Here is a 226,960-nt window from a genome sequence, read left to right as displayed (position 1 = left end):
TAACTGTCTAAATCTCACAGACCTTCTTACAAGTAGTCACCAAGGAGTTGTTCCCATCTTTCACCATCACACTTCATCCCCTGAATTGCTGCCTGAATTAGGTTGTCCTCCTCCTGATGTCAGTATATTTTCCACTCCTGATCAACTTAGACCACTGCAACCAGGTATCAGGGATCTCTGAGAACGTAAAAGCCACTGCTCGAATTTCAGATCAGTCCCCCGCAACCCGAGCAGCCGATTCCTGCCGCTTCTGAGACACGCTGGAACCATTCTGAAATACCCAGCCTCTCCCACAGCCCTGTGCTTCACCCAGGGACTCTGTGTCTCAAGGCTGTTTGCAGGCTGCCATTTAACACGAATCACATGCGGGTCTGCGCCTCCCTAGAGCAAAAACCAGGCAGGCTTGTAGCAGGGGGGCCGCGTGCTGGGAGCGTGACAGGAGCAGCAAGGGGCTCTCGGTGGCCTTGCCGGGGCCTCCCAGCACCCTTCCCTCCCTCCCCGGGCGGTGTGGACCCAGCTGACCTGTGTGAGCTGGCCATGGTGGTGATGGCGATGGTGTTGGCAGCTTCCCCGCTGCCTGGGAGACAGTGGGCGCTGGGAGCCACCCAGCGACAGTCACCTCAGCGCCAATGCATGTCACAGAGCTTGGAACGGCCACCACAAGTCGGGGGTGGGGGCGGGGGAGAGGATGGGAGGAAGCGAGAGTGGGGAAACCCTGTGCCACCTGAGACGTGGTGGTCCAGACCTCTTGGGGGGGTTTATTGGACCTTCAGCCCACCATGGGACAAAAAAACCAAACATCTCGCACTCTTCAGCTAACACAGGCATCACACCCTGGAAACATCACCCGTACTGGGACATGTGCAGTGAAGCGGAGGACTGCTTATCCCTGTAACCAGAAAATGCAGCCGGTCCTGTCTCCTTCTCCCGCAAGGAGCTGATCTGTTGCCACTGCATCCATGCCCTGGCTAGGGAATGTGCCCGCATGCCTTTGGGGGTCACCAGGAAACCAACAACATCAAAAGGCAGGGTGGGGTGGGGGAGAGACCAAACACACATCACCTGTGAAAAATCTTTGAGAAACAGTTTTCCACTCATAAGCTAACGAACTTGAAAGTGGCTGGAAACTGGGTCTGGGACATTCAGTCCAGCAATAAGGCTCAGCTCGCACCCTGCCAATTGTACCGTGTTTGTAAGGGGCACTGTGACAGCACACTGTTAGAAAAGGCATTTAACCCTTGTGGTCCGTGTAAGGTTAAATTAATGTGCCTCTGCTGGTTGATTGATTTATTTTCCTTAAGTTGTGCTTAGCAACGTGGAAACAGGAATAAAGACAACCTATTTCAGAAATGTTTTATTCTCACCACTGATTAACAGGCGTGTATTTTCCAGTCTTGCCGTTGGCTGCAGCAGCCCACAGCAGCAGGGTGAGCTTGGCCAAGCTTTACCCATTCCAGGGGCAAAACCTTGCAGATACTGCTGCATGCTTACTGTTCCTGCACTTCTGCATGGCCTTCGGTCTGCCTGTTGAGCGGACCATAATTCTACACTAATTACATTGCCACCCAGAGAAACTCATTTGCCCCTCGGCAGGTCTTGTGCAAAGGGCTCTGAGACAGCTGTCAGCCTTGAGAGGCTTCTGCAGGGACAGCGGTCCAGGCAAGGGTGAAATGGCAAAAAGCACCGGGTGACACCTCGCACTGCTGCTGGGGAACACGGCCTGGCATCCCCCCGCCAGGGTGGCAGCAGCGTCACAGCCCCGGCACAGCCCTGCCGCACACACCGTTCTGCAGCACCGCTGGCTGCTGGGTGAGCCAGGAGCAGAAACTGAGGATGCCAATGTAAACCTCACACAAGCGACTGGTAGCGCTGCTTTGCTGCCTGTTAGACAAGTGCTCATCACCCCAGCGAAGTTGCTTCCTCCTTCCTCGTTGCAGGCAGCCTGCTTTGGGGCTGCCTCAGCAGGAATGCCAGTCTCCCTGCCTCTGCAAGGAAAGCAGGGAGAAATGAGGCACTGGATGTCACCACAGGAATGACGCTGCATGGGGCAGATGCACATGTTGTTGGTGGGGATTTTTCTTACACTCTGGAAAGGTGTCTCGTTTCTGTGGCAGAGTGCAGTTTTGCAACTGAGCTTTTTTTCCCCTTGTAGTTACAGCATATGGCACTTTTTTTTAACTAAAACATGTATACCTAGCTTTAGGCGATTGGGTGAAACTGAAGGACCCAGAAAGAAGGCAATACTTTCTTAGAGTAGCCTAGTGCCCATAAACTTCAAGGTCAGGAGTTCACCTCTTTCTTTTTGGCCTGTAGTTCAAAACCACTTCAGATCATTTCTGTGATGCCAACAGCTTACTTATTCCCTTTCCTCACAGTCTGCATGTGACAATGAATAAATCAAAAGGTCACTTCCCTTAAAGCTCTCAGGACATCGCACCCCAGCCATAAACTCAACAAAGCCGTTAACAAAAACAGCTCAAAACAGCCAAGTTTCCAGAGGCAGAGATTGCCAGGGAAGGTGGGGGCACACACTGGTGGGTCTGGACTGCCTCAACGGGTGGTCTCATCCAACCCCCCTCTGACCCAAAGGACAAAGACCCCTCTCCAGCTCTGCACCTCACAGGTAGTGTGAGCATGCAAGAAGCTCACCAGAGGTCACCAACGTTTAACAGAAAAAGAGAACTGTGTTATTTCCATCCTTATGTTCCAGTTCTTCAGGGGAAAAAATAAAAAATGCTTCGCACACACGTGCGCGCACGCACACACACACACACACAGAGCCATGTCTGGTCAGGGATTCATATTAGCCAACATGTCTGACTAAGGAAAAGGCAAATGGCCAGACTGCTGTTCTTTTGAAATTTCCTGCCTTCTCTGCACTCGTATTTCTCTAGCCGATCTCTGTTCCTGTTGTCATCTGCAATTTTTTTTAACAACAATTTTTCTCTGTATTTTCAGCTCCCTGATAAAAACTTGAAAAGGTGCTGGTCCTAACCCCAAAAGCCGCAGATTCCCCTCACAGACACCTCTAAGGAAAAGCATATCCTGTGTTCTGTCAGTCTGCCATCACTAAATTTCATTTAAAGTGGAGAACAGAGCTTTAAAGAGCTTCTCTCTAGAATGATAGCACGTAACTGACAGATTGCACAGCAAAATTGTTCTAATGTGTTCCAGACACATTGCTTCAGTGAAGTTAATACAGAGCTTAATCTGAACCACTGCGCCCATGGTCTTCGCTTTTCAATTCTCTCATGGCTACATGCCACATTTTTTATGCTTTCAACTGCAACGCTTTCAACAAAGTCAGGCCAAGGGAGTACACAATTTGGTCCCAAGTAACCAGTTAAGAATTTGAAGCTGTTGCAAGCCTTTTCTGAGTTCAGTTTAAAATTACATTTAGGGAGGTTTGAAGTGTCTTAGATAAGGCAGACACTGAAGAAATAGAGGAGGATCGTCAAGAAAAAAAAAAAAGGAAAAAAGGAAAAAAGGAAAAAGCGGTGTGCTACTGAAATAACACAAATAACATATCTAAACAGACATGCACACACACCATTCCCCTGTTCCCACAGCAATGAACCACTAATAAGAAATTCTCAAATTATGAAAGGATATGCTAAGTTGCTTAGATCTTAAATCTTCAGTTGTATGGAAGTGATTTATTCTGTATCAGTAAAATGCTTAGCTGCAAAACAGGGAGCAGAATTCAATGTTCTGTTCAAATGCTTACACAAATCTGCAGGAAAGATGGAAGACTGCTTTGATACCATCTCCATGTAATCAGCATTATTTATTTAAGGAAAAACAGTATTTTGAAGAGACTAAAAAGGACAAAAAAAAAAAGTTAGGGCATCTGTAATACTGAAGCAATCCAAACTAGCTCTGCAGAATGCAAAAAATCCAGGAGAAAAGATTGATGTCTGAAACTCTTTTGTAGACAAGAAGAATACTAACTTCTACTGTTATGAATAAATGAATTCCAAATTATTCTTTCTCTGCTAGACTTTATGAACTATTACCATAATCACATAATCCTCATTTTTTTCACATAAAGCTATGTATAGCATAAGACTTCCCTTTCCATGCCATGATCAGAGAAATTGTTTGAATGAAGACATTAAAGCACTGAGGTTTGAATTACCATATGAAGCACTCTAAATCTGTCAAAATGAGCTGCTGGGATTACTGCTAGACCCAGAAAACCCCAAGCGCTGGAGGATGAAGGTGAATCAAGACTCAGGTGTGGAGAGGTACCCATTCCACAAGCACCCACGTTTGATCCCAGAGCATGTCCTTTGCAGCCAAATTGTCCCTTTCCTGGTCTCCTCCGAGTAGAAGAAGAACAAAGTTTGATTTAAAATGAGTCAAGTAGGAGAATGTAATACATAGCACAAGTTCGAAAGACAGTGCCTTTAGCTGTCTTGCTGAATGAATGCAATCTCTCTGATGCAGATGTATGGGGAAACTGGAGGAAAGAGAGCAACGTCTTGGTGCCTGGGCTTAAAAAAGAAGTTTTACAGAATACCTGAAAGAACAAGAATCTTGCACTGAGTAATTTGAAGAGACTTGTCAGAAATCAACATAAAACTAAAGAGACCAGACATGCAGCTGTTCTGTGTAAAAATATTTTATGGGATTTCTTTTCAATAAATTCAGTTGTTCAGTGCATCTTTTATTTATGTCAGGCATGCACACACACATACACAATCAGGAAACCTTTTATGGACATGTAGATCAAACCTTTGATCGAAGGAGTAAATTAGGACACGTTTAGTAATCCTGCACTGAAATGACCTTCTGTACGCCTACCAGCTAGCCCACATGAACTCACGGGTCTCATCCTTTATTTGAAAATCAACATGTGGATAACTGTATTTCTGCATTGTCCTGGGGTCTCTGGTGAGCCACAGACCCCACAGCAAGCCCACAGAAACAAATCAAGAAATTATCGACTCTTACCCCTCTGCTGAGCCACTGACCTTACTGAGCATATCCCTCTGGTAAAAACAGATAATTACAAAAAAAACCCCCAGATTATACCTCTATCTATGGAAATCACCTGTCCCTCATTTCAGAGGTCAAGCACAGGAAGAGTTGATGATTTTTTCTGTGACCTGAACATGCATCTGTCTGGCAAAAACAAACTTTAGGCCACAGCAAGGCCGAGGAGGAGGCAACCTGAGCCTGAAAGCTGGGCAGGGAGGAAGAGGGGTTACGGTGAGCACAAAGCAGCGTCAGAATGCATTTCTTTCATGTTTCACATCCATTATTATCTCCATAACAGAAAGTCCACACGCACTCTGCCATGTTTATGTGTTTAGAGGGGGCTGAGGCAGAAACGAAACAATAACCAGTTCTCACTACCCTCCCTTCAAATTCTGACTACTTAAACATTTTACCTCAGTGCTGCTACTACTCTGCCTAGCAGTCAGACTGCAGGTCTGGCAGCTCTCAGAGGCACTAGGCGAGACATCGCTCAAGGCTCGGTACAGGCACATGTTGAATTTAACCTGTGTCACCACTGCCCTTCAGAGCTTTGTACAGTTCCTCACACTATCTAAGTTTTCTCCTATAGTTTAACTTCAATGTCCTCCAGCTTGTCACAGGAGGATGTGTACTGAAACCGGTACATAAGCGGATAAGCTGAAGGTCAAGCCAGTTCTCTTAGCAAGCTTCGTCCACAGCTTTCTTCTCTGCTTGGGTGCCGTTTGGATCACAGTGTTGACTGGAACTGATTGTAGCCAGAGAGCTGAAGAAGTTTTGCTCCCCAAGCACAATGGCCACACGAGGGCTCCAGCACAGATCTCTCTTGATTATTGGTCTCCATATGTGTCATTCCTTTGATTTTCTCTTTAGACAGTAAAATCAGTGTGAAATCTGTCCCACCCTGCTCAACGGGAATCGGGGAAGGTGATCTTTTTAATTCTCTGCGCGGTACTGAGAGTCATAACAATGACCAAGAGGCTTGACTAAAAACTAAACTTTTCTTGGAGCGGCAGTGGAATTACAAAAGATGATAACTTCGGAACTTCATAACATTACTTTTAGCGCAGTGGGGTTGGAAAAGGAAATTGACTTGGCAAAAGGTTTCAGCAACACAGTGTCTGATTTCACAAAACCACAGAACAGAGCAGGTTGACAAACTTACACCAACATTACCCTTACGTGGCCAAAAAGCCAGAGACAGAGCAAGGCAAGAAATAAGATAAAAGATATCACCACCCTTGGATCCAGCAGCAGTCTCTGAGCTAGTGGTCTGGGTCTTCTGGAGGTGGACGCGTGCCTGTTGGTCTGGATGTTCTGGTGGTGGACATGAGCCTGGTGGTCAAGGTCTTCTGGTGGTGGGCACGTGCCTGGCGGTCAGGATGTTCTGGTGGTGGGCATGTGCAGCAAGGGGCTGGCCCCCTCTCCTTTTATATCCTTTGGGTGCCTGTCTCATAGCTTCCCAAAAGTTCTTGCAAATTAGTCAGTGGGCATGGAGTGTGGGGTGGGTCTTGGTGGTCTCACATTCCTCCACCAAAGGCAAGTGGTCAACTTCCTTGCCTGTGTGACATAGGTGGATTTCTCAAGCCAACGCCCTGCCTCCACAAGGTTTCACTCAGTCTTCTACAATCCCTTATCCAGATGAGGAAGTTCCCAAAGCACAATGTCAGATTTAGGAGTTTGGTTATTTAGAGCATCTTTATCAGTTCATCCCAAGATGGATGTTTGAGACAATTACCCACTCTGGCCTGGGGATGTTTGTGACAACTCTGTACCCCAGCCTGGGGCTGTACCGCAGCTCATGATCTTGACCTCTGTGAATCACAGAATCACAGAATGGTGGGGGTTGGAAGGGACCTCTGTGGGTCATCTAGTCCAGCCCCCCCTGCCAAAGCAGGGTCACCTACAGCAGGCTGCACAGGACCTTGTCCAGGCGGGTCTTGAATATCTCCAGAGAAGGAGACTCCACAACCTCCCCGGGCAGCCTGTTCCAGTGCTTCGTCACCCTCAGAGGGAAGAAGTTCTTCCTCATGTTCAGACGGAACTTCCTGTGCTTCACTTTGTGCCTGTTGCCCCTTGTCCTGTCACTGGGCACTACTGAAAAGAGCTTGGCCCCATCCTCCTGACACCCACCCTTCAGATATTTATAAGCATTTATGAGATCGCCTCTTAAAGGGGAAGTTTGCTGCTTTAGATTGAGCAGTTTTACACAATGTTCACTTATTTTCATTAAAATTTGTGAGGATTTTTTTTCCCCGCAATTGGTACAGTTTATTTCAAGAATCATCTCAGTAACAAACAAAAAAAAGAAGCAAAGGACAAATATGTGTTCCCCTTGGCCAGAAGTCCTGTTTTCCTGTTACACTGCAGTTTCATGGCATAAGTGAGAGCAGACTATGGCCCATAGTATTGTATGAAAATGCTGAGTACTAAGAAGGTATGCCACATAGCTGAACCTCTCCCAAAACTCTCAAAAAAGATCTTAGATCAATGTTTTTACAAGAATATAACTAACTCATTAGGAAATATGGCATTTAATAATTGCATTATTTAAAGTGATTACTAACATATTAAAAAAGGTCACTTTCATATAAATTGAAAAGGTCATATTCATATATATATCATTTCTATATGACAATATGAGTCATATTCATTGCCAGCATAACATCTACTGATTCCACTGAAGCTATATTGGGGAAATAATTTTGCTCCTGAAGTCTGTTATCCTATCCTATATTAGCTACATTATATTATCTGCCTCCACAGGGAAAACTGCATTTACCTTAAACTTGATTTGATGCAATTATCTAGCAATGAATGATCTTGTTTTGGCTTATTTCAACAAGTTGAGCCATTTGCACACTGTTCCAGCAACATTCTTCTACCTGCAGAAGTCTCTTGGCAGTTCTTCAACTCTGATGTAGAAGTCTATCTGAAAAGGTACAGATCCTTTTTGTGTGCTTACTGTACAAACACAGTTGTTGCTGCTTACTGTTTTCCACAATACGTCAAAGCATTCTGTAGGGGAGGAGGTATAAGAAATATTAAGTTAAAGCATTTTTTCAGGGCTAATATACTTGCATACAAAAAGCAAATGTATCATATCCTTTTTTTTAAAAAAGAAAAAAGTGAGATCACATTTTAGATGCTTGTGAGAAACATAATTCTAGAAATGTGTTGTAACTTTAGCTCCTAAATTGTTTCAATCCCTATAGAAAGGTGCAAGTCATGAGTTGTGTGCTGTCAGTCAGATCAGCAGAAAACTCAGACACTGGCATGCATAAAGTACAAATAGGACAAGCAGACTTCCTCATCACATATTGCTTAGTAGTGTTATGAACAAATTCAAAGAGCTTCTTGAGATATTTTCATTTATACCATAGCTGATGTTGGCCTATTGTTTTTCTATGACAACTCAAGTTTTCTGTCCTTTTCCGACCAGCTGCACAGGCCTGTTTCAACCAGAGAATGTCATTTCAAGCTTTTAAAAGTGGGTTTCAAGCAAAAGAAGAAAAGAATATTAGTATCTAATTACTAGCATTATTTTGTGCCTTATTTTATCAAATAGCAATATTCTTCAGTACCAGCCCATAAAGACCGTGGCTTAACTAATATTTAAAAGCACGTGCTTGACCCTGTTTGCTGAGATAATAAGCAATACAGTGGCCAGTTTCACAAACTGCAGTCTTAGTGTTACATTGTCCTCACACAATACTTTTACCTTCTCTTTTACCTTGCCTTCCATAAAAGCAAAGAAATAACTTACACAACATACCGCAGCTAAAAGTACCCAGCACAACCAGACTAAACAACTCAAGACGATTTACTTTATGTTGTAGAGCTTCCTGCTTGATTTCTTAGTTTTTCGGCACCTGTTTGGTAAATAAAGTCACCAGACTTTTAAAGCTACAGACCTGTTCCTACTCTGATCTATCCATGATAAAAACAAAATAGGGGTTATGTTTTTTCTCAAAACACGCTGCAGCTTGCAAAGGAAGAGGCTGTCTTTTCTTCACTGTCAGGCAATGGTTCAGACTTCAAACATCTTGGTGAAGGCAAAGAGCAAAGACAGGGATCTGTGCACCCTCCCCTTCAAACCCCTCCGCAGGGAAGCTCTTCATTGGCTAACATACAGATACACACTTCTGTTGCCTTTCCGAGTGGCTAGTGTTGACAAGAAGAGAGTTTCAGTTTGGACTGAACTAACACCTTCCAGGCATACCAAGAGCACAGATGAATGTGGCGGGTGTGTTGGACACAGCCCCACACTCCGTCGTGGGGCAGGGGGTGCTGCCTAAAGAGCATCGTATACAGGCGAGACACCAACTAGGACTTCTCATTTTTCTGGTGATGGTCTGACAAGCGTTCCCAAAATCTGCGCTGTCTGGCACCAACTCAGGCACCCAGCAAATCTAGAAATGGCAGGAGAGAGGTAGTGGTTATCTACAGCCTTGTGCATCCACTTAGAATCATAGAATCATAGAAAGTTTTGGGTCGGAAGGGACCCCTAGAGGTCATCTAGTCCAACCCCCCCGCAGCGAGCAGGGACACCGCTAATTAGATCAGGTTGCTCAGAGCCCTGTCCAACCTGGTCTTGAATCTTTCCAGGGATGGGGCCTCCCCTACCTCTCTGGGCAACCCGTTCCATTGTTTCACCACCCTCATTCTAAAGAATTTCTTCCCTATATCCAGCCTAAACCTACCCTGTTTTAGTTTAAAACCATTACCCTTCGTCCTGTCACTGCTGTCTCTACTAAACAGATTGTCCCCATCTTTCCTATAGGCTCCCTTTAAGTACTGAAAGGCTGCAATCAGGTCTCCCCGTAGCCTTCTCTTCTCCAGGCTGAACAAGCCCAACTGTCTCAGCCTGTCCTCACAGGAGAGGTGCTCCAGCCCTCGGATCATTTTTGTAGCCCTCCTTTGGACCTGCTCCAACAGTTCCTTGTCCTTCTTGTGCTGAGGGCTCCAGAGCTGAACGCAGTACTCCAGGTGAGGTCTCACCAGAGTAGAGCAGAGGGGCAGAACCACCTCTCTCGACCTGCTGGCCACGCTTCTCCTGATGCAGCCCAGGACACGGTTGGCCCTCTGGGCTGCCAGTGCACATTGCCGGCTCATGTCCAGCCTTTCGTCTATCAGTACCCCCAAGTCCCTCTCAGCAGGGCTGCTCTCGATCCTTACATCCCCCAGCCTGTATTGGTACCGGGGATTACCCCGACCCAGGTGTAGGACCTTGCACCTGGCCTTGTTGAACCTCATGAGGTTCACACAGGCCCACCTCTCCAGTGTGTCCAGGTCCCTCTGGATGACATCCTGTCCTTCCGGTGTATCAACCGTACCACTCAGCTTGGTGTCATCTGCAAACTTGCTGAGGGTACACTCGATGTCGCTGTCCGTGTCATTGATAAACATATTGAACAGCACCGGTCCCAGTACGGACCCCTGAGGGACTCCACTCGTCACTGGTCTTCATCTGGACATTGAGCCATTGACCACTACCCTTGGGCTGTGACCATCCAACCAATTCCTTATCCACCAAACAGTCCACCTTTCAAATCCACAGGTCTCCAATTTAGAGAGAAGGATGTTGTGGGGGACCGTGTCAAAGGCTTTACAAAAATCCAGATAGATGACGTCCATTGGTTTTCCCTTGTCCACCCTTGTTGTTACACCATCATAGAAAGCCACTAGGTTGGTCAGGCAGGACTTGCCCTTGGTGAAGCCATGTTGGCTGTCTCAAATCACGTCCCTGGCCTCCATGTGCCTTAGCATATCTTCTAGGAGGATCTGTTCCATGATCTTCCCAGGCACAGAGGTGAAGCTGACAGGTCGGTAGTTCCCAGGGTCTTCCTTTCTACCCTTTTTGAAAAGGGGCACAATGTTTCCCTTTTTCCAGTCACTGGGGACTTCCCCTGACTGCCATGACTTTTCAAATGTCATGGAGAGTGGCTTGGCAACTACATCAGCCAGTTCCCTCAGGACTCTGGGATGCATCTCATCAGGTCCCATGGACTTCTGTAGGTTCCTCAGGAGGTCCCGAACCTGGTCTTCACTTACAGCTGGAGGGATTTTACCCTCCTGGTCTCCTTCATGCTATCCATCGACTCAGGAGGGGTGAGGAGAGAGGTTGCCAGTGAAGACTGAGGCAAAAAAGTTGTTGAGTACCTCAGCTTTCTCCTCATCTGCTGTTACCAGTTTGCCGGTCTCGCTCATGAGCGGGGTTACGCTTTCTTTGACCATCTTTTTCCAGCTGACATACCTGTAGAAGCCCTTCTTGTTATTTTTCGCATCCCTTGCCAAGTTCAGCTCCAGCTGTGCCTTGGCCTTCCTGACCCCATCCCTACACAACCAGGCAGCTTCCCTATACTCTTCCCAGGAAGCCAGTCCCTGCTTCCACTGCCTGTGCAGTTCCCTCTTCTTGAAGCTGCCTGCTCTTGCTCACTAAACATTTCAGTGACCAGACCTCTGGAGCTGAGCTGTCATTTTGCTGCATGTACACAGCATCTTGAAAATGCAGATCAGACCCAAGTTAGGACCTTTAGGTACCGCTGCAATAGAACTGATCAATAGTACTGATATCCTAGCAGTCAGGGACTCACCCAGCTGGACCAGGACCTGATGCCAGCCCTTTGTACCCCTCTAATCTGGATGGAGCCCACCAGGAATGTTTATTTAGTACCAGATAAATAAGTGCTGCTCCGTGGCACAGACAATTCCCACTCCACCTGAAAGCTCTGATTTTCACATCAGTGCTGGGTGCTGGCACAGTCCAGCAGGATTGCTGTTTTCTTGTGATTTCTGTGCTTCCATGCTCTTGTAGCGTGCTAAGAAATGACAGCCCTCACTCTGTTCTAATAGCGTGAAGTGGTGAAAATCATCACCACGAGATGCTTTGTGTAACAGAAAAATAAAGAGGTTCAAACAGCAATTAGGAAAAGCTGGGGGGGAAGGTCGTTAAAAGGGCCACTGAAGATAGAGAGGTAACAACCTCCAGCACGGCAAGTCTCTGAGCCTGACTGGTGGCCAGGCAGTTTTATACTGGAGGATGCCCTAGGAGCACGTGCTTGTCTGGGTCTAAGCACATGCCAGAGACAGGACATGTGGGTGAAGGAACTTTTATTCTGATCCTAGATGGTTATTTTTGTACTGACAGACAATCTAGTTTTCTAGTTTTCCAGACCTAGCGAGACATTAACCTATTATATTTTCTCCCAGTTCTCATTCTTCCACTTTTGGTCTACAGTGCTTCTCCTAGAAAACTGAAAAATCTGCTGTGGTTGGAGATTCTTCTAAAACAAATAAACAAATGAAAAAACTTCCAGCGCACCACTAAACACTGCTTTTTTAGGCTGGGAAGGCTGCAAAAGCCACACGCTGCTGCAGATAGGAGCCAGAGCAGCTCACCCTTGCATCTGCACTGAAGAGGATTATCAGAGTCCTGGACACCAGAAACTGAGAGAGCACAGCTCATGAAAAGCAGGAGAGCGCAAGTGCTCACTTTCCACTGTTTTACAGCTCGTAAAATAAGTTATATTTCCCTTCAACAACAGTGACATTTTCTAGCCTGCGTCGGAAGAGCTGGCACCTGCTTTGCACACTCTGCGTTACTCCAGCGGGGCGAGCCGATGGAGGCAAGACCCAGGGGAGCACGTGTGGCTGCAAAGCTTTCAGACTTCCCAAGGACGATGAACTTCGGTCAAGTCGGGCAGCACAGGCTTTGTCGGACGCAGCTGGGGCCCAGGAGAGGCACTGAGGCCGCTGGGGTGCAATGCTGGCACCTCGCTGATGGCAGTACCAGGCCATTGCTTCTCCAGGCATGGCGCCCGTCCCACTGTCACAGCTCAGACTGACAGTGCGCGTCCTGTAAAACCAGGAGGAAGGACAAGGCGGCCAGAGCCTGTTTTCAGCCGGGTCTGAAATCCACTGCACAAAACAGCAGGCCTCTCTGGCTAAGAACATTTTGTTCTCAAAAGCAGCGTTCTTGCATGATTTCACTGACTGATACATATGGGAGTATTTCGCGGGATTGGGATAATTTGTGGAATGATTTTTGTGGTACAATTTTCTGAAAAATGTATGTATGCAGTGGTCAGTAGCAGCTACCAGCTTCGAACTCTGCAGCAGCACAGCTCTGCTCCTGGCAAGGCTGGGAAAGGCCGTGGGAGGGAAGTGCATGGTGCTGGGAAGAGAAAGCGGCGTTAAGAAGACCAGCAGCAGCCTTGACCCTAATGATGCTCCGAGCATGTGGGCTCCACACTGCCTCATGTTCTGCCGTGTAAAATGCTCTGCTTCCTTCTTGCTTCTCCTCTGGGGCCAGGCCCCCGGCAGGTGTAAATCGGCTTCCTGGCGCTGCAGTCGCCCGTTTCCAGCAGCTGACACCAGCTGAGGGCTTGGTTGTAGGTCTTTGTTTTCCTGAAGGCACAGCAACACTCCCGAAACTTGTCAGAAGCCCTCAGCCCTGCTGCATTCCCTATCCCACCCCTCCTGGCAGCAAAGCTAGGTGCTAGCAGCCCGTTACAAAAACTCACATCAGCTTTTAAAAGCATGACTGTGAAAAGGAAGGGAAAACTCCCCCATATCTCCTCCCTTCCTCGTTCGTGCACAGAGGCACCTCGCTGCCCCATGGAGGGAGAAGGTTTTCTGGACACAAGCCACAGCCCCAGCGGGATGTTTCCACCCGCCCAGCGAACCGGAACAGTCCCATCGCTGTCAGGCCGGAGCCAATGCACAGTACTTTACGCAACTATTTTTGTGGTGGGATCGAATGGCTTGGTATCTGGGACATCTGCCGGAAGCAAGACACACTTTGTGGGAGTCTACACAACTCAGCTGGCCTCACGCTGCCGGTTGCTGAAGCCACAGCCTGGGACTGCTTTTCAGGTCTGGTTAAGGGCAGAAAAAAAACCCAAACCCCAGCTTTCTTCAAACTGATATCAATCATGTTCAGCGTTACCATGTTAGGTGCACCTTGTGCAAAAACCCAGGTCCTGTGACATCCCCCCACACGCCTCCCCGCTTCCCCAAATCCTATTTTTGAGTGAGGAGCCGGAGCAAACACATGGTTGTGGCAGGACCTCACCACCTGCCACCTCTAATTATAGGGGAGTCCTGGTCTATATTAGCAGAAAAACACCCTCCCCCCCAGGCACACACATTGACGCTCACTCTCTACAAATACAACCGTTCAACTGCCAATTTCAGGCACTGGTTCCTTCATGGCAACAAGATAAAAATACAGACCTTGATGGCCCCAAAGTCTCTTTTTTTTCTTCCCTTCACTTTAATGCTTGTATTATTGCCGTAACTGATTCTTAAGGTAAATATTATGATACGAAATCCAATGCTTCGGGCCATCTCCTCTCTTAAACCCAGGCACCCATACCATTAAACCAATATCCATCAACACGAATGGGTGCTCCAGGCACAAAGGGTGGGTGGTCAAGTAGCAGGTTTTTTAGACTCACCCACTCCACCTTTGCTGAGAGAAGAAAAACCTTGTCGTGGTCTAATCGCTCTCTGCTTGCAGCAAAGACACTTGTGACTTATGCCTGCAGTGAGATAAAACACACAGATCTTTTGTATTCAGTAGCAATGCTATTTGAGGCTAGGAGAAGGTCGCATGGGGTCAAGATTTATAAGTCCTCCTGAGGTCTTCTTCCTTTATCTGTGGCAAATATTCAAAACAAAGCCAGAGGACTACCTGTGTAAAAGCTGCAGGTCCCAGCCCTGGCCTGTAGGCTTACCTGCCCGTGGGCATATGCCCATATATGTATGCATATACATATTAAAGAATAACCCTCAAATTCTGCTCTGGAGGTTTTGTAACATTCTTCAGAAAAAGGCATCCTGATGTTGCCATGCAAAACAATTATTCTGGAAAATGGGTCGTACCTTTTTAACATCACAGGGGAACACAGTAGTCGCTTTGGCTTCATGACTCAACAGAAGCTTGGCTTCAAGCAACACAGTTGAAGGGCAGAGTGAAACGTGTGGTTTACCTACCATGGAAAGAAGCACTCTTCTGCCTTTTCCCTTGCTCATCTGCCGAGTGAGGATTTGCATAGTCTGCAAATCAGCCAGGCTGAGGGATGAAGACCACCCAGATGATCCTACGGTTAATAATTTCCCTATGATCCAACCCGTACACTTTGTGGCTCAGGAGATGGCTCACTGGCCTCAGAGTGGCCTCCAAGGACCTTCACCTCAAGCATACCACATCTTTCTCTGGCAGGAAAGTAGCATGAGACTGGTTTGTTCTTTTCTGAGCTCCAAATCCAAAACTGCCTTCTTTGTTCTGAACCGCGGTTTACTGAAGTGTGGTTTAACAAGGTCATATGCTATTTCAGATATGTAACAACCAAAATGTAGTTGAAAAATCAAAGAAAATGAAAAACAGCTTATTACACTCAAATACCCAACAATTATATGTGAGTCCTCCATAATATGCAGTTAGGAAAATAGGAGAGGACATGCAGAAACCTCAAGGAAACATAAATCACAGGGAAAAGGGGGGGGTGGGGGGGTGGCATGAATCTGGGAGAGATTTCAAGAGGCCATACACTCTTTTTCTTAGGGCAAAATCACTATCTCTGTCATTCCCTACAAATGCTTATCTTACCTTAGATGAGATAAGACAAACATCAAACACTAGTAATGGGGATTCCACAGCCTCTCCAGGCTATCTGTCCCAGCGCTTCACTATCTCTGCTTTTAATGCCTTGCCTGAGTCTTTCTTCTCTTATTTTGAGCCTGTTTCTTCATCTTCTATCCACGAGGGACAAGAAAATGAGTAGGAATGAATTTAGAGAAATTGCACTGTGTTTTGAAGAAGGGATGGCAAATGTTTCTTCTTTACAAGTTCATCATAAGTTGTTCTGGCTTACAACTATGTGTTTTTTTCTTCTCTTTTTCTTTTTTTAGGGCCAAATTCCTTTCCACGTGCACACTGCTGGAAAAATGATCTGCTGTAGAAAAATCACTAGCAACAGTAAGTCTCTGCGAAGATGTGGAAACGGGCAGGAATACTGAAATCTTTCCTGAACCTACTTAATAGTGTCCCTGTTACAGGTCTGAATCAGCAAAACCTGGAGACCTGCTGGGGTCTTCAGTCCTGACACATAAAAAGGTAGGAGCAGGTATGATGTGCTTACCTGTAAGAATATATGTTGAATTTTTTTGATGCATTCTGATTTGGCCAGATAGTTCCTCTCAGGCAATATGAGTTTTACCTCTGATGTCATTTGACAGTTTTTAATAATTCATAAGAAATAGAGTCTTTCGGAGTGCAGGCTGCATCATCATTGTGTTGCCTTGCCAGAAAGAAACCAGTTCCTGTGCAGCACACAGTTTTCAAAATTAATGTTTCTGAGAGTAGTGTCCTATTGGTGTCCCATGGAAGGACACTAGTCAGCATGGATGGCCACGTTCAGCTTGTCCCACATCACACATACAAGCATGCATTTGCAGAAGCCAAAGGGCAGATCTGCTGCAGGAACGAGCAGTCACAGCTTCACTGACTTCCGCTGGGCAGTAGTGATTTCATAAATTAAGAACCTTGTCCCCAGACATCTACATGCTTGGTTTCCTTCTACATTTCCAGAAACGCACTCCACTGGCTACACATTAAAGGGAAAGTCAACCCTCCATACACAGGCTGATCTCAGCTCCTTTTGGATGCATTCAGGAGCATATTCTGGTTGTGAAAGTAGGCCTTTAGCTCAGCATGATTATAAACACTTCAGTACTTGCTAGTAGGTACAGAACAGCCAGATTTCTAGAAACAGAAGGAAAAAAGCTATACAGTCGTGTTTGCTCTGCATTGAAAAGAAACTTTATGATGGCATTACTGCAATTTATGTGGGACAGTTATTACACCTAAATATTCAATGTGTCATAAGTTTTGCCGTAGAAATGGGTTTGCTGGCATAGTGGGCAGAACCTTCTCAGATTTTAATACTTACATTGCATCCCCAACAATCAGTAATAATGCTTATAAAAAGTTTCGGCATCATCTTTTATCGAGATTCTACTGACAAGATTTAAACTATGGCATAAAGACTGCAAGCTGGTCTTATGGGGAAGAAAAAAAATCATACCCATACATAAACTGATTACAACAGCTTAGATGAAAATAAGTCAGGTAAACTGTTTTAAGCCTCTTCCAAAAAGACAAAACGCGTTTTCTTCAGGTATCTGCAGTGAGAGAGCAAACAAAAATAAATTCGTCAGCAAGGCAATGACAAACAGAATTTCAGCATTTTTTTTTCAGATTTTGGTGAGAAAGGGCCTGGGAAACTCCAGGTAGACATAGTCTGTGTGCAAACCTGAATGCTTCAAATTTCGTCGATCAAAATTCTGCCTGTCACAAACCTTTGGGCTGACGCTGCGGGGCCTGGAGCAGCTGGGCACTCAGCTTGCCAAAGCCTCCTGACAGAAATTCTTTCATACCACCTAACCCTACTAATGGCATGAAAGTTTGTTGGGGCAGGACACAGTCTGCTACAAAATGCTGATCTGTAGCAGCACAGAGGCGTAAGTACAACTTTCCACTTCTGAACAGATCATCTGCAGTGCCAGGTTTGTTCTCTTACTCAACCTGTCTTGATTCTGAGTTATGCAAGGACTGACTTTTCATCTTTTAATTTTGCAAATGTAACACATCCATCACCTGCATTACACATTTTCCCTGGACTGAAAGGGGAAAAACAGAGGCATAATAGGCCATTTTTCAGAAGAGTGTGTGTCTTCCTTTCTCTTCTCCATGACTTAATGCTATTACATTCCAGAAGAATAGGGGCACATATCCAACCTCCCGCAGCCCTGAGAGACTTTCCTAAGCAAACTGCTCCACTTTATTGTTCTTCAGCATCTCTGCATAGCTGGAGCAGAACGTGGCCTCAAGTCTCTTACTCATCTCCCATCTCTTGTGTGTGTTTGTAGGCATTCCTCATCACTGTTGAAAGGTACTGTCAGCGCGGCTATGATTTCTGTTTCATTCCCTGCCTGACACGCTTACAATGGCAAAAGCTCTAGGTGCAAGATCCATTTGGCAAAAAAGTCGCAATTGCCAACACAGCGAAAAGGAACTACTTTACACAAAACATTACCCTGTTGTTCGAACAGAATTCCCTTGGAAATCTGTGCTAGCAAACCTGCTCCAGTGTGGGCACGATCTCACCTTTGTTCTTCCTTCCTTTCATTACAGAGCCACCGTATGACCGTTCGAGGCAGCTGGAAGCTCTTCTACAGCCTCGCAGCTACCTGGGGAGTCCTGCCAGCGCCCTGCTGCATGCCCACGAGGCTCTGCTCCCCAACCCCAAGCTACCAGAACCGGGGCCGGGCTTGGCAGCTGAGGGGAGGAACGCCCCAAAAACCTCAGTGGGACTTCCCAGCATTGGTGAATCCCTGGGAAGCTCTGCCAGCCTCCCAGTCACTCTTACCGACAGGCTGTAGCAAGCCAGATGTAATAACGTATTTATTACTTTAACATGCGAGGTTTAATAAATACATTACAAGGAAGGAGATACAACAAAATAAAAGGTGTTTATTTAGCTCAAGAGGGCTTTTCTGCTACATTCAGCCAAAGCTAGCCTAACCTTTGGGACAACTATCACAGCTCTGCGCAATAGCAAAGATAAAGACTTTCTTTCTATTGCTCTTTTCCTTGGTGCTTCTACATGCCTGTACATGCATGCCTAAGGATTTTCAGTAACCCCCAGCTTCCATACTGATTCAACCAGGATGTCAGCTTGTATCTATCTGCCTTACTAATGAAATCCCATTTATCACCAGCTCAGCAGCTGGTGGGAAAACGGCTTTTGAAATACATCTTCACAAAGGGCAGGTGCAGAGGGGTGGTTGAAAGCCATGTTAACTTTGAGTTCATGTAAGTCTATGTGCATAATGTCTCTGACAAGAATTATGTCTTTGGAAACCCAGAGAGAATAAAGAATACAGACCATTTGTACCATGCAGCAGACTTTAAACATAGGGGAAGCAAGTAAGCATTGACAAATAGTATCCTTGGGAAGGTGATCTGCAGACATAATTTGCTTAGTGGAAATGGGGAACAACAAGTAGGTCTCCTTCCATGGCAACATGCTCTTTTACTCCCTGAAATCATCAGGACTTCCTCCCAGGAAACCAGAACAAGGCTTTTCTGCCCCTCAGACATTCTGCGCTGCTCTCACTGCCCAGGTCTTAGTCACTACTCCTACTCAAAAGTGAGAAAAATGCACTGTTGCCATATAACCATAAACTTCAATGGCCTTGTATCAAATTACCCACAATTTGCTATTCGGGTTATCAGCTGTTTTCCAGATGTAATCAGGAATCTCTTCCAAAGCAGTGACATTAATTAGGTTCACCAATAATGCAAGAAGTTTTCTAATTAACCTGCCCCTGTAGCATGACAAAATGCCTTTCTCGTTCTGGCCCGGTAACTCCTGCCGAATAGGACTTCAGCAGCATCCTGAGCTGCTACACCCAGGCTGAGACATCAAGAGCCTTATTATAATTAGTATTTTATGAGACTTAAATTGGAGATCTCTGACTAATGGCATTTACTGTCATGAGCTAAATGTTATGAAGAGCTAGAGCAAAGCTAAATTTTGGCCCAGGGAATATTGTTTACTTCTGCTGAGCAGCAGGGGGAAGAGGAGGCCTTGCTTGTAAGGAAGAGAAATCAGAAAAGCAGCCACCTGATATCTTGTCACTTGTCAATTTACAAAACACACTTGGATGCTACTCCTTTGTATGAGCCAGAAACAAACAGCAAATGCACAAGACAGTGTAGGAAAAGCCATCTAACAGTGCCTTAGCATTGAATACAGGTGGCTTGTGCCACCCTGTCTCCATCAGGATCACTCTGAAGCGAATCACCACCTTTTATTGATCCAGCCTCTGTTTTAGAAACCCTTATTTCACATCTCTCCAAGGAGAAGGAGGGGCCTAGAATGGGGAGTACAAGCATATCTGCCCTGCCATGAGGCTGTTTTGAGATCTGAAGGAACCACCAGGCTTTGTCTCTTGGTTTGAAAGGTGGCAGAGGTTAAGAGCCTAGCAGATGCCCAAATGTGGCTTCTACACAGCTGCTCTAGGTACCTCTGCTATGCCATCTTCATCCAGTCTTTGGCACCCAGGCTTATAGATTCAGGTTAACACCCTCACATTTTGCATTACAGGAAAATCTGATGTTACTTTTGTTCTCACTGGACTTTGCATTGAGCCAGCTGTGGCTATGGTACATAAGACTCCTCCCAAGCCCTTGGGACCTTGCTTCCCAAGACCTTGCTTACCTTAGGCCCTATATGGAAAGCCCTGTAAGTCCTATCAGACACCAGGTAGCAGCTGTCCTTGCGTTTTGTCAGCGTGCATGTAGGCAAAACCAGGCCTCAACACCATATCTCCACCAGACTTACCCAAGCTTAAATCATCTCCGACCACTAAGCAGGGGCAGCTCCTGGAGGCTTTGGTCTAACAGCAGTGTAAGTCCCCATGTTAACATGAGAACGAAGGCAGGGAGCTTTCTCCACCACAGGTGTCACCCAAAAGATTTCTATGCCATGAGTCACTAGCACTGTAGCTGTAGCTGTAACTGTGAAGTAAACTCATTTTTTAAATTATTGTGAGAGCAAGTTTCCCCTCCCACACCTTACCTGCAAGGCAAAAGTAAGGTAGCTTTTAAGAAATACTGTTTCACTCACTCTAAACGGAGGTACAATTTTTCAAGGAAGTAGTAGCAGATTGTTCTGTGTCTGAATAAAAAAATAACATTACTTGTCTTGTGAACAGCCTGGAAAGAACCAGTGTCTTACACGTGAAGATGAGAAAATACCACGTAAGATGCAGCTGTTCATTCAAACCCTTGTAAAGTTTAGTGATACTGTGTAGGGTGTGGCTGCTCATGTAAACTGTAAATAATTCATTGGACATAAGTCAAAGGAAGGGACCTTCCAAAGGTCTTGTGTGTTTTTCTCCCCCAGTCAGTCACACTGACTTCAACCAGAATAGCTGTGCAGAGGCTTGGGTGTTACTGGGCTGAGTAAGTTAGGCCTGGCAAGAGCAACACTGCTGAACTGAGCTAGTGATTCTCAGGGGCTTTAAGGATGGGGTCACTGGTGCACCACAATGCATAACACCTTCTTGTGTCAGCAAGTCCTTTTGATTTTTATTTTTTTGCCTTCTCCTTCACTTCAGAGTAAAACGCTGGAAGTCTTGCCAATTTTTGCAGGGCCTTGGCCAGCTGCTCGGCGCAGAGACAGGCGTGGCAGTGACATCCTCCATCCATCCACCCCTTCGCAGCGGCAGATGAAGCCAAGCTCCGGCCCTAGCGGTGGTGCTGATGGCCCCGGGGTCACGCTGTGGTCGGCGTGCTGTTGCTCCGATTTAGAATTCCTCCTCTCTGTTATTTACAAATACCTTTTTCTCTCTCAAATCTTCCGTTTGTGGTTATACTTGCCCTGCATCACTAACATGAGAAGCCGCGTGCCAGTTTTAGTTCTCCTTCCTGCCGTGGTATTTGTAACTGATGGCAATTAACGCCTTTCTGGAGCATGCTTTATTCATATTTCTGTAACTGTAAATACCACCCAGCATGCACGCAGGGCAGCCCTCGCCTCATCATTGCCTTTGGGCCTGTTAGGGTGTGCACTTTGTGGTCAGATCAGAAACAGAAGGTGGGACTAGCTGGCGGTGCTACCACGGTTAGCCTAAACCTTCCTTGTGGTCACCATTAAAGCCCCATTCCCGAAACTGGAGATTTTAACAGGAAAAAGAGGTACCTTTCAAACAGACATGGATATTTTAACTTTCTCTCCTCTCCAAAGCAATATGGCTTTAAGATCTACCTTTTTTTCCCTCCTCTGTTAACCAACAGAAGTAATATAGGTCAGAAGTCAGCACACCTGGATTGCTTATCTCCAAGACTACCTTTGCTTTGGGGGGAGACACCTCATTTTTCCTCAGTGCCTCAGTCTCCCCGTAACAGCTCTTCAGTTTTCTCAAAGACTGTCTTGGGAAAGCGCTGTCTATGTGTTTAACATTATGGTAAAGGCTCTGCAGTCGCGTTCAATGGAGAGTGAGACGAGCAGGCTCCTCTCGCGGATGGTGCTGCTGATCAGCCTTGACCTTGGCCACCCTCCTCCACCCTCGCTCCTAAGCCTGAGCCCCTTTGCTTTCACAGGAGGCCTCATTTCGTGTGCAGGCTTTATTTCTCAAGTGTTGTTATGACCAAAGTCTCAAGCATACAAAAGGAAAAAATGACATTTTGAAAGCAAAAATGTTGCTCTTTCCCTCACTATTTTAAGACTCCTGTCTGCAAATAATGCACTTTTTTTTTTTCGTTTTCAAAAGGATAGTAGATTGGTGCTTCACTTATTTTCAACCTGGTGAAACTTCCCCCTCCTGTCCCGAAAGCCCCTTTGCACGCTGATCTACGGTCCACCAATCAGACCTACTCTGAGGATTCTGGCAGGGCTGTGCCAGATCTTCCCTGGAGGATGAGCTGCACATCCCACCTGCCTCCGAGCTGGCTTGTTTACAGGGTGCAAGTCCCTGCAGTGCCCTCCTTCCTCCCCTGCTACGTCCTCCTGCTCCAACGGTCTCCTTCCGTGCCTCTGCCTGGAAAGCGGCTGGCTGCTTTGGTCCCCGGCTGGGACACCTATCTGCCCAGGCTGTGCCAGCACCTCTGCAGCGGGTGTGCAGGAGGCAGCTGTGGGGTAACCTCATTTAATCCGCAAGTACGGTCACTCAGGAGCTGGGGACAGTGAAATAAGGGGGAAAAAAAAAAAAATATATATATATATGTGTGTGTGTGTGTGTGTGTGTGTCTATGAAAAGCAACACACACAGGAGCCCAGATGGAGGATTAGGTACGGAGAGGCAGGTTGGGAGCTGCCAGGAAGAAACAGACGGAGTATTGTCCTTGTCCTGTTCCCTTCACAGATAGCCCCGTTCGTCCCCGCACTAGGACGGGGTTGCTTCTTTGCTGGTATGGCTATCTCCCAAAATGCTGGTGCTCGCCAGGGCAGGAAGCTAAGTGAAGAACAGCAAGAACTAACTCCAGCACCTCATGGGGCCTGGGACACAGCAGAAATCAGAGCACCAGCAGAGAAAAAAGGCAAGGAGGTACAGCATTTATGGAGGAAAAACAGCCTAATTACAGGTGTAGACAAGGGACAAACTGCAAAAGCTAAACAATTAGACATGTATAAATTAATAATTCATACCTCTAGTGATAGTGATTAGCAATGCCTGTAAGAACTAAATACTTAGAAATAAACTCTTATTCGCACTGAAAAATATCTTGGGCAACCCAATTAATTATTACAAATGCAATTGGCTTGGTAGTTTGGCTATGACACCACTGGCCAAGGACTAACAGATACTGATATCTAGGCTGGATGTCAGTTGCAGACAGTCATTCAGCAAACTGTTGTAATGAGCTCAAAGTCTCTAGCAGACCCAGAAGTGAAGGAAAGAGAGCACTTTTTTTTATCCAAATGCAGAAATCTAGCTTCCGCTTCAGGAGGTTTGTGAGATACCATGGGAATGTGACCCCTACTGTGTGTTCCCCGCATGGAGCCCTCGCCAGGAGGCCATGCAGTGGAGAAGAAGCTGGATGTGAGGTTTGAGTAACTGCCTGCTTGGCTGTCAGCTTAACCTTTGTTATAAATGGCTAAGCAAAACTCTTAGCTCCGTGAGCTGCCTTTGGCTTCAGCACTGTTTCCAGTGAGGGACAACAGAGCAACTACAAAGCACAAATACGGTCCAGGGCTGCCTCTACTCAACTCACAGCCTTGCATTGCCCTTTTTCATGCAATTACTTGAGCAATAGTAGCTCTAAGTAGCAATGTGTCTACGGTGCACGTGGGAGACTCTTGAAATCCCTAGTTTGATTAAAAGACACACACTGCTTAATGCTGCTTAAAAGACACACACATCTTCACAAAATTCTTATTTTTCCCAAGTACTGTATTCAAATTAAATATTCATCTCCCTTAAAAAGCAATTAAATTTTACTGTCTAGTAATTTGCAAATCTAAACAGCAAATGTAGAAAAATAATTAGCATAGTAAGAAATCAGTTATTTCTCTGATAAGCTCATAAACCCTTTTAATTAAAATCACAATATTTTTAATTGCTAAAGGGAATATTTTGTTTATAATAGCAAACATTTCTAAGTTTTAATTTAAGTTCCAATCTAATACTGTGATAATTGAGAAATGGCCTCTAGGGGGCAACAGTATCCACCAAACAAAATAATGTGCATCAGCTCTACCAAAGGATTTTCTTGCATGGAAACGTATCTTCCTGGGATACAGGAAAGTTAAGTTAGCCTATACAAACTCGGACAAGTCTCTGGTGAGAACACACCGTGGGAAACAATTGCCATTCCTTTAAAACCACACTTATTCGAAAAGTTATCAAAAATCAAGATACAAGAGTATACTTCCAGTAACTGTACGCATGCAAATTAAAATATAATTGCTAACCAAATGTATAAGAAGACATAATTTTCTTTTTAAGCTTTCAGACATGCTATTTTGAAAATACCTGAAATAAATACCTTGGAATTGCATATTGTGTCACTTTGCCTGGCAATAGCAACCTAATGCTGTGTAAGGATTTACAGAAGTTAGGGGCTGACAAACCTGATGGCCTGGTAGAGGTCACACTGCCACCGCTCCATGTTTCCCGGTCCAGCAGGTAGAGAGGCTGAGCATAGGTGTATGCCCACATGGTCAACCACACCTACAGGCACGCTCAGCCCCCACACAAACACAAACACTGTCAACAGCCTCGTCCTGTTCTCTTGCTGACTGATCAGGACAATGGTCCATTAGTGGGAAATACATACACATATATGCACCATATGGTTCCCTCCAGTAACTGACTCCTGGAGCAGCCCAGGGGAAATGGGGCAGGGGCTTGGGTCTCACAGAGCTGTTTGGGCTCTCCACCCTTCCACTGGCACACTGGGCTCCTCTGTCAGGCTGAGGATCCACACATAATCACATAATCAATCACATAACCTAACAATGAGCACATCCAAGTCGTACACAATGGATGGTAAGAAGCACGCCTCAGTGCTAGGCCACAAGCATTCATCAATCAGAAAAAATATTTTAAAGAAACCATTTAATTTCTGCCTTGAGTACCTTTGAAACTGCCATATCCTGGTGACATTGATCACAAGGTGTAACTACCAGGCATCTAGTTACTGGTATTTGCCTGATGGTAACTTTGCAAAATATTGTTGTCCCTACTTCAAGTAATTGTCAGCACTGAAATCCACCTTTGCTACTACAGAAAAAAAAGCTATTAATTATTCATTATTTATTGTGCCATTATGTTTAACAACCTAGTCAAGATCAGGTTGCCTGACTTTCTGGGAAAGGAATTATCACAGGGAGCCTATAATACAAGGACACATATAGGACTGAAGGAGAGGAAAGATAATTGGACTAGATGACCCACAGAGGTCCCTTCCAATCCCTACCATTCTGTGATTCTGTGATTCTGTGATAATGTATTCTACAAGTGCGGTCACTATAAATTGATCCCATTTCTACATGTAAATGCAGATACTCGCCTTCTGGAGGAATATGAGATATGAAGTTAGTAACTGAAAAAAAAAACAAACCCCATGTCTAAAGGAAGAAGAATATGGTCATTATCTCCAGGTGTCATTTCTTAAAAATTAAAGGAAAAGATAATGAAAGCAGAAGAAAACTGAAGACAGGAGGAAATCACAGCAGTTAAGAACTTGACATTCAAGGAGACAAAATTCACTTCTTCCTTCAGGACATTGTCCCCAAAGATCTGGAATGAGGTATATGGTAGGAGGAGAGTCTGTTTAGCACAGGAATGTGGTCAGATACTGTCACTTGTCTTTTGATTTTCCAAGATGCTTGAGTAATTTTGAGACCCAAAAGGCTCAATTGCTACTTGAGAGTAACATTGTCCACTTGGTGATCTCTCTTCGATGTCTATGTGGCTGTCAGACTATAACCTTAAATTAAACTTTGTCATGTTTAACTTGGTAGTTTCATCCTGGATTTGAGACCCTGATGCAATGTTTTCCTTCATTTTGATTGCAAAAAAGGAACTATATTTTGAAACACATTTTAGTTTCCATTCACTGTGTTGCTTTTGTAGTTTACCATGTCCAGGCTTGACTAAGCATTGATCAATCATCCATTGAGCACATGACTCAGACAGCATAAAGTACTTTGAAAGCTGTGTTTCTCTGACTGCAGAAGTTTTTAATAAAAGGAAACTGCTCTTTGAAGAACGCCGACTTTTGTCACCCTACAGTCAAAGGGAGGTCCAGTCAGCCTTAGAACAAAAAGACGCCAAAATAACTATCTTCCTACATATGAACTAGTATCTCAGAGTCCATTCCATATGCCTTTAATTGAAACACTTCAAAAGAAGCTGCATTAAGCATCAGTTAGCATGGTGTTAATAAAATTGTCCTCAACCAAATAAACATTGTACATAATTTTTTGTTGTTGCTATTAGCTAAAAATGGATGTTTTTTAATTGTTGGAGGAGGGAAACTCCATATCACATAATTATTTAAAATTGTTTTTACATTTGAACATAATTCTGTGTGATAAAAACACATACTACTTGGCTTTGTAAAAAACCCAAAAGATTTGGCAAACACATGTGAAGGTATAATTGCATTAAGAATAACATGGAAGAACAGAGTCACGATATCAATATATTCCTGTGTTAATTAATTAATTAATTAATTAAAAGCCAAACTAACCATAATTTGTTACAGGACTAAAAAATTACTGGCCATTTCATTTTGAGAGGTATTCCATGGCGTTCTACTCTGCTAAGTTGTGCCTAGTGATCTGCATTGTGGTTCATTTACTTATTCACAGGTAATGTTTCTCGCAGCACGTTGTGATGAGTGTAAGATTTCATATGAAAAGAAAAAAAAAAGGACTTATTTGGACATCAGCTGTTAATGAACCCGTTTGTATCATTTCTAACCTTTTGTAGACAGATATTAAGATAAAGTAAAACTGTCCTTCATACATTGGGTGAGAAAACCCACATCGTTAAAAGTCTGAGAAACAAAGCAAAACCGAACCATCAGCAAAACCAAACCTCAACAGGCAGCTAAGCTGTGTAGGAACATGAAGAAATGCTGGTAGGTAACACAGAAAACCAAACACCTGATGCTGTGTGCATTAAGGAAGAGCATATCTGGGTCCAGCTACAGCTATGAGGTTGTTCTCTAATACCTATTTAATAGCTGAGAAGTGGAAGCTGAGACTATCTTCTGCTACGGATAACTGATTGGGAGCGTGGGACTGCCTTGCAGGGCATGTCTGCACATATCACACATCAGTTGTCATGACAGCATGAACTCGCCTCGCATCAAAGTAGACCATTACTGTAGGTTTTCCACCTGATGCTCACCAATGCAACATGTCCAATCAACCGTGCAACTTGTTTGAGTGATTCTCCACCGAGGCTATTAAAGTGGAAGCTTTACTGGAAGTTCAGGCTCTGTGCAAAGCTTTCCTCAGGAGAGACTCCCTGTTCATGTTTATTAATTATATTGGCTCCCAAAGCTGTTATTTCCTTATTTAGTAAACCACTATTGCTGGCTAATAGAAGAATAGCTATCTGATCGTTTCCTTTTGGAATTTATTAGTCCGGTTTTGTGGGTGTGTCCTTTTTTTCATAAAATCTGGAAGCATCTGAAATTGTTTCTTAGCAACCCTTTTCAGTTTGCCATTTCCTTCTATTCAGCTACCCAAAGAGTGCTTCTAAAGCTGTAGTAAGGTTGGCCATTTCAGAGAAGCAGCTATTATTTTTCCTCTCATATGAATGGTGAGATCGTGCCCAGATACCACAGCCTGATAGGAATATTCTCCAGTATATTAAAAACTGTCCTTGAAACAATGAAATACTTCTAAACTGAGATAATAGGTGAATTACTGGCAAGAATACTGATAACTGTATCTATTGTGCTTGGCAAGGACAGGAGAGGAAAAGGACAGCTACTTCCTTATTGTTCCATGTAGAAGGTTAATTTTGTCTAAGCTGAAGCTTACACACTTATCTGAGTCTACAAAGGTATTTCTCACGTTGTTCATATACTTCCAGCACCTTGCCTTGCCTACCCAGACGCAGAGGGCAGCTTAGTTCTCTATCACACCACAGAGTGGTGCTTAGAAAGCCCTGCACACTGGTAAATACCAAATCAATAGCATGTATTTTACATGTTGTGAGACTAAATGACTTGAACTTTGCCTCCTTCAGATGTCGTAGGTCCCCCAGATATACGCCACCCATACAAAAAGTGAAAGTCCTTCCAAAAAGCTCAAGGCCACTACACTGATTCTCGTTCCAGTTCCACCTTTCATCACACAAAGAAGAGTCACACACTGTTTCAAACGTGAGGATTTTTGCAGCATGCTCAGACAGTGGTAAGCCTGACTCTTTTAAGTTAATTTATAGCAAAATAGTAAAACAGAGCAGGACAGAAAGTGCTGCAATGGAAAATTAGTGCCAGCAGAAGCCCGTTCACCTATTAACTCCTGTGGAAAGGCCGTGAGACATGGGCTGCTGATTAAACAGAGAGAGTTTGCTGCTCACTCGCTGCCCAGAGTCCCTGCAACGTAGAGAGCTCCCATTTGTTCCCTGGCACACCTCCGAGTTTAACGGGTGCCATATACCACAGCACCGATCAGTTTGTCTGTATATAAATATATTCCAGTAAAAAATGTTAAAATGCTGCATGCAGCCTTCAGCACATTTTGGGACCTAAAATATTTCTGTCTTCTCCAAATAAGTACATTACCAGAAGCCTGCCATAAATAGTCTCTTTGGCTAGGCACTAGTCTACTCCCCTTCTGCTGTTTCACGAGTACAAAAAGTGCTTCACATTGCCAAGGAGAGGTAACCGGTTTGCCACCCATCGCAGGAAAAATGTCCTTCATACTCTTTGTGTCGCTGCTTTAGACACAGTCCCTGGCTGCAGTGTGGAAATTCAGGCAAACGAACTCCAGCATGACAAGGGTCAGTTATTATTGTGTGCAATGTAAAATCACTTTCTGGCATTTCAGTTCTGCGTCAGCTTCCAGCACAGAGAAACACGACTGGAGTTTTGGCACACTTGGGCATAAGTTGCTTGAATCATCTGAATTTCAGTAAGTTGTAAGACTAAAGGTTTACTAATATAAATCCTCCTTCTTTAATCACGCTCATGTATGAACTGAAGATCTGGAGATCCATTATAACCTTCTAATCTACAGGGAAGCCGGGACGAAACCATCTTGGAGGACACGTGGCAAGGCTTAGCATGTTATGCTCGTTGAAACTCTGCTGTTCATATACACCTAGTCTTGGCCTTGCCCCACTTCATCTGTTGATGAGGTTGGCATTGGGATCCACAGCAGCAGGAGGGCCAAAATGGAGGTTTTAAGTGCCAAATCTGTAACTTACGTCACCCATTAGGAAGTCCTGTGACACATACCAGCCCTGCTAAAGGAAGATCAGGCATATCACACCATCATCTGACATGCAGCACAGCCACAGATGGCGCAGTGTCAACATCAAGCAGCACCCGTCACTCAGAGGAAACACAAAATGGAACAGATAGACAAACCAGATCGATAACCAAGGTTATGTCTGTATTTCTGCCCCTACCACAGACACTTCACCTTTATCAGATCTCCAGAGATCACTGTCGCTCTTCAGTGGGACATTAATTGTAACCCCTCTCACTCTAACAGAATTTGCTGTCTCTGTGATGTCCCTCTCAAAGTTAAAAAACTTCGTGGTGCAATATTGTTTCTCCCACTGAAGACCTGGGCTTTCACATACAGCAGGAGGACACTTGGTGGCACTCATTCAACATCATTTTTACTTCCCAAACCCAGGTTCTCTGGGTTAACTTAAACACGTGAAAAATTCTCCTTAGTAAGATTATCCCATAAATTCTGTCATTAAGACCAACTCCTGCAGTCACTACTCAGTTTTGACTTAATCGTTAACCAAGTCAAGAGAAACTAATTTTGTGTAAAAGAAAACTAAAGATCAGTTCATGATAGTAAACCGATCACTAAATTTGAGCTGAGATATTTTTGCCTACCAATTATTCTGCAAAATCTTCACTTTTCTGTGTGGATGGGTACCTAAAGTTTACTCCCTGTGTAATGCACAAATTCTTTGTCCATGCACATTACTGTTCACTGCAACTTGCATACAGATGTTTGAAAACAAACAAAAAAAGAAATAAACCATGACTGAACCGTCTGGTAACCAAGATACCTACTGAGAAAGAGACAAGCATGAGGGAGGTTGAGAGTTGCACTTAGCCATACCCAGTCGTCCTTCTAATTTATACTTCTGGATGACTGCTGTCTGCAGCCCAGTATTCATACTGTGTTTTGAGAGAGACACATGGGAAGCAGCAGCACCCTAAAACCATTTGGATGAACAAATACCTATAACTCCTCTATAAAATCCTTTTTTTCCATGAGTTACCCCAGTTTCTCACGGACAATACCCTAAAGTCCCACCAAGGACCGCAGCCTTATCGCTGATACCTGGCAGTTATTCCTATCAAAGCTGCTGAAAGATCTGACAGTCAGTAGAGGATCTGTTTATTATCCTTAACAGCAGGACGCTATTACATTAGCTAGGGATAATCGAACACCATTAGACAGCCCGAAGCTTGACTGAAGGCACCTCCTTTGCAGGACGGGGAAGATCAAGCCCAGATGTCCCTGCTACTCTCCGCATACTGCACTCAGAATCAAACTTCTTCGAAATACAGGTTACAAACAGGTCAGCAGCCACTAGCAGCCAAGACATCCTCGGCGGGAAATGTCTTAAAGCAATGGAGCACAGCCAAGCACACAAGACAGCCCGTCCCCTCAAACACAGAAGCACCTGCCTTTCTCTTGAGTAGAACCAGGGCCCATCCCCACCATCCTTCAACAACACAATGGCCAAAAGAGTGACCCGCAGCCATTGTTCTGGGGTCACAGCGCCCATGGAACTTGATTACTCCACGGATGCCCATTGGCCCCGAACCTATGAAACCCACACTGCCAGGAAACTCCTTCCCCAGCAGGTTTGCTTTTGCTCCACATTTTACCAGCTGCACCAGGGAAACTTTAACTTCTTCAGAAAAAATGTCCATTTCATCATCTGCATGTACTTGCACGCACTTTTTTTGTACACTCAGTGGTGTTTATATACTTGAGAAAATGCTTTGTTGACAGGTTCTGTACAGTTTTCTGTACAGATTTCCAATAATCCTTATTAAAACCCAGCATGCACTTTTCAAAAAAGATTTCAAAGCAAAGATTATTGTACTCCAAAAGGTGTGCGCCCAAGCCAAATTTTTAATTTCAGAACATTTTGCTTCTGGCCTGTTTAGAAATTTTTATATTTAAAAATGAGAGAGTATTATCTTCTCCCTTTCTGAAGTTTTACGCAGCTAGAGGGCTTTTCCTCTAACATTCTTCTAAAAAGAGCGAAAAAGACCCCGTTGTTTTAGCAGAAACACAGGAAGGCAAAGTGGGTTCCAAAAGTGAGGTACAACTGATCTGCCGAAAATCATACTTAGCACTCCTTCACCACACCAAGCACACAGTCCGCCACAAAGCACCTGTGTGCGCCCTTTGCACCAAGTTGGTGTTCCCCGTACGCTGTGCTGGGCACGGTTTGGTGCAATGCTGGCACAGCCTTTCCCAGAGAAAGTGCCGGAGTGGGAGACACGCAGGGCAGGGCCTTTCCGAATCGCTTCGGTGACCTGTCCCCTTGAGGGAAGGTACGGCTGCCCTGGGCGGAAATGCCATCAGCACCATTGCTGTGCATATAAGGGGTTCTGGTGACATCATATTTTATTACGGGTATTATTCGCTTCATTAAAGATTAATTACTGAGAAGGAATGGCCAGGTCATACACCAGTCCCAGGGAGTCTCAGTGCAACATCCAAATAAATAGACATCGTGCTTCAGCTCAAGGCAATGGGCAGCGAGCCGTACAGCCCCCAGCAGACAGTGCTGGGGGGACAGGACAGTTCGGGGGTCCTGTGGGTCCTGCACGGGTGTGGGCACTGCCACTGCTCTTGGGAGGGTTGACAGCCTTTGAGCCCCACAGCACAGGAGGGCTCTGGGCAGTATGGGGGGAAATATAGAAAAAATAGGTCAGCTGTGCCTGGTGGCGTGGTGGGACAGGAGGGGGGACGGGAGCCTCGATTGCCCGCTTGGTCTTTCTCCGGCCCTGACTCCAGGCGTGCACTGGCAGTTTGCTCCCTGCCTTTAGCAGGTACTCTCACAGTACGTGCAACCTGACAGCTCTCCTGCTTGGTACACGTTTGTATTTTTGTAAATACACAGACACGTTCAAGGAATTTCGAAGAGGGGGGGTTGGGAAGGTGCTTAAAATTAAAAGTGAAGCATAATTTGAAACTCTGCCTACACCACAGCTTTTATATCAGCTTGTGACATGCTTGGCACTAGACACTGTTTATGTCCACGATTAATGAAGTTAATGCTGGGTTAGTAACTGTGGCAGCCAGCCACGTGCATCGCCAAGCACATGGGTGCCTTCTCCCAGATGGAGAGACACGCTTTGCTCCTCCACACAGCCAGGCCACTTCGAGCACATCTGGAACAGTTTAACTGGGGCCTCCCTCCAATGCAGCGCTCAGCGTTGCCAATGTATTCCTTCAACCAAAACGTTAGAAAAATGAGAGAAGGAATGGGGACAAAAATGGGAGTGGGAGAGGATGCGAAAAAGAGGAGCGCAAGGCTCTTCATGAACGAAGCCACCCTGCCGCGGGAGGTTTCATAGCCTGCCTGAACAAGACCCACCATCGGGGAGTCCCTTACTGGGCCTTCACAACCAGTCTGGTGAGTTCCTGTTTCTCCTCTCTCTCCATGCAGCTGGACACCCCAGTGTGCCTGACCCACCTGCGTCTGTTGTCCCCACCTGCTGAGGGACAGTGGCAATGCTGTTCTCAACAGAAGGTGGTCCACCTAAGGGGTACTGCATCATACACCTACCAAGAGTAAGCATGCAAGCCCAGGTAACTCATGGATGTTTTCAAAAAAGAGCTTTCTTAAGAGAGGGACACCATGTTGCAACAGGAAGATGGTTGCAAAAACTTGTTCGTACTTTTGTGGCAGGAGGCGGATTTTGAAACTGCGCTTTTACAAAGTTCAAAAGCTCTAGCAAGACTTCTGCGGGCAAGTTCAACACTTCCTTGGGAAGTCAAGCGTCTTTGAGCATTGTGCCTGCTTCCCTGCTCACTAAAGCATCAGGCATGCTAGTGTCATAACCCGCCCTGTTTTTCTTCTGTGGCCACTTACAACTTCACTGAGAGCAGAATAAATGTGCAAATCAGTCATGCGTTAAGTAACGTCACTATCATGTATCATGTGTTTGCTGACTTATCCTTCCCCCAAGGAGAGGAGTGTTTGTTTGGGGATTTTACATGCCCCTAAACATTTACGCCAGAAACGTCAAGGTCAAAGAAAGGTGCTCTTCACTTGAAGTAGGAGCTGGTGAAATCTGAGATAAGCTCCCAGAGGAAAGGAAGCCTACTTCGCAGTCATGTCTTGGCCTTCGAAAACAAATGCCTTCTGTACAGATACACGTCATCCTTCATCTGGAGGGCTACCTCGTGCCAGAAGAACATCTCTGTCAACCCTCATCCTTTAACCCAATTCTTCAGATAGTCTGAGATGATCTGTCATATCAACTCCCGCTTCCCTTGGCATGGTTACATTAGAGGCAAACTCCATGCCTCTCTTCTGTTCAAGCCCAGTTCACAAAATACTAGAGTAGCTTCTTCAATAATATCTTAATTGAAATGATTAGTATTCTCTTACTTTGTGCTAACCGAATGGGAAAACTGAGTTTGTTTTTTGTTTTTTAATTAAGTTACAAATTCCTTAAAGGGAATTAACACTTCATAGGATATAAAAGACCACATGCGTCTGCTGTTACTTTTCTTCACATTTCTTTCTTTAATTGCGTTCTGGGTCACTCACTACTGCTTCCTCACCTGCTGCAAGCTATAAGCAAGGGGGTAGCAAATACACTGCAACACATGCTTGAAAGGGTGCTATTCTTTCCTGTTTCAAAGTTTTAGAAGTAACTTCCATCCACAAGCCTCCAAAATGCACAAAACCAAAATAAGTGGCTTTTTACAAAAAAAGGAAATCAATCACTGATCTCTGCTGAAAATAATCTTCAGCCGAGGCGCTTTTCATTTTGACATGCTTAAATACCACAGAATTAACACTGCATATGGACGACAAAAGGGTCACACACTCATCAGCAATTAAAAAAAAATCATATAGCAACAGAAAAATGCAAGCGTACAGAAAAGGATTGTGTCCATACAATGCAAGGATTGTGAGGAAAGAAATTTCTACACCTACTAAAGGGAAATGGCATCTTACCCAGGGTGGAGTCTTTGGGTACACTAGAGTGGTATTTTATCTCCAAAATAATGAAGAAGGGGGATTAGGTGGAGTTCCTGTTCATTGTTGAGTAAAGCTGCCCACCTTCTTCCCATCATCACAAACTCGTGTTTAGGAAGACAGGATAGCGCAGAAGGACAGTCCTTGCCTCTTCCTGCTGTTGAGCTTCTTGCTACACTATTCACCAAGGGAGATTTTCCACTGTTTAAAACTTCTTTTCTACCCATTTGCCCACTGATCAGAATCAAAGTGTTTCAGCGTGGTGCTTAGCCTTCACTGTCCCTGATTCCTTGGTGCAGGCATGGGCTGAACAAAGCCAGTGGAGATATACATTATTTAGCAGGTTTATAGTAGTTTTCCTTGCACTCATTGCTATTCATTACACAACATTTTCAGACTTTAAAGATGGAAATGCACAAATCTGAGAATGGAAATGGAATACATATGGTTTTATCATTCAAATCCTTGAGTCTCAATTATCGTCACTGTACTAACGAGGTCAGTCAGCCATGCTCTTCTACTTGCAGCTGGAGGGCACTGATTGCAGATGTAGTTCACTCAGATGACTCCTTGTGGGAAGAAATACATGGGAAGCTCCAGTTTCAACACGGTGGTGCAGATTATCAGAATCATTACAATCAATTGGCAGAGAAATTATTTTAATTTACAATGAAACCTAAGACCAAGTTCGATGCATTTATGTGTTTATAAGGAGCATTTCTGTCTGCTCAAGTGGATGCAGTGTGCTTCATTTCCTAGCAGCATGTTCAGGAAGAATCAATGAGCAGGAGAGTGAGCTGGAGGACACCTGGGTAATCCTCAGCAGTGAAAAGTGGAAGGTGAACAATGCCATCGCTCACAGCCAGATTACCAGAGTCATGGCATGCCTCAGAGCAAGCTCTGCCTGTTGAGGTCAGCGAAGAGCCAAACCGTATCTTACCAGCAGAAAGTGGGAGGAAGGAGAATTTTAGTCCCTTTCTGTTTCTTCACCCTCTGTTTCCTCAGATAAGCAGGAATAATGAGAGCTAAAGATCATTATAAGACAGTCTTTGACCCACAATACAGAATAATTGCCTTGTTAGTGACAGTTGTGTTAACTGGGTTCTGCTACATATCATGTGGAGTAGAGCTGACTAAAATGCGTGCCTTCCGTCGTTTGTTGACTAACACAGTCTTTGTGGTCGGTTCATGCACGTTCCACTGCAAATGCTTTTGATAATGCTGTTACAAAGGCTTGTGAATGTCAGTGTAGGAGGGCAAAATATTTTGAGCTGCTCAGCTTTGCTTTATAAATATTTTTGGAAGCCACCAATGTGAAATGCTCCATTCACATTCAGCACTGAAAAAAAATAATGGCTTCTTCTAAAACAAAGACACATCTGTCAGTGCAGTAGAGTATATGAATTTATGCAATCTGTAGCACAGAAAAAGTACTTTCTCAAACAAATTAAGTCAAAGCAGGCAGAGAAAGAACAGCGTGAAGCTCTCTATGCAATGTCAACAATAATTAACAGAGCACTTTATAGTCTGCCAGTGCTTCCCGTGAGTAAGGTACTCTCAGACATTTGGTATGAGCAGGCTGCCCTCCTGTTCCTCTGCTCCTGGAACCCAAAGCCATGAGTGTTAGCTCTTAGTGGCTAGCCTGTCATTAACTTTTAAATGTAGTATGCCACCCACCGTTTCTCCTTAGAAGGACAGAGGGCAGAGGGCAAGAAGACAGTGTTGCAACTGCTGCAGGGATTCACAGGGTTTGCTTTGCCGTGTCATGCTGGGAAATTTGGGGGATTTGCTTCTTCCTCTGGTGCACCAAAACAAAAGTACAGCACATTGCACCACACACCGAGCCTGTTAATCTCTTTATTCCCATGTTTCCCTGTCGATAGCTTGGGAGAAGGCAGCTTCCTTGTTTCCCTGACAGATGCGTGCAACATTTGGAAGTTTTCTTCAACTCCTACTGATTCTCTGGGGATGCAGACTGCAGACATTTTGCAGCAGGGAGTCTCTTCTCTTAGGCTGCCTGTGTACAAAATGCAGAACTGACGTGAGCCTACTTTCGCACACAGCATTGTATTGCTCCTGATTACTTCTGATTTAATCATGTTGCCCTTGCATGTATTTACAGATTAAATTTCCAGTGTTGCCAGAGAATGGGACACTCCTGCCATCTTTCTCTCTTTAAAGATGGCAAAACCGCAGCCTTGTCTAGAACAGAGGGATTTCCACAAGTGTTTTCCTTCCAGACATTGTAACCGATTTCTTCCACATATAACAGAGCTCACACGGTTGTCAGGGAGACAACTGTTGGCACAACTTTGCCCTGGTATTTGGAGGGCTTGGCCAGTCGATTGCATTTCAGTGGATTGTGCATTCGTGCAGATGCAGCACGCTGGCAGACTGACAGGCCTGACTTTGCCATTTGCCAGTTAGAGCTCACGAGCACGCACTACCTCCAAACTACAGCTGCGAGAGACGGCCAGCATACCTCAGCTACTGTTATTTGAACTAGTTTCAGCAGCACTACAGTAAAAATCTGGTGACCAAAAGTCAAGTCAGCTACTGTGAAACACAGGACTTACTTGGGAGGTTGGCCTGCACTGTGTATATTGCTGCTAGTAGCTCAGCTGATTGTTTAAACTAATCCAGGCCAAGATAAAACGCTGCAATAATGCTTCTCTGATGCCGGCGTCCTTCGTACACTACATCCCTGAGCCAGAAACTCCCATCAGCCCACAGTCTCTGCCATTGCCTGCATCTCCTCTGCAGACCTCAGCACTTTCTTCCTTCCCCTCCTGCAAGCTGTGGCCAAACCTAAATCAAAACCAGCCATCTCGTCCCCTGAATTGGTGTAAAGGTTGAAAACAAGGATAATGAACTTTGCTCCTTCTGAGGCTAATTAGCGTACAGGCACTTATTTGTGATTAAGCCATGCAAAACATTTGCTAGTAGCACAAGAGATAAATGCAATAGTACACAGCAAATGCCCAAGGCACGAAGTTAAGCGACTTGCCCAGTTTGATACAGCAATTCAGTGACAGAGGTAGAAATAGCCTGCTCAGTTCTCTCCCTCAAAACTGGTCTAATCTTGAGATCATACTTTGATCTCCCTTTAGCAGCAGAAAATAAAAACCCCCTCTGTTCATGCTATAAGTCATTACAGAAATTACTTTCAAGTTACAGACTCACCATTATCACATTGCTGCAAGATCAAACAAAAAAAGAGGGCAGTAGGAGAGGAAAAGAAGGGTTACTTTGTGTCATTTACTTCCACAGTCTGCCCAACAAAGCCAGAGGAAAAAGACTTTTTTTAGACAGATGCCTTTTACAACACATCAAACACTTCTCATGGGCATATGTCAGAGACATTTTACTACAAAGGCTTTGTCCTTTGCATTCACAACAGCCCGGATGTTTATCAGGATCTTCCATTCCCTAAATTCAAGATCAAATTGGTATTTGCATTAAGATAGCAGCAGAAGTACATCAACAAAGTCCAAAACACAAAATCATTAGTGAAGAGAAAGCATTAAGTCAACATGTTGCCATGCTACGCGGGAGTTTCTGTCATCTTGAAAGGAATGTCTAGAGAAGGGAGCAGCCTATTTTTCAATGTGCTGACTTTGGACAAAGCCAAAACGAGGAAGCAATTGCCTTTCCTGATGGATTTTACTGCTAGTAAATGTTTAAGTCCTCCATGCAAAGCATGTGGCCCCGATACCATGAAGACAACATTGCACTATTTACTACATAACATCACATGCGTACATTGTGCTCTCCACATGCCTGCAGCAATGCTCCAATTTGTTTATTCATAAGCATGGTTTGTAATTCTCTAAATTATCAAGCACAACAAACAACATTACACACAGAGACAAACTACATTTAACGTAGCTACACACTCTCTACTCACAGCCCAACACTCAACAGCATCTTGCACTTCTCCTCTCCTCCCCCCACCCTCTGGTACACACAGTCTCAGCCCCCAAAATACTACGGAGCCTTCCAAAAAGCTCTTGTCTCCTTCCTGGGTGAGGCATTCTCCTTCTTAGGAGCAAAGCAGGCCCATGGCTGTTGTGCTAAGACAGTACTCCCAGCCCCTCTGCAGGGAGCAGGGCACAGCAGAGGATGGTGCATGCCACCCCAGCAGGCTGAGCGGTTCTGCTCGGTGGGAATGGCCAGCCCTGAAAGTTTTCCAGTCTCCAAAACCCATCAGCAACAGCAGAAGCACCAAACACTTGTCCCTAAATCCAGCACCTCCACTCTTTTCACTTAGGATGACACAAGTTATTCTGTCCTCTGAGACCACTGTAGATTTAGGTGCTCCACTTGAGAGGAAATTTCATTGTGAGCCAGAAGGACAGCGTGCTCTTACAGCAGAAAAAAAGGATAGGCAGAAAGAGCAGAAATGTTTGAGATTCTTTCCTTTGCTTCTGTTTGGAATATCAAAAATCTCACAATTCTTCTCTATGCCAGTTCTGCCGTAGGTTGGAATAACTGCTATCCAGTTCTAGTGGGTGATCCTGGTTTCTCAAGAAGGTAAGCCACCAGGTAATCCCACACTTACTGTCTGGCTCCTATCTCCACTGCCTCTGCATAGTCTCGTACAGCATTTTCCAAGTACCGGCACATCAGTTTTTGCATTATCCTTGCTTCCATCACCAAAGAATCAAGGGACCCATTCAGCAAATGTGTGCAGCTGTATCTGCAAAGAACAGGACTAATGTTTTTTACTGGTAGCAGTGACTCTTTCCCCAGTGAGTGTGAACAGCCACTCCCTCCAGGTTAAATCACATGGCTTTAGCTCGCCCTCAAAGATGCCAGTGGATGGATGTGCCAAGCCAAAACTCCCATCTCTCAGATCACATACTTCTCACGCGAAAATGGTGGGTAAGCTTCTGGCAGCATTTGCAGTTCAAAACGGGCTGGGGAAAAGCAGCATGTAATTTTCTGGCAACAACAGTGGAACTATAAAACTAGTGAGGCTTTGCAGCTATTCCCACCTGTTCTTAGAGCAATATATGTATTGGATACATACCCACCCAGGAGTCTATCTATGATGTCAACTCAAACTGTAACAAAAAAGCTCCAAACCAAACCCCAGTCCTTCCTGAATAGGAAGAGAGTGTAAAAGACTAGCTGGGAATTTCACCTGTTTTCACATCACACTTAAGTCGGGCCTAAGCCCCTTCCATAGCAGGGAATTAAAAGAGGAGAGATGTGCCAGCAGCAGCCTCAACCCAAGGCTGATACTGACCAGAGACATTGTAATATATGAAGATGGAGCAAGGCGAGGGTGACTCAGCAGGAGACGCTTGTCTTCTATGTAGCATCCTAAAATTTGGCTCTCCGTTACAGGAAATTACAGTAATATTGAATCACTGTTCTGTGCACATCATCGTTCTGTACAGAAGTTTGCCATGGCGAGGAAGTTGTTGTTAGGTTTTACAATTTTATGCTACAATTTTATCTCGAAACATGTCCCAGAGCATCCAGCTGACTCTGTGCAGGAAAGCATTTGAAGTACATGTGACTTCTATTCTCTGCAGTAAAAACTCTGACCAAGACACTCCAGGGATACACGTAACAACTTTTCCATATTCTGCCTGGAAAAGACAAAATAGTTTGCAACTATTCTGTTCCAAAACATTACAGAAAAGAAGATTAAAAGAACTGGAAAGGATTACTGTAATGCTCATAAAACAAAGACTTATCTCATGACAAATGCACTAGGATTGCCTGGAATTTTTCTGAGATATTTTTAATTTTTTCCACGTAATTTGTTTGTTAGTGGACATATTTTCAGAAGGAATATACTCATTTGAAAATACCTGTATTATGATTAGAATTTCTAAGCTCCAGAAAATTTAAAAAAACAAAGGTCCTGGCAAATCACTGTTAAAAAAATCCCTGAGAATATAGAGGTTGAGGGAGAGCCAGTCCAAAATAATCTGTAGCAAAACATGTTTAAAATGTATTTCTTTTAACAGCTATTAAAAGTTAAAAGCACAGTACAGGAGATATGTGGATAACACAAAATCCTCCCTTTTGCAAACAACAACAGTAATGAGGCATTATTGCACAAGGGGACATAAAAGTTAAGCATTTCATCCTGGATATTTTTCCCCTTGGACAATATGGCCTTTGATAAACTGTAATGTTACCTAGGTCTTTAAAGTTTCCAAACAAAAGGTTGTGAAAAAAAGATTCCAAGAAAATATGTTTATAATTAACAATGGAACTTGGAAGAAGCCCAACAATGAAAGCAATTCTTGTTTTCTAACCCGGAGAACAAGCTTTCTATAAACACTCACAGTGAAGGAGATTACCAAAGTAATGAAGCAAAGCAATGAAGTGAAACAGAGTACACATACTATGTTGGAAAAGGTTTCAGACTTTCAGCTATTCTCAGCCAAGACGTAAGCTATCTAGCACAGATAGATTTGGGATGTAATGTCAGTGGAAGTCTGTGGAGACAGCCTTACTGTTGCATCAATACAGCTCCATGATCCCAGAATGATCCTGCTTCCTTCCATAGCTACTCCTGCATGGGAACATTTCCACTGTCTTTCCAGTATCCCCCAGGTATGCTCAGCATAGAGCAAAGCAGCTGAATTGCAGTTGTTCTTTCTAGTGTCTGTGTGTGTGTGCTGTTTTTACACATTCACTGCTAGTTCTCTGACTGAGGCTTTAGCCTAGCTATGGCCAAAAAAAAAAAAAAAAAAAAAAAAAACACGTGGTTTGGGTTTCGCAAAAGCCAAACCAAAGCTGTTTCAGTTCCAGGTCTCAGTTTTTTTGAACCCTGAAAGTTAAAGCCTGGGTAGTTTGGATAAGTGCTTCTAATTCTAGCATATCCCTATTTAAAATAAGAGGGAGGATTTGTTTTTTAAAACGCTAAAACTAGGATGGTCTGGAACAAAGTCTCTGAAGACATTTAGGGAGGATTCAGATAAAAAATTCCATTCCTTTCCCCCCTCCCCCATATCTCTCATGAATTTTTATCCTATCCCTTTATTGCTTTGTATCTCTCAGATATTGTCTGCTTCCTCTCAATTTCCAATGGAGCTTGAAATTAGATTTCTTTTACTTCCCTGTTCACAAACAAAGTTCTGAACCACACATCTTCGCATAAGTTAACTCACAGACTGAGTCACTGAGTTACCTTCTACATCTGTACCTGAACTGGTTGAAACTCTGCAACAGAAATCACCATGTATGCCTTTTTCCATCTCACATGATTATTTGAATTTTGGAAGGAAAATTCTGATTTTAGTTGGACAGAAATAAAACCATCTAATTGTAATGGTTTTAGTCTCAATTTATGACAGCAGAAATTGGCCCACAGAGCGACTCAAGATAGAAACAGTATTCATTGTCACAATTTATAACTTCATCAAGAGTTAACTTGGGAACTGCAAGCTGCCAGCAATAATTCGTACATTGCTGCAAACTGTGTTTTCATCATTTCTGTTGATACTGGCAAAATGCTTGTTTTGGCTTTCTGCATGTTGCAGTCATTAGTATAATATAGTATAGCCACTCAAGATATATTTAGGGGAAGGTCATTTTTATTCATCTGATTATGTACTGGGAAGTTAAATAAACAAGAAAGTTAAAGACATCAGCAATCCCGCTCCTTGATCCACGCCAAAGTGAATTCTAAATCTGGTCAATTCAACTACAGGAAAAATCAAGCAGTGATTATGTCAGCTGGAGGAAAGAGGACATCACATTTCCTTTTACTTGAGGATTACCTGGAACACTACTATGTGATAATGGCTAAATACATCCGTGGAGCTGGAGGTGTTCAAAGACAAGCTAGAACACACTTGGTAACAATGTCATTAGCAAGATTACTCATCCTGTTCATAACAACGAAAATTCCCTATTAAGATTTCACCAAGCAGAAAGTACAGAATCATGACTATTTATTTACAGCTGTTTGGAGTGCCTTTCCAAGGCACGAAAGGACACTGTCCTTGAAAATGATATTTGGGGAGAAGTAAAGTTCCATGTTTTTCATTTTACAAGTTTGTAACCGTAAAAGTTACAAAACAAGTCACTTTTGAGAAGTACTCATCTTTTACGCTCATTAGATTGCAATCCAGTGATGACTGAACATGATATTTAAACAGTAGTGTTTTTGCCAATGAGTTACATGATCAACACGAACTGCTAATGTTTTCTATTCTAAACCTTCTCAAAATGTCAAGTGTTCTTGTCAGCTGAGTGGAAGTGGCATAAAAGTAACTTTTGAAGTTGCTGTTGATGAGATACCCTTGGGGAACTTAGTATATATACTGAAATCATATTCTCAATATGCTCTAATCTCCCATGCTGCAAAAGGATTAGGCTCTTAACTCTCATTTCCATTAATGGCAATGTAGCACTGCCTGGGTCTTCCTTCCAAAAAAGACACTGGGCATTCTTAAATAACACCATTCTTATTTCCTGAATTTTCTCAAGCTGTAAGAAAATAAAAACATAAAATAAACTAAGGAAACTGCTTTTGAAAAACTAGGCTTGGTAACTAACTCTGCTACAACCCTCATAATTGCAACACTGTTCAATTTTACTATATTTTTTGCACAGTAAATCACCAAAACAGCACAGAAGTTCGTAGTTGTCTGAGTCACACTGGTTGTAGCAGACTCACTGTTTCTTCAGTGCCAGTTTCTTCAGCGCATTAAACCATCAGAAAAACGTAAGAAAGATGGTGCACTACCTGCAGTCCTTGCCACGGATGTGGAAGACCTGGGTCCATTCCCTGCTCATCCATGGTGATCAAGTTTGATCATGGACAAGTCATACGGAGCTATTGCCAATAACGTTCCGAGGCAAAACTTCGACGTGTCTGCACAGAGGTCTCGCAGCCTTGCTCAGGTGCCTCCAGAGCTCTGCTGGCACTCAATGGGCACAGCTGCCCCTCACTGATTTTACCCTACTGCCCCCCAGGAATGACCACAGGCTTCCAGGCTTTTGCCCAAAATCAGTGCTGATGGTGGCTATTCCACTATTTACAGCAAAAAATATGAACTAGTTTGCTTCTAAAGTTTCCACAAAGTAAGATCACTGCTGACACTGTCTTTCCACTGCCATGGGTCTTACACAGTGACACACATCAAGATAAGGTGGTTTTTGGAATCCCTTTCTTAACTAACGAACCTGTTTAACAAACACTTTTTTTACTCAAAGTATTTTCCAGCGTCTAGTTAGACAGGTGGATCTCTATGGACTACTAGCAAAGGGACTGCACTCTTGTGATTAGTGTTTGGTACTTTACTCACATGTACACAACATCTTTTCCTCAGAGAGTGCCAAAAAATGCCCCAAAGTCTCTGCTTGCTCATTGAAAGGCAAAACTGGTTTTTTATGCTGTTCTTCCATACACAAATGTCTGATTGCAGGAACAAACAGTAGTATTTTGGACAGAAAAACCTCAGTTTTCAGCTTTAGCACTGTCAATCCAGAGTAACTACAGTGGCACAAAGTTTGGTGCAAAGCATAAGTGGTTATGAACATGAGCTTTTATACACAGCACTTTGTGGATAAAGTGCAAATAAGCATAAAAATCAGAAAGCAGGGTAGAATTTGGTATGTATTTTGTTGTATCTGATTTTGTACCCATACTTCTTCACTTGACCTGTAGCAAACATTAGTTAGGATATTGGTTGCATTAAATAAATATTTCAGAATTTGAGTGCTTTCAAATTGCTAACTACTCATTTGTGATCATTTAGCAACAGTGCTACTGTCTGTATAACAAGTAACCCATGTCTAAACTGGTTTTCACACTGCTGAAAAGTTCAAGGATGCTGATAGAACAAGTAGGCCTCCAAAAATATTTCAGGGTCATTTCACGTGTTTGATCTTATGTGCTGTAGTAACTACGTTATGCATTGCTGGATTTAAAGGCTTGTTTTCACACAGGTAATATCATACGTTACAGCACTGTAGCCTCATTTACATTGCATTCTCAAGCATAGCAAGTGGGTTGAAAAACACACAGGGATATTCGGCAACTAGGTTAACCCACATCCAGAGATATTCAGAATGTGGGTTAAGTACAGGTAGAAGAGTGCAGCTGCCACATCCAGGTCAATGAGATGCATCTGGGTTCCCAGCCCATCCTTGCCTCAGCTGGCTTCCTCTGTAAACCAGGCAACCGGGCCAGCTGGTGATGCTGCTCAGCAGCTCACCCTGCACGCAGGGCACTTTCGCTCCTATTAGCCCTAACTCCTTAGCACAGTTTTCATAGCAGTCAAGCCTGGTATTTTGCAATATCGGCTCACTACCATGAAGTATGACATTAATCTTTAGAATATCACATAAGGTAGGAACATTCTTCATTGGTAGCCAGAATCACAAAACCCGCAACGAAGCACAGAGCCATAAACGCAGCAAAAAACATCCCACCAGTATGAATTCGTAACTGAAGCATCAGAAACCAGAAGAGTGACTAGAAGCAAGAAGCTTCTGATGATTGTACGAAATAATAACTTTAATTCTCGTAATTTTCAGGTGATGTATTTAATCTTCACACACACCCACACTGCAGGAAGGCAAAACAACTCTGTCTGTGCTGCACAGGGACCATGAGGCAACAAGAATACGAGATCTGCCTGGGGCCAGCATGAGGAGTCTGGAATGCCTGGCTGCCAGCCCCATTCTCAAAATACATCGCCCCTTTCTAGAGGCAGCAGCTGTTTGTTTGTTCTCTGACACTTATAGACCATCTAAGATTATTTCCATCAAAGACAATAATCAGTCCAGTCCAGTGGGAACGAAATTGGGTCATTAATGTTTAAGCTGGTCTGGTTTCACTGAAGGCTTCTGGTAAGCTCACGGTTACACAGAACACTGTAATTCTCAGGTTAAATTTGGGAAGCTGACCAGCACACCGTGAAGGCCGGGGCAATAGCGCAAAGGCTGTGGGTTCAGCTGTTTGTTCTGCCACGAGAGTAGCCAGTCTTCCAGCTGAGGCAATTCCTGCAGCCTGAAAGGCAGCTGAGGGTTGTACACAGGCTGTGAATCCTCCTGTGCCATCGCCAGAGGTGTGTACCTCATGCAAGGAAAAGGCAAGCACTTCCCAGCCGATGGCTAACGCATGTGCCAGAGACACGTGGCAGCACAAGGTCTTGGGAGCAAAGGCTTCCTCTAGGGTGTACGGACAACACTCTGCATCTCAGCTGTGTGATGGGCTTTGCCCCACGAGAAAGGGGACATCGTGGAGCCCTAGGGAAAGCGGCAAAGAAGGGGCTGTAGACAGCAGGAATTCTCCCAGAAAGCAGGATCCAGATGTCCAGCCCCAGGCAGGATGACCTTGTTGTACCCTCGTCTTTTTGTGAGACTTTCGGCAAAACATTAGCACTTTAAATTTTTCCACAACAAAGCTATTGAAATTTTTTTTTTAACAATGATGTGTTTGATCACTTGATCAAGGTTGATTTGATCATTTTAAAGCAGTCGAACAGCAATAAGCTGGTGGACAGTAACTTGTGACTGCAAGAAAAACCCTCAGTGCTTCTGTCTTCCAGCAGGTTCCTACATGAGCAAGACACAGGAGCCAGGAGTCACAAGCCACTGACATTTCTATATCAAGTAGGGTAGCTTATTACAAATGTTTTCTTTTTCCTGATTTCTGCCAGATCTGGCGCTTTCTATACATCCATAGGGCATAGTGAAATGCCTATACTACCTTAGTATAGTAGTAGTAGTACACTACCTTAGTACAGGCATTTCACCGGGGCAAACCTGAGTTGCAGGCTAGCCACTTTGGACACCCTTAGTGTCACTGAAGAAATATTGGCACCATGAAAAGATAATTAAGCCCACCTAAGAATCTGAAAGTGTGTCAAACAGCTATCACTGGGTCTTGTCATAACCTACAATTAGCACGTAAAGCCCAAGGCATCTGCACAATTGATAACGCGGTTTAATCCAGTAATAAAGTAGGCTAAAATGATTATTACAGCTAATAATATTTTTAACAGAAGTGAAACTATAGAAAAGAAGCCACACAAACATATTGATTTCAGCTGTGCCTCCCTGAGAAGTCTGTATAGATTTTGTTAGTTATGGCCCATTTTTCAAAAAAGAACCCAAAGCTCTCAAATGTAGAAATCCCTGGCTGCATGAAATGGATGGTTGTGCATCAAAATGAGGGATTTGCATGTTTAACTGCCCATACTTGTAACCTTCTATCCAGTTTGCGTATGCAAAGGCGAAGATTGTGATATTTATCAGAGCATAAATGAAAGGAGGAGTGAAAAATGACCTGACTTGCAGAGGTGATGAGCACATGCAGTTCTCATTTATTTCAACTGGAGTGTGAAAAACAGGCCCTAAGTGACGGGACCAAGCTCATACAATGCATGATTGTCAGTGCCAGGAAGAAAACCCAGAAATCCTTCCAGTCTAATCCTCCCAGCCTAAATCCTCCCCAGTCTAAATGCTAGACACAGTCTCTCCCAGGGAAAAGAAAAAAATAAAAAATCTGTACAACAGCCTGACCACTCTCTTATTCCTACCTTAGCTTGCTAAGACAACAAAAAAAATGGGACATGAGAAACTTCTGCACAATCTTTAACGAACAGAAAATAATGCCAACTAGGGCAAGTAAATATGTGTGAAGCATTGCTCACACACCCAGCAACTTGCATGTGTGTCACAGATGGTTTTAGTGAAGAGCCAAAAAGAGAAAGAGAGAAAGGAAAAGGAAAACAAGTTGCAGTCCAAATAGAGTAAGATAGAGAGACAAAGACATTTCCTAGTATATATAAAAAAAAATCCTTTAAAAATGCTAAAAAACTAATGATAAAAAAACACAGAACCATTCCCTCTCCTTGATAACGTGTAGGCTAATCTCTACATAAATAGAAATAACAGCCCTTTGAAATGGCAATGATTTGCTTGGAAAACATTCATTAAAAACGTCCTGAAATTATTGACTCTATCATTATTTCTTGGCAGCAGCTGAGTCTCACTGCATCTTGTGTTGTTTTTGCAATGAAAAGCAAAGCATTGTTTGAGAAAAAAAAAGAAAAGCACCAAAAAAAACCCCACAAGGACATTGTATTTGAAATATGTGCTTGGTGACATGGAGCTGATTGCCCAAAGGAATCAGGATACATATATTTGTATTATTGTACACGTGAGTAGCTTGAATCATGTACTGCTCGCTCTCTTTGTTTGGATTATGCAGCTTGGCTGGGCAGCCATCCAAAAGATTCACATTAAATTCTAGCTATATTCAGCACAAAAGTCATCTAGCATCAGAGGATCAAAGTTACATCAACCAACAAGCACTAAGGAATTGATAAGCCACTAAAATTAGGTCATCTCCTAGCAGCTGCTTTTGATGGATGAAGTAGAATTTAGCCTCAGGTTTTCTATTTAAAGATCTGTTACAGCATCTTTTCCTGCAGCTACAATGAGAACACAACAAAGTATAATGCTTCTGATTAAATGTTTAATCATTACTCTTTACTCTTCTGATTGTTTCTGCCATGGCACAGATTTACTGCACATGCTATTTGCAGCTTTCCTAGCCCTTTTTAAACTGACATTAAAATAGTCAAGATTTTTAATTCCTAAGTTGTAAAACCTAAGAGATGATTTTAAAAAAAATGTGGATAAAAGTCTTGCAAAGCTGTTTACTTACCATACTTAGAGAGATAAACTGTCACTTACTGGAACTGAAAATGAATCTCTATGCAATTATCCCACTACTGTATCCACTGGAATAATCACCGCATCACTAGGAACTGTATGAATACAAAAGTACATATCCGTGCATAAGTACATGTGGGGCTACAGACATATTTATGGGTTTCGGATCTTATTTGTGCCTACTTTTTGGGAAATTATCTAATTAATCTAATTAGCACATGCTTTCAAAGGTACTCGCTAGTGCGCTAGGCTATCTTAGGTCATTAGCGACTGACATTATGATTGATAGACAGAGTATAATATATGCGATACCAAGACATGCTTGTGGTATCAGGGTAATACAAATGGTGGTATCATCAGCACCTTTAGAAGAGAGCTCAAAAGGAAATAACCAAAACCCCCCAAATTGGTTTCATATGCGTAGAACCCGCCCTTGACCTGTTCAGAATATGACCAAGGTCTGCTGGCTGCAGCCTGTGTGCAACGCTGTTGTGTCATCATCTGCGTAAATGAAACTAACGCAGGACTTTGTTGTCAGGGTTTTCAATATGACATCTCTCATCTCTGTTAAAATCATTAAAATCTAATTTAAATAATCTTGAGAAACACGGGAGGGAAAAAGAAAGAACATCTGCCCAATGGAAAAGATGAAGTCAACAGTCTTCTGCCTTTTCAAGTCAAAAAATGATGGGGAGAAAGACTGAAAAATATAGTACATGACAATGTCACATAAGACACGTAACTTTCTACAGATGATGGACACGTGTATGCCACTCTATAGCAGTCATACTCTGTGCTCCCTTCCGCCAGCTTGGTAAGTGGGCTGTTGCTGGGCAAGTTTTGTAAGGGGTGGAAACTCCCTGTGCATTTCCGTTCCAAATTTGGTGTGCCCAGTCTTTATTACTTGAGAAAGCAGTTTCATGCACCGTAGTTCAAAGTCTAATTCTAGCTTTTTCCAGCTGTGTACCTCTTTTACAATCAAAAACCTAAACTGGGGCAGGGGGGAGAGTGTCCAATACATCTGGAGTAGACAATGCATCTGAAACTTTTTCTTTTCAAGGAAGAATCTTTATGAGCAGAATGTAAATGAGTTTAATTTATCAGTGGTGCTTAGTACTGCAGGCTGCTTGGATCTCAAGCTAATCAGCTTTCTCTCTTGCTCAGGGCCTCAGAGAAAAAGCCAGCCAGGGAGCCAGCTTGTAGGTGCCTAATCTGGCTCATGGAGTAGGACATCTGGCGAGATGAGGATGCTTTGATGCCACATAAATTTCTGACAACCTCAGATGAAGGCTGTCTGTCATAGCATCTGCTGTCTTACTGTGCTATGACCACGCTTTTTTTCCTATGCACTGAGCATTTCTGATATGACACTATGTAAATCTTGGGATTTCAGTTTTGACTGGCCTAACAAGAAGTGAGAGAAAAGTGCCTTTTCTGCCCCTCGGCTGCCCTCCTTGGCTCATCTTAGCACAACATCCTTTCTGTTCATCGTCTACTAACAGAGCTACCTCGTCATTTACTAATAATGTGTTCAAGGCAAAACAGATCAAAGACACCAGAACATAACAAGAGTTTGCTTACTTCATAACCTTGCATCTCAACATCGATCTAAGGAAATAAACATAACGCCCTCTATTGTTGAACAAAATACCTGAACCCTTTTCAATGGAGTAAGGCCACATATTTTCACTTGGGTCACAAAGTTCGTTTAACTCAGAACAGAAAAGAAGAATAACATTTGCAGAAGAAATTGTATTATCCTGGTCACTTTTTCTGGCAGTAGCAGTTAAACCTAGTACTGAATATTTCCTTCTTTACAGCTATGTTTATCCTTGACAGTGACGAACATTCACAAATGAGACTGGCAGTTTAGTCTACATATTATACCAAGTCTGATACTAATCTCAGCACAATGCAACATTCCTTAATCCGTGACTGTAAACTAAACCACAATTGTTCAAGAACTGATCTGAGGCACTTTTAAAAAATCCAGTTGGCCCATTTATCATTTGACAATTTGAAGAACTACTTTTTCCTGCTTTTTCTTTGCAAAATTTTTAGTTTTATAGATTTCATTTTTTCCCCTCTTTTTTTCTTATGGTCTTTTGATGCAACAAATTGTGCGGTGATCAGAATTTGGGGATAATCTAAAGAAGGAAGAATTTCTGGCCTCCTCTTTTGTGCTGCTACCAGCTTTATCAAATGTCAATATCCTTGAAAAGTTAAACGGGGAAAGAAATCAAACACTGAAAAAAAAATCTTAGAAAAAAAGAATTCAGTGCAGTCATTTCATCTTTTGTTACAGTTAGTGATTAAAAGGGGGAAAGCAAATATATTTTGCCCTTCTCTCTCCATATTTAGGATGTCTGTTTGGCATATCTACAGTTTCCAGTTTTGATAAAATGCTGTTTGTAAATACGATAGTTATCATTGCTATTTTGATAAACTGCATTTTTTCTCTAAATAAAGTGAGCAGTAATTGGAAACAGATCAAACAACATTTTTTTGAGCTGTAGTCCTATTCACCAGGTACAAAAGCACTAGTAGTTGTATATCATCTTGCTTGCCCACACATGGTTGCTATGCACTATGTTCCAAAACACAAACACACAAACCTACTGACAAGAGTCAGTAAGAAGAGGAAAAATGTGGTTACTCGTCTTCTTAGATAGAGGACCTGTTTCATTTAGGCCTCCTTGTCTATGTCAGAAGAGTTGTACCATCCTATCCCTGTCCTCTTGGAAGGGCAATGTGTCCTATTTCCACTTAAAGGTTGAGGGTTTGGCAAGGAATGTTCTAATCTTCTAAGAGTGAACAAATGTTGTGTAAGATCTCATTACAGAGATCCCTGCTTGTTAGCCTAAAAATCTTCACCAGGCAATCACTGTTTCTTGTGTATGCTTTTGAACCAAGAGGAGCTTGTTACTTCTGCAATGTGCAGTACACTGCCCAGATATAAAAAACAGCTACCAGAGGGGAAAAGTGTTTATAGAAGAAAGGGTCATTATACACCCCCACATTTTGATGGGTCACTAACCTAAGCAAGCCATAGCAAAGATTAACCTAGGCTGACAGTACGAGGATTGGTGTGTGGTCATGTGCTCTGAGGAATCAGGCGTGCCAGCTGTCTTTCAGAAAGTGCTGTCATTATTTTCCATACCCATGAACTGCACTGGCAAAGAAAATTGTGATAAGAGTGGTAAGACTCACAAAATTAAGCCTTTGAACATGAGCAAATTAAGCAGCAAGATTAAGGTTTTCCACTGCCTCTTAACTGAGCCCCGCCCCATGCTCCCCAAGCTCAGTTCCTGTGGCTGCATTCAGTTACACATCTTATACCCACAGGCGGGTACATAATATAAAACGTGGTCTGACATTCTTCTGCTGCAACCTTGTCTTATTCCAGGAATGGACAGTTACTCAATATTTATGCTTACCCCACTCCTTCAGCATGGGATCTCAAGTGTCATTTGCTGCACAGCTTTCAAACCCTACAAGCAAAAGAGAATTTTCTTTTCCTTGGGCTTTTATCTGGCTTTTGTATCATAATATGTTCCCATTTTTTTCTTCTTTTTTTTGTTTCAATAAACCTGAACACATTTAATAAAAGTGAGATGTCATTATTACCATTTTTAGATGCACAAGAAGCCATGTTTCAGCTAGCATAAAGTCAAATTTGTCCACACTGTAAGCTAATTTGGGGAGCCAGTTTGATTTGCCAACTACAGTTCTCAGTACTTGATAGCACTCTATATTTGCTGGATATGGTTCTCACTGCCATCAGTTTCTGCTGTGAGGGTTTAGCATTTTTGCAATTCAGATCAACACCACTAAACACGGATATTCCTAAATCAAGAACCTACTGTGCTTCCCCACCCATCCAGGATCCTTCTCTTCACCTGCTATTTCTCACCCTTTCGGTGACTGTATCACACCAAAGCTGCCATCTTCCTCCTCCTACCATGGCATTAAGATTTGGATTATGAGGAGAGCATCTCCACTTTTGTGTCTAGTTTTCAGCTCCAGATCACTGCTGAGGGCAGCAGTTTCAGGGGAAATTTGCAATGTCAAGTCTGTTCTTTGTGGTTTGTGTATATGCACGCACATGTGCATAGCAGAGGTGATTGAAGTAGAAAACTATCATTTTCTGTTGCCTTTACCTAGTATCTTGCCTATAGCCCTCTGATCCCATAGTCTTTTCTCTCCTGCAACTTCTTGCTGAAGGTATAGAGCCCATCTTGATGTGCTCCACCCACTTTAACTTTTCCCCCACTGCTTCCATAGAGTCTTGGGCTGGGGTTGGACAGCTAGGGCCAAGATCCATAATTGTGAGTGGCTTACAAAGGTACAGCGAGACTAATGTGAATGAAACCTAGACCTACAACAAAAAAATGTTCACTGAATAAAAAGGAAAAAAATTATCGCTGTGAGGGATTTTTTAAAAACTGGGGCAGACATCCAAGCGAAATGGTGGAAGACCCACATTTGAGACCCTTGAAACTCAAGTGGACAGAATATCCATTTTGTGTGTGCTCCCAGGGGATAATTTGAACACATCGTACCAGACCTTTTTCAGCTATGATTTCTAGGATAAAAACTTACTCTTGTAATGATGCCAGCAGCCTGCATATGCTTTGCCTGGCTGCAGTGGTCAAGAAAGTTACGTTCACAGCTATATCAAGGCCTTTCCCAATTACTTGCAACAGCAGTAACAAGTACACAAAATATTTTACATCCTTTTTCCTTGCCATATATAGCAATTATTCTGTCATTCATCAAATGTACACAAATTCCTTTTCATATGTAAATACACCATTTGCTTCACAGCTCTAGCCAAACAGTTGTGCAGTTCTTTGTTAAGAAGAGAATATATTTAATCACGGAGTGCCTTGTTTCCATTGTATTGAACAGGTGTTGTTTAATGGCACAGCCATTGTAACACTATATTCATTTATTAATGTGAGTGTAACGAACATATTGTGGAGGCATGAATGTGCTGGTCTCATGGTTAGGGTTAGTGGTTTCTTATGATGTGGTACATGTAGGATAGTGGCACAGATTCAGACTGCGGAGAAGCAGGAGTTCATTATAGCAAGTCCAAGTTATGTGGCTGGTTTTGGCCCTTGTTCACTTTTGAAAAGCAGAGAATACATGAAAGACTTCATTGAAAATCTGCAAGTTATTCAGTGTGGTTAATTCTACGTTGGCTTTACTCCCACGTTCTTTCAAGACTGTGTATGTGACCGTGCCTTCTGAAACAGCAAAACCAATCCGTGATAGATTCATGTTGCTTTTGGATACACTCACAGTCCCTAGTACCCTATTCCACAAAGCGACCTGTCTTCAGATACGACACAGGAAGTCAGTAGGTGATGAGCTAAAACTATGAAACAATGCCTGCTTGGTTAGTGCAGCTACGGAACCTCTGTCCCTTCATTTACTAAATCCTACAGTTGCTGCCACATTTTTAAGAATTACTGCTCTGAGTGTTCCCTACCTACGACTGCAGGTCAGCCAGCTGTCAAGGTAGCTACAGTTGCACAGGCAAATCAGGTGAGTAAGTGGAATAACTTAAGCACCTGATTTTACTTATTGTGAGAAATCACCCATTTAGCATCAGTCCTCAGGGGGCCAGAATTAACAAATGCAGGTAAATGCCTGCAGTGCCCATTTGCCTTATGGAACTCAAGTGCCTACTTCAGTTTGTTTGGACACATGTCAAATCTTTTTTTTTTAAGTGATTTATGCTAACAGTGATGCCCTATATCATCATTATGCAGTGCAACAGAAGTATTTTTTTTTCCTCCCTTTTGGAAACATTGCCTTTAAATTTTATGGTATGTCTTCAGTGATTGTATTACAGAAAAGATTAATAAATGCAACTAAATCTTCACCTCTGTACTGTATCTCTTGTTATATGACATATCTTAGTCTGGTGATTAAATAATCTTAATCTTGTTACTCTCTGCTTCACTTCCATCCACAATGCTAACTGTCCCTTTCACAGTACTTTCTATAAGTTGGCCACAAGCACTTTCCTAGTCAAGCAAATGACAGAATCTCATCAACGATTTTCATTGCTGCTCTCTGGACTCTGTCAGTTACCAATGCTTTACTTTTAGTGGAGGGCCAAGAAGAGAACAAGGTAGCTAGGAAAAAAAATAAAGTGTTAATATTACTAAAACATTTTCTGCACTCTTCTCTTGACTCTTTAAATTTTTACGTGAGACTGAGTAAACGCCCTCATGAAGTTGCCCAGCTTTTCTTCTCGCTTAGACTGAAAAACACATTGGCCTCATTTTCTTCTCACTAAGACCAGCTTTGCAATCTTCCAACTCCAGTTTCAGCTGAATTACTTCACAGTTATAACTGAGTAAAGAAGAGGGGAAACTGATTCATTATCCTTTTTCCAGTTTTCTCCCATGGGGTTTGGGATCAAGGCAGGGAGTGTTCAGTTCCAGCAGGAGGGGAAATCACTTCTGCATTCACGGCCTGTCACAACTTGGGCAGAGCGCAAAGGCCTTGGGCACGATGATCCCTCAGCCCTGCAAGCTCAGTCTGGATAACTGTGCTTTGACCTGCCATGGCTGCAGAGGACAGGTGAGAAATCTGGACCCTTACTTGAGCCACTTCACTGATTTGCTGTCTCCTGTCATGTCAGCTGCAAGCACTGTGCCTTTGCTTTCCAAGCAGGCTCTGTTCTACACCCCAGACCTCTTCCTGTGTTTTATCCTCTTAACTCAGGCAACAGCATCAGTCATCTTGCCCCTCTCATTTCAGTCTCTCTCTTCTGGAGACCAGATATTTTCTGTGGAAACTGGTTTTACTGAGCTGCCTCCCACATCTACTGCAGGTTAGAAAGAGCGCAGGGGACTCGGCAGTCAAGGACACCCTGGCTGATTTTGTGCTGTAACAGCGACAGCTAGCACAGATGCTCACAGAGTATTAGAGGTTCTGTTCTCGGCCGAGGTCCGTCTGGACACCATACCAGCACATCCCGAAATTCAGGCTCTTCCCGAAGCAATCTGTCTGCCTAACAAGCAGGACTGACAACGGATTTGTTTTGAGTGGGGGTGGGGGCAATTTCCCTACTGTTACAAAACGGGACTGAGAAAAGTGGGAGCAAAAGCATCTTTTGGCTTCCTGACAAATTACTGTATCTGACAAGCCACGTCAGGCTGTTTTATTTAGCTAGCTTTTAACTGAATTTATTATTAACCAGAATGAATTTTATAACCAGGCAGGAACAATAGCCAGCAGCCAGCTGCGGCAGACCACACACCCTTCCCAGTGGCCGCGTCCCCCTCAGAGGATGCATACCACAGCTCTGAGGATCAGACAGTCCATTGCACAGGTTGCATTATCACCTCTTCTCTTTGTTAATACCTCAGCTTTGTCACCCACCACCAGAGACCTCAGGACAGGGTTTGCAGTATGCTTGCCATGTAAATCAAATTAATAAAATCACCCTCTCCGGGGTGAAACTGACAGCACAGCCAGGTTTATCTACAGGATGAGTCTGCAACCTGGACTGCAAAAGGAGAGACACCAGGGACAGTTAAATCCATACATGGCCCTGAGGGGACATTGCTCAGACATCTTTGCTACACAGAATTGGAGGCTAAAATATGACCGCTTTATACCTAAACTGGAGCTGGAGTGGGGAAAAGTAGTTCTCCTGTCTCTCCCATGGTACAGGTAATGTAAAACTTTTCACAGAATCCTCTAAACTAGCTGTCCTGTGAAATACAAATACAGGGCATAGCACGGGGGCTTTTTATTACTTGCCAGTTAGATACACATATGAGACATTGCACTCAATATTAATTTTTTACAGATTGCCCTTCCACCCACATCAGGAGATTACACCATTATCTGCAGCAAGACCTTTTCTTACTTGATTGAAAAATATTCTGATGTTGGCCATGAGAAACACTATTTCACTACACATGGAAATGGAAAGGATGTATTCGTAAATGAACAAGAAGAAATCCCCGATCAATAGAAAAAGGCAAACAAATTCTGTTCACAGCTCTGCATCTGTCAATGATGCTAGCCAACTTACCCTGAATTGTCAGCGATGTAGCTAAGAGCAAACTTTGGCCAGTAACTATGGTGCATTTTATCTTACTATAAACAGAATTGCTAACATGCAAACTGATACCCAATCACAGCTGCATGAAAATAGCAGAGCAGCTAGGTAGGGAAGACAGGTGACAGAAGGTTTTCCAGACACAACTATCCCTAAACAACAGAGTTTGTCCATGCAAAAGCTTTCTAATGGCAAGATCAGTATCTTTCAAATATTATTTCAATAATACTATTCTTCATTAATAGAATAAACCCATTAATATTGCCCTGCATCATTTAAGTGATAATAAAAGCAATACACCATTGTAAGAAGAAATCCTGTCTCCAAATTCATGTTTCTCACCCTGAAAGGAATAATGTTATTAAAAAGAATCACTACAGCCTTTCCTCTAGGAAACTTTTAACTTTTTTACCCAAAAGATTTATGAAGACTAAAGAAAGCTCAAGCACCTCTATAGTGAAAATAGAGTCTATAGAGCTGAGGAAGATGCAGTGACCTGTGACAGTATAACTCCTGCTTTCTAAAAATCTGACTGTGCCTGAAGCCACGGGACATATATGGATACAATGCAGCTGTTGTACGGTCTCAGGCAAAGCGCAAGTAAGAGTTAAGTCATATGGGTGCTAAAATGATGTCACTAAACATAGCTATCATTAAATTATTTTTAAAGTTTTAACATGGAAACATGATCGTACTAGTCAACAGTTACTGGATGGACCAGCTGGGAGGATCCACTAGCAGCATAATTCAGGACACAGACATTCAACATACTGCATATGAATCTTAAAATAAGCAGCAACAGGGGCAGGATTCCAGAATTATTTTTAAAAACAATTTCATAACAACCGTCTCTTCCATGCCAGCTACTGAATGCTCCAGGACACTCCCTGATAACTGCTGTGGTCTTGCTATCATGATCTCATGTTGAATTCTCATTATATAATGAGCTGAAGAAAAAAAAAATAATCTTGTCATCAGGGTGGGAAAAAACCTCATATTTTAGACAGAAAGAGCACTCACAATTTATAGATACTAGCTACTGTGTTTTCCTCCATCAGCTTCCTAAAAACACACTTGCTAAGAAAACCATGGCAGTTAACCATGGCTTAACTCTTTCTGCTTATGTTATTCGTTTGTTGACAGCTGCCGGATGGCATACAGGCTAGAACAGGCCAAATGGAGGAAACGGCACAGCAAGATTTTCTACAGCAGCACCACACCTGGCACGTTCAGCAAGGAAACTCAGAGCAGAGGGTGTGCTGTGCCAACACGTAGGATGAGCGTTGGTAAGTGACAGGACTCCAGAAACAGAAATCCAGAAGTGTTTGTTTGCAACATCCACCATTACCTGGAGCTACTATGATGTTGTATATGTTGTATTGTGAGAAGAGTACTTAACAAATTAAGCTCTTTTTTTTTTTAAAGTGATACTAATCAGGTTTTGTTTACCCATCCTCACTCTACAGACTTCTAGCTAACAAGCTATTACGTTTCTCAAGTTATGTAACGTTCTCATAAGATCTTTCAGATTACAAATGGATTTTTTGCAGGCATCATATTGTCAGGTGGTCCCAAATTATCAACTGACCTGCATTAATTCGGAACGTCTGAAAAGTCATTATGCAACACAGCAACAGAGCTACAGGAGCAGAGGTTAGTCATTACCATGCCCCTAACTGAAATGACAGCACTAAAATCACATTAGGGAAGAATTTCAAAAGGCTACACCTACTGAGTCTAAGTAAAGAATGTAGATGAAGTGTTAATTGAAAGTCAGAGAAGTAGTAAGTTATGAAAATAAGATTAGAAGAAGAGTTACAGAGGAATGAGAGAGACTCAGCTGAGTAGAGAGAAATTATTCATAATACCAACTGCCGTAATTTGGAAAAAAACTCTGGAAGCCAGTTTGATATTATAATATTTATGTTAAATTCAGCACTGTGAGAGACAGTTACTGAAGATGCTAAATCCACACACAGGGAACTCACCAGGGAACACTGACCATGCCTGACATTTAGGATAAAATGCCATGAGGCTGCACTATTGCTTTTACTTGCCCTCTGTATTCTTCCATTACTGACTGCTGGTGATATGCTCAGAAGGAAACCTGAGCTGCCCTGAACAGTAATGAAGTGCCATTGTGTTATCATGGCACGCTTAACTTATATGTTTCAACGTTATTTTTGGCACCCATGTGATAAAAATCAAAAACTCTCTGTGTGTGCACACAAGCACATTACATTCAAGTCACATGAGAAGCAGGCATAATTCTGTCCCAGAAATAAATGTACTATCAAGGCTTAAGTTTTCTAAAAGTGTTTTTCCCCATCTGATGCTCATTTGGGCAAAGAGAAACCAGCTTGTCTTACTGGAATCTGCAGCAGCAATTTGCAGTAGCAGACCTGCCCCTTCCCCTTGAAATCTTTAGCACTTTCCCAGTGCTGCTGCACTCCTATGTACAAACTAAACAGGGTATTGGGAGCAATTCTTGCCCCTTGCCTCCCCCGTCCTCTACCCCAGCACTCAGATGAGTTACGATGGAGCATCTGGCCTCAACACAGGGCTTCAGTGGTGCAGCACGACTGAAGCAGTGCCCTGTACCATAAGGGCAATGCCATTCCTAATCCAAATACAAGGTGTTTGTAAACCCATCTGCACCAGCGCCGAGAAGCCCAAACCACCATCTAAGCTTCTTCCCAGGCAGTGTAGCATGTGAAGAGAAGACATGGAGTGCCTCCCAGGATTAGTCCTCCCCACAGTCTCCGAATGTCCTTCAGCTGATGGACAGGTCAGAAAAGACAAGTAGTATGAAACAGCAACGACTATCAGCTGCCCAACCCCAGGCAGGTGAGTGGGGAAGGATACTACAGACAAACAGAAGTTAACTTCCAACAAGCTAACTCAGGTACAAGAAGCACTTTTGTCCACACTGCCTGGAGCTCTCTGCAGGCTCTTTGCTGCTTCACAGTCCTCCTTCAGAAACATCCCCTCATTTCTGGCAGAAAAGTAAAACAGCCAGTGGTATTTGGAAGCTGTCCTTGTCATGGCAACACACACAACAACCTTTGCGGATGTCAAGAAATTGCTGGGCTTGAATCGGCTATGCTTTCCTGTTGCATTACTAGCAGATGCAGACTTAAAGGACCCAAAGAGCAACGCAAAAGGTAGGAGTGGGGAGCCTTGCTGAGGTCCAGGGCCTTAAGGAAGGAGAAGGGGGGCTAGCACATGTGGTGGGTTAAGGTTTACACAGAAAGAAGCTGCGTAAACTGCTGGCCACACTTGGCTAGTAGGACTGGGGAAGTGATTGTTCCCCTGTATTCGGCACTGCTGAGGCCGTACCTCAAACACTGTGTTCAGTTTTGGGCCCCTCAGCACGTGAAGGACACTGAGTTGCTGGAGCATGTCCAGAGAAGGGCAATGAAGCTGGTGAAGGGTCTGGAGAACAAGCCTTACGAAGAGCGGCTGAGGGAACTGGGGCTGTTTAGTCTGGACAAAAAGAGGCTGAGGGGAGACCTTATCACTCTCTATAACTACCTGAAAGGCGGTGGCAGCGAGGTGGGTGTTGGTCTCTTCTCCCAGGTAACTAGCAATAGGACAAGAGGAAATGGCCTCAAGTTGTGTCAGGGGAGGTTTAGATTAGATATTAGGAAAAATTTCTTCACTGAAAGAGCGGTCAGACATTGGAACAGGCAGATCAGTGAAGTGGCTGAGTCATCATTCCTGGAGGTGTTCAAAAAATGTGTAGATGTGGCACTTTGGGACATGGTTTAATGGTGGACTTGGCAGTGTTTGGATTACATTTACAGTCGATGATCTTAAGGGCCTTCTCCAACCTAAGTGATTCTATGATTCTGATCCACCTAAATATGTCTGTATGCTGTACCTGGCTGCTGCTGAGTCATTTGGTGGCTTTGAGCAAGTCAAATCTCTGTGAAGAAAGTGTCTCGGTTTCTTCCCTTTGAAAGCAGAATGTTTACTTAGCAGAGTAAACCTCAGAAACACCAAAAGCCTGCCCTGTGCTTTGAAGCTCACACATATCATTTTACCACACAGAGTCATTCCCTTTTCTTCTGCTGCTCTTTTCCATATGAAAAAGAAATCATTCCACAAACACTGAAACAAAACCTGGTTACTTACAGAGGTCAAGTCCTTGTCCCATCAGCTTTCTTTCCCCAGTCACCTCTGCCCATACTTGTCTCCTCAGTCCCCGCTGTATCCCTGGTGCATGCATGTTTTGTACGCACAAATCAGTGTGCGCTGCGCTAAAGACCTCTGTGCTGACCGGTTAGCTGACACCTATGCTTTACTTGCCTTCCCCTCCACAGAGGCACTACCTCCGCCTCTCTTCCGCTAGACAGAAAGCAGTTTTCACAAATCTAGTCAAAACATAATTATCTGCAATCCTTCTTCAAATCCGGATGAAGAATGAACAAGCTCAGATTCTGCTCATGAGGGAGACTAGCAGACAGACAGATTGATGACAAAGAAAGATTGCATAAGCACTGTTTTCTTATGAAACCAAGCCACAGTAGAATCAGGAGATTCAACATGATGTTCTGCAAAGATTACAATTCATCCACCTTATACAACTTATTATAGAGCAACATTATTCATTTTACACAGCAACACAAAATATTACCCAGGCAAAAGAAGGGCTGATCCCTCATTATCGTTGATCCAGAGGTCATGAACCTTGTTATGGGTCTTGCAAGCAAATAAAAAATTTTAACAATAGCATTGCAGAATTTTGTTTAGAGTTAAAACCTACATAAAATTGAATAAACAGACTCAGGATTTGGTTTTATCCTCAAATCACTATAAAAGTAAACTACACTGTTTTAAGTAACTAAAACCATAGAACCAGAGAATCATAGAGTGGTTTGGATTGGAAGGGAGTTTAAAAATCATCCAGTTCCAATTCCCCTGCCATAGGCAGGGACACCTTCCACTAGACCAGGTTGCTCAAAGCCCCGTGCAGCCTGGCGTTGAAAACTTCCAGGGAGGGACCATCCACAACTTCTCTGGGCAACCTGTACCACTGCCTCACCACTCTCATAGTGAAGAAATTCTTTCTTATATCTAATCTGAATGTACTCTCTTTCAGTTTAAAGACATTACCCCTTGCCCTGTCACTACATGCCCTTGTAAAAAGTCCCTCTCCAGCTTTCTTGCAGGCCCCCTGCAGGTAGTGGAAGGCTGCTATGAGGTCTCCTCGCAGCCTTCTTTCTCTTCTCCAGGATGAACAGCCCCAACTCTCTCAGCCTTTCCTCATAGGAGAGGTGTTCCAGCCCTCTGACCATTTTTGTGGCCCCCCTCTGGAGCTGCTCAAACAGGTCCATGTCTTTCCTGTGCTGAGGGCTCCAGAGCTGGATGCAGGACTCCAGCTGGGGTCTCACCAGAGCAGAACAGAGGGGCAGAATCACCTCCCTCCACCTGCTGTCCATGCTGCTTTCAGTGCAGCCCAGGATACGGTTGGCCTTCTGGGCTGCGAGCGCATGTTGTTGGCTCATGTTCAGCTTTTCATCTATCATGATCCCCGAGTCTTTTGCCACAGGGCTTTTCTCAATCCCTTCATTCCCCGGCCTGTATTGATACCAGCGGCTGCCCCGATCCAGGTGCAGGACCTTGCACATGGTCTTGTTGAACACTACGAGGTTCACCCAGGCCCACCTCTCCAGCCTGTCAAGGTCCCTCTGAATGTCATCCTTTCCCTCCAGCGTGTCGACCACACCACTCAGCTTGGTGTCGTTGGGAAAGTTGCTGAGGGTGCACTCAATCCCACTGTCCATGTCGTCAACAAAGATGTTAAACAGCACCAGTTCCAATACCAGCCCCTGAGGAACACCACTCGTCAATGGTCTCCACTTGGACATCGAGCTGTTCACCACAACTCTCTGAGTGCAACCAGCCAGCCAATTCCTTATTCACTGAGTGGTCCATCCATCAAATCCATGTCTCTCCAATTTAGAGACAAGGATGTCATACAGGACAGTGTCAAAAGCTTTGCAAATGCCAATTAATCACAGACACCTATTTCTATGTTACAGGAATACTGGTCACCCTTCTAAATTTCAGTAGGTATAACACAGGCTTCCTCACAAGCATTCATGTCTATACACATAAATGTAGTTCCCACAGATGAGCTCCATTCTGCAGCTGTTTTGCTGTGGTATACGTGCTTTAAATTTTGGTAGTATGCACACTTCAGTTTATACATGCATAAGATTTCTGTTTAATGTAAGTCACTCACTCCATTTGTGGTTGCCATCAAAGTTCTTAACCTCATTTAAATTCCCAATTTTACATAGAACTGAAGAGTTACCTCAAGAATATCGAAGCCTACGCCTTTCTGACGACCTGCATCCAGCCATTTTAAGTCAACAAACATGTCTTTTCCCTGACCCTTTTGAGCTTTTGTTCAAAAGTTTGAAGGCTGCTTACTGACAAGTGATTTGTTTCCATTAGAACATGCCTCATTCCAGCCATCCGTGACCATTTTGTACTTAGGGCTTTATAACCAGCACGTCTCAACATTCCTAAAATCCCAGAGAGGATCTGAAAATAGAATAAGAAATGAGCATTTAAATTAAAAGCAACAGCCCTTGCATGAAGCTGCCAGGTTTTTATGGTAGATAGTGCCTTTTTGCCCACCCCCACTCACTCCACTCCCCCTTCTTCACAGGGTTACAAGCCGCATTTTCCATAATATTTTGCAATGCCACCTAGGGTTACATTCACTCTATTTATAGGGGCCTGTTTTAAAGTGAAACAGGTGTCAGATTGAATGAGGCTGTTGTCAGTATACATGTCCTCTTGGGGAGGGGATGGGAGGTTTACTACTTTCAGTACTTGGGGGATTTACAGTTTGATCACTAATCTCCCTCTGCAGGGCTCAGTGGGAGGAGGGGGAAGAACACAAGAACAGTGGAAGGAAAGGTTAGCTTTCTGCTGAAGCTACGCAATGCTGCCTCTCCCCCAGTTCCATGCAACCAGACCTTTTCTTTTTTCATGTACTGAAACTGATCCGAGTGTTCATGAAAGGGGCCAGACAGCCTGTCCTGAGGGATGAAACCCTTTGAACAGCCATGAAACAGGCAGAGCTCAGCTGAGGTGGGGGGAACTGAAGACTCTCATCCCACCCACATCACACCCACTCCTTTCCATCCCTCACACACCAGAGACCACTTCTGGGGAACAAAGATCAATGTAATGCCTGCATGCCTCTCCATCTTATGCCATCTTTGCTGTCATTATCTCCTAAATAGCAAAGCATTAACATCACATTCAGGAACTCTGGGAGGAGGCAAGATATGGACCACCGTGCTAAGTGGTGTAGAAATAAGCACCAGCATAAAGAGTCACTGACCCCAGAGTCAGACCAAGAAGGCAATGAGTATATGAACAGATGCAGGGGCCTGGGGGTAGCAAGGCAAGATGAGGTAGCATTTAAACATAATTTAGTGAAAAGCAGAAGTCCCAGCTCGTTGCTTGCCTTCACTCTGACTTGCAGGTTAGCCATGCTTATTGCCTAGGAAGTGATTTGTAAGAATGAAATAGAGGCCACTGAGACATTCGACATACACCAGTAACAGTTCATGAATTGTTGCAACTATTAATCACTACCTACATCAAAACAAACTTCTTCATACACTGAACTAACATTCCAGTACGTGCCAGACATCCTACAGTGGCAAGCAAAAGAATTGCTGCTTGTCCAGGAATACATCCAAACTACAGAAGCTGACTTGACAAACAGAGGGAGGACAAAGGTAATGTGATAAAGGTCAGACAGTTGACGAGAGGAAGGAGAACAGAACAAAAGAAATCGTGACTGAAGCTGACTTTTCTTGCTGGGGACATTTAATGCAGAGTTGAGTGGCTTTTTGTCACAGTAGAGAAAACAGGTCTTTGGGAAGCGCTGGAATGAGAAGCTCATAGATGGCATCAATGTGTAGGGAGAAGCTGGGAAGATGCGCAAGGTCAGTGCGCACTACAAAGACTGGAAGCAGAGCTGTCAGGGTGAAGACAGAGCTGTGGAGAAAGACAATAACAGAGACAATTTGGTAAGTAAGGTGTTCCTAGAAAGGAAAAGAGTTTGCATGTGACTCTGGTGACGATTTAGAGGTGTCTTGGACTCATCTGGCATCATCAGCATCCCAGTTTGGCTATATATTTTTTTAATATCCATCATGGATTAGAACCTAACAACTTCCACAACACCTGAAAATGGGATGATCTTTCAAGAGATAAAATCATAATTAAAGAATAATCTGGAAGAGAGGAATATTTAGGTGGATTAGGCCACCATACTGATTTCCATTGGAAGAAAGTAATCTGTAGTTCTTGGAAAGATATAAGCCACACAAAACTGTCATATTTATCCAAGGAACAAGGTGTTAAGCCAAATGGATTTACATGTGCAAAAATCCAAGTTCAGCATGTGTTTGTGGATTTACTGTGATTCATCAGACATTCATGTTAATTGGCTATACAAATAACAACTTACATTTTAAATTAAGTATTTGTACTTGGAGTTATCACTACTGTATAACTCATCATGGTATTTGTGGTTTCATTTGTGCACATATTTCTGAACACTTGGGTTTTAAATATCATGAAAATCACAAAAATATGAACAAATAATCACAAAAACATGAAAATCCCACTGCACAGAAATGCAGTGGAACTCTTGCAGAACTATTTAGTTTTATTAAGCAAGGAAACAAACTCTGAAAATAACAACGAAAAAATATCACATAACTTCACGGAAAATGGGGTTGGGAGAAGACACACAAATATTTAAGTACAAAAGGTTACATTTTCAGCAGTGCTCACCATCTCCCATTCCTGAAAATGAACACCAGACTCACTAGATGCTGAGCGCTGTCAAAAACCTAACCACTTCACTGAAAAGCCTAACTAGGAGCTGAACTGTCTTTGTAATCTGATCCCATCTGGGAGATGTGGCATACCAAATTCTTTGGAAAGAACTAGATCTTATCATTGCTGTTCCTGAATTAATAAAACACAGTTGAAAGAGTGCCTTGTGCAATATAAATCATTTTGATAACAAATTTACATGCTGCAAAAACAAACAAGCAAACAAAACCCCCAAAGAAATGAAGGTTTTTTTAGCAGGCTGTTCTTACATTTGGTGGGGGACTTCAAAAGAGGCAAATGGGTAAGTCCCCACCTGCTTAGAAACCCCGGGCACAACTTCACTGGACTTTGCCCTTCTCTAACCTCCAGCGCTTCTGTTTCCCCTTGTGCCCAAGAGCACAGAGATAAAGCTGGAGACTACTACAACAGACACAGCTCTGTTCAGTTCTGCGCTGTCTTCCAAAGGCTGGTGCAACCTTCTCTTCCATCTTACCATTCCTGAAGCTGTTGTGCCCAACTACTTCCTCACGGCAGGATTCAGGTGTGTACAATATATATATATACACATGTATGTACATATACACAGGCATACATGAAATTAATAGTTTGCAAAGAGGTTATCTGCAGGGGATTACAAAGCAGTTGCTTCCAGTGGGGAAACCATTATTAGACCTCTCTCTGGAAAGCACTTGGGTCTTGAATTCAGCTGTAACTACAAAAATGCTTTCCAGTCAAGGTCTGCTACCAGTCCACTGCCATCACTCCAACATTTGTCAGATCTCATGCCTGTAAGTAAAAGCCCATAGCTGGGATTATAGGAAATAAAGATAACAATAGCTGTAGTCTTTCTTGCCATTTTTACTTCCCTATCCCTAATATTCTTGGCAATTGATCACCCACCTCAAAAACCAGTCCTAGTTAACAAGGGAGGACACAGATGACTGAAAGCTTGCCAGTGTGATGCCCATCTACACGAACGGCTGGAAGGAGTATATGGGAAACTACAGGCCTGTTAGCCTGACGTTGGTCCCAGGGAAGGTTATGGAGTGGTTCATCTTGAGTGCACTCACCGGGCATGTGAATGACAACCAGGGGATCAGACCCAGCCAGCATGGGTTCATGAAAGGCAGGTCCTGCCTGACCAACCTGATCTCCTTCTATGACCAGGTCATCCACCTAGTGCATGAGCGAAAGGCCGTGGATGCTGTCTACCAGCACTTCAGTAAAGCCTTTGACACTACTGCCCACAGCACCCTCCTGGAGAAACTAGTTGCTCCTGATTTGGATGGGTATACTCTTCGTTGGATAAAAAAACTGGCTGGATGGCTGAGCCCAGGGAGTCATGGTGAATGGAATTAAATCCAGCTGGTGGCTGGTCGTGAGTGGTGTTCTTCAGGGCTGAGGTTTGTGGCCAGTCTTGTTTAATATCTTTATCAATGATCTGGATGAGGGGATTGAGTGCTCCCTCAGTAAGCTTGCAGATGACACCAAGTTGGGTGGGAGCGTCAATCTGCTTGAGGGTGGGAAGGCTCTGCAGAGGGATCTGGACAGGCTGGATCGATGGGCTGAGGCCAACTGTATGAGGTTCAACAAGGCCAAGTGCCGGGTCCTGCACTTGGGTCACAACAACCCCATGCAACACTACAGGCTTGGGGAGGAGTGACTGGAAAGCTGCCTGGCGGAAAAGGAGCTTGGGTTGTCAGTTGACAGCTAGCTGAACATGAGCCAGCAGTGTGCCCAGGTGGCCAAGAAGGCCAAAGGCATCCTGGCTTGTATCAGGAATAGTGTGGCCAGCAGGAGGAGGGAGGTGATTGTACTCCTGTACTCGGCACTGGTGAGGCCACACCTGGAGTACTGTGTTCACTTTTGGGCCCCCCACTACAAAACAGACATCGAGGTGCTGGAGCGTGTCCAGAGAAGGGTAACGAGGCTGGTGAAGGGTCTAGAGAACAAGTGTTACGAGGAGCGGCTGAGGGAATTGGGGCTGTTTAGTCTGGAGAAGAGGAGGCTGAGGGGAGAGACTTTATCACTCTCTACAACTACCTGAAAGCAGGTTGAAGTGAGGTGGGTGTTGGTCTCTTCTCCCAGGTAACTAGCAATAGGACAAGAGGAAACGGCGTCAAGTTGTGTCAGGGGAGGTTTAGATTAGATATTAGGAAAAATTTCTTTACTGAAAGAGTGGTCAGGCATTGGAACAGGCTGACCAGGGAGGTGGCTGAGTCACCATCCCTGGAGGTGTTCAAAAAATGCGTAGATGTGGCACTTCAGGACATGGTTTAGCAGGCATGGTGGTGTTGGGTTGATAGTTGGACTTGATGATCTTAGAGGTCTTTTCCAACCTTAATGATTCTATGATTCTATGAAAATTATCACTATCTCTATCAGTCTAATTAAATCTGATACCTACTAGCTATAGCTCTTTGGTTTGTTCTACTCTCCTACAGATTCAGTTCATTTTTCATTTTTTCTCAGATCACAGTTCTTACAATTATTTCTACAAAATGTCCTTCCTGTCTTCAGCATCACACAAATCTGCACTGTATTTGCAGTGTGTGACATGCCTTTATTCTTGAGGGTCACCAAACTGCATTTGTAAAGTTCTTGTTGGCTACAGCAGAAGTCCGTACACCACCCTTTGTGCTGTACAAGTAATGAAACACTAAAATCTTCCACTGTGCAGCAGGAACTTCATGTTCACCTTTCAAAGGATTTGCGACTCTTATGGAGTAAATTTACATTAACATAAATATTCCATTAGTAGAAATGTTTATAACATACTTCTCTCTCAAGAGGCATTCTGCAACATGATTCTTCAACCACTTATGTTTGACTAATGTGTATCACATTTGAATAATATAAAAAGACAACTGAGTTAAGTGATTGAATGTCTGGAGAAAACCAACGTTAATTTCCATTAAAAGCAAAGCACATTCCCTTAATTTTGCAGCTTAATTACTGCACTATTTGGCTCAGAAATAAAAATGGTTCAAGAAAAACTCTCCAATAACAGGTTGCTGAAGCTTATTTTTCCCCTCTCATGTACCTCTAAAAAAGATTTTTCATACACATTATTTCAAGGCTGTCTCGTGAACCAGACCAAGGCTGGTAATATTGAATACTTGCTTCCTGATATGTTGTTCATGTAATCTGATAACCTTGCAGGAGCTTGGCATTAGGCGGCTTCTACATCCCAGGCTACATTAGCGCCAAACATCCAGCCAAAGCATATGCCTGGGGTAAAACAATGCTCTTCTCCTCAGTTCCTTCTGATAGCAAATTCTCCATGGCACCCCAGAATTTTTCAGAAGCAGCATTATAAGTGAACTTTAGAAATGAACTGACACTCATGCTATCTGTTATGCTACTACGCTAACTTGTTGGCCATATGCTATTAGTAATCATAGCGGTTACTTGCTGAGGCTGCTTGGTTAAGATGAAGGATATGCTGTGTTTCATACAAATATCAACGTACTGATATCCAAAATAGATTGAGTCAGTTTTCCTGACATATAGAAGGCAATCCTTAAAGCTTTCCATTAAAATGAACAGGAAGCAAAGGCAAGTCAGTAAGTAAAGAATATATTAAATAGTAAAGCTTAACAAGCCTTCCAGTTTATGCATAGAAAACATATAACTGACAGACTTCAGAAGAAACTCATGGCCATGAGCAGGATCACTCCTTTGACTTCAGCAGGAAGAGGTCAATTTACTTTATCTGGAATAAAGCATTGTCCTGATGTCTTACATTATTGCTCAGTGGAGTAGTGACCCATATTTCTACTCCAGGCAGCTGGAAATGTCTCATAAGGGTCACTTCAAGTGTAATTATTCCTACTTTATCATGGTTATGGAAAGTTAACTTCCTTTGTGCTGAACTCCTGTGAAATTTCTAACATCAAATTGCTAAAAATTTAGCTCTAGTGAGTGGCGCTCAAGCAGTCAGATGAGGATGCAAGAGAAAAACAGAGAAAGATTAATTTGAGCCTTGTGAAGCGTCCTGCCAGTTAATTATTTCTTTCTTTCTTTCTGTAACAAAATCTTTGATTCTGCACTAACTTACGTAAAAAAATGTGCAAAATGGCAATAGCAGGAAGAGAAACTTTCATTTCAGCTCAAGGTTCAGTGACTTATAAGAGCAGAGAGTATATTTCCCTGAATAAACCATATGACCTCTTAAGTGCTCAGTCCACCCCATTTCTCTAGACTCTTATCTTTGTGTCTGGAGTGCACACAAGTGTACCATTACAGGGCCATTCTTCTATGCAAGTGGACAGTCCCCTCCTACTGAGGTTTTTTTAACTCCTGGTACACTTACAGTACGTGGTACATTGAGGTGTCTGCCTTGTATTATTGACTTCTATGGACAATATATGTAATAGACTTCTGCAGCATGGGCATAAAAAGGGGCATAAGGATAACACGCATTAGGCTCAGAGGACTGAATAGAAACAGAGGGCTTCAAGGGCTATCTCAAGGATCAGCAAATTTACGTATTTGAAGCAAAAGAGTGAATGCTAAAAAATTTGCTGTGTGATTTTATTGTTAAGAGGCTCCCATTTCTCACATCACACATCTGAGGTCATGATTAATACAAAGGTGTAGCCAACAGCCAACTTAGTTATTTGCACACCCATACAAGGGGCCATTTGACAAAATCAAACAGTGGTGAGAATAACTACTGTGCCCACACAGATATTGTCCACAACTCTTACAAAAGGAAAACACCTCTTTAAGGGGATTAAATATGAAGAGTTACTCTCAGTTGTAGTTTTTGTGTGTGTGAGTAGGAAATTCTTCTTATTTGTACAGTGTTCCACAAGTTCAGAGATCTTTCTTATCTCCAGATGTCATGCCAATTATTATCTGCTGAGTGAAGGGGGTGCCTTGTTGTCAACAGTTGCTGGAGGAAACAGTTATATCTACATGCCTCCTACTCAATATTTTTGTCTCTGGATATGCTAATTGCATTTAGAGCCCAAACCAGTAGAGCTGCTCTTCTGAACATCAATCCAGCAAGGAATCTAAGTGTATGCCTCATTTTACACATGCAAGTACATTAATGAAAATTGCTTATATTTTTGAAGCTAGACAGGTACTACAATTCCTTATGCGAATCCAATTTCTCAATGATGAATTAAAGTCTTCTTGTCATGTCTAACATCCATTTGAGTACACTACCACAGACAACTAAAAACACTACCTGAATGTTTCATGGCACTTTTGCAGACCCCTGATACTGCTAATCTGCTTATTAGGCAGTAGATGAACACTGCCTTATCTTGCAATTGCAAACTTTTGCTCTGCATCGGACAGAAAACATTGTATCTCTATTTTAGCGATTACCACAGCCATCAAAATGTTGCCACAGGAATGAACAAGGAAGAGGCTGGGCAATACTGCTTGCATAAAACACAGGATGCCACTGAAATCAAATGAAAACTGTCATGTACTTTAATGGAAATAAAAATTGGGTTATACAAAGAAAAAGGCCCTGACTCTGATTTGGTAAAACACAGGGCTGTAGAGCAGAGTGGAGGGATTTCTAAGTGTGCACGGAAGTAATCGGCATGAAACTGTTGTGGGTAATTTTCCATGCTGGGAGGTATTTGTTGCATGGGGAGAGATGTACATCAGCTCAGAAAACACGATGGTACAGCAGAGAGCTGGAGAGAAATGAAGTGGCAAGCCTCAGAACACCCACAGGGGCAAGCAGCAGACCTGTGCGCACATCTCTGCACCACGAACCATACCATACTCCCCCTTTCTGGGAAAACCAGCAGTGACTTCCCTGCCACAATTATGTAACACCATCCATCAGATGTCAAGCAAAACACATATGAAACATATAAACATAAACCAATACAGCAATTCTAGCACTTAAACTGTACAGACACTTAATACCTTTAATTGCATTAAAAACAATACTCTCCAAGCAGCAGGACATTTGTGGTACATTTGATCACACAAGAGTTATGAAGCAGTGTCAAAAAAGATGAGGCCTTCCAGAGGCCTTCTTGGTAAGCATGCCTGATGGAGGATGCTGGCCATTTGTGTCAGATAGCTATGTGAAGGATTTAAGCACCAAATTTCTTCCAACAATGCACAGAGGTACTCTGCTCTAAAAGCTCCACTCTTCCCTAGATGGTAGGAAGCAATATGATAAAGCAGAAGCTACAGTATGCTGAAAGGACTACACGTATTTGAAACCTCTATATAAATATATACACATATACAATCAACATTATCACATGGAGTTACCCACAGCTTGGCTCACAAAAAGCAAAGGACAGAGCTACCTGGCCTTCCCCTTACACCTTCATATACCAGCATAAACTTTGCCTCTGACAAACCATAACCTGAAGAAGAATCACCAGAATGCCTTCCTGGAGAACAGCATCTCTGAGGAGACATCACCGAGAAGCAGCTATATGCCTAATAGGCACATTTCTTTTTTCTTTTACAGAGAAACCATATTCTTAGTATTCACAGTAGTACTTTTTCAAAGAAAGGTTACATAAAGCGATACAACACACACACAGAGACACACGCAAGAAAGAAATGTGAATGACTCACTGCACTTATGCAAACTAAGTTGCGTAAGCCTGTTTTTCTCAGCTCTTAAAAAAACCCAAACCGGTACATACACAACCCTTAAAAATGAGCTGAAATTCTCAGTTATGAAAGTTAAAATTGTTGAATAAAAGCAGAACTCCCTCAGCTTCTCAGGGTCCTTCACGCCCACACCTGGTGTAGTGTTTACCAATGGATAAAAATAGAAAGTTGAAATTTAATAGACCCTAACATTTATCACAGTATTTAAGAATCAAAATAGAAAACATCAGAGAAGTGGAATTCACTTTAGACAACCCTGAAAACACAGAGATCAACAGCTATGTTTTGAAGGGAATTTAGTTAATCCTCACTGAAATACTACCCTCTAGGTATTTAGCAAGGGCAGGCTAGAAAGAAAATAATCAACTGCATTTCTTCAATTCAACAGGTAGGTAACTACAATAATGCAACCTCAAAAGAATTTAATCTTTTTAAAAAATCCTGCAGAATTTCCTCTAAATGACTACATTCATGACATATTAATTGTTGGCAGATGGCATCATAGGAGTTGGTTTCTTCAGACATGCACAAAATCCACCTTTCTTGCTAAAGGGCAGGGGTATTTTCTTATCTTCCAGAGGCAGCAGTTGACAACACGCATGCTAGCAGTGGGACAAGAGAAGATGGGGAACTCCATACATCACCGCTCGAGATGTCAGGAACCATTACCTGTCCCAGGCACAAGGCATCAGCAATCAGCCCATCAGCAATATCTCCTCGATATCAGATTTGGAAAAGACATAAAAAGTTTGGCACACCAATCTTGAAAGCTGCCAAACCATGCCTCTGAACAGATAGGCCACAAAATTTAGATAAATTATGCCCCAAATTAAGGAAGGTGTAACGCAAAATGAACCTCCTAATGTATTCTCAGAAGTGCGATCCACAACAATTTAAGAGAACGTTTGCAAATAATCCTTCTTTTAACTGCAGTAGTAGCGTTACTTTGGTGAATTATTCAAATCTACTGCTGATGAGATAATATCAGGCCAGAAAATCGTATGAGTCAGCTAACCGACTCTCACAGGATCCTGTTCTCTCTCTCTTTCACAGCACACAAGCGGCGTGAGACCGATTAGCAACTGGAACCTACGAGAGCCTGAATGTCAAGTTCGGTGGATGGCTCACGGGCTGAAGCACCACTCAGTGAGATGGAAGGCGGCAGACCGGCGCGTGTCCCTGCCCGTACCTACGTTCCTGATGCTGAGCAGCGCGGTAGTGCCAGGGCAGCCAGGAGGACCCTGCCCATGATGAGGTGGAGCAGAATGGCAGAGAGAGCTGCACTGGTGAAGGACAGCAAAGAGGGCAACAGAGGAGGGAGGGTGGGGAACGGCTCAGAAGGAACCTGAGGCAGAACAACAAGAAATTTGCAAGGTCAGGCTGTTTTACAGACTAGAATACTACATATTGCGCGTAAGAAGGAAACACTGAGCATACACTGAGCCGGAGGCTGCAACAGCATCGCGCGATTCTGGCACCTTCATTCCGGCTTTGTGACTGCAGAAGCAGCCCTTGACGGCATTCTAGCTTGTCATTCAAAAAGCTGTCTGTTTTGCTTTACACGATACACGGGACATGAATCCTGGTCCTGCGCCCGCTGCCTGTTACTTATTCAACATAAGAGACACACAGAAAACTAAGAATAGAGTATATTTAGAGGAAACAAAAGCCTAGACTTTAAGGCCACAAGCCACAGCTCAATGGTTCTGTAAGATATCTTTAGAAAAAAAACATTTTCTGTGTTATGGTAAATTAACTACTTGTATTTTAATAACACACTGGTTTTTGAGCTACAGAGTTGGTGTCACAGATAATAAAAACCAAATTCTTGGTCTCTGTCAGAAGAGCAATCAATGCAGCACTCATTTTCAGGGACCTCAGGGATAACCACACTTCAGTTTCAAACAGTTGGCAGTCCATCAGCTTTGAAGTACAGGTTTAGAGCACACCAGTAACCCAACAATCTGCCTGCAGTCTTGCCTCAGACACAGGGACAGACAGCATTCAGGAACCGGTTCCGCTCTGGCAGACAGCCAAAGGCAGAAACAGCCATCCCACTGCCTTCAGGTTAATCTCGGTTAACAATAATGACGCTAAGAAGAGCCATATTCATGAACTCCAAGCAACAGCCTCCACTTCTCCTAAGATGCTTCTGGTATTAGGGTGAAAAGTCCTTCAAAACTGGAAACTAGCCTAGGCTTGGTTTCAGAAAAGACCTCCAGGTATCACACACAGTCAGCTGCCACATGGCTCTCCCTTCTATTCAGGGCACTTCGGGTGGGTGCAGGAGACAGGGCTGAGCTGAGGGAAAGCACACCACACCAACACAACATCTTTGCTAAAGATCTATGGGCAGAACACTGATGGAACAGAAATTTCAATAACAAAAACACTGCAGAACGTCTCCCTCTGGGAAACCTGATGAAGGACAGTTCATACTGATGACTGCTTCGACATGCTTCAGAAGCAAGCTGCTGCAGGTAGAAGAAGCATCTAGCACCGGGTCAACACAGAGCTTTGTGTGGGTCATTCATGTTGCGCTGTGCCACATAGACCAGGCCCAGAAACAATATAGCCTTCTCAGCTAAAACAAATGAAAAAGTGTCTGTGCATTAATGAAACTGAAGAACAAAATAAAGTGAAGACAGTCCCAGCCCTAGCAAGTTTTATGTGCGCAGTTAACTTTATTTCCACAGTTAGTCAAGTCACGTAAAGTCAGATCATATATAAGTCTTCGCATAATGCAAATTTTTCCATGTCAGCCTTTTCAGAGGAGAAATCATTCTGAATGCTTAATACAAGCCAGTATATTGTGCATGTACATTTAACACTATTTCAATATATCTGGATTTCCATTCAACTTTTGTCACTCAATAGAGCCACAAACAAACAAACAAACCAGTTTATTTCCTGCATTCTGTCCTTCAAACAACACAACAGAAGACAAAGACTAAGTGCCCTGTCAGACAGGGCAAAATTCATTTTTACAAGAATTCATTTTACTGAAAGCTGCCAAAATTATCTACTTGGGTTTCATGGCCTCATCCTGACCAACAAGGAGCTGTGAATTCTGCTGACGATGGAGCAGATTACATGCCGGTACTCCATAGTGCTTACACTGATAAATCAACTTTATTTTTAGGAAGTACAGACTCTGCTTTCAGAAAGTACCACCGCCACACCCAGATTCTATTTTAAGGGACAGGCAAGACCCTACGAATGCAAGCCGGGTTAGTTACGCCACTGATTCAAGGCAAAGGTAGGGATTTTTAATCTGTGTTGTTCATTGATTCTCCACAACTTCCTGACCCTCCTTGCTTCTGAGCAGGAGGATAAAGAACACGAGTATCGCTTTGTTCACTGTGAGACCACATGAGTGCAAACAAGCAACGATGACAGAAAAAGGAAACTGAGAATGACTTTGAAACTTTGTGTTACGTATTCACAGTGGACAAAAGCATGCTTTCTCTGAAAATGACAGTCCAGCTGCCAGCTTATGCACTGAGGTTTTGCTGAGGATGTAATTTATAGACTGACACTGTAGTTACAAGCGCTGAATGTTGACTGGTTGGCTGAAGTCAGAAGACAGACACCCTAGCCCTGCGAAACGCCAGTCTGGGTGAAGCCAGATAGCTGCAACTTGGTAACTCACGCACACAAGCTTTCTGACCAGGAACTTGTGCGTTGACTGTATGGAATGCACTGCTGCTCTAATCCAGCCACATCAGGTAAATCATTTCCTGACCAAAAAGCATCACTGCTGGGCGCCCTTCTCCGGCAGACACACCCGAGAGGATAACGATGGGAATGAAACCGTTCTTTCAGCCCCAAAGGCAGGGCTGTGCCACACTGGCAGAGCTGCTCAGGAAAGCTGGAGCGACTGCTGTGCACCAGCCTTGGCACTGATGGAAGATGCTAGGATCAGCAATTATGCTAGACAAGTCACACGTGACCTCCAAATTCACTTCTTGCTCCTGAGGACACAGCTGAAAAGGCCAGTACAGAGGCTGTTTTCCTCCCATAAAGATTGTTTAAAATATGCTTCATGTATAGAGGTTATGATAAGCATACTGGTATATACGTGACTATATTAATTACATACGAATGAATATATTAGTGTCTATATTTAATGGAGACATACTAAAGATACATAAATACATGTAGCACATTCATGGGTATTTCACAGAATTACACATCATTCCTTCCTGCTATCGTCACTTCAGCTATGCACAGAATTATTGCTCACCTGAAGAGTACTTATGGCAGTTCTTCTAAACTTGCTTCGAAAATATTAGTGGTAAATATAAGGTATACTACATTTTTAACATTAATTATGCCATTCTAGAAATCAAAGCCACCAATATCTGCTAAAACTACCAAATACTGTGTCCCACACAATGTTTACTGTTTAAACAGACCCTTTATCTAACAGGGAAGAGGCACAAACGAGGCCCACGGGCTCTGCACAGGATGCTCTTCTTCAGAGTGTTGCTAACAGCTCAAGCAATGCTATGCCACCTGGAGTTGCTTCTAGTGGGGAGAGGTTGCGTGCTGGGTGGAGTACCAATGACAACAGAGCTGTAGTTTAATAAAATCTTTCCACGAAACAACGTTTGCTTTGCTTGGACCCCAAGAATGAGCTTTTGTTAATTTTAGCATACAACATGAGCACAGATGGGTCTACTTTTTGCTGCGCTAGCCTAAACCAGCAATAGAAATCTAGTAGCATACAGCTACAAACTGGCACATGAACAATTTGACCCATTTCGTAATCTTTGGATTCAGCTTTAGCTGAGAGTTCCTTATAATTTCAATATAAAATGACTTGGAGAACAAGAGAACAGCAATGGTCTGTGCAGTTTTCTACTTTACATACTTATCAAACAGACTTGGGCATATGTGCATTGCATCTACAGATAGCCGATATATGCAATTATGTGATAATTTTCAGTATATACACCTCCTTTATTCTCAAGGATGAAAACTCTGATAATATAAATAGTTGGTAGCAGAAGGTGTCGTCTATTCGACTATTGAAATAATTCACAAGTGCAGCCCTAGAAGTCAGTTTAAAGCGTACTGTAAGAGAAGCCTACTCAGAGAAATGGTAATGAAGGGGGGATGCGCTGGCACTTCTTAAGTGCTGTAAAAGCAAGACCTCTCTCAGCTCGTGCACCTCTAACTCCCTTCAGTCACTCACAAATTAAGTCTAGCTGACTGTCAGCTGCAATTGCAAGCAAGTTCTTTATAAAAACTTCTCTGTTCGTAGCTATAGGTAGCCTGACCAACCTTAGAGCTCTGCCTTCTTTTCTACCTGCAGGATGTATGCTTGTGTTTAGGGGAAGAGAAGAAAGAAAAGAAGGAAAGAAAGATATGGTACGCTAGGCCTGAAAAACAAACAGGTCAGGCATGATATACCCAGTTCCTGTTTTGATCCACCACTTCCTGCATGGTCAGGCAGCTGGAAGCCCCTGTCTTCTGAGTGGTCAGTCATCTACTGTCTCACAGCTTGCTGAGACGTGGACGGACCTGGAACAGAGTGCACAAAGCAGAAGGGAGCGTGGGGACTCACAAGCTAGCAACGGTTGCAGGAGATGGATCAGAGACATGGGAAACATTTAGATGGTGTAAGATGCCACACAATTTTAAATCCGTCAAAAGCATGGAGCTGTGCATTTCTATAATAACATATCTTCTGATGTATTTCACAAGAAGCCGGTACCATGTAGAAATAGGTGAATGAGCACAAGCACAGCCTATTTCCTAGCACTGTCCTGCAAAATCAGTATTTACTGCTTTTCTTTGCATTAGATAGCCTCAAGGTGACATACAGGAATGAAGTTCTGTCATCCCTCTGGGGTGAATTATTAGCCTTCCTTGCATATGCAACACAACAGCAAGCTCAGAAGCATCTTGTGACTCCCAATTGCTCGGGTGACTTGCTAAGATCTGGGCCACATCTATGTACCATAAAGACCTCTTTCTCAACAGACACAGTTCATTGTGAGGAGAAAGATGGCAGCAGAGAACACGTTTGCTCCCAAGCCCTCTTACTACAGCTGCCCAAGAAGGGATTTCCTGTCCTGTGGGGTGAATTCCTCCAACTAATACTGAAGTTTTCACTCCACCAAGCTAACACCCCCGCTCCAGCTGAGCAGGCGAGAATTTAGGACAAAGGAACCATGAGAAAGACATTGTGGACAGTGTCCCCTCATCCATCGCCCACAGCCTGCTTTGCCCTCTGAGAACACTCCCTCCTGGTGGTGCTTCATGAGAGGGAGAGAAGGTGCTGTGGTCCCAGGTACCTCTTCTAGGGATTGTGCGTTTTTTTAAGGTTTCACTGTATTAACCTAGTGTCCTGGTTTTGGCTGGGGTAGAGTTAATTTTCCCACCAGTAGCTGCTGTGTCTTGGATTTATTACAAGAATGTTGATAACACTGATGTTTTCAGTTGGTGCTAAGAAATCACGGACTTTTTCCAGTCTCCCATATTCAGCTAACCAGCAGGTGTGCAGGAGCTGGGAGGGAGCATGGGCAGGCAGCTAGCCCAAGCCAGGCAATGGAAATATTCCATACCATAGATGCCATGCTCAGTTTACAAAGGCATGTTGGCTGAGGGGGGCAGGTACCCTCTTTTATCTTCTCATTGAGTTTGAGTCTTCTCTTGTCCAGGAGTGCAAACTTTTCCAGGAAATTGGTCTTATTTCTGTGAATTTGGCAAGTTATATGAAATTTGTGAGTTTGGCAAAATCTGTGAGCTCCAGGAAATCTGTGGGTTCCACAATTGCTGCTTGGGGACTGACTGTAAATCTATCATCAGGTGGTGAGAAAATTGTATTTAAAGAGTTTATTTTGCATATTAATTGTTATTATTATTGTTGTTAGTATTTCCCTTGTTGTCTTATTCAACTGTCTTTATCTCAACTCACGAGTTTCCTCTTTTGTCCATTTCTCCTCCCCATCCCGCTGCGGTGGGAAGGAGAAGGGTGAGCGAGCGGCTGTCTGATGCTTAGTTGCCAGCTGCCTGGCTAAACCACAACATCTAGAATTCCGGAAAGATGAATAAAAAGCCCTAAAATGCACTTCAAGAAAATTAAATCTCACACCAGATGCATGTTGTAACTTAAAAGCCTTCAGGGCCCATTGCCACCATGTGCTACCTCTCCCATGGTTACACCAGACATCATCGCCATCTTCTAGAGTTCCATGCACTTTGCAGACAGCCTTTTGGATATCTCATACTTCACCACCCATTAGAATACTGAGAAATAAGCCCTATTTACAGAAGAATTAGGCCTAAGTATGTATCAAGACCAGTATTTTGCAAATCCTAAACTCCAGCAAATTCTGACTCTCAGAGACAAAAACGAACTATGCACCCACACTACAATCCTCAGAACAAAAAAAAACTCAGCCCTTGTCTGTACATGAAGGCATCCAAAACCTTATAGGATTGTGTTGAATGTTGCACTCCAGAATAACAGAAAACTTTCTCGGTCTAGCTGAGTAGACACCCTGCTCAGGCCCAGGCCCCCGTCTTAAGAAACTGAAACCAGGTGTTTCTCCTAAGGGCTAAGGGCCCCTCCTGAAGGGGCTAAGTCTAACACATGTATGTCCGTGTGCACCTACTCCACTCATTGGGTCAGGCTGATATAAAAACTAATAGCCACCACTTACTTTTTCAGCATAGATGAAGCTGATAAGGGTTTACGCTGGATGTGGGACAATCAGAAGTCAGCACCTCTTTTCCTGAGCAGATGTAACTCTTCATTTCACAGGAAAGCATCCTGGGTGCCTCAGTCTAGAGGACTGAATCTTCAGAACCACTGGAACTGCACTACTTACTAGCAAATTAGTGATGTGGATGCAGGGCATGCATTAACGCACGTAGAAAAGAGTGAGCCTGCATGGGCAGGAAACTGGGGCACCCACCTGAGGGTGGGGATACATCCATTCTGGTCACCAGATGAAGTATGGAAGCAATCGTATGAGCAGGAAAAAGACCCCAGGTCTTTTTCTTACCAGTCATGAAAAACAAAAAACAAAAAAACAAAACAAAACTTCAAACACTGAAAAATATCTCTAACACAGAAAAGTATAGGCAGTAGCCCAGCGACTGTACTATTGCCTTGTAGCGGGCAAAACATGTGGATTTGAACTGAGGAGAGAGAAAACTGAACTGATTTGTCTCAGAAGTCAGCAATCCACTTGCTGTCTACAGAACGCAGCAGCTTAAAACCAGTATCTGGATTTCACTCAGCCATCCAAACATCTGCTGTCTACCAAAGCCGTCTTCTGGATGAGACCTGCCCTCTGACCAGGCCTATGACAGTCTTGTGCACAGCTGCTTCCCCTTCAAAATAGCCACTTACCCCTCAAGTTAAGTGGTCCACATCACCCCAATAAGCTCATTATAATCAACCATGCTGGCATTTTCTGCTTAGCTTCTGACATTCTTGTCTGTTGAAACTCCTCTGATCTTGGGGCTGTATCCCACGGTTCCTGCTTTAATCCACCCCTACATTTTTCCATAATGAGGCTCATATATCCCTACACACCACATACAAACACACACGCAGACAGTGTTTTAAATAATTAGTAATTTTCCCTTAAGGGTAAAAATGTTCTGTAATACTATTTCTTTTTGTTATGAAATAATGTAAACGATCTTGGTGTGGTAATACTTTGTAATACGGCTGTGTTATGCAATTCTGGCTGCAGGGTTCAGATCGCTTACATGCACCTGGAGATACTGACACATGCTGGAGACCTGGAGCTGTTGAAAAGCACTTACATGTCCCTCATATGTATATACACATGTGCATAAATACACAAACAAAATGACATACCTATCATCTGCCTACATCCTTTTACATAAAAATACCAGGTACAATAAGGTCTGTGTAGTTTAATTTCTGCTCATTTCCTGTTCTCTTCAAGTGAAGATCCCTTTGTAAACCTTAAAAAAGAAAATTAGTGCCTCTTTTTAAGGAGGCAGATCTGATCTCCTGCCTTCTTTTGTGCTAAGACATGTAAATCCTATTGACTTCAGCTAGAGCGTGTTTGGGTCAGTGCAACTCAATATCCTCAACTTTGGTTTTATTCTTTTCCTCAGCTTTCAATTTAGTTTTGTGAGGAAAATGTAGAATCTTGCCAAAAGTTTGTGTTTGCAAAGCAAGTGCTACTGCCAAGAACATAAGAATCTATTTGTTTAGTGACTTTTTTCCTTCTCCTTTAAGGTCATCATCGGGTTAAGGTGATGTGAATGACATAACATTCGCATGAAAAACAGTTTCTCACTTCATCTTCCTCTTTTTTTAATTCCAACAAAGGCAGTGGCTGACTTTGCATAACCAGAAGTTTATCTCTAAATCACCGTGGACTGTGTGGTTGTGCCTAGAGAAGTTAACCATCAGTGGAGTTAAACATCAGAATGCTGGCTGCCTCAGCACCAGCACCACAGTAAATCACATGCATGTCCTGGCAGGAGCAGGCATTTTTTCCCACTTTCCATCATCCCACAGATTCTTTCATCTCAGGACAGTGGGATAGCAAAACTGTGTAGGAAAGGTATGCTTTTAATACTCACCAAAAAGTTGGGAGTCAGAAGGGAAGTCATCTGCTATTGAAGGAAAAAGACAACAGAAAGATCAATGTTTGGGGGATAAGGAAGATGACAAGAAGGTTCGGGATCAGTCTTGCTTAGAAGATAATACTGGGACAATGGGAACTGTGGTCAAAAAAAGTCAAGCCTGCGCAAGGCTAAAAGGTAGAGAAGGAGAGGGTTTTCTTGAAACAAAATGTTATTAGTTCACCACTCTAAAAACTGTAAATTGTTTCCAAAATTAGACTGTTTCCATGTGGTCTCCTTCTTTTGCTCCAACTCACAGTCTGTCCCACCCAGTCCTGGGGTGCTGTACGGGGCAGGCTACAGTGCAGTTCCACTGTGTGGACAAACACATGGATGTAGTTGGCACTGATCAGCATGCAGTTACATGTCTGAAACACGGAACGACAAACCAACAGCCAAGTATCTACAGGTATACCATACCAGCTACGACCATTCCTTGAAACGGTCTGTAATCTACAGCGCGTACACGGCCCTGGTACACTGTACCCATATCATGTGCGTAAAATCTGCCTGTCCTCGCAGCGAGCAACACCACGCTCCTGTAGGAAGGATCTCACACTACATTGAACACGCAGTGCTGGTCATCACGAGATGGATCTGACAGCTAAAGCTGCAGGTCTAGGTACAGAGTTCAGGGTCTTTGGCACACAGGAGGCAAGCGTACTCTTCAGCACACTACAACAGAAGATGTACCCGAGTTTCCTCTCCCACCTTTCCTCTACATGACAGCTTGCATGCTCTAGAGTTCATCTCCAGGCATACTTCAGTCAATTTAGTTTCAAGCACAACTGATTCTACCTTGCAGCACAACGGCTGCCAACATTACTAACAATGTATTTATAGAGAGACAGTTTTTCAAACTGAACATTGCAAGTGACGTTCAGGGGGTTTGAAGGAAGGTCTGCTCTGGAGCATATGCTGAACTCTCTGATAAGAACTGTCACACTGCTTGCTGTACGCGTGTAACTTACATGTGAATTGAAAGACAAAACTATGGAGCCCACGTTACCTCTAGCATCAGTGGAAAGGGGTTGATGCTGCCAGCAGGCATGATTTAGCACACTTAAATCTATCTGGGTACCTCCAGATAGGAAGTGAATATTTACCCCACTTAATTAGTAAAATAAAGTCTTGATTTGGGGAATTATTGATCTTGTCAATCTCCAACAAACAATGAGGATTCTTAATACTTCACAGGATTTGATCCTAAGGAGCCGTAACTCAGACACACAAATGCTGTCAGACAGAATATTTTGCACTGAGATCATTAAAATGAAATCCCTACCTTAGAGATCTGGTTTTGGTTCAGCTTTCTGCATCCATCATTCTAGGATATGTCCACATGTTATAGAGATAACAAATACCACCTTTTTTTACCTGAACCCTTACATTTAGTCCTTATGCCGTTATGCCAAAATGAGCTAATACTCAAAATACTTCTGAAAACACTATACTGTCAGTCTGTTTTTACGTTAGTCACCTGTAGGTGGACAGGGAATCCAAACGACTTTTTCCTTTCTCCTTCAGTAACTCTGTCAAACTACACTTTTAATCCAAGAAATTGTTTTAAAGCAAATATAAGAACCCTATTTGACTAAGATGCATTACCAGTGCTTTTTTTTTTTCCACATGAATAACCCTCACTCTCATTTTCGTTTTCATAATTAAAGAAAATGGGCTGTTTTTTAATGTCTGTTCCAGCAGAGCTGAAGATGTTGATTTCAGACTCATTCAGACTTTAAAGTCTAATTCATGCAGTTGATCCACAACATTAACCGGAGTACAGGTCTCATCAATTTGATAAAATGTCTTTATAACAACAGATGGTAATTTGTTGACACTTAAAGCTTTAAATGGACTCTGTTACAAAACCACTTAAAATGCTTTCTTTAAAAGAAACTAACAAAAAAAACCCCACACAAGTGTTCAGATACTTCAACCCAAAGAAACTGCTGACAGATTTGTTTTCAGCCCAGCAGAGTAAAGAGCTGACAACATATTTTTGCTGGATATGGTAACTTGGGTCTATTTTTAGGACTTTTTTTTTTTTTTTTAAGTACATCAAAATAGCAGTGGGCTTAAAAATCACCATCTGCTTCTAGCAATGAAATAATTCTCCAAAGAATAGATAATAGGCATAAAAAGCCCACCCCCAACTCTTACATTCTCTACAGCAAGACTGAAAGTCACAACTATGTATTTCTTGTAAGCACTGTTTATTTCATAAAACAATACTGCAGGGTCATAACACTCCTGTAAGTGTTCAGTATACTTATTTATCAGTTATTAATTCAGCAGCATAAACTGTTTACATTTCAGCTGAGAATGACCGACTGGCAAGTGCTATTGCTTTTATGACTTAGAATAGTCTAAAGGTGCTGACATTTCAGGCACAATGCAGACTCTCCCCCTTTCTTACTTTAACCTGGATTTAGTTAAGGTGGGAAAGAATTCTGATTTGCAGGTAATGATTTTTTTTTTTTTTAAATGCCCTTTACAGCTGTTCTGTAATTAGGATTTGAAAAAGTATGTAAAGAAATCTGAGCTCGTTTGAGTCCAACTAGTTTGGATACTGATAACAATGAATCACTATGTCAGTTCAAGATGGCCCAGGACCTGGACGCTTGCTCGTTGGATGAAGCCTGTCAGCACAGTTTCTCAATCCTCATTGGAGTTTATGCCTCTGACAGCTAGAACAACTGACTGCACAACAAGATAAAACCGGCCCCACAGATATCCCCGATGCTCTACCCAGGCATCAATAGCCTTAGGAAACAAAGTCGTTATTATTTAAAATCAGTTAGTCCTCGCCCTTGTATCTTTCTGTCCTGGGTTTGGCCAGAACAGGGTTAATTTTCACCGGAATCCAGGAAGGGGCACAGCCGGGGGGTGGGGGCTGACTCCACCTGGCCAAACAGAGCCCGGTATTCCATACCATGTGTCGTCACGCTGGGTTCCGGTGGGGGGGGCGGCGCGGCGGGAAGGCACTCGCGGCTTGGGGGGGCGCAGCGCCGGTCCTGTTTCGGGAGAGCGGCTGTCTGGGCCGTACGGTTCGTTGTTGCGGTTTCTCCTTATTTGTATCGTTGTTGTTCCTGTTTCCCTCTGTTTGCTGTTCTGTTAAACTGCCCTTATCCCGACCCACCAGTTTCTGCCTCTTTCTTTTCATTCTCCTCCGCACGCCGGTGGGGGGAGGGGCGGCCGCGTGGCGCTTTTGTTGCCGGCGGCAGCCGAAACCAAAACACTTTCGAACCCTTACACAACGTAAACTGCACTTGAAAGAGGTACAGGAAGGTGACCCTTTAGTGTTCTACAACCGGCTTGATGGAAGACAAAGGCTCAAGCTAGCATCCTGTTCCCAACTCCCTCTGAGAGAAAACTTGTGTAACTTGGTCACGGCCGCTTTCTCTTTGAGGCCTTCAGCCACAAACAGCCGTTGTTTGACGGCACAACCCTCCTCTCCTCAGCAGGGGATGTCATGGGCAGCAGGAGCAGGGATTGCATGGAACGATGGCAGGAGGTGGCAAAGGCCAGAGAGTGGGAGAATGCAGGTTTCACTTGTACGAGCACTGGTGGGCCTGTCTTCATTGGTTCTGTGATTTCAGTAAAGATGACAAATTCTGAATTGTATTAATTTCAGTTTAAAACATTTCAAGGTTTTGAACTACAGAACAGCAGTTATCTTTTCAGTATAACATTCAAGAAAGGTACTGCGGGTATTTTTTTTCCCCATGGTACTCCATGAAAAAACACTGTCTTTTTCAGACATTAAGATCAAATCTTCCAAAGACACAAAATGAGATAAACCACAGCAAGATGCTTCAAACAACACGTAAGATGACTTACTAACAGCCAATTTTACAAAGCAAAGAAGCTTTGGGAGTAGTAGCATTTAACAAGTACCATTAGTAACAAATTTGTCATAACAGAATTTAATTAAAATCTAAGCTCATAACAGCAGCAGTTCAAAAAAGGAGACACCCATAGTTCATATTTATACTTGATGGATCAGAATTTTTGTGAAAACTAATTAACATTTAAAAGACCTGCTAATGACCACTGCAGCAACAGTATTTAGGCTGACTTTCACCTTTTGACAAAAAAACCCAGCAAAGTCATGGAGAAACACAGGCTTGTTGGTCTATCCCGTTCTGGCAAGGAAAGGACTTCTTCACAGCAAGGTGCAAGAATCGTCTACCTCTAGTAAACAATTATGAAATAATTTATGCATGACGGAGATCTGTTCTTTTTTTTTTTTCTGATTCAGTAGTCAATAACTAGCCCAAGAAAGAAAAAAAAAATTAGGGAAAGTGATGGGTTTGACAACTCTAATGTTCTCTGGACCTTTTGAAAAGGGACCCTCTTCACTGAAGAACAGTTGCAGAAAAAACGAATAACCAAGATTCCTAGTGTTCTCATTGGGAATTACACATTTATTTGGAAGGCACTAAAGGAATAAGGTTACAGACCTAAGATCTGATCCAAATTCTGTTATGTAAATGGAAAAAGAAAATTTTGTTCTCTTAAAAGGAAACAGTATTTAGCTTTTAGTTCCCAGTTAATGAGATACTAGTAAATGTAGAGAACTGCAGGGAAGTGATCAAGGAGAGAGGCTGTTTTGGGTTGGTTTTGGTGGAATACTTACCTAGGCTGCAATTTACTCAGATTTATCGTGGAAGACTCTCCATCGCACCGAATGCATCCATCTAAAGTGGCATGCAGATCCAACGGAAAGGCAAGCTGCAACCGACTTAATGTCATCCTTAATGAATGAACAGAAATGGGGCATATCACAGATTCTAAACGTGTAATTAGTGCCTAAGAGTGAGCAAAGACAGCTATGTAACCTGCAAGTGATCCATTGGTTATTCCAGGCAATATACTCCTTCCCTCACAATAACGTAAGGTTATTGCTGTTGCTAAGGATATTGCTTGGCTTGAAACAAACACTTCACAGATTCCTCTTTCTCTTACAGTCTGGACACTTTTGTGATTTGTTTGGTCACACTAAAGTTGCTTTTGTTCATGCATGGAATCACCTAAACAGGCGCCAAATCTACAAACTGATCTCACAAACAGGTCCTCCCACCGCTGCTATGCAATGCTTAGGCCAACTGGGCTTGTACTGTGCATGTATATATGTCCTAGCAGCTGAAGCGGGATAAAGGATTAACCTTTTGTGCGGCAAGGTTCTGAAAACTCTTCATCTTTTGCTGGTCCTAGAGTGAGTTCAAGGCACTCAGCAACTGAGTTTGCACAGCAGGACCTTTCTAGCAGCCAATCACAGACACGACATTTTTGTTTCTTCTCTCTAGTTATAGGTACACACAGCGGACTACAAATAATATGAATTTCAAGAGAGAAACAGATCCAATTTTATCTGCTACTTTTATTTAAAATTAATAAATTCAGGCCATGTATAAACTATCCAGTCATATCCTGTAAAGGTTTAAACAGTGAAACCACAAGGGAAAATCAAGTAACATCTCTTCCCTTTTTATCTTAAAAGTGTCTGAAACGAACTGGTTGCTTAAGAAACCTGATATAATTGTGACAGAGTGTTTTGAAACCCTTAGTGGAGTTCATCTGAAACCTCAGCATAACAAGTGGCCTCTTATCTGCGCACTATTCCAGGAAGAAATGCATGGCATTTCGTCATCACAGCTGAAAGACTAGCTGGCTCTGCACGTAGGCTAAGTGAGAATAAGAGCCCTCAGCTATAACGAGGGCACACTGGTAGCTAATGCTTAGTCAGAGGCCATTTCCTTTAGCCTTTGCTACTGCTTGTAGGAGTTGGAATGCAGGAAAAGGCAAAAATTAAAGAGAACGTAATGAAGGTCAATGTTTACCTTCTCTAGTTGTTCTCAGTGAAGATTATTTCTGAAGAAATGGCACACATGCATTAACACGGTGAGATCCTAAAACATTCCCCCTATTATAAGGACTTTCAGCAGCTTTATTTAATGTGACTGTTTGTGACCAGGATAACTTACAGGAGAGAGAATCATAAAAAGCAGATGTCATTTTTTTTAGTCTGACATTTAAAGGCAAATTAGTAAGCAGAAGTTTAATATAGTTATTTCCTTGTGAAAACTGATCTTGAATTTCCAAACAGGCAAACCAACATTGTCCTTAACAAAGCTGTTGAAAAATAGATAACTGGTAGCAATTGACATTACTTGAAAACCAAGGATGAATCTTCATATGTGGAGGAACATGGTGAGGAACATTTCTTTTTATAGACTTTTCCTCTTTTCTACATTCTTAAGTTGACAACATCCGTGATGCACTGTCATCATGCTTTTTAACATAAGAATCTGCGAAATTTGAACATGGAATGATCAATCAACAGAAGATGAAAATGTTAAATGTGAATGTGTAGCAATGTTCAGACTGTAAGTTTGCAAGCCACTTCACCTGGGACCTAAGTTGCTCTGCCTAACTTAGGTTAGGTTACTCTGCCTGCAGAAAAATCAGCAGTTATTGGGAATTTACTGTGCTATAACCACACTGATTTAAGCACACAACTCCATGCGCTATAATACTGAACACACTGGACTGAGTCATTTTACACACATGCAGTTGCTGGTCTAAATAAGGGCTAGATTTGACTTGTTCTATTTAACTCACTGGCTGAACACTGAAAATAGTTGGCACAGATATTTCTCAGGAAATTCAAACTTACACAAGCAGAGGAAAAACATTGCGAATGAGATGCTGCTGTGTGCAAAAACTCATCTTGGGCAAAACTTTAAACCCTGAAAATAAATGTTGTTTTCATTTCTCACAAATAGGTTTTTCTATTCAACTGTGAAGGTTTAAAGCAGTTGTTAATCATGTACTGTACACAGTACTAAGCAGGAAAGTGTTCAGTTATTTCTGAAACACGTTATTTTGAGGCTATATTTGAATCTTCCATATTTATGCGATGAGAGTTATGTCACAATGTTAATCATTCCCAGGATGCTAGCATTCAGGGTAATGAAAAACTTCTTGTGCAAGAAGTCATTAATCAGTGAGTGCAACATTGCATAATGCTTTCTGAAGCATGTGTTATGTGATCAGAGTACAAGGCTCCATAATACAGCAAAGTGTTTATGCCATATGCTGACCTTTTCTAAAGCAGAAATGGAGCCATGTGACGTGCCGCCCCTGCCAGCAGTTGCTTATTGCCAATAATTAAGTTTGATGATACGAAGAAACACAAACTTGTATTGCTTTAGAGTTCTAAAAGGAAGAAGCTTTGAAGTTTTTGGCACTGTAAAGCACAAACATGGCCAACTTGGCTTGGGTACACTATCGTTGTCCATTATAGGCACCACCCATCAAAACTGGAATCAAGTGCCCTGCTCAAGTGGTTACTGGCATTTGTGTAAAGGAAAACATGTACATCATTACAGGACTGCTGTATTATCCAGATGAGCGGAAAGGTCACAGGAACAAAGCAGCCAAAGGCATGTTTGGTACCTCAAATCTCAGAACATCACAATAACATTTGATGTTCTTGAGCAACAGTGCTAGTAAGCAGCTATTACTTAATCTCCTACCAGTATTACACAAAAGTATACTTGCGAAATACTTCAGATAAATATGCTGTAATTATATAAAATATAACAACATGTATAGGACAAAATGTTTTTGTAACTCTAAATACACATACCTGTGGAGACGTGGTTTTAATGAGCTATGTGAACAATGGAAACAATGCTTTAAAAGCTTCTATGAACAACCTTAAAACTATGTGCTGGAAGCAGAGTGGACATACGGATATACATTTTATATGTTATGCACATACACACACTGAGCGTGACCAAAAGTTCATCCTGTACACAGCTACTTTGTGCTCCTCTGTTGGCAGAATCAGCCTGCAGAGTTGGAATAACCAGCTTCATACAACTGCTTTAGCATAGCTAGCTATCCTGGTAACATAGCTATGCCACTGCTGCTCCTACACCACCTCCTCCCTGACTTGAGAGGGTTTCCTTCTCCCTCACTGATGACAGCCTGATTGCTTTGGGGAGCTGGTACAGCAAGGGGAAGCAGGTTCCATAAGTATTACCACCTGTTAACAGCAACTTGGTTCCATCATCGGATCTATGATATGTCACTGGTGGCTGAAGTGATTTCTGATATCCCTCACTTACGTTAAGGAAGTATTTTCAAGCTTAACTAATAATCCTGAAGAGTAAAGCACCCTAGAAGCACAACCACAAACACACACAACTAAGACTACATCTGTGCAGGGATTTACCTGCCCAGGTCCGAAATTTAGATTCTCAAAATTCCTGCTGAGATTTTGCTTCAGTAAATCACAGTCCTGACGATATTAGGCAATGGCAATTAGACAGTGCTGTACCTAAGGCCTTTCAGGATTTATGAATTAAACCTTCCACACCTAAGGAGTCTGACTCAGTAGGCACCTTCAACTTGGCAGACAGGACTCCAAACACTACAAAGGAGATGCTGGAGACAAAAGGAAAGCAAGCAGGATTCTTGTCCTTGCTACAGCATGTATTAAAAAAACAGTGTGACACTTGCTGCATGAGTGACTGCAAGACAGGCCTTCCTTCTCTAAACTAATAGGCAAATGGTCATTATCTCCACATCCCAATAATTAACTTGTAGAATATGTAATTAAAGTAGAAAAGCTTCATCAGGAGTGACTGAGAGCATCCAGTGACCAGGTCACTCCTGTAGGAAGGTTCAGTCAGGTCAATTAAGTGAAAGGAGAGAGCAGAAGCTGAGTTGCTCTGGTGTCTCATGAATCCTTCAACTACTGAGCAATTAGACAGATTGAGAGGCTGCAGCATATCCCCTTCACTTTTTCAGAACAGGACTGATTTCAGCTAACACTTGGAAAAAAGGGTAAGAATCCAAAATGAAGAAAGGAATTTTATTCTGCACAAAGCAGAAAAGTCATGTCCATGTGTTCATTCACAGACTGGTAACTTAGGCAGAACCCTTCTCATTATGCCTTTTTTTGTGGCTCCTACCTCCTTTTGTATGTTATACGGATAGTTTAGGAATCACGTTTGGATGTGACGATTTCTACTAGTCATTACAGTACAGAACTCAGCTGCTGTAACCAACCAGTATAGAAAAACGCACTTTGTGGAGCTGCTCAAGAAGCTACTAGTAATGACTGTGCTGAAGGGGACCGTGACTTAAACACACAGCCTGAACACACCCTACACACCATCTCTCCTATCCATCCTTCTTAGACCCACTGCTTCTTAGAAGCGTGCTCCCTGGCTCTCACCTCCTTTCAACACTACTTGGAAGAGGAGGCTGGCCAGAAGATAGCTACAGGATAACATGAACCATAGATTATCATAACCATCAGGTTATCCCTGAATAGTCACTAAGCTGGGCACACTTCCATGTATTTACAAAAACAGTTCGGCTACAGACCAGCCTTGAAGACAACAGTCCCAGCAGTACAGATTTGTTACACAAAAGATGCAGAGTCAAACTCTTTCCACACAAGCATGCAGACGTATTGTTAACATTTATATGTAATGAAAATACAACCTTCAAAACTCTATCCTTACAATAAAAATTTTAAACTTTGTCTTTCTAAGCTGCATGAAAGAGACACATTTTTAAGAATTTGTACAACTGGCATCAGATTTTTTAACACGCTAGAAAGAACTGAGCCAAAGATGATATCACAAAGTCCCTTATGCTTAAGGGAAAATGTTAAATCAATTAGCAGTTGCGTATAAGTTCCTTAAAAAAATAACAAACTTATCATGTTCTTCTGAAATTGGTTTTATTATGTAACAAGAAAACTGCAACATCTTCTCATCTTTTTAATGTTATAAAAGCTTTATTAGCATATGCTCCAGAAATTATAATCAAAGAGTAGTAGTCACTAGCCAGAACTTTGAAGAGTTTATAAACATACATGTACAGACTATGCCTTAGAGGGTTAATGTACTATTTTGAACTCAAATATTGCAATAGGACTTAGCACTGACACAAAACATTCACACCCTCTGTAATAAATTCTTTTAACATACTTCATATTTCTTCCCATGTGAATGAGTGTCCTTGGAAGAATTATCTACTAGATAAAATTTGAAGATGAAATCTAAGTCTAGACTTATTTAAGGGGGTGGAGACTGATCTTATAATCTACGACAGCTGTTGATTAATGAGCTGCTCATGATTGCTGTAGGCCTGTCCAAACTGCAGAAGTAAATGATACTATAGGACGGGGAGGAATGTGCTATCTGGATGCCACACCTTTGTTGAAACTTAGAAATCACTTTGACTTCTGCTACATTTATTCTAGTCTTGAACTACTAGATGTGCATGACCAGCTATATGGTAACATACTCACGTCCCCGTGCCACTTGACTGCTGCTTCTGTGGCAGAATTTCTGTGTTACAGAACTTCCACACTGCAAGTACGGCCACTTGCAGCAGTCATGGTACATGCTGTGTGGGGTTCAATGTTTTTGGTGGCAGTGCTCTTGCACAAATTCAAAACTTCCTGGAGCAGAACAGTACTATCACATCCTGCGGGGGTTTGGTCTCATCTGACCGTCTGAAGAATTATGTTTATATGTACACATATGCATACACACGCATATGCATGCATATGACATTCCAGTACACACACATATATATTATAATGCGTAATGAGTACATTGCGTAAACACTACATTCTGCATAATTAAGGAAACTTTTGTTCAACTCTGCTCTAAGGTTGAAACTGAACATGGTTTAAATCTAGAATAAAAAAGGTATGTTACCAAATCATTTGTGATAACATGGTCATTTCTGATTCCATCTTGCAAAAACCTTTTATGGAAATTTTTTAAACTTTCCTACCTTTGCTTATAAAATGTCAATGTTCTTAAAGTGAAAACGACCCACACAAACTCTTAAAAGTGTTCCCTGAGCCCTGGTGAACAAGCTCCGGATTCAGAGAAAACAAAAGCCAACAGAAAAAAAAGGCACAAACAGAAAAACTAGTCTTTGTAATCCCTCAAAACACACAAGAGGAATTTCATTACCTTTAGCTGAACACATCTCTCCTTTTGGTTTATATGTTTCCAATTATTCTCCCTTTCCTCATTTTTCAAGACAGTTGTCTTTCTGAAAGTGTGGAGAAAAAGAACATCTTAAAATAACCACATCATCATGATCATTATCACACCTTGAGTACACTGACTATCACTTCACTAGACAACGAAGCCCTCGGCTTTTCAGCAGTGTCCTTAGGTGCAAGAACAAGGCTAAAATCGCACCGATGAGAAACGAAAGCACATCTTGTTCAATGCATACCACACAAAATACCAATGGTTTTCAATTATAATTTAAAATAATTTATATTTTTTTAACTGTAAATAAATCCTCTCTCTAATCTCAGTGGACACCTTTTCAGGGATTTGCTTGCACAGAAAAGCAGTGAAACAAAAACTAAGTTGGTGATAAATTCAGATGTTTCAATTACTCTTTTCACCTTGCATCTGAGTTGGTTTTGGTATGTGAAGCAACACTAATACCAAACCCTTACTTTACTCCTTAAGGCTCCCAAAACCAGATTCCAAGTAGGATGATATTCTGCCCTCTCCTGTGTTGGAGAGACCCGTTCTTTTTTGCTATGTTCAACAAATCTGATTATGGTTAAACACAACATAGAGCAATGACTGAGGAAAATATGAAACAGCTGCAAATGATACATCCTGATGTTTACTATTCTGAAAGCAGCAGGTTAAAAGCACTTCTAGAAAAGCATTGATATGAACCTTGGTGTAGCACCATGAGTAACTGCATGTACACTGACAGAGTTTCAACAACAATTTGGCACAAATAGCTCTGCAAATCTCATAGAAATGTTTCATAAAACAACATCCTCCAAGTGCTCTTAACTGTACCATTACACAACCTTAGAATAAAAATCCACCGTATTTCTTCATAGCAGGTGAAGCACTGAATTGACTTAGGCCATGCAGACAATTTTGAAAACTTTATCCAGAAACTCAGTAAAATCAGTAACAATGTGAGTTACTTCAATAATATTGAAAACACAAATGTTTTCATAGATTAAAGGCTAAAATGATATGTGTTATATAAAGTCATAAATTAATTTCTGCATGAAACTGAGAAATTGTAGGCAATTTAGTAAGTTGAACTTGCACTTACACCATTGAGAGGTAGTCAGCTGAAGGTAATGGACCTACCTGTCTTATAACTTTTCAATATCCAACTCAGTGGAGAAGTGCAGAAGAAGTCACTATCCACTTGAGCTCAGCAGGAGCAGGAGAAAGAGCTGTTTATGCCTAGGGACCATGAGATAACCTTTCAGGAAACCAGCAGGGACCAGGGCTCAATCACCCATAAGGTTTTGTAGAGAAAAGCATGGCTTTACCAGGAACTGAAGGAGCTGAGCCTAAGCACTTGAATAAAGATTTGCCAGATCATAACTTTCATAAGGAAAAGTCAGCCTTTATAAGAGCACTTCTATTACAAATCACCCTTTTGTGGAAGCAGAATTCTAATACTGCTATTCATCACAAGCACTGCAGCCATCATAACACGTCACTTAATAACAGAGACAGTAAGTGATTAACACATTTTTGCTAAAATGTTGTTCCCTTAGAACTATTTCAACATCACTAGAAAGTACCTTTAAAAATTGTCCTACTGGTACTCACTTTGTAATAATATTCAAATGGTTGACTTCAAAGTAGGGACTCAAATTGCTACGATATGACAGTATCTTCTCCTGAGAAAAGGAATGGAGACACCACTGTGACAGCAAAATTATTTTCTGAGACCAAAACTACCAGTTAAAGGCACGAATCTACACATTCTTGTGTCACAGTATTTAAAGTTATTAAATTTTTTTAAAAATAGACATTCACAGAAGCTACTTCATCAGCGCTTGTTAAAAAAAGAGGCAGCTCAATAACCAGACTGTGTATCAAAGCTATGAAACAGAAACCCATCAGCATAGACTTAATATATTTTTCTCCTATTAACATAATTATTTCCTACTCAGTAAAAATGAAAATGACGTGTTAGCATTTCAAAAACACAAGAAAATGACCCTCTAGGCTTTCTATGACTATCAAAACAAGCACCGGTACTTTATTTGCAAATTATCGTGTATGAAATGATCAACTCAGCAAGTTTACCAGTCAACAAAGTGTGTGCTCTACCAGTTATAATCAATTTACATGTAATGATATGTCTAAATATGAATTTAAATGAGTTCTTGTCATTTCATGTTGATCAGCTGCTTTATCATCATAGATACGGACAGTGACCACAGTTAATGTTGCAGAAACAGCAGAGCATGCACAAGTTTAGTGAGCCAATGGTAACCAAATACGAAGAAATTTGTTTTCATATAAAAAGACAGCCTCTGACTGCTAAGCCATGTTTATTTTCCAGTCAAGTTAACAAAAATACTGTCTAAGAGGTTATTTCCAGGCATTTGCTGTATACGCCACCTCCACAGCAAATATATAATACAAATCACAACAGTTTTCTCACCTCGTAACCTACTGGATTTCTCTTTCAATGTACGAAAAGAACCCTGAGGCTGCCACAGAATAAAGAACATTTCCATATCATCCCCATTGTATATAAATATACATTATTAGGACCTGCAAAAGGAATATTCTGGAGATTAAGAGAATTCTAGCTTCTTTAACAGTGCATTAGTCGCATCCCTGCACAACAATTTTTAACAAAATCATCAAAAATTTAAAATAACTGGGGCACGTGAAACACAGTTTCCTCACAGCAGACAGTGCTGATCAGATGATATGCTGGAAGGATGCAAGACAAAGCCAGGTTTAACATACAAGAATGCATCATTAAAGGCTGGCCTCGAAAATGTCTTCATTTAATACAATTAAATTAAACAATGGCAATGACTTAATCAAAAGGACGCCATTATGTGCTAAAGTTAATTTCATTTTGCTTAGAATAGTGTAAGTCAGTTAAATAAAGCTTAACATTTTCTGAACAATAATCCTTTTCATTTCCCTTAGCTTTATTAATAATCTACATATTCCGGTAGAATACTCAAATATAATTTTCACTGATATACAGGATTATTTTAATGCATATTCAGTACAATTTCTATTTTTGGGTGTTCAATAGTCACTTTTGTTTTGATAAAATGATACAGCAGATTTACACTTAACATCACATATAGGTTTTGTCTATATAAAGAATTTACAGAGCTTCTTCAATTGCAGAATGGTATGTTTCACACATATGAAATTTTTAAAATGCTGCATGAACCTGTGACCTTGCCAATACACAGATTAACCTTCAGAAATTGTAATGAGCATGAGCTGACACACATTTCATTTCTATCTGGGCTCAGTACAAGTATGGACACATTCAAAATGTTGTAACTTCAGTATGATTTGCTTTTACTTTGGTGGTTGTAATATTCCAGGTGCGGATAAACAGTGCACCTTAATGGTCCTCATAGCAGTACTTTTATCCCCCTGTATTTTAAAGGCATCAGCTTCTTTTATTCTCCCTTGTAGCGAGGAGGTCTCTTCTCCTTAAATGCAAGAAGACCTTCAATTCTATCTTTTGTTGGAATAGTCTGCAACAAGCAGAGTAACAATTCATTATTGACACCAAAAACAATACCAAGAAGACTATTTTCACACAAATCCTACTTTGCAAATGCAAATGCTTCCAACATGCAACATATAATACAACAGAAAAATGAAAACTGTCAAGTCAGACACAGGGAAGTACCAGACACTTCAAAGGCACGATACAAGGCTGAGAAACAATCTGGGAGAAGAATCTTTTCTCCAAACAGATGACTGTGAGAAACTATTTTGGGTTTGATTCTGAGTTTTTACTGTTGGGGTTTGTTTTCTTGTTTTGTTTTGTTTTTTATTTGGGGTGGGGGAAAGTGTAGGTTACTAATCAGATCACCACATGTTTAAAGTAGGCATCTAATGCTGATTCTTCTGTTTCCATGATCAAAAACTTGTCTCAAAGTCCAAGAACATGCAAACTCAAATACAACCACTCCCTTGTTTCGCTGGCAAAGAGGTTTATCTCGATTTTCTGTTGGTTAGCGCATATGCCATTAGTGGCACATGTTAGTGAAGTGCCCTTCATGTCACTTCATGTTAAACTGAAACAAAGCATGGCGGTGTATGACTGGCTAGGTATACAGCTGGTAGTGCTTCACTACCTTCACCCTAACAGTCTTCGCAGAGACATGTTTTTGTCCTAAACTACACGTCCTTCCTTAAATTCCTTACAAAAACAGAGTTAGTAGAAGGAAGGTCTAAATACAATGCCACAATACTTGTAGAAGAAATCACAGAACAATTTCTAGTTCATTTTCTGCATGTTTCATAACAGGTGCCAACAAAGCCTATTTTCTATTTTTTTCATGTAATCATAGTTACATACCTGAGCATAACAAGCCTCTTCAATTGCTAAGCCTGTTACTAAGTCGACCTGAGGAAAAGAATACAATGTTTTTTAAAAGCATATTTTTGTTTATTTGTTGTGTATTATTTCCTGACAGCTAACTTAAATACCATGTTTTTATATGCCACATAATGCAAAGTTCTTCTGTGCTACTTTAACGTAGAAATGCTACACTGCCATGTGGTAAGTGGTTAGTATTTCTGTACAAGTTTCCTTATTTGGTGATACAATTAGTATGTTGCGCACTGTCAAAACAATGTATGTTCTTCACTACAAATCATCTGGACTAAAAACCATTAGATATTTGCACATTTGTAACCATTTCATTAACTGCAGGGGAAAAGATTTAATGTACTGCATGATTATTTAAAAATTGCTCTGAAACACGTTATCTTCAAAATGTCACATAAGAACATGATGCCATGCTACCAAATAAACATAAATTCAACTTAAAAGCTATTTAAAACAAAAGAGTTCAATGGCCATCCTCCATCATCACCTAGTTTTAATAACATTCTTTTCTTTGTGAGCTGGTCTGAACAGCTGAAAAGTATGAATTTTCCCCTTACTACTTCTCTGCCTGTCTTAAGCATCAGCTGCTGCAGAACTTAGCAGCTCTCCACATGGCCGCTGTGGCTATGCACCACACGCAATTTGTCAAGGAGAGATAAGCTATACGATACTTCACTAAAGCAAGCCTTGAAATCTCTGCCACAGAAGGTTTGTAACAACAGCTTGAATGAACATTTGGCTTGATCGGTTTTGATACAGTAGATCTGGTCTTGGGGCCTCAAGAACTGAACTAGACGATCATTCAGAGCCCTTTTAACCCTACTTCCCCTAATTCTACAAACATCATGATTTCAGCCCTTCAGCCCACTACACCTGGTAGCAAGATAATTTAGTTCGCAGCATTCTGAACCTTGGGTGCCACTGAAATAAATCTTGAATTCCAGTATTACTTGCTGTGGACACCTAACAAACATTATCTTTACACAACAGCATCTGAGTTTGGTTCTCAGGCAAAACATACTGGTGGTACGCTTTGCTGAACTCAGTTGTATCACTGGTTGTATTTAAGACTTCAGGAAGAAAAGGACCATTCTTAAATTTGTCTTCCTGGATTCAGATGTTGCATGTGGTATGACCCCCTTTCCCTTGTCCCAGGTTGAGCTGTAAGGTGTCCTGGTGCAGAACTTACGCATGTGCTTAACTTTAAATATGAATAGTCCTGCTGAGCTCAGCAAGATGACTCACAAGCCTAAGGTAAAACACATGTCCAGACATGTTCAGGGCTGGATTTTAACGAGCTTTAGAGCTAGGTCAATAGTGTTCAAGAAGCAGTGGCAATTGGACTCAAATATGAAACCAGATTCCAGATATAATTTTAACACTAACCTCTATTAAACCAATAAAAATAAATAACAGGCCTTTTGACCTTTAACTTTATTAGTTACTAAACACTGCGAGCATTGACAGACCTGACAGAGGATGACTTTGAGGTTTACTGCCACCCAGCATTTGAAATGCAAAGTGTTCATAGCAGTTTATGTTTACTTTCTAGCATTAATAATTAGCAGAGTCCATTACTGCTGGACAGACATCAGGTTACTAAGCCTCGTTACGGAAATCAGCACCAACTCTAGTCTCAGGAGTCTGAGACATAAAAAAATTGCATTTCATCTTTTAAAAAGTTTTGACCAAATAGATTTTGAAATACTATACGCTGAGAAACTAAAAACAGTTCTAGCAAAAAAATCACCTCAGCACACCTGGTGCCAGCTTGACTTCTGCTTACTCATGAGGGAAGTACATATCCTTACCTCCATTCCCTGATTGATGGCCAGTTTTGCAACTCTCATTGCTACTGGTCCCTAAAATGAAAGAAAAAGCTTATTTACATATCATCAAAACCTACCAGATTATGCAGTGAAGAGCCTGTGCATCAATGCTCTTGTACTGGGACCTTCTAGACTTTGGAATTTTATTAAATTTATAGTAAAGAAGTCACTATAGTAGACAGTTGCTTCCAAACTGATAGTTTTAACATTGAGAAAAAGTGAAAGTATACTGTTTTCAAAAGAACCTAATTAAGGCAGTGTGTTAGGTTTATGTTTCAAGGGTGCTGAGCATCCCCACTTTCGTCAAGCTTGCTCAATTCCCTTTTAAACAGGCCTCAGAACAACCACCTTAAGAGACACCATTACAGGCCTTCGCAAGGTCAGTCTTACGTCCTTATTCTCACACAAAGGAGACACATGAAAAGATGTGATAATAAAATAAAATGAACTGATGCAGCTTCAAACCTAAAATACGCTACTGCAAAGCCTGCGCTGGTTGAGTGACGACACTCTTCTGTGAGAGACTGAGGTCCCCAGTGAGCAGAGGGATTTCCACCCTCCTCCTCCAATGGGCCGCAGAACAATGAGACATCTTTGGGAATTGTCTCCGTCCTGTGCCCATCCATCAGCATCAGCTTCTCAATATTCAGACACCGCTTCAGAGAAGTGGCCTGCTGCTTTGGGAAAAGCCAAACGCTTCTGGGCTGGTTCCAATGCAAAGTTGTAACTATAAATCAACCTTCACAAGGGCTGTATGTTAAAACTTTTACTGTATTTTTCATGTCTGTCTTTCTATGAGGGTGTTCAAGACTCAAATAACCAACGTTAAACGCCATATTGAATCTGTAACATTTTCCATTTTCAATTAAAAATTTTAGCTGCTACATCTGTGATCCAATAAAGTGGTTTACTAATTATTTTCTTTTTCTGCCTCCTACGAATTTGCTACCTGGGACCCTTCACTTGAAAAGCAGGTTTATCAAAAGCTCCAAACTCACATTCCTACTCTGAACAAACAGCTCGCAGTCTAGTGCAACAGGGGAACAGCTAGCAATCAGTTAACACAAAGACTCCTGTAAGGCTCATACTTAAAATTCTTACTAAAATTTTCAAGTTTTAAAGCACAGGAAACCAGCAAATCCCATTTCAATTCTTATATGAAAGACAGAGATAGGATGTCACTTAGGATGAATGATAATAAGAGCATGATTCTTTCATCAAGCTTATAAATGAAGAACAGAAAGCAAACTTTCCACTAGTAAATGGGTTTTGCTTCATTAATGAAATTACACTTAGCTTTAGGTTTTCAAAACCGGAGTTACACTGAGATACATCCACTTTCATGTAGACCTTATTGCCTCTCTTCTGAAGTGTTCAACAGCAACAGAATAACCTACTGAGATAACTGCTTTACTTAAAAAAACCCTTACAGTACTTCTTTGCTTAAAACTTCAAAGCCAAAATACACAATACAAATGTAGACCATATCATGATGACACGAGAACTGACAGAGTTTTTTGCATCACTGTGAAGCAATTACCAAATAACACCACTCAATACACAGGAGAGAAAACCCCTGATTGCTCCCCACATAACTAGAATTGCTCTTTCATACATAACTTCATGACAGTTTTTCTTAATACAGATGGTTCTTTTTCAGTTTTAATGTTTGGTAAAAACAAAAAACTAAAATCAAAATAATTTTTTTTACCTGAGGTAAAAATTCTCTTGCCAGAGCTAATGCTCTTCTATATGCAGCATCCCCTGCTTCATTCTGTTCTACCACATGGCTAATCAATCCTATTGATTTTGCTTCCTCACCATCTACAATACGTGCAGAGAAGATTAGTTCTTTTGCCAAAGACACTCCAATTGTGCGAGGTAATCTCTGTGTCCCTCCTAAAGTTTGGAAAAAGAGAAAATGCAAATATTAGTTTCCCATCCATTTATACCACAAATATAAATGCCTTCTTATACAGACATTAAATTATTATAAAAGGTATTCCTAAACACCTTCTTCAGTTTTGAAACTACATCTAAAATGAAATCAATTGCCCTGTATGTACTGTATATACTCTAACAAGACTCTAGTCCATGCTAAACTTTGTATACATTGGAGACAATAAAAATTTGTGTGCAAGCTAAACTAAAACCAGTAGACAAGGTCTTTAAAAAACCATGGTTTTGTCTCTTCTTACTTCCATATTACTGTTGAAAGGGAAGGACAATGGCAGGTGTGGATCAGCAGAGAAAGGCACCTAACTTTAGTTAGCTTTTCTTACTACATTAAAAAATTCTTTGGCAGATAAGCATTTTCAGAAGGTCAATAAGCAGTAACTACATTAACCAGACATGTTAAGATTGCTTAGTTGGACTAATAATTAACTTTCCAGAACTGACAAACAACAGGAATGTGGGAATAATCATTATCAATACTGAAGAAGCAGACTCAAATCACAGAAGCAAGCGTTCGTATGAATTAAAGCAATGGAAATCGCCTTTATACAGGAAAAAGGATTTTGAAAATATACCAGGTTTACCATTTTGACGTGGATCTGAAACAAATATTCCATTTCTATAGACAGTCTGTAAGTAAAAATATCTTTCCAAATAGTTACTTCTGCAAGAACATGCTAATATATTCAAATATAAATATATGCATATATGCAAGAGGAATATTTATAGGAGGTGTTCAAAGTGTGGTGGTAAAACACAGGACAAATGTGTGTTCAACTAATATAAAATTGACTAATTTTCGCTAGATAATGGTAGACTAAGCCAGTATTTTATGGAAGCCATTCAGTTCTCTTACTAATGTCTCCTGAAAATACTCAAAGACTTCTCAGAGAAAAATAAACTGACTGCAAACAGACAAAAAGTTTTTGTGATTCATTGATTCAGCTTTTGACTATTGTTTTTCATGAATCATAAGCTTCAGTACTACTGTATTCTTTTCCACAAAAACAGACCTGCCTTTGAACACATTACATCATACAAAAATGCAGAAGGTTTGGGGGATTTCTGCCTTTTGCCTTTCTAGCATATTGCAAAACCATGATCTGTAACAAAAACTGAGATATATTTCCTGGGCTGAAACTGGAGGAATTAAAAAAATGCTTAAACTTGTAACAGTTAAAATCTGTAGAACAACAACTTGAGTAAATACAAATAATGTGATATTCTCTATGGTCCTACCACTCTAATAAGACTTTAGCAAGAATGTTCTAACGGTCAAGGGCAACAGGCAACAGCAAGAGGAATTCCTGTTCAATAAATTCTGCTAATACTGTTATTTGTACAGCTAAGCCAGTGATCGGGCTAGGTGGAAAATTTTGCTACCAGCATTAATTTGAGTAAGCCCCTACTCTGAGGGAATTTTTATGAAAGGGGCAGGAAGTGTAAAAAAAAAACCCTCGTAAAACACTACAAACCCCGAAGCCTAGGTCGTCCTATTAGCCCTGGCTGCTTCATTGGTGAGATTCACAGAGAATGACTAAAGCTGTAGCTATCAACCCTTATATTAGAACTACATGCCATAAAAATGTGAGCTGTATTTTCGAGAAGCTGCTGCTTCTGTAACTGAGCTGCATCACCATCACCACAGACAAACATTTACTGGCTTTTTTGTTTTAAATACTTTCAATTTCTCACCCAAAGAAGGTATCACACCCTGATCAACATCTATTCTTCCATGCATTTTAAGCGTACATCAGAGCATAGGAAACGCCTACTCTGATTCAACTTACGAATAGTTTAGTCATAAATTATCCCTTTCATGATAGAAATGGAATCTAGAAAAGCATCAGGTTTGGCTTTTGATTAAAGAAAACTATTTGTCAAAATCATAAGACCCGAAACCATATAAGGCTGAATTTACTGACTCCACATACTCTGCTTCTTCCTTGCTGCTATGCCTAGAATTTTTTTCTACCTAATTATCTCCCCTTCCTTTACTGTTTTATCTCTCTGTTACTGCCTTTACCAGGAAATGCTGAAAACAAAATTTAATTGAGCAACAATATTTCATAACTTTGACCAAACAATGGATATGTTTAAGCATGAAATAGTGTTTATAGATGAAAAAAAGTGTTCTTGCCAGTGTCTTACACAATAATGATTAAAGAGCAAAAAAAGCAGACTATAGTCTATGTTGTTTGGCTGCCTCCTACACTGCAAAGCCATTAAGCAGAGGAGCATATTCTTTGATTAATATTCACAGAACAGAAGCCAGCAGTTCAGTGCATCAATCATATATATTCAGTATAAATTCAGTAGTAGGAATAAGATATATGCACACACAAAAGCAGTAAGACCCAATTAATCAAATGCAAACAACACACCAAAATACATCCAACACACCAAAGTTACATCCATTTATGAAGAAAAGACAGAGAGTATGCTGCAGATAGATGTTCTGTTTTGGTAATGCACAAAGAACATATAATGCCTGCCAACTACAATCAGAGCTAAAGGAAGTAACACCCAGTCTTCAAAGACATTACTTAGCGAAGGCATTTCACCTAAACGTAGAGCAGAATTTGATGGAAGAATCGTTGTTTCATCTTCACGAATTTAATGACAAGTTATTTCAAGGACTACTGATCTGGTATTACTCACTGTGTTGATAAAAGTATTTGACACACAATTGCAATGTAAATGCATTCTTATCTGAGATGGTATATATTCAATGTTGTAATAACTGTAAACAGCAGTTTTAGATGACACTAGTTCATGTGAAAAGACACAGTAAATACAAGACTGCTAAGTTGTGGTATAAAAGTTGCTTAACAGTGTTTTTTTTCTTTAACAAATACTTGACTTTGTATGAGTATTTATTTACTGTCAGTAATTCATCAATTACAAAATATGTACACAACTGGTTTAGATTAAGGGAATTACGTGATAAATTCTCAAGAGTAAATCCAACAACATGAAGCAACTAGCTTACTGGAAATAGATTCATCATTCTGGCAGAGAATATCTACAGTCAGTAGTTTCTCATAGCTGAAGGCTCTGTCAAAACATATTCGAAAAAATCCTGTTCTGACAAAAAATCCAAACTTTAATTCAGTAATAATCCTGTTTATTAAGTCAAGTAAAAATAAATCTTTCTACCCTATCCTTTCTATCACGAGCTTTGTTTGATTCACGTTAGATTGATTTAGCTGACAGGTTTCTAGATTTCTTTTTTTAAAGACCACTGTGCATTTCTAATACTTTATTAATAATCAACCGTGAAACAAAAGCCTGTCAGCCACAAACTTTCTAATTATTCATGTCAGTCAAGAAATGGCTCAAATGTATCCTTGCGATTCTTTTGCAGAGAGGTGTAAGGAGTAGATTTTCCTCCTTTCCACCAAAACTCAGAAACACTGAATGCAGAAACCTGCTGCTCATAACAACGCATCCTTAACACTATGAGCCCATAAACAAACTAACATGGGTATTATTCTGATGTAATACTTTTCAGTCACATAAGTAATATTTTAAATGTCTGTGTAACAAATTTATTTTCCACTTTTAAAGTACCTGCCATCCACTAAATTAAGCAATTTTCAATATGTTAAACACTCTAAAAGCCTAAACACTCTACCAAGACAATATTTAACACCACATTTCCAACAGATTATTTCTCAGATTAGGTCTCAATCCTGCAAAATTGTACAAGTTTTAGCTAACTTAAATCCAGTTACAAATCTTTATGGATTCAGACATTCCAAATCCTTTCAAAGAAGCAAACATGAAGAGCCCTTCACCGGCACAAACGACTAACAACTGCAACCAGTTTAGACTGGGAAAGTCATCAACAAAGATGCAAGCAACGGGGTGAGAACAGGATGGAGAAGAAAAGAAACAAAACATTATCTCTGCAAAGGGAAAAAAGCACTGAGCTGACAAAGAGCAGGCGGTAGGCGAGGCCGCTCTCACATCTGGCCATATAAGTCATTGTTTGGGAGAAGACTGGAGACCTGAGCAAAGCCTGAGACAGTGGCCTGAGGCTGACTCAGAGGTTGCCCTGGGGTCTGTGATGACTGAGAAGTTGTTCGAGTGAGATTTCGCAGCAGGCTGCCAAAAGGGCTCATGGAAGTCTGGCTTTCCAGTCAAGCGAAGAAAGCTCTGCAAGAACGTCAGACACAACTCTACCCGATGTCCAAGAGGCAGGATGACCTGCTACCTACGCCAGCCTGGCAGTGGCAAACCCAAGCTCCAAAACTGCCAACTTAAATTGCAAACCAGTCCTAATTTCCACAATCCATTTTATTCATCTGCGTCTGTGGATTGATTTATTTAAAAACCTGTCTGAAAAACGCCTAGAATATACCAAACCGCCATGCGTGGGTGGCTTGAAGGTGGCAGCTTGAATCAGAAGACTGTAGTACTTGGCTTGAAGATGTATGAACGCTTACGATGCATGAGAGAAAGTGTAAATACACTTTCAGAATTCACTAGCAGTTAAATAATCACAGCTTTTGTACAGAAAGATGAAATCGTTGGGTAATTTAGAGAAAATAATTTATTTTCAAAATAAGCAATCCTCTCGTAGATTGATAAAGATAGAAGATTGATTCCCAGCAGACAGCTGCATACATGAAATGAATGGAATTAAGAAACGCATCTGGAACACGATTTTTCTAAAATGGACTCCACTTCAAAAGGGATTCTGCATCTGTTGTAAGGAGCTTACTCCACATTTGCCTCACAAGCATGGTACAACCAACTGCACAGACTCCACCATCAGACTGAACATCGCTTGACAAGCACAGATCTGCTTTACCACCTATGGACTCCCAGGACTCATGGCATCAGCAATGCACACACTGACAATCTGCCTTAATTTTTTTTAAAACTGAAATTATTTGAGGAAGAAAAGAGAAATGCCTAAGGCCGCTAATCTACTTATTAACTTTCAACTAAGTGTAAACAACTGCAACACGCATGAGCACACACAGATATTTGGTAAGGCCACGTGCCTTCCTATTACTCCAGACAGGAACTTGGTCTTACTGTGCTTTGGGAATGCAATGACGGAAAGTGAACTTCAACAAAATTCAAAAGTACGTACACATTAAAATATAACTCATCTTGCTGCATATAGAAATTAATGGCCCAGGAGAAGGCATTTTCGAGTTTCAAAATTACACCCACACATTTATGAAGTCATTACTCAGCTGTAACAACAGGTAGGAGGTTTAGACCAGTGCTGCTCTGTATGATCATACTTTACAAATCATGCGGGCTTTATGAGTAATATTAGGTAAAAACTTTTATTTAACTTGTATTTTAAATAAATAATTTTATAGTCCATGTTCTTACAGTTTTGGATTGACTATGACAGCTAAAATTCAATTCATGTGAAAATCAGGACAAGAAAAATAGACATGAGAAAAACTACCATCATTACTTAGGGCAAGTGAAATACAGAAAAATCAATTACCACAGTAGTGTTCTATTTTTTTTTATATTTTGAATGTGATCATATTCCCAAATTGGCACAATTACTTTAGATTTTAATGGATCAAACTGAAATAAAGAAACAAGCAAAGCAAAAACTGGACTGTTAAATCTGAAGTCTTCACTGCTTATGAGCAAGTGACTTGAATCCTTTCCTCACTTCAGTGCTCTCTTTATGGAAATTCACCATTTTATTCTTCCACACAGCAAAGAAATCCATCACTCTGCTAACCCCCAAACCAATTCCTATTCCTAACCCTATTCTTTCTCTCATCCTGACTACTTTCAAATTAATCTGCTTTCAACTGCTCCAGAGTAATGGGTTTTTAAGAATTTACCTTTGAAATTATTCATCCCTGAAATTCTCTGACTTGAGTAGCACTAAAGAAAGGAGAATCGGTGGCTTACAGAATGGGAGCCCAGGCAAAACAGAAAAACCACTGAGACTGTAGGAGGACACAACCCTGCCTGGTTCAGGTCTCAAATCCAAAGCAGGCAGAGCGCTCTCTCTACTGATAAATACATCTAAAATGAACTCGTACGTATGAAGCATATATTTCCTCTTGAGTAGGCTGTCCTCCCAGATGAGGCAGCCATACACTGCAGCTACACTGCACCCAGCCTAGCACCTAGACTGTAACATACCGCCTATAATATTTTACAGTGCTTTGGTAACACAGACTCTACCAAAAAAATGGCCAAATTGTTCAAAGCTGGCACGCATTAATCTAACAATCTGTAGTGCAAAAAGCAAAATCTTCAGTAAATCAAAACTTAATTTTGAGATACCAAGTCTGACACTCAGAAACACTCCTAACTTTTTCGGCTTAGACTGTTAGATTTTTGTAGTGCTATCTAGGAGTGTCAGAATGGCATTCTGTTCTTTTTAATTCCTAGGCTGATCCTTCTGTTTGCTCTTTTACAGTAATAGCTGATATGTGAAGAAATAACCACTGCTGTTATTAAAAATTCTGTAAGTCACATGAATAACTGAAATGTTATTTTTATTTGTGCATGTTAATTTGTATTCTGAATGTTGTATTATTCACTATTGTTTCTAAGTATATTACCTATCTGCAAGAATAATTAAAATTTATATTAGAAATTAACAATTACAATAAATTCATCACAATTGTAAATATAAACATGCATTCAGTCTATGTTATAGGATATAAACCATGTGCTAATTCTGATATTTGCACGCCTAGTTTAAAACAATGAAAGACACTTTCTTTTCAGAAAATTTTTCAGAATTCATTTAAGTCACATAGTTCAGAGCTTATAAAGATATTACAGTCCAAATAAATGAAAAATCTTCAATTTAATACGCATATGATTTTGTGTAAAGATACAGAACTTCAAATGTATAAGGGATAAATTTTCTACTAGCGCAGTTCCTGTGCAACAGTGGACCTACCCCAATAAGCACAAACTGATGCTTTAACATCTTATTCTTTGGGATTAGTCACATGTTTTTCCTTAACAGAAAACTATAGCTCTTCAATCACCTTCTGGCCAATTTGTGATTCTTACAAAAAACCAAAAGCCAATAACTGACAGAAAATATACAAATACAGAGATTACAAAAGGGATGATTTCCACACTATAGCTGTTAGACTGTTGCAACACTAAGAATCATGAAATTAATTACATTAAGAAAACACCTTTTATATTTCTCTCATCTGCTGCTATGACACAGCAATACAGAAGAGAAGTCACTGTTTACAGTGTGCAATGCAAAACAGCTGTATGCAACAGTAAGTCTTTCCCTATAGATAGGGAAGCTAGTCCTAATTAGATTCGTCTGTCACCTGATCACACACAGATGAGCTGGCTTTCATGGACCTTTACAGTTTTAAGGATCAAAGAAATTAGATATCAAGTTTATTTTCCTTACATCCTACATCCAAATTCCAGGAAGAGGGACATTTGGGGCTATATATGCAGGAGGTAATGAAGAAATGAATCTCTATCAGCAGCAAGAGATAGGATAGTTGTTGGAAATACTGCACTTGCTAAAGAAATGAATAAAAATCTTCTAATTAACATAAGTCATTAAGAATAGCTTACAACAAATGCTAAGGATCAACAAGATAAGGAGCACCACACACTTCTCGCTCACTGGCCTCACTCTGCTCTTCAGGCAGGACCATTCCGATGTGAGCAGACCTAGCTGCGGAACTCTGTGCTTCTTGGTGTGGCTACAGCCTGGTTGCTTCTCCTAGTTCTGGATCTCTTTAGGCACTCCTACATGCAGATCCTTTGACTCTTCTCTGGCAGAAATCCACCTGCTTGATTAAAGAGTCAGTGCTACAGCTTTTCCAAATCCATAGCAGTTTAGGAACATTTTACTGGAGCATGGAGACTTCAAAAGCTCTATTTCTGCATTAAGTTCTTCACAGAATACATGGCATATGAGCAAGAAACTAAAAACAAGAAATTCCTTAATGAAGGACACTTTACCCTTGAGATCTGAAAAGAATCATGGAATCTTCAGAAAAAGAGTAGACATGCTGAATGAAAAACCCCTTGTAGACTCCACTTGCCTGCAAGGTTAGGCATTTGATGAGCAAGCATAAACCACATCACCTTCTTGGCCTCAAGTCTTTTTTTCTCTTTCTTTCTCAGGAAAAATGGTGGTTTTAAAAAGAATTACCATCTCCCTTTCATTTTATGCCTGAGATGTGTTTCACCTTGAGAACTGGCAGCCCTCTTCCCCAGCCAGCCTCGGCTGTAACATTTATTCTTCTTGCAAGTGGACCACTGAAACAACTCAAAAATTTAAAGCCTTTATCACACCTCCATTGTTAACCCTCACCAAACAGGGCTCTATCTTACTATGCACATATAATTTAAGGCCACGCTGCAAGCTGTAGATGTTCTGTGGAGATATTAATTGGAATAACAGAAGTAGCATAAGTTTGCAATGTGTTAGCACGGCCCTTTTGGTTTTTATATTATAAAACCTAACGATTTGAGACAGTCTACATTGCTGTCTCAGTCTCTCTCATCTGGTTGCTTGTTCGTGCATCTCTGTTTCCTTGGGAGTCTTTAAGAGCCTAAAACATAATTTCTGGTAAAACAAAATATTGTATTTAATCTGAAACAAAACATTTTGGTTTTACCACTTCATTTTGATTGATAATTTAGTTCAGCCACTCAACTGAACCTTCAATGTTTTTAATAGTCCTACCTACGCCTAAAAATGTCTTATGACAGAAAATAATTTATCCTTCTCCATTCTGCTGCTTGTACTCAAGCCAGATACTATTTCATACCACTGAGAATTTGTTGCAAAGAAACCCTTGGTTGTTTGAACTGACAAAAATAAAATAGAATCAATAAAAATGAGACTATTAATATGATAGTGATCTTACATGCTACTCGCACTGTACATGTGGAGTATCCTTGAGTAGCAGCAATTTTTATTGTTTTGCACTGACAATCCCCCAGCCCCAGTAACATGTACATCCTCTCCTTACTGGTTCGTAAAGGCAGAGGGCTAGGTGCACATCTGTGAGCTCAAGCTCATGGGCTCAAATCCCACAGACAACCTCCCTCCACTAACAGACTAAACAAAGTCATGATTCCCCACAATAGCCTGTGCTTGATCATTTTAGCTCCCTAAATATGAAAGCAATGGTGGTTCATGCAAACACACAGGACAGGAAAGAGACAACTACTTCCCCCGCAAAGAATAAAGAAACATTTTCTGCAAGTATAAATTAGATCTCATTGACGCTCAAGGCACAGATAACGGAAGACAGGGTAAGGGGAGCAAGAACTCTTTTAAGGAAAAATCACTGGGAAATCCAGTGTAGGGAGTAAGCCTGCAGTTGCAGGGAGCTGGAACAGACGACTGTAACTGGAAGCAGAGTTTCCAGTGACCCTGTGCAAAGCTCCTCCATTTCTTCTTTTTGTGGCAAGATCATCACTGTATCTCCTAGAAACAGGGCAAAACAGGGCTTACTTTAGCTTGTTTCTTTTCCAGAAACACCTAGAAAAAATTCTTTGGACCATTCAAATTCTGTCAGGCCAATAAGTACGTTTTATCATTCTGCATAATCAAGAAAGCCAAGCAGCTTATTATGAGGACCTCATAGTCCCAAGCTAAAAGGAGAATTGCACTCCATTTGTAATGAACTAACAAGTAGCCATGCCTTCTGGCAAGTATTAATCATATTAGCATATTGAGCTAAAGGTCAAATTTAAACTAAGTTCCTTCATCCTCTTTTAGCTTGGATAATTTAAATTTCAGTGTAGTCATTCGTATTTCTTGATGCCCAGATGCAAAAGAATTAAAAAAAAAATGCATCGGGGCAGGCCTCTGAGAGACTGAATTCTGTATTTTTTTGCTTAAAACACTCCTGTCTATGTAAAGTACATTGCACCCTGTGTTCCTATTTTCTTTACAATTTCACAAAACTTCTACAGTAAGTATTCGCTGTCAAGAGAAAACTCAGATTAACTCAGTCATCTGATTAACACTGCTTTCTCAGATCTCAAATTCATATTAAAATATAAAGATCATCAGCATAGACTTGTTAGTATAAAGCCATGAAGGATTAACAGCTTTTGGGGCAGTTTTTCCTATAAGCTTGTTTTCAATTGTGTCTGAAAATCAGGGGGAAAAAGTCATTCTTGGTCGTAAACTGAAAATGAAAAATGGAGATAAAGAAGGAAGAACAGGAATCTACTATTTCTGAAATTCAGAGATTTGTAATAGTTGGCTCAAGTAGGTCTCCAGAGCCAGAGAAGTTCTGTGAAATAATTAAGGAAACAGTACTTCATAAATCATTTTGTCCAACTTGTTCTGAGGTGAACTAACTTGTGCAGCTGTTCTTTTAAGGCACACTACAAAATTGCCATTTCATTTGTGGAATTTTCTGGAAACTGAAGAAAAACACCAGACATACAGTGAATTCATTATGAGTTTGGAAGCTATTTTTCTTTCTTACATTAGACAGTCACAAATGAACATGAAATCGAAACAATTAGACTGTACTATTATTCAGTAATGATGTATCTCAAAATAGGTAAACTATCCAGTCAAAAACTGAGTTACACTACCCATATCCATACAAAGGATACATTTTCCATTTGCTTTAAATTTAATGTTGACCATAAGTGGAATGGATTCATATTTTTGTATTACCTTGGCCTGATACCTAGATCCTACTTACTTGAAGGTCTTGAACCCTGTGGCAGCTGAAAATGAGGCCACTGTAAACTAGAAAGCTGTGCTTCAATTTCAGAGAAGTGTCAGATATTCCATATATCCTTTAGACTATCCTTATTGAGAGTTCAGGAGTTGGGTTAGCTGTGTTTTCAAAGAAACTCATGAGAGTTGTATAGTGCCATGATGGGAATCATACAACACATTTTAAACATTAAAGTTTGCCTCTTTTATATTACAGTATAAATTATCCATAAATGTATTTTACATGAGTATCCTAATTCAGTTACAGAACCTCTGTAGGAAATAAATTTGATTATCTTTATGGCATAATCAGTAAGTTTTGCTTATTCTTTTTAGCAGAAACAAAAGACTAGATTTTTTGATCTTCTGTGTCTCAAAATCCTTCAGTAGTTAAATTTAATTATTCAGTAGAAACAAAAGCTAAGTCTAATATTTTTTATCTTCTATGGCTCAAAACTCTTGAGTAATAATACTTCTTGAACACAGAAAGTGTCCACTTGTAGTATGCATAACTGAGTTGTTGGGGGGGTGTTGCTGTTTGATTTATTGACACAAAAAAGGCAAAAACTTGTATGCACTGACAAATACATTCCTTCCACTGTTTTCTCCCCTTAGTGACAGCTAATACTCTTACAGCTTCCCACGTGCAAAGACAGGGCTTTCTTTTGATAGAACATTAACATTTTCAAATTCAGACCAACTGCTTTAGCAGTTCGAAATAGGTTTAATATTTTCAGTTAGCTCTGACACATTACATACATATCTGAGAACAAGGGAAGTGAGATACATCAGAAACAGTTTTGCAACTTCTGTGGTCATTACTAGTCCAAGTCTGATGACCACTATGTAACAGGCTAAATTGGCTTTTCTAATAGCAGAGGAGTGGAATCTAAGATGATATGTTACAGCAGATGTGGAAGTTCCTACATTTACAAACCTGATTACACCTGTCAGAATTTACAAACTACACAAGGAAAGTATCTCAGTGTATGACAACCAGACTGATTTTGTTTAAAAAAGGAACAAAGGGAAAGGTAGAGATTAACATTTTTGTTAACCACTTCACATTCTCTCTAAAAATGAAAGACAATCAGGAGATGCAGGAAGCTCTTGTTTGCTGGATTTTTACCTTGTTGATAAAACAAAGCCACTTATAGTCCTTCACTTCACAGGGGTTTTCAAAAAAACATCGCCACAGCAAGTGTGTCTCTCAGATACTACTGAAATTTATTTCAGTAACACCCCTGTAAGAGGAAGTATTACCACCTTTGTGCACATTTCTATGGAAAAATGAATAATCACGTCCCCAGAACAAGGCTGAAAATTGTACAGGGAATGATGTTCATTTTACGCGATGGAGAAACAAAATATACAAAATGTTGAGTACTAGCAAATTAAAGAAGAATTCACCTATTCTGTGGAGGATGGTGTCCACAGAGAACTGTGATGATGTAATTTACCATGTTTCATAATGCTATGTATTACATGTACAGACAAGACAATTTCAGTCATGGGCTATTATAGTGACAGTCAAACTTGTTACAGTCTTTCTGATAAACATTTGAAAATGTGAATTAATCAGTAAGTGAGGTACTCAGTATAAACAGACTTGTTTTCACTGAGTGGAACACAGGTGGGTTTCCTCTGAAAGCAGCTCTGTTTCCTGTCGGTTAAGGTGCATAGCTTCTTTAAGCCCATCAGACTCTTCAGTCTGAGGAAGCTTAGCCATGAGGAGTGTCCCGTCCCACAGACTGCAGGACTGGCAAGCTTATAGCTCTGTGGTAGACTGACCAAGCAACATATGTTAGGTCTAAGACTCAAGAAGCACTAGGTTACTGGGCCACTTGGCTCAGGTATACCAAGCTCTGGCCAAAGTGGATGCCCAAGCCCATCAGCCAGAGTGAAAAGCTGGCCAAGGAGCCTTGCAGCTCTTCAAGGCTCTCCCAACAGAGGGCCCCAGGATCCCTGGCCACTAGATCAGAAACTCCGAGGCCCCACTCGAGATGATTCTTAGGCTTTAGACGTGCAGCGGGAAACCTACATAAGAGGTACGCAGGTTGGGTAAACGGCTGACCGAGAGTCTGGAAACCCACAGACTTCATACGATTGAATCTTTTAATTATTCTTTATTTGCTTCTTACTAATTCCTGCCTCAGCTTCCTGTGTCAAACTTCCGATTCTTTTTAGCCATACCAGCTACCATTAAGTTCTTTGGTTTTTCAGTTGCCTTTATTGTTTACCACCAAACAAAATGGGTTCAGTATATTATATACATCTTTGTTTCCCTCTTGAAATTATTGTCCATTTTGTCTCTACAATCTGATTTCATTATGAGATTAAGCTTCCCTCACAGATTCAGCAGTTTAAGCTGAAGGTTAATAACTTTCCTGAGTTCTGGCAATTTGTAAGAAATGGGCTGAGGCAGCATTTCACACCATACCGCTAAAACTCTAGAAGTCAATACAAAACCTGTATATGGGGATCAGGTAACATTAAGAGAGTATGCAAAAGAGTAGATGTTAATTATCTCATGGCGGGAGGAGAAATAGCTAAATGCTACTTGGTTGAATTTTCTAGTACCCCCTGCAGGTTAATACAAAGGAGTAGCATTTGGCTTCAAACTGAATGGCATATATATCCTGCCTAATTAAAATGAAAATAAGACCAAAGGTCTTTTATGTTGTTATTAATATTTAATAAAATATTTCTAAGCTTCTGTGTGAAGTGAATACCAAAGGGAGTTCTGACTGTATTTCACCCATCTCCTTGATTTCAGGAAACTATACGATCTTGTTCACATTACCACTGCACCTACTATTATTGTCGGGATTATACTTAATAGTCTTCCTCGTTTTCACGCTTCCTCACATTCATATCAGGTTATCCTGACCACGCACACTCCTCCGGTCACAAAGATAAAATGGAGTGTTCATCTAATTTAGCTACTTCAAGCACAAAGTAACCTTCTTAATGTAAATTAGGGATTCAAAAACAAATATGGAATTTCACTAATTCTCTGAGTTATAGCATTATATTTTTCATTTTCTATTGCATCATCTAACGATCTTGCACTTTACACTATTGTGTATTCAGTTTCCATTTCACATCGATATTAATTTCCTTTTTATGATATAGTAGGGTAAACAGATTATCACAGGCCTATTTTTTTCTTAAATCAAAAGCTAAAAAAGTTCAAATTCATCTACAAATTAATCCTTAAAGTATCTTAGCAATATGACACATCTGTATTTCTATTTACAGGCAGTGCTGGTAGTATCACCTTTATTAATATGCCACAAAATTTCCCAATGTAAAGTGTTATTTTTAATTGAGTATAATTGCTCAAGTTTTTTAATTGCTCTTCCCTTTATAATTATTGCCCAGCAAGTAGTTCACATGCTGAGTTGTTCATCTGGTGTATTTCAATTTCAGCCAAAACAGTTCAGTTGTACCTAAGAATGAAACCCATGGAAAAATGTGTTTTGCTCATATTAAAGAAAAAAAGTTATTTTGAGCCCTCTAAAATTTCTGATTTGGAATACAGAGTTAAATTTGGCTTCACATTGGTAGCAATATCTGCAGAAATGTCATTTTCAATCCACATAATATATTTGGGCAAGCTTCAGTATTTAAAAAAATCTTATTATGAACAGCACCAGTATATGTGCCTATGAAACAGAAGAACATACAGATTAATGCAGAGAGATAAAGAGCTAGCTTAAAACTCTGCAAGCTATACTGTGCAGTTTTGTGCAAGATTGCATATAATAGTAACTATTTTTGAGTACTTCACTTTTCAATCATGTTCTTCCAAAATACATTTTATGCATGTCTGTATAATCTCCTAGGTGTTGCCCCTGCTCCTTTTTTTTGAGGATCCATATAAGGAACCATATAAGGTACACAACCTTCAGCTGCAAGGTCCTGGATTCCTATGTCACAGTAAAATTTTCCTGTAGTGACATCGAATATCATGTGGTGTGCAGTGCATGCTGCCGTTGGGACTACTGATGACAGAAGAGTAATGGGACTTGCAGGACACCTGTATGGGACTATTCTGAAATATCGGACTGACTTATATTGAAGCAAGAAAGTTCAGTTTCAAAACGAATTCAAATAAATCAAGTTAAGTCCATCTTAACTTACAACTATTTCTGTCCACACAGGAATTAATACAGCTTATGTAATACTTTAAACAAATCAGTTTTACAATTATGCCCATCTTCCACCATAGACAAGCCTGTAAAAAATACCAGCTCCATTCCCAGCTCCATAAGAGACCACATCTTAGTGGGCACAGTAATTTCTGATATGTCCCCATCCAAACATCGTTTTTTATGTACCATCCATCCATTTGGACACCCAAATTGTGCCCCACCCTTTTTCCCATTTGCTTGTTGATAGGTCAGTCCCAGTCCCTCCTCAAAGTTACGGCTCTTCAGCAGGCTTTTCTCACTTCCTCCTTAGCTATTGGTTCCTTAACACCTTGTCCTTTCACTTCAGGATCACCTACCAATTTTTTCCACCCAAATAAACCAATGTCAGTCCTACAAAATCCCCATTTCTTCTCCAGCTCTGCTTGCTTCTGAAGTCCAGTTTCCTGCTAAACACGTTCCGAGCTGTGTCTTCCTTCCTTGCTCTCCCTGTGAGCCGTGAATCTCCGCATGGTGCTGGGGTGCTCCGCAGTCAGCCATATGCTGTGATGTGGTGGGCACTGGAGTGGGGCCATCAAGAGCACAGGAAAAGGCCTAAGATATCTGCCGTGGAGCCTGGCTTCAGCCTCTCAATACAATGAAAATACTGCTCAGGCCTGAACTGAAACAATCCAATGTCATCAGGAAGCTCCAGAAAAATCTGTGAACAGCATGTGGAAGACAACAACCTTTTTGCCTCAGTCTTCACTGGCAATCTCTCTTCCCACACTCTCGAGTGGATGGACCTCAAGGCAAAGTCCTTGAGGACCCCAAAGAGTGGTGGAGCAAAGTCCCTTACTCTCCGTGGTACCTGAAAGGCCACAGCAGTCAGGTGAAACTCCTGCTGACTGGAAGAAGGGAAACATTGTGGCTGTATTTGAAAAGGGTAGCAAGGAGGACCCTGAGAACTATCGACCTGCCAACCTCACCTCTGTGCCTGGAAAGACAGATCCTCCGAGAAGATATGCTAAGGCACTCAGGGGACAGGGAGGTGATTCAAGACAGCCAGCATGGCTTCACCAAGGCAAGTCCTGCCTGACCAGCCTAGTGGCTTTCTATGATGGAGTGCCTGCATCAGTGGGCAAGGGAAAAGCAACGCAGGTGATCTATCTGGACTTCTGTAAAGCCTTCGACACAGTCCCTCACAACACCCTTCTCTCTAAACCATGGAGAGAAGAAATTGTTGGGTGGACCGTTCAGTGGAGAACGAATTGGTTGGGAGGTCGCAGCCAGAGGGTAGTGGTCAAAGGCTTGATGTACAAATGGACACCGGCGACAAGTGGTGTCCCTCAGGGGTCCATGGTGGGACCAGTGCTGTTTACTACATTCATCAATGACATAGACAGCGAGATCGAGTGCAGCCTCAGCTAGTTTGCAGATGACACTAAGCTGAGTGGTGCAGATGACACACCAGAAGGACGGGATGCCATCCAGAGGAACCTGGTCCTGCACCTGGGTCGGGCAGCCCCCGCTATCAGTACAGGCTGGGGGATGAAGGGATTGAGAACAGCCCCGCAGAGAAGGTCTTGGAGGTCCTGCTGGACAAAAAGCTGGACATGAGCCAACAACATGTGCTTAGAGCCCAGGTGGCCAACTGTATCCTGGGCTGCATCGAGAGAAGGGTGGCCAGCAGGTGGAGGGAGGTGATTCTGCCCCTCTACTCTGCTCTGGTGAGACCCCACCTGGAGTCCTGCATCCAGCTCTGGATGTGCCCTCAGCACAAGAAAGACACGGCACTGTTGGAGCGGGCACAGAGGAGGGCCACAAAAATGACCTGAGGGCTGGAGCACCTCTCCTAGGAGGACGGGCTGAGAGACCTGGGGTTGTTGCGCCTGGTGAAGAGAAGGCTGCAGGGAGACCCTCCTGCGGCCTTTCAGTACTTCAGGGGGGTCTATAGGAAAGATGGGGACAATCATTTTAGCAAGGCCTGTTGTGCCAGGATGCTTTTAAACGAAGGGAGGGGAGATTTAGGTTGGATATGCGGAAGAAATTTTTTACAGTGAGGGTGGTGAAACGCTTGATGCAGGGTTGCCCACAGAGTTAGTGGAGGCCCCATCCCTGGAAACCTTAAAGGTCAGGTTGGACAGGGCTCTGAGCAACCCGATCTAGGTAACGATGTCCCTGCTCACTGCAGGGCGGCTGGGCTAGATGAGTTCTAAAGGTACCTTGCAACCCAAAGCATTCTATGATTTTGTAATTCCAAGGATAATGCTTAATCAAATCTTGGATACTAAAAGATATCTCCTTAAACACAGGGTCCTCTGTAAAGTTCTGCAACCTTCCCAGACCAAAAAGCTAGTGGCTTGTTTTTTGTTTCGTTTTGTTGTTTGTTGGTTTTTTTAAATAGCCTACATTTCCACTTAATTTCACACTAAAATTATACTGAGAAGGTCACTGAGCATTAAAAATTTCAGCCCAAATGGCTGGAACTTGTCAGTTGTATAAATCCATCCAAAGACTCGTAACTAAGGAGTTCTTATGCAGCATGCATCTTCTTGGGAAGCCTCAGAGAACCAAGAGCTTTCACAAGCAGATACTGGCACTATGTACTGAATGGAGATAGTCATATATATGTATGAACGCACAGAGATGTAAAGGTATGTGTAGACACTCACAGCACTGGATCTCTGCATTTACTTGATAGAAATACTAATCATCACAAGTTTTGCCGCAATAATATTTACATTTTTCCAGACCTGAACATCTAACTGCCTGCACAAACACACACTACTTAGGAATACCACTTCATATGTTTAAAAGTGTTAAAGTGATTGAAGATGACTAATTCATTACAGTTTTTTTCTTTAATACTATTCAATAGATGTTATAAACATGGCACACAGGTATAGCTTTCAGATGAACAGAAGGAGTAGAAACAAAGATCTAAGAGCCCACCTTTCATTACATATAAAAAACAGTTACCTCGCAGTTTGGTATGCAACATGAGATCTGCCTTACTGTAGAGGACCTGCTGCAGGGATGCTTTTCCCATTAAACTGCACTTAAGCCCTCAAGCCATTTTTAAGCACCATATTAAATGAAGCCCCCGATACACGTAGCCCTGGAAGATTTTACATGATGAAATCTATGACAACCCTGGTCAGTTGAATTGTACATGTACAGCTTTGCACATGTGCAGCAAAGCCGGTGCCTCACAGTCAGTGCACTTTCACAGTGGAGTTAGCTTCTTCATGTCCAATGAATCCAGCCCAGCTGATGCTGGATGAAAATTCGTGTACAGTTTAGGCACATGTACTCAGTAGCCACTTTTCTAGAAGTTGAACAACCTAAGTTATGAAGTCTCTGACAACTATTCAGATGCCAGAAAAACAAAGGAAAAGCCATGTTCTACACACTTCTGCGTAAGGTCAGGTTCTACATCCTGTAAAACATGACATTTTCTACAGAAAATACCTGTCAATCCCATCTGTACTACAATGTAAGCCACTCCAGTGCTTCAAGCGCTGCCAAAACACTCACACCATCATTTATGCTGATGTGAAGCTCACTCCAGCTGAATTTCACTATACCTGTCAGTCAAAGAGGTATTCTGAACAGCCCACTGTCTCACGTGGAATCTATTTTTTTTCCCTCAAATCAGCTTACACATGATAAGCTGTAGGGCCACAGAAACAGAAAACACAACTCAGAAGAAATCTGACATAAACAAAATCAAAAGAGGATATTTAAGAGTGAAGACCTTTACACTTACATTATTGATTACTGCATTGTATGAACCACAATGCAAGCTTACCTTGAAAACAACATTTTCTGCTGCAGTTTATTTTTACTTAACTAAAACCTATTTGAAATGTTAGAACATAAACCCCAAACTGCATAAAGGAAACATAACGTTTACATTAAATGGTGTGTGAAATATGATTATATAGTTTTCCTTCTAACTCAGAATAGCTCCCAAATGTTTATATTCCTAAATAGATAGTAATCACATTACTTTTTTAAACAATAACCAGTAAAACTATGCTGTCGCCTCTTGTATCTTGCATCTCAAGACAGACAGATAAAAAAAAGACTTTACTTCAATGAAACCACACTAATGAAATGGAGATGAAATGAACTGAGAGCTTATTAACTCGAGTGCTCTGCTGAAACGTAGCGATTCTTCTCAGCACTTTATTTTAGTTTGTTACTGATTTTTTTTTTTTTTCTGTGGGGTTTTTATTTTAGCTTCTTATTTGCTGCATGTTACGATGTGGCAGGATATAATTTTGAACAAGTGCTGCCTGCAGACTTTGTTTTAGGCTTACTACACAAATTCTTAAAACACTATCTAGCCGATTGCTGCTTTCTTCTGGAACTTCTTAGTTAAACTGCTAAGTTCTATTTGTATTGATCACAGATTTATAATAAGCTCATTTCACATTTATTTTTAGTTTTAAAAAAAAAAGTGTTTAGGCAGAAACCCTAACCTACAAATGCTTAGTTCATAATGGAAGCTATATTAAATATTGAAAAGATTGATTCCCAGTGGATTGGCATATACTGATTAAAAGCCTCTACAGTGACGTTATCAGCCTCATTATCTGCAAAAATTTTGTTACCACTTCCATTACAATCTGGTGCTTTGAAGGGTACAGAAAATAGGCAGTAAATATTTACTTACACTACATTTTGATGTAAAACCTTAAAACTCATTCTAAGTCTACTGCCCATTTTTTTATTAATATAGCTAACTTTCTCAATATACGTTGGAACAAAGGATACTCCATCTTCTTTCTCAAAAATGAAATCTGGCAAGTGGTCAGTCCATAACACGCTTAATCACTTCTAAGACTTTTGGGGAAAAACTGAGGCCTCTCCTCCTTTAGGTAAAAGAAACTGCAGGATGGGAAAATTGTGGAGGACAGAAAGTGACACAGCAGGCTCTGAATGAAGCTAATTTGTAGTCGGAGGCAAGCAAGTGCAAAGATTTCCAAGGAATCTCATGTCCTCCTCTGAATATCTTAAAGCATCCAGAGAGGGGCAAAGTCCACTCAAACTGCTCTTTGTGTTTTTTCTCACCGGTATAGTGGTCCTCTATCATACCATTACCCACTATATTGCTTCTTGCAATAATCTGCCACCTTCTTCACACAGGAGAAGCTGAACCACACCACTCTTTCAATCACCCACAGCACTGCAACCAGAACCAGTGTCACAGCCTATTCTGTGAAACATCTCAGCTCAATTATAATTATGTCATTATATCATTTTAATACTTTCAGATAGAGAAAGTTAAAACAGACTGAATAATAACTATTTCTTGAATTCATTAAATGTGAAGCATAAGATTATTTCACTTGCAGTGTACTTTTCAAAACGTATTTTGAAACATCAGTGCAATCTAAACATTAGAAAATCTACTTTGTTTTCAAACTATATGAGGTTTTATTTCCAAACTTAGAAAACTACAGCTGCAACAAATGTATAACATATACACACATTATGCATACACACATATTTAAGTAACCTTAACATAGTATTAACAATTAGGTTTGTATGGAGCTTTTTCTGGCTTTCTGAAGTTCTTCGTGCCAAGAGGAAATTATCATTTTTGTTGTTATTCATACACAAACAATGGCTTCTGTTTAAAGGAAATTAGTGAACATTACACAGAGAAATGTAACAACATGTTTGTTCTTGTTAAGGGCTATTATCGCTTGAATCTGCGAAGTACATCAGCGTATGACGCGAGATGTAAGAGATGTATGGATCTACATCTCAAGCAAATCAGTTGGTACCTTATACTCAAAACAATTACTCGCCTTAGCAATTTGCTGAATTGAAGCTTTGCGTTACAACCATAAAGACCAAATTTTCGTCATGTCCTCTCCTTGACAGTGCCATGGGTCTTATTCAAAGAATACCAACACTCCGCTTCAAAATGTGAACTTTACGGATCACAAATATAATAAAAGTGCTCAAATGGAAATCGAGGAAATTCCAACTGGAAAACCAAAAATACATCAACAAATCCTGACTGTAACAGGTAATCCACTCTCCTGAGCAGAGTAGTCCCCTAAAGAGTTTCTTCAAAAACCTTCATGTTGAAAGGTTTGCACTTCAACATACATAGATTTCTGTCCATCTAAGTATTTCACTTTCATTTCTGAAGTTGAGATATAATGATATGCTCCAAAACTTTGCACGCTGATTGAAGACAAAAATAACATATGCTAATGTCATACTTAAATTTATCAAGCCACTAGTACAATCTTGCCATATATTTATGTTAAAAACACGTATCTACTGGTTATGATGACCTTTCATGCTTAAAATCTGTATGTGTCATAGAATTTGTCAGCACTGGGGGCTTTCCAGTTACTTTATTATTAAAGTGGATGGAAACAGAAACTTAAAAGGGCAAGCTTAAGATAACATGTATCACTATGCCCAAAGTTAACAGAAGATACTAAATATCTTCCAGAACAAGTTATACAAAGTGCGTTTTCCTATTCAGTACAATCTGCAGTTAACACAGTTTGATGATAAAATGTCATCCATCTGCATGCTTCTAAATGCTCCAATACCCTCCTGCATGTCAAACACCTTCTCTTCAAACTTTTAGCTTCTGTTGACACTTCATTAGAGAACATTTTGAAAATTCCTATGTTTTGAAATATTTGCATTTTGAAACACATAGTCTCTGGAACACTTTTCGTAATTCTGTCTTGCTTTTGGACATGAAGTTTATCTTGCATCTTCTAAGTCTAGTTTCGTACACCCGAGTAACACAAAAGCCCCCACTGACAAGTCAGTGAGCACCCTGAAGCCTGTTTAGTCTCCTATCAAGTCACACATTGATGACAGGGCTGAACTAAGGCCTCCAAAATCCATTCCTCTGCAAAGCCTTAGCACACAATTTTTAGGCTTGTCGTAGCTGGGATGCCAAATTCATCCAAACTCCCTGCTGCAGAGCTAAGGAATTTTACAAGCTCTGCTATGAATTTAAGAAACCTGTAGACCTTAGAAGGAAAAGTCTTACCCAAGCAGCTAGAAGCAGCTAGGACACATAAACAAATAATGGTGGGTATTAGCAGTCACCAGGAGGAAAAAAAAAAAAAAAAAAAAAAAAAAAAGAGAGGAGGAAAACAATCTCTGGACTGGCATCTTTGATGGTATGCTGCATTTCAATCCAGTTCTGCTTAGGAATTCATGACTTTTCCTCGCGGCAGCCTTGTATTATTGTTGCTCATCTCAGAGCTCAGCACTGGTCACACTGGAGGAAGTCCCTCAGAGGCACAGCGTAGGTCAGGATGTTCAAGCCACACGACAGAGACTGTTTGGGCCAAGGTGTGGGTCAGGAGACCTAAGGTTCCAGAACTCAGAATCGTGCTAAGTCTAAAAGCTTGATGCATCTGATCCAGTACCAGTTTTCGACTCTCTGATACACTTGCTGCAGTTTTTCCATTCCCACAGATAACTTCTCAAATCCTAATTTTAATTCTGAAACATCACAACACTCCCCACAATCATCCAACTTTGAAATTCTTTCACTAAAGAAATACTCTTTTGATTTATGTTACTTAAGAAATCAGTTTTCCTGGTAGCTGGTTATACAGTACTTTCTGCTTTTGATGATGCTATCTCACAGTATACTGAATTAGGTAAGTTTAATTAAAATATGTCAAGCTCATTTAAGAACTTGCAATAATTTATATACTCTAACCACAATGACTTCTTTTAAAACCAACAGTATCAGTTTAATCAGAGATACTGCACATAACTAAGATTTGTAACAGACATACTGCATATATCAATCCACTACGTATGTAAAAGTAGTTTCCACAGAAAATCAACAACTGAGAGGATGTTTTAGATAGCTGTATATTATTTGTGTCCTCTACCTGTCCAAGATTTTTCTCCTGGTCATTACAATCCTTGCTGCAGTATATTTTATATGTCTGAATGTGACTTCTAAAATTATTCTTATAACTCACAGATGAAACTGCATTAAAAATGGATAGGTTTTCACAAGTGTCAGGACTGTCAATGTTGAAACACCAACTGGAATTTCATAGAGGCAGGTGACAGTATTTTGTCATTTATTACTTTCTAATTCAGAAGTCACTGACACGGTAACTGGACAGTAAAATTCTGGCCACCAGTCTCTGTTATTTCATCTCTAAATTTAACTTGCCAAAAAGAGATGGTTGCACTACTTCCAAAAAAAATCTAGTAAAAGAGTCTTTTGACTGGCATATGAATAATTACATGTTAGGTTCAACCAGAAGCTGTAGAATGATGACAGCATATTGAGGTTGTTCTTTTTTTCTTGCTTCATGTCAAATGCAATTTGCTGTAACAGTTACACCTTGACTACATTTTGTTCCTTTACCACCTAAAGACCATCAGGAAGGGATTTCAATAATTAGTCTTACACACACATGCTTTAGCTAGATTACAGAAAGAATGTATATTTTAAAAGCCTTAAAACATAACACAGTTCTTTTTTATAAGAAATGTAACATTTGTCAATTTGGGCTGATTACAAGGGTAAGGATAGTAATTAAAACATGAATTACCTGAATTGCAACTACAACACAAAAGTTGTTTCACTTATTCCTACAGAGTTCGCAACATGCAGCACCATCCAACAAGTTACTAAAACTGTCATACTCTGAAGCACGACTGAGTCATCATACACATCTTTAACTCCATCCCTGAAGATCAAAGCTAAAATTTCATTTTGTTCAAGATGAAGTCATCAGAGTTTAAAACTCATTTTACTTTATCACATAAAGCCTGAAACTGTCACTGAACAACCTACATGTCTGTAAACTATTATATAAAATCGTTCGAAAGCTAATATCTGTGCCTTCTAAACTGCTTTACACCGAGAGAGTAATATGCCTTCTCAGACAAGTCATCATCTCATAAGACAAAATTAGGAAAAGAGTTCTTTTTGAGAAAGGTATGATTAAATGGCTTTGGATGCGGTTAAACTCCTCATTTAAAAACCACAAGAATTGCCTAATTTAAGACACTTGCAAAAAAAAACTCTGCACTTTTTCATTCACCATACAAAATCAAAAATACAGAATTATTGTACATGCTAAGTGCTGCAAACACAATAACATTATGAGAGAATATTGATCAACCCATTAAACTGGTTACTGATGCCTGAACTGTGTTAAACACATATCCATTATATCTACAGACTGCTGTAATTAAGCTTTCTGCATTTTATTGCCATAAAATAACTCTTCATGAACAGTGCAACATTTGATAAATTTCTTTCAATGACATAAAATTAAATATACATTTGCTAATAAAGCCACTATAACAAGGATACTAACAGCAACCTTTATAATTCTCTGAATTGCTGTTAAAAATAACTTTACTCATCACAGAAGGATTCAATGTGGGTTTTTTTTTTTTTAAAGTTAGCTATAGACCAGGTATTCAGAGCTGCCTATTTTTAACGGAATGCCTCACATCCCAAAAAGAGAAAAGAGAAGAAAAACTGCTTAAATACATATTTGAAACACTTGAGTGCCACGCATACTGTTTGAACAATGAGACTTGCACTAACAATTGCTTTTGTGCATTTTATGAACAGAAGCAACAGAAATAATCACTCTAAAATCAGAAAAAGGTTAATCTGCTTTTACTGTACAGTCTTCTAAATAAATTGATAATTATTATAAGGTTTTGGACCGCACTCTAGCTCTAGTATTTTACAACATAACAGAACAGGTAAAACATATTTCTAGTACCACATTCCCACTCGAGATCACGGGAGCTGCAAGTATGAAACATATTCATTCACTCATGAGCAGAGACTTCAGGCTATTGAACTATTTGCTTAAAGCCAGGTATTTCTCCAACTGAAAGCAGGTGAAATTGCAGCAGCAGTCATCCAGGACAAACAATAGGCATGTAGAAAGTCTCATGATAAAGGCTTTTTTATCAGCTTGAACAAGAGAAAGCTGTGAGGGGACCTAATAAATGCTTATAAATATCTCAAGGGTGGGTGTCAGGAGGATGGAGCCAAGCTCTTTTCAGTGGTGCCCAGCAACAGGACAAGGGGCAATGGGCACAAACTGAAGCACAGGAAGTTCTGTCTGAACATGAGGAAGAACTTCTTCCCTCTGAGGGTGACGGAGCACTGGAACAGGCTGCCCAGGGAGGTGGTGGAGTCTCCCTCTCTGGAGATATTCAAGACCCGCCTGGACAAGGTCCTGTGCAGCCTGCTGTAGGTGACCCTGCTTCGGCAGGGGTGTTGGACTAGATGACGCACAGAGGTCCCTCCCAATCCCTAGCATTCTGTGATTCTGTGAAACTCTTTCTGCAAACATGAAGGCAGTAAATACAACATTCTCAAAGGAAAACAAGAAAAAAAACAGAATATTAAAAAGCTTATGTAAGGTGGAAGTGGGGACAGGCTACTTAAGAGGAATGCAGAAACATCACTCACATGAGCACAAATGGAAGTAGGAGCTGGAGTTGGAAGGGAACAGAAGAGCTTCTGTAAATATGTTAGCACCAAAAATCGACCAAGGCAGGGTCCCTGGTGAATAAGATGAGAACAAGCAACAAATGACATGGAAAAGGTATGACCAAGGACATAGAAAGGCTGAAATATTATTCAATGCCTTCTTTGCCTTGCTCTTTATTGTCTAGTTATTGAAAAGTTAGTTATTATTAGTTACAGAAAAGACAGACACCAACACGCACAGCCAAAGACTCAGAAGCAAAAGGCACAAGTGAAATTCTAATAAAACAGAAGGAAATAATCTTCACAAGGAGAGTGGTCAAACTGCAGAATAGGTTGGTCAGCGGGGCTGGGAAATAACTGACCTTGAAGACATACAAAACTTGGCAGGGCAAGGCCCCAAGCAACCTGATCGGACTTCACCAGGGGATTAGAGCATATGACCTCAAAAGCGCCTGTCCAACCTGAGTCATTCTATCACTCTAGAATACACAAGGGAACTCCATCTTGTATGATACTAGCTTTAGTCTATTAGACAGGTCCAGCTGTTCCAGTAAAAGAGGTTGTTGCTTCTCTTTAAACACCAGTGAGGTTGCTTCTACAACTGATCCACGGACTCAGATTCCCTGAGTCTGTTTTAGCCACAATCAGCCTGGATGGCTTAAATTGTAGGTCTTTGCTAGCCCTTTTATTTTTACTAGAATAAAGAAGAGTTTGCACAAGTTGTTCTGCAAGCAGACCTAAACAAGTGATGACTTTTGGCAAGAGGGCAAGACAGGCAGCTGATGGCAGGACAGTAAGTAGTAATCTCTTCCCTCAGCACAGCTGCTTGTAATTTGCTGACACCCTTCCAAGTGAGTATTTAAATTGTTTAACCAACCACATCAGGAAAAAGTGCATCATGGCTAGGTCATCAGAACTTGCATTCAACAAAGAACTATTATTTGTCAAGTAACACAGAGATTCACATTAGCTAGTGTGAGTGAGGTAAGGAGCAAGGACTGAGGAACTGGAAAAATCAAGGAAATGCATGAGTTCTGTCAGTACTTCCACCTCCCTTATTGCTCAGTGAATCCTCTGTTGCAGACACTGGTAACGATGTAATGTTAAAAAAAATGATGCTTAAATCATGTGAACATCACTTAACTATCAGGTCATTGCTACACCAGATTTGACAGATCCCCCTCTGCAAAAATCAACTCAGTGGTAAGAGTACTGAACAAAGCTTGTAAGAAAGCAGGGACTTAAGGGGAGGAAAGATCAGACAAACTGATGGAACGAAAATCCACTGAGTGTTATCAAAAATATAAAGACTACATCCAGCTCAGACAATGCCTCATCAAAAAAACAGAGACTGGGAAAGCAATAAAGTGAGGTACCATTTATGTACATTTGCCCTGTGGGAGACAAGACACAGGACTAGACAGACCTTTGGGGTAAGCAACACAAGCTCTTTGGTTCTAATGCCTCACTTGCTCATACTAGGCTCACCTGTATCCTTTGTGTCATCAGCAAACTTGCTGAGGGTACACTCTGTCCCTTCATCCAGGTCATTGATGAATAACTTGTCTGTGGTCTCATTAACTGCTGAGGATTTTTAGACTGTGTGAACATCAGATTCAGTAACTGTGTGTTTTTGTTTGCTGTAAAATTTTCTTCCCGTTTCAATATGTAGAAAACACGACCAACCTATAAAATTTGGAACCTAAGACTGCGTCAGGAACAAAAGGGTTCTATTAACACCTTCATCTGCAGCTTAAGGGAATCATTGAGGGGTCAGAGAGAAAAACAAGGAGGCCGTGAAATGGTTTGTACAGTCATCTCAACCAGTGGAAACTATACACGAGAGATCCACAATTCAAGCTGCATCTACTCAATCAAGTGTACTCTTATTTCCTCTATGAGCTTCCTACAATTCCTTTGCCAATTCAAAATCTGGTTTATTTCCATAGCGCATCCCCACTCAGCTTCATTTGCAGCATCAATCAACTGCTCCTCAAATCAAATAATGTTTGTCATAAAGATCAGAAGCAAAGTGTTACAAGTATTGAAGAAATGTTATTTTTTCTCCACCTAGAATATGCCAGGAATGCCAATGTCAGTCTTTGCTAGTCTTGCTGAAAGATATAACAATCACTTTGCTCCTGTTTGCACCTTGCCTTAAATATCAGGCTTCTTGTCCATAACCAGAGTACTTATGTGCTACAACGGTACAAATGAATGACAAATATTTTTTAAAGGACCTTTTTGTTATTACAGATACCAGTAAATCCTCTCAATTACTTAGCTTTATCCTTAGTGGTTTAGCTTTGCAATTATCAGAAGAAAGCCTGTCTTTTTTTTAAATGTAAAAACAATTGGAAACTTCCTTTAAATCACTTCTTTAAATATCACACAGATATAGTAGAACATATTGTTTGGGGTGGTGGGTTTTTTTTGAAAAATCACATTCAAAATTGGAATCAGTTAATGGACTTTAAAGCAAATGGCAAATTAACAGACTGCCTTCCATTACATTATTGCAGACCAATTGTCCAGGTACAAATACGTAGTTTTTTTCCAACATGTAACGTAACAGCCTAATCCTATTGCACCAGCTTCATAGCACGAATAATATAATACCCAAACTCTGATTCACACAACTATAAAACAGAGGCTGACAGGGGCCACAGTTCAATCAGTTTTTATTCCACTGAGACAATGTGATTCACATAATAGACACTTTCCAAATGTCTGAGGAACTAATCCACATGAACTCCTCCACAAAAGAAGGATTAAAGTACAGTACAAACCCTTAACTCCGCAGAAGACTTGACATACAGAGCCACCTTAGGGTCAAAAAAGACATGCTCTAACAAAAAAGATATTCAGTAGAAATCTAAAAAGTCCTGAAATTACCAACTTACTTGTACACTTAGGTGCTGAAGTAGTTTCCTAAAACCAATTTATTTTTGATAAAATATATTGGTATGATACATTATCATTTTGCAGTTTATTTATTAGTTTGGCTATTTTCCAGCCACAATGCATTTTGCTTTTGTATTTCTGTTTAAATTCTACATTTCATGGCACAAAAAAAACCCTAATTTGGCTATTTCTACCCTACTCCAGCTTTCATAGAAAGCTTCTAGTCATACTAAACAGTGTCAGATGTTCAAAATTAACAGGTCATCCCATTAAAACCTAAAAATTGCTCTCTGCTTTGTGTAAGCCCCACAGTGGATGGAAGGTTGCTGGAATGGCTGGATGCTGCACAGAGACACCAAACTCAACAGAAGAGAGTTTCCTTTCACATTCATCTCTTCATATTTATGTGCACATGGCTTTTGATAATATAATCTGACCTTTTCTGCAGACAAAACTCACACTACAGTTGAGTAATGTTATAAGTTAATGCAAAACTAACTGCAACATTTAAAATCTTTTAATATATATACTTTCTCTCCATTTTATACTAATCCTTTATTATTTATATTATAATAACAGCTAATCCTCAGTTTTCTAATGCATGACAATTGCAAATAAGCCAACACACTCCACGTCCATGGTGGGTTTTTTCCTGATCTTTCCTACGGCTCTTTTATTTCCGGGTTAATAAGCCTATAGAAGCAAAATTAAATGTACCTGGAAGGATATCCCAGCATTGTAATTAATCACATCTTCATACTGCTTAGCACATATAATCCTGAAGACCGTCTCACTATCATACGAGAAGTTTCTCCTACCAACTAAAGTCTGTGTTTTCATTTCTCATTGTGCCACAATCACTAAAAGACCTTTGCCTTTTTTTGAATGTGAAGATAAAAAGAAACTGGGCTTGACGTAAGAGCTATTCAGGTTACACAATCCCATTGGCTATGTTCCACTGATGACCACAACACTGACAATGTGTCATTTTTCAGAAGCTTTACAGTTATTTTTCAGCTCCTCCATTTCAGTATACAAGGTTTCACTTGTTACATCTTCTGGAATGTGAGAAAATACTTTCTGTTGTTTCTGAGATGACTATAGATCCCTTTGAGCTTCTTCACTAATGGTATTCAAGAATTCATTTTTTATAATTACAGTGTGATAAATGTTATGAGCTAACTGTGGTGCTATTTTTTGAGACCAGTGAACTCTTTCTCCCTTTCTCCCTCAAACATTGAATAAAGCTTCTCAGTCCTGAAGTTAGCGTGAAACAGTAGCATCACTGGCTTTGAGTAGTGATTAGCAGTGTGAACATTCGTTACAGCTCAGATGAAAACTAACAACCCGCATGCCATACTAATGGGAAATACCACTACTAACATCTTGCATTCAATGAGAGTAAATACTTTTACTCGGATTGGCAGTCCTGAAAAAAGGAAAAGGAAAAAAGATACAGGATGTTTAACAAACATCAGTAACGCTTTTGCATCTATTTTTGTTTTGAAATATTAACAGGTAAACATATAAAGAAATACACATATCACTCAGTGATAAGTCAAAACACAGAAACTTTGCTAATCTTTTAACACTGTTTAATTGTCAAGAATGGAAAAAAAAAATCACTATTTCAACTTCACCATTGTCAACTAAAAGCTGGTTCTGGTGGCTGCAGGTCTTTGTTCACTACCAGATACTTCATTCATACTTTGTTCAGTTACCAGATACTTCCTGTAACTTATTGTTTTCCAAAACACTTAATAAGAACTTTGACATCATCGTCTTTAAGATTTTTCAAAACACAATATCACAGACTGTTTCTAAAATAAAAAATTCAAGTTGGAATAATGTTAAATTCATCCAGAAAAATACAATTTAAAAAATAAAATAGAAAAACAAAATTGCTCTTAAAGTACCCACTGAAATACCATTCACCTAAAAACATGACTGTATGCATGCATGCACAAGTATACAACACTCTGCACAAGCTGAAAATAAAAGTTATTGTAAGGTCTTCATTCTTACATTCACAATTAACAAAAATGTTTTGGGTATAGTACCAAACCCTTCAAGCGTATCCTTTTTTCATGCTTAGGATATTAGATAAACTGTTGCAGAATGCTAAGTCCAAGGGAGTAGCAAGACCTAATTTCATCCAGAGGCACTATAAATTTAAACTTTTACATATTGAAGAAAAACATCTAACATTTTACAACTTACTCCAGCTATCTGTCCTTCAAAGTGAGTGTTAACTCTACTTAAATCACAATATATTACGTTTTATTTTCTGCACAAAACACCTTTATACAGTTCAAGTAATCCTCTCTCTCCTGTGCTTTCACTAAGCATTCACTGAACTCCTGTTCATAGTCTCGAAGTAATTCAAAAGAGCAAGTACAGTAAGCAACAGTCTGTAGAAAGAGCCATGCATCTTAGGACACGACCCTAAGTTCCAAGTTACAGTAGACATAAGTATTAAACGGTTAAAATTATCTAGATTCACCACAATATTATGTGTCTTCTTTATAAGTTATCTCATAAGTCAAAATTTGGTTGTATTCATGAAAATATTCACAACAACTACGGTATCAGCTTCTACAAATTCAGCCTAGGCTACAGAGTTCACTAAAATCTCAGTTCCAGGTAGATGGTAGAGTCCTTAGCTGTGTGCAGTTCCATTCTAACTATTTGGAATCATTCATATTTGCCTACCATCACAGGGCAATTCTAAGCAATCAAAATTTCAGTGATAACAAGTACAGATAAACAATATGGACTTTACATTAGGGATATTTATCCTTTATTATCTTATCTGCATAGTTCTACTGACAAATTATGATGAAACCCAAGACATCTGCTTTCTAAGATGACTGAAAGTAGACTAAAAGTACACTTCTGTTCAACTTACTTAAATAGAGAGGTTTGTATCTTTTTCAAATTATTCTGAGTCTTTAATATAATAAACCAGTCATTTAAAACAAAAATCTTCCTAACACCTTAAGAAAATTATTTTGTAGACGTGATTACCCTGCTTAATTCTGATTTGTGTTTAAAGCAGTAAAATTTAAGGTTTTGCTTTTTGACTTAGCTCTATTAAATCAGTCACATACTTGATTGGGAGGCAAAGAAATTTGCAAAGCAGCCCTTTTTGTCATTAGAAGACCTTAGTAAATCACAGTGAAAGATGACACAGAGATAATTGCCAGATTGACCAAGAAAATAACTGACAAACAAGTGCTGAAAATATTTGACTAATCATAGGACATAATGAAAAGCAGAATAAGGCATATTATTTTTAATTTTATGTGTACAGAAATAAAACTTGGCAGGACAATGTTCAAAAGACAGAACCACAAGCAACTTCTGACATAGAATGTCATTGATTACTAAAAAGGAAAATATCAGTCATATGGAGGTGTGTTCTATTTAGATGAAATGATATTCAAATGTAGTTAGTTCTTGGAAAACATTTTCCTCCTACACACATTCTTAAAGCTGACTTTTTCATTATGGAAATGATTACTACTATTACACCACTTCCATATTTCTACATTGCCACCCCAGTGATTGATGTAATTTACATTAATCTGACACTCAAAAATCAGTGAGCTACACTAAGGACAGTTTATGTCCCGATATCCTACTTCTGCAGCAGTACAGATTAGTCTGGAATTATTTTATATTTGCAAAATAAGCAAAAATATCCCTACTCATGCTACACTTCATGCATATCTGTAGACTGAAATTAAATCGATAACACCTTCTATGCAAATCAAATTTTCAAATTCTTTAACAGTACAAATCACTTTTCATAACCTATAATTATTTCAAAAAATAACTACGTCACTATACTTTGCTAAACCTGACTTCTGTTGGCTGAAGTCCCTCAAAAAGATTATGTTCATCTACTTAAAACTCTAAATATCAGGAAATTACCAGAAAGAAAAATCAACATCATCTCAACTTTTCCCCAGAAATCACTTCAACTTTCATGGGCATCACTATTTTGCAGATGAAAAGGACAGTGAAGACCATATATGCAGCACAGGAAACTGTCAGACCTCTCTTTCAATAACAGTCAAAAGTCACCTTTGGTCACGTATAGTCAGACGACGAAACTCTATACTTGGTCTGTACTTGATGATTCTATTATCTAATACACTAAAAATATATCATTAGTGTCAAACTTTACAATCTATTGAGATGCACACTAAAGATTGCCCATAAAATATTATTTACCCTTTCAGAAACCTGTAATCTGATAAAGATGCCATAGGAATACCAGAAATGCTTATTATAATAATAGGCATTCATTTCTCCTTGTGAGAAAACCACCCATAACCAAACAGAAATTACGGAACTATGATTTCTCCAGTGCACTCCCCCTAAGCTATGTGTTTATTGATGTGTTTATGTAAATCTCTAATAGTAACACTGTCCTTGATAGAACTAGATTATCTGCATATAAATAAGAAAACACAATTCCTTTCGGCAAAGAAATTTGACACTTGTATTTTTTTTTCATATCTCTTTACTCAGGCATTTTGGATGGACCTCAGTTATAATTGTCCAGCCAATGCAGAACCTTACCTCTGTCAACAGCTGCTTCAGAGAATGATAAAAACTCTGCAACAGGTAACCTATACCCTCTACAAGAATAAACAAATACAACCAAAAACACAAAAAAGCCTCCAAATTTTTTCCTGAATCTCCAAATTAAGCAATTCTCTCAATATTATTTTCATAAGATAACCTTTTAGTCAAGATCATTCCATATATTCTTTGCATCTGTAGAGACACTTTTTTAAGGAACAAAACCTAGAACAAACAACCCAACGTGACCCAGCAAAGCCCAGAACAAACACCTCAATTCAACCCAGTCACTGACATCAGATATGCTAAAGCACACTAATTCTCAGATCAGATAAATTCAGCCACATACAAAAGTTACGACTCTAGAAACACACCACCAATCTCAGAATGCTTCTTAGCATTACCTAAGTCTCTCTACAGTTTGATGATACACTTTAAAACTAACTACTGGAACAACTTGATCCTTAAATGTATATCCTCACACACTTCTAAATCAGAAGTGGTTATGCTACTAGGGCATCTCCTTGTCCCTTTTATATCTTCTGTCCTGCCACTCTCTGGGCCAAGAATCACTGTATGTTGTGAATCTTCTCCTCCTTAAATGTGACCGCTCACAATAATCCCATCTTCAAAAAAAACCAGCCACTTTTAGGATAATCTCAGAACACATTTTGCTTTTAGAGCATGGAAAAAAATCTGCAACTGAACAGGCAAATTAATTTCAACCTTAACCACAGCAGTACTAAAATTTCACTATTATTCTACACTTATTTGTAAGGATAATGCCACTTTCTGTTAGTCAAGTTGGCTTCCTGATGTGACAGCCTAAGGCAAACTCCTTTTGGCACCAACCCAGTAACTGCACACTTATCTTATATACCTTACACTTAGTTAAGCAGGACTACGACTGAAGTTCTGGACCAAGCCTATTACCGTCAATAAAAGAATATGAAAATGAGTTTACTATCCATGCTACACAAAGTAAGAAGAAAGAAGCTAGAAATCATAAAACAACCTTGTTTAGAAGACTAAAACACCTTTCTTTAAAAGACTGAACTACAACTCATGCATGTGACAAAAATTGTGAAGTAGAAGTTTTGACAGGTGATAATCTGAAGTCCTATAACATCAGGAAACAAAAGAATGAAAAAGATAACAAATTTTAAATATAGCATGAGACTGCAATAATATTTTGTTCTACTGTGTTTTCAGGAAAGTCAACGATTTTTCCATTGACCCATCATACTTCACCAGCTGTCATTTTGTTGGTGTACTTTGAAAGAACTACTTCCTTCTTTTATGCTGGGGGCAGGGGGGAAGGAAAAAAAAACCAACCACATTTAGACTCACATACATATTTAACATGTTTCTTTATGTTGTGCTAGTACTTGTGCTTACAGCATGCAACCTTACTTTACCTTGATTCTGAGAAGCAGGGGGGAAGGGAACCAAAAAACAAACACCACATGGTTTTCACTGTGTTTTGATACTTGATCCAACTGCCAAAATCACAGAATCACTGAATGATTGCAGTTGGGACTTTTGGAGATCATCTTGTCCAATATCCCTGCTTCAGAAGGGTCACCTAGAAAGGGTTGTCTAGCACCATGTCCAGATCAAGGAAATGTGAAGACCAGATTTTTCTTATGCAGTAGCTGGCTCCTGGATGAGCAAATGGAGATCTACACAAATCTCCTAAAACGTATGTCACCTGACAAACCTGAAACAGATAAAAGTCTAACAATTACTGTATTTTGTCCATCAGAATGAGAAATGTCTCTTCAACTGCAAAACACAGCTTTCATTGATTTTTCTTTCTTCTTGTCTTTAAACAAATACTTATTTTCCTGGTGGTTTTTTTCGGGGGATGGGAGGCTGTTGGGGTGGGTATTTTTAAAAGGAAACAACAGAGAATTTCTGTGACTATCATTGGTTCTATTATCTGCAATCATCTCCTCTCTAGGAGCAGAAAAGCATATAAAGTGTTGTCTATGCAGACACTGAAGCATACCAAACTAAATTTAGGATTCCAGTAAGACAGGTATTGTAAAGATTAACTTACAGTAAAGGCCAAAGTAAGGAGTAGAGTCATCTCATCAGGACAAAGGAAAACAGCCTTGCCTAGAGACATTACATATGTATTTGCAGGGAATTCAAGAGAATCAGAAAATCTGTAGTTACAATATGTTACACTCCATACTCTAATTTAGCAAACACCTTTATCAGAATGTGAAAAGAATTCACTTGGGTTTTAACTAATTTTAAGATGGAGAAGTGTGATGAGTTCAGAACAGACGATCTATCAGCCTCTTCCACTATTTGGATCTTCTACGCTTCTAAGATTACAGTAAGTGCTTCTTAATTCACAGGAGGTTATTTTTTTTCCATATGAACAATGAGCAAGGACAGCAATAGTTGCTTCCCACGCTGCATGTAGTATTACTTTTGTATTCCCGGTGTTACTTTCTTCCTCTCTATTTCTCACTTCAAGATTGAAGAGAGTAAAGTTTTACATGATCACGGTGCTATGCTCTGGGTGACCTTCTATTCTGTTGAAGCAATGATATTCAGAAAGATAGCTGGCACTTCTAGATGTTCAGCATGAAGATTTTTGATCACCTGCAGTAGTTAAAAAGCTGGCTAGGCATAACATCCTGATGGACAACAAAAATATCAAATTTCCATTACTCCATTTGTACCTCTAATAGCCAATCTCGAAAAAGTAGTGAGAGATCTCTCACTACTACGGGTCCAGTCCTGTAAGGACTGACAGACAATACACCTGGGTTAAAACTGTCTATTAATTCCCTCAGTTGAAAGAAATTTTAACGTACAAGCTACATATTGTCTTGCTCACTGTCAGCCTCATGGCAACTAGTACATGAATCCAGTGTCAAACCTCAGGAATTTCAACAGACGATCAGTATCTACCAGCTACTTTTCAGGCAGAATTATTACAGCAAAGAGCATGTGGTCTTCAAATTATCACATTTCTCTTCCATACTGACAGCAGTCAATTCTATATTAACTCATTTCTTCTGCCTTTTTTTTTTTAATTTTGTGTAAAATGAAGACTGAACTGGGAAGCAAAGTTTATACTCAAAAAGTAAGAATAAAAATACAAACATTCTGATGACTTCTGAGTTATAAAAGAGTTGCTCTGATCTTGCATGTGAGCTTTCGTATATCAAAATTCAAGTGAAATTACTGGCTAAGCCCATACAACTTACACTTACTAAATTTTATTTCTGAAGTGCACTTTTTTTCTCTCAGATTTTCTTTGCCATATTTATGATGGCTACGTACACAGCTATGTTGTACCTCTATACATTTCAGTCACATTACAGTGTTTCACAATGTTAGGACAGTTTGCAAGTTTTTGTATTGCATATACAAATGGCCACATAATCATTTGCTATATTTGTTCAAGTTGTTACATCTGCATGAGTTTGTCACCAGCATAATTTACATGTGTATAATTATAGATCGCCTGTCCCTTCTAAGTAAAAAAGTTCTGGTTCAAAACCAAAAAAAAACCCAAACAAACAAAAAAGCTGACAGATCCATCTGAAATAATGTAAAAAAAGCAACTTGTACTATGCTCTCGTTTTCTGTACCTTACAAAAAATTGCCTTTAAAACCTTCTGTGCTTGAAGCCTCATAACACTCATATGATGCATGGGATTCAACTTACTACACCTAGGTATCAAAAGCATTTTGGACATCACAGTGTATCACAACTCCTGCACTGGGAGCAAGAACACCGAAGTAACCAGAACCCCAGCCAGACACTCCAGGGGCACAGGACACCATGTTTAGGGAATTGAATCCCACATGCTTGCCAGAAGCCTTCTAGGAACTGTCTGAAGAGAAGGGTTGGCTCCTGCTTCAAGATATGACAACTCCGAAACATCTGTGCCCTTGTGCTACTGTGTCCCTCTGATTTGATGATTAAGATGAATACCTGGTGCCTGGATGTTTGAATTCAGAATTTTCCTACCAGTTCACAGGGTACACAGAGAAGCTGGAATTTAAGCTCGCTTATGTGTGAATACAAGTGTGGTAGCACTCTGAGACTCTTCCAGAAAGAAAGTGACAGAAAATGTACAGAAAATACCAGATTTCTAATGAAAGTAGCTATCCTTCTCTGATCTTTCCTAAGAGGACAACTTTTCCCATATTTATTGCTACACTGAGGCTTCCACTACAAGAAAAATGGTGGGAAAGTCTGTACTCGAAGATGAATTTACCACAAAAAATTTTTGTCTGACTTAACTAATATCCACCTAGCACCTCACTCAATCATATACTCTAGAAGTGACTTGACAAAAGTTTTAATTCTTCCTTATATTTAGCAGACACATAAATTCACTGAAATTTTAGCTGTATATGAGATTACGGCACCTGAGAATGGCTCAATAATTTTGGAGGCAAGACTTGTAAAAATAAAGTCCTAACGTGTACAGTGAAAATTCCACAAACAAAATGTTCAAAGCTATGAACACTTTAAAGATTTTTAATTGGTTATCATTCATCTACTTTCTATAAGACCTACTTTTATTCCGGCTCTGCTGGGAGAAATATCACCTGCTTAACCTTTAGAAGATAACAGAGAGCCAAGAGAGACATTTTTCAAAGAACTTCCACAGTAAAAACAGAGGAAAGTAGTGACTTAATGACAGACGAGGAAAACTGCATTTAGCATATGTTCTTGGTAAGCACAAACCTTTGGTCAAAGTGTCATAAAAATTCATTTGAAACAATCAATAAAGCAGATGTTAAGCTCAGCAAAATAAAAAAAAACTGCCACAGTAATGACAAAAAACAATGAACCCATAGAACACTGAAATTTTCAAAAACAACATTCACATGGATGTTTAGATGATTAAACTGCTCTGTTTTATGCTTCCTACAATACAGGTGAACTAGTGATTCAGGATGAGGGATTTTCCAAACATGTCAGCTTCAATGTCCCAAAACAACTATGAGTTTAGAAAGCCACCAAACATTAACAGATTTCTTTATTGCACACTGAAACATAAAAATAGGACCAAAGAAAAACCCCCAAAACAACCACAGGAATCATGATCACACTATGTAGCAATAACAGAATAGCCTAGGAACACTATAAAATATCAATGGGATTTCCTTGTAAGTAATTTAGAAATGAATACAATTAAAAAGGCTTCAATAGTATGTTTTAAAGACAAACACTCAGGTCTGAAACACTGGAAGACATATCCAAATAATTTTCACTGGTTTGCCTGGCATGAAAAACCAAGTATGTCTGCTTCTATGTAATTTACTAGATCAGAATGCTGTTCTACGTTGTTCATCCCCAGTTTTGGTTTTCTGTTTTATCACATATTAGAAAATGACTCACCACAACATTTACTTTGGTTTTATTCTCTTTTTTACTACAAAGACTTTGGGGGACAGTCAGCAGATGTAGTGAACAGAGAACAGCTTAATTTACTGTGTCACTTGAAAGAATCTGAAAATAAAGGAGACATCAAAAGATGCAATGGGCTAAGTCATCAGAATTTGTTGGCATTCCATACACTGAAAGACTGGATATTACACAAAGCAGCCAGACCTTTTCTTGTTCCATACCAGAGAATCATACAGCTAGCAGTCTGATAAGATAAATATCACTAAATGGAGGAATATGCCATAGGTACTGCCCTTTATACAAGTCACCATTAGAAAATACTGATTTTAGCCAGAGTCAATAAGAAAGTTGTTATTTTCTGTCCTGTTTTGTCTTTTTTGATTCAATAAATGCACTTTCCTATTATATCTCAAACCAAGAAAACAACAAGCCATAGAACTGAATTTCGTACATTTTCTTCTAGCAGTAAAGAGGTGTGGGATGATACTTCTAGGGACATCCCAACTTCAGCTCACACTAGTGTCTGGTCCCTCTGAACAGTTCAGATACACTGTATAAAGCTGGAATTTTCTAAAATATTCCACTTCAACCTACAAGTTGCTGCTAAAGTTATTTCTAGTATTTTTCCGCCGTCAAATACTGGAAAACATTTAAGCAAGACTCCCAGAAAATTAGATTAGAAATAAATGTAGCCATTCACTTACACTGACTTTCCAAACCATTATGAAGAAGGGACATATTTTTAACCACAACTGCTCAGCCATGAAAGTCTAGGCCACAAGTTGTCTTCTGAAACTAAAGCTTCAAGAAAAACACTACTGACCATTAAACATGAGACCAAAAAAGTGGCAATTCTTTCCATGATTGCAATGGTAGTGATAGTAGATCAGCACTGAGTTCTGCTGAAAGGTCCATCAGAAATCTTAATATCTCTAATATCAGGTGAAGTAGCCTAACTCAGAAGCTTCTGAACTGTATTAAATTAGACCCCCCAAAAAACAAAAACCTCCAAACCAAAAAACACCCACCCTTTCTCAATATCATGCTTTAATCTGTGCCCAGAGATCAGTTTTGTACAAGCCTAGAAAAGTCTTTTCCTATCTATACCCACAAGAAGGGTTTACTACACGCAGTGATGATGCCTGATACTTTAATCAGAGGTAGCTTTCTGCAACAGACGAAATTTAGTTCTTCTAGACAGTGGATTAAGGGCCAGGATGCTGTGCAGCTTGTACCATGGGGAATGGTAAATGAGGAAAACAAAAAACACCCAGATCTAAAGTAAGGTAAAAGGCTCAGAGTTAGGATGCAGAACATAGGAAGCATCCCTTTAGAGCGAGCTTTGCTGCTTCTCTACAGAAGAAACAGAAACATTGAAAACAGCAGCAGCATTGCTAGGAACAGCCAGCTGTGACACTGCACAGTAAGAACTGTTTTCTGACCCCTGAACCCTTCTCCCTCAACGGCAGCAGCAAGCTCTGGCACATGCAAAGAAGGAAAGGGCTAACAGCTATTTTGCTATCCAGAGCAATCTACTGCCCCGAGCAACTGCCTGTCGTGCCTCCGGCAACAGACAGTCCCGATTTTAACAAAACACTGGGGGGATGGGGGGCGGCAAATAAACCCATAATGTCAGTAAATTCAAATTACTAGTTTTCCTTCTGTTTCACAAGTACATCAGTAATACCATAATGTGTTTTTTCAAACAATTATATACCATCTACAAATGCTGAATTCCTATACTTTTTCAAAGGTAACCAGAATGTTTCTCAGATATATTGCAGTATAACATGGTATAAAACAACCACTTCAAAGCAGTTATCTCTCTCTAATATTTATTAATTACAAGTATTTTCCTTTTGATTAAGCTGCTGGTTTGTTTTCCTTAACAGGCTGACTCTTCTACGTGATCAAAACCAAAAAATGTTACATTGAACAGAAATCCTGTAACTAATCACCTGGTAGGGTGACCATGACTATTTCCAGACACTTCCTCTCCCTCTGTAAGCCAGTAACAGATTGCAGTTATTAACAGGTCAGTGAATAAATTAATTCCAGGGCACTGGAAATTATGTTCACGAAATGAAAAGTGGCCTTGCTGACATTGCATCACTATTTCTAGACAGTGCTTGAACACCAAATAAATCTCACAACTTGGATGAGCGCCAAAAACTAGTGACCTAGTTTCATTAGGGTGGGAAAAGACTAGCAATTGGTCCTATGAGAGCAGATTATGAAAATAACTTCACACAAAAACATTCCATAGAGAATTTTCTTTAAATCAGACATTTTCCAATCTTAACAGGTCACTGAAAACCCTCTCTCCCCCAAAAATGCCACAGTCTGAAATCCATTAAAGTTTAAAGCTAAAATGCACTTGCATTACTCACAATCACATTCCTATAGATCACTCCAATTAAACAGAATAAATATTATCATCTTTCCATCTTATTATCTATTTCCAGCTCATTCATAACAACTTAGTACTGTTTTAAATCAAAACAGCTTTTTCAGTGAAAGATGTAACACTTCAGGCTTAAACAAAGAGTTTCTACTAATAAAAGCAAGTCTATTTTTAAATATTCAGCACACAGTAATCTGCTCAGTAATCTTCCTTGATTAAAAATTCCTTGGCTTCTCTTCAAAAAGCACACTGAGCGTGGATGAGCTCAACAGCTGTTGACATAATTTTTAGGAACTTACCAAGTATTGTTGCCTCTATGCTAGCCCCCATTTATACACTCCAGCTGGTACACCAGAGCCCCACTCCCAATTCTTCACCTCCAGTAACATCTATATTGAGATGGAGACATGTTGAAGAGGAGAATCTTCATAATGATACACTGCAGAAGATATTTTGTCGTCTTCTTTTCATCTTTCCAAAGCCTGTTGCTTCCTATTTACTAACCAAGTGAAGTGCAGAAAGTAAACTGAAATACTGTAAGAAAACTAATCTTACACTTCTAAAAATCCCACAACATTCTTCTATAAACCAGACTTGAACATAAGTAATGCAACACATTACTTTCACCCACCTATCCCTGCTTACACAAGTCCTTACTAACACATGCCAATGACTAAACTGCAACTCTTGTCTGTGTGCTATGCACAGTTAAGGGTCACTTGTGCAATGACTTACACAAAAGGTCTAGAATTTAAACAACAGGAACACACTGCTCATTTAATCTCCTCAAAATTTTGGTTGTTTTTTTTTCCTCTGGATTCCCTCTGGGTTTGTTACTACTGAAACAAATCCTAAAAAATGATCATAATTTTTGTAGTCTTCACTGTGGCAAACACTGATGTCCATGGAAATTTTGACCAAATAATGACATAAAGATTTGTAAGTAAGTTTTGGAAGGACATACCCATAATTTAACATTCAAAAATGCTGTGGAAGTATCTGGGGGAAAAAAAATAGAACAAAAAACTAGACATCGGGATATGTTTCTTAAAACCATACTGATTATTTCCTTCTTAATAAACCATTTCTTGAAGAGAATCAATAGGGAAGTTTTAGCATCTTATTTGTTTCTCTTCATTTATTTAAAACTTCTAAAGTCCTCAGGTTTGTACCTTCAGCCTGCCTTGTTTCTCTGTCAGTAATCTCCTGATCAGCGTGCATATCTTTTCTCCTCTTTCTCTCTTGTACCTTCTGTCTCTGCTTTTTTGCACAATCTGTGTGTACAGATCTGAATTTCTTGCAGACTCCATCCCAAATATACATACAGACTGTGGCAGTATCATAGCTAGGTTCTGTCAAACTGTAGACTTAAAAAAATAAAGGGCGGGGGCATGGAGGGGGGATATGCCACAGAAGCTGAGTCACTCAAAACCACTTAAAAGAGTGGCTTATGAGCTGTTTGATTCCTGCATGGGAATGTTACTTTTCTTACCTGTGAGAATCATGCTGGTCTTCTACACATACTTTTTATCTCAGCTTCTGCAATTTGGTCATCACTTCTACAGAACTCCTGAAAACTACCAAGTGATACATAGTATGATCAGCTACATACATTAGCGTCCAAGGTCTCAGCTTCATCACATTGTATTAATTTGTGTCTATCACTATGCAGATTAACAAGTTTCTTAACGCTACAAGGAATACTTTAGTTACCCTTTCTAACATCTTATTTATGGAATGGACAAACCAAGAACTAAAATAAGGAGTTTATGATTCCTGTGCTGTCAATGCAGAGAAACAGGAGTGATGCACGGCAACTAAGACTTCCAAAATTGCCTATATGGTATGAATAATCTTCTTCACTCCTTTTATTTTGCTGTTTTCTACCACCCTGCTACGTTTTTCATACACACATACTTATAGTTGGTAATGATACATTCCTGCTTGATTCTGTCATCAAAAGATAAAATTTGATTTTTCCATCAAAACCTCAATAAGTTAGAAAAAAATTTCTCAATGCAGACTGACTGGCTCATGCATTTTCATCTTCACTTATCACTGATTCTTTAAGGTTAATAATTTTCTGTACTAGACTCTGACTTTCACCTGCCTATTTTCTCTGCCTTTCCTAACACTCCTGAAGGAGTTCTTTCTCCTCACCACTTGTGTTACCATAGAGACAGGAAGACTAGAGAAAAAGTCGTATTACTTTGCCTAATAGAGATCATAAGCAAAGCTACAGGAAGAAAGGGCACTATTGAGACAATACTTGATCTTTGAGAATGAGCTGAAGTAGCAAAGAGTCTCTTCAGCAGAGGAATGTGGAAAGGTAATCAGACAAGAAGGTGGAGAACCTTAAAATTCAGAGATGCTGACTGTTGAAGAAGCTGAGCCTAGAACTTTGAAGATCAGGATTTTTGTTTTAGATCCTAGTGCACCAGAAGAGGTAAGACAAGTCAGCAGACACTGAGTTTAATCTGTCTGTTACTTATGCCCAAAATGCAATTATCTTTAATTAAAAAAAACTTCAGTAAGCCAATTTTTAAAAGAAAATTTTATGCAACTATTTTCCATATCCAGCAAATTTTTATTTTCCTCATGCCCCACCTTTCCCCAGAAACGTCAGTTATTATTACTTAGTCTTCCTTTTGTTTTCACATAAGCTTAAAAATGAGTTGAAAGAAAATAACACAAAAACTTTACACCAAACTGTGCAACTGGAAGTTTTTATCAGGATTTTGAGCGGACAAGAGAGCTTGAGATAGACACTAGGTGCTGGTTTCAGGACTTGTTTGGGGGTGAAAAGGGTGGTCTCTGAAAGTAAAAAAACGAGGTCTTGTGCAAAGTACATCAGGCTTCATACAACTTTTAAAATTAATTTCACACTTTGTGCCAGTGTATTTCACTAAAGGCATTCATGAACTTTGACGGAACCTTACAAGAGAATACAAAATTTATTTACCCAATTAGTTGCAAGTGTGTATACAGATAATTTTAACTGGCTTTAGAGAAACAAAGGGTTTCTTCACCTAGCAGCATTTTAGATAATTCTTTTCTCCATATACTTTATTCTCCCCACGTCCTTTTTACTTGAGTACCTCAAGTGAATATATCCTACTATGCACCCACGCTACGAAACCTACTGTGAATTCCATTCATGTTGTTACAGTCTGCTTAAACTGTAGTTTCTCTTCAGTGTCATACTATTCCATATATGGCGAGAAAATCAAATTGCAGAAGCAAAGTTCATGTTTGCTTTCTTTTCAGAACTTCATTCCTTAGTTACCAATAGAACAGAAACGGTCTGGAAAAGATACAAATGTGATAGTACAACCCACACTCACTGAAACAGTACCTGAACAGGGCTTAAATCTACATAATTTAACAAGCATGGAAGAAACCAAACCGTTTGGCTGTCATTCAAAACTGAGCAATCCATCAATCTCACAAAACAATTCACAAACTGATGAAAGCAGATGCACTTATACACCTATGAGAATGAGAAATACAACTGATAACATTTCTCAGGTTGTAAGAATTAATTTCAATAAAAACAGTACTCCAAAATTCTATCTTTCTATATAATAAACATTTTATAACCCGAAGATATGACAAAGGTCTAAAGAACATTCAATTACTGTTTATTACAAAGGTTTGATTCCTCTATAGGTATATTATACTAATCTCAGACCTTCCATGCTTTGCTTTCCAACACCAAGAAAATTCCCCTTCTTTCCTTTTACACTTCATCTAATGCTCAACATGGCTTCTAGGGCTTTCTTTTGTCCCTGTTTCATTTCCTCTTTCCTCTGCGGCATCAAAGGACTGACTTCGAGTAGACACAGTATGCCGTGCTGCTCCTTATGATACTGAAATTTCTCAATATTTGATTGATAATACTGATTTGTAAATACGACATCTCCAAATTTAGGTCAGGAAGAAATGCTCTGCCATCTCTGCCAGCAGAAACAACAAAATGTCGAAGTGGTCAATTACTTACTCTGAACTTGACATTTCAAACAACATTCTATACAACTGCAGTCACTTTGGACACTGACGATAGCCTTGGATACCTCCTTTTTCCATAAGAAGTACTAGTTGTGTTTTTAATACGGTTTTGGAAAGCATCCTATGGCTAGCATGCAAAGGGAAAAGCACAGATTGTTCTGTGGATCACTCTGCAAATGTTAAGTACTGTATGCTTCATGTAGATATACGGGATAGTTCTGATTACATGGAGTTCTCCTATCATCTTCTCTTCTGCTGTACACTGTCAATACTTGCAAAGTATTCTGTTTATATAGAGAGATTGTAAACAAAATTTGCAAAACATTAAAGTATGGAGCTTTCGCAGTGTTAGTATTGCATGACATTTTGAAGTTTTGCCTCCACATCATCACCGTTACAACTGATCATAAAGCCAAGGAGAAAATGAGCCATTTGATGAAAACCATCTTATTTTTATTTAATGAAAGGAAAACGCAAGAACCGCAATTCTCCATAACTTACAGAAGCAGAACCAATTTACCTCCCTCTGATAACATTCTATTGTGTTTAATTACTTTGAGAAAAGAGTGGATGTTCAAACATCTGTTTTCTACACTATTAGTAATTTTTTACTTCAGACCATTTATTTAACCCAACACATAAAATAAACATTACAAAATATTAAAATGCAAATAAAGCTATCTAGACAGCAGATGATTGAAGAAAAAGTAGATAAATGTTCTTACAGTAACTAATTTAGGGTTTTTACTGTATTAAATCACAGTATGATTGTATATGCTCAGCAGTCACTGTTAGACCTCAGTAAAAAAAAAAAATTAGTGTTTCTCATAATTGTAAGGGAAGAATAAGAAAGTGCATCTCCTGGGTTATTCCACAGTAAATAATTTTTAAGAACTATATTGATGAAATGCTGAAGTTATTGATTTAGGAACTTAAACAAAACTGCCTTCTACTGGTATTTACCTTGGGAACTTCACAATATTAAAAATCTGACACAAGACTGGGATAAGGAAACAGGAGAAGTAAGAAAAGTCACAAGAGTGTTTATGGAATAACCAAAAAAAAAAAGAGAAACAAACTCAAAGCTAATTGATTCACTTCAGGTTTTTTTCCCAATCAGTCAGTCAGTTGTCACAGGACTAAGAGTTCAACTTTAAAAATGTAAGAGGACTCAACTGGTGTCCTTTATGTAATAAGAAAAAACTGTGTACGTAAGAACTAGGGAAACCTTGTGGAAAAAGGAGAAGACAAGAGTAGGCTAGTGAGGGCGGGAATAAAGATGGAATGGAGAGATACAGGATTACTCAGGTAAGATGTATAAAGTTATACATACAAAATATGCAGATTTTTCTGTCTAAATATCTCTGTAAGGATGTACTATCAAGTGGCACCTACATGCAGAAAAATGCACAGAAGCCTTTAAGTCCCACCCCAGACACTACCACAAATGGCGAGACTTTAATTTTTTCAGTATTTGTTGTATGCAATTATTTCTACTACTGTTGAAACTAAAGTACAGAAATATAAAGAATATGCTAACAATACATTGTAAGGTGCGTCAGACTTCAACTTGAAATGTCTGAAATTTTATTTAACCTTTATACTTGGCTGAATTGTACAACTACTGCTGTGAGCAAGCTCACATTCTATATGAGTTTTTCACATCTGGAAATTCCCTTGACATCTTTCTCATCCAAAATAGAATATTTTTTTCAGCTTTAAAATAAGTCCTGTAACAGAGACCTTCACATTGTTTTGAAAAGAGAATGATGAATACTTTAAGAGATAAGGAAGACACACAATGATCATCTAAACCCAGTTTCCATTCTCACACTCCTTTTCTTCCTATGCAAAGAAAACTAATTTTTTAGTGTGTTCCTCTGTCATCTTTTATCAGCTTATAATCTACAAGTACCCTAATTTACCCAAACACATTTGAAAGTTTAGAAAAACAGTCAAAACAGTGTTACCAAAGTCGAAAGAGAAGAACACAGAAATGCTGCCATTAAATATCTCCCTTGCTATATGTTTTAAACACAAAAAAAAGTCCAGCCCACTATGTAACAAAGCTTCAGTTTCACCTTTGGAAAAAAGCATTCAAAGTAACTTTAAGATGTAGAAAGAAGAAATAGCTTATTTACAAACACTTTTTTAAAGATGTAATGGAGTGGGTTTTTTTCTTTCTTTACTTCTTTTGTTTCTAAAGCCTTCTTGGTAAAATATGTTTTGTTTTTAAACTGAATACTGTCCAGGAAAGCATGATCCCAGGGATTATGTGGTGGGTTTTTATTTTACCTTTAAACAGAGGAAGACAGCTCTGTAATGAAGTAGTGCGGTCTGGGGGAGGAGCAAGGAAGAACAAAGGCAAAATTCATTTTGATGAGTTGAATGAAGCCTTGTTAAATAAAATGTCTTCGTAAACAAAATAAACAAAAAAAAGGAGTGACAGCTGTAAGCATGCAGGCCAGTAGCTACAGTTTTAATCTAGACAAGTCAAATTATGGGCTGACACAACTGTATTAATTTCAATTAAGTTCCATTATTTTATTTTGTCTTTTTTGTGGAAACATAATTTTTGATGTATAACAATACCTCAGCTTTACACAGAAAACTTTCACGGAAAAAAACTGCATAAAGAAAACCCAAATTATTTTTTATATATATACACCTGTGTTTCCTAAGTGTTACTATCACAGAATATTTTCCTTTGTCCAACCAATTATATCTCATTCTATTAACACACTAAGAAAGTTTATGTATGTTGTTTACAAGCATATTTATCTTCTAGTAACAGATCTATTACTGAGTGGTATACAAATAAGATACTAACATATAAGAACAGATCTGCCAGCAAGGAATCATTTATCAATTGCAGGCCCAGTGTGACATCCGTTGTGAAAGTCTAAGGGTAAACAACAGAAGTAAATCATGGATGGAGATAGCTCTAAAAAGCTACAAAGGAGAAGAACAGAGGACTTTAGGTACAAATGCTCCAAAAGACAATTTTCAACTAAAGAGAAACTTGTCACTGTGAAACACTTCCTCTGCAAGTTAAGAGACACCAGAGACTAGATTCAATTAACGAAAGAGGTTTGCTTTCTTCTTACTTCAGTTTGGGAAACAACAACAAAGACAAGGAACATGATCTTTGTGTAAAAAAGACTCTTCCTACATTATACTGAGTTCTGTACAGACTAAAGCAGGACACAGAAAATATGTCGTTTAAACAGCTTTTTGACGAAGAGATCCAAAAAATCAACTCCTTTTAGCAATGAACAGCTTTGAGAAAAGCCACTCTGACTGATAACGAGCATCTCCTTAAACCCCAGAGCTAATAATGTCTGTTTTCCCATGAAATCCTGTCCTCCTATGAACTCACTGCTGACCAGTGAAAGGAGTATTCTGACCAAAACATTTTCCACAGCTAGGACATCCACGACACTTCCCTCCTGTTCCCATTGCTCCATGCCCAAGAACAGGTTACTTCTTGCTGAAACCTTTCAGCTGAGGACAATAAAACTTCCCCTTCATCTGGCCACCTACTTTTATTAAAAGTCTCAGGGCTTTCTTTTTTGCAACCACTGCCCTGTACTCAAATTAGACCACAACTAGCAAACAGACCCCAAGTTCATAGCGAAGAAAAGTGAGGAAGAGAGGGCATAAACAAACAAATAGAAACTCTAGTATATATGCTTGTTGTGGTGGCATAAGACCACTAGTGCAGTGAATAGTGACTGACTGGCAGACTTTCTTTAGAAAACAGCCATCGTCAATATTGATTCTCAGGTAACGTCCCCAGCACCGAGTTACCAAACCATCTTTTATCTTCTAGGGGGACAAACAACTCTGTGACTAGACAGCTCTGGTGTGTCTAGTCTCTACACAGTTCCTCTGTTTCTCTGAATCTTGACTTCCTTACTAGACAGTGGGACGTACTGAAGAGCAAAAATGGAAACATTTTCTACTTTCCCTAACTCAGTCTGGCAGCTAAGGCTTTTTGTCGTAGTGGAGAGAACTGGATTTAAATTTCCAAAGGCAGAAGAATCAATCCTTCTCACTCATAACCTGAGCAGCTGGGCTGTGCACAAAGCTACTGTGTAAAAGGAGGTACTGCTGTCACCCCACTTGGTCTTGCTCTGCTGCCTGCCACGGATAAATTTTCTGAGGAAACTCAACCTGCTACCACAGATAAGGCATGCTCTACAAATGCCTACTTGGTTGAGACCCTCCATAGACTTGGCAGGAACAATTCATTTTGGTGTATTAACCACCATTCAACTAACTGCTGCTCAACCTCCTTCCACCTGGGAAGATTACGTTAAAACTCACTGGTCACTAGACAGCAAATGACGAGGCCTTTTGATGGCCACATTTCAAAATAGGATGGATGTACTGGGTTCACATGCCAAGGTGTTGGTAGCAGGGGGGCTACAGGGGTGGCTTCTGTGAGAAGCTGCCAGAAGCTTTCCCTGAGTCCACTAGAGCCAACGCCAGCTGGCTCCAAGACAGACCCACCACTGGCCAAAGCCAAGCCCACCAGCAACAGCGGCAGCACCTCTGTGATAAAGTATTTAAAAGGTAAAAAAAATCTGAGTAAGGGCATTTGCAGCTGGATAGAGGATTGACAATATGTGAGAGAAGCAACTCTCCAGATGCCAAGGTCAGTGAAGAAGGAGGGGAGGAGCTGCTCCAGGCACCAGAGCAGAGATTCCCCTGCAGCCCACTGACAAGTCCACGGTGAGGCAGGCTGTGCCTCTGAAGCCCATCAAGGTACAGGGTAAAGCAGACATCCCCCTGGAGGACCCCACACCAGTGCAGGTGGATGTGCCCAAAGGAGGCTGTGATCACACTGGAGCAGGTTTGCTGGCAGGACCTGTAACCCCGCGGGGGACCCACGCTGGAGCAGCCTGTTCCTGAAGGACTGCACCCCATGGGGAGGACCCACATTGGGCAGTTTGTGAAGAACTGTAGCCCGTGGGAAGGACTCATGTTGGAGAAGGTCGTGGAGGACTGGCTCCCGTGGGAAGGACCCCCACACTGGAGCAGGGGAAGAGCATGAGGAGGAAGGAGCGGCAGAGACAGGGTGTGATGAACTGACCACAACCCCCATTCCCTGTCCCTCTGCGTCACTTGAAGGGAGGAGGGAGGGGTGGGGAGAAGACGTTTTTAAGATTTATTTTTTATTTCTCATTCCCCTGCTCTGAATTGATTGGTAATAAACTAAATCAATTTCCCCAAATCGAGTCTGGTTTGCCCATGATGGTAATTGGTGAGTGATCTCTCCCTGTGCCTGTCTCAACCCATGAGCCCTTCGTCATTATTTTCTCTCCCCTGTTCAGCTGAGGAGAGGGAGTGACAGAGCGGCTTTGGTGGGCACCTGGTGTAGAGTCAGGCTAAACCACGACAATGGAATACAACATAACATACAATTAAGTCCAAAATGTCATAGCTGATCAGCCTGGAATCTATATTTTAATACTAACAAATTCTAGCAACATTCTTCTAACATAGCTTTCTGAGTGTAACTTCCTGGGGTTGTAAAAAAAGCAAAGAGAATATAAAGAAGTTTTTCATACAGCCTCAAACACCCACATTAATTATGACCCAAGTTAAAATCTTTACATCTACCGCACACACTTGGCAGCTGATGGAGCAGAATAAAAACAGTAGTAGCTTGCCATGCTGCAGGGACGTACTTCGAAGAAGCAACACATTTTGTCAGCATATTTCAGATGTACCAGGTGGCAGCAGAAACCTACTGAGGCTTCTTAATGGCTACGGCTCTCTTCTCAGCTCCACTGCCCAGTCCTCCTTTGCCTCAGAGCAGCTCGAAGTAAGCACTATAAGAAAATATTCCATTCACCCATGAAGTCTATGGTTCAAGTGGGCATCTCTGGTTTCTCTACACAAATGGCAAATGCAATTCCTTCACTCATTCTTCACTTGCTGATGACACAAAGTATGATCACTTACTATTTGGATGACAGGATTCCAAAATAGCTGAAATATTGTCATTGCTCAACAGGACTGGTGCAAGTACAGGCTGATCAGGAAAAAGTTGTGATAAGCTCAAATACACTCAGCAAACATAGTCCTCAGAAAGGCAGACAGGAATAGTGAAAAAATTCCTCACTGAATAGATCCCAAAACATTTTACATTTAAAAGGCATTGTAAGGTGGTGAAATCTGTCATAGTTTTCGAGGAGCTGAAGACATCTGCCCAAATCATTATTTCAGGATGAGAAAAAAAAAGATTTTTCAAACCTTAGTCTTTGAATAGCAATAATATATTCTGAATGAAACTCCTAATGAGTCAGTCACCTAGCATTTTAAGGTGGAAGTGTTAGAAGTCTGAAACCTCTATAATTAACTAAAGACAAGGAAACATGAGATAATCTAAGTAAGCTGAATACCAAGAACATATGGAGAACACAAACTTCTTGCACTGGAGAGTATGTCTCCACTACTGTCCCGCAGCATTCCTTAGGAGAGGGTGGAGTGGGAGGACAAAGGGGAAAAAATGTCAAAGAAACAACATGATTTTCTGTCTTTTTCTTCACTAGGACTTCATCCACCCTGAATCCAGGAAAAGCCAGTCAACAACAGAATTTGAATCCTAAAGTACCAGATGTTATGTTATGTACCGTTATTCAAATTACCATTTTTGTACAGTGATAATTAACTCTATCTTTTTTCCATCTCATCCTTAGCAAAATTATTCAGCCTTCAGGTCAAGACACCAAATGCCATTTACCGCATCACTCAACACTGACTTAGTTAACGAAGACTTTGATTAAGAACATAATATACTAGTGCTACTCCCTAAAAATGAGACATACATTTTTAGTATTTTTAGTATTTTTTGTAAGTAACATGAGCAATAAGCTTTAAATCATGCCATAATCCTTAATAGAAATATAAAAATAAGCAGAAATTCATAAATAACAATCCAAAATCAAACATCAAGACCACTTGTTATTTAGGTATCCATGGTAACAAAAGCAAAACATTCATACCTGCACCTGGAATGATTGCCAACTTTGTTTCAACTAGGCCCATTTTAGCAGAAGAGGCTAAAAAATAGAATGTAAATAAGTTCTTTCTATAATCTATAAGAAAGAAACTTTGAAAAACATGTAATAATGAATAAATCACTTTAAAAACATTTGTTTACAGAAGTCCTTAAATAGATTCAACTGATCTGCCTTTAGTAAAAGAATCAACTACTCCCATCAAGGCAGCTCTGCACCAAAGCAATTACAGTGAGTAACAGAGACTTTTTTGCAAAATTTCAAATACTAAAAGACTGTTATTCTTTAACATCTTAAAATGGGGAAGAATTCTGTATCTGATCATTACGAATTGTTTAGTTGGCAGAATATTCTCTAAGGGTCAAACAGCTTTATATACCATAAGTTACTGGCAACTGATCAAGACCAAGTTTCCATTCACTTTCCAACAAATGGCTTTACACTTCTGACAGCTGGATAGGTCAAGGTTCCTCTTTTCACGCGTTGTTGTCACTTTTCTTGTGTAACAGCTTGATTGCTTGTGTAATAATACTCTCACCAACAACTTTCGTTTTTTCCCTGCAACCTGTTTAGGTAAATCAAATCTCCATCTAGAACACCTCAAATACAGAAGAGAATACTTTAATAACTAAATGAAATATCAAAAGTAATTACATAACCTTTCTGACAATACTGATAAAATGAAGGTCATAAGAACAAAATAAAATATGTAACAACAACAATCCAGCTGTCAGTGGTCAGTTGTCCTAGACAAGTTTCTGCTAAATCCCTTTAAAATAATGGGTTATAAACAACATCAAATACAAAATGTTTGGTAAGATTGTTGCCCAAACAAGGATTAGGCAAGCCATCTGCAACATTAACAATTCTGCCTTCTGTGAACAGGATTCAGACCTACCTGCTACTCTTATATCACAGGCTAACGCAAGTTCTAGGCCACCACCTAATGCAGTTCCATCTATTGCAGCAATAGTAGGTACAGGCAGATTAGCTGAAAAAGAAAGCACCAATTAACATCAGCCTCACAAAGAACATCTCTGAAACACCATTTCATTACTTTTTATTCAAAGTACTGCCATGCTATGGGAAAAAAATTTCCATACAACAAAGCAGGACTAAAAATTGATTGCTCAGCAATACTTTACCAAAAAAATCGATCGTCCCTCTAATCATTCTGTGGCTGAATAGGTTTGCAAGCCTTTTTCTCTAGCTTCTGCTCACTTTTGACAAAAATCTGAATAGTAAGCTCCAAAAACATACGTAGCAGAGCTAGGCAAACAACAAAACAGGAATACTTAAAACAGGCACATACACAAACAGTCCCAGCTGAAAGACAGATGCCTCAGCATAACCATCTGTGACGCCAGCATAGCTGGAAGATCTCTGTGTCTTAATATTCGCAGACGTAGTGTGGCCACCACTACTGCCCCTTTTCTCCTGTAAAGCCGTAGCCAACAGCTCAATGGAACGTGGGAAAGTTTTCAGTCGGAGAAAGAGATGCACATGCAGCCAGTACACACGACAGGTAGCAGGGCTCCAGAGGCCTGTGCAACCACAGAACGGTTTGCATTTAATTTATCATCAGTGTTCTGTCATTTCAACATTCAGCTTAAGGCACTGCTCTTCAGCTTCAACAAGTTTAAGTTTTCTTCCCTCCTCACCACAAACTCAAAGAAGTCTGAGGAAAAATGTATTTTTTACTCACAAAATCAACTTGTATATTATAGCTTTCATTATATTTAACATAACATTTACCGCAAGCTATCAATAATTTTAAACTATACTCAATCAATATTTCAGTAGTACGTTATTATACTGAAGTTTCAAAGCTAGTCAAAAGCAATTCAGTAGTTGAACACTTGGGTGTACAGCCTGTTGAAATGTTAAACCAAGTCTTGACAGCAAAAGCTTTTTCTGCAGATGTTAAACCAATATTTTCTTTCTTTTAATGTTTCAGCTACTTGAATTCAATGACCAGGTCATTCAGTTTTAGTTGGAAATTGGAAAAAAAAGCCTGCTGCCAAAATATAAATTAAAATGAGGTGTGAGAGTATGCTCTCTCCTTTTAAAATCTAGGAGGATAATGTGGCCAAGAATGACTAATTTAATGTACTAATTACAAATAATACTTCCTTTCTTTAGTGAACTAGTTAGTTCTAAATTTAGAAGTTGTGCTACGTAGCTTAATTTTTCCCTTTGACAGATACAAATCAGATAATTTCATTAAAAAAAAAAATCAATTAAGTGTTAATGTATATCAGCATGAACAAATCTGTATACAAACTGGTACTCTCTCACTGGGTAATAAAACAAATTATTCAATTAAAGGAAAGGCTTTTTTTAGCTTCAAATCGACATCCTTTTATGATTAACAACTAATGACAATGCAACTGTCTTTAAAAAAAGAACAAAAATTTACCAATGCTTTTCTAGATTATAACGGATGCTTTAAATCAAAGTCCCTTGGTTGCTGGTTTAGATCATATTAAAAGTGATTATCTGAATCAATTCTGATATCAAAAGAGACTACTGATTATGGTCTGGAACATCAACACTTGCAGTCACTTAAAAGAGCCAAAGGTATCCATTAGATTTGCCATCTACAACAAAAGGCACAGGAAACTCAGGAATAGGAGTAACATCTGCTCTTCCTCTGTTTACTTCTTTAGTTACAAGGGAAGGCAAGAAGAGAAGGCAACTCTCCTTTCCAGCAGGGGCAGGTTGCTGACCAAAACTCATAATCCCGTCACCATAACCAATCTGCCAAACAGTTCCGCAATCCAAGTTCAAGGCTGATACAGTTAGCATTTATCTTAAAGGAATCTGCCTTTACCATAGGTAAATGAAAAATAATTCACCTGAACATGAAGGTATGGTCATTATTAACTGTACTTTTCAGCAGTTACTGCCTGTATGTATGTTCCATTTCTCAGAGACTAGCAAACAGTATCTGGAGCACTATTTACACACCTTTTGCAGTGGTCCAAGGCAGACTACTTTCTCTATGATAAGCAAGTTCCAGAACTAGCTATGGTACAATTCAAGTAGACTCTTACACTTGGACAGGAAAGTTATAGAAAGAGTATTATAAAACCGCTTGCTTTCAAGAATTACAGGCAACATTCCTATCCAGAAATACTAAAATTCATAATTCAAAGGCAGAAAAAGCAGTTTGATACCATATCTAAGAATCATCACTTCCCAATGATATTAATTTTAAAGGACCGCCTGACGTGGAAGTTGACAATGAATGAATGGCAAAATACAAATTCTTTCAATAGCTCTATGCATACCTATCAAAAGAGTTGAAAAAATTAATCCTTTTAACATGATCTTGTGAAGCATCAGAAGTAGCAATACAGATATAAATTAGCAACTGCTCTGGATTGTAAACTGAGTTTCTAAGTCACCAGAACTTCTTACCAAGGGTAAAGCCTCTTGGAATATTCACATTTTGTAGCACAAGAGGCACTCGTTCATGTTTATCTGCATGATTTTAATACACAGCTGCCAAAACTGTTCAGCTCAAAACCAAAGCAGAGATGATATTTGACAAATTATGCCCCGCAGACTTCACTGAGTTGCATGCACTCAAAGTTTAAGAACAACAAATTATGTATTATGTAAATAGACAGGTCAACCTCCACAATGATTCTACATAGCAAGGCTCATTTGCTATGAGTGCTAGAGAAAAACTATATAAAGCTTTGCCAAGAAGCCCAGTGATTTTATTCTCTAACATTCCACATTTTTGTCACACTGTAAATAACAGATATAAATTTCAGGCAATTGCTGTACTCCTAATCATTAGTGCTAGATTCTAGATCTGACATGGGTTTATCCATATGCAGTCATAAACTGCATAGTAAAGTCCACAAAAGGGATTAGAAATATTTATAAAAGAAACAAAATAATTAAACTAAATTAGAGTGCATAACACACAGACAAGAGCAGACCATGTGTATACACAGATTAACGCTGGTAGAAGTAGTTAAAAACAGACTGAGTAACAAGCCACATAAACTAGTCAGAGAATTGCACTGAACTACTGTAGTAAAAAGTGTGGAATATGAAGAACACTAAATAATAAGTCAGTTCATACAATGAATGAAAGATTACTTCACACATCTATTGTGGTGTAAAACAGGCTACATTTTCTGTAGATACACTTCCATTCTGCATATAAAACAAGTGTCCCAAGCAAAAGCCGATACTCATGTCCTGATATAATAACAATGTTTAAAGATATTACAGAAAAGGAAGATTCTGACTACAGTAGAGAAAAATAAGGGCCCATCTCAGCATATGTTAGTCCTAAGTCAGCAACAGAGCCAGATACAAGACAAAAATGCACTTCTGTATTTGAGTTTAGACTAGCTGAAGAGGAGACAAACAGGGACAAGTAGATCAAAATAATTTTTATGTATTAAGTTATTTGAGGAATAATCTGTTAGGACAGAAAGAGATAGAACCTGTATGAAAGAATGTTAATTGGCCATTCAAGACATGATACAGGTGGAGTGACTAGCAGGTAAACTGAAAAACTAAGAAATTAATGGCATGCAAAAAACTTCAATACGAGAAACTAAACATAATAACATGATACAGCTCATTAAGTCAAATAAACCCACACAAAGCGCAAACAGACATTAGAAAATATTATATACAGCAATATAAAGAAATGGGCCTGTTCCGCACTCTGTAGTAACTGTGGATCTTCAGCTCAACTTCAGGAATGCATTTCTGGGAAATATATATTACATGTCATTTCAGAATAGGCTGAGCAGCAGCATCTTGTAGTCTTGGGATGTCTCCTTCTTTCCTGTGACTCTCCACTACTGAAAGATATAAAGAGTAAAGCAAGCTAAACTCTCCCACAACTTTGTTACTAGTACATAATGTCACAAGAGAAGGACTTTGCATCTAAGCACATAAAAACACATGTAATGTGTGGGAAGCAATCTCAAAGAATCATAACTGTTTTGAAGCAGGTAATTGTTATTTTATCTCTAAGTGACTTTCCACATGATGTCCACAGCTGGTGACTAACAAGGGATTTCCCTTCTGCTTAGAGATTATTGTATGATGAATGAAAGATCAGCATATGAACATAGGCACTGGGTCTGGAGGATTCAACCAAGAAATAGTTTCTCAGATGTGTGTCATAAAGCCCACGCAGCTGATTCATATATTGCGGACACTGATATTCCTCAGATGGAAAGCAGAAGTTGCCTGAATTCTATTGACCTGAATTTATTTGGCTATTTAGTCCTCTGACTAATTCACGAAAAAATCTGCTATAAAAGTGCACATATGTAAGATAATATCTGAGAGGAAACTGAATTACACTTAATACTTTCTTAGTAACTTTCAAACAGCCTTCTTCTATTCTTGCACAACATCACTATTGGCAGACAATGAAATGGTCTGATCAACCAGGAAAAAATCTACTTTCTGCAGATATTGATGAAGAATGCTTTCCAAGCATTTGATATGAAACACTAAAATGAAAGACAGTCACCCTCAATCCCCCTCACTATTCCTCTATTGTCCTCCTATTACCTGGACAATGTTGAAAAAAAGTCCTTATTATTCATCTCTGTTCTTACTCCAGTGACCTCTGGCAATCAAACTTCATAAAGAACAGTTATTCAGATGTAAATCAGAAGCTAGTCACTACCTCTAGCACCTACTGAACCAGATTCATAAAGGTTACTGGTGACTTGTCTTTATCAACAGACAGCCAATGGTCTAAGAATAATTCTGGTCTCCCAGTACTGCCTGAAAACAAATTAGTGAGAGTAATCTACTTGTGTCAAAAATTGTGAGTCTCCCACTAAGACAGAAGTAGCAAGAGAATTCAAATTTACATGACAGCACAACTGAGTTCCCACAGAATGGAGAAACAGATTGTCCAGGCTATTTATTTCACAAGTGCGTTTCTGATTATTTGACAAATAACACTGACTAGTGCAAAGCTTACTAGGACAAGCAATGTCAGGGGGCATTTCTAGCAGCTCATTTTCCCTTCTGAATAATGGATTTCATAAAACATTAAGCAAGAAGAATGAATTGTCTAAAAACACCCTGCACACTGTGTTACATGGCCTACTGGAGGAAAGTATGCTACAAATTGAGGGATATATGAAAAGTTCCACAATTCATTATCTAACTCCAGCAGATTAGTAAAGTGTGGCAAGTATCTGCCTACATATTTCTGCAGCACATGAGAAACCTTTAAATCATAGAATGGTTGAAGTTGGAAGAGACCTCTGGAGGTCATCTTGTCCAGCTCCTCTGTTCTAGTAGCACCCCCTGGAACAAGCTGCTCAAGCTCACGTCCAGATGGCTTTTGAGTATCTCCAAGGAGGGAGACAGCCTCCTTGGGTAACCTGTGCCAGTGCTCAGTCACTCTCATAGTAAGGGTTTCCTGATGTTCAGGAGGAACCTCCCGTGTTCCAGTTTGTGCCCATTGCCTCTGGTCCTGTCACTGTACACCACTGAAGACAGCCCAGCTTCATCTTCTTAACACCCTCCTCTCTTGGCATTTATACACATTGATGATGAGATCACCTCCTGAGCCTTCTCTTCTCCAAGCTGAACAGTCTCTGGTTGCTCAACCTCTCCTCACAGGAGAAATGCTCCTGTCCATTCATCATCTTCATGGCCCTTCACTGGACACTTTCCAGTAGCTCCATCTCTCTCTTGTACTGGGGAGCCCAGAACCGGGTACACTACTGAGAAAAGCATAAGAATCACCTCCCTCTACCTGCTGGCAGCATTCCGCCTTATGCAGACCAGGATACCATTTGTCCTCTTTGCCACAAGCGCACAGTGCTGTCTCGTGTTCAACTTGGTGTCTACCAGGACCTGCAGGGCGTTTTCTGCGAAGCTGCTTTCCAGATCGCTAGCCCCAGCATGTACTGGTGCATGGCGTTCTTTCTCCCCACGTCCAGGACGTGGCACTCTGCTGAACTTAATGAGGTTGCTGTCAGCCTACTTCTCCACCTTGCTGAGGTACCTCTGAATGATGGCACAACTCTCTGGTGCATCAGTCACTCCTTCCGCTTTTATATCATCAGCAAACTTGCTGAGGGTACACTCTACCCCATCATCCAGATCATTAATGATGTTGAACAGGACTGAACTCAGTATTGGCCCCAGCAGTACACACTGCTGGCTACAGGCCTCCACACAGACTTCATGCTGCTGATGACCAGCCCCTGGACCCATTCGTTCCGCCAATTTTCAATCCAATTCACTGCCTGCTCGTCCAGACCATACTCATCAGTTACTCTATGAGAATCTCATACAAGTACATGTCAAAAGCCTTACTGAAGTCAACGTAGACAATATCCACTGCTCTTCCCTCATCTACCAAACTAGTCATTTCATCATAGGTTATAAGGCTGGTCAAGCGAGATTTCCCTTTTGCGAATCCATTCCGACTACACCTGATGACTTTGTTGTCCTTCACATGCCCAGAAGTAGTTTCCAGGATTAATTGTTCCAGCACATTCCCAAGCACAAATTTTAATTTAGATAAGAAAGCTCCCTCTCTGTTTCTTAGTATATGTATTTAAAAGTAGTAATAATCATGGAGCCTTCAAATTCATAGAAAGAATCGTCACATGCCCCCAAAATGTCTAAACACAACTAAACACATATTTGTAGATTCCGTAATTGATGGGTCAGCCATTAGGAAAGCAAGAAAAAAGAAACAGAAGTCACATCATCGAATGAAAGTGTCAAATAAATAATTATAAATTTGGGGGTTATTATTACAAAACAATGTACTTCTTTACATTCTATTTATATTCAGTGAATATTTCAACTAACAACAGCATAAAATCACATAATACTGGAAGCCTATGGCCCAAATCCTACACCAATGATGTTGAAAGAAAGGTTCAAGATCTGTTACTTTACGGAGTTTTTTTAGTAACTCAAAATCTGGTTTTCTGGTTACAAGTTAGAAAAGGTTTTCAAAAGGCCACAAATGTAAACAGCAATTCTGAATAAGCATTAGCGATTATGTAAAACTACATGCTAGCTTGCTATAATAACTGGGAAGGGAATTTTAATTTGGTCTTAAAATAATTAAGTTTATAGCTAAATATTCTTGTAACTCAGAATAGTCTTCTCTTCCACCTGCTCACTACCCAAATTTTTGATCTCTCTTGATGATGTTGCTCTTAAGTGTAAAACAGTGATTTTTTCCCTTCAAAAATTAAAATGGCATAAGCTATGCACCTTGAGTGGCAAGTAGAGGCAGTCCTTGGGAAACTATGATAACTGAAATATTTATATAATAATTGCAACAGACACTAGATCTTGATTTCATCTTTTGGGATCCCTCCCTGAAGAACAACAACATTAAGACAGCACGCAAGCTTTGCACTTACAGAGCAATATCAGTTGTGTTTCAGGCATTCACCTTGCCTTGTAAAATCTGTTACCAAGTTTGTGCCTACAAGTTTGCTTGCATTTTCAATTGCAAGCACCGCCATCAAAAAAGGCCCTTCTCTGGGGAAAAAAGCTAACAGAAACCAAATACTTCAACAAGCACTTTCATCCATTCCATGACACTATGAAAACCAACAAATGTATGTAGAAAGTGGTTAAGAGAGACTGCCAAATGTTCAATATGAATTTGAAGGCAAAAAAGATTGGTCAAACCATTTTTGTGCAAGTCATTAAATGCTACAAAGCTTTACCCGTCATAATTGCAAAAAGAATGAAAAAGTGGTTACTCAAAGTAACTTACATATTTACATATGTTTTAAAAGTACCTCAATCTGCAAAAAAGTGACCACACTTATAAGCCTGAATGATCTACATGTGCATCTGGATACACAATTCTTTTCCACACATTTGCTAGTTACAACTGTGAAAGGGTTTTAGCTATCCTCTAATTCCTGTGCTTCGGATAAGCAGCTTAATAGGCTGCTAGCATTGATAATTTTACTTGAACATTATTATCTATGCTTTAATACCTTCAAAGTTCAGGCAGACAAAGAAAGAGCTACATAAAAATAATTTCTTTTAGTACTTGTAGCCATTTTCGTTAAAAAGGAAAATTTCTTTACTGCACATTGCTTACAGTTGATTATTAAGCAAAAGACATTAGTAAAGTTTATCGTCCTTTTATTATGACAGTAGCTAAAGGGTTTTCTTAAGGCACCTTCCTCAATCCCATCAATTTTCCTGTTTCTTCTGGTAATCACTCACTCTCATAAATGACCCAGAAAAAAATTTTTGAATTGACAAAAAATAGTTAATATAGGAGTATTATGTTCTTAATTTTAAAATTTTCTATTTGATACTTCATTATTGACAGGTAAGGGACAGTGTGTTTTGTACTCTTGATAATAGGAGCAAAAGCTGGGAAACTACTGGGAATGAAAGAGGTGCTTTAATCAAACTCTTTAGCTACAGTCTTCTGCAGCCAAGTCTCCCATGATTCTCTTTTCATACTATATAGAAGAGTTTGGATATTTCATTCATCTTCATTGATACACTTCAGCTTGATAAACAGTTTCCTCAGTTTCTTCATACTGAATAATGTTTCTTCCTGTAGTCTTCTTCTGTATTCAGCAAAACAATAATGAAGTAAACCCTAGATGACAGAACCTACTTTCTGTGCAAACAAAGAAAAGCTTTGGACAGAAGAAAAATTTAAATTATTTCTTATATTTCTTCTCCTTACTAAGTACATTTAAGAACTTGTTACTCTCACAAATAGCATAGCACATATTCAAGCAATGAATTCACAAAACAAAAGGACTATGCCAAGGATAAATTATTTCAGTTACATTTTTGCATTCTACTTCTATGCTAGTTTTTTTTCTTTCTTACAGAGCACACAAAATAAACTTCAAACAACAGCACATTTGTAATCTCTGTTCGCTGAGAGAATCCAATGGGACAAGTTTCTCATTTTTTTCTTGTCTACTTGTTTGCTTTACAGTGTGAAGATAACATATAGTCTAGTACCAGCAGCATTCTTGTTTGACACAATACAAAGAAAATCCCAACATGAATAATATAAAATATATTATATATAAAATATATATAAAAATATATTATAAAATAATATAAAATGACCATTTTAGCGGAACATTTCTCTCTTGTACCTGTTTTCAGCAGTACTCCACACACCTACATTCCCCAGTCTAATGCTAAAATATCTTTAGTTCTAAATTAGCTTAATATATTAAGTAATAGTTTCAGTCAGCTCATTCACTGAAGACAACAGAGAAAACACGCCCTAATGTTTCACAGTAAGCATAAATTTTTTTTATAAACTAGCTTGGTAATACCTTCAAAGCAGTGAACACCTAGGCAAAAGCCCTGCTCAATACAAGACCTGAGCATGCTATTCTGAGGTCAAAGCCTAACACCTGGCCCAGGCAATAAGCGGAGGATGTCTTCGACAGAAGAGCAGCATAATACTTCTGGTACCACTCCAGGAGTCGGTGCCCTTTGAATATCAACTGGTTCTAGGAACAGAGCCAGAAGACAGGCAAAGCAAAAGAGCTAACAAACTATTCCTTCTCACTCAGGGATTGGAACACGCAATTTCAAACCCGAACAGGGTGAGGAAAGGGTAGAGTTTCCCAACACATCAAACATACACAATGTCGCTCGGTAGAGGGGGAACAGAAGCCTTCAACAGCAAGTCATACCAGAGGCCTTTTTAACAGTCAATGTGCAAACCAGCCATGTAGATCTCAATAAACCATCTGAGCAATTAGCACCCTTCTTTTGGTTCAGTTACTTCTTGTGGGAGGAAAATTCAAGAGCGATGTCCAGAGCACAGTCTCTTTTCCTCACAGAACAGCATCTGGAATTACTACCAGAAGGAAAACTAAACTAGAGCTGAGGCTATGTTAATTTTTGTCAAGACTGTACAGCAGTGTCAGGGATAAAAGCAATGAATCAGCAATTCACAGCCACCTCCTTCCCTAATCTTCAGATCTGTAAGGAAGGACAATCAGCTCATCCTAATACTCAGGTCCTCTGTTTCTGCATCTTTTTTAATAACAGTTTATAGAAGGTTATTTTTATGGGGGAAGAAGTATATTAGCAATTGTGGAAGCAATGCTGTTATATAAATAGCTAATAAATGTCTTGGTAGAGAAGCTTAATGTTGCATTTATTGCCTCTATAATGGTACAGAGTTTAGCAGTGTGTTTTCTAATTAAAAACAATCCAGTGTAATTTGACAAAGCCCGTAATTTCAGCTCTGTAAGGACAGTACTATCTATTTAGGAAACAGACAATACTTAGTCAAAGGGTATCTTAAATTCATTCAATGTTAAGAGAAGCAGTAAATCTACTGCTGGAAAACAACCAAGAGCTCAGCAACGCATTCAGAATGCTAGCAATCTTGGACTGTATTAGCTATGCTCTATGCTTAACTGAACAGGCAACAAACACAACAAGAGAAGCACTGTGCCAAAATCTCTCTTTCACAGTGTCAGCAACACTGGGAGACCATGACGCCTAAGGATGGCTGCTAAGCACGGCACTGCTAAGCACGGCACTGATTGCTGTGAATTTGTGCTTTTTCAAATTTGACAGCTACCTGCGATATTCTATTCAGCTTCCCAGTCAATGTTTTTTCAACTTACAGCCTTCTGCTGTACCTGTATCTGCTCTTCCCTAAGAGACAAAGCCACAATTCTTCTTACTGGACCTCCAAACTAGAGCACTCCTACGTTGCTGCCCAGATTTACCTCCAGCAAACACTGATGGATTTGCTCAATAAGCAGTCCTTTCTCAGAGTAGTAATCAGGTCTGGAGTGTTCATCACTGAAGCAGGATTTTTAGTGTTAATGAAATCTCCACAGAAGCCCCAGAAACCCAAATAGCAACATAAGGCACTGCACTGACCTCATCAATGATCATTCCTGCCTATTTTTGAGGCTTTACAATGGGAAGGTGGGGTGGCAGTTAGCAGACCAGAAATCAAGTGAAACTCATCTAATCCTGATCCCACTCGTGGGACCTCTGAGATGAAGTTTTGACAGTGTGCATCCAAAACTGTAGCATATAATGTGGCACAACCTAAATATTTCCCAGGATGCATGATCTTCAGTACTCAAAAAATGAACTTCTCAGAGAAGAGACTGCTCTCCTGAAGGACGAACGAGAGCACTCTTTCAGGTAAATGACAACTTCATGATGACTGAGAGAAGCCAGAATGACAGAAAATTGCTAAAGAGGAAAAAACCTAAAATCTGTAAATACAGAGTTGTATCTGCTTTGAACAAAATAAAAAGCATACAGTAAAAAAATAAATGCAAGTAACTGACCGCGAGGTGTTTTCATTCAGGATGATCTCATTCAAACTGGACTATGTCAAAACAAATCACATCTGTGAAAACTGTGTCTAAACAAAAGTTACTAAGTATCACTACTTATTAAAATTATATCACGACTTATGCATCAAAACTAAGTTTTAAACAAAGCACTGTAAGGTTTGTTAGAATGGAACATCTCCAATAGAAAACAAGGAAAAACAGTATTTTATTAAAAACTTCTTCCTTAGCTTAGTTCAGATCTAGGTTCCATCAGGCCACAAGTCAGGTGTTTTGCCTCCACACGTGACATAAAAATCAAGTCTGACCACCCTTTGTTACTTTAAAAAGTAACAAAGAAAGTCAGTGTCTAATTTTTTTTCCCCCATTTGTAGGATTTAGGTACTTGTGCCTATGTTCTCTGGAAAAGTTTTGCTAACCAAATGCGTTGCTCAGTTATACGTCACTCTGAGTAATTGCAAGTATTTGCCGCATTCAGATTCCTTCTGCAGCTTCACTTTTTCCTTCTGTTAAACAAGGTGTTTATCTGGAGGAGAGTGGTTATTGCATTCAGTTCCGTACGTAGCCTCAGTTTGCTTTGCAACTGAAATCCCAACAAATAACATATATATAATGGCAATACCACAGCCTGGACCCCACAGGCAGTAAAAAGAACAACATGGACTTAATGGGCTCATACCATAAAAAACATGCTGATGATCTGACTCACAATCATGGCGGGTTGTTTTCCCCAAAGCATCAAAAAACAAGGTTTCTAGGAGTCAGTAACATTTGATTTCATTTAGTCAGGCCTGTTCTGTTGTGCATGGTTGCAAGAGTTCTATTAATGTTTTTCTCTCCTACTTTTTTGAGGGTAAAGCCAGCCTTGCATCAGTAATGAAAAGCCTCAAGGCAGAATATACTAATGGACAAGCAGTCTTACCATTCCTACTATTTAAAAAAAACCAACAAAAAAACCCAAACAAACCCCCACAATTCTGGTATAATTTTAGCAAAAGCAACCACTGCTAAAAATAGAGGCTGTTTTGATTCCCCCCCCTCAACTTAAAGCTCTAAACACTGCAACTAACAGCTCAGTACATTTTTTTCAGCTTTAAGTGCTTATTTTTATACCAAGTGATATTTACTGCATTCTTAATACTTCATCCAAATTTAGCAAGAAGTTATAAATTAATCTCATAAAAACACAGTATGCTTTTAATTTCCAGAAAAATCTCTTCTGTAGCTGTATTCCAAAACGATGCTACAGCTTTTTACAAAACCACTAGCGTAAGGAGCTTAAATGTAATGAAATTGACAAGAACTAAAAAAAGCCAAAGCATGTCAATTCTAAAAAGCTAAGTTTATCTAGTTGTCCAAGATAAAATACACACAAGGATAATTACATCTGCAAACATAAATTAATGGTCTTCTTTCCAAAAAAATATTGTTAAAAAGAAGCATCTCCTTACTAGGTCACACATCTGAACACAAAGGCAATTATCAAAACATGACCTATTTCTGCAAAGCAAAAAGTAGAACACATTTTAAATGAGATTACAGCATTAAACTAGGATAGAAAAAGTACAAAGTGGGAGAGAGGAAATACTGTTCCCTGCCTATACAGCATTCTGCAGTGGCAAATAACAATTTGAAAATTGTTTCCCCTCTTTAACCATCTTACAACATTCTGGTTGTTGCTGTGCAGGAAAAATATTGTGATTGTTTTCAATATATAGATTCATTGCAGTAATCAAATGCAAATACAATGTTCCATTAGTTCTATAAAAAATACATTCTGTTATACCAGATCACTTCTTCAGAAGAAAAAAAGAACTGAGAACCTCCGACTTGCTACAAAATTAATGTTCACTTCTATTCATAAGGGCATCACACAACATGACACCTCGTGCACCCATCTAATCTAATCTCTTTTACAAAATCCACTTTTTTCATATTCTCTACCAGTTCCTGATATAGGGAACCACATCCTAAATTGCTCTGCAAAGACTCTTCAGAAAAATGCTAGCTCCATCCTATAAATTCATCTACTGTTGGCATAACGTGTTCAAAAACAACAATGCCTCTAACATGTACACAGTGGGAATACGTCCTGTGACTGAAAATAAAAGCTACTTGTACTGTATGCATGTCCAAACATACACAATGTGAAAACTGACCAGTAACATTAAAAGTGATATATCTCAATACTCATCTGTAATCCTGTAAAAAAGCCTTTAAAAAAATGAACTGGGAGACGGCCAAATACCACGTAACCATTAAAGAACCTTCTAGTGACTGTTTTGTTTAGTGTTTTAAAGCAGAAATGGCAAAATGGCAGGAGGGAGGGAGGAAGGAGGGAGGGAAGGAGGGAGGGAGCAAGAGGGGAGAAAGACACTCACCCAACCCAAGCAAAAGTCTTGTTACAATATTGGGCCAGGGCTATGTTCAAATTCTTTCTCTTTTCCAACCTGCAGCATGTCTAATTGCTATTACTACATTCCCTCAAAAACCCTCCTATCTAGGTACTTCAGTGACCTAAATTCTCAAATATTAATTCCACTTGCTCACAATTTCATGCTTGTTTTTTGAGAAAGAGACTAGAAATCAATGAATGAAAGCACTCATACTGGTTTCCTAAACTTCAAGTAATTCACTGTTAGGATAATGATTCACTGTAAACCTTTTAGGTAACACTGAAAATTTGCTTACATATTCTCTCTCACAGGAACCTTAATGAAGTTGAAGACAATCAAACATTTGTCTTAAAAGTCTTTTCAATTCTGAAGCAAAACAAAGCATCAAATCACTGTATATGTTTTCCAGTCATTCACTGCAGAATGCCAAATCCAAATGCTTCTTTAGATTTTAGGAATTTTCTCAAAAAATTAAAAATAATCCAATTTAAAAAAACTATTTTTTGATCATAGGAAAATCTTAAAATCAGTTGCCTCCATTTAACCATCAATAGCAGGTCAGAAAGCATTTCCAGCAACTTCGGCCCAAGCAAGTTTGAAAAATCATTACTTAGTGCCAAGGAAGCCTCCCAAAAAAACTTACAAAGTAGCTAAACGGAACAACTTGTTGCCTCTTGCTCAGCATTCCAATAAAAGGACAAACGCCAACATGAAATACAGTATGAGCTTCAGGAAATTAATGATCTATTCACTTCCACATATTTTATTGCTTTTATTCATTTAAAGAGCCTTGAGGCAAAAACAAGACATTAATTCAAAGACACAAGTATCTCCATGAAACACCGCATGAAAGACTTATTCTTCAGTAGTCTGTCACTTACCTGCAAAAACATACTGGTTTCTATTCATAACATTCTGCCAAACCAAGATCTGACCCAATGTTGTTAAGGAAATGCATCTAAAAACATTCTCTGGGAAATGATTTACTCTTCAGAGTTATGTGCCAAAATTTCAAGTGACCAAATATGTTGTATCTGCAAACCAAATGTATAAAATTCTCTCTTTCACAAAACATATTGGCACTGCCCTGTTGAAAAACAACTATATTAAAGCTGATCCACAGAGATGTAGAAACATAATGATTTGATGGTGAATTTATAATGTAAAATTTACAGAGAATCACTATCCTTAAAAACTGCTACAAGTCAATTAAAATCCTGGACTATTAACAGGTTTTACTACAGCAGAACAAGTGTATTTTAGAAGGCCTTACTAGCTAACTTTCTATCAACAGCTGACATTTAATTGGTTTCTAAAGTGTATTAAATACTGTATTAACTATACTGACCACAAGAATGCAGAGGTGAAAATTAAATTCTAAAGTACTTGGATGTCACAGAACATCCATCCTTTATGAAAACAGCAGAGCAAATCACCCCTGTTTCAGCTGAGATTTAGCTTTTTCTAGCATTCTAAAAAAAAAGGTCTAACTCGATTAGGAACATTTTAGAAGAAGTAATGCACCATGATTTGTATTTATGAATATAAATAGTTGTGGACACCCTGCTATCTGCCAAGAATTAACCATGCACACTTACGCCATTCCTCTGAACTAACCCTTCTCAGGTTACAGTTAAAATAACACCGTTCAAGTGAGAGGTTACATACCCATTTCATTAATAGTGGCTCTTGCTTTGGAGACAAAAGAACTAACTTCACTTGAGTGCATTTTTGCTCTTTCTTTAAGGTCAGCACCTGCAAGTGACATTTCACATACATGTTAGCAAGCTGTATACAGTACTGTAAATACGTTTTCAAAAGTAAAATATTCCTGTATTCCAAAAAAAATTAAATCTACTTCGAGACTAGGACAGTTCAAATTGGTCACATTCATTTTCCACAGATTTCAAGGAAAACATGGACTGTTTACCAAGGAAAAACAAAACCCAAAAAACCCAAAGCAAAACAAAACAAAAATTAAATTACCCACCACCAGATTTGCACTAAGTATATTCTTCTCAGTGACATTTCTTATTTATATTAAAATAGTTTATGAACATTTATGCTAATATTTCATCTGACATGTATTTTTATTTTCCTGTGTCACAAAGTCTGTTAAATATGTGTTTTTCATACTGTGCCCTTGTTATTCTTTTATTGGTAGATCATACAATACATAGGGTGCGTGTTTTTACATTAGCAGACTATACTTATCTAAATAAGAAATTCTACAGTGGACCTAGTACCATTTTTCAACTCACTTTACTGAAATGTATTTTTGAGTAGTTACATGCCGTATTTTTTGTTCTTCCAAAAAATGCTAAAACTTGAAATTTTTAGTCTATTTCTTCATGAATATATAAATATAATTCTGTTTCAAAAGCACACTGTAACCAGAGATGCTTACAAAAATGTTTTTAAAAATTCACTGATTTGCAAAACTGACAATTTTTTTCATTAATGTGTAAAGCAAAAGAAACAGACAGTAATAATAATAATAGCTAAACATAGGGTGAGGAAGGAAGTCCATTCTTCTTACAGAGCCAGAACACATTAAAAAGACAGAATCTGCACAGACACATTTATTCTCCAAAGAAATGTAACGTTCCCACTGCAGCTTAGTGCGTATTTTTTCCATTTGCTAAACCTGAACCTATTAAGTGAGTCTCTTGGCCTATGTCTGAAAAGGCAGAACAAGCTATATAACCAATCCAAAAACCACTTTTATGTTTCCCTGCCCTGAGAATCAAAATGCTATCCACTCAGGAACACGCATCGGACTCAGATTAAGATAAAATTGCAACTCTGAATTATAAATTTAGCAGTCATAGGCTCCCCTTTTTACCTTTCTGGACATAACTCATGCTAGACCCTCTTCACTCTCTTCATCAAACACAGCTTTATACTTTTGTGGACAGCATTAGTTGAAATTCATCACTCTAGTCTAGCTCTGTGGAAATCAGTATCTTAATCTAACATTATCTGATAGACATCCAGCTGCTGTTTTAAGGTAACATGCTCAGTAAAGAAGCTCTATATCTCTCCTTCTACTTCCTCCATAGCAAAGCTCCTCATTTCACTAAGACTTTTGTCCTCCTTCTATGCACGTCAATATAAAAACAATGAAGCATCAGTCCTGACTGCATTTGCATGTTTCCAGCTAAATGACATCAAGTTTAGTTTACACTACCAGACACCTTGCAAAAGCTTCCAAACAACCTTCTAAGATACGCCCCAACCGAAGACAGTATGACAGGCCAGTTGAGCAGGCAGTACAAAACAGGAATTACTGTGGTCAAGTCTACATTTCAGCAATATTGCAATTGCTACCTTAGTAATTCACAACTAATGCACACAGAAATCTTGCCAGGAACCCGAAAAGCAAACAAAATTTCCATCCATAAACCTGGATAGAATTCTAAATCATATGAAAGTGTAAGCAACTTTCACAAATGCGTTTTTATAGGGGGTTCTGTAGCTAAAAAGAGCTTCATAAAACTTCATGACAATACCTACTTTAAAAGTTATAGCATCAAGTCTGCAAATGAAAAAAAATATCACTTCTCTGGTATCAGTTAATGTCTGGCTCTGGCTTCTACAACGCTGTCCAAATCATTGCCTACACAAGAACAAGAAGAAACTGTGCCCTTTCTTTATGAACAACAAAACTGTATGGCTGGGCAATCTGACTTTAAACTACCACACACTGAAATTCTGCTCGCTGGGCATACCCTTGAAAAGTATGTAAATAAAACTTCAAAAGAGAGTCACTGAACTCAAAAAATACTTCTACTATTACTGTTAAGAAAATCTACTGTCAACATAGAACTAAGGCAATTATTAGGTTTTGATTTTCTTCAGACTCATTAAAACAAATGGACTTAACCCCAAAAAACCCAGCCCTTATAAAACAAAAAAAAGAAACTCTAGATTTCCGCCTTTATTTAGAATATACATTTCCTTAAAGATATTTACAGAAATCTGTTAAACTTTCAACAAAAACTTTTTTAAGAATGGATTAAAAGGTAGCTGCCAATTTAAAATTAATGGGTTTGAGTACCATAAAAAAATTCTACTACAATGGCTGGTCTTAGAGCCTTAATCACCTTCTGTAATCTTACTTTTCCCTTTTTAAGTGTTTCTCCCTCATAACGGTTAAGGAAATGGAAAAAGTTCTTTTCCTACCCCTTTCCAATTTTAGCCCTCCAAAGCATAATAATAGCATAATAATAGTAACTGAAGCTTTTTCAGAGAGGAGACTTTCCGAGAGAAGACCATTCACTGCACTCCAACAGAACACGCGTCTTGGCATCCTCTAGTTCACAGGAGATGGAACTGCACCAATTTAATTCTTTTGTTCCTTTTACAAGATTCAACCACTGATCAAAGTATTTTTGAAGAATTCCTTGACCCATATAGCAGAGAACTATTACCGTGTTCCTCCAAAATCTGTTCTCAAGTCAGAAGCAGGAAAGATTAAGTTTCTGAAGACAGCCATGAAGAAGAGTGCAGGTTCAACCAGGGACTTCTGCGGTGTCAGCTACTGAAATTAAAGACACCTCCTCCCACCCCAAATCTCCTACTTCGAAGTATCTGAAACCAGTATTAGCTCAATTGCTGAGAGCAACACAGTATCTGAGCTTTTCAAACCACAAAAACTCTCACAGAACGAACCTCTGCAGCTTTCCCACGGGCTGCAGCTGAAATCTGTGGACACGTTAGGCTTATCCACTTCTCCACATCCACTCCCAACAGACTCCGGGGCTGTACTGTAGGACCATGATTCTACACCACGCTGAACACAGGCTGTCTAAGCCCTTCTACCCAAAGGTGTAAGAAAAGGGGGACCTCAGCCACCAGTGAGCTGAGGCAAACTGTTGCAGATTTGATTGCACACTGTAATTATGTCCCCACATCCATCCAGCTGGTACTGAAGCATGAATCATTGTTTTCTCCATATTGCGCTTTCTGGCATCTCAGTGCTTTGTCCCACTGATTGATTCTCATCTGCTCAGAAATGTAGCAAAAGTTAGTCAAAACTAACTGTGCTTCTAGGGGTCATGCTCCCCAATTCTCACCTCTCTGTTCCCAGTACTTTAAGAGCTCCTTTTTAAAAATGATGGAGCGTCATTTTCAAATTACTAGCTGTCAGTGTAGGACAGAAGTGAAGTGCAACATTGAAGGACTACATTGACAGTGCAATCAGCCAACTCCTCCTACAGCTACATTAGGATTAAGACAGGTACTCCCCACTTCTGAAGAAACTCATCTTGAATCAGCTTCATTCACAGAAGCATCGTTCCCAAATTTATGAAGCAGACTAGTAGGAGAACTTCCCTGCAGACTTCCAATGAACTGTCCCGTGTGCAAAACACCAGTACAAACAGCAGGCTTTCAGAGGTCTGCTGAGCAGCAAGTACGTAAACTGGCATTCACATAACAGCCCTAGAAACTACTGCGAGGAAGATGCATACTGTTTCAAATACTGCCTACACTTCTACTGAGGTTTGTCAATCCAAAAGGAAATCTCTGTTTAATTTTGATTCACCACTTTCTTATTTCCCCCTCTCCAATGCTGGAAGAACATAGAAAGGTTAGGGGTTTTTTGCCTTACTTCTTGTAAGCACGAACCCCCTGATTTAATCAACTAACTCTTTTTGCAAGTTTTCAAACATTTGGCTGCTCAGTGGTTGGCTTTTGTACACTGTCAGTACAGAGAGTTTTTGCAGCATGTGCCTGGCTTGCATTTCACAATGATGCCAGAAAAAATGTTTATTTGAGAAAGCCAAGGGCAGTCCAGCAAGGTAGGCATATTGCTGTTATTCACCAGATTTTTCCACCTATACATCTATAAGACAAGGATGGCTACTTAGAGAACACACCAAAAGAAACCAAGTTTTACAGTGATTACTCTGACCCCATGCCTCTTGCCTTCTTTGGATATTTTCACACACTTTCTAAACAGAACTTATATACTGTTCAAAAGCTAAGTGCTGTGTTTGAAAAATCTGTTCCAACATCTTTGTATAATCCTCAATTTCCAAATACCATAAATGACTAGAAATTCTATTGCATAGTACTGTTCTGTACTATGCTTTAACACGTACCTCCAAAACACACAAAAACTGTAAACTAAAAAAACATAAAATTAAATGGTTTATATATCATATTTAAAATTTTACCTTCACTCAATAAACATTTTTATTTTAAAAAAAGTCTTTTAGAAGTCTGGCACACCAAAATTAAACAGTGGAGCTATTCTACGAAGTATTGGAAGGTGTCCAAAGTGCCTCTTCTCTGAGAAGAGGAAAGGAAGCGGCACGTGCACAGGCATCTGAGGTAAATAAAGTATTACATTCTTACCGTAGCAATGTTATTTTGAGCCTGCCCTTTGATCTTGCTAAACACGGATCAACCAATTCTGTCAGCACACCAGAATTTTAATAAGGAAGTGACATCCCAGAGTATCAGAAGATACACTTCAGCATACTCTCTCCCAATCTCTCTGTATCTTGTTGGCAAGAATTAGGAACACTGAAAATTGCAAAGCACATTGACACTGCCTAGAATATTTTCAGTAATCCAACAAAACAGGTTAAGGAATTAATGAAGGAACCTTACAATGCTTTCAACTAGAAGTACAAAACATGCACTACTCCACCAGTTTAAACATTAAGAACTGCTGTGTACCCACAGCTTATTTCCACTCAAAGTAATTAAACAGACTGTGAATCAATACCCCTTCTTCTCCACACAGAAAAATAGACACTTCACTGAGCTAAAATACTGAGGCAAATGGCTGACTTCGGCATACATTATAGATTTATAACTTCTACCAAAAAGCACCCATTAGGGTACATGTAAATATCTTTCCTCAAAGGCAGATGTGTGCATCTCCTAGAGGAGGCACTGCAAGAACTCCGAGTTTAGCTGAAATCATTAGCAAACTCCCATCAACTTTTATGGGATAGGAATACCCCAAAAGGGAGTGATATATACATATTTGAGGACAACACTACAGTTAAATTAAGTTCAAACTCAGAAAGATTTATCAACAATTTCTTTCCCAAATTTTCAATAATTTCAGAAATTAAGCTTTAACATGCTGAAATCTATTCAAGACAACTTAATTCCCAATTTTGAACAGAAACTGCAATACCTCATGAAACAAATATATTTATTTATAGATAGTGTCAAGTCTTCAGGTGAGCAAAAACTTTGTTTAAACAGAACTAGTGTTTGTTAAATGTATACATCACAGTAATAAGTTATGAATATTATTCTGCCAACAGATATATATAGGTTAATCCTTAAAACTCCTCAAAAAAAAAAAGCATAATTTAAATTCGATGATAATAGTGTCACCATGTAGATTAATGATTTTTATTTTGCTTTCAACTACCATTTCTCTGTGTGTAAAGCTATACGCTTGACAAATCACAGTACAAAACAAAGTTAACCACTACTGAAATCTTTTGCCTGTGCGAAAGAAAAAACTTTTTATGCTTTGCAGTCAAAATACACATGCACTCCAGTAGGAATTCCATTGCACCTCTCAGTCCAGCCAGGCCCAGGACATTCAGATCATCAGTCTCTACCCATTAGAGCTACTACTCATTGTATTCCTGAATAAAAACGAGTCCAGTGTGATGAATTAAGAACAGATAGAATGCTTCATAAATACTAACTATCCTGGACCATCTTTCACAAATTAACAAAAAAGCTTATCACTTACTTGGTAGAATAACAGACAAGTCTAGACTGGAAGAAACCTCTGGAGATGACCCGGTCCAACATTCTGTCTAATGCACAGCCCTAGATCAGGCTACCCAGGGTCCTTTCAAGTCTTTAACACTGCTGGCAAGGGAGATTCCACCACTTCTCTGGGAAAACCATTCCTATGTTTAATTCTTATTTAATTTTCTCACAATGAAGAATTTATTTATCTTAACCGGATGGAATTCTCCTACAGCAATTTGTGCCCACTGCCTCTTCTTCTGTTACTGGATACATCCTTATAAATAGAGTACTTTTCTCACTATCTACTGGGCACAAGAAGATGAGTTATCGCTCCTCCCTTAGCAATCTCCAGCCCTCTAATCACCTTCTGCTGGCCTACTAAGTGCTAAGTAGAATAAGCACATGCCTTGATCTGCTGATGGTTCTCTGCAGTCCAGAAGACTGTTTGCCACCCTTCCGGCCAGAGGACACTGCTAGCTCATGTTAAGCTTGCTGTCCTGCAGCACCACTGGGTCCTTTGCAGCAGAGCTATACTCCAGCCAGTCAGTCCCCAGCCTGTTCTGCCACTTAAGATTATTCCATTCCAGGTGCAGGACTTCTTATTTATCTTTGTTAAATCTCATGCAACTCTTGTTGGCCCAATTTTCCAGCCTGTCAAGGTCTCTCTGAATAGTGGCTCTTGCTTCCCACATACACACCTCTACTTCCACTTTGAAGTCATCTGCAAACCCAGTAAAGGTGCAATCCTATAATCAGAGTATTTACAAAAATATTCAATAGTACTATCAGACCTAGCACCAACTCTCAAGTAACTCTACCTGTGACCAGCCGACACTTTGGCTTTAAGTCATTAACGTTACATCATCCTTTGATCTTGGCAGGTGAGCCACTTTTCATGGTCTGTCTGTCCAGATTGTACCTTATTAACTTGTCTACAGGGATGCTTGGGAAGAACACGTCAAATGCCTTGATAAAGTCAAGGTAGACAGCATCCATAACTCTTCTCTCATCCTCTGAGCAACTGGTTTCATCATAGCAGGCAGTCAGGTTGGTCAAGCACAACTTACCCTTGGTAAATCTGCGCTGGATTTTCCCAGCCACCTTCTTATCTTCCTAGAAACAACTTCCACAAACATCTGTTCCATAATTTCCCCGGAGACTGAAGTGAGACTGACTGGTCTGTAGTTTCCCAAATTTTCCTTTTTGTAGATGGGTGTAGTATTTGCCCCTTTCCAGTCACTTAGCTCTTCAACGACTTTTCAAATATGATAGATGGCAGCTCTCCAGTGCACCAGCCCCAAGGCACCCCATCAGATCCTGTTCGTGTGTATGTGTCCAGCTGGTACAGATGGACCTTAACTCCGTCCTTCTCTGCTGTCAGTGGTTTGCTGTTTAATTTATTGTTGCTTCTTGGCACAGAGGCTTGGGAGCTGACCTTGCCCATGCAGACCAAGGCAAAGAGAATATAATAGAGTACTTCTGCCTTTTTCTGTGTCATTCATAACTGAGCTGCCAGTACTACGCAACAGTGGGCCTATATTTTTCTTCAACTTCTGCTTGGTACTAACATACCTACAGGAGTTATTCTTGTTATTCTTGACACCTTTTCCCAGTTCAAGCTCCACCTCTGAGCTTCTTCCATCCTAAATCTATGTCTTCACACCTGAGCGATATTTCTGTATTACTGTTTTGGAGTCTGTCCCATTTTCCAAGGGTAACGTGAATAAACAACTCCTCCAAAAAATATAGTGGATATTTGAGAAATTAAAGGACAGGAAGAAAGTTTTTTAAATTTTTTTAAGAATAAAAAGGAATATTCAAGTCTAAATCTTTAAAATCTACAGAACACACAAAATAAACCTATAATGTACTAAATCTGCTCCAGTATATTCCCAAATATTTTCAAGATTTTATATTCAAATTGACTCTATCAATACTTGTAACTCCGTTACTAATTCAGAACACAAAGAAATGAAACATCATTTCATCAAGAATTACGGTTTTCAGTTGTGAAGTATGACAGATCTGAAAGTTAAGGATAAACAAAAAGGGAAAAAAATTACTAAAATACCTACTAAACAAAGAACTGCTAGAAATTTGCTTCTCAGCTTCTTTTATGCGTACTATTGAAAAGAAAGATCTTACTCACAAAGCAGTACAACTCTTTGCATTTTCTGCTGAGATTTCATATTTCAAACTTTAAATCAAACATGTGCATGTAACAGGTAAAATATAAATTTAAAGATCATTTCCTCAATAATTAATGTCTAAGAGAATAGTGTACTGCTGGCAAAAAATGGCTTTGCAGAAACCTTTGTTGTTGCTGTTTTCTTACTCCTGAAGGACAGACAAAAATCTAAGACTCACATTAACTTTGCTGTACTGCAGAGTACCTCAAAACTTTTCAATGAGGAATGAATCCCATGACATTTAGTCTCAGTCCCCACACACTTTTATCCAAACCCTCGAATCTTCTCACACATAATTTTTTTCCTTGATATTTATTTTTTAATTTGAAATTAAACAGACACAATCACCACTTCTATATGGCCAGTATGACTTCAATCTCTACATTTCAGTGCATTTCTAACTGAGATTTAAAAAAAATGTATCTAACTAGCGATTTTAACAAATTAGGTAGGAAACAAAAAACACAACGGTAAAGAAGTCAGTAACATATCACAGAATTTTAAGCATTTGACACTGTCCTGCGTGACATCCTTGTCTCTAAATTGGAGACACACGGATTTGATGGATAGACCACTCAGTGGAACTGGCTGGATGATCACACTGAAAGACTTGTGATTAATGGCGCAGTGTCCAACAGGAGACAAGTGGCATTCCTCATGGATGAGTATCGAGAAAGGCACTGTTTAACATCTTTGTTGACGACATGGACATTGGGGTTGAGTTCACCCTCACCAAGTTTGCCGATGACACCAAGCTGTGTGGTGTGGTCGAGATATGCTGGAGGGAAGGGATGCCATTACAGGCACCTTGACAGGCTTGAGAGGTGGGCCCATGTGAACCCATGAAGTTCAACAAGGCCATGCGCAAGGTTCTGCACAAGCGTGGGGGCAATCCCAAACACAAATACAGGCTGGACAGAGAATGGATTGAGAGCAGCCCTGAGGAGAAGGAATTGGGAGTGCTGGCTGACGAGAAGCTCAACATGACCCGGCAACATATGCTCACAACCCAGAAGGCCAGCCGTATCCTAGGCTGCACCAAGAAGAGAAGCGTGGCCAGCAGTCAAGGGAGGTGATTCTGCCCTCTGCTCTTGTGAGACCCCACCTGGAGTCCTGTGTCCACCTCTGGAGCCCTCAGCACAGGAAAGACATGGACCTGTTGGAGTGGTGCCAGAGAAGAGCCACAAAAATGATGAGAGGGCTGGAGCACCTCTCCTGTGCAGAAAGGCTGAGGGAGTTGGGGCTGTTCAGTCTGGAGAAGAGAAAGAAGGCTGCGAGGAGACCTTATAGCAGCCTTCCACTACCTGAAGGAAGCCTTCAAGAAAGCTGGAGAGGGACTTTTTACAAGGGCATGTAGTGACAGGACAAGAGGTAATGGTTTTAAAACAAAAGAGGGTAGATCCAGATTAGTTGTAAGGAAGAAATTCTTCACTGTGAGGGTGGTGAGGCATTGGAACAGGTTGCCCAGAGAAGTTGTGGATGGTCCCTCCCTGGAAGTTTTCAACGCCAGGCTGCACGGGGCTTTGAGCAACCTGGTCTAGTGGAAGGTGTCCCTGCCCATGGCAGGGAGGTTGGAACTAGATGATCTTTAAGCTCCCTTCCAACCCAAACCACTCTATGATTCTACGATCTGTAAGTATTCAGAACTCAGTTTTTCACATGCACATAATTCTTAGAAAGTCAGTACACTATAAAGATCCAGAACGATTTGAAATTTATTGTAAGTAAGGGTACATAGGCTCACGATCATTAGGAAGAAATCTTAATACGCAAAGTAAAGGAATCAAAAAAGTAAAACCAGCACATCACCATGCTCCCCTGCCTTAGGAGTGATTAAATACACATAGAAGCTGGCTCTGAAGCCCCAAAGAGCTATAAACAAACAGTCATTGGCTAAAAACACAGACCTTGGCCCTATGCCTATCTAACTGGGCTGTCCCTCAGTCGTTGGTCCTGTTAACGCAAACACATTACAGGATCACAGAACCACAGAATGGTAGGGGTTGGAAGGGACCTCTGTGGGTCATCTAGTCCAACCCTCCTGCCGAAGCAGGGTCACCTACAGCAAGCTGCACAGGACCTTGTCCAGGTGGGTCTTGAATAACTCCAGAGAACGAAACTCCACCACCTCCCTGGGCAGCCTGTTCCAGTGCTCCGTCACCCTCAGAGGAAAGAAGTTCTTCCTCATGTTCAGACGGAAATTCCTGTGCTTCAGTTTGTGCCCATTGCCCCTTGTCCTGTCACTGGGCACCACTGAAAAGAGTTTGGCCCCATCCTCCTGACACCCACCCTTCAGATATTTGTAAGCATTTATTAGGTCCCCTCGCAGCCTTCTCTTCTTCAGGCTGAACAAGCCCAGCTCCCTCAGGCTCTCCTTGTACCAGAGATGTTCCAGTCCCCTCACCATCCTCGTAGCCCTCCGCTGGACTCTCTCCAGTAGCTCTTCATCTTTCTTGAACTGGGGAGCCCAGAACTGGACACAGTACTCCAGATGAGGCCTCACCAGGGCAGTGTAGAGGGGAAGGAGAACCTCCCTCGTCCTGCTGGCCACACTCTTCTTGATGCACCCCAGGATCCCATTGGCTTTCTTGGCAGCCAGGGCACACTGCTGGCTCATGGTTAACCTGTCGTCCACCAGGACGCCCAGGTCCCTCTCCGCACAGCTGCTCTCCAGCAGGTCCACCCCGAGCCTGTACTGGTGCCTGGGGTTCTTCCTCCCCAGGTGCAGGACCCTGCATTTGGCTTTGTTGAACCTCATCAGGTTTCTCTCTGCCCAACTTTCCAGCCTATCCAGGTCATGCTGAATGGCAGCACAGCCTTCCGGTGTGTCTACCACACCTCCCAGTTTGGTGTCATCAGCAAACTTGCTGAGGGTACATTCTAACTCTTCATCCAGGTCGTTGATGAAGAAGTTAAACAAGGCTGGGCCCGGTACTGACCCCTGGGGGACACCACTTGTTACCAGCCTCCAACTAGACTCAGCACCACTGACGACAACCCTCTGAGTTCTGCCATTCAGCCAGTTCTCTATCCACTTCACCGACCACTCATACAGCCCACACTTCCTCAGCTTCCCTAGGAGGATATCATGGGAGACTGTGTCGAAAGCCTTGCTGAAGTCGAGGTAGACAACATCCACGGCTCTCCCTTCGTCTACCCAGCCAGTCATGTCATCATAGAAAGCTATCAGATTGGTCAGGCATGATTTCCCCTTGGTGAATCCATGCTGACTACTCCTGATAACCTTCTTTTCCTCCACTTGCTTGATGATGGCCTCCAGGATAAGCTGCTCCATCACCTTTCCCGGGATGGAGGTGAGCCTGACTGGCCTGTAGTTCCCTGGGTCCTCCTTCTTGCCCTTTTTGAAGATTGGAGTGACATTGGCCTTTCTCCAGTCCTCGGGTACCCCTCCTGTCCTCTAGGACCTCTCAGAAATGATGGAGAGTGGCTCAGCAATGACATCTGCCAGCTCCCTCAACACTCATGGGTGCATTCCATCAGGGCGCATGGATTTGTGGACGTCCAGATCGCTTAAGCGATCCTTCACACAGTCCTCCTCGACCAAGGGAAAGTCGTCCTCTCTGTAGGCTTCTTCTCTTACCTCCGGGGCCTGGGATTCCTGAGGACCTGCCTTGGCACTGAAGACTGAAGCAAAGAAGGCATGCAGTAGCTCTGCCTTCTCCGCATCCTCCTTCACCAGGACACCTGCCTCATTCAGCAGCTGCCCCACATTGTCCCTAGCCTTCCTTTTGCTGCTGATGTAGTTGAAGAAGCCCTTCTTGTTGTTTTTGACATCCCTTGCCAGCTTGAATTCCAGGTGGGCCTTGGCCTTCCTCGTCGCATCCCTGCATGCTCTCACCACATTCCTGTACTCTTCCCAAGTGGCCTGCCCCTCTTTCCACATTCCATGGACCTTTCTCTTCTGCCTGATCTCTGCTAGAAGCTGCTTGTTTAACCATGCAGGTCTCCTGCCTCCTTTGCTTGATTTCTTTCTCAGGGGGATGCACTGCTCCTGAGCATGGAAGAAGTGACGTTCGAAGAGCGACCAGCACACTTGGACCCCCCTGCCTTCGAGAGCCCTGGCCCACAAGATTCCTCCCAGTAGCTCCTTGAAGAGGGCAAAGTTAGCCCTCCTGAGGTCCAAGGTTTTGATCCTGCTTATCGCCCTGCTTCCTCCACACAGGATCCTGAACTCGACCATTTCATGGTCACTGCAGCCGAGTCTACCTCCGACCTTCACATCCTCCACCAGTCCCTCCTTGTTTGTTAATACAAGGTCCAGCAGAGCGCCATTCCTTGTTAGTTCCTCCACCACTTGTATCAGAAAGTTATCATCAATGCTCTGTAGGAACCTCCTGGATTGCGCCTGCCTAGCTGTATGGTCTTCCCAGCTGATGTCAGGGTGGTTGAAGTCCCCCAGGAGAACCAGGGCCTGTGATTGTAAGGCTGCTTGTAGCTGCCTGTAGAAGGCCTCATCAATTTCCTCCTCCTGGTCAGGTGGCCTGTAGTACACACCCACCGTAATGTCACCCATGTGAGCCTGTCCCTTAATTCTAACCCACAAGCTCTCAACTCATTCCTCATCTGCCCCCAGGCCAAGCTCAAGGCATTCCAGTTGCTCCCTCACATACAGAGCAACTCCCCCACCTCTCCTTGTTGGCCTGTCTTTCCTAAAGAGTCTGTAGCCATCTATGACAGCATGCCAGTCATGCGAGTTGTCCCACCACGTTTCTGTGATGGCGACCAAGTCGTAGCCGTCCTGCTGTATAATGGCTTCCAGCTCCTCCTGTTTATTGCCCATGCTACGTGCATTGGTGTAAACACACTTGAGCTGGGCTGTCAATCTCACCCCTGACCCTGGCAGGCCAAGCCTGGGCTCATCCCTAGTGAACTGGGCAATATCCCTTTCCCCCTTCAAACCTAGTTTAAAGCCCTCTCAATGAGCCCCACGAGCTCGTGGCCAAGAATTCTTTTCCCCCTTTGAGATAGCTGAGTTCCACCTGTCGCCAGCAGGCCCGGTGCTCTGTACACCTCCCCATGATCAAAGAAGCCAAAATTGGACCGATGGCACCAGTCCCTGAGCCACCTGTTAACCAGGTGAGTTTTCCTGCCCCTTGCAGTGCTGTTCCCTGCCACTGATGGGATGGAGGAAAACACCACCTGTGCCCCTGATCCCTCAACCAGTTGCCCCAGTGCCATGAAGTCCCTTTTGATGGCCTTGGGACTTCTCTCCGCTATCTCGTCCCCACCAACCCGCATTACTAAGAGGCGGTAGTAATCAGAAGGCCGCACCAGACCAGGGAGTTTCTTTGCAACATCCCTAACCCGGGCCCCAGGGAGGCAGCAGACTTCCCTGTGGGATGGGTCCGGTCGGCAGATCGGGCCCTCTGTTCCCCTCAGAAGGGAATCACCTATGACAATGACCCTCCTTTTTTTCTTAGCCGAGGCAGTCGTAATACGTGGGGCTGACTGACTCGTCTTGGGCAACCCCCTGGATGGAGCTTCACCTTCACCCACTTCCTCTGTGGCCGGTCCCTCACATTCCAGAGCCCCGTATCTGTTGCTTAAGGGCAACTGGGCAGGTGAGGGAGGAGGAGGTTATGATACATTTCTCATAACTGCCAGTTAAATAACATTTCGCCTAAGAAACGTCTAGTTCATGACACATGGTTATCACAAGGTTTTTAAGGCAGCAGACTTAATCATTGTCTTTTATAACTTAAGTAACCACCACCTTTTTCTAGTAATCTTTTGTTTTATTGACAGCAACCATATATCCTGTTGCTCACAGAATCACAGAATCACAGAATAGTAGGGGTTGGAAGGGGCCTCTGTGGGTCATCTAGTCCAACCCTCCTGCCGAAGCAGGGTCACCTACAGCAGGCTGCACAGGACCCCGTCCAGGCGGGTCTTGAATATCTCTAGAGAAGGAGACTCCACAACCTCCCTGGGCAGCCTGTTCCAGTGCTCCGTCACCCTCAGAGGGAAGAAGTTCCTCCTCATGTTCAGACGGAACTTCCTGTGCCTCAGTTTGTGCCCATTGCCCCTTGTCCTGTCACTGGGCACCACTGAAAAGAGCTTGGCCCCATCCTCCTGACACCCACCCTTCAGATATTTGTAGGCATTTATTAGGTCCCCTCGCAGCCTTCTCTTCTTCAGGCTGAACAAGCCCAGCTCCCTCAACCTCTCCTCGTAGGGGAGATGCTCCAGTCCCCTCACCATCCTCGTAGCCCTATGGACACACCCACATGGACACAAATTTTTGCTCACACCACCTGAACCAAATAAAAAGAAAAATGCATTTACATGTAACTTTGATGAAAAGCAAGGTGTATTCTAAATTTCAAAACAAAAGCAGGATGCTGGCTGCAGTCATTTTAGTCAAGGGAAAAATAGTTCGCCATGAAGGACACTGTGTGTTTCCTATGTAAGGAAGTTAAGTGAATAAAATTATTTCTCTTTTATGTAAGATCATACACTACTCAAGTTCCTCAAATGTGGACATGTGATTAAGTCAAAACTGATATTGATATTCTTCCATATAAGATATGCTATCATAATTTATTAGCATGACTTGGATATCTGCACTTTTTGCACAGCATCACAGAACCTCTTTATCACAGAACTGTTCCAGAGAATCACCAAACTTTGAAGAATAAGCAAAAAGTCTTCATTTCCTATATATTTGATCCTTTGGCAGGATGCCACTCCCGAGCATTCCCCCTGGTAAGATGGCAGCCTTGCAGCTCCACAGCTATAGGTTATCTCATATCTTGCAATAATTTACAGCCAGATCAGCATATTTAAAGCACTAGGTGCTAAATCAGTTCCCACAAGTGGGATACTTAAGAAAGTACACCGGGGTGGGGGGGGGGCGGGGGGGGTGAGGAAGGTGTACTTTTTTTTTCTTTTAAGATTTTGAATCCCAAGCCTTTCTTAAAGGCCAAGCTCGCTTTATATGCAAAAGTTCTACAATTCCTCTTGAATGCCTATGCAAATTCAGACCAGACATAGATTAAAGTCATCTGGCTCTTTTTTCATCCTCTCTGTCCAGTTCTAAATTTAGAAGCACCCAACAATATTCCTCCTGCTAACTTTTTCTGCCACAGAAAAAGGCAGCTTATATCTCACATGCCTTTCCTGAATTCATGTTCACTTTCACCAGGGGAAAAAAAAAGAATCATTATAAGGATCTCCATCTCACCTCTTAAAGCCAATTTTTTCCCAAACACCAACCAGTTTTCTACATGGCACATCCATCATCCAACAACTGCCTCAGTCACTCCCTAGTCCCTACTATCCTCTTATGCAGCCAAAACATTGTGTAACTATCACTAAAAGGGCATTCTGCAGTTTCCTCCAGCGCACATGAAAGAGACCAGTACTGGTGGAAAGGTACAAGAATAGGACAGTTAACTTACTGTTTGGGAAGAGTTAAGAAAATATTAACTTTGATTCTGTGCTATGTCTCACTTCTAGCAACCTCTGTCAGGCTAACAAATCAGGACTAGCAGAAGACAAGCATGGAGGCTGCATCATCCTTGACTCTCCGATAGCGACAGAATCAGTGGAGCAGATCCAGGAGGAGAAGACAGTGGTGACAGCACTGAAGGTCACCTAGTAAGTGGCTAGGAACCACAAATACAGAACTCTAGAGTGATAAACTTGTGACAAACCAGTTTGTCCCAATGTTCAAATAATTCCTCATACAACAGGACAGCTACTTAAACACTGCAACAACAAGACCATCATTTAATAAAAAGCAATTATGATTCTATAAAAAGCTTTTTTAAAGAACAAAAAAAAGTCAAGCTACTTCCTACACCACTTGTATTTCTACGTTATTTCCACAATAAGCATTACAGAAGTACTTCTTTAATCCAGTCATTCTGGTAGTCTGAACACCCCACTTCCTCAAACCACTTTTCATTTCAAATTCAGCCTTCACTAAGAGAACTTCTACATCATGTCTCTAACTTGATGTGCACTTACTTTCTGGTAACAGAACATAACTGAATTCTCTTAACATAGTTCAAAGCAGACAACCATAAAAGCTGCATTTTCTACCCTACTATTTAGCTCCTAACTAATGGTGGAATCAGTGATTGTGATTTCCATTTATTCTACACCTTTCATAAGAAAAATCTTCTGAAGACATCAGCGCCAGAGTTCTTGTTTTTTAAAAACAAAGACTTAAAAGTAATTTACCCCATAGAATAAGAATGTATGGGTATTTTAACACCGCTACTACTGAAGAAATAGCATTAACGTAGCACCGCATCTCATTTGTATCAACTGTAATAGCTTTGCAGTTAGTCTGCTAATATCTAATCCCTGTAACAACAAGTGACACATAGTTTTCTAATAATACTAAGCAGACATTCCTAAAACTTGCTAGTGGTGAGATTCTTCATCTTTTTTCTTTAACCCTAAATGAATAGTGTATTCAGACTGAACACTCTTTGTAATTAGTAGTAAGTCTTTCAATGTAAAGAAACAGGAACGCACTCCAAATTTTGAGCAACCTGCTGTTTGTTCCACTTTTTTTCTGATTACTTAAATTAATAGAAATCAAACTGACATTTTTCATTGCACCGTTACAGATGACTGACTCAAATCTTTTGCATACACCATATATCTGACCACTGCATATACGGTTTTTTAACGTTAAAAGGAATTGATACTGCTAGGTTTATCTATTCTGATTAGTAATAATTACAAAAATAGTTAACTATCAGCACACCCAGTTTTACGAGCTGTAAATAGAAAAGGAGGAAGTGTGTTATGTGGTAAAAAAGAGAAAGTCAGAATCTCTTCTAAAGAAGTCCTGAAGCAAGTATTCAGACATTAATCCTATTAAAGAAAGGAAGAGTTCTTCCTGAGAAAAAACACCATCTGAACTGTTATATCACTTGAATGTAGCAGAAGGCATGGGGGAAAGCTTTCTTCTTCTTTTTCATTACCGTCTATCCCATCCCTTGATTTGAAAGGCATCACCCAGTATCTCTTAAGCCGCCTTTCCCCTCACAGTGATCAGTATTAGTCATATTGGTATGTTAGCTGGAAAATTCCAGCAGGTCAAGGCACAACAAGACTGGATTCTGTGCAGCTATGCAACAAGTGACACATTCAGTGGAACATTTAAAGAAGCAGGTAAATAACACACACAGTATACAAAAATAAACACACCTTGTGAAGAATATCTGTAACAATAGCCATGACTTCTTGCCTCCCAATTACAAGATGATCATTCTCTGCATACTGTAGACCACAACTTGCAGAAAGATCTGAAGTAATGGTCTTAGAAAGATTAGATGAGGTGACTACTGAGTTTGACTGCGAACCTTCTCACGCTATAGCAGGTGAGAAGAACAAGGACTTCTGTGGGAAAACTCAAATAGCAGGAAAAAAGCCTTCAAGGTTAAAGATCTGGAGCTCAGCTTTGGCCACTTTAAGCCTATTCAGAAAGATTAGATCTTGAACTCAAAAAAAAAAAAAAAGAAAAAAAAAAAGCATTAAAATGACTGTCATTCCCACACAAACATCTCTGGCTCATACTAATACCAGGCCAGCTCTCAAGGCCAAAGTCTTGTCATTCCTCACAGTACTGTGTGAAAGTAAGGACTAGTAAGCATTTGAGCCATGAGCAGGAACATTTCTTAAATATGCTTTGTTCATGCAAAAGTCGGACAGGAAAACAGCAGCTGCAATTCTATTTCTCATAAGCACCATGTAAAGCACCTCACAAGCAGTACCTCCCCTTGTTCCCAGTGTCCCCAAAGGCTTCAAACTGACTCAGAAAAATAATAAAAATGTTTACAAATAGCAAAATTTCCCATCCATTGAATACAGATTTCCAGCACCGTTGTTGCAATCTCCGTTCTATTTTCTAAGAACTTGTTATTTTAAAATACTTCAGAGATATTTGATCTCTTCTGTTTTTAAGAGACCATCCAATAGACTTGTCAGCAAATTACTTCACAGAAAGAAAGTAAAGGAAAGGAGATCCAACACTAGAATATTACCTGCCATCTGGAGGGGCTTAACAAATTATACAGCTTGCTGGTATTTGAGTCCAGAGCTCAAGTAACTTAAAAACCACGTCCATCCACATGCAGTCAGTAAGTTCCAGCTGGTGACAGGAACTCCACAAAGAACGCTAAAATATCAACAACAGACTACTTGAGACCTAAATTTCTTATATCCTACAAAACTCTGCTGCTTCACTATTTACATTAACTACTGACATTAAGTTAGAAAATACTGAGGGACATTCTAGACAACTACACATCTGCACCTTTTTATCGTTCAACAGCTTTTTGGGGACTGTATTTTGTCTGCAACAGGCAGAATCTGACTAAGAGTCACAGGATGTCTTTTACTTATCTTTTAAATTTCTTTTGGTGTAAGACAATAAGAGTTGCCTGATCCATATAAACAGAAGCACATATATATTTCTATTTATTAAAACATACACATGGGATCAGCACTTAAACAGGAAAAAAGAGAAAATTCTACAAAGAGAAAATGATCTAAAGAGAAATTCCAGAATTTCCCCCTTTTCATATTACCTATATTACTCTTACAAAGGAAAACATTTTGAAAGACACAAAACAAATGTCCACTGACTGCATATAAAAAACCTAAACTACACACGAGATTCATACCATTTTCACTATTACCAGTCTCCACCTTTTCCTACGTCACTGCATGAATGTGTCATAACTGTGCATATATAAGCAATTCTATGCTACATTTACATGGATGCAGTTATTTTGTTCTCCTCTACATTTCAAGAGCTGTACATTCAATCTAGCTGCTGAAAAGAAAATACCTTTTATTGCAGCAAACCTACAACAAAGGTGTCCTTAAAGGAAACCAGTGTAAGCAGCAGGCAAGGGCAACAGAAAAGAAAGTACAAAATTTTAATTATTTCAAGTTTTTCTTCATATTTGTGGCAATTAGCACACACATACACAGTTGCATTCTGTGCTATTCTACGCCATTTACAGAAGGAAGCAGATATGAAACTAATTGTTGTAAATTGTCTTAAGATGGAAATGCCATAGACTCAGACGTGTCTAAACACCTCTGCTACATGACCATTTTATTCTTTTCATAAGCAAGTGGAAAATAATTCTTTACCATTCAATAACTATTTTTGCCACGTGTTGTGCACATGTATTCTATTTCCAGCACACATTACCACCAAGCACATGAGATCAGATTATTTTTGCCAGCAGGTTTTCTCACCTAAGGATATAAATGGCAAAGCAGGTTCAGTTCCCTCACCAATAAACAAACCAGGCGCCATAGCCACTTAGTACACCAGGGTAAAAGGTTAGTTAGCTCTTACAACGCACTGTGAGAACCTACCTCAGAGAACTGTGAAGAAAACCAGCACCATTTTTTCACACATCAAGATGTCAAATACCCACTGACGTGACATGAGTATTTCAAACTGAGGTGACTACTCAATTTGACTTCATACTTCTGGAAAGGATCCGGACTTTCAACACCACAGCAGAAAGTCAAATGTCCAGAAGTAGATAATAGAACTTAAATAGAATAAAGTTCCTCATCCAGGCACAAATGCATTTAACAGTGGTGACCTGGGTAACAGAGGCCTAGCCGAAAGTTACCGTTTTCAATTGAGTATTAACAGGGTTAATTGATAATCTGTATCTTTCTGTTAAAGTGATTGTCACCTGGTTTTAGCCACTTTAAAACCACAGTTTTTAGCCATTTCATACAGAGCATGGACAAGTACGTGTAACTTCTGGCAAAAAATGGATCCACACACATGCCCTGAAACTGCAGTGAAAGCTCTAGTCAACATCTGAAAAGAAGCTTGCAGCTTTTGAGAAAATGTAGGAGAGTCTACAACAAACATGGAATTTACACATAATAAAGATTTCTCTGCTTTCTTTTTAACGACAATTTGAAGATGATGAAAAGAGTGAGAATTACAAGGACTAAAATAGCCACTCTCCATCATAATCATGTTAAAACGGGTCTGGTATCATGTTGGAGTCAACCAAATTGCTCAACACCCTTAGCGACTTGCTATCATCATCAAACCATGAACAACTGACATTACTCAAAGATAGAACTCTGTCTAATGAAGTCCTCTGTGTTTTCTGTGCAATAAATAAAATCCCATTTCAAAATAACGCAAAGCTGTCCTGAGAATGTAAGATGTATTTATTACAGAGAGGTACAATCACCTTGGAAAGACAGATGAAGTTCCTGAATATTGTTAATGCAGGTTAGGATACTAACCCAGCTTTGAAGAAATCTGAAAAAAATAAATTATCTTCACTCTTACATACAGAGAACTTTTTCTCCATCCCAAAATTTTAAACGAAACACTTAAAGCAAAAGCACACTGCTGACAGTGACAGGCCTATACAGAAATACAGCCAAACAACATTTCATAATTTAGGAATGTATCTCGAACTGGTAATCTAACACCTAATACTCAAGGCACTGCAATTCCAGACTCCAGCAAAACACTGCAACTGTCCACAAATACAGCACTGAGAACAACAATCCCCATAAGGCATCTCTCAAAGTTTGCGCAAACTTTCAACCTTGAACGGCCAGAGGTACAGAAACAATCTTTTTCCAAAACCTGTGTTTCTACCTGAACAGCGCTAAAGATACTTTTGGATTAAAAATAGCACCTCCCTAAATACTAAGTTCTTAGTTAAAAGTTCACCACTGCACTCTGAAAACAGAATGGGAAAAAACAACGACCATCTAGGGCTGCAACACCTGTTGGAACAGGCTTAAAGTGACTTCATGCATCTCACTAGCAAAGGTAAAAATGAGTATGGTAACTTTACAGTAATGATGGTATTCATTACCACACAGGATATTTTTTGAGCTACCCCAGCTAATGACTCAAGATTTCATTACTATTGTCATACAAAACTTTAGTTTTATACTGGGTTTGACTCTGGCTGGCAGGTAAGCCCCCACCCAGTTGCTCACTCATTCCTTATCAGCAGGTTCGAGAAGAGAAATGAAACGGCAAAAAAAATGGGGGGAAAAAAAACACCTCGTGTGTAAAGGCACGTTATAAGATAAAGGCAGTTTTCATAAGTACAAAGGAAAAAAAAAGAAGAAAACAAATGCTGCAAAAGCAATCACCCACCATCAGCAGACCAATGCCTTGCCAGTCCCAAGCAAGGTCTACTTTGGAAAAACAACTCCCCAGTTTTATTGCTGAGCATGACATCATACAGTATGGAATATTCCCTTGCTCAATTCAAGTCAGCTATGCCAGCTGTGTCCCCTCCAAGTCTCCTGCCCACCCTCAGCTGACTTACTGGCAGAGTGAGCAGCAGAGGGGGCCTTGACGCTGTGCAAGCACTGTTCAGCGACAGCTACAACCCAGGTGTCTTATCAACACTGCTTTGGTCACCAATCTAAAACACAGCACCGTAAGGGCTGCTATAAAGAAATCTAACTCCATTCCAGCCATGCCCAGTAAGTTTTTAAGATAAGACCACTAGTACTCAAAGCATTTGTCAGGTCAACCACAGGTGGAACAACCCAAATACTTCAAAATACCTACAGAGTGCTAGAGAAAGCCAATATATACAAGGATATCAGAAGACCCACCTGAACTGCCCTATGACTTCAAAGAGCCTAAAGATACCAGTGAAGACTGCACAGATATTCCTGTAGCTTTAGATATTAAATCAACAGTTATCTAGTTCTAATACACCTGCAGGAATCTACACAGCCTATAGCTTGCTTGAAGATGACAATTTATGCCATATTAAGGATTTTCCTGAACAGGAGAATCTCAAGCATACCAAGAATACTTCCCTCACTTCCACAGAAACAAAGACTCTTCAGATACAGCATCCTCTCCACTCCTCTTCCCTACCAAATCAAAGATTTCAGAAACAGTGAGTCTCGCAGTCCTCAGACTTTGATACACACACAGAGACACCAGAACCGGTCTGGTGATGGTTATGCAAGACTTATTCACTATGGTCAAGTTCATCTGCGCATCTCTATATCACACATGTAGGTAATCATAAAAATTTCTTACATGGTGTCACGTACACTGATAGCCATCTAATTACAAGCTTCAGTGATATAGGATAGAAAAGGTTAAAAAAAAAAGGCATGATGCATTTAAGTGTAGCTGTACACAAAGATCAACACAACTCCGAAGTAGTTCTAAGCAGTGCCACAAGGACTATATTCTAAAAGTCAAATCCAACTGTAACAAGCATGAAATGCAGGAATTCATCTACACATGTAATCTAGAAAAAGTGCTTTTGTATAAACCTGATAGAAATACTACAGAACATATTTTTTAAACTAAAAGTAGATGTATTGCAGTTGCAGCAAATACATGATATAGCTATTGAAGATGCACTTACAATCCACACAAGCTCAAATAAGCCAGTTACATCACCAAAGACATCTGTGGATCAAGCCTTAAAAAAGCGTATTAAAAAAGATGAAAAATACAAAGCGAAACTATTTCTGATTATGCTCTAAATATTGAAATAAAAATTTGCATATATTTTATACACAGAAAGCAGAGACTCTTTAGTAAATGGGAAAACGAACTGTCCGATTACTTAAGGACATCCACTGCAGAACATAGTTATCCCAATATAAAATGTTCTGGATCGATCTGGTATCTTTTCCATTTTCATCTGGTCTATTCTTGTAAAATCCACTCCAGAAAATGCTTTACTATTTGCAAATTCATTATAGCACTTAAATAAGGGCCGCATGCACATTTCAGTATTCCAGGTATTCAAGTGAGGTGCCTTTCACTGCTTCACAATCATCCTGACAAGACATCACTTTTATTTAAATTCTGGGACATGCTTCAAGATGCTTCTCCGCAGCTCCTGCTTGTGTGAAATTTGCACAGCAAGTCACTACCAATTTCTACTCAGGAGACTTGTGTATCACTTCTGTAAACATCAAAAGAGCTTGAGTATTGCACCAGTTTCAAACGTCTCACAAAACTGCAGAAGTTCTCCAGCTGTTCAGGATCCCATTTAATTTGCTTATTCGCAAGCTATATGGTTATATTTATTCTCATTCATTAAATGACATTCAGTCACAGTTACAGAAGTCTTAGCTCTAAAGTTGGGCTCAAACCCTCTATTTTCCATTAAAAAAAGCAAGTTGCACTTCCAAAATTTTCACTCAACTTAGTATACACTAGATGTAGCAAGGGAACTCAAAATGGCCAAGCATATCCTTGAGACATTTGTCTCCCCAGGTTTTCTGTACAGCTACCCAAAAGAGAGGACATTCTGCAGAACAACTCTGACTGCCATACACAGAATCCAAACTTCTCTTTTCACCAGTATATTTATGGTTTGTGACTACTTCTCCAGAACACAACAACAAATCATTTTGTACCCACCATTTCCATTTAACAATTCCAGGCATTAGATTTGATCTGTTTTTTCCCATGCTGTTACAACAATTTTTTTAAGGGCTTTGGGAAAGTCATTCCTGTTTCTTGTTACCCTCCTCTGGTTAAACTGAAGAACCAACCAAACTACACTCTCTCAGAAATGTGTCTTTTACCTAGAGCTAAATATTTTTAACATCTTTAGTTGGTTATCACTGAAAAAAAAAAAATTCCAGAAAATGTCACATTCATTGTGTGCATTTGTTCTAGTGGATTAGAAGCCTAAGACCATTCATTAAGCTATTTAAACAGAATAACCTAAAAAATTAGGGTTTTTTTTTATCAGCAGTTAAAACTTGCCACAACCTCACTATGTTCTCCAATAGGCAAAGATACATTTGTTCTCCAATAGGCAAAGATACATTTGAATACTGCTTTTATACTTTCTAGCACACATAAGCCAGCTGAGTGACACTGAGTATAGTATAGTCCTCTGTGGCTCAAAATTAGTTCTAGAAACAGTTCTCCATTACATAAAATAAGCCCACACTTCAAATAACTGAAGTAGGTGTTGGTTTGTAGTTCCATGGGACTGTATCACAGAGTCCAGCCTTAGGCAAGTCTCACACTAGTAAAGCTCTAGCTTGATCATTCCTGTTAAGTCACTGTTCACAAAAACGTTGATTCTGCCTGGCAAGAATCACCACATAACTTCAGGACCGTTACAGACACATCTGGTTTCTTAGGTAAATCTTAAGTAATAGAATGGATCTCAAATCCAAAATGGCTTCAATTCTAATGGGAAAGGAGAAAGAAGAATGCTTATATTATTGGAATAAGTGAACCTTTCACACTTCCATTTTCAAAACAGATGTCACAAGCCACACCAGAGAAGGAATGGTCAGATATTCTGTTTCATCAGCCTGAAAAGGCAAATTGCAAAATTACATCAATCAAGGAAAAATACTGCTGGAAAGATGATTCTCTAGCTGGCTTTCGTAATTTATCTTCCACTAATGGCCTGATCTTAAATTTGTTATTCATCAGCTTCGTGCTCACAAATCACAGTAAGCTACAGTCTACAGCTCATTCAAGACCAAAAAAGGAAGAAAAATTGCATGGAAATATCCACAACTAGCATCCCAGCTGAATACAACCAATTACCAGAAACTTTTTTTTAAGAGGCAATATTAGTTATGAATAAAGTTGCCTCTACTTCCACTAGAGCTTACAAAAAAACTTCAATGGAGGAGAAAAGTACACTGTGGTTGAAAGTATTTTCAACACAAATAGTCTTCATTCAGTGGAAGAATGGAGTCTCTCTTAGAAATAATAATGCTTTTATAAACTGCTCCTGGGACTAAAGGAGCAACTAAACAAAAGTTGACATTCAAAAACTTAAAAACTAGAGCAGAGGGACACACAGTATTTCATAGACAAGTGTTGAGGGCACACAACGTAGGAAGAGAGAGACATCTAAGCAAATGTCCTGCACAAGCCTGATGAAAAGAATCTTGCATCTCAATTAAGAGATGGAAGAAAGAACCAAGCAGCTACAGATTTTCTCTTCTGTTGAAGTTAATCCACTTTAGCTTCTGTACAGTTCCAGTGACACAGTACTGGTCATTACTCACTCAGATGGAGAGAAAGCTTCCTGACTACTCTTATCTAGCTCATTTCTTTTTTACACAAGCTCTTCTGAGACTTTATATGACCAGTCCATCCTCAATTTCATAGTTACTCAAGAATAAAGGTCTTGCCTCAGTCTTAGTTTGGAAAACTCATAATAACTGGATGCCGTGGGTTAACTTTGGCTGGCTGTCACGTGCCCATCAAGCCGCTCTCTCACTTCCCCTCCTCAGTATGATGGGGGAGAAAATATAATGAAAAGCTCATGGACTGAGATAAGGACAGTGAGGTCACTCACTAGTTACCATCATGGGCAAAACAGACTTGCCTTTGAAAAGATTAATTTAATTGATTGCCAACTAAATACAGAGTTGGATAGTGAGAAACAAAACTAAAAGCATCTTCCCTTACCCTTTCCTGGCTCAGCTTCACTACTAACTCTTCTACCTCCTTCCCCGCTGCTGAGCAGAGTGGGAGGATGGGGAACGGGTTGTAGTAAGACCGTAACACTTTATCTCTGTTAATCCTTCCTCCTCACACTTCTCCCCTCCTACAGCATGGGGTCCCTCCCACACGACACAGTCCTTAACGAACTGTTCTAACGTGGGTCCTTCCCTTGGACAGCAGTTCTTCAAGAACTGCTTCAGCGCGGATCCTTTCCACAGCATACAGTCCTCCAGAAACAGACTGCTCCAGTGTTGGTTCCCCATGGGCCACACCCACCAGAAAACCCGCTCCTGCAGAGACTCCTCTCCACAGGACACAGCTCCTGCCAGGAACCTGCTCCTGAGAGGGCTCTTCATGGGCTGCAGCTTCCTTCAGGACATGTCCACCTGCTCCAGGGTGGGGTTCTCCATGGGCTGCAGTGTGGATATCTGCTGCAGAGATGTCCTCCATGAGCTGCCAGGGGACAACGTGCTTCACCACGGTCTTCTCCTTGGGCTGCAAGGAAATCTCTGCTTTGGGACTTGGAGCATGTCCTTGCCTTCCTTCTTACTGACCTTGGTCTCTGGAAGGCTGTCTCTCTCACATTTTCTCTCACTCCTCTCTCTCACAGCTGCTCCACATGGCTTTTTACCATCTCTTAAATACATTATCACAGAAATGCCACAAACAGTGCTGATGGGCTCGGCTTTAGGTAGCCATGGGCTCATTTTGGAACTGGCTGGAGCTCGTAGTGTCCAACAGGGACAGCTCCTGGTCTCTTTTCACAGAGGCTACACCAAAACTTTGCCATGTAAACTAAATACACTTGTTTAAAAACTCTCTTTCCAACTACAGAATAACTTTAAGAAAGCTGAATATGTGGAAAAAAAACCCCTTTCCTATCATTTCCTCCGGTCAGGCATTGTAATCACCAATGAGAAGGCAGACAAGTGATTCACTCTTTTGGAGATTACAAAAAGAAAAAAAAAAACAACAACACAAACAAACCACATGGTTATATACTTATATTCTTACTGAAAAACTTCCTGAAACCTCCCATATGTATTTTTTCTGCAGCTAAAAGGTGTATGTATATTTATCTCTTTCTACAGCATAAACTAAGCACGCAGCTGTTCACTGTGCCACCATGTGCTGCATTAAATAAAAGCAATTTTTATTTGCTAATTTCTCAGTACCTTGCTCTACAATTAGTCACTAGGTTAAGATAAACATAGGCAGAAGAACATGCATCAAATAACATGCAGAACTCATCTGAACTACATTCCAATAGTAGAATCTTGTAAGTGATCAACTAGGAACACAGCAGCTCTCCTGTACTTAAGGCCAAGAAGAAACTTCCATTTAAGATGAACTTTTCTAGCTTTCAAAAATCCACAGTCATTCCAATTTCTTCAGTGTGCCTCCTCAGGGTAGGAGGTAGAGTATTTGGAGTTATTTGACTGAAGTACTTCCAAAAGAAAGTCATTTAAACCTGCTTTTCTCATTGGCATTTTTTTCTGTATAGACTAGGGGATCAAACCACAATCCTAACTGTACTCTTTATTGGCTCAGTTGTTCAACATGTGCTTTAGAAAATCATGACAGTGTTAGCTCTTTCAGAAAAAAAACATCAGAAACAAAACTAAGAAGTAAAATAAATGATGCTGGACAAACGCAAGCTGTAGACTCCCAACTCAACAGACTACTATACACACATTCACAAGACACTGGTGTCACACAGCGGATCAACCTGCCACATTCCAGATAACTCACATTGCTCTAGGGGAAACGCAACTGCCACTGAGCCTAGTAGTCTACAAGCAGCCAGCACCAGTTTGAATCAGAACCTCGGTCAAAGTCTGGAATGAAAAAAAGAGGAAAGCACCTAGCTACAGCCTACCTCTGAAGGCTTTTATTTGGGGGAATGAAATCTATGTACAGGAACAAAAATATTCAGAAGACACTAAAAAAATTTCATGTGCGATCTGAATCCTCAGAAGGGAACAGTGGAGTAATACTTGAACTCTCTTCTCAGTTCCTGTGCAGGAGCCGGAATCTGGAGGACTTAAACATGCTCTGGCAAAATGCACCTTCTCTCCTTGCTTGCTTAACAGAGACTGGAGAGAAAAGGGAGACTACACCCACAGTAATACTTCGCTACCACCATTGCCAGTTCTACAATAATAAGAGTAGGTCAAGTATATGATAGCTATTATGGAACTCCTCTCCTCCTCCACATCAAAACCTCATAAATTAAGAAGTCTTCAAGGATCTGCTCTATCAGGCTTGTCTACTTCACAAACTTCTGCCAGAAAAAATACACCAGCTGGAAATGGCAGCCGGGAACCACACACCATACAGCCAATTCAGCTGTAATGGAAACAAAATTCTGATGCAGAAAAGTTATGCCAATAGGAAAAGCATTTGTGTTGGCTTTACTCACACCACAGACCCAAACGATGAATTTTTGCTGGCAGAAAGATTACTTCTGCTTTTCCAGGAGAGGGCTTTATCGGCGAAGCTGCAGTGACTTTTATGTCAAACTGGTTTGAAGAGCTCAAATACCCAAATTTTTCAAATAGTCCTGAAAGACGGTTACAAGAGAAAGTAAGTTAACTGTCCATATTCTGGTACGTCTCAAAGATTTCTGAAATAAGGTCTCCAAAGAGCACCATTATTTCAAAATTGTAAACTAAAAATTGCCCCAAAGTTTTCTTTGTGTGCATGCACCTACAAAGCAAAGAACTCATCAGTCTCACACCCTCTATTTCAAACAATGCAGTTCACTTTCGAGAAGTGATACTGAAGAGCCTGTTCTTCATTATACTCTAAACACAGTCACCAAAAAAATCTCATGAAGCCAGAGGTTCTTGCCCCTGGAAGCTCTCCTTCTAATTCTCTCACGCAAAAAGAAATCCAAAAGTGGTCTGTTCCTCTAGGGAATCACAGCATTCCATTCCCTTCCTGCATGAGATGGCAGAATTTTTCTGCATATCAACAGAGGGTGGATGGATGCAGGGAAACTGATGTCAACTCACATGTGGACTTTTAGGAAAGGAACAATCGCTGATTGGATTGGGGCAGTCAGAGTTAATCAACTGTCCTGGTTGGCCAGGCACCAGAAGGAGGAATATAAAACAGTAACTACTCTGAACTGCAGAACAGTAGCATGGGGTTTTATTTATTAGTACAAGCTGTAAACTGAACCAATGGACTATGGGCCAGTAAGTTACTGCCCGAGTCAAACATATGAGGAATACATTTTTTTCAAACACATACAACTGCCTTCTTGACAGGACATGCAAGAAGAGCTGGAGGAACATGGCAGTCCTAACGGAAACAACAGTACAAGGAACAGCAGGTGGAAAGGGGAAAAGAAAAGAATATAAAAGGAGTCTTTTTGTAAACATCAACAAATAAAACTGTTTAAAAAGAAAATAATATTACCTGATCTCAAATATCCATAGTTTGTAATTGCAAAATGTAACATCATTTCCATTTCACATCACCAAACACAGACAAGTGTGGGAGGGAAAGAGAAAATAAAAAAAGGAAAGGAAAGGAGAAGACGACTTGGAATCACACAGCTGGCTTCTGCTTGCCAAATAACTTTTCCAAAATGCATAATTCTAAAATAACTAAAAGTTCTATAGACCTTATTTTGCCTTTTATTCAAAGTTTTCAGAAACTGAACAGCAAAAGGTTTAGGGTGCAATACTAGGTTGTTCAGGTCTTCGGATGACAAACATTATCAAACACTACCTGAAAACAAAAAAAGTAGCTCTTGGGCAATGGATTTTGTTTGTACCTTCTTTCAGACCTCACATGGTTAAGATCAGAAGTAACTGTAAGATTGTCTCCAGGTTACACTGCCACGCCAAAACAAGGTTTTGTGGACAATCCTTCCTCCCTTCCTCAGAGAAGCATGTACCCAACAGTACCATGCGCCCACTTCCAGAAATCATTTGAAGAAAAATGCTGAAAAGCTGCTCACAAAACTACCCGAGCAATATCACCAACATGCATATGTTAAAATTACATTAATAATGAAAAATGAAGCTATTCAAACTTCCTATGAAAACCTAATTCAGGCCCCTGTGTGAACACAGCACAGCTCCTAACTACTTGATCACAGACTTGTTGCCCATGGGACACCTGCCTTACCCCATGCACAGACTGTGCCTTCCTCAAAGATGGAGCACGGCCAGGAAATAAAGACTGCTGCACAGACTCACCAGCCTCGACTGCAGAACTGAGCAGGCACACAGAATAGGCTTACATACCCCAGGACTGGTCGTACATGTTCACTCCACAAAGGCCAAAATTTTCTTTATTTGGTTTTAGACAGAGAAAAAAAGGGGCTAAGAAGCAACTCTCAGAGTCAGAGCACTTCTGATGGAAGCGCAAGAAGGCCCCATAGATAATGCATCCTTAACCCCATCCAAGCTCCTCTTTGACTTCTAGGTGTCACATTAGATCAGCACTACTGCATTAACGAGGAACTTTCAGTACCCATAGATGTACAGAGCATAAGAAACAAGACACAAATAAAACTGTAGTAAAACCTCCTGGAGGTCGTCAACAAGCAAGTGGAGGAAAAGAAGGTTATCAGGAGTAGTCAGCATGGATTCACCAAGGGGAAATCATGCCTGACCAATCTGATAGCTTTCTATGATGACATGACTGGCTGGGCAGACGAACGGAGAGCCGTGGATGTTGTCTACCTTGACTTCAGCAAGGCTTTCGACACAGTCTCCCATAACATCCTCCTAGGGAAGCTCAGGAAGTGTGGGCTGGATGAGTGGTCGGTGAAGTGGATAGAGAACTGGCTGAATGGCAGAACTCAGAGGGTTGTCATCAGCGGCGCTGAGTCTAGTTGGAGGCTGGTAACAAGTGGTGTCCCCCAGGGGTCAGTACTGGGCCCAGTCTTGGTTAACTTCTTCATCAACGACCTGGATGAAGAGTTAGAATGTACCCTCAGCAAGTTTGCTGATGACACCAAACTGGGAGGTGTGGTAGACACACCGGAAGGCTGTGCTGCCATTCAGCGTGACCTGGATAGGCTGGAAAGCTGGGCAGACAGGAACCTGATGAGGTTCAACAAAGCCAAATGCAGGGTCCTGCACCTGGGGAGGAACAACCTCATGAACCAGTACAGGCTTGGGGTGGACCTGCTGGAGAGCAGCTCTGTGGAGAGGGACCTGGGCGTCCTGGTGGACGACAGGTTAACCACGAGCCAGCAGTGTGCCCTGGCTGCTAAGAAAGCCAATGGGATCCTGGGGTGCATTAGGAGGAGTGTGGCCAGCAGGACGAGGGAGGTTCTCCTTCCCCTCTACACTGCCCTAGTGAGGCCTCATCTGGAGTACTGTGTCCAGTTCTGGGCTCCCTAGTTCAAGAAATATGAAGAGCTACTGGAGAGAGTCCAGCGAAGGGCTACAAGTTTGATGAGGGGACTGGAACATCTCCCCTACAAGGAAAGGCTGAGGGAGCTGGGCTTGTTCAGCCTGAAGAAGAGAAGGCTGCGAGGGGACCTAATAAATGCTTATAAATATCTCAAGGATGGATGTCAGGAGGATGTGGCCAGACTCTTTTCAGTAGAGCCCAGCAACAGGACAAGGGGCAATGGGCACAAACTAAAGCACAGGAAGTTCCGTCTGAACATGAGGAAGAACTTCTTCCCTCTGAGGGTGACGGAGCACTGGAACAGGCTGCCCAGGGAGGTGGTGGAGTCTCCTTCTCTGGAGATATTCAAGACCCGCCTGGACAACGTCCTGTGCAGCCTGCTGTAGGTGACCCTGCTTTGGCAGGAGGGTTGGACTAGATGACCCACAGAGGTCCCTTCCAACCTCTACTATTCTGTGATTCTGTGAAAAGATTCAAATCGAATCTTCATGTAGAAATGAAAGGATAGGACTGCTGGCACATCTCTACATTCTTTTATATGATTCCTTTTTTTCCACCCCCCTTCCCATTTCACTATGTTAAAATTCCATCATCTGGAATCATATTCAAATCCACATCAGTCACCAACAGAGCTTAAATCTTTTAATCACCCACACTGTCATTTTGTGAAAAAACAGTTGGATGTCATGCTTTGTGGAGTAGCCCTTAGAAGGAAACAAGACACTTGGCTTGTGGCTTTCACAGATTTTTGTTGATAGCTGAGGAATGGCAAGATTTAAGGATCTTGGATTTCATTCCACACATAAAAGGGAATTACATTCTAGGACAAAGTTTCTCAATCTGCGGTCCGTAAAACCTCAGATGGTAGTCCAAAATAATCATTACAAAAAATGTATTTTTAAAAACATACATTCCCACACATGCAAGCAAGCAAATATAACTCAGGAAACACAAAAAAATAAAACAAACATTCAAAGTTTAGCCTAATTGAATTGCACTATAACGTATATGAAAATGTGACAACTTTTCACAAGATGATCCTTGCATTTTTTAAGGAAATTAAATGTTCTTGAAACAACATACTGTCCTTTAACATGTAAGTTTGACAATGCTTTCTTCAGTTCTACTGAAATTCCAGAGTAAGTGCCCTCTAGAAAATGCCGTGCTACATCCAATATGTTCCTCCCTTCACCGTACTTCCCTAAGCCATTACATGTTTTCTCCATGTCCCATAATGCTTTCTCTAGTTTCATTCTCTTTACAGACACCCCTTGAAGTCATCTATAGAAGCAATCCACACAGCCACTGAGCTCTTTCTGCCTATTTTCATAGACAAACTCTGCCTCAAGTCTTCTGGTTCACCCTGAATTTCAACTACCACTGTTCAAACCTCCTTTATTTCACTGGTTCAGCTGCAGGAGTTTCCCTTCTTAGAACACTCCTTTGGCTTGTCAATTTTTAAAAAAATTACAGACATCTGGTCCACACCCCATCTCTGCTCCCTGGTTTAAGACCCGTATATACCTACCCAGCACTAGTCTTTCACACTTCTCTTTTCAGGGCTAATTTCCCTTCCCAACGTTCACACATAAACATCCTTGCATCTTGTCCACAGTCAGCTGTGTATACATATTCTAAGTTGCTTTTTTTTAAGGCAGACAAACAGGCAACAATGTTAAATCTTAGTATCAAAACAGCTCTGCAAAGTCAGCCAACAAAGAACACGGGAGAAGTACTTGGAGCTCATACAGTATTAACAGCCTACCTGCGTCCTCTGCCTCAAAATCAGCACTTCTGCTCTCATATTTCCTGTATAACACTACCATTAAATTCATGAATGTTAAACAAAAAAATTAGTTTAAAAAAAACCCAGTTGATAACAAATCTCCACTAATGGCCACCTTTTTATGTGAAGTACATAACACCTAACTAGAAATCCCATTTGCATGTGTTGCTTCGATGCTGCATTCTTCACCAGTTTAAGAACCACAGGTTTTAAACTTTATTTTTGTGAAGATTATTATTAGTTACTTATCTTTAAAACTTCTTGTTTTAAAACAAGATACAACCTTTAAATTAAGCATGCTGATTAATACATACATATTTAACCTATTCATATGTATTACCAAATGCTGAATTGATTACTCCCTTTTTCAAAGACAATTCTTCTCACAAGTCTGATACGTGACAAACTGCATCTGGATGAAAACAGACTTTTTAAAAGCAACAAAAAAAGAATTTTAAACTCAACTGAAAGTACTTCGGTATGTTACATATGCAAAAATTGGAAAAACTCTTTTGCATTTAAAACTGAATTAATTATGTTATGTGTGGCTAGCAAGCTTAAAGACTGCATAACTGATTAGAAAAGAAAGATTTTAGAACTGATCTCCTGCTCTTTCCTGACAGTACTATTTGTACATTAGAAAGAAGAAACTGACTGACTTCTGTCTTCAGTTTCAAATGGATTTAAATTAAATTTGAACAAAGTAAAAACCAGATGGGACGTCTGAAAATAAGGATACTATTCACCTGATATCCACAAAAGACATGGTTGCTTCAACTGATTTTGACATGTTGACAAATTCAGTTTCCCAGTGTTTGGTAGCTGAAGGCTTTTGGTCTCCTGAGCACTGTGGCAGGACACATGTACCGTCTGATTGGTGGGCTGGGGTGCGTTCTTTTTGTTCTGGTTTGTTTTTTTTAATTTGAGAATACATTCGGCCTGCAGTAACAGTCACATTCATGATGAATTTTAAGTATTTTTCTTTAATTAGAAGTTAATTTTAATGTGTTTAAAACATAGTTTTGATACAGCTTTCTACACAGTCGCTTTATATGGCCTCTAGCATTATTTGGTCCTCGTTCTGAAGTACATGCAAGACTTCGTAGAAGCTCAGTTAAACAATTATCCACCACCATGCATAATCTGCTACATATTTTCAAATACCTTATGACACAGCAAGAATAAAACTGATACTCAGTTCTTGTTAGCAATTCAGGAAAACCATACAAAAATGTTTTGTTTGCTACTGAGATGAATATATACAAAAGCCATGTTTCCTTGGAATCTGGGCTTTTTTTGTGCTATATGAGATACAGATTTCCAGCTTCTCAGGAAAATTAAGTTTGCATACCAGCACAGAATATCCCTGGGACTTCACTCCGGAATATAACAGTTCGTACTTTCTTATCAGATTTCAAAGTATCCACAGCTTTTGACATCTATAGAGAAAAGGAGGAAGGGAAATAACCAAACACTTTTTAAAGTGCTTAATTCCAATACTTAACCTTTATACTAAAGACTATTCTTTCACTTACCATTTTTAAAAGATTTTTGTTAAGTGCATTCTTGGCATGAGATCTGTTTAATCCAAGCACCACAATTCCTGGAGGGGAAGAAAAATTATATCATTGTTACAATGTAGTAAAATACATGTTATCTATGTAAACTATTATTATTTTGAAATTATAGAAAAAGCATCATTGAGGATTGAAAAAAATGCTAGTGTAATTACTTAACTATGGAGTTATTGAAAGAAAATGAAATGACTTCCATTTTCCAATGTTCAACATTTCAATGTTCAACAGAAACGGCATTCATTTTGAGAACGAAAACACAGCCCTAACCTTCACATGGAAATAGTGCTTACAAAAGCTGAATGTATAATTACACAATTGCATGCACAAATTTCATGTTTGTGTGTGAAGTGCTGACATGCAATCAGGAAAGATACTTAATTGTAAAGCGTATGTTGCCATATTTAGACAGCCTACCTTCAGAGACTTCTTAAAGCAAGAAGTGCTGCCACAGCTCAGACTAGCAACTCTGATTCAGGTAAAGCAAGTCACAAACATAGAAAGAATGCTATCAAGGGGAAACCTGAGTTTTGTTTAAAAAGAAAAAAAATCATACAAAAATTCTCCTCCAAGACACAAAAACTGAGCTCAGTGCTTAGTACACAACTCCAGTCACACACCCACAGCTCCCTTAGTTCAGTTAGAGATCAGTTGTCTCACTGACTGATTACATGTGCGCTGGTTTGAACGTTGCAGCACAAACACCATTTGTCCTTATTTCACCCCCCGCACCTTAACAAGCATGATTCTCAAACAGAAAAATTCTGTAAAGGTTATCTTGCTAATGTCTAAGTTTATCAAGCCTACAGCAATCTTTCAGACCATTACTTCCTGAACACACTACATTTCCCTGAATTCTAAACACTAGCACAGAGTCCTGTTAAAATTGATCCAGCCCTGGTGAGGTGTTACCAATCGAGACTTTTTTTACCTGGAGAATGCAAGGGTAAGGGGAGAAAGACAGAGGACTAGGACAGGGACCAGGAATGACATACAAAAAGGGAGCTCTCTGTCTCAAACAAAAACACCCACAGTGTTGCTATCAATCTACAAACTGAAATAAGGAACTCCGGAAACTCAGTATGAGCCTGGGTTATTTACCACTTCACCACTAGGCTTTGCAGGTATAATCTATATGTAATCTGACTCTCGCAGCCTCCCCAGAGTGCCTGTCTTGTCATCTCAGTGCATACTACTCCTTTTACTTCAGGGAAACCTCTCCTCCCAAAGAACTGACCTTTCAGTGCTTGAGCCCACCCTCCTTCCTCCTGCATGTATGTGTACATGCACGCACACATGATGAGATTACAGATAGCTCCTGCTCCTCCTGCAGCTACCAGTTTGCAACCAAAGCCCTCCACTCGCCAGCTACCACTCACAAGATTCACATAAAAATGGTTAAACCCAAGTAATGGAGCATACATGCCTCTCACTTGCTCCCAGGGTACAATCAATTGTTATGTACAGATACATCCTAAAAGGAAAGAGAAGTCCGGCTGACCCAAATGACCTTCACTCCCTTGTTCTATAAGCCTAAATTCCCACCTGTTCATCCCCATGGGTGGAGGTACTCATCCAGGACCTCCTGCAAGGATCCTGGTTCAGCACTCACACAGGAATCTCTTTATGTTTTATTAGGCAAATCCAAGTAGCACTTCTGACTGTAGCACTTTCCTTATACTGTCACAACTTAATTCTTCAGGAGGATTACTCCAAACTCCAATACTCCACGTGTTCAACGCAAGTATATTAGGCAATAGCAGCACCACATGTTAAAGCAAGAAAAAGACACTTGACCTGGCTTTAATTTTAAACTCTGGGGCACACTGCAAACCCAATGTTTGAATAAACTAGAGATGCTATCATCCCAAATTGTTCTTCAGTTAGGTAATAAAACCCTTTTCAGAAGCACGGTTTTGGTCAATGGCAATGCTGCTTTTCAATTACACTTGTATTTTTCTTCTCCCCATTGGAGCCCACAGACTGTTGCTCCACCACCAATATTTGTGTATTCAGAAGGAAGTTCCAATTCATATTAAAGCCCGTTTAGTATTTTTTCCTACAAAGGGATGATCCTTGAAGACAAATCATACAAGCCGATTCCTCTTAGTGGTGTCATATCAAGTAATTAATCTACCACTTCTGTCTCCCTCTTCAGAAAAGAAAGAAGCAAATACAGATGTAACTCTCACAGATGTTCTATTTCTCAAATCGGAAAAAAATATTAAGCGAGAACTGCAACAGGAAAAGCATAAAAGGTTGACAAAAGAAAACTATATATATATATATATATATTTTGCAGTGCTGTACACGAAAAGACATTCCTTGAAGTGTCATTTGAGTCAGTTTAGTTCTAGTATTCCATTACTATAGTACCTGGGCATCCTTAAAACAAATTCTTAAGTTTTTTAATACTACAGTAAGATTTGGGAAGTTTTCCCAATGTATTAACCTGCAACCAAACTACAGACAGATTAAGTACCTGCTCAAAGTCCCAAAACAGAAATTGAAAAACACACTTCCTGATTGTCAGCTGAGAATTTAATCCTTCTCCCTTCCCCAGCCCACCCTAAGAATCTCCTGGCAAAAACTGTTCAAGGTAAGTCTTTCCTGTTTTGTGCATTCACAAAATGCAAACACCAGGTCACATAGTTATATGAATTTCAGATGGGATAAATCTCCCTAACCAGAGCAAAAAGGAATAATCAGGCTTCATTTAACACTGCAGAGCCCCACCAACCCAATTCTAATGAAAAGAAAAAGAAAAAAACATGCAAAATGTTCAGACAATACTGTTATACAGGTAACCATTCTGACATATATTGTTAGTCATACAGAAAACCTGATTATTTATAAGTATCTTAAAATACCTGTTCCACTGTCATCTGAAGCATTTAATCATGGTTCGTTCTTCCCAAAACACCCACATACAGGTGTGCTTTCCAAAATCTTTTTTTTTATTATTTTAAAAATCTATTTGTAATAAACAAATAACTAAATAAAAAAGTCATCATCACATTCATCAGCAAATAACAGTAGAAATCATAACGGTGATAAAATTCCAGTATCTGCATGGTGTCAAAGAAATGGCAGGAATTCTAAGCAGGGAGAAGCATTCACATAAAGCTAAACTCAATATTAATTTCATAGTTCTTCCTGGGAGTCACCTCCACGTTATTTCAGAACACTTTTCAGCAAACAATGTGCATCTAATAAAATTACATCTATACAGTAAAAACTGACTTTCACCTTGTGAGCTAGGCTCTCCAAGGGATGTGGATGACTCCCAGTGCTGTCCAACATTAGCAGTCATAGCCCTGTGATGTAATCTGATCACTCGCCCAGCCAACCAACAGAGGATAAGCATATGCAAACATACAACATGCTCTCTGCTTACAAGCTACCTTTGTCAAAATAGAAAGCTGCCTGTGACATGTCTTAATGTTTAAGAGAAAGCTATATGTAATATAGCTATGATATGTAATATCATATATAATAACAACAAAAAAAGTCTTATAGTGAGATCAAGATACATACATGCAGATAGCTTAAAAATACCTGTAAAATCCCAGAAACATCCTAATTTCATAGTGTACATGACCTTCGGGATTTGCATGTAAGTAGTTCATATTGAAAGGTTCTTGTATTTTAAGAGTGATAGCAAAAATATGCGATGCTATCATTATTTAACTGAGAGAGAAGTTCATCTGAGAGAGAAGATCGTATTTCTTTCTATACTGTACAAAACCAACTGGTGCACCAATTTAAGTGCAGTGATCAGATCATGGTTTAACTACAGTTTCTATCGGTACACATGATCTCTTACTTTAAATAATGATTTTTATCTGGTTTATCTTGTACTTTTTAGTTTTCAAAAAAATATTCATCCTCAGTGTTTGGCAGAAACACATTTAAACGGCTACTTACAAATAAATCCTGTCTTTACATTTATATCTGTCATTTTGTCTGAGTTAGATTTACTACATCTGTATAAAAAGTACATATGGAAATACATTTATTTTTATTACATATACACACTCACACAAATGACCTATCCAAGTGTACTTTTTCCTAACTAAAAAAAGATCTAAACTATGCACTGAAAAATGGAGGGTGGATCAGAGAGCGCCAAGTTGTTTTTAAGCTTGTCTCACTTAATTACTCAGATAAACCAAGGCAGGAAAGTTGACTTTGATGTTTATTATTCTAGAATAGTTTCTTAAGCAAAACAAGAATCTACAGTGAGCTTTATCATGCACAATTCTGGTGGCTTCCATTGATCACCTTATCAAGAAGTATTTGAGTGCAAAATCATACACATGTGTACTAGGCCGTATATTTAACGACCACCAAAACACTTTTCAAAATCCTGTTTATCTCTAAACACCACTTAAAAATCTTTCCCGCACTTCTTAAATCAGTAGATCTCATCTGCTAAGCCGTCCTTTATTTAAAGAGAACAAAAGAAGGGACAGCTTTTCTGATTTATCCGCTAGCTATCAGTTTCCAACCTCTAAAGAAACAACTTCAGCTGTGACCATATTTGTTCTGCCCATTCTATATATGTCTAAATTCTAACCGAGGAGGACACAAAGCTGTCTTACATATGCTAACTGAACTAAAATCAGCTGGAAAATATAAGCACAGAGTCATTCTAGCATAAAATCTAGATTTTACAAATATTTGTATCACATTCCAACAAGTGACACTCCAACACATGAGTCAAGACTATAGAGATATTTATCCTTATTCCATTTATAGCGCAAAGAACAAAAGCTCCCAGCTCATTAAAATTTGTAGTGGGATTACTAATGCAACTTGGCTAAAAGTTTTTAAATGTCAATAGCTGTAATATATTTAAGCCCCAGTGATAATCAACTAGAATCTCAAATAAAGTAAAAGATACATATTTCATTAAAAAATACTAATGCACCGACATTCACCTCTACTCACAGAAAATCGATACTAAAGGCTTGCAACATGTTGTTCAGAATACACACGCACTTTACAATTAGATTCTTCAAAAATCTCACCTCTGTTGTATTCTAGGTTTGGTTCAAATCTGGAAGCTGGAAAGTCTTAAGATTTCAATAACTGGCCCTTTCAAATACAGTCTCATTTCAGTTCACATTTAACAGCTTCCCAAAAAAAACGTTGAAAACTAGTCCCATGCAAGTGTTACAAAGCAGGACAGTTTGCCGCTTGGCCTGCAGGGAAAGATATGTCCAGAGCTCCAAGACCCATGCCTCTGCGCAATGCAGTTACTCTCTGTCCTCCTGCCTCCCCAGCACCCTCAGCTGTAACAACCCCTGGACAATATAACCTTCTCCCAGCAGCATGGATAAGGGTGTAACCGCAGCACCAACGAGCACGCATGCGCCGTCAAAGGCAGTCAGAGAGACAGGGCCTGTCCCTGTGTGTAGCCAACAAGAATTTAATGTAAGAATATGATGAGGCAACGGCACGTGGGTCCCTCTTGGGAAGGTCTAGAGCATGAACTGGTGGAAAAAGGAAAGGCAGGTTAGAGAAAAGCAAGAAAGACCACGCACGGGGGCTTACGTGGAGTCAGCTTCCTAACGCAGCAGGGCTCCTAACGTGCTGTAAGCGGATAAAGACAGATGAACCTGACACACAAGGCTTGGAGGAGGGCATGCAGCAGCAGCACGGGGAGGAAGGAGAGACATGTTCCTTTCACAGAAACGTCGTCTGCTCTTTGCACTGCTGAAGGAGGCGTATGAAGCTTATGTCTCCCTTCCAGATTGCTACTAGACCATTGCTCCTAGCCTTTATTAACAAACAGCATCTGTTCCTATTGTCCTTCTGAAAGGCAAAGCCATAGAAAATCCCTTCTCCTGAAGAGAATTCCATGCATTAAAAGTACATTGACTGAATCCTTCCTTATGATAGCTGCAGCTGATTTAACAGTCCAAACACTATCTCCATGTTTGGGGGCATTTTTAATGCCACGTTTCATAAAGACATATTCTGAGAAGAAAAGAAAAAACAACTTCAAAAAAAATCTTTCAACAGGAAAAAGAAAAACAGACGGGCTATTGACATCCAAATCTTCAGCTATCGCTGCACCTTTTCTTCAAAAACCTCCTCCAATTCCCTGCACAATCAAACTTACAGTATCTGTATCAAAAACACACAGCAATGAACTTAGGATAGACACAAGGCACAAAACACCTTCATAACACTACAAAAGCAATGATTCCCAGCTGATTCAACAGCTGGAACACAGTACCTAAATCTCTTGCTCGCTGTCTAATAGCAGAAATAAAAATCCTGATCTCAGGTAGCACTCAAGTATTTTCTACCACTTGCTTGAAAAGCACAAAACTAACAAGCAAAAACATTCCTCCAACATTTTACAAACTCTTCTTTGCTCCTGCTTTGCCTCTTCCTCCACTTGAAACAACCTTAAAAAATCAAAATAGATGTTTAAAACTTCTTCCAAGTCCCAGTTGGTTGAGAAGACAGGACCACGGAAGTACGTCTTAAAGGAACTGGAAAGAGATGGGGAAAGAACAATCACTAAGAAATGGATTTCAGGATCAGATTACATCACCAACTTTACTGACCCTTAACAGTGGACAGAAAAACCTGCCGTCAGATGAAAACAGAACCTCGGTTTTCTTTTGCAAAAGGATCACCTTCTAAGCCTCGAGCTAAAATTCAAAGCTTTAAAGTTACCTCTCTGTGTACGTATACAAATCTGTATACATGCATACCCAACTCCTAGGCGTTTGCCTGAACATGCAGCAAATCCAAAGTGACCGAGTTAACACGCTGAAAGACATGTTGTGCATTCAACACACGGAAATTCCAAAACACGCCATCCATATAAAAGAGACTCATGCGCTGCAGATGAACAGGGCTCCGCATTACGGCCCTCTCCATAAAAGCAGGTACAACCCCACGGCTCTGAACGGAGAACGGAGCTCGCACTGTTTCTTCACCATCCCTAGCGCCGCAGCACCCACATGGGAAGGAAGGAAGTGACAAACACCAAAGGAGGTTAAACACCTCACCAAAGGAGGTTAAACACCTCCAAAGGAGGAACACCCCCAAAACCTGCCGAGCACCAAGCCAGCAGAGCTGCGATACACCGGCTCCTGACCCCTCTGGAGCACGCATTTTCCCTGCCTGACCAGGCGGGCCGGAACAAGGCCCCCGGCACGGCCGAGCAGAGCCGGGCCAGCAGCAGCTGCCAGCCCCGACGGCACGGAGCATGCCGGGACGGCCACCGGGAGAGCAGCGCCAGGCGAGCCAGGCCGCCGAGACCGCGCTTCCCGGCGGGGAGAACGCCGACACCGCCCCCGCGTCCCCCCCCGGCTCCCGCCTCGGCACCCGGGGCCGCAGCGACGGCGGGAGATCGCTGCGGGCCTCCATCTTCCCCCGTCTGGCGAGGGCCCACCCGGCCCCCGCCCCGCCGCGGAGCCCCCGGCCGAGGGGGAGGAGGAGCCGCCGCTCTCCTCCCGCCCCCTCGCCGCCGGGCAACGGCCCCCGGGGCCTGCCCCGCCGCCAGGTAGGGGTAACCCTGCGGGGCCGGGCGCCGGGGCAGCTCCCCGCCGCCTTCCCCCCGTTACCTCTGTGCTCGTCATCCAGGTACCGGACCCGCAGCTCCTCCTCTTCCTTCGCCTCGGAACCGTAGCTCCTCCCGAGCGAGGGGAGAGCGGCGGCGGCGGCGCCTCTTCGCACCGGCGCCCGGTGGCCGGGCCGGCCGAGGGCCGAGGTGGCGGCGGCTGCGGCTGCCAGCTTGGCTCGGCCCCGCAGGAGGCCCAGGCCGCCCAGCGCCGCCGCCATGCTGCTGCCCGCGCCGCCGCAGCCTCTCGCCACCGCCGGCCCCGGTCCCGCCGCCCACGTGACCGGCTGCGGCACGCACGGGGCGCCGCCGGCCCCCCCGCCCCGCCGCACCGGGGCCGGTCCGGGTCCTGTGCCCTGAGGTGAAAGCCGCCGGGCTCTCCTCTCGCTGCACACCCGCCCTCCGGCTTTCCGAAAGCCGGGGTAGAGCCGGCAGCGCCCGGCGCCCGGCGCCGGGCCTGGCTGCGTGAGCGGGGCTGCCGGCCGGCCCGCCGGCCTGAGGCGAGCCGGGCGGTGAGGGCCGCGGTGGGAGAGAGCTGCCGTCCTCGGTTGGGAGTTGACTGTGAGCTGTTGGGCGGGGGGTGGTGGGGTGTCACCGGTCCGCCTGTCGGCACCGTAGCCTTCAGCTGGGCCGGAGCGGCTGTCTGCGTTAGACACAAAGAAAGAGCTTGTGTTAGAGGTGCGCTTGGCTCCTTACACGGGGCTTGGGAAAGGTCTTCTACGCCCGCGGTTCATCCGCAACAGGGACAGGGTTCCCAGAGTTGTGAAGTTTGTCTCCTTCGAGCTGATTTGCCTCGAAGAATTAGGCCCCGAGGTTTGCAGACGTGCCTTGGGGCCAACCCGTGTCGTGTTCAGAGCTCGGTGTTACGCGAGCAGAGGGGTGAAGCCGGACCGCTTGCCAGCAGAGGCTCGGATGGAGCCCTCCTGGTTGTCGTTTGGGAAGACCAGCCACTGCGTGCCTCTCCTTCACGTGGTTGCTCGGCAGCTCCTCCAGGGCCTGCCTTCTGGAGAAACGAAAGTCTAAAAATAATGTCCTATTTGTTCTTGTAGCACGCAATGAAGGGCAGACGTGGGGGGAGGAACGGGGAGACTATCGCCTTGCCTTTATTATGTTTTACTGTTTAAACAGGACTATAGCTTGTGATTAACAGCCTGTTCCAGTAGTGCCTATGGTGTGCTAAAGACTTTTCCAGCAGAAAGGAATAAAGAATGCCTGAGCTGGAAATTTTGTTCGTGGTCAAAGAACTTTTTATTTTGTGAGAACGCATTTTGAAAGATCACAGCCAGTTATGTCAATAGGAACAGAGAGACAGCGCTATTCTAGAAGACACAGGATAAGGTAAAAAGACATTAAAAGCAGAACAAGATCTGCTGCAGTGCCACAATGGTGCCTTGAATCTGAAGGCAGATGTGTGGTTCCTGTACAGCTGTCATTTGCAATGGCTCCCAGGCTCAAGGACTAGCAAACACTTACCTGAGCAGAGGTCGCCGTATGGAATCAAGCCCAGCAGCCTCATTATCTCTTATATGAACACCCACAATCATGTTTAAAGCTGAAAGAATTTTAGAAGTAGTTTTCTTTTACACCATTGCTGTTTGATTTTACTTTCTTAGCATAAGAAGGGAAAACAAAATTTAAATTCAATTCACTTTTTCTGCAGTTTCCCACATCTATATTGCTAAGGAATGTTTACACCTAGATGAGAAGTTTTATTTCCAATGATCTCTTGAGTAGTTCTTTGAAGAAGGAATGGTTGTGAAGAGTGGTAATATAGCTATCATTGTAACATCACAGAGTTAAAGCTCTTGAAGATTTTTTGGAGTCTGCAGAGTGAACATTTTTGAAAAAAATGAAACTAAATTTTTGGCAACAAGAGACATAAAGATGCCTGCTATAGTAGGTCATTCTGTTCTTTGGACTGTGTGTCTCTCTCTACAAATGCTTAAAACTGCATGATACTCATAAGTGTGTTCTATTTTGGTAATTTAACACTACAGTGCATTTTGTAATACTGTATATTCAGTTCCTCCCATTGCACTGACATTCAAGCATGAATCAGGACTCTTGGATGAAAGCAAAGTTTTCCATGTTCTCTTGTTCCCTGTTTTTTACACAGTCATTTAATTCTAACAACACAGCTTTAAAGTCAAAGCAGTACATGAAAAGCACATTTAGTTACAGAGGGAAAGTGTATTGACATGCAGAGTATTATTTAAACATATATCCACGCGGTCCCGCCGGATGCCCTACTGGGTAACCGAGTTGACTTCTGCCCCAGCGGGAGTTATGGTTACTTCCTCCCTATCGAACGGCCTCACCAACCGATCGATAGTAGCTAAAACCGGTGAAACAAACTCTCGGCATCGACCGTGTTCGTGCCTTGAGCCTCTGCCCACGAGTGGTTAGTTGGGCAAAACCAAATCTGGCTAGAGGGCGGCTTTATTTGGTATGACGATACCCTCAAACTTAAACTGGATTGTGGCAATAAGATCTTGTGGCCATTGGTGCCACTGTGGCCATTGGTGCCACTGACGGTCAGTGAAAGAGGGAACGGAATGGTATAGAGCGGTTTGGAGTTTGTGAGCTCGGGATTTGAACTCGGGAGTCCGAACTCGGGAATGTACGGTGCGTTTGGGAACGGAATGGTATAGTGCGGGTTGGAGTTTGTGAGCTCGGGATTTGAACTCGGGAGTCCGAACTCGGGAATGTGTGTTTGACTCTTTCGCTGCTGTCCCCAATGTTGTACCCCCCTGCTGAACCAATAAAGAGAAAAGACGAGATGATGAGATATAGTGGGACTTTCCCCCACCCAACTCCACCTCGAAACTGTCTCTGTGGTGTGTAGAGGGGACGCTATTGGGATCTCAAAATCATGACGCGTCACGTCACGTACCATCTCGTGACAAAATTACCGGATTCGACCAGGTGGACGGGCCACCTTCACTTAACCTGGAAAAGGGACATGTATCTTGTATGCGTGTTCGATAAGTAGTAAGAAAAAAAGTGGAGCAACTGGGACAAAACTATTAAGTAACTACCTAAATAACATATGACATTGCTTGGTAACCTGATTGCTGCTGCAGACAGAAATTCAAATATTGATACTTGGTGATGGGTAAAATAAATTGGTTTAGCACAACTGTATAAATCTTGACTCAGCCTCCTTTACGTGCAGAGAAGCAGTGTTAACATGAATGAAAATAGAATCAGTGTAGCTGCAGAATAGCCCAGCAATTCTCTGCACTCAGCTGTTACTTCTAAAATGGCCACTCAATCATAATTAATCCAAGGGAAAAATCTAGAAGGTCCTTCACCCTAATTAATTTTACATTTGGAATTACCCTGGAAAGCCCTTTCCCATCAGGTTGCAGGTTCTCGCAGTGTACAAGGCTGAGACTGAAAAGCGAAATGTGCAGCTCCTTTTTTAGCTTTGCTTACAGCTTTTGTTTGAAAATATAGTCTGAAGGGACAGGGATTTGAGGCTTGGGGTGAAGGGGTCTTTTTTCTTTTTCTGTGTTTTCGATATAGTACTGTTGCAACTTAGGCAGCACAGTGTGTGGGTGGAGAAATTGGGAAACTGCCCTACATGGTTAGTGGGAAGAAGTTTCTTCAAAACATTATTCAACATACTTCAGTGCAGGGCACCTGCCGTGATTTACTTCGCAGAAGAAAAACTCACCCTTGATTAAGTGTAATGGAGGAGTGTGGCCTCTGAACTAAATGAGGTACCTAAAATCAAGGAGTGTGAGTATACTTGTGGATGTTCAGTTAGGTATCTAGTATTACTAAAAATACGAATAAAACATGTGAAAAGAGACAGAAAAATAACCGCATGTGTGTTTATGCTAATAGGCGCCTTTACAGGTAACAATGAAAATGTGCAGACAGTACGTACAATGAGGCAGGAGTAAGGACAAGAAGGAATCTCACCCGGTTCTAAGTTGCTGTGAGTTTCTTACGTTGTGCATGTAGTGCATGTAGATGAACAAGTAGTTCCATTTTCCCTGGGTGAGTACATCAGGGGCAGTGTATAACTAAAGAGAAAAGGGAACACGTTGTGGGTGAAAAATAGAGCCCCCAGTTCTGGCTCTTCGAGCTAAATGGCTTGTCTTTCTTGCAAGGTGGAAATTAATTGACTCTGTAAAGTGACTATTGGTATCTGAGAGCAAGTTCTGTTAGCTACCTGTTCTCTAAGGTGGTTTATAAATATTGTTTCAATTTCACACACACCCACCAGGAGTTTTTATCTTTTCTGATTTTCACATATTTGCTTTTTATTCATGCCAGAATTTTACTGATTGTTATGTTAACCAGTTAGCACGCTTGCGTTTCCATTCTTGATTTTTAAGTTTTTTTAAAGTCTTTTTGATCTTCTTTTAACACGGATAACTGCTGAAGAAAATGTCCCTCGTTGTTATGTATTATTAATCAACATGTAGCACACACAACATGTTCCCTTTCTGGCACCATGACTATTCAATATGTTTTGCAGGCAGCTGTTTCCTTACATTGTCTGTTTTCGTTCTGCTCAATGCAGCTTTGAGATTATAATGCTAAGATATATGATGTTTTTGCAGCTTTCTTTTTCTCTTCAGAAATTATTCTTGCCAAACTCAGTCTGCTTGGGTAGGCTTACAAGTTTGCTTACATGGCTGGCACTTGTTACCTGGTTGCAACAGGTGTTCTTGAAAAATCTGCGTATGTATACTGTCGTGTGTTGAGAATGGAGACAACTGCATAGGATTGATTTAGTGGACAGGCGCCTGGCATGTGAGAGCCAGTTACACAAGGGACTTCTTAAAATCCTGCTTCCCAAACGTGGAGGGTAGAAACAAGCAAATTACCTGCCCATTCTCTGCAGATCACAAACGAGGCAGAACGCTAAAAACAATTACAGGAACACAAACGTGCTGAGCAAGGCGTCTTGCGTGGGTGAATTGGCAGTTGTTGCCACAGAGCTGCAACCAGGTAATACTGGAAGATCAGAGCCTAAGGAGGGCCTGAGTTACTTATGGCAGGAACTGGGCAGATATTTGATAAAGAAAATACATAGAATATTTTATTTTGGGGCAGGGCACACTGTTTATCCCAAAAGGGCATGAAATAAAGGTATTTATTTCCATGGGGCTAGATATAAGCAAAGATAGTGGAAATAGAGAATTGACCAACAGTCGAAATTCCTAAAAATTGAGATATTTGTGTATAATTACAACTCCAAGTCTTTGAATGCTGATATGTCTCCTTTTGCCAAAGCTTCTAGAAAGCATTCTTATGTTTTAAAGTAGCTCAGCAGAACAGGCATTCACCGACCAAGATAAATAGCTATGCATTCAGGCAAACAGCAATCAAACCAAAACATTGTTGAATACTTTTCTTACAGTGAATGTTCAGCTATTTATGAGTATTGTTGAAATAATTAATTTTCGTCATGATCAGACTTCTAGACAAGCCTCTGTGTGAAGGAATACTCCCTTTCTATCTTTGTATCTTTTTGAAGAACTCCAGAGCCAGCATTATTGTTAACTGTATTGTAGAGGATCTTGGCTATGGCAACAGAGACGGCAAGCTCTCATGTGGTGTTGGGGGGGTCAGTGGAAGCTGTGCAAGAGGCACAGAAACCGGATAGAACCCTACTGATGTAATTGGCTTTTGATTTAAGATGGTTGATGTGAAATTCTAGTAGAAAATGGATTTCCCAATTTTATCAGGGTGCCTTTATGTGTGGTAAAAACCATGTGGGCTGCTGCGAAGGAGGCAGTAAAACAATACTGTCAAATCCATGCTTTTTAGAAGGATGAAATGGAACGAGATATTAGCCCAGAGAAGGAAGCACTTTGGAGCAAAGAGTTACTAACTTAATAAAAACAATATCTAAATGCAGAGAGTGGGGTTTCCATCCAAACAAGCATTTGGTGAAATAAAGGGGCAATTCATCAGAATAGCATTTTGTTTAAAATTTTTTGAATTAAACTAATAAAGGACATTCCAGTAGAACTCTGAATGAAACAAATTAAAAATCACTGTCATCATTACAACTGGGAGATGAAAAATATTTTAGTGCTTCTGTCTGGGTGTAGTGTCATTTCTAGTGGAAAGAACTTACCAAGAAACTCTGCACAGTTTGAAGGCCTTTGTCGTGAAATTGAGGTCTCTACTAGGAGCTAAGAGAAACCTGGTCTTTTATGCTCAAATTATAAAATGTTATAGAGAATCAACAGCACTTTGTAAAATGTTTTTTTCAGATGTAATTCTTTATTACCGTTCATGAGCAAGCCAGGAGTTAAGATGTATATTACATTTCTGAATGGCATAATTACATTTCCCTCTGTTAAACTAATTTCTTTATCTTGCTTTTTTTTTTTTTAGGTGGTTTATCCCTAAACACAATAACTGAACTTCCAGTGGATGTACTGTACATGATGTGAAGTTTAGGATATTGTATACCTTTTTGCCAAAAGCTGCAACATTTTTGAAGAAAATCAGTTGCATAGTTACTGCTTGAAAAATACGACGCTTTATGCACAAATCACTCTGAAGATAAACTTTAAGCTGTTATGATGGAAAATGTATTTATGTTCATTGCTTTTCCTTTATAGTCTTTTATGATTAACAGAATGTCGTGCAGAGATCTACTGAATGTATTTCATTCTTTCTAAGAAGTGCCTCACACTGATTTTCACATCATATGGGGAAAACACTGGGGTCTTTTTTGATCTTCTGTTCAGTTTCATTAGACAAGGTTATCTTTTACATTCTAACCCTAGCTGTGTTTTCTTGCATCCTTTACTGTCTACATACTGATACAATTAAGACAGACTGATAAGCTGAATAAGCATTTTCAATGAAAGCTTCTTCTGTCATATATAAGAACTCTTCTAATGTCAAAGGATCTGAGCGACTTGATGACCTGAATTTCCAGGACAGAGCAAAAGGTTAAATAATCACAGTCTTTATAACTCACATTGATACAAGAATAGATTAATTGGGACCTAGATAAGCTAAGGACTCTATGTTTTGTCAAAACGGTTTAATCATAACCTTTTTTTCTACTTAAACACTCCTCTGTAAGTCATTTGTCTGTGTAAGAAAGCAAGATCCTTAAGATCAAGAACAACGAACCTAGCAGTTGGTATGTGAAAATCAAAGAAGAATATATTCTTAGTGGTTAGTATTTTACGTGCCTAGGCACAGACTGAATACAGAGTTATTCACCAATGCCACTAAACAGCCATTTCCAACACAGCAGTTTTCAGATTTCTGATTTCTTAACATTCTTTAAAGACATGTTTTTATAGATCGTCAAAATTGGGATTCCATCTAGAAATTGGTTTTTGCAATTTGTGAAAATTAAGCATCAATTAAAGAAAAACTATCTACAAAAATTAACCTGTCTTCAGAGTCATAGTTGACATTTTCTTTCTAGGTAGTATCTTTTTGTGTATGTCACTTTGTGTCAGCAAGCTGAAACTATATTCCAGTTGCCTTATGCCCTCTGAAGTACGTTTCATCTTCTAGGCAGAATACAATACACTGTAGCTTCTCAGTCCTGCCAGCAGCTGGCAAAAAAAAGCTTAATGTATCTAAGCACCTCAATAAAGTGAAAGACTTGAAAAAGCCTAAATCAGGTCTCCAAGGCTGAGCCAAAATGTTAGGCTAATATTGCCCACAGTCTTCTACTTTCAGAAATTCTGTGGCATTTGTGGTGTTTCAACAGCATACCTGAAAAAACATTAAGATTATGATTTCCTTCTTCATTAAAGTAATTGAGTTTTCCTGTGGTATATGCAGTCTAACAATAGGTGGAAGAGGTATAACTATGAACAATGAGATGTTTCCATGTTCTGAAACAGTATTTGAAAACTGCTTAGTGAAAAAAATTTCCCAAGATGTTCAGAAGAGCTAGTAAACTGTGAATACTGGAGTACATATTTAATACAATTAGGCATATTGGGACAGTGCTTGGCATTATTCTTAATCCATGTATTAATCAGACTCTGATTATGACCTCAAGATTGATACTTCTTGCTAGAGAGTTACAGCATCTTTCTCCTCCTTCATCCTGCACCCTCTTCCAGTGAAGCTTAAAGGAGGCATGCTGTGCTTCTTTGGCAGATCAGGACTCAAAATGACAGTCCTTCCAGTAGCCACTGCACAGAAACATAGAATACCATTGCTTCTTTCACTGTAGATTAAGGCTTTTGTAGTTTTATTTCTAGTTCTGATATCACTACAGCATCTGGTTCCTCAGTGACTATGAGCCTTGTCAGGATAGCTTCAGTTGAGCTACACAGTATGGGATGAGGTGGGAATGAGAAGGAACATATGAGGAGATGTCACTGTTTTCCAGGGTCTGCTTTGACCCCTAGAATGAGATTTTTAATAAAATTTCTAATGCAAGCAGTAGCCCTTTAGCCTGGAAAATGTGGAGTAGGAATTTGACCCAACAGAAATCCACATCCATTTGTATGTCTGCATTATACTCAAGACACTTCATAATGACGTAATTCAGCTAAAGGGAATGTCATTTACAGAAAACAGGATTTTTTTTTTATTACATACATTAGAATGTGATGAACTAAAAATATTTTTAAAATAAGTCTTTTTGTGACTCATAGGTTTAATATGTTAAACCTATGGCATTTCTTAACATAAACTTACTAAGACAAATTAAGATACAGCCGTATTTTGCAACAGTTGCCTGTGTTCCAGTTTTTCAGAGTTCAACCTGAAATGTTTTACGCGTGATTTTTCAGAGGTGATGAGAGCCTGCTACCTCTACTGAGCTTACTTGCAACTGCAAGTAGTCATGAAAACCCACTGTGTCTTACATTAGATAGTAAGAACAAGACTAATGAATATGTCTGAAACTTTTGGCAATGTCTGAGTGCCACAGATGTTACATCAAATACTGCGAACATCTGAAATAAATAATCCCAATGTACAGACCATCACGCAGAACTGTAATGCTAAAAAGTGGAAGTGTATTCAGCATTTATATTCCTTTCTCCACCCTTTTAACAGAACGTGCTCTAATAAAATCTTGCTTGCTCATAGTTTTATTTTCCTTTTACTTGATCCTGTGAATTCATCATAATCGTATGTTTAAAGCATCAGTCTACTACCATGGAAATGGCTGATGTCACAAATTCAGTTAGAACTTCATAACAGGATCAAATATAAAAAGAAAATGGGGCTAGAGAAGAAGAAAATCATTGTTAAAATAGCAAAGCTTAGGTCACAAGCTAAAAGGAAAAAGTACACAGGGATATAAGAAGAGTAAGGCAATTTATTATTTAAATCTGTTAGAGGAAAATCCTTTAAAATTTTCTCTTTCAAATACAGAGCGATGTTTTTAGACTTGTATGTAAAAAACATATATGTGTATCATAAAAGCAAGCTTTCTAAATTCTTACCCCTTGAACTATTGCATATATCAAAACAGAAGTCACAAAATAAATAGCCACAATAGTGAACAAGAAGTGAAGGTCTTAATGAAAAGAACAGGAAAATTAAGAGATGGTATATATACTGCTTATTCATTACTGGAAAAATTAATCGAAGTAGCATTTAAAGATCTATTCAAATTAATTTTGGCATGTTCATGAAGTGACCTTTCTCTGAGATCAGATTTTGCATCTTTTTAGTCATTTTTACGATATCATCTAAGACTTCAATTTCATGGGCTGGCTGCAAACTTCTTACTGGCTGTATTACATGGTCTGTCAGTCTTGTCAGATACAGTATGTCTTGGAGAAAAAAGGGACTCTACAAGATGCTTAGTGGCACTAAGTGAGCTACTTTTCCATTCCCAGTATAGAATGTAACCAGCTGTTACACTGTTACTAATAGAAAACTAGCAACGGGGGTAAGAAACAGATAAATTATAACAATTTGAAGACAGAGCAATTCTGGAAGAAGAAGATGTAAAGAGGTGCTGCAGCCTTCCAAAGGTATTTGTAAAAATTCCAGCAAGTGGCAATTTCTTTCGTAATTACAGGACTAAGGAGCCTTATGAATAGGATAAAATTTTAAAATATGTTATTTTTCTCAGTATTTCCCTGTTGGCTAGCTGAGATTGTTTGCCACTTACATTGCTTTTTGGATATCGCACTCTTAATTGTCCACCTTTTCTCATGGACACGTAGGTTCCAAAAGCCTATAGAACCCAGCAGAACAACAAGGTGTCCTTAAAAGTTGGGTGTTGAAATGCTCTGTATCGTGATACCCAGCTCACTTTTTGAAGAATTCAGCAGTTAAGTTCACTTCTTATGCCTCAGAAAACTGACAAATGTACTGTTTATACAGAGTAACAGAGGTCATGGTGCTTACATTAAAGGTGCATTGTATAGATGGGCCTAACAGAAGATGCAGGTGAGGTGTGCTGTAGACCCTTTTTGTTCTGTCACCTTTCTAATAGAGGGACAGATATGCCCAGATCTTGCCTGAACTTGGAGCCACAAGGTAGGTGGACTGTGCAATTAGACCTGCATAGGTGGAGAGCCACCATTTACATATGCACTGAGAGATCTAAGGACAAGGAATAGATACCTTCTTGTCCTCTATTCTGTCTTCTGGGTTAGATTATTGTACAAGTTATATTTATAAACCACTTCTTGTTACTCGTTTTGTGCAGTGTTTGAATACTTACTCTGTATTACCAACAGCTGCACATCTAAGACGCCAATCCAAAACACATTGGAATCAATGGGGAGGTCACACTGACTTCAAAAAAGAAGTGAATTGAGCCAAGACGTTAACATGAAAAGCTTGTTCTGTAAAAAAAAAAAAAAAAAAAAAATTAAAATCTTGGTAATATTATTATGTTGGGCACTCAGAGGTTGCTCATAGCAAACACATTCCATTTTCATAGTAAGAAAAAGTTTATGCTACCTAAGTTTAGCTTATTATTATCTAATTGGAAGCCAGGCATAAACTCCTTTCAGTCAGCACTTCATTAAATTTACAAGCATTCCCACACACACTTGTGTGGGGGATGCGGAACAGATTAGAGACATTTAAATACTTGGAGGCTGGCTTTGGCACAGAGCTATTTATCCAGACCCACATGTTTTTTTTCTGTACATAGAGGGCGAAAGGGGAAAACTATTTCACGTTACAGTCAGATGCTGCCTACATTTGTCCACCTGCCCACATCATAAAATCGTTTATAACTGTAATAAATGTAGCCATTCAGACTAAGATTTGCCATGCTGAATGCCAGTCTCAGGCTTTGTCTAAGTTTAGACTAAAAGGGCATGTAGTGACAGGACAAGGGGTGATGGCTTTAGACTGAAAGAGGGTAGATTTAGATTAGATATTAGGAAGAAATTCTTTACTGTGAGGGTGACGAGGCATTGAAACAGGTTGCCCAGAGCAGGTGTGGATGCCCCCTGCCTGGAAGTGTTCAAGGCCGGGTTGGATGGGGCTCTGAGCAACCTGGTCTACTGGAAGGTGTCCCTGCCCGTGTCAGGGATGTTGAAACTAGATGATCTTTAAGGTCCCTTCCAACCCAAACCACTCTATGAATTTATGATTTCTAAGACTGGCCTTGGAGGAGATTATTTGTCTTGAAAGATATGCCAGCTAGCCTTGTGTGTCATGTCCATGTCTCGTTACAGAGTGACATCACCCGAATGCCAAAGATGTGCCTTTTTGCTAACTTTCCACCTTTCTGTCAAAAGTCATGCAAACTGGCTATGTTGCAGTATTTCCATCTTGGAAGGCCTACAGTTTAGAAATGAGCCACATGAAAAGACAAGTACGTTCTGGATAAAAGTGGTGCCGTATGGTGATAGTGAAGCAGTGTCATAGCAGGAGTTAAATCCATGCAAATACCTCTTATTTTTTTTTTCTACTGTTTGAAACCACTTTTAGTGCTACATTTTGTATATAGTGACTATAAGTACCAAAACAAAGTACTGTTTTTATACCTTGCTGCTTTTTTTCCCCTCAGTGGAGCAGTGAACTTCTCTAAAGTAACGAGTTATTCATGTAGCTGTACAAGATTCTCAAAAATTGCATGAAGAACATTGTATGACCTGCTAGCATCTGTTCAGGTCATGTCTTCACATGCAAAGTTTGCAAGAGCTTAAAGATAAATGTGAAAAATTTTTTTGCTTTGAGGTAGCGTAGCTATCCATAGGACAGACATCAAGGATGGAGGGAAGAGAATTAGGAAACTCACTCGGGCTCTTGATTTGCGTTGTCCAAACCCACCTCCTAAAACTTTTCAATCTATAAGGTGCAAGATCAATTAATTCTTTGCAACGCCGGGCTTGTCAGTCATAAATGACTTGTAAAATTTCTCAGGGAGTTTGTAGCTAACATTGCTGTCTCCCTTAGTCTGCCTCTCGAAGCAAGCCTTGTGTACAGGAATCACAGGTAACAAGGTTTCCATGATGTCAAAAGGAAGGAAGTAAATACCATCTGATCTCAACAACTCCAATACCCCCGCAAGACTGTTATTAGAAAGGAGTGGATATTTTTTCATCCTCTCCCAGGAAAATTCCAGAAGAGATTGTAAGACCTGCAATTTTCCCTTCTAATAAGTGCTAAAAATACAGGAAAGGACTTCTTGTAAAATTAAACTTTCACCTCTAACCTACATATTTATTTTTCTCTTCTTAATGACAAATTACACAAACAAAATAACATGCATTTGCTAATGCTTTTTTCCCTTAAATGGTTTTCTAGCATGCTCAGATTCAATTCCCCAGTTATGCCTTCACATTGCTTGGTGTATTTTTTGTTATGCTATAATGCCACTGAATTATTTTATTTTATACACTTAGGAGCTTCCAAAGATTTCCAAAGAAAGTCACTCTTTTTACAAGACTTGGCAGATGAACAACGAACAGTTTTGGCAAGAAAAGCTATCTTTTAACTGACTAAACAGAAAATATAAATGCATTTTTTATATACCTTAGAAATTTTTACCACAGAACTTTGTAAATTTATTAATTTAGGGGTTTAAATTAGACAACTGAAATTGGGTTATTGTTGGACAATTCATACAAGATAATATTTTTATTCATTCAGCTCTATGACAAAGTAGTAGAACACCTCCACTGTGTCTTCAGATTAAATGAACTTTAAAAGTATTGACTACGTTTCAAGGTAAACACAGTAAAATTCTGATATCATTGAACTCAATGGCTATGTTCCTTTTAACTGCATTAGGGCCAGGATTTCACTTTCTGTTATCATGAAAACAATGTTTCCTTAGGTTTTTTTGTATTATTTTAATCCAAATTCTGAATGTTTCTTCTGCCTTCTCTGCCTTTCTGCTAAATTAGGTGTATTTTCTCATAAACTGTGTTACTAGAAAGACACAAGCAATTCCAATCCCCTGCATCTGAAAGTGACTATGGGTTCTAGCTGCTTTAATCTGAGTACACAACAAGGTCTTATTTTTAGAAAATTTCAGTTCCTCACTCTGAGAAAGCCATGCTTCTTAAAAGGTAAGGTAACTGAAAAGGGCTGACAGATGTAAAAGTGGCAAGGCAAGTAAAGACAGTGAATCTAGGCAGATCTGTGTTTACAGTGGTACATGGTACAGTTAAAAAGAGAAAACTTGTATTTAAAATGGATCAGGAAAAACAACTGATTCATATCAGTGAGAAGAAGTAAGGGCATTGCTACATTAAGAACTGAAAATCCAATAATTTGGCAAATTTTAGATTAGCGTGGAAAAACAGTGAAGAATACATTGTTTTGCATTGATGGTAGATGTGACTTCACTGGATTTTTCCAACTGTAGTGTCTGTGATTTGTTGTCTGAAATCAAAGTAAGGAGAAGGCTCAGAAAAAATCAATGTCTAGTCAAAGGAATTACAAATTCCTTTTCTTAGGAATTACATTTTCCAAAAGTAATTCATACATTTTTACTACCAGAGCCTTATTAATGAGTTTCAAAAACACCTTTGTCAGACTGCACAGCTTTTTGACATTATAGAAGTGAAATATCACAGTTTTCTGTTTACCTGCCTTTTTTTAACTAATCAGGTTCCTAGTTAGATCTGTATGCGAATTTTGATCCAATGAGCTAAAGCTTTTTCAAGAGAGAATTGGGTCTTCTTATCAGTACAATTCTTAATGCTATGCAATAAAATAATAGTAGGAATAATTTGACATTTCAAAAGGAATTGATGAGGTGATGAAGTGTTTAATTAGGTAGGAATCAGACACAGGTCAAGATGTGATAGCACCTCTAAAAGGTAATGAAAATAATTTATAAGTGAAATAGTCCTTTCAGAAAGTGTGATTATAATAGACATATTTCTTAAATAGAACCATAATTCAAAAAGCACTCAAGGAGCAGAGATAGCTAATCCACTACCTGACATTTTCATGTATTACTAGGGAACAGTAAGTTTTCAATAGAGGCTGAAGTCAGATCCAGAGCAAATCGTAGTGGCTATATATGCATTTTTACATCTTATAAAAAGAAAGCGTGATCCAATTATGTTAAACTTCTAGCTGTAAGCTTTTATTTGTAATGACAGTGATAAGCTGCAATAAATAAGAGATTCCAAGGAATGGAGATGGGGAGAAGAGTAAAACGCTAACATCTAATGAAGGCCAGACTGGAAGTAATAGAACCATCTTGCCCCCTCTTAGTAAGGACTGGGAGTATGATTGCTTATTCCGCACACCAATGACTCCTGCAGCGTCTCCACAGCTATATATATTTTAGTCATATGATTTAGTTTTAGATAGTCCTGCGAGGGGCAGGGAGTTGGACTCAATGATCCTTATGGCTCCCTTCCCACTTGAGACATTCCATGATATTGCTGGCAACAGTAAATCTGCACACAGCTGAGCCTGTGTTCCCAAGCAGGGACAGGACAGACGTGGTCTGTATAGCTGTCGATCAGTGCATGAATTCCTCGACAATTATCTAAACATTGATGCTTTGATCATACTCATAAGACAGCAATCCAGTCAGCACTATTCCCAAGTACATTGCAAATATTGATTAATTTTTACACATAATGATTTCTGAGGCACAGGAGGTGCCTCCTTATTAAGGAGATAAGCGACTAGGGCCAAGACACATTGCAGAACTGCACAAAGGTAGGGCTAAGCAAGCTTCAAGGACTAGACCTCTTTATCCCCTTTCCCAAAAAAGTAACATGCTGGCAGATCCTTATCTAAGGTACTCTTAAAAATTTCCAGCAATAGAGACTTCACAGCCTTCACAAGTGATCTGGTCCAGTGCTTCTCAACCCTTTCTGTGAGTTTTCCTCAATGTCCAGTTCCAATCTTTCTTGCTGTTGTTGAAGCCTATTACATATCCCTCTTGAATAGACGATAAATAATTACCTTCTTCTTTGCAGCAACATTTTACGTACATGAAGGTTCTTCTTGGTATTATTCCTACATCTTTTTTTAGGTTAATTAACCTCAATTTTCCCAGTCTTTCTCATAGGTCCTGCATTTGATGAACTCCTTCTTGTAGCCCTGTTCTGGATTCTTTGCCATTGGTTGGATTTTGCTTAGTGTTCTTCTTGAAGGTAGTGTCCAAAACTGAAAATACCGAAAGCCTTAATAACGCAGAATCAAAAGTTGAAAATTTTGGTCTCTGCCAATTTGAAAGCATCCAGCTCACTGAAGTATTCTTATGCTGTCCTGTACAGGTGTTGTCTTGGCCACATGCTTGCATTAACTTTGTTAGAGAATGCTAATCCGAAAATATTAAACCTTTAAATTTTGTCTGCATGATCTAGCATTAGTTTCTCCTGTCTGTCCTGTAGCAGAGCAGCCATTCCCTTCTTAGTCTTATAGTGCTGATGTGCATATATGCTGCTTCTCCTTGTATCTAGTTCATTTTCTACCTCACATCTTCATATGTGCTTACCTAACTGAACCTACTTTCCACCTTCTGTGCGTTTTGCTTATGCTTGGTGCCAGTGGAACCCATCGTGAAGCAAACTGCTGCTTTCCCACATTCCCCATCTCCTACTTTGTGTCCTTAGTATCACCTTTTTTGCCAGTTCTTATAAACCTTTGTCTTCTTTGACTTGCCTTCCTGATTTCTGCATTTTTTCAGTCTGCTGATTTCATTTTACATTGCTCCATTTCTTTTTAAAGGTGATCAGCTCTCATGTCATGGTCACTCCATTGTCACTCTGTTCCTCTTTACTTTGCATTCTCAACGTTCTCAAACTCATTGGTTAGAATCCAACTTTAAAGACGCTTTTACTATTTGATACTTCTCTGTCTGCATCAAAACATTACTACTAATTCATTCCCAGAACTTTC

The 226,960-nt window shown here is 40.5% G+C and overlaps 1 protein-coding gene and 1 long non-coding RNA gene across 2 annotated transcripts; one reads left to right on the top strand and one right to left on the bottom strand.

Annotated features, from left to right (window-relative positions):
- Positions 1 to 94,716: 94,716 nt before the first annotated feature.
- Positions 94,717 to 210,924, bottom strand: AUH (AU RNA binding methylglutaconyl-CoA hydratase). The gene is made up of 10 exons (XM_075411731.1): positions 210,702 to 210,924; positions 203,071 to 203,138; positions 202,887 to 202,974; positions 168,625 to 168,711; positions 153,133 to 153,225; positions 152,220 to 152,276; positions 100,328 to 100,515; positions 98,599 to 98,649; positions 96,755 to 96,802; positions 94,717 to 95,921 (listed from the first exon to the last, which is right to left on the bottom strand). The coding sequence occupies exons 1-10, from the start codon at positions 210,916 to 210,918 to the stop codon at positions 95,844 to 95,846; spliced, it is 975 nt and encodes a 324-aa protein (XP_075267846.1). The 5' UTR covers positions 210,919 to 210,924; the 3' UTR covers positions 94,717 to 95,843.
- LOC142358949 (uncharacterized) lies at positions 101,064 to 124,312 on the top strand. The gene is made up of 4 exons (XR_012761973.1): positions 101,064 to 101,204; positions 106,994 to 107,041; positions 121,303 to 121,450; positions 124,033 to 124,312. It is a non-coding gene; the product is annotated as an uncharacterized LOC142358949 (long non-coding RNA).
- Positions 210,925 to 226,960: the final 16,036 nt, after the last annotated feature.

The sequence above is a fragment of the Opisthocomus hoazin genome, chromosome Z, assembly GCF_030867145.1.
Source record: "Opisthocomus hoazin isolate bOpiHoa1 chromosome Z, bOpiHoa1.hap1, whole genome shotgun sequence".
Lineage (NCBI taxonomy): Eukaryota > Metazoa > Chordata > Aves > Opisthocomiformes > Opisthocomidae > Opisthocomus > Opisthocomus hoazin.
The sequence above is the reverse complement of the archived record's forward strand: the minus strand, read 5'-3'. Positions and strand labels throughout refer to the sequence as shown.

What these genes read in the sequence shown, in the direction of transcription:
- AUH (XM_075411731.1), bottom strand. Translation starts at nt 210,918, where the DNA reads ATGGCGGCGGCGCTGGGCGGCCTGGGCCTCCTGCGGGGCCGAGCCAAG. An exon ending in CCCAGGGATATTCTGTGCTG is followed by an intron (nt 168,712 to 202,886) that starts GTATGCAAACTT and finishes TGTCACTTGCAG; the next exon opens with GTGCTGACCTTAAAGAAAGA. An exon ending in AGCCACTATTAATGAAATGG is followed by an intron (nt 153,226 to 168,624) that starts GTATGTAACCTC and finishes TTTCTTTTTCAG; the next exon opens with CTAATCTGCCTGTACCTACT.